At 39.4% G+C, this 255,207-nt stretch overlaps 1 protein-coding gene, 1 long non-coding RNA gene and 1 other non-coding gene across 9 annotated transcripts in view; 1 reads left to right on the top strand and 2 right to left on the bottom strand.

Moving 5' to 3' along the window:
• Positions 1-26,799, bottom strand: part of LOC118255977 (uncharacterized) — an 85,895-nt gene extending 59,096 nt beyond the window's left edge. For 3 of the 6 annotated variants that reach the window (XR_007709233.1, XR_007709239.1, XR_007709237.1), the window contains exons 1-3: positions 26,636-26,799; positions 25,718-25,812; positions 5,458-5,569 (exon numbers count right to left, since the gene is read on the bottom strand). This is a non-coding gene — a long non-coding RNA (uncharacterized LOC118255977). Of the gene's footprint in view, positions 1-5,457; positions 5,570-25,717; positions 25,813-26,635 lie in introns of those variants that run through there. The other 3 variants (XR_007709234.1, XR_007709240.1, XR_007709232.1) reach the window with 3 other exon arrangements.
• A 25,135-nt stretch (positions 26,800-51,934) lies between these two features.
• Positions 51,935-52,061, top strand: LOC118255986 (small nucleolar RNA SNORA13). Its single transcript, XR_004781124.1, has one exon. It is a non-coding gene; the product is annotated as a small nucleolar RNA SNORA13 (small nucleolar RNA).
• A 5,600-nt stretch (positions 52,062-57,661) lies between these two features.
• On the bottom strand, positions 57,662-194,791 carry EPB41L4A (erythrocyte membrane protein band 4.1 like 4A). Of its 2 annotated transcripts, XM_035562626.2 has the most exons (23): positions 194,453-194,791; positions 143,202-143,306; positions 131,579-131,630; positions 130,587-130,665; positions 126,031-126,128; positions 122,945-123,065; positions 116,038-116,125; positions 114,041-114,129; positions 113,585-113,648; positions 104,515-104,606; positions 103,509-103,586; positions 98,263-98,375; positions 89,818-89,899; positions 85,898-85,981; positions 83,198-83,311; positions 81,302-81,349; positions 78,215-78,292; positions 72,691-72,810; positions 66,904-66,951; positions 66,195-66,263; positions 65,217-65,327; positions 64,325-64,406; positions 57,662-61,816 (listed from the first exon to the last, which is right to left on the bottom strand). In XM_035562626.2, exons 1-23 carry the CDS (start codon positions 194,549-194,551, stop codon positions 61,694-61,696), a joined length of 2,037 nt encoding a protein of 678 aa, XP_035418519.1. In that variant the 5' UTR covers positions 194,552-194,791; the 3' UTR covers positions 57,662-61,693. The 2 variants fall into 2 exon arrangements, with proteins under 2 accessions (XP_035418519.1, XP_050572424.1); XM_050716467.1 differs by lacking the exons at positions 57,662-61,816; positions 64,325-64,406; positions 65,217-65,327; positions 66,195-66,263; positions 66,904-66,951 and adding an exon at positions 71,522-71,794.
• Between the last annotated feature and the right edge of the window lie 60,416 nt (positions 194,792-255,207).

Consider the following 255,207-nt stretch of genomic DNA (forward strand, 5'->3'; position numbering starts at 1 on the left):
AGGAACTTAAATACTCAAAAGAGTGGAGTGTGTCATGTACAGTCAATATTTCTTCTCTTCATCACTATTTACCTATCACCGCTGCAGGTTTCTGTAGGATTGTTATATTGCTGACAAATCCTGTGCCATTAAACAAGATGAAACTATGCCATCCTTTGCTTTGCTCTCATTAGAATCTAGTGAGAAGAGCAGCATTGCCAATGAAATAGCAATTCTACTTGGAAGGAGTTGGAGTACTCACTCCATTTCTCTCCCTCCTCTTTCTCCTCTCCCCTTCCACCTTTCTCCCTGTGAGCTGAGTTAACTGACCTTTACAATAACATAGGGCTATGTCATAACTGCCCACAGTAAATAGTGGATAAAGGACATAAAACCCCCATGACATGGCAAACAGCCTTCTTTTGAAGGGTGAATACGGAGCTATGTGAGGAAACCCGACTCCAAATTCTTTGCATTCTAGAGGTCTGACAAAAGACATTCTGCAGACTGTTCAGCTCCTCCTTTCCAGCCTTATATTTTCCATAGGGAAACCACACAACGTAATACTGAATATGAAGCTTTGCAAACATTGGCTTCCGACTAGGTTTTGCAAGGAGAATGTTGAACAAAGCAGCTAATTCCTAGACTTGCCCCCATTCCTGTCCAGATACACTTGTGAAATCTTACTGAACCCCAACAGCATGGAGAATGGAACTGGAAAGAGCACAAAAGCACATAAAAATGGGTGTTGAACCAGAGATTTTTCTACAGTGCAGTATCAAAATAATAATTTTATCAATTCAAAAACCTCACTACTGCAGCAATAAAACTGAATTTGCTTTACAAAAACATTAATTAGATAGATGTCACTGGAGTGACTTAAAATCAAGCTGTATAAGGTGGAGACAGCATGAGCTAAACTGCATTCTATTGAACTGTGATTTTGCAATTGCAAAAGCTATGGAAAAACTACAGCCACAGTGATCAAATATGCAGCTGGAGCTGCATAACTGATAACCTGTATCCTGGGAACAATTAAATTAAACAAGAGTAGTCATGTACAGAGAGTTTTCATCATTAAAGTACAGGTGATTATAGAGGATATGAAGACAGACTCGTCTCAGATGCTCAGTGATGAGATGAGAGGCTACAGCCACAGCCCACAGCAAAAGAAATTCAGACTGGATGCAAGGGGAAAATGTTCACCACAGGAGTGGTTATGCACTGGCACAGGTGCCCGAAGAAGCAGTGGAATCTCTGCTCTTGGAGACTTCCTATCCTCAGCTCAGCCAGGCCCCATGCAACCTGATATAACTTGGGTATGAAGCTGAACTGGATGGTTGCCAGAGGCCTTGCCCAAACTGATTTTTTCTATGGAATTCGTGTTTTCTACACAATAACACTCTGACGAAGTGTAAACTCACTTTTTCTATGTTCCTTTAATACACATCCTTGCCAGAATTTTGCCAACCAGGAAGCAAAACATTAAATTGTAGATAAATTGGTTAGGTCTAAAGCACACCTCGCTATCTGCTACTCCCACCTTCTCTAAGGTATCACAGCCAGTTCACAGATTTTTAGCAGATTAGGCAAAATAAATTTTGTTGCCTTGAGGACCAGAAAAAAAACAATACAGTTATTTAAATAGCTTACCACATCCCATATAGATAGGGAGGATTCCGTCTCGGTGAGACAAGTGAGGTACAGGAGCTGAGAAGGGTCAATGTGGTTTAGGTGGTTTGTAGATGGAGGTCATTCTCACTTCCCAACCTCCATCCATGCTCTAGGTCTTGGACTTGGAGAGCTCGTTCATGCCAGAGGCAATGTTAGGCCTCCCTCTAGCAGTGTGACTTCAGGGAGGGTTATGGGAAGCAACGCAAGCACTTCCTCACACTGACCCACCACAGCCCACACATCCCACATCTGCACTAGGGTCTTCAGAAGAGCCACAAAAGAGGATGTCACTCACTGAATGAAAAAGGATAGTTCAAAGTGCCTCTTCAACCAGATCTACTCTGCCCAATTCTGCTAGCACAGACATGCTGATCACATGTGGAATATGTCTGAGAGACAAGAACAGTGAATACAAATAGCTTTCTCAAATGAAGTACTGTCTGATCCCCTCAGGAGTCTTGAAACTTTGCTAGCAATCACAGTTCTTAAGACAAAAAGAGGCCTTTGCTCCCCTCTTCCCCAGACAAATTTAGCACTGACTACATCTGTACTTACTGAATAAGTTTGTGCAGAGCTCCTTCTCCCCTTTTGTTCTCCCCTTCCCCTTTGAAAAGGCCAGTCTAAGACATACTGTGCAACTGGAACAATTTCTGGACTGCCCTCCTGAACTGTAATTGTCAGAAAAAGACAACATTTACCAAATAAAAACTTTTCAAAAGTTAGCTTGCCTTGGATAAACCATTTATCAGTACTTTGTCTATGGTGTGCTCTGCAGAAATCTCTGCCTCTCACTGCTACCAGCATTCCTCCGAGGTTTGCCAAAGAGCTCGTTTTCAGATCCCAGAGTAGGTATCTCCTTCCATGTACCATGACACAGTGTAAAACTCAACACACAGGTAAAATTTCAAGTGCCATGGCTAGTAAGTGATGACTCAGACTACTGGAAACAGCCATCCTAGGGTTCATCCTAGCAGGCAATTGTATAGCAACCAATGCAACAGCAAACAAATGATGACTCATATTATTTTCATGAAATATTGTAGGCAGCTTCTCTTTACAATATGATCTAACACGTGGCAGGAATCATCTAGAAATTTTGGAAGTAACTAGATGAAGGTGTTAAGATGAATCAGCTTGAATAAAACACTTCAGAAGGCAATTTTAGCCAAAAGATCAAACCCAAGTATCAAGACTTTCATTTGCTAGGAAACTAGGAGGAAGTGCATTCCAGGGAGCTAGGATACTAACAAATGACCTCCAAGTACAGATCTGAAAAGTGAAAATCAAGTATTCATCTAGGTTTCCAGTCCAAGTAATTTGCTCTGAAAGGGTGCAAAGGTCTGAGCCCTACCCAACACAGCTACACTGATAAAATACCTTACAGGAAAAACAACATTTTTTCTTCAGAATAGCTTTTTTCCCCTGGGGGCAGGTGAGTAGGAGGCCACAGTGGCTTTGGTATATGTATAAAGTATAATTCTTTGCCCTTCTAGCTCTAGTGCTAATATACAGTAGATATGTCTTTTCATTCTGGTAACGCACTCCTTATGCAAACATAGGCTAAAGGTTAACATTCTGTTGTAAAAGGCTCTAGACTTTCATGTTTTAAAAAGTAGCTTTCAGATAAAATTGAATAGCCTGAGTGCACTTCTGAAGCTGTCAGTCAAACTAAATTCTTCTGGTGTGGCCAAGACATGACCTCTTGAAAGAGATATCATAATATAAGCATATCTGTTTTATTCTCTTTCATATGAAAGTATGATATATATTATTTACTGCATAAGAAGAGGTAATGCATAAGCTACCTGACCATGTGTCTTATTCAGATTTGTAAGCTTTGGAATAAAAATTGATAAATTAAGGCTATAAGAAACCAATTGACCATGTCCTGGGATAGTCAACAGGAATGAGTCTGGAAGACTCTTGGAAGAGTCTGATAGTTGCCATATATCTGCGTGCAAAAATAGCCCCACCACTGGCAGTGTCTTTAACTGCTGGTTCAGCATTTCTCTCCTCTGGTAAGCATTCTAGCCTACCTGCACCAGCCTGCCATTTGAGCTAAAACAAATTACCCTCTGGATTCTACTTCAGAGCACTGTGAGCATGTTATTTCAAACGCAAAAATCAGTTTTTGCTGACTTATCAAAAATGTTCTATACAAGAGATTAATTTTAGCTGGAACAAGATTTATTCTGGCCAAGTCTTTGGATTGGCATCAAGCAGAAGGCTCGATACCTACCTTCTCAGCCCCAAAATGGTGATCAAGTTTATCTAGCGGTTGCCTTCAACAATCTGCCATACATAAAGCCAGACAGAAATGTCTTCCCAGTTTTGAAAAAAATAAAATAAAATAAAAATGGAGGAGAAGAGTTGAAAGAGGCCTACAATGAGGAAGCAATTAGGCAGAACTGCAAGGGTTGCACATTTTAGCCAGGCAAGTTCTTTTATTTATCTGGGTTTACAAGTGAAGATTACAAGAGGATCCAAATTATAAAGAACAAATTGTACATCTTCAGTACTTATGTTCCACAAATATGTAATTCCGGATGTACTAGAAACTCTGGTCCTGGGCCAAGATAGAGTCAGTTAAGAATACCATAACAAAAAAGGAGAAAAAAAAAAGGAAGTATAAATAATATATTTCCATACTACAGGAGAGCTGTAGATCATCTCATGCAATTGTGCTTGCCTGGGCTTTTCATCCTAGATTCCAATTTCTTCCACTGTATTACTTATGGAACAGAAAAAACCTCTAAAGGATTTTAAGTATCCTTCACAAAGAATGTGCTAGTTTGCAGTGAAATCCTTCCTATATTTATACATTTATATAAAATACAGCTGTGCGAAAAGCAGACCTCTGCTGATCTGTGGCAAAAGTCCTTCCCTTGCATATACAGGCACAAAGGATACATCTGTCTTGTACTTGTGAAGGATGCCCCAAGGCAAGGTTCCGTACCAAATGCATGGTTCACACAGAGTGAAAGTACAGCCCCAGGTGCAGCCAGAGGTCACTTTATGAAGCACACCATGTGCCCAGTAAGTCCAATAGCTTGGTGAGCTAATGGATCTTCATATGCACCTTAAAACAAAAAGGCTGCCCATGGGTGGCCTGTACAAAGCCTGTGCAGCAGTCATGTGCATTGGGAAAAAAAGCTGATCCTAGTCGATCACAGTCTTTTCTGAGTCCACTCACAACGAATGACATAGATGAAGCCATAGGATTCGAGATGTAAGTGACTGCAATTCCAATGAGCAAGGTGTCAAAGAGCAAGAAACAGAAAGTTTCACCTATTCCTTCCACTTTGGGTCCTTCTACCCACAATATAAACTAATTCAGAACAATGGACCAAAGGAGTGTTTCTTCCAAATGAGGCAATCACCATAAAGAAGAAAAGAAACCCCTAGGTAGTGCTTACAGGATCACAGACAGAAAACACATATGTCATGGGCATATTTGAGTGGATAAAGGAGTCCATTTCTTTCTAACCACCTCAAAAGAGCCCTGTGAACATCCTGTCTTTTACAGACTGTGCAACATTTGGATATTGGAGTTTTTCCTCCTCTTCCTGTGTCATTCCATCACATGCCTTTTCCAAAATAAGGCACATGCTCTAGCTTGATCTGCAGCCCATCAGCTAGGTCCAAATCCAGCAATTCCAAAATAGTAGATGATCTATGATCTTTGTTTCCCCATATATATCCTTCAACATATTTGTATAATGAGATTCTGCGTTATCATCTTCTTCATTAGCAATTATTCAAACACAAGACAAATGATTTGACTTGGGTAGTCTGTTTTCTTACCTGAAGATAAGAGTCAAGAAACTTAGGCTTTTATTCCTGATACCACTTTAAGACCAGTGACTCATGAATGCCATGTTTCCATTTGTGTAAACTTGTGAGTAAATGTCACCACCTAAACAACAAAAAAAATGAACATCAGAATACAGGCTGGATCAGAAAACTCTGACTAATTTCTTTTAATTCCTTGTTTTAAATGTATAAAATTCTTGCCTTTTCTTTCATTATTTTACTCATAGCATTTGATTCATCCTCACGTTCACTAGAAATAGACAGCCTCTTTGCTTGTTTAACACAGGAGAGATGGTGGTCTTAACTCACATTACAAAACAAGTAATGCCAATGCTCAGTTTATCAATCCTTGTGAGCTCCCACTCCTTGTGGGTGAAATTAATCTTCATGGGTGGAGACAAGGGGAGAGGAGGATCTACCCCAGACCTGTGCAACATTTTAGTCCACAGAATAGGATCTACTGTGACCTCGCATTTAGCTGGTAGTTTATTTTTCTCATCAGAGACTGTCATCTAATAGTCTAACACCATGACCCTGACAATGGCTGTCATCACAGCCCCTGATTTCCATGAAGATGCATGCAGCAGTCTGCTCACAGCCTTGGTGTTACAGCTTTAAGCCTGTGACTCAGACTCTTAAAAGTATTTAGATCTCTGAAGTAAGACATAAGCAGAACTTCAGTCAAAGTATGCAAGCCTCATGACCTATGCCTAAACCTACTGCTAAGTAAATCTTGAGGCAAGGAGTTTAGAGGGTGCTTCTGGTTTAGCTCAGCATCTGTCACTGCCGTACTCTCTGCCTGGCTCCCTCCAATGGTTCACCAGGGCCTGTGGATGCTCCCTACGTCAGTCCCAAGGTGCTAAGCTTATCAGGCACACCCCAATCACACCCAGTGCACTCCAGCAGCATCAAGAACCACACCAAACACAAGAGCAATAACCATGAATCTGTTCAAGACTATAGTCAGCCAAGAGAAAGCTGATTATGGCATGTTTATCTAACTAAGGTATACTCACTAGGTATCTACTAGTATACCTTGATGCCAGTTGCCCAGATTAGGATACATAGCTCCAAAAATCAGTAGTTTATAACACTCTTGGACAATATCCTAAATTATTTTTGTTGATGTCAGAAGAGGTAAAACATGGACTGAAGCTTTAAGAACTGGCCAGAATTTGGTCTTTCAATATTAAATTCTGAGAAAAATCACAAAACTGGTTTTCCAAAAACGAGACTGGAGCTCTGAGACTCACATCTTGCTTTCATATTAGAACTATAACAATAGTACATATGGTTCAGGTCCCTCCTACACAATAAAATATGGGGAAAAAGTAAAGACAAAAAAAAAAATAAAATGTCACAACAACAAAAAACAACAAACAACGAGAACCACTCTTCCCAGCCCTGCAGCATGGGTGGGTATGTGAGAAGGTGCAAGTTTAGCAATCGTTTGTTTTTACCACCTGTACACTGCCTATTAACAACATTCTCACCAGTTGAATCCTTGCTCCTGCCTCTCAATTTTCCATCAGTCATCACAGATTTTCCTGAAAACCGCTGTCCTCCTCCTGATTCCGTGTACAAATTGTACATATAAATTGCAAAACTAGAGTGTGAGATGGGGAATGTTCACTGATAAATAAGGGACAGATAAACAGAAAACTATCTCAAAGACACTGGAACAAAGAGCAACAGAAAAAAAGAGTCCCATACATGTAGTGGTACACTAAACTCCTGCTTCAAGGCTGGAAAGGACTGAAATGTTTTTATGTAGAGATTTTTTCAAAATAATTTTACAGGTGTTTTACTTACATTAATTACATTTTTTTCTATGTAAAAGATCTCTTGCACGTGTTAATAATGATAACTGAACTGACTGATGCACAAAATGAAATTGGTCAACAAATTTTAAATTGTCTCTCAGTTAGGTATGTGACATATACAAAATAAATAATGATGGAGTGTATACTAATGGCTACTGTCACATACACAATTATGGAGTGATTTTGCTAACTGAGTCTTGAAGCCACCTCAGACAAGTTTGCAAGCTAATCCAGGTCTGTATCACATAACATGCAATATCATCATACAGCCTGCACATGGAGCTATTCATACTTCATGGGAACAATGAGCAAATGATCAGCATTTTGAATGTTACAGGAATCATCAATTAGTCACTAAGAAATGATTAGTTCACATAACTGAGTACTGAATAAATAATGTTCTACAGTGGTGATGAAAAGCCCATGAGCTTTTCTCATGATTAATATAAAAATGAATTCAGACCACAAGCCTTCACTCATACTTAAAACAGGACTGTTAAATCAGAAATTACATGTCAGTTCTTTTTCATATCATCTAAACTGAGGAACTGTGTAATTATAATCAGGAATTGTGTAATCATTACTCATAATATAATTTGATCCAGTGAATCAATTTTTATTTAACTATTTATTTATTCACTTAATTCATAAGCTCCCAAAAAAATCAGAAAACATGAGGTCTCTCAACCTGTTACTATCAGTGCTTTCCAGGAACTCTTGTATCCTTAAGAACCAACCTGAGATCCCCTACCTAGTCACTGATTTCTTATACTATGAGATCTGTCTGTTTGCAACAGGATTTTCTTTTTTAGTTTCAGAAACATCCTTTATCACATTTACATTTTAATGTATATGTATCCTGTGGATTTCAAATTTCATACACGTAAATTAGTATATTAATTTTGAATTGTTTTTCTCTTTGATGACATATATCCAAATTATTTAAATGTTTTGTCATTTAATAAGCATCTGGTGTGCTGGTCCATTAAATAAAGCAGCACAAACTTTCCATTTTGACTACATTTTCAGTGCATCAACTTTAAACGCATTAAGAAGACCTTAATCTCTAAAACAAAATATCTTCAACAGTATCTGAGCTTGGGCACCCAAAATTTGAGCCCACAACTCAGACTCACTCAGAAAAATAAATTCTTTTTATAACTGTCTGCTATTTTATTCAATGTTCGATATAATTTAAAGTCAATTTCTCTTTCATTATTTTCCACTGGGTGGATGAAAACTGAACAATCTACTGGTGTTATCTGTCCAGTTCTGTTTTTCCAATATCCAGCAATACTCAGCCCAAGTTTTTCCATTCAGGCCAGCCATCAATGTTTGAGCTTTCAGTTTCTAACTTCTGTCCTCGAGGAAACTTCACCAGAATCTTGAAGCTGATCATCCATTGATGCAGAAAAAGTCATATCATCTTTTTCAACAGAACATTACTGTTTTTTCTTGCAACAAAGAAATGTAAACATTTATTGAAAAGAGGTATTAAACTCAGTTTAAACTACAGGGCAACCTAGTTCCATAGCAACTAAAAATGGACAGCAAGGACAACATGAGTTGTTTTCTAATATGGCTGGAAGTTAAGTGTTGGTCCTACATTTGCTATTGTTGTACAAAATTCTGAACAGATGTGGTACGTTTCATAAAATTCAAAGTGCTGATGCATTTCAAAACCTGTAGTCATCATCGAATTCTCTGCCACTATCACCCAAATGAAGGAGAGAGGATAAGTCTTACAGCAGTAGGCAATTCCACAAGCACAATTTATATGAATATTTCTGATGTAGTAATAGCAAACAGATCTCCATGAGTCTGTCTGAGAGTGATTCAAACCAAGCACTGCACCCATGCAGGAAGAGAACAAGGCAGTATTCTTTATGACTCTTCCAATGAACGAAAATATTATGCATTTAAATTGTGCAGAGTGAACTGTTAGCAAAGCTTCCCTAAGTATATGGTTCCACTGGAGTCTATTCCATGTGGACAAGGCTAGACTGGGAGGACAGGGCAAGTCTTCTTCAACTTTTCATTGTTTGTTTTCTTTTTCAGGAGATCCATATCTGTATTATAATTTCATGTACAATTATGAGCCAAGTTTAAGAATTTAAGCAAGGGACAGGTTTTCAAAACCTCTTAGTTTTCAAAAGTGGGGTCAGATTTTTAGAAAAAAAATGCCATGTGTACCAAGCATAAAGTTCTTGGAAGTCTAGTCATTAGTATCACAATTGGAAACTGCTAAGCAATGAGTGTTGTTTAAAAAATAAATAAAGAAGGAAAAAACATGGTCCTAAACTGGTTATTGCAATGGGAATTTAATGTACTTAGCATTGCACACTTTTCACTTTATTGAAAAGATCAAGCACATAGTACTCAGGACTCAACATCTTTTCTTGCTTCAGCACGGCTCACAACACTTTGACTCACAATCCTCCAGGTTGTAAATCAGGAATGGGGTGGAAATGGATTTGTATCAAATTTCAAGATGCAAGATGATGTCTGAATCACTTCCCCAAATCTGTAGTCCTCATATGCTGGATAGTGTAGAGGAAGAGTATATTTCTGATCAATCCTTTTAAATATTTGCTTGATGTCAATATTCCTTTCATTCCACATTTATTCTGCTTAAACAAATCCACAGATGCAGTTACATTCTAAATTATTAGTTGGCTTAAAAATTGTACTTAAAAAATGTTATTTTAAAACTGTTTTTCCTCCACAACTTCCCAGTGGTCTCTGGGAACTGCTATATACAGTTCTGGCAAGCACTGGGTTCACAGCTGCTATGAGTTATTTATTTATTTATGCGCCATCCTACTTGGCACAATATATTTGATTTTCTTAAAGGCACAGTGAATGAGCACAGATCGCAATTTTCAAATTCTTTTTTCAAATTCTTTACTATCAACAGTTAATGTCAGTGCACTGCTCGGAGCCAGAAGAAGAAAAGCCACAGAGGTTGCTCAGATATTCCCTCTCGAATGTACTTGGCTCTCAAGCTGAAAAGACAATCTCTAAAGGAGAGAAGCATCTCAGCTTCTGGGTCTACATATGGCTGTCCAGAAAATCCTCAGAGAAATGAACTCAGAGAGAATACTTGGACCAAGAAGCATTTTCAGAAATAGATCCGTCACTTTTGTTCTCATATCTATCATTTCCAAACAGGCAGCTGACAAAGCACTAAGGGTGGACCTTACAGTGTGAAACACGTCTAATTGGGAAGCTGGCTGAAACTCATTTTTCTTCAGATTACCCAGTTACCAGATTAATCAAGATTACCTCAGATTCTGAGGATTTTCGTTTACGGGTGACTTCAACTGCATTTGAAGCCTTAATTGCAAGCAAGTGAAGTCAAACCACTTTATGTTCCTGGAGTGCATTCTGATGAGGCAGATCTGGTATCTTTCCACGGCCAGCCTCTGGCTGATGCCACTAGAGTGCTGTATTGCAGCAGTGCCCCACCTGTCCATGGGCTGACAAAGCATGTTACAATACCTGTCTGTAGTTCACACCAGTTGGCTGTGTGGGACTCAGGGCCTATTTAAGAAAAAAATAACCCAAGAGATGGCCTAACTTTGCAGCCCATCCTGATGGTAAATGTTGATCCAGATTCTGAGTAATCCTGGGAGAATTGCCTGGCAGGTGAGGCAGGACATTTTCTTCCAGAACTAACATTTCCTGTGACAAGCAGGACAAAGTATCCACCTCTGCACAGTGTAATCAGCCTAGCTTGTTGTCCAACACAGGCCATCACTACAATTACAGGCCCTTACCTATTTTGGGTCTAACATGACAGAGAAATGGAGAATGTCATCCATCTGTAGGCTGGCCAGATAATACAGTCATACAAGCATTAAAAATGTGTGTGGTAAATCAAATAACTAAACAGAGGCAGGCAGATGGACGTGTGGATTTTGAAACACAAAACATTACTTCTATCTGTTTTGGATGAATGACACATCCTTCAGCACAGGACCTGGCATGTTTATCTGTAAAGCACCATGTTCAATTATGGTTCTGTGTAAGTAAAACACTTTAGCCAATAACCCCTAACAAAATGGAACAAAGAAAAAATCAAAGAAAAAAAATATTACATGATCACTCTTTGATTTCCTTATTAAATATAGTAATAATAAATTAACCCAGGAAACAGGATATTCTGTAAAAATCATGGAATGACACCTCTATATACTACTTTTTCTTTGTTGTTGTTGTTATTTGCAGTACACGGTGTACTATGGTGTACTGACTGGAATTCTTAACAAATGCAATCAGTCTGGTCACATTAAACGGGAAGGCTCCTGTAAAAACTGTCTTGCCTATGAGATGGAAAGCTATGGTGTTAATAATTTAAATACCATCTACCAATATTGCAGTGTCCCATTAAATAATTCAAAAGTATATTAGGTTTACATTATGAGATTTTAAAATTAATATTTGCATTTTGCAGCCACCCTTTCCAATCAAGTTTCCATAAACATCATGATGAAGGTAAATGAATTGCTAATTTGATGTTTTGCACTGATAAGTAAGTGAAACTAGCTTGCAGTTTAAATTAAAATTGGGCTTATGTCTAAATAACCATTGCTTCAGTCAAATTTTGTTTGGAACTGGTTGTTCAATGTAAGTAAGCTCATCTCACATAGTACTGAACGCTAAGCCCTCTTTGAGACCAGACATGTGGGATTTCTACACAAGCAAAATACTAACAAAGCTTCTCTAAGCAAGAAGATAAAGACTACTACTTCCCAGGGAATCTCAATCTTTGGTACCTGCTTTGGCTCTTCATTTCCAACAGAGAGACCTAGCAAAGGGAAGCAAGAAAGCACAGCTGAAGACTGCTAGCTTCTAGTGATCTGGGAGAGCAGAGTAGCCTTAAAGTAGCCTCTACTGCCTACATAACCATCTTACACATCAGGAATTGCCAACACCAGGGAATCAGAAACAGCTTAAAAGACAATTCTGCTTTCTCCTCCCTTGATTTTCCCCACATCAGAAAGGACAGGATTCTGGTCCTGTCTGGGTCCATTTATCAATCACTCCCAACATCAAAATCAGATCAATTTAGCCAACTCCCTCAAAAGTATTTTCATACAGCCAAACTCTGTCTTATTCATAGAAGCACCGATAAGATGCTTCCTGGTAACCCCCTATTTGACAGATTCCCAGAGGCAGCTGTACAGCAACTGCACAGTTCTACAACCACAGCCAAGGCAGTCTGGCTGTTCCTCTGCTCTGTCTTGCTCACTAACCAGACGCTCTGCACCTCAGTGACTCACTCACAAGCTACTTGCCCAGGCTTCCTACTGGCAGACTGTTTACCACCTGTTTTCAATGATTACCTCTCTGCACTATTGGTTCTTTCCCAAGTGATTCAGTGCCTGTTTGGCATCACTCCTGCACCGTCTCACTATACTTGTGCCACTTTGGTTCCTCGTTCTTGTTCCTAAAGAAGCATCATAAGAAGTCATCATTGCCATCTACAGCATCAAGGTGACTTTCTACACCCCAGATCCTTGCAGTTAATGCAAACATGTTATTTTATATTTGGCTCTCCTCCCTGTTTCCATTCCTACATAAAAGTATCTGGAGCAACAGGTTTCTCTGTTCCTGACCACATCACTTCTGCCTGCACCTTGATGATCTTAAGCATGGTCTACGAGTAATGGCCTTCTCAGATCTGGCTGCTCCAACTACAAAATTTCTAGTGCTGTGCCTCTCTCAAATATCTATTAAAACATTCCTTCTATTAAGACTTCCCCTCGTTCCTCTTCCTATTCTTCCTATTTCCACTTGGACATACATGATGTGACTAGATTTAATTTGATTTTTAGATCCTGAAGGATGTTCCTGACATGCTCTGGTTTTATTTACTGTCCTGTATGCTTAGGTTTCAGCACTGCTTGGGTCTTACATGTACTGCTAAATGACAAAGAACAAATCAAATAATAAGATTCAGTTCCACTGCAGTCTGCAAGTATATTGCTATTTTATCTAATACTAATAAGAAATTAAAAGACAAGCTTAACTGTGGATAGTCCTCTGTTATTCATTCTCTTGTTATGACTACCTTTTCTGGTAGCAAGTTAAGTAACAAAAATAGAGTGATGGGGAGAACAAAAAGAAAGGACTGGGGATTCTGAAACAAGAAGGTAATAAATTAAAAAGCCAACACAGGAAGAAAAACATCTTGTCAGTTTGTGGCTGTATGCAACATCTCCTGAAATCAAAGACTCATGCTTATTGCATTTATTGAACAAGTGTCTTGTGTGCTCCTGAAACTCAAAGCAAAGCCCTTGGCTTATTGCAGCCACTTAAGCTGATATGTCAAAATATTAACTGACTTCTGAAAATTTGTCCTCACTATCAAGAAGACAACATTTCTCTCATTGAGACTGGTGGAAGCCTCTTTTCTAGTTAAACTTAAAAAAAAAAAAATGTAAGTTTAAGTCCCCTTCATAGTAGTATATTATCTGCTCATCTCCTGAGGCCTTGAAACAAAACCTAAGAACTACTTCTGATTAATTTTTAATGAATTAGAAAAAAAAAGTATCTTATTTTTCCCCATTAAGTGTTAACTGATTGAGGACAAAGAGTGTTTTGTCTCCAGATACTTTTTATAATGTATGAAGAGGTACAATGAATTTGAGGGAAAAAAAAAAAAAAAAAAAAGAAAAATGGGAAAAAAATATATTTAAAAAAAATAATAAAGTATTTGGAACTTTCCTTTGATGGAATTTCCTAAAATTTGTGCTTTCCTTCACAGAATCACAGAATGACAGATTGGTTGAGGTTGGCAGGGACCTCTGGAGGCCATCTGGTCCAACCCCTACTCAAGCTGAGCCACCCAGAGCAGGTTGCCCAAGACCATGTCCAAGCAGCTTTTGGAGATCTCCAAGGAGACTCCACAGCCTCTCTGGACAATCTGTGCCAGTGCTCTGGCACCCACACAGTAAAGAAATGTCTCCTGGTGTTCAGGGGGATCCTCCTGTATTCCGGTCTGTGCCCATTGCCTCTTGTTCTGTCACTGGGCACCACTGAAAGGAGCCTGGCTCTGTCCTCTTTGCACCCTCCCTTCAGGTGTTTATATACATGATGATATTCCCCCCTTCACCTCAGCCATTCCTCATAGGAGAGTTGTTTGTGTCTCTTCACGATCTTGTTAGCCTTTTGCAGAACTCTCTCTAGCATGTCCTTGTCTCTCGTGTACTGGAGGGCCTGGATCCAGACCCAGTACTCCAGGTGTGACCTCACTAGTGCCGAGTAGAGAGGAAGGATCACCTCCCTCGACCTGCTGGCAATGCTTTGCCTAATGCAGCCCTAGCCACTGTTAGTGGCAAGGGCAGATTTCTATCTGATGTTCAACTTGGTGCCCACCAGGACCCCCAGGGCCTTTTCTGACAAACTGCTTTCCAACTGGGTGGCCCCAGCATGTCCTGGTGCCTGGAAACATTCCTCCCCAGGTGCAGGAGGTTCTTATTGACCCAGCCTGTTGAGGTCCCTCTGGATGACAGCACAACATTCTGGTGTATCCACCACTACCCACCAGTTTTGTTTCATCTGCAAGCATGCTGAGGGCACACTGCCCCATCATCCATCTCATTAAAGAAGATGTGAAACAGGACTGGATCCAGTACTGAACCACTGGAGTGCACCACTAGTTACGGGCCTCTGACTAGATTTTGCACTACTGATCACCTCTGGACCCAGCCATTTGGCCAGTTTTTGACCCACCTCACTCACTGCCCATCCAGCCAACATCTTTCCTATGAGAATTTTATGGGGAAATGTGTCAAAGGCCTTACAGAGGTTCAAGTGGACAATATCCACTGCCCTTCCCTCTTCTACCAGGCTGGTCATTTCATCATAGAAGTTTATCAACTTGGTCAAGCATGACTTCCACTTCATGGATACATGCTGACTACTTCTGATGATTCTTCTGCTGTTTATGCACATAGAAATTGTTTCCAGGATCAGCTGTTCCATCACCTTTACAGGGATCAAAGAGACAATGATCAGTCTGTAGTTCCTTGGGTCCTCCTTCTTGTCCCCCTTGAAGATATGAGTGATATTTGCTTTCCTCCATTTTTGGAGCATTTCTCCCAGTCATCAAAATCTATCAAGCATTATTGAGAGACAATCTTCTCTAATTTTGCAATAACATCTGCAAAATTCTTAACCTCTTACTGAGCCATAGCAAATAACATTACATCTCTTCCTGGTCTACCTTTTTTTTCTGTTTTGCATTTCACCTTTGCGCTGAGAGTTGAGCAGGAGATGGTGTGATGACATACACCAGTTGTCCTTGAATCATACTGCTCATGGTAAAACCATAGTTGTGTAATATGACCTTGCTTGGGGATCATTGCTTAGGTTATCAGAATAGCAGAGTACAAAATTCACTCTGGGATATAAATTAATGTTGTGAAGAGAATATAGGAAGATTCCTCCTATTACTTGCCACTGCAGCAAATATAAAATCGGTGGTTTTTACCTTGCCATTTGTGGTTTTGCTGATGCAGCCTGCATTGTCACAGGCTATTGCTTCAACAAAGCAGTATTCAAAGTCTCTAATCTACATTTGCATTACTCATTTGTTCTCACTGGCTATACAGAAGTTTATTTCATACACATTTAAAGATGTGGCCAAATGTGCCTCTCCATTACCACTGTAATATTGATCAGAAGGCATTTTAAGCATCACTCAGCATACTGAGGCATACTCCACAAAGTTGGCAGCAGCAGTCTGTGCACACAGTGCATCTCACTGCCTACTTTCAACAATCCCACCCTTGCCAACAGCTTTCCTAGTGGAGAGTCAACATCTGCAGGCATATTTGTGTACTTGTACAACTCTAATTATGGCCACAAATAGGATCTGTCTCTGACCCTCTTATACATGTAACAAGCAGTGATTATTGCTTATCTCAAAATTGGTGGTGCTTGGAAGCATTGCTGCTCTTAAAACGTGTTTTGATGTGCTTCTGTTCCCCTGAGACCCTCTAGAATCCTTGTTGCAGACAAAGCTTTGACACAGGAATAAGACTGTGTTCTTGTTTGCGGGCCACTGATGCATCGGAACAGCTCACACCCTGGCATCAGTAAGATCACACCTGCAGCTTTTTACACAGTGCAAAGAGTTCTGTTAAGCAAAAATGAGAGAACTCACTCTGCATTTTTCTTTGTTTTCATTGTTTCTTTGCTCTTTTAGTCTGCATTTTACCTACAGTACCTGCAACACCATTCAGTGAACAGAGAAGGTATTCACCCTCAGGGAAGGAAAAAACTGCAGATTTGGGACATTCTGAAGTGGTTGGCTGTGAGGGAAATACGTATGCATCAGTGTTGCTTGAGATGGAAGCAGGTAGAATTACACAAATTACAGGGCAAAAAGGCTGGTGTGACCTTCTGAGAACCATGTGTACTGTTACACTGTCAGGCAGGAATATAAGGTTTGTAAACAAACACAAGAAGGCTCCTACCTTGGCCTGTTGGTGAGACATTTACTAAACAGTTTGAGTAAAATCTGCCCACAGAGAAGGATGAGGTAATGTTGCTATAGGTTAGCCTGAATGACTGTAACACAATTAAATCATAATTATGTGAGGGGCACTCTAGCAAAAGCAATACACTAAGAGTTGCCTCTGTATAGCATGAGTTTGTTGCTAATGCAGATCACATTCCAAATCCACTTCAACACATGGCATGCAGCCAGGGGAAGAGTATGTGCTGTGAGCTCATCGTCCTGGGGGAAAGGGAGTGAGCTGCAGGAAGCTAACTGTATTGAACAACAAGTGCTGACTGGGTGAGCCTTCCTCTCAGCCACTCAGTGGCTCCCAGTGGTTTAAGATCTGCTGCTGTCTCCAGGGATTTCCACACCAAGGTGTTTGTGAAAGTGTTTGCATCCACAATGACACTAGCTTTCTTTCACTCATTTCCCTTTTTCTTTCTGCAATTAGCTCTTCTGAGATTACTCAGTGCTTTAAAGATCAAACTTCTGCCTTGCAGTGGCCATGACCTTGGGTTCTTTACTTGTCACTCTTCTCAATGCCTTCTGAACTCAAGAAATATATACCACTGCACACCTCAGCATATACACTCCACCAAAAGAAATGAGATCTGCTTATTTATAGTAGTCAGCTGCAAAGGAGTCTGTGTATGGCTTCAGTTTTTCTGGGAGATGCAACTGAAGAAGTCTTTCCATTTGAAAAGTTGTCTCTTCTTTTCTTCCACCTTGTTCAACCAAGCTGTCAGTCTAAATAGGAAATCTCTAACACAACTAATTTATTTCAGCTTAAAGTGGACTCACTTCACTTTAAAGTCTTTTTTCCCTCCCTTTTTGTGATGTGCTGCAGAATGCTGCACCACTGCTTGCTGCAGTAGTAATCATTCTTGTCCTGAGATGGTATATTCTGAAAGGTCTGTTTCACGCCACATGGCTGCTGAGGCAATTGCAGTTACTTCAATGTGCAAAATTTGGCTTCTAGGTCCAGGAACCTGTCCAGATGGTTAGCTCCCACTGAATCCCCTTGGAGTCCTCAGGAAACCTTGTAAGAGTTGAGACTATGGAATAAGTGAAGTGATACTTGTGCTTGAGCTGAAAATACTTGTACAATCTGAAACATAGACAAACTCTCACACTGTTCCTGTAAGTTTGTGTTGCTGGCTTTTGCTATAACTTTGGGATTAGGCAAGTTCTTACTTTGTTTGGTTTTATGAAAGTAAACATGCCTTCAGCTAGTGTCTGAACTTATGTGAATAACACCACATTTTATCATCTGGTAAAATTTTCCTTTGATTTAGCTGTCATATTTGCTGTTGGGTCCTTATGCGAGACAGCTGTATGTGTCATCCACTTTCTTTCACACGTGCACCAAGCAATTCCTCTTTCTTTCACACATGCACCAAGCTATGATAAGAGGAAGTGCTAATAACATCACAGCCTTTATTTCTTGGCTCAGGCATAAAAGTTGGACTCATTGCTGGATACTGAAGATAAATACTTACATCCTCGCTTGGCTACTGTTATCTCTAGATCATTGGGTTTAGGCATTTTCTACGTGTCACAGGACCTGAGTTAGAAGGGTGCCCCTTACCCCTGGAGCCATACGAGTTCCTAGCCTGAGGCAAATCAGCATTACCATTGACCATAAGTTACACCGAGTTTCAATGGCCACTGCAAAGCTTTCCAAGCAGCCAGGAATTGGTGGAATGCAGCACCCACGTGGTTTTTCCATGGTGCGTCTTCCCTCCTGAAGCAACCAGAAGACAGGACCCAGAGGGAACTGTGCAAGCAGCCAAGCAGAAAACCGAGTAGTCAGGGAGAGAACAGTTACCTAAAATTTAATTTATACTGGATCACCTACAAAGATATGACCCCACTGCCCATTTAGAAGGAGTTCTGGGTCAGACACTATTCTGCTCTGTTATTTTATTTTATGCATCATTACTTTCTCTGTTTTGTAATACATATTTTTTCAACAAGAATCCCTATGAGAAGCAGTAAAGAGCAAGACAATATCAAACTGTGCTAGGGCAGATCCTGTCAACCTTGTAATCCATCCCTGAGAAGTGCAACACCCGCCTGCAGTACAGAATAGAAATACTTTGTTTTCATTATAACTGATTGTGTTTGTTCAATCAAATTAAGGTACACAATAGCTCTGTCTAAATCAGAGCTTTCAGCTTTGCACAGGCAAAGGGAAACCTCAATGCTTTCAATAAAACCAAGAATTACCTATTCAAGCAGAATGTCCCAAAAGCAAACATTCCCAAAAGAGAATCCAAAATTTAAAACCTGTTCAAACCTTCAAGCTCCCGTTCAATCTGTTTTGTGGTCCCATTGTTTCTGCAGAATTTTCTTCAATACACAGTCTAGACAGTACCCTTGACAGTCTTATCTTTTATTCATGGAAGATGAGGGGAGAGCAGGAAAGAGAGAGATGATCTGGCTGCTGCAGATTTCATTGTACACCCACTCGCTTCTTGTTTCTGTTTTGCTGACATCAGTGTGTTTTGTCCTTTTGCACCTACATCCATTACCATATGTCCTCTGTTCACACACATGGTCCTCAGGGAATCAAATAGCAAAGTATTCCAAATACCAGATATTCTCCTTTCCCAATGTTCCTCACACCGTACACACATTCATTAGGTGCATCTCCCCCAACAGAGTGGATGCGGATTGTCACTCAGGTTTTACACCTCTTTTCCACAAACCATGGGAATATGGGTGTTCGGGTCTACCTGTGTTCAGTTTTAGCTTACGCTGTCAGTTCCACACAGTGTCTTGCAGGCACTGACAATGCAGCAGCTGACAGGCTTCCACTGCCCCCTCCTGATTGTTGGGGGGAAGGAGGGACACTTTTGTGCACTGCAAGTGACTTTCCTTTTTCCGCAACAGGAGCAAGTTGAGGCCAAGCTATCTTCCCAAACCCTACCGCCATCCTCTTGCTCCTCCACTGACCAAGGACTAACTCATCCACAGAGAAAACACAAGCTGCACCAACAACAGAACAACAGGGCTCCACACTGAGCCCGAGGAACACACTTTGGCAACATACCAGCAGCACACAGTTGTGCAAGTGCCACTTGCCCCAGCCTACCTCAAAGCTATTCTTACATTAAGCAGAAGGAAATAGAGGAAAAGCAGATACATGTGTTCTTCTGTCACTGTGGGCACGCTTCCTGTCTTAATGGGATCTCTAGCTCCCCCAGGAGAAGTCTTTCAAGTCTCCGTAGCTTTAATGAAACACAAGCTGGATGCATAATATACCCAGCATCTTGTCATTGGTCTGGTTCCTAGACTAAAAAACAACAACAACAAAAACCACAGCTCTGCTGGCAGCCATGAATGCTAGCAGAGAAGTGATATTTTTGAAATGGAAAGCAAGGAGATTCCAAGGGAAAAACAGGATACCTGATTGTGCACCTCAGGGAGGGACTGAGTAATGCCTGGTGGCAGTAAACCTCCGCTCACTGCTGAGAGACACAACTGTGGACACGGGTGTAAGGTGGGAAGATGGCTGGAAACTCCAGAGAGAAGGGAACATAAATAATTTGGTATTCTTCCACTCTATGCTGCACTAGAAATAATTTTCCAATTGCCACATTCTCAGACATCAGAGAATCAGGAAATTCAACCTTCTCTCCCTTTTAACATGTTACACTTTGGCAGCTTGCAGCAGTTCATTTGGCAGGCATGTGTACCAAATGTTCATTTCAGTCTTGTAACAGATGGAGTAGATTACGCACAGGACTGCATGCCCCACCTACAATATCTAATACTTGAACTAGGAAAGGACATCCAGCAGATCCCACTGACCACAAAACTGCTTCCATATCACTAGAAGGGAAGAAGTGTATAAATAAGTTAGAAGTAAATATTTGTTTGCATGATAAATAAATGTATATGCCTGACTCCAGCAGCCTTTGGTTTCCAGCAAGCAATTTATTCTTGCATTCATATTTTACTTTGGATATGTCCCACCTGAAATCTAAACCTAAATAATTAAATCTCCTTTGATCTGACTACATTTTTGGTAAAATTCCTGCAGGAAGAAAGAGCACCAGATCACTCTGCTAGCTGTTTGATTTCATTGGCTTTCTTGTTATATATCTCAAAATAAAATATTAGCTACACAAAACTGCCAGGGACCACTGGCTTTTGATTGGATTACAGATTTTAAAAGTTTTACTCAACTCATAGAATCATAGAATTATAGAATATCCCGAGTTGGAAGGAACCCATAAGGATCATCAAGTCCAACTCCTGGCACCGCACAGGTCTGCCCAAAAGTTTAGACCATGTGACTAAGTGCACAGTCCAATCTCTTCTTAAATTCAGACAGGCTTGGTGCAGTGACTACTTCCCTGGGGAGCCTGTTCCAGTGTGCAACCACCCTCTCGGTGAAGAACCTCTTCCTGATGTCCAGCCTAAACTTCCCCTGCCTCAGCTTAACACCATCCCGCGGGTCCTATCACTGGTGATAACGGAGAATAGATGACCTGCCTCTCCACTCCCCCTCACGAGGAAGTTGTAGACTGCGATGAGGTCCCCCCTCAGCCTCCTCTTCTCCAGGCTGAACAGGCCCAGTGACCTCAGCCGCTCCTCATATGTCTTCCCCTCTAGGCCCTTCACCATCTTCGTCACCCTATTCACAGATCAAATCTAAAGTTACTAGCAGTTTCAAGTACAACTTGCAGAACATTTGTGGAAATGCACCTAGGAAACTGCCCACAATGTCCTAGTTGACTGAGCTGAAGAAAGCAACCTCCAAAACATGGCAGCTGCCATGTGTGTGTCTGCTGCTAACCAGGAAGGGGCAAGAGAGCAGAATGAGGGGAAAAAAAAAAAAAAAAAAAGGAAAAGCTATTAAAATATAAACACTAATGGTCTTATTATTTATATATTCAGAAACTGAAGGAGGGATTCATACAGCTGTGAATCACACAGCAAGTTAGAAACAACCCATGAGTTTTTAATATATATTGCATAATATTATGTATGCTTTGTGTATAAAAGCTCGTGGGTAGCTTCTAACTTGTGTGATTTTAGGTGAGCTATTCACTCCCTCCTTCAGTTTCAGAATCTGTCAGATGGGTATAAAAGTATTAATTGACATCACTGGCCCAGTCTGAGGAGGCCCTGATATTTGAACAGTAGTCATTCATGGGTGTAGTGTTACAGATTTTATCACTGAGTTATAGATAGTGCTGTGAATACTACAGCTACTCAAACCAATATAAGCCATGAGCAGAAAATCCTGTTATTCACTGCAGAGCTGTACTTAAGAAACAGACTGGATCCATTTTCTGTTCTGTATCAACATTGCCTCATACAGAACATGGAGAACTGTAGTGACAAGGAAATTACTGTGACTTGCATGCTGCTCTGTTCGATGCTGCTGAACATGGATCATCAGAGATCATGGAAGACATCCTCCCCTCACCTGACAAATCTGAGAGAAAGTAAATTTCTGCATTTTTTGTACATATGTATATGATTTCTGCTCAAAGATATATCCTGATATGAAATAAGCCTGGTGTATAGCAAAAGATAACATTTCATTTGGGAATATAAGGACAAATTGCTTGACTTGTCTGATCTGACTTACCTTGTGCACAAGTGAATATCCAATGAGACAGTAAACACACATAAATTGATAAGCTTATAGGAAAGAAAGGCTCAAAAAGGTATTTGTTTTTCTTTTCTTGAAGGCAACAATATTAGATCTACAAGAAAAACTCTAGAACAAAATACTTTTCTTCAAAAAATTCATCTCTTGCTGCTATAGAAACAGTCTTAAACGGAGTGAAGCAGAGGTAAAAAGTTAGCTTTTACTAAATTCTCACATTCCAACAAGTTATCTAGGCCACAGAGACAAGATAAGAGGCAGGGCAAACAGTAACCCTTAATTCCTGGAAAGAGAGAAAGAATTTATAAAGAGGAATACTTCTGTGTTCAGCCAAGTCTTATCTCTTTAAGTGCAGATGGATGTTATTGTGTGGAAAACCAGTGCCAATAAAGCAAGCAACTTCACACGTTTCTGTTAAGACACCTAAATGTTTTTTATAACAACATTAGTTAGAAGATATATTATTTCAGTATGAATGTATTACAAAACATTTCAGGCATGAAAATTCAATCCTGCTTGAGAACCCAGTTGCACCTATAAAACAAGTTAAAACTGAGCAGGCAAAAAAAGAAGAGTAAGAAGCACAGCAAAGTGACTGTGGCCAGTCAATGTTTTCTCTTCTCACATAGACACGTGAATGTCTTCAGTTCTGCTGTGCTGATGAAGCTTGACATGGCACGTGTTTGTACCCCACTATGCTTCAGGACAGAGGCCCTTAACTGCTAGCCACTGATAGAGTGCTGAGTATTGTGGGACCTTAAGCATGACTGGGGCCTCATGGGGCTTTTCTAATGATCATAAGGACTAAAGGGACAAAGGTGTTGATGACAGTGCACATCTGGCAGACATACAGAGCTATGTTACCAATAAAAGGGCTGCAACAGACAAATGATCAAGCCTGAGTTGCCTGAGCACTTTGCTTTCACTGGGGCATTTTCATGAATATACAGGCCAGGCCCTTATCTAGCCTTCCTGATTCACACTATATGTGCAAGACATCAGTTTATCTAAGCAATGCCATGTTGTTGTGCTCTGGGAGGAGCTAAGCACATTTATTTGGTTTTGTATTACATATAACTCCAGGAATAAAATAATAAACATGTGCAATATATACAGAAAGTGTAGGACGTATCTACACAGTTCAGTGATGGTAGTGCAGAACTTGCTCTGTCAACAACCTTGCAGGCTTCAAGGCAGGTCTTCTCTGTAAGCCACAGGAACAAACTGACGCTGTGCTGTGCCTGTGCCCTGCTGGATACTCTGACTCATGGTTACTGTCAAAGTTAGATGACATATGTCACTCTCAGCTTATCTGTCACCTACCGAGAGCAGTTGTGGAAGGAAAGGCAATGTGTTCCCCTTCAGCAGCAGCAGCTCACAGCCAGACCATTCGCATGACCTCACAAGAATGTGGGTGAGCCAGCAGTTGGGGTACAGCACAGCCTCTTACAAAAGTACCAGAAAATTCAGATGCAAACCCCTGCATCTATCCCAGCTAATATCAAAAGGGAACATGAAAAAGAGCTCAGATAGCTATTATTGTTTGACCCACCTTAAAGTATTGCAGGATCTAGTTTGCAAGTGCAAACCTATACTGTGGATTTGCAGTGGGATTATTACGTTACATAGACTGAAATCAGATTGCTGGAACTGCTATCATCTTAAAAAATAATAATAATAAACAAACAAACAAAAAACAAACAGGAGTAGCTTTAGCCAATTTTCACTCAGTTACCAAAAGCTGTGAAAAAAAAAATAATAATAATAATAATTAAATTCCTGTACTTACTTCCACATGCATGAACAAACCATAAACATTTTTGTTTATGTTTACCAAAGGTCTCAGCCATTGCTTAAAAAGAAGATTAAGGCAAAAAAAAAAAAAGTGTCAGCCTTTGCATTGGTATAAGTCCTGAAGGCCTTTGCTAAAACAGTGAACATGGGTAAAGCAACTACAAGTTTGAACTTGATCACATCAGAAGCCATCTGCTTTCTTCACAGACTGTTTTTCACTCTTCTCTCCCTTCCATTTGATTTAAACCACAATTTTAATCCCAGTTCTATCAGTGCTGCATTTTCAAAGAACATTTCTCATCATATAGAAAGTTTCCATATAGGTGAAGGTAATGAAAAAGTCATTTATTTCCAGTTTGGGGGCAATTCAGAGAAACTTGCCTAGTGACTAGGCAGGTTTGAAAAACAAATCATTTGAGTTGTCCAGGTCTTAAGATCCTTGACAGGTTATGTCTTGGCAAGCATCAATTTCAACCTTCCAAATATTTGATAGAATTTGCATGTTTTTTTGACAGCTCAGCTCAATGTTGCTGGGAGCTGTTATCCCACTGCAGCCCTGCTTCATTCTGCTCTGTCAGCTCAGCCACACTCTGTCTGATGTGGGTAAGGATCTTAAGACCAAAAGCAGCTGCTTCAACAGGAATTTTGCTCTGTCTCCAAATCTGATACCATTCTTTTCAGCCCACAGAATGAATAGTTTTGGCACAACTTTATGGTGTCAGCTCACAAAGAGAGAATGATGCTGTTAGGGAGGTACAGCAGTGTTGTAGCTACATTTCTGTAATAATTTTCTGGGGGTCACCAACATGTAACTGTGGTATCTGAACTCTAGGCAAAACACTGCCACAACATTCCTGTTCACAAACTGGAATACTAACTGAACTTGGCTCAAGTTTTATATAACCTCTGAAATGGGCTGGAAACAGCAGTGGCTCAAGTGGCTTCACTGTTCATCTACACATTCCTTGTCATAAAGATGGTGATCTCCAGAAGGAGCTAGGAAACAACTGGAGGCAGAACAACTTCAGCTTTGGGACTTAAACCCACTGTACCAGCCCCCTGTGACACGTTGATTGCCCAAAAAGATCAACTGTTCGTTAACCTCTACTCCCACTTAAATATCTTATCACACTGTAACAAATGATTTTTATGCTTCTTTAGTGTGTTTTACAAGGCCTTTGCTAGATTCCATGTTGATTAAGATAATCATATTACCTCAGTGGCCAAGGCAGCTCCTTCCCATCTGTGTCTGCTCCTAGCACAAAGGTTTTGAGTTTAGACCCTTCTGTTGTCACTCACACCCCACTCTTTCTAAACTTATTATGCTATGGTGTGGTCCTAATGATGTTTCCTCATCCAAACTAGAAAAATTGACAATGGATTTCCTTTGTAATCACTATCAGTTCCTAAGAGTGCATGGGACTGGCATTCTTTGACTTTAATTAACTGTCTGTTGTATTCTAGATGACATTTAAGAACACAATTTCCAACCTGAATAGCATGAGAGCTGTCTATTTGGAAAAATCACTCTCTTCTCATGGGATACTGCTACTGCTTCTGCCAAAGATGCTTCTCCACCTGAAGTCCTGAAAAATAAAAGAAATGGAATGATGACAGATGTCTTCTTCTAGGCCCTAAGTTCCAGAACATCTTTTGACTAAAACAAACTGGGCTTTTCCATAGCACTGCAATGGGTATTGTTAGAGACTGAGTTAAATCTTGCTGAACCTGGGAAGTTCAACCATTTCCTTTCACTGAAGATAGTTGTAGCAAATGTTAAGTACATTTTCCTGAAGAAAACAAAGACAAGGGAATCCAGTTGTTCTAGATAAAAGGGATTTGATATATTTTTCTTCTAAGTATGAATAGATGCTGGGCAGCTCAGATAGAAAAGGATTGAGAAGCTAACAGAGTAAGACGGAAGAGGATTTAGATTCACTTGGGACTCACCAAGAGACAGAAAGGCAAGCTTGGCCCCAAAATAAAAGTCTATGATTATAAAATTATTAGATTCCAATGCTCGAAAAATAATACAAAAAAAATGTGTCATTGCAAATAAATAGAGCAAAATATACTAGCTCAGCTTTATTCTCATTCTCTCCTCCTCACTGGAATACTCTAAAAAGCCCCACATTTTCTAGGTTCTTGGACCAAAAGGCAGGCAATAATCCATGTTACGTCATTTTGGAAGATGGAGAATTTGTGTGGGTAGGTCTATTCCCTGCTGCTCTACATTTGTTCACATTTCAGATGGGTATATTCTGGTTAATTAAGCTTTAAATAATTTGTTATTTAAATAATTGCTGAATGATTTAATTGTTAAGTAATTGTAGGGTCTAGATCTGGAAAGAGGTGGAAAAAAAGAAATAGCATAGTTGCCCATGGAACACATTCAGTCAGGTATTATACCGGTCTCCCACTTTCTTCCTCTGCTTTTCCCGTCTCTCAGGAAGATGGTGTTCTGTAACTTGACTGCGAAGATACCTTTGCCTTTGCTTCAGTTATCTGACGTTTCCTTCTCTGTTACTATAACCAACATCTAATCATTACATGGAGACAATGGAAGCTTTTCCTAAAAGAAAAGCGAGGGAAAAAATGAACAAGACAGACCTGTTGTGGTTTAGCCCGGCTGGCAGTCAAACACCACACAGCCGTTCGCTCACCCTCGCCCCTCCCTCTCCGGGATGGGGGAGAGAAACGGGAAAGTGAAGTCTGTGAGTTGAGATAAAGACAGTTTATTAAGACAGGGAAAAGAATAACAACAACAATAATAATAATAATAATAATAATAATAATAGTATTAATAGTAATAATGTGTACAAAATAAGTGATGCACAATGCAATTGCTCACCACCCGTTGACCGATGCCCAGCCTATCCCCGAGCAGCCGCCCCCCCACCCCGGCTAGCCACCCCTATATATTGTTCAGCATGACGTCAGATGGTATGGAATACCCCTTTGGCCAGTTTGGGTCAGCTGTCCTGGGTCTGTCCCCTCCCAGCTCCTGCTGCATCCCTAGCCTGCTCGCTAGCAGGACAGAGCGAGAAGCTGAAAAGTCCTTGGCTTGGTGTAAGCACTGCTCTACAACAATTAAAACATCAGCATGTTATCAGCGCTCTTCTCATTCTAATCCAAAACATAGCACCCTGCCAGCTACTAGGAGGAAAATTAACTCTGTCCTACCTGAAACCAGGACAGACCTTGTTTTATAGCCCGCCCAGAAGACCAACAGCTTTACCTTTTCAATAGAACTCCACAGGAGTCTGTTTTGCAAATGAAGCCAGGATCCAAATTAAAAGGAAAAAAGAAAAAAAAAATCAAACATAATTAAAAGAGCTTTAGAGAAAAAGCTTTAAAGTTCTCTCAGCTTTTTAAACCGTCCATTACTGACTTGTGTGTGAACTGTATCAAACTAAACATCTTTGTTCAAAAATAAATATAATCCTCATTATCAAAATGAGCCTTTGATTTTCCTCTATCCATTATTCTTTTCTCTACCCACAGTGGATTGGCCATGTTTAGAGCTCAGTGAAGCAGGATGCTTACAGAAGAAAAGGTTTTCTGCTTAAAAAGTGCCAGCAAAACTACGCGTTAAAGAGCCTCTTCCTGTTTTACAGAAAGGCAGACTTAAGAATGTAATTACTATGGAAGGTGCATGGAAAACAGCAGCCCTACACTTCCCAGTTTTTGTTTTCCATGACAGACCTTTTGTATCATATTCTTCCCAGTAATTTCATGGCTTGTGCATTTAAAAGGGGATATGGAATTCAAGTTCATTACAAGTGTTGTTGACTAATAAGGGTAGAGAATAAATTCTACTTTTAGAGCTAGCTAGCTAATAAGAAGTGTAATTGTTTATAGCTAATGTTCCAGGACTCAGATATTGTGATAATTGCAATGAATGGTCTGAAGTACAAGAAATAGAGGCTAAAAATGACAAGACACAAAAATGTTGCATCATTGCACTTAAAGTTTCACTTGAAAGTATCCTAGCTACCTTTAAAAATGATTTAAATTCTCAAAATTTAAAGCTTTTCTTCCTAAAAAACTATTGGAACTAAGCTCCACCCATTAGAAAAAAAAAAAAAAAAAAACTTGATTTTTTATCATTTATGCAACACAAGAAAAATATTTTGGAAATACAAAGCCCACAGAAAGTAAGCAGTGCTTGGGAAATTTCACTGGGTACTTTCAAATTTGTCTGCTTCTTTACCTTGCTCACATTTCTCCTCACTCATGTGGAATCACTTAAGTTGTTCCTGGATGTCATCCCGTCCAGCCTCTTACCCAAAGCAAGGCTGGCTTCCAATTTGGATTAGGCTGCTCAGGGTCTGAGGACATAGAATCTCCCAGCATAAACACTGCATATCTTCTTGGGGCACCTCGGCCAGTGTTTAACAGTTGAACTGATGAACATGTTTTTTTCCTTGTATCCAGTCAGAACCTCTTTTGCATCAGGTCGACACCATTGCCTTTTGTCTTTCAAGCATACACCCTGAGAGGATCATGGTTTCATCTTCTTTACAGCCCCCATTTTGCAGCTGAAGACTGCAACAAAATCCCCCCTTAGTCTTCTGAAAATTAAGTGCAACAAGCCCATCTCCATCCGTCATGGAATAGGCTATGTGCCTCAGGAATCCCAGAGCCCTTCTGCTGGCCTCTCCAGAGCTTGGCAGTTTCTTTCTGTACTGGGGTCACAAAATTGGATACAATACTCCAGATGTGGCCCCTCAAGTGCATAAACAGAAAGGAATAATCACTTAGTTGGACCAGCTTTTTGCATTCTTGTTAATGCAGCTGAGGTTTCTTATACAGTGCCTATCTTATTCACAGAGCTGCTAGTACTTAATATTTGTCTCTATAGGCACTCTGTATCCAAATGGGCCCAAAACTATGCTGATGTAAAGCCCATTTGAATTAAAATCTATGGTATCACTTCTCTAAGGAATTATTCAACACGTGCTTAATGTAATATCTCTTCAAAGAATCTTCAATGAGGGGAGTAAATCTAGATGTCCAAATCTAAGATCATAAATCCTTAAGCCATATAACATGGAAGTCCTGCTATTTCAAAAGCTCTTCTAGCCTCAGGTGTACAGCCCCTAAAAGTATGCAGAAAGCAATGGTTGGTACAGTTCCAAAATAATGTGAGATTAGAAACTAACCAAGCATCAGAATTTAAACTTTTTTGATGACAATGCAGTTGTCACTACTGCTGTTCTAAATCACTGATTTATTCTAACAGCCACTGGTAATTGGAGACTGATTTTTTCTAACAATTTGAAAGGTGTAGTGCATCATGAAACATTTCATCTGCTCTGCTCAGATAATTGCACACATTGGTCAGTGTGGTAATTATTTTCCATGAATATCTGGTGACATGTTGGGCATTCCTATGTATAAAAACTTGATTTATTGCAAGATAATTCCTGAAGTTATTCACCTGTTTACAAAAATAAGTTCTACAAATAAATGAGAAATGATGGAGAACTAGGTTTTCATTTCTTACATCAGACTCATGTTACTTAACAGAGCTTCCCAGAATGTTTTATGTGCAGTCTATTTAAATATATAAATATGACACAGTTACATAGTTACTAGTCTTCTAAGTAAGTGATAGCTTTGGGTAAGACAGTTTTCTTTAACTTGCTTTACACCATCTTTTCTTAAGCATAAACTACTTGCCTGCTAACTTAATGTCAAACGTAAGATATAAAAAAAGGAAGATGATTTATTCTGTTTGCTATGACAGTTTTCAGGAAGGACCTAAAAGGCTGCCTTTTATATGAGATCTTTTCTCAAAGTCTATCCAGGCTCAAGTAGTGATTTTGATAAAGCTTAAAAAAATGTGTGGATTGAACTAAATAGTTTCTCAGGTCACCTGCCAAAAGATTAGAGAAAATCAATAAGCAATTAACTACATAATTCTCAAGCTAAAACAAAGCTCACAGTTGGGAGAAAGCCCAACTACAAAATGAAGAATGGAAAAGATTTTTACATAAGAAGGCAAATTCTATTCATGTTGATAAAACACACTACAGGATTAATTGTCTCAACCCTGGGGTAGAAAAAAGTGAAGCAGCTGCCCACCTATGTAGATAAGAGCTTATCACTGAAAAGCGTGTCAGGGAGAGCAAAGACAGTGCACTGTTCACCTCTCTTAGACACCACATTAAATTTGATTTGTTGATGAGTCAGCATCTCCATTCGTACCTCTGGAAGTTTAACTCTTCAAGTCTTGAAGTGATTCCACATTGCAGCAAGGTCTCTATAAATGCCAATCGGTGTTATAAAAATACATATAAATACATATTTCACCTAGGAACAAAAAAAAAAAAAAAAAAGACTTTTGTTGGTTTACCTTGTAAATTTTATCTGTTAGAAAAATCTATTTGTTTAGATAAACTCATGGAAATTATTCTGGCAAACCCTTTCTATTGGAGATGAGTCCTTCTTCCAAGATATGTTATACAGGAATGGAAATTACTAAAGCTAACCCATCTCCTAAGATCTTGAAACTGCTTACAACATTGACAAGCAGTCAGGCTGCTGGTGGCCAAAAGACACACAGCTCCTGTGCCAGCCATACTTAGAATCACAGAATCATTTGGATTGGGAAAGACTTCTAATATCACATAGTGTGACCTCTAACCTAGTAAAAAAAAAAAAAAAAAAAAAAAAAACACTCTGATTTTTTAAAATATAGTATTAAGCAAAAGACTGTGGTCATCCTAAAGAAGACAGCTATTTAAGGGAAACTAGAATACAAAGCCAAGCAGGCTGAATTGTCCATACTTGATTAATTCACAGTAAAATGCCTAGCTGTATTTCAGTCTCAGCCCTTATAAAAACAGCTATTAGAACAAGCAATTATTCATCTACAACTTTTGCACCCAGCTCACAAAAATATTCATCAATAAAATGTACTGCGAAAATTGATTGTGATTCCTAAATAGACTACTGGAAAACAAACAAACAAACAAAAAATCTTAACTTAATTAATCTTCCAGAATTCACAGTATTCTACTCATGACAGAAATGCATTTCACTAAATAGATCTTCTTCGAAATCTTAAAGTAATATATTATCAATTAAACTGCTTCCTAGTTAATAAACTTGGTGGGAAAAATCTTATTACAGAATGATTAAGTAACAAATTAATTTGTCTTCTTATAGTTAACAAATATTGTAACAAATGAGCAACGTCTCCCAGAACAAGGCTGTTAATATCCAAAAATGAAAGTATTCACATCAAAAACATGTATCTAAGAAAGAAGAAAGTTTTCTACGGAAATAGAAACATAACTTGTGTACAAGGAAAAGCAACAAACTATATCACATGGCTGCTCTTTTCAATCAAAATTAATAAGCCTTTTCAATGTTATATATTAAATATGTGCAAAGAGGTACTCACAAATTACATTAATAGAAATTGCTTAGCAACTTATTTCAAATAACAGACAAATACAAGGAGACCAGAAATCCTTCACAATTAATTAATAGAAAGAGAACATATTCGTTGAAGAAAGGATTTGAATCAAATTATTGTCTTGCATCTCCCAGTTCAAGTTTCCATGACAACTTTTTTTGCTCATGAATAGCAGGTTATGAAGTAGTATAAAACTATGATTCAGATGTACTTTACATTTTATTTGAGTTTATAAAGAAGGAGGCCCAGCAAGGAGAATAGAAAATGCATGCTTTTGGCATTCATTTTACAAAGTGTATCAGCATGCATTACAAAAGACAGCATAACTGTGATGTGACATTCTTCCAAAGTAAACTCCTGAGTGCTGGGTTTGATGGCAAATACTGAAAAAGCACAACTTGGGGTTAGTTGAAGTTCATCATTCCAAATGAAACATATGTTTACAAAATATTTAATTGCTGTAAAGGAACCTAGTCAAATTTATTTCAAATTTGAAAAATTTTTGCCTGAGACCGAGGTATTTCCATATATATTGGGTCTAATCTTGACAACTGCAAAGGAGTTAAAACTCCTGTTAACTTCAAAGCATCACTATATGAATTACCAGCTGCAGAAAATACAACAAGCTACTCCACTCTTATTATGTGAGCTGAGTGTTTAATTCAAAGCAAAATGTTCATGGCAAAAATATCTTCTTTGTCCATCCACTGACTGTGGTAGTCATCAAATGGAAACTATTTTAAGTAAATACATTATTTTGGGGTCTTTAGCCCCTTTGTATCTCTATCTATCTATCTATCTATATATATATATATTATATATATCCAAAATTTTGAGGATAACAGGATTTAAAGAGATTAATTTGATACAACATGAGCCAAGAAATATAAATACTTTAAAGTACTTTACAATATAAATAAATGGACTAGACTTCTTTTTCAGGACAAATTCCACTTACACAAAGTCCATTCTCTACTTAAACTCAACAAGTTGAAAATCACCTAGAGCTAATAGGATAGATTTAAAAGAACACATTTGTAAGTATCACAAAAGAGGTGTTCAGCTTTCCCAAAGGACACATCCTTTTTTCCATCTTCTGAAGTACTTCTGAGGACAGGTGCAGAGACACACAAGCTTGCTCAGCACAGCTTATTAACTCAGGCTTAGAGCAATGGTAATGAAGCCATACAGGCCAAAGCTGGCTCACTTCCAGGCAGCTCTTAAGTGCAGTCAGAGCAAACGTTAAGTTTTTACATCTATCCATAAAAACATACTCAAAGCCAACACTCCAGGTTTGCGTGTTCATTCCGACCGGCTCATTTTTTTAGAAGCTCAACACGAGATACAGCAGGAACGAATTTTAGAGATATTAAGCATTGTACACTTTTAGGCATCAGCTACATTAGCTCCCAAGAACTGACCTAAGCTCCTGAGTTTAGTGAGCATGTTTGAAAAGACTACCCCTGGTCAGTGGTTTTCAACCTGAGGATTCATACATTATATCTAACTATGAAAACCAAGCCTAGTCTCAACAATTTAAGCAGAGAATAAGAGTCATTTACCTGAGTGCTTTCTAGAGAATGTGCAAAGTGAGAAGCACTGGCAGCTCCACCCAGGAATGTACTCAGTCCACTGCCATGGAACACCACTCGCCATCTCCCACTGACAGCACTGAGATTTCTTGTCTTACTAAGTTGCCTTAAACACAAATCATGTGCACAACTTTTTCTGCCCTTTATTTCAGTAACATTTGTCTCTATGATTAAAGTCTGTGCATGGCATTGTTACTTAGCTTTTTGTATCTGAACAGGGCATCTGCTTTCTGTCTTCTAGCGTTAATGAATATATACTCAAAAAAGATTTTCACAAAGCACTACTTCAATCTGTTGCAGAGAAATGCTGATCTCAAGTGTTTCAGAGTGGTTGCCTGAAGCACTCTTTTGACCAATGCCTTTTACTTACTTGTGAAGAACATACTTTTAGGCACTTTTAACCAGCTTCTGTTGTTATCGTTTGTCCTTCCCCAGAGATGTTAAGACATTAGGATGAATTTCTGTAAATAAAAAGAAGGTTTATCACATCTCATTTGTATCAAAACTCTTCCCCCACTTAGTCTGTACACAGTGTTTCTAAGGCTGTGTTTAAAATGACTGATTTACTAACATGGGTCAATGTCACAAGACTTAGATAACATCCCAGTTCTGAACTGATTGATTTCAACACAACTCAACAAAACTTAGAAAACATGCAGCACAGCTGGGTCTCAAATAGTCAATCTTCACACTTTAAAGGCAAGCTCAGTTGTTCTTTTATCACATATATGGTTATCAGTCAATTCATGGGAAAAAATAAATACATAAATAAACAAATAATAAAAAATTAGGAATACTACTAAATATTACTAAAAAAAAAAGTATCATGCAACTCCTCTTAGTGTCTATACCATGTCATCTCTTTTCTGTATACACACCATATGTTATGAAAACAGAATTTATGAATCCTAAATCTAGTGGTATTGCATAGGATCTGTGATTCTTGCCTCGGCTTACAACATTTTTGTCTTACATATCACATATCCAAATTACTGCATTACAGAGAAATCATAAAGCTATCAACAAATTATAGAACCTAACTTTTCAGAAAAAAAAAAATCTTTTAATGGTGACATTTTTTAAAACATACCAGTTTTCAAGCCTACTGAACATTGCAGCTTTGAAGTCTGTTTTCCCATAAACTTCCACAGGTAGAGCAAATAGTAGATTAAATTATATTAATAATGGCTGATAAATTAACTTTGGGGAGAAAAGATATATACATATACTAAAAATATATTAAAAAAATATATTGTATATTTTGAGAGAGAGAGGGAAACATTTCTTTGTCTCACTTTTTTTTTTTTCCTCAATCATTTGTTGTGTTTAGAGATTTCAAAAGTCTGATTAAATCTTGTAGGTGATAAATTAATAGGGACTGCACATTGCCATGAGCAAAGTCACCAGATAAATTGAAGGCAGTTAGCTGATTTACTACATGAATAATCTTGCATTCACATAAACATATAGGTAGGCTTCATGATCTACAGCATAGGCTTTCTCTATTGAAGTTTTATCTGCAAAATACTTCAGTACTGCAGCACCATACAAAGCATGAGAGCTCCAAGATAAAGAATAATAATCTCATTTGCACAGTATAATGGCTGGTTTATACCTTATGATATTACACATCTTCATTTAAAAAAATAAAAATAAAATAAATACAGAGAATATTCGTACTATGTAACAACCTGTATGTGCCATCTTTTGGAACTAAACCCACATCCTACTAGGTACCTTTTCTGTCAAGACCATAATGAGATAAACACATGGTAACTATCTTTCTTTAAACAAAGGCTTGATTTTGCTGTTTTAGGTTACCTGCACAACAAATCAAACAAACAACTAAACTTCAGTAGGAAGTCATAACTACTCAATTAACTCCATTTTATGCAAATAGCTTGGTGAACCATACCGAACAGTAGCAATGAAACAGTAAATATTTTCAGCTCATAATGAATGCCTTGACTAATTCACAGAATGTGTCAAGAAATATTACCAGTATTCACCCCCCTACAAATTTCTTTGTGCATGCACATCTGAAAAAGAGGATTAGAACCATAGAACATCCCGAGTTGGAAGGGAACTACAAGGATGACCAAGTCCAACTCCTGGCACCACAAAGAACCACCCAAAAACCAGACCTTGTGTCTGAGAGCACTGTCCAAACGCTTCTTGAATTCCAGCAGGCTCAGTGCCGTGACCACTGCCCTGGGGAGCCTGTCCCGGTGCCCGACCACCCTCTGGGTGCAGAACCTTTCCCTAACGTCCAGCCTGACCCTCCCCTGTCCCAGCTCCATGCTGTTGCCTCAGGTCCTGTCACTGTCCCCAGAGAGCAGAGCTCAGCGCCTGCCCCTCCGCTCCCCTCATGAGGGAGCTGCAGGCTGCCATGAGGCCTCCCCTCAGCCTGCTCTGCTCTGGGCTGAACAAACCAAGGGACCTCAGCCGCTCCTCATACATCTCGCCCTCCAGACCCTTCACTATCTTGGTTGCCCTCCTGTGGAGGTGCCCAAACCTGCACACAGTGCTGGAGGTGATGCTGCACCAGCGCACGGCAGAGTGGGACAATCCTTTCCCCTGACCAGCTGGCAGTGCTGTGCCTGATGCACTCCATACGGCTGGCCTCCTGTCTGCCAGGGCTCGCTGCTGGCTCATGTTCAACTTGCTGTTGACCAGAACCCCCAGATCCCTTTCCATGGAGCTGCTCTCCAGCCTCTGACCACTCAGTCTGTACCTACAGCCAGGGTTGCCACATCCCAGGTGAAGAACATGGCACTTGCTCTTGTTAAACTTCATGTGTTTGGATGGTGATTGCCCACCCCTACAATTTTCAAGATGTCCCCGCAAGACCAGTTCCCACAAGGGAATCAACAGCTCCTCCTAATTTAGCAAGGTCTGCAAACTGATTTAGTACGCATTTGAGTCCTGTGTCCAGATCATTTACAAAAACACTGAAGTGTCCCCAGAATGGAGCCCCAGGGAAAATCACTAGCACAAATGTAATCCCATTTACTATAATCCTTTGATCTCAACCTGCCAGCCAATTGTTCACCCATTTCATTATATACTCGTCTAGCTGTATGCTAGACATTGTGTCCATAAGGATATTGCGAGAAAAAGAATCAAGAAACTTTGCTGAAATCCAAAAAGGCTTCCCTTGGTCAAGAAGGGAAGGTTACCTTTAGATGTGTAACCTTGTCACAAAAATAAATCAGGTTAGTTAGACAGGATTTTTTCCATGTGAACCTGTGTTGGCTATGAACAAAGACTGCGTTGTCTTTCATGTGTTTTTCCCAAACAAACTCCCAAAATAATCTTCTCCATAATTTTACCAGGCACTGACAAGCCTGTCATTACAAGCCAGTAATTACCAGGTACTTCTTACCCTTCTTGAAAACTGGGATAACATTTGCCAGCTTCCAGTCAAATGGACCTCTCCAGATTCCCAAGACCTTTGAAAAACAATTGAAAGTGGTCTCACAATGACATCAGCCAGCTCGCTCAGTACCTTGGGATTAATCCCATCGGGCCCCATAGACTTATATGCATCCAGATGGATCAGCAAATCCTGCACAAGTTCAGAGTTGACTGGGAGTTTGTCATTGCCACAGTCACAGTCCTCCAACTCAGGGCTCTGAGGGCCCCAGGGCCCATCATCAGTGCAAAACACAAAGGAGTATTAAACGTCTCTGCTTGATCTACATCCCTATTTGTGAGGTGACTAACCTCATCAGTTAATGGACCAATGTCGTCTCTGGTCCTTCTTTGCTGTTAATATAGTTTTAAAAGACCTTTTTGTTGTCCCACACAGTACTGGGCAGCTTCAACTCTAACTGAGCTTTGGTTGCACAGATTTTATCCCTGCAATAGCAAACAGCATGTTTGTAGTCCTTCCATGTCACCTGACCTTGCTTGCAGTGTCCATACACTTTCCTTTTCTGCCTAAGTGGGTTAGCAGAGCTCGAGTGAAACAAAGACTTTATGTTTTCATGGCAGCCATGGGAAGTACAATTCCAATTGCTGAATAGATTGAGGACCTTGCGTAATCATATTGAACTGCCACTCACTACAAGATCACACATACCAGAAAGCCTTACTTCTGCCAGGAAGAAGAAACTGCTTGCTCCCCTCTCCATCTGCCTCCTGTCTCACATGTCCAAAATGAGGTCACACACAGACCGTCCACAGCTCCCATAAATGCAGCAGCAGAGGCACAGCATTGTGCTATGCACTTGTACAGTTTTATGTACTGTCTGAGCTACATGAGTCACACAAACTGCTATCCACAGGTCCTGATCTTTGTAAGATAACTGTTAGCTGTCTAGAGATGAGAAGGGCTCTTTTCTCTGTAGGTAGTCTCTGTGCAGAGTGTGTTCTCTCAGGCTAAAGTATAACACCCCTCTGTGACTCAGAGAGAAGTTACAGTGAAGGTGTTCAGCAACTCCCTAGCATCAAGCCCAAATTTAGAAAAATAAAGAGATTGGTTCTGCAGTGGTGGAACCATTGAAAGCTTTCTCACAACTGCAAAAGTTACAGCATTTAAAACCTATGAGGAACAGCTGACTGAATAAAGCTGCAAATTATAGTCAGCAAGCCTTGGCATCATGTTGGCTTGGAAATTCTGCCTATATTCTAATCTTCTGAACAAGAATGACAACAGTATAATGATCTCTGGCTCTGCACATACTTAATTTTGTTTTCTCCCACTCTAGACACAATGGGTCTTTCATTAAAAAAACAACAACAACAACAACAAAACCACACTTCACAGGCTGCTTTAAAATATATTCAAGACTTTTGGTATTTTTCACAGAGATAAAAACAAAACAAGCAAACCAAAAAAGGTAATTACTATTACATAATTACTAAGATTTCACCACTTACAAAAGAAATTGCTTCTCCACTCTTGCCTGCCCTAAAGAGTATCTAGCTCACCATGTGAACTTCAGCATCCTCATTGCTTGTTAATACCTAAGACTAAGGTTCTTGTTCTGTAAAATGAAATAACTTATTTTGTTGACACTCCATATTTACGGATTCTTGTCTTTTTCTTCTTCTTAGAACAAGTTTCCTTTTGTAAAGCTGTGCAATTCTTCACTTATATCATAACAAATTACAACGGAATGACTTAACATGAAAAAGTACATGCAAGGACACATAATTTTGTCATGTGAAAACAAAAACACAAACAACAGTTCAGCTTACAATGCAACATAAAAAAACTTTTCTGAAGTTCTCCCACATCATTTCAAAGTAAGCATAAAGGTACTGCTAAATTTTCAATTCACTTTAACCTATGCGCGTAAGTCCTCCTCATCTTCCTGATGGTATATATGAGGTTCTGTTTAGTATTACAGGACTGGAATCGAGATGATTTTCCTTTCTAGTGTAGTATGTAGCTGCCAAGAGTGAGTCATCTTAATCACATGGCTCTTTAAGTGGCTAGGACTTGCTTTTTGTATTGAATAAATTAAGCCTTCTGCAATCCTGAGCTGCTCGGGCCTCTTTTTAACATAACTGTTTATCTTTCTCAGATCAGATAAAGATAATAGACAAATGCCTAGTTTCTGAGCTCACCAACATTTGTGTAAATCTGCAGCTTTGCATCTGAGTTTAGTGGAATTATTCCAGGGGCAAAATGACATAAGCATTTGAATAATATCCCTTGACTAGAAACAGTGCTTTCTCTGACACTGTTCTTCAACCTAGGCCTAAATTACTATTACTATTAGAAAGCATACAGAATGAGCATTAGGCAGTGTTAGAGTAAACGTTTGGTTGGGCTTCAGCATCAGTGCTCATCAATTACTGGTGCTTCTGCTTCTGCATATGTTGTTTTCTTACAGATTCCTCAATTTCAGGGACAAGTGAATGATCTGATACTCATCTTCAGGGCTGCATGCAGTGGAGCAATGATATACCTAAGCTGCAGTCAGAGGTTTACCTGGGGATGATCTGAGCAGGCTTGGTAACTCTAACAGCAGCAGTGTGGGGTTCTGTACAATCTGTCCCCACAAATAAATATTTGGGCAGCTCAGTTCTGCAGAGCTGCACACTGCTACGGCTATATTTTTGTGAACACTTGAATGGCCAAATTTAGCAGTAAGTTTTGGCTGTGAGTGTAAGCGAAGGCCATATATTCCCCTACATGCAAAAGGAAAAGTACAAATTCAAAGTTTAGACCTAACTTACAACCCCCATCCAATGCAAAGGATGTTTCTGTTTGTTCTGATTGATTATTATTAATAATTCTGTTCTGGCCAGACTAATTTGTAGATCTGTAGATCTCGTCTTCTTCAGCAGTCCTAAAGAAAGATCTTTCTTAACATTTTGCATCGGATTGATTTATGTTTTGAAAATATTAATTTTCTCATTATCTAAAAGTGTAAGCATTACAGAGTGTTCTGTGGGCAGCAGTACTAACAAAGAGGGCTTTCTATGGATTTATGTCCTCTGTTCTCTGCACCTTCCCACTGCAACACCCCCACAAGTAAGGAAATATGACAAATCTGCAACCGTATGTGTGACCATTGGCTGGCTAATGGGCTGCCAAATAGACCATCTAAGGGCTGAGTTGTGGTTTTTTGTTTTTTTTTTTTTCTGAGTAAAGGCTTTTGCGTCTACAAAGACACCAATTTTCATTAGGTCTATTCATTCTAAGATTTCTTCTCCCCCTTAAATCTGTTGAAAATTTCCAGAAGGGTTTAAAAACCATGGGAAGGACTGGCAGCCAAACTGTCTGGTCACAAGGATTTAGTTACCTCAGGAAACAGGCTAACAGGAAGATAATTGCAATAATAAGAAAGCGACTTATAATATGTTCTTCCACCTGAAAAAACCTTTTGGACAAAACAATAAATAAAAGTGGAGAAGTGATCAGATCTTTCACTTAAGCACAGGTATACACTGTAGGGTTTTTTATACTCCACGCCCAGTTAAGAGAAATAGCTGTGAGGGCTAAAGAACTTCTGGCAGTTGAGAAAGCCTAATAACATCATTTGAAATGCAAAACCTCTAACAAGCATGTTTAAAGAAAACATATCATTATATACATCTGTGATACCCAGCCTCTGCATTATCTATGCCTGTATTCCAGCTTCTTGATTGCTCCAGCACCAGTTGTTTATTGTGTGCTTCTAGGCTGTCATTTCCCACATACTACCACACTGCACAGAGCTTTCAAGTCTTGTTGGTCCTTGGAAGCATAACTAGCTTTAAATATTAAATAAAAGTGACAAGTCAGGCCTGACAGAGTAAATCTGTCGTTCTTTCAAGTTCTCAGATGCAACTCAGGCATTGCATTCAACCCTTCTTTAGCTTTTAATGGCAGTCTTTCCTTGAAATAATTACATAAAAGCATATTTTAACTAATTCCAAACATTCTCCCTCTAATTCATCAAAGCAAAAATACCATCAAGTTTACTGCATGTTACTTTTGATAGATTGGAGGGTTTTGTTGTTGTTGTTATTGTTTTTTTTTGTTTGTTCTGTTTTGTTTTGTTTTGAAGTAATTAAGTGATAATATACTATCTTCCTTGTAACCATACGCCAAGGAAGTTTCCTATGAAGAGCTATGGTGACAGCCCTTTTTTGGGAGTTGGACCATCACACATTTGGGACATATACAGAACCATTCCCTTGGCTGCTTATGTTCCTGCCCATCTGCTAGAGTGGCAAGGTGCCTGCTTGCAGGCTGACTGTGTCAGTTTCAATAAAGCAGGAAAAAAAGGAAAAGAAAAAAAAAGAAAAAAGAAAAAAAGCCTCCAGCTTACGTAATATTTCCAGCACTCATACTTCCACAAGGAATCCCTCCTCAGTCACAGCAATACCATATGTTTCTTTCACACAACACCTAGTGACTCTTGTGCCAAACTTCAGTGGTAGGAGAAAAGAAGACCACAAGTTCACAGCTGCCAGGATGACAGACTGTGTAGTAGTGGAAACCTGAGAAGTCAACTTAGGCTACATGTGGTGTCCAAACATGTTACAAAGAAGCGTAACTGGTATCCGTGACCAATAAAAGCATTAGTCTCTGAAGTGTATTGACTGTAACAGATATTCCAACTTTCCTATTCAAACTCTATATTAAAATAAATATATATATTTATACATAAAAGTGAAACGAAAATTTTAATTTGCATCTCTTAGGCAAGTGTTTTGGGCATGCTGTATTTATTACTCTCTGGAACCCTCATATCAGTATGTCCACGTTCAAATGAAGTATATTTCTGACAAGCACAAATTTTGCACAGTATTTGAAAAGCAAGCTGAATTCATCCCTGTTTGTATATGACCATGATAACAAACATTCAGCAAGAGAGATTTTGCTCTTGTGCATGAACAGTGAAATCCATTGTTTCCAAAGGACTTGTACAAGTTGGCATTCAGTAAGCAGCTCCATGAAGAATGTACAAACAAAACAAAACAAAACAAAACAAAAAAAAGGATTCAATGTATTCGTTTCAGAGGAGCTGATTGTAGGGTTAACAGGAGGAAAACCTGGTTAATGTTCGTTTATCTTACCCTCCCTGAATCCTAAACCCAGGATTCTTAGTACAACAGTGAGCAGATCTGCTGAGACACAAAAGCCATTCCAGAGTAGACTGATTCCTGAGACAGAGCTAAGTTCTTAAGTTTGGAGTAAATGTAATTCTGGGCAAAATACAACCTTAAAATGCCATTATCTGGTTGCCAGTTCAGAGGCAAGCTTCCAAATCAGCTGCATATTCTTGTTTTTAACTAGACATTTAACAAAAAAAGTTAGGTAATTACCTGTCAAGTTTGAAAACCTACATTTATTCCAGACATTTAGATGAGGACTTTGAACCTGATCAGGTAATAGCAGTGTTCTCCATTGGGGAGTTAGGGTGAAACAGCAAGCACACCCTGGTAAGCAAAGCCAGCACCAGTGATAAACAGGCCAACAGCACAGTGAAATAGTGACATCTACATACCAAAACCATTTCCATGTGGTTCAGAAGGCACTCTGAGGGACTTCCACAGACTTCACGCCCCTAACAAGTCTCCATGGATCTTAATACATCCTAGTGCAGAATCAAGACTTGTCTAACCAGGGCACAGATGCACAGAGGAAGCTCTACAATGCTGAGTGTAAGTGCAGTGATGCCATGCAGCCCTTAGATTTGAAGCCTGTCTCTCTACCCTGCAAAGGGAGAGTGAAACGTTTCAGAATGGATATTAAAAAAAAGTACAGTATTTTAAGAAAGTACTACAAATACCGGTCACTAAAACTACAAAACATCTTACACTCCCTTCTCAAGTGTTTTGGCACTGTGTTTACCCACAGAAGAAGGCATCGCAGCAAGGAGGCAGGCATAGCGGTATGAGGGACCTAGCCCTGCAGTTGGTGCAGCTCAGCAACTGATGTGCATGCCTGCATTGCAGCTAGGTACCTCCTCAGCAGTCCTTGAACACAAACATCTTCTGTAGAACAGACACTTGTGGCTATTCTGGACTAAACTAATGCCACCGGTTCTTGAGGACAAGTGAAAACTTGTATCCTATTTTCCTGGTGAATAATGCTATGGGGGTTTTCATATGCACAGGGCAAGAATTATAAACCTATTTGTGTCTCAGTACGGATGAATACCACACTGTATAATTTATCATTTATAATTCATATGAATTTATAATTCATAGCTCATAATTGCTCTTAGTGAGTGGGACAAATATTGTAAATTAATACTGACATTTTTCTTATTGCAGCCTGAAAGGATCTTCTAGTCTCTAATTTCCTAATTAAACAGGATGTGCAATCATAAGATGAAAGAAAAGCTCTGATTATCTTAGACTATGTCTAACCATCACATTTTTCCAGTGAAACAACAATTGAGAGGATTAATGGGCAGAGTTAATGTAAAATAGTGTTAATGGTACGTTTTACCTCAAACAGATAACATTATATCTGAACTATTGCACAGTCTCACTGCTGAGTGTTTCATTCTCTGAATTACATGCTGATACTGTTTAAAAAATAAATAAAAATAAAAATCTCCTGGGACTGTAAATCCTACTCAGAAAGAGCGCGTTAAAATAGACTGAAACACCCAAAAGATCAATGGTCATCAAGAATTACTATATGGGTGCATTGGGGAAGAAGGGAAGGCAGAAAGAAGGAAGAAAAATGCATGTATTAAACTGATGTCCAGTACTGTGGGCTTTTTGCAGCACACAAAAGCAATTTATCTGTCCTGCAGCTTCCTTTCAGATGCCCTCTCCTGAGGGCTCAGTGAAAGTCACAAGACGCACAGATTGTTATGGTGGCTGCATCCTGCACCTCACTGCCTCCTTTTGAAGGATCCTTCATGAAATGCCACTGATTTATTCCAAATTTCTAGGAAGTATCAGATCTGCAGTATAAACAGAGAATTGTAGTATATACACAACTGTGTGGTTTTTTTTTTGGTGAGGAGCTGGGAAGTGAATCTCATTCATACATCTTGAAAAAACAATGCTCTCCACTGACTAGATAAATTTATCACCTCTGTCTTAGGCAAACATAGGTATGAATCAAATTTTTTGGATTTGAAAGGGCATCACTTCTTCCCTTATTTGTCAAAATTAAGCAATTGCACAACAAGACTAGGACCTTCTAGCAGAGACACATCAGGACCAGACATGTAAATGTCAGAACACTGCTGGAAGGGCAAGATGCAGACGGCAGCTCTTACTGTAATGATATGCCAGCACCCTTTTCAGGCCAAGAAATGCTGGCAGTGTGGCAAGTGCAGAGGGAATTGTGACAACATCTTAAACGTGTACAGAACCAAGAGGCAGAATTGCTGACGCATGCACGCATTTCTCTGCAGTACAATCATGGCCTCCCTTCAGACAAAGCCGGAGGAGCTGTGATAACAGAACCACATTTGCCAACAAAACCTACTGGTATTTGAGTACACAGATGCCCTCTTCTGATTATCTGAACAAGAATAAACAAGCAGTACAATAAACCTGGGGTCAATTCCACTCCTTAGTTTTTAAAAGAAAGGAAAATGATGAACAGGCGTGGGAAGAAACAGACAGGTGGCCTTAGACCTGTCCAAGGAGCTCTGCTAACAGGATACACTCCGAAGAAAAGTGAAGATGTTGTAGTCTTTCTCACTACTGTCCTGCCCGTTTCTACAGGGTAAAAAGAAGAACCTTATTCCAAGAAAACAGAAAAAAAAAAGAAAGAAAAAAAAAGGAGTAAAATAAAACCAAAAATATATATTTCAGAAGTGCACAGTGACAAATGAACTGAACACCCTACTACTGGCTAGCATGAGCTTTACTACTATGGAAAGCGCCATAATGCAATTGATCACCTGTGACAAGAAGGAAATTAATTTCACAAACCACGCAGAAAAGATACGATCACTACCACTGCTACGCAGTGGTAATTCAGATAAACAAGTAGCTGCTATATTTACACTGCCCACCTTGACTGAGCTTGTCAAAAACAACAGTTCAAAGCAATAACAATGCTGGCAAAGATAAGTGGATGGGTGTTTACCTTAACCGATGTTTTGAAAATAAAAGCTATTTCTAGAACATGCAAATGTATCAGGTGTTAGACTAGACTTCTCCAAAACAAGGGCAGTGTATATACCATATACAGACAGAGTGAGTGCCAATGCACACACAAAACATCTTGCTCTGAAATGAGTCAGTCCTCCTACGCAAAAGTTAACGATACTTTGGCTTCAGAAAGACCGCTTTCTTGCAAGGAAAAGGTGGTGCAGGTGTGCCTAGTGGCTCTGCAGAGTTCACACCAGGCTGCCAGGCAGAACTGCAGACTCTACCCAGCCACAGAAGTGTAAATGGGTCCTGTGTCAGGGGTGCTCAGAGTATCTGAAATCTGGTTTACTAAGTAGTTTGCCTAAACCTTGATTGGGTACTTCTACTAGTTTCTGCCACGTTTTCAGTCTTAGAAGTCAATGAATGGGTCCATATCACAAAGAGAATCACATACTTGGTCAAAATCAGCTTTTCCTCCAGGATAACCTAGTCCACTGTCATGTTCATAGTAAAAGAAAACCCAGAACAGGAAGGAAAAAACCTTCACCCTGAGGAAACAAGCTCCAAACACAATCCACCAGATGAAGACTTGTGATACACAGAGGCAACGGAAATGTCTCAAAGAAAAGAAAAATCACATATTAAACAGATTTCTTTAAAGCACCAGTATTTTACTGGGTTTTACAATTAAACACAGTTATTCAGGCTACCAGTAGATGCTGAGAGGAACTTTAGAACAGCCTGCGTAAGCTAGCTGAACAGGCAATACCATGGCAAACACACACAGTAGCAACAAATAAAAAGTAAAGTACATAGAACAAAAAGCTTTGTGGCTCAGAGTGCTAAACTATTTCCAATGAATAGAATCAGTTCTGAAGGAAAACTGACATTTCACTGTAGCCCAGTGAAGACCTTATTCAGTGAAGAGGCACTGGAAGGACGAGAAGGAAGGGAAGGAGGTATTGTAAGTATGTAAACGAATTGAAGATGGGACAATAATAAAAATTCTGCAGTGCTTCTGTAGAAATCAGTAGTGTAGACTCAGCTGGAATTCTGTATGTCAGTACCATGCATTCCACCTCAAAACAGTTGGAATTGTTTTCTAATAAGCTTGGGAAAACACAGTAAGAATAATGTAGGGAGCCTGAAAAATATGCGTGCCTCTCTTCTGTGAAAAATGGTAAAACCGGTAATAACATGTAATATAATGAAGGCACAAATCCTGGGAACTTATTTGTTCTGGCTCATAATGCAAGAACATTCAACTGCAATAACAAGTGAGAAACTGAGATCAAACAAAATATTTAATCATTCAAACTGCAAATGAACTGTGACATGTGGCAGTACAAGGACCCACTGAGACAAGAGTTTAGCAAGATTTGGCCATTTATTTGGCTCTCACAAATACCTAGAATGTTGCTAATTGATGCCTCAAACCTTTCAAAAGATAGAGTAAGGGTCATACTTCTATGTTTAGACATTTAGCAGTCTCACCATCCATAGACACCTTCACATTGACCTATTGCCAGCTTCATGCCCTATTCACTCTCCTAATTCATCTGGTACTGGCAAAAGACTGGGTATGCTGCTAGAACAGCTCACTGCCCTACTCAAGTAAAGCCTATGATCCTATCAACTAGCAGAAACTTGGCAATATTGTTCTCAGCATTCTCGGCGTTACACTGACCTCTGGTGGATTCCAGGAGGGAAAAAAAATAAATAAATTAAAAAAAAAAAAGTAAAGAAGTCACCAAAAAGCTAAGGAAATCACACCCTGCAACTTTGATGGGAACTCAGCGAAGGCACACAGAAAACCTGGCTCTAAAAGTGTTTCACATCACTCAAGACAACAGGGTGGAAGCAATATTACACGGATGACTCACTGCTCACACAGCATTTCAGAGATATTTCAGCTTCTACTCACAATTCTCCCTTGAGATACATTCTCTCGTTATCAGCTTGTGTAGGATTTCCTATAACAACATTACTAAAATATCATGTACACAGCAGCCCTGTATTCTGTATAAGGGAAAGCAAGGAAAGAATAGGTCTATCTGTAAGTTCTCTCTCTGCAAAGTACATCCCAAACTAAACCACGTACATTAAACTGTAACATTTCTTGGCTCTTCAAAGGTTATAGTTACATTTTTGTTTATTTTATGTCATTGTATTGCACATTTTAACTGTACCTAAAGCCAAATCACTTCTTTTTAGAAGTCTTGATAGTTTCAGTGACCTGTTCTGTGGCATGTTGTAAAAAATACTGTCACTGGCAAAACTGATGGAGCAGCACATTAAGGTTGGGAACAGAAACAAGAGGCCACAAGCCAGGAAGGGCAGGAACTGGTTTTCCTGCTGAAGAAAATACAGCGGGGAATTATACCCTTAGGTTAGTGTTGGAATTCACTCAGGAAAACTAAGGACACACCTAGAAAGTGTAGAACAAAACAAGCCTTTTAATACAGATTCAGATTTCAACTGCTCATTAGTGTCCCCAGAAATCAATGACTACTGAAAGGGCTGAGGAACCAGAACTGGTTCTACAGCACCATCCCTGGAGAGACTGAATGTTCAATTGGGTCAGATAATTGACTTCATTCTCCTTTGCATGCAGTGGTAAATTTCTAAGGAACTAATGTAATTTGATAATGACATGATCTCTCCAGGATAAGGATAAAAGGCCTCATCTGAGAATATCAGTTGCCAGCTATTGAACTATGTCTTGAAAACAGGAAATAAGAGTGGATGAAGGGAGTATTACTGCTGTGCAGTACTTTATAGAACTAAAGTTAATGCCATAAAAGCCTAAACAGGCTCTTTCAGTGCTAGCTTGTCAGAAAAACTCTCAGGTCTAACACATACTTCAGTGACAGAGTAAAGGTCTTTGGGGCATGCTAGAGAAGTGTTCAACAACATCCAACCAGAGAGTGAAAACCTCAGTGTGGATAGTTGATGAGGTTCACTTCAGCATGGATCTAAGCAGCTCATTGGAACTGGGAGATACAACTCCAACACATACTGCTTAGAGACACAGATGCTTTGCCAGTGGAAGATCTCAGTGCCTCTCACAAGCTGTCTTTATGGATTTCAAAGAAAATTGTGGAAAAGTATAAATCACTGACTGTAGACACTGCCACCATTCCCTCCTATGCTGTCCTCACCTGGCAGGATGACAAGTAGTGCATGCAACACTAATAGATTTTTTTTTGCTCTACACAGAGCGTGCTTTTTCACAAAACCTTTAGGAACTTAGTATTTCTCTATCCCTTTGACAAATTCAACTGAAACCAGCTTAAAAAATATCACCAACTGACACAAAGCAAAATCATTTCAGTGATTAAATCATTAATCACATCTTCAGGAAACCAAGCAGAAACTAATGCCTTGTTATTAATTTAACTTCAACATGGAGCTGCCACATTCTACTCTTCCAGTCTGTTATCTTCAAGATCCTCTTATCAAATACCTGTTCTCTATGTTTTTCCTAAAGGAGCCAAAAAGACTGAGTTTCTCAACAGATAACCTTTTCTATCTTAATCACTACAGGGTCAAATTCTCCCTTTGGCCCTGTGGCTAGGTAGACAGACTGGAATACTGCAGTCACTGCATGCTGCAGGTCAGTAGTTTAGCTCAAATTCCACATAAGCGGCCATGTAAGCTAGGACAGAGCTTTGTGTCAGAGCAGCTAATTCATTTCTACTAACCATGCAATGTGCAGCAATCTGTGGCAGAACAATGAGGCTGATTGATGGGATGACAACATTTTAACCTGCCACAGCATGATTCACAAGTACCTTCACCACACCAAAGACACTAGATAAAATGTGGTAGCACGATACCTGTTTCCACCTCAGGAGGGTATTTTTAGCCACTAGATAACTAATTGTTATAATTACACCCTCAAGCTAGCACATCCTGGTTTCATGGAGACAATTGTAACAGAGGCAACAATCACGGATTCAGAGATCAGGGATTTTGATCCACTATGAACATCTGGAACAGAGGCCACAGAAGTGCCTGCCATGAAATCATTGCCTTTTGAATGGCATTCTCATTTTCGGAAAAAAGAGTCATATCCCTGCTTACACAGCAATGCATAATTCCTTCCAGTCATTTGTAAATTGTCCCACTGGTTATGCTTGCTATCTTGCAGTTGTCCAGGAGAGGAACTGGAAAAAACTTGAATGGAATATGTGACCGATGTCCCTAACCCATGTCTACCATATGAAAATCACTCTAGTCATTTTTTTCTTATGTTTTTCTGATTGTTTCACAAACAGCTACAGGGGACACATGAAATAAACACATATTTTGTATAACCACTGCTTTAATAGTTGGAATACTTTCTGTATTGCATTTACATGTCACGGTTTTGGTAGCAGGGGGCTGCAAGGGAGGCCTCTGTGAGCAGAGCCCAGCAGCTGCCCCATGTCAGATCAGAGCCAGCTCCAGCTGCTCCAAAAGGGATCTGCTGCTGGCCAGAGCTGAGCCAGGAAGTGATGCTGGGTAGGCCTCTGGGAGAGCAGAGTTAAGAAAGGGAAAAATACTGCTGTGCTACAGCAGCTGGGAGAGAGGGGTGAGACACTATGAGAGAAGCAGCCCTGCAGCCCCCAGGTGAGTGCAGCAGGAGGGCAGGAGGTGCTCCAGGCAGGCAGCAGCAGTTCCCCTGCGGCCTGTGGAGAGGCCCCTGGTGGAGCAGGCTGTCCCCCTGCAGCCCATGGGTCCCACATGGAGCAGATCTCCACGCTGCAGCCCCCCCGTGGAGGAGCCCCCGCTGGAGCAGGGGGATGTGGCCTGGAGGAGGCTGCGGCCCATGGAGAGCCCCCGCAGGAGCAGGCCCTGGGCCGGAGCTGCAGCCCGTGGAGAGGAGCCCACGCAGGAGCAGGGGGTCTGGGGGGAGCTGCCGCCCAGCCAGGGGGCACCCGTGCTGGAGCAGTTTGCTCCTGGGGGATGGATGGACCCCGTGGTACGGAGCCATGTGGGAGCAGTTCTTGAAGAGCTGCTGCCTGTGGGCAGCCCCCGCAGGCTCAGTTCGGGAAGGACGGCATCCCGTGGGAGGGACCCCACCTGGAGCAGGAGCAGAGAGGGACTGTGAAGGAGCGGTGGAGACAAAGCGTCAGGGACTGACCGCAGCCCCAGTTCCCCTGCACTGCTTGGGGGAAGGAGGTGGAAGAGGGTGGTTAAGGGAAAGGTGTCTTTAGTTTGCTTTTAGTTTCACACTGCTCTAGCTTGTTAGTAATAGGTAACAAATTTCATTAATCTCCCTATGCTGAGTCTGTTTTGCCCATGATGATAACTGTTGAATGATTGAGCCCTTTTCATTGTATTTTCTCCTCCTTTCCCTTTGAGGAGGGGGAGTGAGACAGCATCTGTGGGGAGCTCAGCTGCCCAGCAGGCTAAAACCACTACACTTTCTAATGCAGGTATTCAAGCCCTCCTGTATCTCCGGGCTCAAATTACAAATATCACAAACATTAAAGTTTTTTTCTTCACCATACTGCTAGTTTATGTAATCCAAATCTGGACTAGCTCATTTTGATTTAAACTTCCTTTCAGCCAGCTGTACCTGAGTTGCACAGCAACACTTACTTGACTTTATCAGCAGAACAGAGAAACAGATCTCCACTGCTTTGCTACCTTGGCTGTCAGCTATAATCTGATGTGTGACCCCTGCAAGACCAATTGCTTTTGTGCTTTAAGTGTAACTTCAGGCAAAGTGTTGACCTTTAGGCATATATAAGAGTTAGACCTGAGACAGTATTTGAAACAATCTTTATGTGGAAAACATAAATGAATGACAAGCCAAATCCAGTGAATGTAAACAGGTAACACTTGTGAATTTGCTTTAAATTAATGTTAACAATATTTGTTAGTAGTGCCGTAAACCTGAACAGAGCAATAATACACTCTGTTTTAGAGAGATGTGTAAGCATGACACAAAAACTAATTTCTGCCCTGCAAACTGAGCCTCAATTACCAGAAGAAGAATTCTGCACTCCTGCAAGTCTGCACATTTCTCGAGGCCAGAAGCAGAGTGGGGTGACGTGCTTGCCCCTGAACTTTTTCTTACATTTTTTACCCTCAGCTATCAAGGCCGCAATGAATCAAAGCTTGGGCATTTGACAGCCCTTTTATGACTTTCTGTAATTTAGCTAAGATGTCACACGTCAGGATGTCCTACATAAGTGACTTTTCAATTGTGGCTTCTGGATGCCAGACAGCCACTCTGCTAGTTCCTGGTATGAACAGAGGAGGTAAAAGAAGCAAGCAGGACCACGGCAGCTGTAAGAGGCAGAGCGAGAAAGGCAGGTAAGAGTACAGGTCTGGTTCTCCTGCAGTGGTGGCAAGAGCACTGGGTGGTGAGGGGAACAGCCTTGCTGCTTTGGCAAATCGTCTTTGCTTTGTCCCAGTGGAGCAAAGCATTGAGTGAAGCAGCCCTTCATCCCCTGGAGCTTCAAGTCTCAAAGGTTCCTTCATGGCTGCTTGGGAGACCAGAAAGAAAAGTTCTCCTTTTGGAAGAGCAAATTTTCCACTCTCTTTACATTGTTGATTCATGTTGAACTCTTTCGGGTAGGCTTTTGCCAGGCAGACAGCACTGCAATATTAAACAAAAACTATCTACTGATAGAAAGACAACCCATATTAAACGAAGATTATATTTTAAGTGATGTGGAAGTTGAGTGGGACTGCTGTGCACATAATTCTTGTTGCTATAGTAGGCTACTGGAACTGATGTAATGGAGTGGAGTAGCCCATAATCTTTTAGTGTGCTGATGAGAATGATGGGAGCTTTTAGGGGAAAGGGAGGTTGAATCTGCTGGATGATCTCTGAAATTCGGCAATTATCTCAAGTATTTCTTTTTAGGTTCCACCTACTGTATGGTTCAGGTATCTCAGTCAGTCTTTCAAGTGAGAGTGTTTTTACTTTTCTTTCAGATAAAAGCAGTCAGTAATAGTTTGACAACAGCCTAAGCAAGCAACAGGATGATACCATGATGTCCCAAGAGCACGGTATGCTTGTGGTTTTCTTACTAAAGGGTGCTTACCCTATATAAAAACATTATTTGCATAAGAATTTTGAATAATTTGCTTGTAGAGGGATTGATTTCTTTCATATACTGTTAGTTCAGTTTTGTAGAGAAAAATGATCAGTTTTAGTATTTTCAACTTTGCCTTTGTGTTGCCCATTCATTCCCTTCTGAAATGAATGTTGTCAAAAAAGGCAGACAAGAATTCTTGCTCAAATTGTTTAAGGAGTTGTTTATTTGCCTTTCTCCCTGTTTTTGCAAGGACAAAAAAAAAAAGTCTGTAGAAATTATATGGCTGAGCAATTACATAGTAGATTTTATGCTTCACTCTTTTTAAAAGAAGAATTTGACACTCTTAAAACAGGAAAAAATCAGAATGTTAATGGCCACCACTCTTAGTATTGTTTAGCTGTCCTGTCTATCAGGATAACTTTTTAACAATCGCACTGTTAAGTACCTAACATTGTAGACTCCTGCAGAGGACTCCAGTTTTTCCAGTGCAAATGGCTCTCTACAGCCTTACAATACTCTGCTAAAGAAAAGATTAAATTATTCTTTCCTGGGGGGGAAAACTGTTTTGCTGTTGTGCATGTGTTGCTATTAATGACTGTGGAGTCAGTGGTATAAAGCGAATCCCTCTGTAGACCGTTCAGTGTCGGATGTTGTTCAGTGTCGGAACAGTCTGCTACTGTTCTGCTGCAGATAGGACAGTGTTCCCTTGATGCACTTTTGAAGGTGCAAAGTATAATTCAGTATTGCTGGCAGGGTGTCTTTTTACCTTGGGATTAGCGGGCTTTGTTCCTACCAGAGTGCTTACTGCTATGGATGCTTCTTACAGAGTTTTATCTCACTGTGCAGTAGCCATGGGAGATCTGGCTGGCAGTTCACAAGCTCACAGATACAGTGCTGGCATGTGGTGAAAGCCTCTGAGCATAAGGAGGGCTAGTGGGAAAAAGTTATGAAGTAGTGACACCCCAATTCTCCTGCAAAATTTCCTTCATGAGGTGATTGTAACTTCTTGTGCAGCTGTGTCCTTCAGCCGTGACTTATGATGAACCAGATGTTCCACTGAAAAAGAAGTTCAGCAGAATGACTTCAGAGCAGAAATCAGAATTGAAACATTGAGGGTGAGATCAGCCTGATGTCTAGGTTCTCATCAACAACAAAAGCAAAGTGGAAACCCTAAAGGCAAGTCAAAATTGTGTGAGTGGATTCATGAAAGCAGTGTTTGGCTGACAGCGTGTCCAGGAAGTCTGTGATATTTTTCATGTTTGTTTTTTGGGAATGATACTATGGAGCAATTTAGAATACAGTTTCTGAAAACATTTGTTCAAAATACTAACAAAACATGAAACCTCAGCATTTCATATGCAAAGTGCTATTTCACTTAATATCTTTGAAAAGCCAACACAATTGGAAAGTTGGATAGCATATGTCAGTGTGAAATTAAGTGATACAAACAAGATGTTAATAAATACAGTCTGTATTACAAAATGCTGCTTCAGTGCTGAAACTGTGCTTCATGTAACCTAAGTACCCAAGTGTGTGACAAGTCATCCAAGTTTTTGAAGCCAGGAACGTTTGAGGCAATATTGGAAATGTTATATGGGAATGATCCGGTACTGGCAAATCATCATATCCTTATCTGCATTTCAGGGGACACAAACCATACTGAGTGAACTATTGGTTATCATACACTAAATCTATAGAAACTATCAACATTGAAATTCAAAATGCAAACAAATTTTGATTCAAACTTAAGAAATAACTGATTGTCTTGTAAATCAGAAATGGTCATAAGGTTATATCACGTGCTTAGATTGGTGTTCCTGTTGAATAGTTTATGCAGTATGCAGAGAAAGAAAAAATGCTGGAGCTTTTACGGTGAGTGACCTTCATGAACATGAAATGAACAGGTAAAGTAGTTACTCAAACATAGGAAAGTACAATACTGTTGAAGGGTAGATTGGAATGAAAACACCAATAAAAGATGTGCTGCTTACACATCTCGTGCAATTATGTCTGTTAATTAAACCTCATTATGCAGGAACTACATTCCAGAACACAGAAAGAACAAAAACATCTTTTGTACATTTGTCTGCATTCTTGTTTTTGGTGTTTCACAGAGGCAGCCAGCACTTTTAGATGATGTAACGCAGAGGAGGGTGCTGAGATGCAGTGCAGCACGGTCATACTTCCAAGGAAGAACTATAAATGAAGAGTATGGAAAGGGAAGAAGCTTCAGGAAGTATCAAGGTGGCATTTGTCATCAATTCATGAGTTTTTTGTTTTGGTTTGTTTTTTTTCAGGCTTTTGAGTGATTAACAATTTTGTTGCTTATTACTTTTTTCCACTGTACCAGAGATGGATAATAATGTACTACTACAGAAGAGAAATAAAGATTGTATAATTGTGTGGTATTTATATTGCTTTCAAAACGTGATTGCAGCACTGAGAGAGGAGACTAGTTATTTAGCAGCTCCTCACAAAGACATCTTGACAAGCTCACAATCAAGAAGGAAAATCACATAAACTGAGCTGAGTCAAGTTTTAAAGTAGGTTTGTGATCCAGTAGTTGTCCATGCTGAAGACAGATTCAGACAGTGATCTCCCAGATGCTACCAAACTGGCTGATGTTGTTTATAAAATACATGGTGAAGATGAGAAAATAGTGAAACTACTTTTTGGAAAAAATAAACTGAAAATGGCTTAGTAGTTTGCACGAACATGCACATGTTCATAAAAAGGTGTGGTCTTAAGTTATGTAAGATCTCCTACATCCTTGGGGGGAAATAATAATGGAACTGAAGTTTTCAGTAAAATGACGAAACTCCTTCAAGTTTGTCACAATGCCCTTGAAATTTTCAGAATCAGAAAGTTTCATGCATTGAAACAGGTGAGAATGCACTTGAGGAACATGAAAAACAAAAGCACTCAATACTTCACCAGTGCTGTTTAGAAAGAATGAACTTGTGAAATCCATCCCAGACTTGTATGACTATAGTCATTTAGGCTGTTTGCAAGACTGAAGAAATAATAGGCACTTTTCTACGTAAGCCTGTCAGACACTGGAAAGAAAAATGCACATGTTAAAGGTAACCCACTATAAGTAACTATCTAATAACATGGCTGCTAATTATTTTTCAAAATTAAATAATTTATCATTTCTAGTACTGGCTTACCATTCTCTTAAATTGACATTGTATAAAGCACAGACATAATGCGCCTGGGTTACTACTATAAAACTTTCTATTGATCCCCACCAGCTAGAAGGTGTTAGAGCTGCTACTAACTTGTAGTTGGTTAAGAACTGAAATTTTGCTTAGATGTGCAAAGAGCCTGTTCAGCAAGCAGGCTCTTTAAAAATCCCATCTCCAGGTTTTAGCTACTGACTTTTTTCCAGACAGATTGGTGGGAAGCTGTTCGTTGCAACTTTGTACCAGTTTGGGGATCTAACACTTTAGAGGTTGTTACTGAAAGTGGCTACCTGCTACATTTGTCCAATCTCACCTTGCCTTCACCTTTTTTTCTAGGAAAAATTGTTAGACACAGCCCGAGACCAGTGGCTCTCTCTGCAAGACTACTCCATTAGAAACAAAAAAAGATTCAGGAGTTTGAATATTAAGTCTTAGAGAATGCTTGTAGTACCGACAGTTATTTCTAACTGTATTGGGGCAGTGTCTGGCAACATTTATGTAGGCAAAAAAATAAAGATTTATGTTTCTGGTCTCAGAATTCTTGTCATTTCCAAGCTATAATAACTGCCGAACAGAATTAACTGCTAAGATTTGTTTTGCACTGGTTTTGGGTTACCAAGTCACCCCTTTGGACTAATATGCAGGAGCTAGTAAGTGGGTAAGTGGTAAGAGGTCATCACTGAAACCACAGCCTTCTGTAGCACTCGGGAAATGGGTCAGCTGAGGTATGTGTAGTGGTGAGGAAAAGAAATTATAAATTAAAATTCAGCAATCCTGGGTTTAAAATAGCAGGAAAGGTATTTTTCTAACATGAAAATTGCAATCTTTTTTATTATTTAGATCAGCTGTGTACTGTGATATTTCAACTGAACTTAGAGTAACATGCATTGTTGGATTTGTTCAAAATACTAACTAAATACTAAATGGATTTCCTGTTTTTTTGTTTGTTTGTTTTTGTTTTGTTTTGTTGTTTTGTTTTTTAGAAGAACGTTTATCATAAATTGGTTTTATCAAAAGGGCAAATACTGAAATTCTGTACCTTACAATGTCTTATTTTGTAGCAGTGAATGTAAGCAAATTACTAATACAGCATCTAAACACGTGTGAGTTTTGGGGTTGTCAAAGAGGGAAGGTAGTTTAGATGTGATTAGTGATCCAAGATGGAATTATTGGATGCACTTGAAAGCTTACGGGTTGTCTTAGGGATTATATTCCCTGTAGATACCATCTGTTCAGGATTTTTGTTTTTGGGTCTTTGTTCTTAAAGTGCAATACTGGCAAGAGTAGCTTTTAAGACTTTTTTTTTTTAATTCTTGAGTGCAACAAGCAATGCCAAGTTTTATTGATTGCTAAAATGTTAATTCCCTTTGAACAAGAAAAAACGGAGAATCATGCTTCAGTACGTTATCTGTTCCATAGTGTGGTGGAATGAAGAAAAAATGAGGTAGAAGAAGCAGTACATGGTTCTAAGGGCCACTAATTACTAAAATAGCAATGGTAATTTAAGTAAATATAAATGCAGGCATGGTGTTATGCATTAGGACCACCTTTCTTAGATTTTTTTCTTAGATTTTATTTTTAACTGGACTGTGGAAAATAATGAAGACTTCTTTATTTTTTTCCTCCCTTCCTGTTTTACATTGACACTGTGTCTGACAGACAGTTGGTTTTGTTAAAAAGAAAAAAAAAAGTTGAAAGAAGGAGAGATTCTCAGATGGTCAAGGGGTGGGAGAGAATAAAGATACTTGTACTAGCTTGCTGTTGCACCAACCCTGCATTCTGTAACCCACCTCCAATGTTCTATGGCAGAGACCTCTTACTGTTATACGCTCAGTATTTTCCCAGAGAAGCTGTGGATGCCCCATCCCTGGAAGTGCTCAAGGCCAGAGTACCAAGTGGGGCTTTGGGCAACCTGGTCTACTGGGAGGTGTCCCTGCCTATGGCAGGGGAGTTGGAACTGGATGGTCTTGAAGGTTCCTTCCAACCCAAACCATTCTGCAATTAAAGCTGAGAATCAGAACTTTTGAGAGGTGTGCACAGGCAGAAAATTGACATGTTCCAAATTCCTCTTTAACCTAATTTTTAGTATACTGTATCCAGTTTCATTAGGGCTAGATCATTTGAGTGAAAACCATTTGAATCAGTGGGTGACTAGTCATATTCTTGAATGTAAATATTGAATATCTTTCGCCTGGCAAAGAGGCTTATTTGTAATAAACTTCAGTATAAGAAGAAAGTCTACTACATTCTGATATTAGGAAATAATAAATAATGCTAGCTATTTTTGAGATATTGACATTATGGCAAGTAGGTATGTCATATAAACTGACTGGTTGGGAGAGTAGTGGTTTTCCTCTCACAGAAGGAGACAAATACAGAAGAGAAATTAAAATGGGCATGTAAAGGGGAGAGAGACCATTTGTAATACTGGCTCTGTATCTATGTTTGGTTTGACAGCTAACATAGCCTATTGATGCTTTCTGATGATTTTTAGATAAGAAAGGGAGCTGTAATATGGATATGTATTGGAAGTATGAAATTCAGTGCTGACAACTTCCTGCTAACAGGAAAAATACCTAATCTTGAGAAGCTGTATTCTCAAGTGGATTTTAATTGGTACTACACCTGTTTTTACCAGATGGTGCTGTCAAATGAATCCATGTTTCTATGGTTTTCCTCTTTTGTGTAATGTAAATAAGACACACAAACAACCATGGTTTGACCTAAAATTTCAAGTTTTACTTGACTTTTTTAAATAACCTGGACACAAGTATTGACACAGCCATCTATCAAACTCATTTTAAAATAACGCACACAGTTGCTTCATGAATACTTAACATACATTGAGCATATGAATCACATCATTGATACATTTTTGTATGTTGTTTTAAAACATCTTTCTAGAGAGCTTTGAATTAAACAGGCTTTCCCAAAAGAAAATTTGCTGTATATTCAGTTTACTATTCACATGTGTAAAGATGGTTGATTTGGCAACTTAAATGGTAGTAATTTTTTCAGTCAACGACTTCAATACAATGAGCCTTTTTAAGAGTATGAGTTGCAATGTTAGGAATATTGATAAGTACAGTGCAGAAAACAGCAGGTCAAGGCTAGCTCCTAATGAGAGGAACCAGCTAACAAGCAGGGGGACCAGTCTGGGATACACAAATATGCTTTTTTGGTATGAATAGCAAACCCTCTTTATTGTATAAAACATGTGCCTTACAAAGATGTATATGTTGTTGGTGTTGCTAACTAGGAAGAGAGAGAATTCCGTAACTTACCTATCTATAGCACTTTCAGAAGTTTCAGAAGAGGTAAATGTAGAGGCACAAAGTTAAAATTGTTGGCCTGAGACCATTTCAGCTGACTAGAAGCAGAATTAGGATGAGAATGTCTGAAACACCAGTCATTTGTCTGTTTTAGGACAGGTCTGCACGACATCCAACCCCAGAGTAAACTCTGCTTGATGTGGTTACATCTCTCCTGTCTTCCACCCAACTCTCATCAGAAGGTCCAAGAATTTTGACCGGTGAACTATCCAAACTCCACGGCTGGGAACAAAACTGCCTCTAGGTAGTGAAGGCCATAGGAAAGCTAGGGGAAGGTAGGGCTGCGGACAGTAGGTGTAGCTCAGAGTTGTAAGTGGCAAGCCACTACAGATGCTGCATGCCTGTTTTAAGGCTACAAAGCACAGCTGTGCCAAAGTAAGTGCTTTTGTTGATTGATTTCTTGTAGGTCTCTCACACAGGACTTACGAGATCACAAGTAAAGGTATCTTTCCTCAAATGACAAAGGAAAAGAAGCTCAAAGGGAAAGGAGGCACATGTATATGGAGGAACTTTCTTCTTCTGTTCTATTAGCCAACAATGATGTCCAAATTTTGCTTTGTTCCAGCACTGACACTAACAGGTAACACATGAGCTAAGATTAGTCTTGTGCTGAGACAAAACTGTATTGTAGTACTCCAGACTGATCAGTAGACGTGGTAAAAACTGCTTCCTACACAGTCTCATTGGGAATAAGACTGCTAACTCAAATTCAAGACTGTTTCTGTAAGTTTCTCATTTAAATGCAAAAAAAAAAAAAGTTGGCTTGGTTAGAAAACAACTTCTGTGAATTGAGAATTGAAAGCTATCAATAGCAGACTAGATACAAGCCTATTTTCTCATGTAGTGGGATAAGTAAAATGCCACACATCTGGCTGATGGTATCCAGCAATAATACACAAAAGCTTCCAGGCAGATGACAACATACAGAAAACATTAGGTTGGATGTAAACCTTACAAGTAGTTTTCTTCCTGATCAATAAAATTTGAAGATTGGCAAGATACGGACACTATGTACAGACAATGCTCAATAATAACAATGCAAATACTCCTAAAGTAGCTCTATGTGCCTGTGCCTGAGTAAGGAATCCCCAATAACAGTAATGATTTAGAAAGCAACAAACTACAAGGAAGGGTATAACACTCCAGCTTGAAATACCTTCTTGAACAGTAAGGAGTGGCTTTGATTACAGACATCGTAACTAGTTCTTGTGTGGTTTGTTGTATTTTAGTAGTCTTGCAAGTCTTGCAAAAGATTCTGATGATGTAGATTAATCTCTATCACCACAATCTTTGCCACAGTGTTGGTTTGTTGTTTTGTTTTTTTTTGTTTTTTTGCCTTTTTTTCATTTTTTTGTTTTGTTTTTTAAACCAGTGCTTGTGAAAAGTCACAATAGATCCTAAAGAGTCACTTTAAATTGGAACAGTGATAATGAAACCATTCAAGTCAATTTGGAGCACTTTTTAACAGACTTAAAAGCAGCTTGAGCAAATACTTTAAGCTAAGCCCAACAAATGTCCTCGGATGATATCTATAGTTTATTCAGAAAATGCAGAACATCCATGAAAACAGCATTTGCACCACAGAGGGGTTCTAAGTGCTTTCCTTTCCTTGGAATTGTTCACTGAAAAAGCAGCACTGTCCAAAGTATACGTTCAAAGAAATCTATGTGAATCTGCCTTCACTGGAACAATATAGCATCTCTCAACCTGCAGACCAATCTGTGTTGTGATAGCAATATACAGCATATATGGCTTCCACCCTGGCTAATAGCACCCCTTTGACCACCTCAGATGATTAACCAATTTAGAAATACTGTGGAAAATAAAACACATTATATAAGGTTGTACTTCTCAACTACTTTTCTTAGTTAAAATGCTATGCTTCTTGAAAAGCATAACTCAGGTGCTATATACTCCAGTTCTCAAATAATATTGCATTTCTGACAGCATTGCAATCCCCTGGTATGGTGTTGCTAGGGGCAGAAGACATGGCATCACTAAAGGTCATAGTGGGGTGGAGTTTATGGAGGACAGATTTAAAAAGGCACATGAACTACCACTATAGCCATTTCCACTGCTGTTTCAAAAACTGTATAGTTTGGGGTTTACACCTAGGAAAAGTTACTTTCAAAACAAAAAGGCTTTGTTTCTTAGTTAGCAAAGCCAGGCAGTCTGTCCATGACTGTGGACAAATGAGAGGCAGAAGAATGGCTTCAGCTATTTATACAAAGTGACAGGACAGGAGCAGAGCTAGGCATCACTTCAGATATTTACTGTAAGATAATGTGCTCAGTGTGCAGCATTATTAAAAATTACTGTTCCTATTCTGACATTGAAAAAAGTTGCAATTATCATACCTGAAATACTGCCTTTGTCATTTTTATTATAGTAGAAATGGCTCAGAGAGGAGTAACAGAAGGTATTAGCATTGATTATTTCATATGAAAAGAGATTAAGGCAGGTTTTGCTAGTCTAGTTTGTTTATAAAAAAAAAAAAAGGCTATTTGCTAGCCCTCTTAAATCCTACTCTACAAGTTTTGTTTAACCAGTACTTAAGTGCATTGCTAAACATCCTTAATACAGTGGATCAGTACATATCCTCCATTTTTTTCCAGTATGTTTACTATTAAGATGATAGGTGTATTTTTACAGTATGGAATGTTCAGTTAAATAGCCCCTCTACACAAAAGGACATTCTTAATTGAGAATACTTAAAATTGCTGAGTGAAAGTAAGTCTGAATAATCTGTGGAACCCTCTGCTACAGGGTGTTACTGACTCTATTATTTTTGAGCTAAAAAACTGGGTTGTGTTGACAACAGTATTAACAACAGCAGCATCTGTTGTGCTAGGCTGAAATACAGTATGTAAGAGCTAGCAGCTCATGTTTCAGGGCACAAGTTGATCACCAGATGGAATTGTAACAATGCTTCTTCCCAAATCAGACAGTATTGCACAATTGGCCAAAAATATGACTATTTTGATCCCCTTGAAGCGTCTGATCCTGATCATGTTAGTTAATGGTAAATTTTTTTTGAAAAAGGCTATTCAGTTGCAGAGAAAATCATAAACACAGTTTTGCTGCAGCTATTTTTTTGCTCATTTTTTGGAAATGTAACTGCTGACCGTTCTGTTTTATGAAGACTTTCTTTTTGGTTATCTAATCAGACAGCTTCTCCTCAATCAGTCACATCACTAGAACAGTGTAGGTGATAAAGGCACTGCTTGGCCTTCCCAGCAAGCAGGCTCCATTTCTGAATGTCCTGAAGAAATTGCCACCACTTCAACTTCAGTTCCTTCCCTTGAACACACACACACACAAATTCTCATTTTCCAAAGAATAAAATCCATTCACCATCTTCAGTTACAGCAGTCAAGTCTCTACCTTGAAGCGTGACACCTGTACAGTTTTTATTGTTTTAGTCGTAGGTTTTCCATCGTTAGTGGATAGCACAGATTTTTCTTCTATTAGGCTATCTTTAGATCCATTCCGTCTCTGAAGGGAACAAATTAAAATATTCCGTGAAAAGGTATAGTAGAATTTAAATAGCATATTTTGATAATTGCTGCTATGACAGCCTTAGGCTAAGGATATGGCAGTTCATATATATACATAAGGGATAGGAAAGTCTCTACATTGGGTCAAACAGAACTTTTTCCCCCTCTTGCCTCCTTCCCCTCCCAGCTGCTGCCCCTCTGTGCTATTTGGATTGATATTCCCTATTCAGGAAATACCATGACTAATTATTTGGTATTTAGCCAAATACTGCAAACAGCATTCACTAGGAATTAATGGCCACTGTTGTCAGAAGTTCTGGGCCAGACGGAAAAGAGAGGTGGCTGCAGACACAGAGCATTGTCACATTAATTCCTTCCAGGGCAATGAATTTAAGCCACATAGTACTGAATGAGAATGGAAATAAACTGATGTGGATTTTGAACAGGATTCAACCACAAAAGTTACCTATTTCTATAAAGACCATAAATATGCATAGTCTTAAATACACCAACTTCCCACTTCCTGCTGGAGCAAATCCCTACAGAAATACCACAGATAGCTTGTCTTTTTCAATTTCCATCATAAACAGTAATACCTGAAGTTTATTGCCATCAAGGAACAGGTAGTGTGTTAGCTATCCTTACAGTGAAAAACAACTATTTGCTGTTTTAAAGTTGTTCTAGCTTATGTTATTCTAACTGCTTACAAGACAAAATAAGAGGTGTTGCTGATTATATTCTGCAGTTTCGACACTATGTACATTATCAGCATGTAGTTTGGGCATAGCCATATGCCAGATGAATAGACATGAAGATTGGTGTGGGAAGGAGACTTATATTTCACATTATTTTGATTTTATATTTGAGATTACACTTCTTAGATTTCTAAATAACAATCTTGTGTTGGTAAACACTCATTTATGTTGCTGAACACTAATATAGCCTCTTCAGAGGACAATTACTCTACTCTGCAGTGGTGCAGCCTCACCTCGAGCACTGTGTGCAGTTATGGACACCACAGTATAAGAAGGACATAAAACTGTTAGAGAGCGTCCAAAGGAGGGATACAAAGATGGTGAAGGGTTTGGAGGGGAAGACCTTTCCAGCATGAGGAGCAGCTGAGGTTCCTTGGTTTGTTCAGCCCAGAGCAGAGCAGGCTGAGGGGAGGCCTCATGGCAGCCTGCAGCTCCCTCATGAGGGGAGCGGAGGGGCAGGCACTGAGCTCTGCTCTCTGGGGACAGTGACAGGACCCGAGGGAACGGCATGGAGCTGGGACAGCGGAGGGTCAGGCTAGGTGCTAGGGAAAGGTTCTGCACCCAGAGGGTGGTCGGGCACTGGGACAGGCTCCCCAGGGCAGTGGTCACAGCACTGAGCCTGCCAGAGTTCAAGAAGCGTTTGGACAATGCTCTCAGACACAAGATCTGGTTTTTGGGTGGTTCTTTGTGGTGCCAGGAGCTGGACTTGGTCATCCTTGTAGTTCTCTTCTAACTCCGGATATTTCATGGTTCTATGAATTACAAATCATATCTATTTTTACTGAGCAAGCTATTGCATATATATGACCTCCCATTTCCAGCAATGATAATAAAAATCAAACTTAAATAATAATTTTTAAAAATAGTCTAGAAGAAAGGAAGATTGAGAAATCTCCCTACACAAGTTCACTCAGGTTTCTAAAACATAGTATTGAAGTAACAAAGCTTCTCCTAAGTACATGGGAATCCTATAGCATTGCTGGAAAAACCTCCTCCAGGTAAAACAGCAAGTAATTCTCAGAAGAGAAGCAGCATGTACCATTCTAACAGTCTGGAAGCTAGGTCAAAATATGTCTGGCATTTTCTCTTGCATGTTTTGTTTTCCTTTAGTGTGCTTGTATAACAGAACTGCAAGAGCTTTTTGAGTATCATTTGCTTCTCAAGTTTTGAGTTTAATACAACTATCAAATCTAAGAAATGTTACCATCATTTATGATAAAAGCTAGTGATCATATTTAAAAAGACAAGTCTTCTCCTTTTTAGATTTCAGTGTCAAAAACTATTCAGCATTAAAAAACAAAGAAAGAAAGAAAAAAGAAAAAAAGAAAGCAATTCTTCAAGCCCAAGCAACCAAGAAAAGGTCTAAGTGGAGGATAAACAATTATAGTAGACCATCATTATGGCCACATCTTAAACAAACTTGCATATTTTAAGAAATCGTGAGAGTTCATTTTCTCCTGTGGAGAACAGGGTATCATTTTAAGGAAGCAGAAAACTTAAACTGAGAAAACGTCCTTCAGCAGCAGAAGCTGGTGTCCAGAGGAGCATATATTACAGAATTCCATATATTAAGAAATATAAACAAAGTAGTCAGACTGCAAAATGTAAAATTTCCGGTCACATTGCTGCTGAAAAAAAACCTCAAGTCAGTTTTAATTTTCACTTAAAAACAAAGACCTAATTTAAATAAAGCACTAGACACCCTTCTGTCTCCAAAACAGGAAAATTGTAGAGGATGCACAAATACTAACCTGTTGAGTCAATTGGATGCTGGGGCCTTTAGCATCTGAGGATCGTGTAACAGGAAGCGGAGGCACCATATCATTTTTGGCACTGGAATTATGATGTTGCAAAGTGAGTATTGCTATAATGAAATAAACTGTAAGCGTGTACAAGAATAATTAAACTGACACAGAGAGTTATATAGGCAAAATCTGGAAGGCCTATCACCTGATTTCAGCCATCCAAAAGCTATCATCTGATTATCCGTAGTCATTGAGCAGAAGCTTCTTCAGGGAACCTTTTATCCCATCCCTATTCCAGGGCCTCTCTTCTCCTGGTCTACAAAGACAGTCCAGCTTCATGGGAGGTGAGTCCCATCTCAAATCATGTACGTGCTACACATATCTCAGGATGCCATCTAGCTAAAACTAGTCTTTCAAGCCCCTTGATACAGAGTATAAGTATTTACTTCACAAATCAGTCTTTTTTGACTGATCCACCCATTGCAGTAGAGGGCCATACTGGAGTTCCTGTGAAACATACTACTACAGATGGCATCTTGACTCTATTAATGATGTACGTATTAAGGATTTGGAAAGCAACTCATGATTTCTTCTCCCTTCAGAAACTTTATGACCTACCACCTAGGAGCAATACAGGCTTTTTTGTTTTGTTTTGTTTGTTTGTTTGTTTTTCCCCTTCCATGTGGGTCAAGCAAGCAAGCCTCTGTGGCCAAATACACCAGAAATGCTGTTGTAGTTCTTTGAGTCACTTAGGTTTGAAGACCTACTATTTACAGGGTTGCCTGAATCCTATGGCAGCAAACAATCATATGTATACCACTTCTAATCTAACCATGAGCTCTGAATAACTTCTGGGCCAGTTTAAAACAGTACATTGCTAATAATCCCATTCACGTACTTCACTTCTGACAGAACAGATCTTTCACCATCAGAGCACTGGGACCGCCGATACTGACGGTAACTTCGAGGGGAATGTGAATGCCTAATGCGTATTGGGTCGCCTTGAGTCCTACGAGAGACACAAAATTCGGAACAGTAGCTTAATAAATCAGACCTTCAGCATAAAAACATAAATGCAACTGCAGACTGAGAGATGCTCATACAGTATAATAGGCAGCTTTTTGCACTGGCTGAATTTAAATGGCTAATGCTTTTCTTTTGAGTCTGTGCTTTGCACTTTAAAAGTGCAAAGGTCACAAACTGGCATGCCCACATGTAAGAATGAAACCATTTAATACAGAATGCACTAATATATGCAGCTTTAACATCAGCCCTTTCTGTTTAGTGGTGTTGTGGAAGCACATTATAATGCAAAGTGCAATCCCATTTCTGTCACAGGCAGCTGCTTGCATTAAGACATGCCATCCCAAATGGGCAATTATCACAGTGAAATAGATGTCTGTTCTTAAGGAAATGGATATGCCCTGGCAGCTACCCATGATAAGCAAGGGAAGAGGGGTTGAACAGGTCAAACAGTGCTTTAGATGGCCAGAACAAAAATTTTAAATGAAAGCAGAAGTTTAAGAAAAAAAATGGACTTGAGTATTTGCATTCAGTTCTCCCTGATTCTGTAGTGCATAACATGTAGAAAAGACTGATGGGTAGCATAGGGGGACGTGCTGAACACACAGGCATATGGGAGGTTCATGAGTGTGTAACAAAGGGAAAGAGATTAAGATGACTTTTTTTCATAATTGGGAAAGAGAAAATACTAGGTTTTAAAAATAAGAAGTATTCTCACCCAACCCATCCTAGAAAGACATTTGGGGTAGATAAAAGCCTAGGGATTACGTGAAAGCCCACTCCCATTTCAAAATAACAGAGTTCATGGTAAAAAGAAGTATATTCACAAAGAAAAATCCTGACATAAACTCACTCTATTTTAGTGTATGGAATTTCTTTCAATTGCTCCTCAGACAGGCCGGATGGATCCACAAGTTCTTTCCTAGAAAGCATTAGGCAAAGTAAAAAAAAATGTAACTAATTCCAACTGCAAAATCATTCCTTTTATTATTATTACACTAGGCTAGAAAGATTTACTGAAACAAGCTATTGTCAGCCCTGAAGCTATCTTGACATCAAAATAGGAAACTTAGTAAAAAATGTGTCTAACTTCACCTTCGTCACTTCAACTGCATGTCACATCCTGTTCCACCTTCCTCTCACCTCCCTGCAATCTGATCTTGCAGCTTCACAATACACACGAATATTGTGTATTCTGAATGTCATATATACTTTGGAGTAGTTAATCTTCCCAAGTGGTAGTTTTAGGTGTAATAGAATAGAATGCCTCGTCCTAGAAGTGTATTACAAACAAGTACATTTTGGAAGCCCCAGCTCTAAAATACTGCATTTTTCTTTATAATTCATCGACATGTAATGGTCATCTGTATTCAGTGGTCTGCACTTGTAGAAGATACTCTTCTACAAGATACTCTTCTACAAGACATTTACACCTGTATAATGTATTGTGGCACACAACCAAATCTGAATGTAATGCCCTGTAGGCACAGTGCGAGGGATGTGATTAACTACATGAGAGGCACTGCAGCAGCTACTCAAGACTCTATGAGGACCATACTTACTGAATATGTTTCCAGAGTTCTTCTTTAGCTTGTACATCTGGGCTTCTCCTACAAATACCAACAGAGAAAGGCTGACCTGTGAAAACTGTCATCTGACATATCGCTGTTCCATAACCAATTTTAAAAGCACAGCCTACATAAAAATCATGGTAAGTGTAGTCCACCAATGACTTCTATTTTAAGGATGGTTATCTCAGAAAAAGCATTAAATTTCATTGCTTCATTCTAACTGAAAAGTAAATTCTTCTAATGTCCTGTTCCACAAACCTTCAGCAAGAATATTCATAAAATATAAATGACAGAAGAGCTTCTCTTCGCAACTCAAAGCAATGCCCAGCTACCACTATCCCCTTACCCAGCTGAAGACAGCCTGTTCTGGAATAACACCTTTGTAAAAGGCCCTGAGAAATATCCTGTGGCCCACAGAGCCCTTTGTGGGCAGGAGGAGGGACAGACCATGCCAGGCTGACACAGCAGTGATCAATCCCTGGCCATCCCCAGTGAGTACCAGTAAAGAGGACCTGTTCCTCTGCTGCAGTCACAGTACAGTCCCTGCTTTCTGGTCATTTTCAAGTAAGGTTTCTACTCAGTTTATTTAACTTAGTGTTGTCTGGGACAAAAATAAATAATAATAATAGTAACAACATCAACTTTTCCTGCCTCCCTCCCCCCAAATATATTTTAGCAAGTATTTCATCCATGGACAAATTACTCAGCTGAAATTGGAGTTTCTGTGTTGCAGACATGGAGATGTAGCAAAGCAAGACTGGATGGCATGCCCCATATTTTCCATGGAAATACAGAAAATACTGCTTTCAAATGGGATACCCTTTCTTTTTATTTTCCTTATTCTATTAAATCACGGGATTAGTGTGAAACCCCCACTGCTGCTGAAGTTAAACCTGTAATTCACCAAAACCACACAGCTAACAGGTTAAATAAGCACTCTTACACATTGGCAGGGTCTGGATTTGCATGGAGCAGTCAGATAACGCTTTCACTGGGATTATATAAATGCAGTGCAGACAGCTAGACTGTCCTACACCATCTGAGATGTGAGAGATTCAACATCTAAATGAATTCAACATGCACAAATGCTCCCACTGAAGTCACAGTTTCTCATTGATTAAGTCTTACATCATCAGATTATAAAGTTTTTTTTTGTTTTTTTTTTTTCTTTAAACAAAAAAGCCTGTCATAGTCAAAAATGCCTTTGGAGTGAAATACTCCAGATTTCAATGAAGATCAAGAAGGAGAGTAGAGTTCTGCCTTTTAGCACCTGCTAAATTGGCTACCCACTGCCCAGTGACAGAGCCATATCAGCAGTAATTCCAGACTGTACACTGTAGCTAACAGTTTCATCGTTTGTTTTTTTTTTTTTTAATTTATTTCACCATTACTATGTTTGGCTGATTTCCCAACCTCACTTTGAGAATAATGTTCAGAGACATCTGTATTTCAGTAAATGTTTCACAGTTGGTGTAAAGGCAGATTACTTAGAGACAGTTATTTTTATTATTATTATTATTTAGATTGTACAGGTGTAGATGTACTGGAAGAAATTAGTTTAATGCTTTATAAATACCAGAGAGAGACAAAATGGTGAGAAACAACTATACACTTATGATTCGCTAATGGGACTAATACAAACTAATCCATAACCCTCCTGGGCTTCAAGGAGGGACAGATGCCCAGGCAGCACTTTGCAGCCAAACCCAGACAATTCCCATCCTTGCTGGACCAACCCACTGCCCGTTCTGACTACTCAGGTCCTCATGATGGCAACAGCGACAGCCAGAAGTAGCTTGCAGTCTGATTTTTATTAGCACTCGGAAGTGTTTGTAGCATCATGTGCTCATATTTATTATAACGTATTATTTCATTTTCTCAGGCTTTCACATCTCCCATGTCTCCTTCTCCCTTCCTGTTTTTCCTGTTTGTGTTTCCTTCTCCTTCTCACACTAGTCCATATTGTTTTTAACTCCCTAATGCAGCAGCTTGGTATGCAGTGGCTTCTAATAGCCATTTTCACCCCTCAGTTTTTAATTGATTCCTCCTTCTCTACAACCCCCTGCTCACAAATTAGCAGCTGCAAACTCTGTATTCACCCTGGGGCTGGGAAGATAAGCATCCTCTTCTGTGACTGAATAATCAGGCAGTGGGAAAGTGAAAGCTCCCTGAAAAATGCCAGCTTCTCCAGGGAGGCTTTGTCATGCTTACAAGCTTCAGTTTGCCTGAGGAAGCAAAGCCTCAAGGTCACTCCCAAACCCAGGACTCCCATACAGCAGGGCATTGTGCACACCACCAACCCATCTGATCATGGAAATACAACTGTTCAGGATGTGGCCATAGGTCTCACAGTATCACCAAACATCATATAAAACCTCACCAGCACTAAGAAATAATAATCTGTGGACCTGTGTGGGAAGTGAATGATTAAATAAGAAGTCACCTTCATTTCTCCATTCTCTAGGAACTGTGCCTCCTGCGGCCAGCTCTGGGTGCTTAACTCTGTGATCTCCACCATCTCTCCCTCCTCCTTTTCCTTCTACCCCACAACAACACTGATGAGGAAGCCACTGCTGTAAAATACCTGTAGCTTTAAATATGGCATCCCACAAAGAAAAAGAAAAAAAAAAAAAGTACAAAGGAAAACAACTAAACACAATCATTCCTCAAGCAAATGTTTTTAGGTATTCTCATCATAACATTATTTATTTTCCACATGCTTAAGAAGTGTTACAATACTGGGATAACCTCACAGCATTTATCTGAGTTAACTCCCAGCAAAAGAATATTCAGAAATATGATACAGGTCAAGTATCTGAATAGAAGCATTTTTCTATGAAAGGTTTGTTCCTGCTTCCTTTGAAGGCAGCAGGATCACTATCACTCCAAAATGAAGAAAAGCCTATAGAAAGAGTGGTCTTGTTAGGGTGTAATGTAGGTATTGCGAATACTGCTTTGGAAATTCATGTTTGTATAGCACTTAATAAGCCCGTGACATTCAAGCCAGACCACAATCCCCCTTTCATGTTGTTTTCACCTCTTCTATTGTGAATTGTTCGAGAACTCACGGCTTGGAAACATAACATATACACAGATTGTCCTATTGCAGTATCCGAATCAAGTTTCAAACACACAATGGCTTCTGGACAATTAGTTCACTAATCGAATTCTCTAATGTGCAAGAAACCTAGTGGGAATTCCCAGTAAGTGGTGAATCTCTGGGGTTTTTTGTTTGTTCTTATTCTGTTTTTACAAGCTCAAACAACCCTACATGTTAATAAGGTCTACATTATTTTCTGTATCTGCATCTGCACCCTCATTAATATTTCAGTTTGATTCACAAATGGTAAATTTAAATAGCCATGGAATTTTAATGGCCATTCTTAATTAAAAAAGCCCTTTGGCTACACAGATGTTTTACGTGAACTCTTGAAAATAAACCCTGTAGAACTAGAATTGGGAGCTCCCTCTATCTGCTGATTCTTTTACAAGAAAGAAAGGTCAAATTCTTGTCAACTATTTTTATTCCTGAGACCAAGGAGACACCAACCCCCACCACCACTAATGATTAATATTGCTCATAATGAAACAAATGAAATGTGATGCACCAAAAACAATAAAAATATTTCAGCCATTACTTCACACTTCCAAAATCAACTTCTAGTTAACCTGACTGTAATAAGGAACTTGATGTGAAAGGCTTATTTGTATTATTAAAATGAAGGTTTTGTAGCAGTTGTTAAATGTGCAGATTGAAGTGACCATATGACTAGATTTAAAAATAAAAATACCCATACCCTACACTCTAAGAAATCAGTTGTTTCCCTTGCCTCTGACCTGCATCCAGTCACGTAAGCAAGCAGCTAAGCCAAATTAAATTAAATAACTGCTCTTATAACCTAATGCAGCTTAGGCTTATCCATCTTATTTGATTTGGCCATTCAAAGAGTTAAAGGCCTTTTACTAAACTTTTATAAAAGCCCTTTTTAAAAGGAATTCTCTTTTTACTTTTTCACCTATTATTTTCATAGATTAAATATCTATTAATTATCTATGCCGTGCTTGGGGGCTTGGGCTTGTCTGGGTTTTCGTTTTTTGTTTTTTGCTTTTTTTAACTGAAGAATGAGATAAAAGGGAGGAATATAATCATCATTAACACAAGGGAAAGAAATGAGGAATCATACAAAATCTTCAGGACTTTCCCCTTTCTTTGTATTCTCTAGGATCTTCCCTTTCTTTATAAAACACTATATGTTTACAGTTTTTGCTAACGGTAATTTAAATGAAATATAACCCAGAATGTCACTGTGCTCGAAAATAAAACCCATTTCATAACCGTATTTAGCCACAAGAGGGAGCCTGTGCTGTCCAACAAATGACATTTACTTGGCACACGGTAAAAGAGAAAAGTTGCTTATAAATTTAATCTAGCCATTATAACTGAGTGTATTTCCCAGTTTACAGCACTTTACACATCTAGTAAAAAAAAAATAAATCAAAATTGATCACCTGTATTTATTTTGTGGTGTCCATACAAGTGAGTTTTAATATTTCTGATTTTTAGTAATATATGATTGTATATGATTGTATAATTGCATCTAATAACATTTTACTTTTGTGCATGTGAAAGTGAACAAGTCTGTACAAAACCAGTTAAAGCAGAAATTCCAACATTTGGAATTTTAATGGCAAATAATCTTTCTCATAAAAAGATGAAAATTGTAAGCTATGAAATGAGATAGAAATGAGTTTCAGCACCATGGGTAACTGAGAACAGAACTCAAGGGGATTTTAATACCAGAAACTTCAGTGCAGATTACAGCTTCAGCAGGTAAGAATGAAATAGTCCATTAAGGCATTATACAGGTTCTGTTGGTCCAGTCTTCACATGAAAGAAAAAGTTAAAACATTAATGGGAAGTGTCTACCTAAGTGTGCTATAGAGGTCACATATTATGCCATCAGCATCAGAGCTCAGCAGTTCATCTATTTTAGCCAGGCAGTGAGGATGGGGACAGAGTTTCAAAGATCGCTCCCTCTTGCTTCTCTCCCAATGTCTCCCTCCCAGCTGCATTCCTTGCCCTGCCCTGCCATACCCTCTGCTTTGGATGGCAGATCAGGCTGGACACAAACACAGCACAAAACTGTTTGTCTATACCCCAAAACATGCCATTAAAACACAATAAAATAAGCCAATATTTTCATCAGTTTGATAGAAATTATTTTACAAGCTAACAACTTTGCCACGTCAAAACCAGCTTTCAGTAGGACAGCCTAGCAGCATTGCTCCATCATGGAAGTCCTGATATCAGGATGCAATAAAATCAGTGGCTGATAGGTACTAATGATAATTTGACAAGGAGGCATCAGTAGTTGGTCTCACCTGGAACAATCCTGCAGACTCTGTATTGATTTAAGACGCATACACACACACTTCACAAAAATTCCTGCACCTATCACACAAAATCTGAATGTTTTCCCAGAACCAGGAATCACTGCCCTCATTACGGAGCTAAGCATCCAGGACTTCATCCAAGGTAATGGAGTGAGTTACAGTTCAGGTGTGTTACAAAGCCCCTTCTCTATTACTCATACCTTGCAATTCAAATCACTATGGTAAGGGAGTTAGACCTCAAAGACTAATCTGCTAATTTAAGGATGTGCCACATGAGGGTTGCTGCTCCTCAGCAGCTGAGAGCAATAACCATGCTGGAGATATTCCTCCTACATTTTAACATGCCACAGCTGCCTTAATTTTCATGTCAAAGTGGGTACATACGATCGAGATCTGTGCCTGGATCGCCGGTAGTTCGGATCTGCCTGGTTTTTCTCCTTTTGTCGACGAAGCACAGCTTCCCACTGAGGAGCTGAGTCAACCATGTCATTCTCTTGGCGTAATCTGCAAAAGAAGTACAAGGAGTTTAGTCTGAGGTCTCCAAGACAGGATGTTCAGAGGAAGAGATGAGTGTTTTTTTTGGTTTGTTTTTTTTTTTTTTTAATCTCCACTGAAATCCAGCTCCTGCAATCAAATATTTTTAATTTTTATCTTGCTTAATTTTAATTAATCTTCCCAAAGTACGTAAAATGCAAGAACCCACATAAATGGAAACTCACTAATTTGCTACCTAGAAACAGCATAAGCAAAAAAAAATTAATCAATCTAAGCCATTAAAAACAAGCCTACAACTCAAATTCAACCTGTCTTCCCAGCCCAAACCAAACATCTGGATGTTTTTCCTTTCTCACTTAGGTGTTAACGTACACCTCATCTACAGCAAATGTAAGCCTGATATGCTAACACAAAGCTCTCATACAACTACGACTCATTCACCTCCTTTGCCACCTGAGGCCTGGTAACCCTTCCCAGCAGGTGCTTCTGGTCAAGGGAACATGCACGCTGCCCTAAAAAGAAGAATAATCCCACCACAAAGGACACACAGTTAATCTCCTTCTTTTATTGAGGTGACAGAGGGAGGCAAAAGTAAAAATGGGGAGGGGAGAAGGTGTTAAACTCCAGCCCTGTCTCCCCAGGGTGGATGGGTGGAAGCAGGACAGGACAGCATCCCATCCAGAGGTGCAGACAAGCCCATTCCTCAAGCAGTAGCTGAACTAACAGGGCATGAAAATCTAAATTCTGTGAATCACATCGTAACATTAAAATATCCAAATTCTTTAGAACTATGATGTTCCAGTGCTAGGCATTTTCAGGTGTGATTTTTTATTTCTTCTAAAGCCATGAATCCATTACTGGAATGTAGTAAAGATTAGAACAAATGTAAAAATCCTGTAAAGTCATCAAGTTCAATAGGAGGCTGAATTAATTCTACAATGACACGACTAGTCAGGACAATCAGTGCGACAGTGGCTGGCCATTCAAAGTTCTAAAGAATCTTCAAGGTTTTAGGGTTGCAGATACATCTGCTTCTGCTGTGACAAAATGATATGTTGGGACAAATGAAACTTAAGTTCATTTAAAATTTAAGTTCATTTAAAATTTAAACTCTATTTGAATTCAAAATTCAACAAGGATTTAAAAACATTCCTGGAAAATATTACTGCAAGAGTAGGTTGCCTGATAAGACAGTATGACTGGCATACTGAAGAAACCAGAGAAGTTTAACAATAACAGGAAGACTGCAGGTAGAACAAACAAACCATCAGATATGAGTGAATTACCTGGTGGAGTCAATGCAAAGTATGCTGTTGTTGTTGCTCTTCAGTACCTAGGTACCTTTCTAGTTGAATTTTGAATAGTATCAGGCTGAACTGGCTAAGCAGGCTGCTGCTTTTCTTTTAATCTGATCTTCTCTCACATGCATAATGAGTTTTGAGCTAGATTCCCAACTACGGTAGCACCACAACACTACTAAATGGCACCAACTATCTGGGGTAGACAACAATATCAGGTTTTGATTTCTAAGCAGGTATTTTCAAACCTGTAATCTGGTCGCATGGATTAACATAAGCATCTAACTAAGGTTTTTGTAGAAGAACTCACACGGCAACAAGTAATGAATTGTGATTTTCATCCTGAACAATCCAATTTGTGGAGACAGCAATCATCCCACATTGTATAAACAGTATCAACTGCCTCACACATACGGCTGTTGCTTAAAAAGTACCACTGTATCACAGCAGACCTCTGTTAGATGGAGATATGAGGCAATAAGGCTTTAATTTTGCAGCTGCAAAAAGGTACTATACTCACATTTAACTATACAAAGGATGACCAAGGTAACACAGCCTCTACATAAAATACATTACTTAGATTAAATGATCAAATCATAATTATTGAGGGGTAGAATCTTTAGCACTCTGACAACAGAATTGACAACCCATATAAAACTGTAAAGAAATTTAACTCAAAATCTAATTTTCTATTTCAAAGTACTTTTGATAGAAAAACATTGCCCTTGTACTCCATTACAAATTCCCATTCATTTTTTTCACATTTTTCTCCCACATCGTAACAAATTGATCAATGTCTTATAGAAAGAAAATTGTTCTCACTGGCATGTGAAATAAATTGACTTAAGATCAATGGCTATGACAGTGACAAACTGGGCATTGTCAGCAGAAAGACTGTATGTGATGGTAAAATGGAAAGCTAGAAGACTTATCACTCATCTATTGATGTGGAGATGTTTTTTCCCCTTTTCAAGGTGGTATGAAAGCAAGCTACGTTTACCCAATGATAAATTCCCTTCGTTCTTAAGCCAAGCAATTTGACTCCTGAAATTACATTCAAATTATTTCAGAATATAATTATCATTTATGGTCAGTGTACTATAATGACTGGCTTGTTGGCAATGTGAAGTTTTTAGCAATGCGAAGGCAGTCTTAGCAATGTGAAGGCAGTCTTAGCTGCAGTGACCATGAGATGGTGGAATTCAGGATCTTGATGTTGGGAGAAGGGCAAAAAGCAAGATCACAATAGTGTATTTCAAGAGCGCAGACTCTGGCCTCTTCAGAGATCTGCTTGGAAGAGTACTGTTGGATAAGGCCCTGGAAGGAAGAAGGGCCCAAGGAAGCTGGTTTGTATTCAAGGATCACCTCATCCAAGTTCAAGAGAAGCCCATTCCAGTGAATAGGAAGTCCGGAAAAAATGCCAGGTCTGTGTGAATGAACAAGGAGCTCCTGCCAAAAACTTACATACAAAAAGGAAGCATAGAGAGATGGGAAGCAAGGACAGGTAACCTGGGAGGAATGCAGAGACACTGTCTGATCTGATAATCCATTCCCATCTTTCCTGTAGGTCCCCTTTAAGTATTGGAAGGCCATTCTAAAGTCTCCCTAGAGCCCTCTCTTCTCCAGGCTGAACAGCCACAACTCTGTCAGCCTATATTCATAGGAGAAGTGCTCCAGTCATTTCAACCTGCTCTAGGTGTCTGCTTGAGCAAGGGGGTTGGACCAGAAAACCTCCATAGGTCCCTGCCAGCCTCAGCCATTCTGTGATTCCGTGATCTTCATGTAATAGATTTTCTAAGTTTAGTCAAGTAGAAGGCTATGCTTCAGTACATCTTGTTTACTAGTATAACATATTTATATCCACAAAATAAATTTTGACCACAGCATTTAAAAAAGACATATTTCTTCTGTGTCATAAATACACTCATCGTAGGTTCTTCATCATAATGTAAATATTTCCTTAGGATAAAACATTCATATGCTGGAGTGAAACCTCAAAGATTGATTGAAATCGAGTAAAGAATTTCCCCCTAATCTTTTTCTACTGTTTTACCTTTAATAGGTCTCACCTGCAGCTCTGTTTTTCTGTGATAATTTGTTTTTATCCGATAAAAAGTTCGGTGATCTCTTCCCATGTGAACAATATATTCTACTCTTCTATGATCAGAATCAGATTCTTTTGGATAACATGAGTATTCAGTCATTTTATTCCAATACAACTGTAAAATTTTTTGTTAGCTTTTGCCAGGAAGCCAGTTATCATAATGGGAAATAAATTAGTATTAATCCATGCAAGAGATAAAATTGAGTAACAGTACTTGGGAGCCTCACTGTATTGTCCCATCTAATCTTGTTAGGGCTGGCTCACCACTGCTGACCAGAAAGTCATTCAGTGCCTGTGCCCTTCCAGCTTTTTATATTCCTGCTTTGGCTGCTAACAAAATGCAGGAATTCATTATAACCGGTGGTTTTCCTGTACCTGTTGACAGGGAACAAGTATCAGAACTTCCGCTTATTTAAGTGCTTGTTTACTTTAGCACTGATGACTTTTGATCTGATTGGATTTCAAGTAACCACCAAAGAGCAAGATGTGATACAACATTAATATTTCAAATGTATCTTACATTTCTGAGATTGTAAAAAAAAAAAAAAAAAAAATACACATCCATCTACACAAATGATTATTCTCTTTAATTGTAAGATTTTTTTCACAAACAGAAGAAAGGTTGGTAAAGGCCCACTTATTCTTCAGAAAACAATAAGCACTACTTAATCTTTCCAATAATTTAATTTTTATAATGCAGAAAGCTCTTAAAAACATTTTTGTGGTCAGCCTCTAATTTCCTTTACTTGCTTGTGAAACTCCTAGAGCAAGAAGTTTCACAGGAGAAAAAAGCTGACAAGTGTGTTCTGTGAGAAATTAATACAAAATACTATTTACCTTCTGATCACTGAAAATATGCTCAGCATTTCATTCAAACGTCAGAGCTCAGCTGGAAAACAAAACTTCCATACACACTAGTTTACTGTTAGCTGAGTGTCTCCGCTCTGATTTAAGCCAAAGAAATCTCATGGCTCAGCTATTCTTTATAGTAGTCCATTTCAGTGTCAATGATTTTATAGAACCTCTGTAACTATTGGAAGTTATGCTTAAAATACATATTTCTGTAGGACTGTTTTAACATATCTAGCACAATTATTTCTAAGAGCTTCTGAAAATCTGAAATATCTAAACATCTGAAAATAATTCATCACTCACAGTATTGCAGGTGAAACAGTGGGGAACTACGGCAGCCCATGCAGACAGCTATTTAGAAAACTTGCCTATTAAATGATTCCTCTTTTGTCCAGTTAGAGTTCTCTTATGCATTATGAAGAAGTTATATGTGTATTTTTAAAATAAGTTTTCACTTATCTGAGTAACACTCAGATGCTGTTATCGCAAGTGCAACATAAAAGTGGCTCAAGAAAAAAAAAAAAAAGATTTTTTTTCCTAAAATAAATCACTTGTTATTGCAACTTCTTACCAGCAACAAGAAAAATAGAACATAAAAAAAAAAAAAACTTGCTAGCATCACTTAATATTAACTGCTGTTAATGGCACTATACACATTTTGTGTTTAGGCCCACACTTTACATTTTAGAAAATAAAAATATTTACACAATTAAATGCATGCATTTAAAAACAACACAAAGTTTCTGATCCATTAAAAAATATTCTGTCAATTTGCCTCAAAAGCATATTTTCTGCTAAAAACCTATATTTGAAATTTTTCAGGTGTTAAAGCATATGCTGTGAATATCATATCATTGCCATTATCCACTTTATGTGCATTAATATTGCAAGCCTTTTATAAATACATCCAGTATTTGATTTTGCAGTTCATTAATGAGATCTTGCCAAGCATCAGAAAAGTGTGGATTTGTTACGTATACCTATAGTGTATATGTGATTCGGCAATTCTCTTTCTTTTTATTCGAGCAAGAACCTTAAGTTGCCTCAGGAGAAGAGTATATGTGTAAAGCATTATTTTTTTATTAGGGTTATCTCAGGAAAGTCCATTTTCCATTTGTTTGTGTTTAATGTTTCTCTCTCTAAATTATGCAATGGTCACCTGTTTCTCTTCTTCCGATGTTCTCTGCTGGAATTTTCTGATTCACTGCCACTACTGGTGTTACAACGAGATCGCGATCTGGAGAGGAGAAAAGCAAGATTTAAAGATCAATTTATCCACTGACATGTCAGAAGCACCAACATTCTCAACAAGGAATGGACAACACTGAAAAAATTATTAGGAAAATAAGAATTACAGGAGTCTACAGGGCTTGTCTACACCTGAGAGTCATAGTATCTTTTTCTCATTAGTTGATCAGAAATAACTGCTTCAAAGGTAGTACACCCAGAATGCAGTGACAGGTGAGTGTTCCTTTCCTTTTAACTCATTGCACTGTATTTTTAAAAATTATTTTATCTCTCAGTATTCTCTGTGTATGTGCCACAGTAAAATGTTTCTAAAAAATAGCTTCTAAAAAGCTCAAATAATTTTCTGAGTTTGGTGGTCTGGATGAAACACCACTAACACTGAGTTTCTTGCAGATCTTTATAGATACTAAAAGGCTGAAGTGCACAGAGTGGCAGGTGTGTGTATCGGCACAGCCTTGAGATGACCGCAAGCACAGCTACAAAGATGATGCACCATGTGAGGAAAAAAGAAGTATAGCAGTTACTTCAGCAGTTACCTCTGACTGCGGAGCTTCAAATGGTAAGGTGACATTTATGGCTCTGATTATTTACTGCTGAAAAAGACTGGTGTAACAGGCCGATACAAAAGTAGACAGGTAAGACTGAGAGCTGAGCTTCAAGAAGAAAATAGGGATGCACCTTCCTGCAGGCAAGTTCCTCTCAGTACTGAGAAGTGATCAGCGCCTACTACCTGAAACTTTTAAATCCTGATTGCCACTGATCAAGATTTTGGAGCAGACAAACCAGCTGTCAGGGCCTTGGTCCTAGAAACTAGGACTCTATTACCATACCACTGGGCTTGATCCTAAAAAATGGCACTCTCATCAAAACCTTTGGACCATTCTTTAGTGTCGTGATGCTCTCAGCTTCTCAAGAAAGACACGTTTCTCTGTGATATTAATGGGAAAAGTTTACCAATATTAATGCAGAAAAATGTTACCCTGAAGGAAGGAAAGATTAAAAGACAGTGTCCAAAAGATACTGGCTCAAGAACATTTAGACAGTTCAGAGAGCAACATATGCACTAGAACTGCAGCAGACCTTACGTACCCAGAAGTACACCTTTCTCTTCCCCTCCAAACCACCCCAAATTTTATCAGATATCTTATAGCATCTAATCTTGACTTTCAACATATAGCATCTGATCTTGACTCTCAACATCAACATGAGAGCAATACTTTTTTTAAAAAAAAAAAACACCTTCCTGGTCAGAGCAACACTGTTCTTTCACATTTCAAGTATTTCCTTGCTCTGATTTAAACAATTTATCCTAAAAAGTTTCAAGGAGAAAAAAAAAAAAAAAAAAAGCATAGGAGGAGAATTGCAAGATAAAACACCCTATTTGCTCAAAATCAAGATAAACATTTCTCTTTTCAGGAATGAAAATCTGATCCACTTTTTGGGTACTGCACATCAAATTACCTTGTGTTCCCTGTCAAGAAAGCACTTGCAAAGACAGCAGGACTGCTGAGCTGCCAGCTGAGTGGTAGCTTATTCATGCTAGCTGTCAGAATACTGTCTTTCACTGCATATCAGCTTCTACTGAAGTGAATAAAATACTTTTTTTTTAATGATGATTTACTAACTCGGGTGCAGGAACACAAGCTAATCTTGATCTCTAACAATTACAAAGCAAGTTCCATGATTTTTCTCGTGGTTGTGCAACATATTTGATATTTTTAAGGGTGGTATACATGCATGGTCTGACATGTGGATCAAGAAAGAGGGAATAATCAGTTACACAAGAGAGGCAGAACATACACAGCCCAGCAGGGGACTTAGGGATAGGATTGCTATTTCAGAGAAACAATTGACAGAGAGGGCTCATATTCTGGTGCAGTCCTTTTCTGATTAAAACGTGAGGAGGGTAGTCAAACTGTGCGAAAGTTGAGAATGTCTATTCCCATACACAATAACAAATCTGTACATTTGTCATGTACAGCCTTCAGGAAGAGGTCCCTTCTAAGTAATGGGGTTCCCACAAGAGGTGCCCAACTAAATCCTCTCTGCATTATGTTCTGGACCTCCACCATGGGTGTATCACTGACAGACTGAAATGGTTACATCCTTCAAAAAATAATCTGTTATCTCAGGTGCAAAGTACATAAGCTCTTTCCCTGACTTCCTGTGATTGTCCCTGAGATGTTTATGTCTCTGCCAGAGCTCCTTTCCCATGCTGGAGTGGTGAATCAGATCCTGGGAGTGCCTCCTCTCTTTCACAGTCTTCAAGAGACTCAGACACCAAAATGTACTGCACTGTGTCCCTTTTCCAACAGCCAGGACAGGAATGTAGGAGCAAGGAGAAGTGCAGCACAGAATCAAAGCAGGCAGATATGGTACTGGAGAACTTCAGATGCAAAATATCTGACAAAAGCTGAAGTTATGGAAGGGCAGTTATGACTTTGCACCAGCATTCTATTTGGAAGTGTGACATCCAGACACAATTGCACAGGAAAAGAAGTGAAGTATAACAAAAAAAGTCAGCAAAAATATGTAAAACACGCTGAGAAGACTGTATGGAGTTTAAGCAAAAGGGATATGCCTCTGTATCCACTTTTTGCAGGGCGATTAATCTCAAATGACAATACACTTGCTTTCAAAACAGATGAATTAAGTGGACTGGGAGGCTAGAGAACTCAAAAACTGCAGATGCAAAGTCCAAGAGCTCAGACTTCTGCAATTGACTTTCAAGCTGCAGACAAGCCTTTACTAAAGTTCCACAAACTATTTCTATTATGGTAACAAGTAACAATGTGCAAGGTAGCTTGTAGGAATCTGTGCTGTGATTAAGTTATGTTACAAAGCATTGGAAAGAAAAACGTAAATGAATGGAACACAATAAGCATTTTAAACTTTCTAGAGGATGAAGGACAATGAAGGAAGGGAGGGGTTACAGGGAACTAAAATATGATTAGTACTTTTGCTATCATTTCATAACTGCTATAGTTTATATATTTACCTTCTCCTTTGCTTTAACTCTGAATCTTCGCCACAGTTTTGGGTTTTCCTATGATATTAAGGAAGTTTTAATGAAAAACCACTGGGTCACTTAACACAAATACACAGAAGTTCCCACCTTTAGTATGGTATAGGATGTAGAAAAAAGGCACGTGCTTGTTTTAAACTTTTCAGGGCAACTCTACAGTAAGTTTCAAAGGTATGATCCCATTCAAGCTCCCATTACAAAAGCCTGACTTGCAAGGTTAAGCATGGTAAACTGGCCTTTAGAGTTTCCTACTGTTTCCAGCATAGCAAATCCTTATGTTTTCCTCTTAATTCCAGTTAAGAGAGCATAAACAACACAGCTATTGTTATTAAACAGATGAAAAAGGAAAGTGCATGAATAAAACCAAGATTCAGGAAGACATAATTAGGTTAGAATCTACCCACTATTGTCAGTCTTGACAGTCTCACATATGAGATAAGACTTTTAAAAACATTTTGGAGGAGTGGTGGCCCAAGAGAAAACTTGTTATTGGCATAACCACCTGTCTACTTATTAGATAAGCCAAATTGAAATCCCAGATGATAAACTCAAGATGGTTTTGCACTGCACATCTCTATTACTCTGTTTTTACAGAGCCCAACAAGTCCTTCATACAACTAAGCTACGAATGAATCAGAAAATCCATCTCAGGAAACACATTGCTGTCAACATTTACAAGGGCTGAGAAAATCAACATAGCTCTGTTGACTTAAAGGGAGCTACACTGATTTACTTTAACTCAGGCATGAGCTCACTAAGCGTACACGATGGGTGAGTTTCTTCACTGTTCTTCTGGACAGCAAGTGGCAGATAAAAAGTTTGGAGCAGCTCAGAAACCTGTCAGATATAAAAGCTCCTCATCTATCTAGAAGATTTCCTTAAAGATACAGCTGTGTCTTCAAAGACCCTTGTGCAAACCCTGGCTTTGAAAGCCAAACAGTGAATTGCATCAGAGATGTCAGAAGGAAATGTAGCTCCAGGGTGCTGGCTCGTAAGACAGTCCTGGAAGACTGCGAATACAGCTCCGTAGCTATGCTTGTCTATGCTCTGCAGCTGACCAGGGTACCTTAGCTAGCTTAGGTGATGAAAGCAGCCTCTCAGCAGGACCAATCACACAGGTAACATGTAGTCTGTCAAAACTATCACTTCATAATGTGAGCTGTTATTGATTCACATTTTGGACAGACTCCAGGACAGAAAGCACAATATCTCCATCCATTTTATTTCACTTTTCTAAGTTACTCAGTTCAGCATACACCCATTAAAACACACTAAGCAATTCATAGTTACATTTCTACTTGCATGCTCTCTAATGTAAAGTAATTTGGTATCTCCCCCATGTCAGGGGGGTTGGAAATAGATGATCTTTAAGGTACCTTCTAACCCAAACAATTCTGTGATTCTGCAATTCTATGATTCTAATTCACATATGGGACTGTTAAAGCCAGCTTAATGGCTCATTCATTTAATCTTTGTTGCATTTATAGAAAAGCAACACACCTAAAATACTGCTCTGTGACAGAAGCTTATTGTCAGGCAAGCAAGATCCATCAATCCCTTTCTTTACAAAGAGAAAGGGAAAAAGAGCTACAGAAACTGAAAGGATCTTGCAAGTGCAAATTGAGTAATTTCTTGTATTTTCAACATCATTTTCCTGGTATGCGGAACAGCAGGCAAGCAAAAATCTTGATGAAAGATTCCTTTTCAAAAGCAAATCCTATATTCTTGCTCAGTTTTCTTTTGCAGTAATGATTGGCCCCTAGAGCACCCCTTTTCCCAGGACCCAGTAGCCTTTACTGAACATGGAGTGTACAGGAACACAAGCTTTCCGTGATCTAAACTAACAGTGATCAGCCTCAGGGCTCTTACCTCCTCCGGACTGGCTGCCCAGACTCATTCTCACTGCCACCTGATGGGTTCCGCCGCCGAGAGTAAGGAAACTTTGGTGATTTATTGCGGTCACTGGGGGAATTGTACAGCCCACTAGAGTTAAAAAGGAAAAGCAAACAATTGACTTCTAAACTTCCAGGAGAGTTGAGACAGCTAACCCAGATTCAGTCTACAAAAATAATGAGAAGGCTTATGCACTTAGATGCTCACATACCTGTATTCAGCTATATATGTATGTGCAAGAGAGAGTGTGTGCGCACTTTTGTGCATGCTATGTAAATACAGATAGTACTGCTTTCCAGGAATAAGTATTTTACACTGAACACTGAAAACAGAGAACAAGGACTACAGAGCATTGCTATGATAACAGCTCTAAGCTTACAAAATGTAGAACCAAGCATATACATGTTCTTTTAGCATAATAAAATTTTAGTGCTTTAGGATGACTTACACAATCCAGAGCTAGGCATTCAAATGCACTTGTATTCTTTAGGTTTTCTATGGGTGTAAGTCCTAAAACAATTTCCATATCCCAGAATAAGTCTTCACTACAGGGCTAATAGTCTGGACCGTGAATTTTAGCTCCAGCTTTCTGCTGTTCATCCACACGAGCCTCTGCCACTGTTTTGGAGGTGGCTTAAGCTTCATGTAGCCTTAAGTAGCCTGGGTGGGACCCAAGGCTGTTACAGTGCTAGAAGTAGGCTGCTCTGTGGTTCTCAAATTCCTGTATGGATTGTCCTGTTGTGCCTTTCTGCAGAAATGTAAGGAACACTTCCAACAGTTTGTGTTTATGTGTTTGTTTATGTGTGATGGTTTATGCTCCTCTAAGGTGGTCTGTTGATGTAATAGTGGTTCCACAACTTTCTGAACAGCTATGCTAAACTCAACAATACATTTTTACTCATGATTAATGATACTTAACCCTTTTCAGGATAGCTATCTGATAAATATGGTATTCTCACCAAATCCCAGCTAAGGTATTTCTTCCTGCTTTCCTAAAACCCTCCTTCTGCATACTGCTGATTACAGTGCTGCTTTGCACAGTTAAAAGGTTGACACAGTTCATCTCAGTAAGAATGAACTTCGAAGTGGAAAATTATTATTAGAAGCTGCGAAAACCTTTGTGCAATATGCACTACATGCAGTCTGCTTACGTGTCTAAAACAGCATAGTTCTTTACAACAGATGGACTTGCAAAAACTCAGTCCTACCATTCTTTCGCACTTAGGAGTCAAAGCTCCTTTTATCCTGGGAACAATTTAAACTATGAAGCTATACTGTGACAAGCTGACATTGGTTCTTCTTTAAACACCACAAACAAACATTTATTCTAGCAACAAAATATTTACACACTGCTTTGTCCTTACTCTGAAAACACAGTGTTTGCAGTAGGACCAGAGGTCCCGAAAGATGCACCATGTATAGATCTGAACATCATACGAAAGCAGGATTGTACGGGATTACACCAATGTGCAACCTAGTTCAGTGGCCTGTTTCCAACTGTGGCCATAAGCAACCACTTACACGAAGCAAGAAGTTTAACACGTAAGGCAGATCCCCAGTGCTCTCTCAGTACTGCCCTATTCCCGGTTTAGGGGACTGACTGTGCCAGATGTTATACATCTGTCTTCAGCTCTCAGTAGTTTTCTCTTCCATGCACTTGCCCAATTTCTCCCAAGAACCTGTTAACTTTTGGCATTTCTTGCAAAGGAGCACCACAGGTCTCCTACTCACAGAAAAGCGATTACTGTCTTCCTTTCTTGGTGGATTTAAATCACCTTCAGCCAGCTTCATCTGAAGATCCCAAGATCTTACACTGGAAAAATACAATCCCAATCTCTATCCCCTTCCTCTGTAATACTCATGATTTTCTAGATCTCTAGCACAACCCCTGAAATGATCTCTTTTCCAGGCTGAGTAATTCTGGTGTATGCAGTTGCTCCTAGTACAGGTTTCCAGTATAGCCATTCATACTTTTGATAACCCTTGCTGCCCCTTTCAAAGTCTTCTCCTCCTGAGATAAGGACATAGAGCTCCACTAACAATTCATGCAGAAAATATGTAATCCACAAATTTCTCTAATGTCAAAATGCTGTTCTCTTGCATTCTTCACTGTCTCTTTCCTAATAATTGCTAATTGTTTTTCTGACTGCTACTAAGTTGTGTTTTCATGAGGTTATCCATCAAAATCCATAGCACCTCATTTTAATTGGAAATCTAGGATTATTTTTCACTCCCATTAAGCTTGCTTTACAATTACTAACTCAATGTCATCCACCATTTAGTGGGTCATCAAGCAGACTCTAAGGGTCTTCCTGCCATTCTTCACAGACAACTTTCAGTCTCACTATATAAACAATCTGTCCCATCACCAAACCTTCTCACCCCTAATTCCAGGTCTTCGACAAATGCACTCTAAAACAGAGGTCCATGAACAGATCTCTGTGGAAAGCCACTGACGACACCTGTCCACTGACCACTTCCTACTACTCATACACTCATACTTTCCTAGTTTTTAACTGATTATGTATCTATGTCAGGACCTATCTTCTTATTTGCAATACAGACTTACTGTGACCCTGCTAATGCGTTAATATATTATACCAATATCCCTCACCCTATTACCAGGGCATAACATTTACCATTGCACAAAACCTAAGATATCATGTCTTGCCTTACCTCTGCAGGCCATTTTCCTCCCATGGTGCGCTTGTTTTACTTCTTTGGGTTTCTGGACTGTTTTCATTTTTCATCTTTTTAAAGCTAAATAAAAGTACAGATATATTTTTAAAAACCCATTGTGTATATGTCACATCTTCTCTCCCCTCTTAGAAATTCATCTTGGAGGCATACAGCCAGTATAGAGACCCACCCTGACATACAGCTATTTGCCTGATATGTGAAAGAAGGCAAACAACTGCTATATTAAAGAATTTCTCCTAGAAAGGCAGATTGGAAGAAGAAAAAAATGAAGGACTTGAAAATCAGCTCTACAATCCCATAATTACAGCTGCACTGAGTCAGAAAAAGGTCAATCTCATCTCAAAGTGAATGAGAACAGTCGCTTAGGCAAAAAGTCTAACAACAGGGCAAAGATACAACATGCCCTCCCAGTCTTCCACAACATGCATTTAGCAGATTATTGAACCAGAAGATTTATCTGCTTTGTATTTTACATAGCTCTTGATGGAACTTTCTTCCATGGATTTACTTAAGCACCTTTTGAACATTTTTGTATTTTTGGCATGAATCATGCCTGGTAGCAGCACACTGCTTTGTGCAACTCCAACTGTTGCACAAATATTTTATTTTGTCTCAAATCTTCCACTCATTTCAAAAAATCCATCCTGTGTTCCTCACAGTTCCATGTTTATGGAAAGAAAAATAATACCCTGTGAATGATTGTTCCTTAATCACAAACTCCACCTTGTTATTTTTTCATACATCTAATACCTGGCTCATCTCTTATCCCAAAGAAAGCATCATTGTCCGTTTAACCTCTCCCAGTAGAGGAGTCAACACATATCTCTGATTATCCTTATCATGCTTCTGCATCATTTTTAAGATCAGAGTAACAAAGGCATGGGTGATAACTATTGAAAACATGACAGTCCACAGGTTCAGGGAACAGCATGCTCTTCTCATCCCTCCCTCAGTAACTCCTTATGCTGTCTCTTTGCTAGACACTGAGCATAAAGCTGACAACGTGAAAGAGTTGGCTTCACTGACTGCTGCAAGGTGAAGTACCAGGAGAGTCAAGACAGCTTACAAAATAGATGTCAGTATTTGTAACCAGCTGTGTGCTCTAGCTCTCAGTTTCTTCCTTGCTTTCTCACACTGTCAGGTTTTACAACTTCCAGCCCCTTAACGGTCCCAGACAGGACAGCTCACTGCCACTCCAAGCGTTGGAAGATGGCTTCCAGACATAGCATGTTTTTATATGCATCTTCTCCCCAGTGAGCAGTTGTGCTTTTCCTGCAGCATCATCTCTAGAGTTCACTTTCAGCCTGAACAAGCAGTTCACCTGATATAAAACTAAGCCATATTGGTTTCCACTAAGCTCTTCAAGTAGTATTACTGACAGCAACCCACTACAAGCATTAATACCACACATCTTTTCAAAGTGCAACTCGAGCAGCAAAAAAGGCTGTACAGAGGGGCACATAAGCCAGAGTTCTTTGCCCAGAGCAGGTGGTGACAGACACTGCTGTACGAAGGAATCGTGGCTACTTAACTCACTAATCCACTTTTAACCTCAGCCTTTGGTTACTACAGGTCACTGAGTTAAGCATTTAATTCTCACGTAGTGAACCAAATGCAAAGCTACAGTAAGTCAGCAGGAAAAGAAATTAAATTACACTTTAACAGGTAAAATATTTTCTTAATACTGCACCCATTAATCAGTGATTCTTATTTGCACAGAATCTACTCCCAGGCTAAAAAGCACATGCTTATTACAGAGTAAGCTAGTAACTCTGGCAAACATGTTTCTGTCCTGTACTGAAAACAGCAACTGTTTTTGCACACCATAAACTACAGAACAATTCTCAGACTGAAGTTCATTTTAAAGAAATTTGAATTGTGCTTTCAAATCTTATAAAAGAGAAGGAGAAATGATCGTGGTAGTTGAACTCACTGCATTAGTTTCCTACGTCATTACTCATTCAGAGCAGACTTTAGAGTCAGAACTAGAGCATGGCAGCTCTTCAGATACCGGTATTATTGCCAGGAACACAGCTGCAACAGCGACGGAGTTCATTCAAAGTCTGAGAAAATTTTAGAAAAGGCTAGGATCTGATTTTCATGGGAGATTGTCTTGTTTGTTTGTTTGTTTGTTTTTTATGGTTTACCTTGAATTTACACCATTTACACAGAACTGGCCAACTGCGTATCTCAGCAGTGAATGAGACGTTAAACTGTGAAAACTCAGCTCTTAACAGCTGCTGGGTGATGCTTTGTAAGCATGACTGAGAAGTAACGCAAAATCACATAGGATGGAGTAAACAACCAAACTGTAAATGCTTCATACAGGATGTGTGCTGCCTGACAGGCAAACTAAGCTTGGTGGCCCTGAAAGGTGTTTTACATGTGCAGACACAGACATGGAGAAAAATAAATCAATTTCTAAATAGAAAGCATGCAAGAAAAATAACTTCCAATCTTTGTTGTAGTGGTTGTTTAGACGTGACTAACACTGTTTAAAAACATGAGTCAGTGAGAATCTGCCCAAGAACTGCTTTTAAACTGCCATGTTAAGAAACTAAACCTAGACCCTTTGAAGCTGCAATGGTGAGAGTCCCTGCTCTGCAACTTGCCTATCCCTTTTGTTTTAATAATTCACTGAGGAAAAAAAAAAATGTATATATAGCATTGGGAACACAAACTGTAGTTAAGAGCCCCTGCTTCTCAATACTTACTCTTATCCCACAATGCAAAGATGAACCTCTTCCTTTGTACTTGTCTCTCTACTAACAGCTTCTACTTCAGCTGGATGGAGTGGCAAAATCATAAATGTTCTTTCAACCCTGAGTAGTATTATTTCATAGGGACAAGAGCATTGGATTCAGATTCCCTCAAACTGAGGAAGCAATTAAACTCAGCTCTTCTCTTCTGGGGCAACAGTTTAGAATATTAGGCAATGGGAAATACCATCCACCAAGTATTTGCAGTAAATCTTTTGACCCTCCTTCAGAAGCCAATGGAGATACTTAGCATGTAAAGACCTCAGCTGCAACAGAGTGATACAGTCAGAGTTTCTCAGCTTGAAAAAAAAAAAAAAAAAGCTGTCAGGGTTACTGGGCATGCAGAGACAGACATCTAGGCAACTAAGCAAAAAATGTTAGGTGCTGAGTTTTTGACTCATTGTTTTGTCAAATCACCCTTTTCTGATTTGTCCATCCAACTTCCACCTATAAGTAAGGGTGGGAACATAAATCCCTTCCTGAATCTGAGCCTCATCTCCTTCTCTCAAATATGCCTAATAACCAGAGATGTGTGCTTCAGCACTGGTAATTAAACACAGCAGACCATACAAGTCCAGAGGAGCCCTGGCAAGCTTGTTACTGCTGAGGACCAAGCACAAACATCTACTAGTTTTGTACTCCTGGCAAGCACAAACATCTACTAGTTTTGTACTCCTGGATTTACCAGTGCAATGAGTAATGGATAGCAGGGTGAAGAGCACTGCTGGAAGAGGCTTTTCCCAGCTCTTCCCTGCCCACACATCACAAGCTGCGCTTCCTCTGCACTCAAGAGGACAGAGCAGGGCAGAGACATGAAGGACTTCATGCCTATCCTGACCAGTGCCCCTTGTGCCAAAATCTGTTTTTTCAGGTTTAAAATGGAGACTGTCTTCCTATTAACATGCCCTGATTTGTGGGTTTCTGAACTCCACGTCACCTGGAACCTCTGCTCCAGTGCAGCAGAAGACTGGGGCTTGCTGAAATGAATTACCTCTGTTAGCTTTGTCAGCAGAAGATCAGAGAGTCCTAAATCTTAAGGTCAGGAAAAGCTGCAATTAATGATTACTAAATGTGTTGCTCTGTCCAATGCAATAAACAGGCTCTTAAAAGCTGGAAGGGAACTGCTGGTCTACCTACCTTTTCACTGGGGAAGGTGCAATGATTTTTGTAGTTCCTTCATTATCCCCATTTGTTGCAATCTGGTTCATGCTGCTGGATCCTGAAAAAAGAAAATACAGGATAGCCCCCTTAGCAGATTTGTTGGCACATCTATTCAGCCTAATCACGTCCTGAACCCAGTGTGGTATGTGAGATAAAATAATACACAAGACATCTGGTGCATGTTGTACTTGCTAAGGGCGTATAAGGATCACACTTTTTGTGTCTTATCATTTTTTCTAGTTTCAGCACATCACAAGGAAGTTCAACGTGGGGGACATTCATCCACGTGAGAGAGGGGAATTAGCTGCTGTTGTTCCCACAGGGATACTGTGCTACTGCAACCAGGAGGGAGTTTCCTGCTCTCTCACTAATGAGAAGAAAGGTATGAGGAGAATATAAGGTAACTAGGTATGGTCTGCACTATGAAAAAGCTTGGCAATCTCCTGTGTGGTTACTGTGGCCTCTAAAACAATTGTTAGATTAGATGGTAAAGCAAGATGAATATGTACATTGCAAGGAACCCTTTGAAATCAATGTAGCAGCACTGTGCACACAACACTAATAAATCCTAAATCATGACCAGGAAAGTAAAAACTGTAAACCAAGGTTTTGAAAACTAATAATGTAAGTATATATAAAGAGAATAAAGAATAACATTTGGACAAGAAACAACTAAGGCTCACTTTCTATGAATAAGAAAAATTTGGCCAGTTTTGTGCCCAATACTGAACACTCTTTGCTCCTGCTCTTTCCACACTGTTGGCAAAGAAGCCTCCACCAGAGCCCTGAAGAAGTAGGATGGACATGCACTTCCCCTCCATGCAAGAGGCTTAAAAGAAACAGACTGCTGTATTTGTAATTTAGGAGCACTGAGGGCCAATCTGGAATATTTCATTCTGAATTAGGGAATCTGGATATTTCATTCTGAATTAAAGACAAAGTGACATGACACAGGTATGATGTACAGATGTATACACCTCAAAACTGCTCTGTTTAGCTTGGTATACAGCACAGGTACATCACGCAACTCTGGTAGAGAATTAACAACAAACAAAAAAAAGATGCATTAATCACCAAGAGGAGTCTGTTTCTGTTAGCACTATATTTTTAGTTTCCATGCTGTGCCATTAATATTAATTTGTAATTTTTCTTCAGTTCAGACGTTGCCTTTCCATCTGACTGGCAGTTTCAGTCATTTCTTACAAAACTGCTACCATCTCCAAAAACAGATGCTAAGTAAAACAACAAAGCAACACCACTAATGACATGCATCAGCTCTGGACTGGACAGTGAGGATGTTCACTGAAGATAACAAAACAGATTGACTGAAATCTGTAAAACTGGTAACAAGGAAATGCTGTATCTTTTCATGCACAAGCAACAGCACCATAGTGTTCTTAATACAGCCGTACAAACTCAGAGCCTTTTGTTTTGCTAAAAACTAAAACATAATGTCTCAAATTAAGCTGTGGCTCAATTTTACTTTATCAGCTTTCTCCACATCTCAGAGAAAGAATTTTTCCATGACACGTCACAACTTCCCATACCTCCCTTTTAACATACAAAGTCTCTGCACTCCCCTCTACTTCAGCACAGACACTTGAGGTATCCAAAGGCATCTTGTCAGGCCATCAATTGCATCTCCAGAAGGGTGTGGGCCTCCTACATATCAAATCTGTCAGTCTTCTGCAGATTTCTCATACGCTGCAGAGGGCCACGGGGGGCATTAGTCACCTTTGATCAGGGAACTCAGCCAAGCCCTTATTTGTCTGACATTTATGGATTTTAATGATTTAGTTTACTCCTTCCCCTACTTAGTTTTTCAGAATAGTGCCTGGCAGGGAAGGGGAGCAGCCTGGGTCCTGTCTTGTACATCATTTGCTCCTCTGAGGCACTTTTTATTTTTTATGCCAATGTAAGGACTAGCAAGAATTTGGAATATTCTAAGAAGGAAATACAGAATGGGAACAAATTCACATACAGAACAGAAAGTAAAGTTTTGGGAGCCTGAATGAATCCTCTGTTTTATTCAGGACAAGACAGCCAGCTCTGCAGACTGTCTGAAGCACTATAAATCTGCCTATACAATTGTCTCATGTTTTCAAGAATGATGCAATAGCTACAGTTTCATTATGACCTGCTTGGTAAAATGACAGAATTACTGAATGAAAAATTAACGGGTTGAGAAACCCCAAACTTCCATGAATGAATGTGGATGAGAAAATGGTCAGAAAAAAGAAAAAAAAAAAGTCCCATCTTCATTAAGAAAAAAAAAAAAAAAAAAAGACTGCTACAAAAATTCTTCCTGAGACCTAAAAATGCCTAGGGTCAAAAAATCACATTAAAAGAAAGATGACAGCCCATAGGAATAAGAGGCAGAAATTTCCCACCTTTAAGGAAGATACTGGTAGTGAAAAGAAAATGGAGAGGGTTGAAGTGTTAAACAACAAGGATATCTCAGGGTTTCTGACTTTTTTTTTCATGGATATACATATAGCTTGCCTTTCCTAGGCCATCAAATTTATGAAAAATATATTAATAATAAAAAAAAAAACACAACACTATGACATCTTTACTAATGGAAGTATTGACATCAGCAAAGCCACTGCTTTTCCAAACAAAGGAAATGATTTCAGTAATTCAGATGCTGCTGCATAAGTGAGGTAGCTTCCTATTAAGCCCCTCAGAGTGCTCATTACTTGATGGAACGACAAGAGCTCATGCTCCAAAACATGTCAAAGCAATGAAACAAGTTCCAGAAAAAGAGCCAGGGGCCAGTTGCTCCAGACCTGATCCTTTGCTGTATTTGGCAATAACCTAATTATTCACCAGACAGCCCAGCCACCTCTGAGTGTCAGAAGATGGGATTATGCGATGCAGTCAGTCCACCCTACTGCAGAAAGTCTGATACCTCTGCAGCTCCATGGGCTCCCTGCATGAACACTGGTGCTGCAGAGTCTATGCAGGGTACATCAGTTTTCAGAGCAGCCAGCTCTGAAAAAAAGCACCAGCTCCTTCTCACTGCTGAGTTTCCTGGTTACCACTGTACTTATTTAACAAGTACCTAGCTGAGGGAAGAACAGAGAAACGACACCATACCAGCAGCTATCACAGAGGCAGAATCCAGACAGAAATACAAAATAACTCTCTTCTACTGAGAGAAGCCCTCATTGAGCCACATTGGACTGACTCCACTGTTGCCCTTTAGGACAATAGTAGCTTTTGTTTGCTTCTTCTAAAAAACAAACTTTTGCTGTACGATTCTTTTGTACAAATAACCAGCTTAACTGGGAGGAAAGCCTTCCGTCCACACTTAGAAAAGTAACTTGAAGTATGTTCCACCTCATGTGTCTTTTACTACTGTCACAGTACCGTTCTCCCAACATATATCTCTGTATCACACAGTATGGCTATTCTAAAAGAACAGACTCCAGAAAAATTGACCAAACACTAACCCCATTACAGTGTCTTATCTATATTACTGTTTCTTACATGCCAAGGTAATAGGCCTCTCAAAATACCTTAGAAAACCAGAAATCTTCAACTTGTAGCAGGTTTTTTGGGTTGATTGCCTTTTGTGAGGTAAGTTACTGTCAGCGTTCACTGAACTGAATTTTTCCATAAACATGAATGCATGCTTTGATTAAATTTACAGCAAGGTTAACGTTGATTTGTGCATTCAAATCTAAATAGACTACTAGATTTTAAAAACTCAGAAGCCCAAAATCTTAGGAGCCTGGTGAGCTAATTAAGTCATGCCTGTTTCTTATCAACTAAAGCAATTTCATTGACATTATCTGAAAGCAGTGTTTGTATTTAAATCTATTAATGAGGGCAGAAGATAGTGTGATCAAAAGGAAACCATGAAGTAAGAGTTCATGCTTTGCACTGTATGTTACTAAGAGCTTACAAAAATGAATGGACTTCAAATGTCCACACTCACTTAGCTTGTCCTGTGATAATGGTTTTTTTTCCAAAGTAATTTCCATACCTGTCATCTCATTTCTGCTGAGACTGCCATATCTTGAAATACAGCAGTGGTCACATCCATCCTTTTAGAAAATCTGTTATTTCAAATAACCTTTAAAGTCTAAAGCTCAAAGTAAATAACTAAATAGATACAATTAACCCAATAATCAGTTTGTAAAAGTTAGCTTTCAAACCCAATCTCACAGTTTTCTGGGAAAAGACTGGCGATTTTGAATGCCCCAATCCAACAGCTCTATCTGCCATCACTGAGGTGCATGCAAAGAAGGATAATGACAGCTATCTGTGATATTCCGTAGGTCAGTCAATGCAGGGATTGTGAACACCTGGGTGCTATAGTTTAGAGACTATAAGAATACATGCAATATTGTAATTGTAATACTTGCTCCTGATTCTCCACCTGGCTTATAAATCAGAGTGCCAGGGTTTACTTTATAGTGGTTATACAACTACACAGCGTGCAAGGCATTGGCAAATCAACTCCTCAGCTAGCAAAAAACAAGAAGCCCTAAGCAATGTGTTTTCCAGGACTGAATAAACTCAGACCCATGGCAACAGGTCTGGCCACATCAATGTTTGTCCAGAGAGAACGTTCCTGAGGAACTTCTCGAGTGCAGCCTTCAGTTGAAAGAATAATGAACTCTTTCATCGAGCAACCCATACCCATTATTGCGAAAGCTGAATATTATCAGTCTTGCCATAAGAGGGTAAGGCAGAACAATAAGTGATCCTGTTCCACTGTTTGAGTTTATGATTTGCAACCAGAACAAAATGTGACTGTAACTCTCTCTCAGCTGAAACTGGGAGAATAAACGAACTAAACAAGCTATGCATGCCTCAAGTTCAAGGCTTCCCAAAACAAAACAAAACACCTTTCTCCACTTGAGCACCCACTTGAAAAACAACCTAAGCATACACAAAGGAAAAAAATGCACTAATATAAAAACACTGATTGCACAGTCTGTGAAGTTTCCTGGACTGGTCTTTCCACTAATTCTAGCATAGCTGAGATATGGTATGAGTTAAGCAAGTGATAAAATGCAGTTTACTGGAATTTAAGCAACTGTAATCTGGATTCTAGAAAAATAATCTGCCATACTAAAGCCAAACTGTCTATACATCCTATCCTATCGAGGGAATCACTCAATGGCTGTGGCTATTATACAAGAAAGCTAGTTTCTCTCCCTTCACAGTATTATGTCCTTTAATTGCTCTCCTAAAGCACACTAACTGCAAACAAATATATATGTATATATTTTTTCTATCATTGTCTTGGTACCTACTCCAACTTTTAACCCACAGTTCACCAAGTGTCTGCAGCCCTAATGACTTTAGCACATTTTAATGGACCTACAAGACAAGAAAACATTTGGTCACTCATTACCACAAATTATAGCTAACCTCTACATTCAAGTGACAAAAAAAAAAAAAAAAGAATGCATACTAGGCAACTGGGCAACTGGTAACACCAGAACATGTATAAAAAATAAAGGAACAACAAAAAAATTAATGAGATATTGGAGGTTAGAGACTTTAGTACTTCACACTGACCTCTACAACCTCTACAGCAGCAGCAGCAATGTAGATGGCACGTGCTACAGACATGAATTTGTATCTAGTGGTTGACCTAATTGTCCAAAAACACAGATGACGCTGGGTCTGTGACAGAACAACTAATTAAACTGGCTGCAGAAAGAGAAGCATTTGTTTCATGTGCTTAACTTTGCAATCTTAAGAAAAGGAAGAAAAGTAAAGAAAGTGAGGCAAGACGCTGAACTTGGAGAAGGCAAGAAGGAAGTTACAAATAGTAACTATTTGTAAGCTGTTATTGGGCTCCAGGTTTGTGAGAGGGTAGAATAAATGGAACTCTGCTGTTCATTACAAAAAGATAAATTATAAGCTATGTTCAGCTGGATGGTAATTTATGTGGCATTTGCAGAAAACACCTTAAGAAATATCCAGCAGATGTAAACTAAAATCACATGGTTTAAAATGTTGAACAAGGCATATTTAATCTTATTACACCATACTAGAAGCAAAATTAAGAAAAAAGGACAAGCCATCGATGAGATCCACTGACATGATCCCATTATGTGAAAGGAAAATTTATTTTAAGATGTAACATCATATTATTCTCTAAAAATTTGCCTGACTGAAGTGTTTTTAACTGTTTTTAACTGACGTGTTTTAAGTGTTTAAGACTGCTTACTTCGGCAGTCACATTTTCTTGATAAAAAAATATTTTGTAAAAGTAAAATACATATTGGGTTAGTATTTTTCACCTAATGTTGCTTAAAATCTATCAAATAGACCTGATTCCCTGAGTGAAATGGACTCAATACTGCTGTGTCAAAGATCCAGTTTAGGGGGAAAAGGGTGCATTTATCCTGGTGACACGCAAGAGACTGCCATATGGAGTCTGTCACATGGAGGAGAAATGACATTAACTTTCCTTCAGTGTCTGAAAATGCATTTAAATGGACAAAGAGAACTAGCGGTTTATCAGCATGAATACCCAGATACAAAATAAAAAAATTAAGACTCAAAATAGATTCATTGACAGAGAAGGATAGATTTTGAATAATACAGCTCTCTTCCTTTAGCTCGTGTATAATGTGGGAAATGAATCAAATTCATTTAATTTAAAAATCTTTTGAGGTAATAAACCTACATCAGTGGAGAGCAACTGCACATTTGAAACACTTGGGTTATCAATTAAGCCACATTAAAAGCAAAACAACAAGATTGGGGGGATAGAAATTACACAAATACTTATGAATAAGATGGTTAAAAAAAAAAACAATCTTTTTTTAAATCTTCAAAGTAAGACAAAGTATTTAAATACGCCAAAGCAAGCAGGCATTGCCTGGGGAACTCTGAATCACATTACAAGAGCAGAGCAGGTCACAGGAAGGTTTCTGGTTTCCTCATAGTTCCAATTAAAGACACTGAAACCACCAACAAGCACAACACACTCATCCTTACAGCAATACTGACTGACATTCACTGCCTGTGCTAAGGCAAACATTATTTTTAACTAAGGGCTGAGTTTCAGCTGACAAGTTTACCCCTGAATAGCCACACAATTTTCTGCACAGCTGAACAGGGGAATAACAAGGTGGGAAATGCCATTAATCTTGAAACACCACTCCAAGAATGGGATAGCCCCGCTGAACAAAAGTCTAAGTCACTAGGTTCAAGGCTGAACAGCATCTATGAGACAAGTCATAGATGAGCCACAGAACATCCTGAGCTGGAAGAGACCCACAAGGATCATCAAGTCCAACTACTGGCTCCACACAGGACTATCTAAAAATTAAACCATACATCTAGGCAATCATTGACAAAAAGATGCCAAAATCTGAAAGCAAAACAGTTATTTTCTTACTCTTAAAAAACAAACAAACAAAACTGTTGTGAGCTGCTTATATTTTCCAAGGGCAAAAACTGTAGTTACACTACATTTCAATACCCACTGCAGCTAAAAGGCAGGACACACTGGCTTCATTTTTCAGTCAAAAGATGGCATCCAGAACAAACATTGGACACCTCTAGATGTATATACCTGACCTCTTTTTAAAATCCAGACCTCGCAAAAGTATGTCATGGTGTACTAACCTATGACGAAAAGAAAGCTTACTTACATTTTAAAAGCCCAGGCAAGTTGTTCCCAACCCCCTAACACACATGCGCATATGTACCCAACTCCATGCATGAGTTCCACTGAAATCTGTATAACTACAGTCAAAACAAAGCTACGCATATGCATGTAGTCACATGTAGAACTGGCACCTGACATTAGGAAAGATTTTTGCCCCTATTACTAGATTTCGGTAAACATTTATTATTTTACATATGACTCTTGTGATTAGCACTTCATTTTCCATGTTTCCTCTAATGCCTACAAAAACTTCCAGCTTCCCCTGGTGTTTTCAGCATGCAGTTGTGAATTTCCAATTCACAAATCTGAAGCATTTTAAAACTGCAGAGGGCATGGCATTAACTTCTACTCCACTTAACATCAAAATAAAGGGATACTGCTCTAGCTTTACTGAACTGGGAAAAGGACGTAGGGGAGTAGCAGCCCGGGTCAAGCAGGTGGAACAATGATATTCCAGCCAAGCCACTTGATTATAAAACTAGAGAGACAGTATTTCTCTGCCCATTTTCAAACTTCCCTAACACACTTTACGTTAGACCTACAAATGCATGTTTTACCATATCTGATCCACAAATCTTTTTTGCTTTTATCCACAAAGTTGGAGTTTTCAGATCTACTTAACATTACATACAAACACTGACCTAAAAGAAGGCAGAATCCATTTTGAGAGATACTCAAGGACACTGCAACAATTTTGATTCACCTTTTGAAAGTGAAATGAACCACAGACCAGGGACAAAGTCTTTCCACAGGCACAGCATAGAAGGACTTACCTGTCTGTTGTGTCCTTTTCGGGTATGTCTTACTGCGACTTCTTTCAATACACTGGTCAGGCCGCGGAAGCTGAACAGAAGGATCTCTGGTCATTTGCAGAGACATCCTGCCACTTGAAAACACAACAAAATCGACTGTGTAAAACACTTGGGGAACTGCTCGAAGAAACAGAGGATCTTTAGGTTGAAAAAAAGTGCATGGTGTTCAGACAGCACATTTTGATAGCTATTCCTTTCTCATTTGCAGCTCTGATACACCTGCAGAGAGTAACACTACCCTGCCTGCAACTCACTTTTGTTTTGAATCATTCATTGGCACAGTCGTCAACAGTTTGTGCCAATCTCTTCTACAAAAGGCACTTACTAGAGGATCTAAGCAAACAAAAAAATGCCAGCTTACTAGGAAGAGGCTAAGATAGCATGACCTTTTGTAACCTCTTATCTCCTAACATACGACTTTCTCATGTAAGTAATCAAATAAATAATAATTTGCTTAGATCCTGAATTCCCTCTGTAAGTTTTTTATCTCAGGAGAACACACAGTTAACATTGCTCTTTTTCAATCAGTAAGGGGCTACTGGCTCTGCCACAGTGGAAGGCCAGTAAAAAGGGTATGGAGAACCCAGTGCAAAAGCAAACTGTAATACAAAACCTGATCCCCTCTTAAAGTAAGGATCTTCCTCAATGCATGATTTTTAAAGTAATGAAATGCGTTATTCTATGCTCATTCTAATGCCTGTCTCCATGTGATTAAGCAGAATAAGGTGTTCATAACAAAAGTTTGAAACAAACACCATATTCCTCCGCAGAACTCCATGCTTGCTACTGGAAATTTACAATATAAAGAAAGTAACAGCATTAACTCCCAGTTGCTGTAACAACTGCAGTTCCATGACTTAGAAGTCATCAGGTATCATGCTACGCTAGCAAGTGCCAAGCAATTATACAGGTGTTATGGATGTAGATTTTCTGAGCTATGTGAATCTACTCCACTAGGATGATTGCATTTTCACCAAAAGCCCCACAGGAGCAGTCAGCACTGCAGAATTATGATCTTCTCAACAGTTGTAAAAGGATTAAAGGACAAAAAAAATAATCTAACATTACATCAAAATAATAGTGCTTTTTGATATTTAATTTCAAGGGTGTTTTTTTCCTCCCAAGTTAGCCATAAAACACTTTCTCTCAAATTTTCAGTTTTGCAGCCACACCAATCTCACAAATTCCAGAAACAGTTTTAACTAAATGTCTGGGGACAACATCTTCTGCTCACACTAACGTCTCCACATATTAAACAACATATTTAACAAAATATCTGATCTTTAGATGGGTTTTTGGTTTTGGTTGTTTTTTTTTTTTTTTTTTTTTTTTTTCCGGGGAAAGCTGTCACCCAATGAGAAGATCAAAAAAAAATGAAAAAGGATAGTATTATGGTCCCCATACACACACCACCCAACCCAATGATGGAATTTTCCTACAAAAGGCAAACAGGGAAGACAATCAGTGTAAAGAAAACATTCTCAAAGCACATACAAAATGGTATTATTGCCACTCCGAATTCCAGAAAGAGTTAATCTGTCAAACTCCACTTGATTATCACATGCATTTTTTAAAAGGGAAAAAAGGAAGACCTATGGAACCACAGGCCAGCCAGTCTCACCTCTGCCCAGTAGACTGATGGAGCAGATCCTCCTGGAAGCTATGCTAAGGCACTTGATAAACAGTTGACTAGTGACTGCCAACATGGCTTCACCAAGGGCAAATTGTGCCTGATTAATCTGGTGGCCCTCTACAATAGACTTAAGCACAAATGGATAAGGGAAGAGAAACTATTGCTGTCTACCTTGACTTATGCAGAGTACTTGATACTGTCCCACACAACATTCTTGTATGTAAAATGGAGAAACATGGATTTCACGGGTGGACCACTTGGTGGATAAGGAATTGGCTGGATGGTCACACTCAAAGAGTTGCGGTCAACAGCTCAGTGTCCAGGTATATACCAGTGATGAGTGGTGTCCCTCAGGGGTAAATACTGGGACCAGCGCTGTTTATCATCTTTGTTGGTGACATGGACAGTGAGATTGAGAGCACTCTCAGCACATTTCCCAATGACCCCAATGTGTGTGGTGCAGTTGACATGCTGGAGAGAAGGGATGCCATCCAGAGGGACCTGGACCGGCTTGAGAGGTGGGCCTGTGTGAACCTCAAGAATTTCACAAAGGCCAAGTGTGTCCTGCACCTAGGCTGGGGCAATTCCAGAGACAGGAGCAATGTGCACTTGCCGGCCGGAAAGCCAACCAGATCCTGGGATGCATCAAAAGAAACATAGCTAGCAGGTAGAAGGAGGTGATTCTCCGCCTCTACTCCACTCTTGTGAGACCCCACCTAGAGTGCTGCGTCCAGCTCTGGGGCACCCAACAAAAGAAGGACATGGGCCTTCTGGAGCAGGTCCACAGGAGGGCCTCAAAGATCATCAGAGGACTGGAGCACCTCTCTTATGAAGACAGGCTGAGAGAGTTGGGGTTGTTCAGACTAAATAAGAAAAGGCTCTGGGGAGATTTTATAATAGCCATCCAATACTTAAACGGGACCTACAGGAAGGCTGTGGAGGGACTCTTGGTCAGGAAGTGTAGTGACAGGACAAGGGGTAATGGATTTAAGCTAAAAGAGGGTAAGTTTAGAATAGACATAAGGAAGAAATTCTTTACTTAGTGAGTGGTGAGAACAGGTTGCCCAAAGAGGTTGTGGATTCCCCATCCCTGGAAGTGTTCAAGGCCAGGCTGGATGGGACTTTAAGCAACCTGGTCTAGTGGAAGGTGTCCCTGCCCATGGCACTGGGGTTGGAACAATATGGTCTTTAAGGTCCCTTCCAACCCAAACCGTGCTATGATTCTATGATCACTATTTATCACTAGCTCTGTGTAATCAATGCGGTGTAAATAGGTGTCACAATCCACATGTACTAGAGCATCCACTCAGGTCAAATGAAAGTCAAACACTGAAGCAAAACAGGGTACACTTCATACTAGATGAGAAAAATATACTTTAAAATGCTCTAGAAAAAATTATCATTATAAACATAGTTGTCAGTAATAATTACCATTTCAGAACTGCAATCCATAGCAATGGAACCAATAAGTTCCATCCTTGGAACTTATTAAAAATATAAAATAAGAAAAAAAATAATAAAATATGTACATTGGCCAAGGAAGAGGAACTTAGACATACCACTGACAGGAATACGTCAAATGTACTAACTGCTTCACAGCATTTTAAAATTCAGAGGAATATCCTGGAAGATACAAAGTTTTCACTTCCCACAGCACACTGCCCTGCTCCAATCTGCCAATATGGTACAAGAGGGGAAACTCATGCTCTCATCCTCGGTACTCTGGCAGAAATTAAGTGGGCTCCTATCCAGTTTCACTGATGGAGCTTTGAAGGTCAGGATCAAACTAGAAATCCCAAAGGCAGTAAAATCATTCCTCTATCATCTAGAAAAAGGAGAAGCTGGGTCATGTCAGACCACACAACAACCTAAATAATTTGGGTTATGATGAAATATGTTGGAGAGGATGGAACAGAAGCACACCAGTGATCCTAGCTGGAAACAGTCCAGAATCAGTCATATGAGCTCAGGCTCAGCACTGGCATAGTCATTTCCCCACCAGCAACACCTTCCCTACAATCAAGATTTTAAATCTAAGAGTAACAGAGAGATGACTCTGAATTCTTATTGACTGAAGACAAGTGTAATAGTGCTACCATTACACACTGCTATTAGTAGCTACCACAGCTACTAACTCCAGTCCAGGAGCTGATAGATTCAGTGAGGGGGATGGTTTTCTTGTTTTCAGAAAATCTTCCCAGCAAGCAGTGACAAAGAGCTGCCTAACAAATAATGATCATCACTCTTACCCATGACGATCCATGTATTTCATGAGTGATGGTGGAAATATAGACAGGAAAGACAGACAGACAGACAAGCCAAAAAATAAACCTAAACAAATCTGCTGTATTTGCAGGTTGTGGAAAACACCTCTAGAATAAATCATTATAGCAAATAGGGCCTTTTCAGCCAGCAGCTTCAAAATAACTATAGAAGATGAAAAACTACCTTTATTCCTAATTGACCCACAGGAAAAACGGAAATGGAAAAAAGAAAGGGGACTGGCTTTCAGATATGATTTTGATTTGCTGCTCTCAATCCTTCCTTTCAGGTTTACTGAATACCAAACTCTAAAGCAATTCTAAAAGTCAGATATAAATTATGTGGCTCAAAATTGCTCAGCCAATGTGACAGAACTGAATTTAAAGCAGTGGTCTCCAATTGCCAAATCCAGTGCCTACAAAGACTGTTATTTCAACAGACTTAAGAACATAAAACTCAAGAAAAACTACTGGGTTTCTTACATATTGCATTTTTTTCTATATCCTATATTATTCTAGTCTTTTGTGTCCCTGCAGCTAGAGCATCTTAAACCCACTCTGCTTACCACTTCTGCCACTGTACCACCCTATTAACTACCCTTTATGTCACACTGCCTGCTGGGTTAACTCCAGCTGAAATTGAGAGTAAGTACTCCCTATACATCCTTACCCTGGAAGATACTGCTTCTTTCAAGGTTTGCGGCCTTGAAAGCTTATCCAATTTTTCCCAGCCACTCCAGTTAGAAAAGACATGCCCACCTCCCTTGAGATCTGCCCTTATTTATGTTATTAAATCTACAGCACTACATCAATTCTGCTGCTACAAGATTAAATATAACCATCCAGATCAAGAGCCCTTGCAGGAGCTCGACTGCTAGGTTACTGCAGCATTAAAGAAGGACTGCACGGCTACAGATTTTCTACACTTTTCTGCATTCATTATCTAATTCCTAGAATAAAGGCAGCAGCCAACATGCCTCCCCATTTTGGTATTTCTCGGTTGTCAGAAAAAAAAACCTTTAGGGCACAAACATAATTTCATGACTTATAATGATATTTTGACTTAAAGCTTTGCCAGGGCTACTCTCACCTTCACTATGAGCTCCAGCAGGCCCTAGCCAGCTCTGGGAATCCAGACATTGAGAAGTAACTTTCAAATTTGTCCCCAAACGCAGCCTTGTCAAGTGGCCCTGATTCTTGCTTTGTGAACAAAACTACCCTGACTTATTGTCTGGGTGAGGTTTTTCTTACATTGGAAGAGAAGAGGAGAAGGAATTAACTGAAAAGAAGTTTAAACAATTAAATAAATTTACCTGTATCGATGTTTATAACCTATGGATCCAAACTTGCTGAATTTTCTTGACAGCGAGCTTGATTCATTCTCTGGCACTCTATGCAGTTCAAAAAAAAAATAAAACAGAGTGAGTTGTACAAGTAGGTTTCAGCCCTCGTTCCCAAGAAAAGGAAAGAGAAATACAAACTCTAAATTCCAGAGAAGTAATTTTCTGCTTGTTCCTCTTCATCCCCACCTCCAGACAGACTTTTGTGGGGTTGATAGCTCCACAAAGCAACATGTTTATGCCCTCCTCTTTTGATTATGTATCTATTTATTTCAGGGTCTAGTGTAAAGCCTTTTGCTTCATATTTCATAGGAGCAGGCAAAACCATCATGCCACAGTAATGAGACTGTGGCAGGAATTCTGAGCTCACACATTCACAGCATTGCTAAAGCCAACACCAAGCATCCCTTCCTAGCCGCAGGCCCTTGCGCACTTCTGCTAGTGTTTTTGCAACAGTAGAAGAAAGCATTTTGAGATCTGTAATACCAGAAACATTTTATACTCTTTGGTAAGTCAGCAAAACATTATAGAATTTAAGGGAGCTCTTCTCTCAAAAACCAAAAATTCTGTGCACTGTAAAAGAATCCTAATCAAAAATCACAGGAAATAGTTCTATGTGAAAACAAAAAGCTGCAAGTCAATGCTGCTACAGAGAATTTAGTGCTTAAATATGTACACATGTGTATAACAGCTTAAATTCTGCTTTATATATATGTGGATACTTCAGTTAAAACCTACTTTGTGCAACTTGAAATACTGTATCAAAAAAAAAAATCTAAGACAAAATAAACCATTGAATTACCTGAAGATTTCTAAATGTTTGTTTTATATCATCAAAAGAAAACAGAAGGCATCAGCTTTTAAGAACATTTTATAATCAGGACGCAAAATGTTTTGCCAGGCTGGAAGCATGATAGGTTCTTATTCAACATTGGCTTTCTCCTTTTGGTTGAAAAGCCGCAACTACAGCATCACTCACCTGAAAAACGTATGATGTTCTACACAGCATTTCCAGAGATGTTTGCAGGTGATCTTATCACGTGCTTCAAAAAAGAAGGAAGTTTCATTGCACTGAAGACAAAAGGAAACAAATCAATATTGATATGAGGGATTTTGCCAGTGAAAAAAGAACACAAGAACTTGCCATCTCATATAAATGCACATAAGAAAAGACATAAATATGAATAAATCAGGTTATATAATTCTCTACAATTGTTCATTTAAAATAGTTCTTCTTTTTGGTTTCTCATTGGCTGAAAGTAATTATTTAAGGAATTGATTCCTTAGATATAAAAAACAGAACAGCAAGATGATTATTGAAACAGTTCTGTTCCTTGATTCTGGTTTATAGATGTCAGCTTTCTTCCTAACAAAAAAGCACAAAGGTTTTTCATATAGTTCACTTCAGATCTTTCCTGACTGCACCTCAAATGAAAAATATAATCTTCCTAAAGCTCTGCTTAGCAATATGCACAAGGACAGGAATAAGCTAGGGAGAGAAACTCAAAATTTGTGATAAGTACTATGAAGCAACAACACAGGAAAAATGCACAAGACATGCATGTAGAGGAGAAATGACATAAAACTGGATATCAAAAAGATGAGACAAAGGAAAGATAAAGAAACAAAAATTAGCTAACTTCACTGTGATTCAAAATACTTGCAAAAAGGTCAAAGGTTAAAATCATCAAAACCACTTGCAAAGGCAACAGTTATGTGAAAGAAGATGACAAAAAGGGATATACAAAGCTTAAAATCTATTCACTGGTAGTTTGGCAGTCAGTGCAGTACACATGCAGAAACAATAAACCACAGGGAGAGATGAAAGAGAAGCCATGCATATACAAACTATAAAATGCTTCCAATAGACAAGAAGCAACAGACTCATCACAGTGCTTGTTTCCAATGAGTTCATTGTTTCCAATGAGTCCATTTAGCAATGTTCACATAAAATACACTTCCATGTATCTGTCACTCAGTAAACTCAAGTGCTCCATTTCGTATCTGTTGTTTGCACAACAAATGAGTAGTCCCATTGACTCCACCGTGAATCCTCAGCATGGTACAGTACTGTCAGTAACAGTAACGCAGCCAAGTCCTAAAACCAGTCCTAAAGCGGGGGAACACTTCCTGAAGAAGATTGCCAAAGATAAATATCTATTTACGCGAGAATTTTCAAGAATAACTACACTGCTCATGTCCCTCTGGCAAGTCTGGAGTCTACCCACTGAAAGATCGTACTGCTCTTTTATGTTCAGTGACATTGGAACTAAGAATTTAATGAAGGAATGTCAATGTCAATTATTTTACATACAGCAGAAACATGGTTGAAGATTTAATGATTTAATTTAGACTACAGTTTCTACATCAGACTGTTACCTGGTATGTTTGCATTTAAACCCACACAACTGTAGCCACTTTTAAAGAATAATATCAAATCAGGGCTCTGGTATTGCAAAACCTTATGCAATATGATGATTCATTTTAACTTCTGTCAGGAAAGAACTCTGACTCACATTTAATGTGCAGGATCTTGCTCTTTCTTCATTCTTCACTTCTAACTTCTACTTTCAGGCAAAGAATCTTGTGCTGCACTTGAATTTATTTAATTATACAAATCCAGGAGAAGAGAGTTCATGAGTTCAGGAAGGACAGGGACAGAGGTGTTGTTTTTTTTAAGTGAGTTTTTAAAATAAGGTATTTCTGCCATATCTTACTATTAGCCTGAATGCCACTGAAACTGAGGGAAAGATTCCCATCAAATAAAAGGTTCTACTTGTCTATTTTTCCTTCAAAGTTAGAGTTTTAGGATTTTCCATACGTAAAACAAATGATACGTAACATATCTAAATTAATCAGTGACTAAAAGGGGGAAGGTATAGCTACATCATCACACGACTGAAAGATCTGACCAGCAAACATCAGTGATTCCATCCTCTGTATGCATTATTTTTCAAGGGGAAGAAAGCTAATCTCAGCTGACAAGTAAAAAACTTGATGATGAACTACGTGTTGAAACATCTATATCTAGTATGTGGCAATCATGGGCTGAAGAATCAAAGTAAGAAGCAGCCTAGCCCTACAAACACAAATCATCAAAAAGGTATGTTATGGAATTCAAATTTGGGAAATAAAACAACTGGTTAAAAAAAATTAAGGGAGGGTCCAAAAAGCTTTCTGATAACACACTCTGGTTATCAGGAATTTGAAGGAAAAGCACACATCTGAAAACTAAATACTGCTTCATAATGGATGCTTATAATAACCCAAACAGCACAGTTATTTTTTCCTAAAAGGAAAGAAAGCCTAGAACATTCACCCCCAACATTTTTCTCAGCTTGAACTACAGTAATTTCTTTACAGGTAATGAGAGCTAGTTTAGTGGTCTTTTTGTTTTTCTAATATATCTGAAGCAAAAGAAACAAATAGCTACTGTATTTTTACTAGTGATTTGCAGGAGATCACAATTCCAAACTCATACTGCATTGTCTGGGACCTCACACACCACTCCGTGCTACTCACCCTGTGGCTTTCAGAGAGCCCCGTGTGTTAATGATGAGGCATCATAAACCATCACAGCCTACTGCTTCCAGAGCAGCCCTTGCTGTCTGTACACTCTGAAGTCCTCCCCTCTGCTTCGCACTCACTTCGGTGCTTGTCTCATCTTTCAGGGTAGCCATTTGTGCTCACCAGACAAGCAGAAAAACACTTACGTTTGTATGGTGATTTTTTGATCACGTCTGTGACTTGCTGAAGTGGCTGGCTATTGAGCTGTTTGATTACCTTCTCCTAGTCCTGAGAACACAAGAGGCTGAAACACTGCAAGGACATACACTGAACACTCCTCTCCTTTCAAATGCTTTAAAAGCTTGTCCTGCCATCTCTAAAGCATCCTTAGAGCTCATGCTGCCATAGCCTCACCACCATTTTTACTCACGGGAGGAGGGACAGACAGAACAGCACAGGGGATGCCCATAGCTTGACTACACTACATGCTTAAGAAAGGGCTCCCAAATGTGCAGCCAGGGCCCTTTACTGCTTTATGCTGCCTCTCCAGTCAGCTAGAAGACTGGCCTGGCAGCACCTTTGAGAACTCCACGAAGCAGCTGGTAGTTGGTGCAGCACTCCACCACATCCCCCTGCTTACTGAAAGCAAGTTGCTAATGCACTGGGAGGGAGACGAGTCAGGAAGCACGTTGCTCTACCAACATTTGATAGGTTGCCACAAGGCAGTCCACAGATCAAAAACTTGTTGAAAACCCATGAGGCAGAGCAGGCTTTAGCTGCTGCAGCTTAGGATATGTACTGGCCAACACCTATCCAAGCTCAAGAAAAATAAACAAAACAGAAAACACCCCACAACAGGAATTTGCCAGCACACACACCACTCTTCTTGGTGGCACTAAGTATTAATACAGCATTAGGAGGTACCTTGTCCCACTACAGAACATACTGCCTGTGCATATACATGTGATACACATGCATTCACATGTAACAGAAATACTAAAGGTAGCTCTGAAGTTACTGCTTCAAAACATTATTGTTTAATATTTGTGCCAGGTCTGGCACACACCTGGATACTATCAATTGTTAACTCCAATGGGAAATATTCTGTCTTTATATATTTACATAATGCATACCAGTCATAGCTTACATAATGGACAATGTATTACCAGTTACATAAGGTCAATCTTTAAGAAAAAAATCAGGAATTAAAATCATTAATGATGTGCCAGTTTGTATGAAGCATATCAAGATCAAAACAAAAGTATCTATGCCTCATTTTATAGCAATTTAAATAAATACTAAGAAGGAACATAGAAAAAACACACTAACACCTTACTGGTAATGAATTTAGGCTTATCCAGGATTTATTTATTTTTATTGTAGTTCTCCTTCAAAATTGTTCATTACTGAAAATTTTACTATCAAGATAAGCCATTCTTACAATTTTTGACTCAAAAATGGTTTAATAAAGGAAAAAAAATCCAGTCAACTAAAAAATACCAGCCCTATATTAACATCACTGGACTTGCTCACCTCCAGCCTCCATGACCACTTTGGCATCAGTGGGTACAAATGATACAAAAGTCATTTGTAATTCTTAAGCCATAGCAAAGTTCAGATTTCTGTTTTTGTATCCAATGGAAAAATATGCTAAACTGGACTTCAGAAAAGGAAGAACATCTCTTCATCCCTTGTTAAATCTTCTCAAGAAACAGGAAGAGGAGTAAATCAAATTAAAGTTCCTGCTTAGAATTTGTAACTCAAGGTGGAATATAGTGTGTGATAGTCAAGAAAGGGTCTAACTGGACCACCTTATTAATGCAATTATTTTTCAGACTTCTAACATTTATGAAAAGCAGGTAAGGAAGGAAGGAAGGAAGGCAGGAAGAAAGGAAGGAAGGAATGAAGGAAAAAATATACTTCCAGTGTTTTCCAAGACAATTTAAAAGAACACAAAAATCTTGTATTTAAAAAAGTTTCAGCCACCAGAATGTGGACTATTATGTGCTTTGGAATTGCCCTGAAATTCTTCTAGTATTCATCAGTGATTCATATTGCTCATGAAAACACTCTTTACCTACTGCACCTTATGAATTCAGCTGAGCCTCTTCATTTGACTAAGAAAGATTACAGAGGAAAACATGTCCTTGAAAATGTGTAAATCATTTTAATTGCACTGTTTGTGGGCTTGTTCTGACTTGAAGTAAACCAAATTTCAAAATCCCTCAAAACAAAAATTTCAGACTGCCAAAAGACCCTTCTCTTCAAACAAGAAATAATGAAAACAAGTCTTTTGCACATTCAACACTTTCTGGTTTGGTGAAGGAGAAACATGAAAAGTTGCAGTGACAGAAACTTTGCATAAATTCTGGGAAGGGATGAAATCATTCACTTACATGTTCAGACACAGTGCAACCAAAGTAAAAGGTGCTGTTACAGAAAACAGTATGGGGTTGCAGGGAGCCCTACAGAAGTACTTGGTACCTACAGGCAAAAAAGCTGCATGTCTCTAACTCCTGCACATTATTACATCTAAGTTCCCAGCCTATAAAATCAAACCATGTTCTTCTCTATTTTGTTCACTTGCTTAGCTGAGAGAAACCTGAAAAGAAAGCTGTGTTCCTCACACAGAGGAAGAACAGAGAATGAGCTGCATTCCCTCCAACCACTCATCTTTAGGCAGCACATCCTTTGGGATCAGGCCCTGTTTTATTGCAGCAAGGGCCTTCCGCAGCCACCTGTATTGCTGGATCATTTCTAGCAAGGCTGCTCAACAGGCATGTATGCTACCAGGAATTATGCACAAGTATCAGATTTATGTCTTGATTTTCTTAAGGGAACCTGCATGAAAATACCCTTTCATCACCTTCAAAAATTCTCTGCAACTGTTTGCTGTGTTCAGAGAATCCTCCTGTGCCACCCACACCAGAGACAAGGTTCCTCGTTTCATGCTGTTACTTCATGGGTTCACAGAAAGCCCTCGTGGTTCTGTCTCAGAATTCAAAGCACGTGTCCAGTCAGGGGACAATGAAATATTGATTCAATGATTAACATTACTGAAAAAGAGTTTCTTTCACCTGTTCCAGGTCTCAACATCTCACATGTCAGGATAAGTCACTGACGGGCAAATACTCAGGGCAGTATTATGTTTACGAAGGGTGAACAGCAAGAGTCTTAAGGAGAAAAAATATAATACAGGCAAAGCAGTGAAAGATAAAATCAAAATATCAATAGCCATGCTTGCACACAATAGCAACAGGTATGTAGGAAAAACACACAGAATAAACAAGTTAAATACACAGGAAATCAGGAAATGTCCTTATAGAAGATATCTGCAAAATTACAAGAGCCTACCCTACAAAACAGGAAAGGTAAAGCACCTCATTTTATTGTAAGAGAGTAAGTATAAATATCTCATGCTCATTAAATCATCAAGTTTATGAAAAGCGAAACAAAGCAAACAGAGTAAGCTCAGCAGCAGCAGCCATAAATAATTTATTTTGACACAGGCACCCCACAGATATATTTCTAAGACAGCTCACGGACATGGAGCTGTACATTTAGACTGACATTTCTAAACCTGTCAAGGAGATCAGGATGTTCACTTCCACTCATTTAATGGGACTTGCTCCAAGTCTTCTGGTAGGTTTGAAAAAAAACTCAGACAAATATGAAGAAAAGAATATCAAAGACGATATTCTCAGAAGATATCTCAAAGACGATACTCTCAGAAAGAATATCAAAGATGTTCCCATAAGAAACCCCATTCAGGGGAAGAACAACACTTCACAGGCACTAAAAGCACGAAAGACTTCCTCTTGATGAACACATGCATGTACCCCAGAAAGGTGCCTGTCAATGTAAAAGTAGCTAGTGTGTGGAAACATGAGTGACAATCCATCCTTCACAGAGTTTTCACCATGATATGGAAAATGCAAATCACACAAAGCACTCTGAAATAATAATAAGCTGTTCTTACTGTGTGATGTTAACTCCTTTGCTATATGTCATAAAGATCCAACTAAAATGTGGGAAAGTCTCCATTATTTCACCTCTCCCTAATATTTTCTGGCATGCTTTCCAACTAGTTTAGTAGACAGCATGCTTCCACCTATTTCCTATGGAGAGTGTTCCTCACAAATGCCATTGCCTCTGAAGCTTTTCACTGATGTTTGGATTGTTTTTTCTTTATGCAATTGTGCTCCTTGTCTCATACTTGTTAATAACTCATCCCTCCGAACATTTCTCCCTTCAAATTTTCTTAGACTCATATCCATTTCAGTCTGTACTCGAAAAGATTTATGTACTTAAAATTTCAAAACACATCCTTTTAAGTCCACTGTGTTTACTTCATCAAACGGTAAAAGGAAAAAAAAAAAAAAAAAAAAGGTTATCTTTCCAGGACAGGGAGACAAGAGTAGAAACAGCTCTCCAAATCTTTCTTTTGACCACTTCTGGCGCCCTTTACCTCCTTCAAAGTCTGGCAATATCTTCCTAGTAAATGAATTGCCTAGAAATGACTTACACATTCCAGACTTGGTACGCCACAACTGTAACAAGTGAAGTATTAATGCCCTGTGCTGTGCAGTGATATCCCAGGATGCAGAACAAAGAAAAGTGGCATATTTACCCTCCTATCATATAATACAAACTCAAGTCCCATGGGGAAAAACAAAGCGATAGCATTTATTTCAAAATATGAAGGAATAAAAGGCATTTGTGAATAAAGTTTCAGGGAGTATTGGAACTTGTAGTCATATAAGTAATCTGATCCTTTTTTCCTCCTTAGGGTGCAGAACACCAAAAATAGTTACCATTGGCTTTAATCCAGAGATTAAGACTACTGTTTACTTGTTCTAATCAATAATTTCTTTCTAAGTACCACCACCAGAATGTTTACCAAAAAGGAGAGTAAGGTATTTCTGGGCCATTTTGGCATTTCCTTTACTAGCTAGAGTATGAAGCACTGTAGAAACACTTCAAATGAGTGTTAGCTGCAATGTAGATTATAATGATGGGACACACCCTTGTATTTACTGTTCTCTTAAACAGTTTCCTAAAAGTACCTGTCGAGACTTGAAATTACCAAGTGCTGTCAAAGTGTTTGTCTTAAAATCACAACAGCAAGTACTCACGAGCCATCAATATCCACAAACTAAACTTATGCACATTTCCCAAAGGTCCCATTTTTTTTGTTCACCACATTAAAACTTTGCAATTCCACATGTTAAAAAAAAAAGAAAAAAAAGTATACATATGTGCCAAACAGAAAGTACAGCATCACTACACAGCAATCCACACAAAGTCAAACTAGGACCTGTTTGCACATGAACAGGCATTCACCCTGCAAGTGAAACACTGAGAAAAGTTTTCCCAACCTTCCCCCAGCCTTCAAACAGCTCTCTGATTTCAACAAATGCATCATCAGAAATAGACTACTCATGGATCACTACACCAAGCCACTTAGGAGTAACAAAAGCAAAACTTGCCAGTACGTTTGCACAAGCACAAAATACGTTATTCATAACAGAACCAGCACAACCAGTCATCAGTATGCTCACATTTCCCAGCATGTACTGAAGGCATCAAATGGCCTCACAGAAAATCATGGATGAGACTAACAACCACTACAAAGATGAATGAACATGCATAGACAATAAGTAGAATACTATACTTCTTACAAAACTATTCTGTCTATAAACTTTCAATCCTGATTTTCCAAGGAAGCCTACAAAGTATTTTCCAATAAAAATAAAAATTAGCAGATTAAACTTACAACTGAACCAGATACCAAAAATCACAGATTGATTGCAATTATTTGCTTTATTTCACTTTCTAAATTTCGGTACATCCTGAACACTTTCTCCTCCTCACCCCCCATGCTGCATAAATGATAAATATCCTCCTTCTTTTTCCACTGAATCAATCTAAAAACATCTTCTCTTGCTATCACTCAGCTATCCTTGCTTCACTGGCACTAGCAATTTTTTTCCCTTAAATGGTGTAACAGCACAATCACAATAAACTCTAAGAAATGTGTTTCAAGCTACATTGTGTAGCTGCTTCTGTCCTCAAGCCACAAAATTACTTTTGCCTTAAAGCTTCCTGCATTTCCCTTGCTCCAGGTTTCAATCGATTATACCTTTCCCCACAGATTCTGCCTTGTTTAAAAGTATTATGTAACACCATAAACAAGGCATTGCAGAAGTAGTCTACTCTAATTTATAAAGCACATTAGAGAATCATAAAGATTTATTATAAAATTCCTACTTCAGAAAGTTCTCTCCCCTTGCCTGCAAAACATGGGCAGAAAAACCTTCTTCCTGCTCTTTCTTTAACAAAAATGAAAGCACCATCAAGAACATATTACACTTAAGTATAATTTTCTGGCAGTAATTATCAATACATTAATTTAACTTAGATGTTTTCTTTCAGTAATTCCATAAAATTAAACACTGATGGATACAAAAAAAATAGTGATTAATTAGATTTGAAATCACTTTTAATTTTTTTTCTTCTTACAGGCTTAAGTAAAAACTTACATCTTTTCCCAGGACTCTGAGTTCAAACTGTGTTTCCTTGAAATGAACTTTTGTAATTCTAGGCCTGTAATAGTGGGGAAAAAAAAAAAAAAAAAGACAGACAGAACTTAGTGAGACTAATTTCATAAATAATAAAACATGAAGCTGCATATATTTACATAAAGGACAAAAAAGGATTCACAGGTCAGATTATTTTTTCAGGTATGTACCAAATACCAGTAGAAAATTAGCAGTACTGAAAGATTTCAGCATGAGTATTGTAAATGTGAAATATTTTTTTCAATACTTGCATTATAAAAGAATTTTAAAAATGTAAAATACATACAAGGACTAGGAATTCCAACCATATACTTTTTAATAAAACAATTACACTTTCAAACATATAACACAAATCATACATCTCTGTACAACATCATTGTACAGATATAGCATAGACTGCAGTTAAACTATACCTACCAGAAATATTTTCCTACTTGTTTTTTATTCTTGTAGACAACAACTCCTATGGGTGTTAATCCTAAAAAATATTCAGATTTGTTTTCACCCTATAAAATAAAAACATATGCCACTCAGTTATTTGCATTTGTACTTGGTATCAGTGTAGCTGTGAGGTCTGGTGGAGGATGCCAGCATGGTGACTAGCTTGAACACACTGGTTTACACTCCCTGCAAACAGGAAAGTAGGACTTCATCTACCAAGAATAACTCCTGTACAAAAACTTTTATGCGCAGATGCAAAGAGGCAAAAAAGAGCAGTGGTGAGAGACTGTCACTTTCCACATCCTATGGTGGAACGCAAACAGCAAACAGGTAACTGTCATGTTGAGCTTCACACTTAGGCCTGTACTGCAGGGTGTTACGGCAGGTCTTTATCCCATGGTGCAAAGGGGAGGCAGGAACAGGACCAGCAAGAAAGTCTTTCCTACAACCTAACTACTACATTTTAACCCTTCTGCCTTTATGAATAGTCATCGCTACCATGGCAATACCTTATGACACAGAAGGTGTTCAAAAGACCAGAAAACTTTTGCATAAGTTTGCAAGAAAGTCATCTGCAAAAACTAGCCCACCTGCCTGCTTGAGGGAACAATGAAGAGTACTGCAAGCACTAAACCTGCAGAGCACAAAGCACAAAAAATACCAGCTGTGAGACTGAGTGACCGCAGAAAGTGCCCTTCTGTATGTGAGAAAGCTCAAGCACACCTCCACGAGCTCTGCTTCTGATCCTCAGTGAACTACCTACAAAGGACATGTTTGCTTTTAATGTGACCAGCCAAGAAGAAGACCCATGGTTCTTTACGCACACTGCTCCACTCTTGAATGGGGGCTTTTGTTGCTACTGTAATATAAATAGAAAGAAATACTCAGGGGTCAGCCTTGGGCATGAACGATGCACCCCTCGTTACCCAGGCAGGAATCCCTTTGCACAGCATAAGCAAACTAAGGAGATAAAAAAATCTAGACTCTGCTAATTTAACAAGGTTTTGTTGGGTCATGTCAAAGCCTGTTCCAGTAACTCCCCCAGCTTCCTATGGGTGGGAGGGCACAGAGCACTGGATATGAATATGATCAAGCCACAGGGTGAATTAAAAATACTTAATATTGTGGGCCACACAATTTTCAGCAGGAAATACATACTTAATCTTCTGGTATTATCTTGATTTCTTTATTTTCTTTCAAGTAATTTTACAGTGTTCTGACATCTGACTCAGTGAACTGTCTACTTTACAACTCCTCATTTGAAGTTCTGATTTTCTTTTATTCAAAAAAACCTGCCACAAGCACAATTATTCAAACAAGATAGGATGATGTTTCCACCAGGAGCACATAGCCTCCAGGTGATGACTTGGATCCGATCCCAACACACATGTTGTTTTACAAAAGAAGCGGAGGCATTTGCTGAGGCAATATAGACAACCTGCAGTGCTGCATGATACAGCAGAGGAAAAGCTGGAAACAAGCTCCATGTCTTTAGCAACACCTTCACAATCAGCATCAAAACAGGCCAGACATGCTGCTAATGCTACCCCCACATTATTTTCTGAAATAGTTTTGAAAAGTTATCAGCACTCACTTACTGTTATTTACACAAGAATAATGCGAAAATTCTTGTGTCAAAGACAAAAGTTATAACCCTCTCTCACCTCTTCTGACACTTGCACTGATTATTTATTATTTATATGAATTGTTTTTTTCCCAGAGTAGAGAAGATTGGCTTTTGTAGGTGTAAAACAAGCACAACCTTTCATCTGAAAACCATTAAGCTGCTGCACATATGAATGCCCTAATCTATTCAGTCTGTAAACAAGTCTTTCTTTGCCTTCCTTAATTAAGTACATTATTTTCTTTCACGTTATTCTGTGGTGACTAAACTGGATAAACACTCTCCCCCACAATAGTACATGAGATTTTTTGCGTTGTTATCAAGTTTAAAATAGTTAAACAATACTTACATAAACAGGATGGAGGTCCACTCCATACATTTCCAGGGATTTGGCTACCCCTAAGTAGTTTGCTTCTGCCTCAGCAGGAACTTGACCCCTGTAAAGAAAATTCTGCATAAGAACATTGCACTACCAGTCAACATATTAAAATAAGTCATATTAATAAATTCAGTTTGCTGGATGGGTATGCAACCCTTCCTACTGGTCATTGGTACTGTCACTCTGCTTATGTACCGCAAGCTCTAAGGAAGACTGGACAGTAGGCACAAACTTTTACTAAATTCTCTGCTATAAAATCCTGTAACAGATGCATGCTATCAAATACACAATATATACGTACTGCAGTGGCTAATCTTTTCCCTGTTGTCACAAACACGCTTCAAACATTCTGTTTTTGGGTTTCAATATGCAAAATAACTCTTTCAAATAACTGCATGTTTATTAATAAAGCAGGAGTGGAGTGACTGACTGGGGGACTATCTCTCCTCAGCTGTGCCAAAGCTACAAAGGATTTCTGAAAGCAGGATTCATGACTTCAGATAAAATATTCTTTTCTTTGTAAAATCTTGTCTACAGGAAGTCACACCAACTGGTAATACCCAAGTCTGCTACTGTGAAAACAAAGTTTGGGGTCTGTCACAAGAGATTAGCAGTTTCAAAGATCCAGCTCGCCTTCCCATCTGCAAATATCAATTCATCATTCAAAAACTAATGTCAGCTGAATGCTGGTAAGAAACAATAGGGGAAATCTGGTGGAAGGAAAAAAAAAAAAAAAAAAGACTGGGCTATTAGGAACATATTTGACACCACCAAAGAAGGATTTATTTTCAAAAAGAACAAGACTAAATACATTCAATGTCTCCAAAAGTAAGCATATCCTCAGAATTTAATTTGTTCTTCCCTTAATAACTGCCATTGACACATAAGCAAGACCCCTCTATAGCAAACCTTCAATTACTGAAGCTGCATTTTCATCCTCACTCCTTTTTAATGTTTCTGTGAAAGCTACTGGATGGTTATTGAGTAAGTACAGTGTATCTTGTGCATACATCAATGTCAACTCAAAAAGAAGCACCTCCTGCTTAACCCCGTGATTGCTCTCTTAGGGTAATATTTCACTGTATTCACTATGTTTCAAATTCAGAATGTGAAGCAAAGCTCAAAGTTTTGTTATGAGACCTGGAAAAATCCAGCCATATACACATCCTCATCTCATGTCCCCATTCTCTTCTGCCTACCAGGTACTTTTCAGGTTTTCCCAACTTTGTTTTACACCTGACAAGGTAAAATAATAATAAATAAATAAAAATAAATACAGAAGAAAAATAAACAGCAATGTGGAAGACATGAAATGGCAGTGCTAGCATTAATATAATAGTATAGGTACTTAAAAATGTCTTCTTTGCACCTGGAAACAGACTGCTTCACCTCATCTCACCTACACAGTAGCACTGGTACTGGTTCAAATGCTAGTCCTCATTTCCAAGAAGGCCTGGAAACAGGGAAACAGCAGACCTTTTTTCCTGATTTGGTTGGGATAGAGTTAATTTTCTTCATAATAGCTCATAGGATGCTGTGTTTTAGATTTTTGATTAAAATAGAGGTGATAACACATGGATGTTTCAGTTTTTGCAGAGCAGTACTCACATAGAGCCAAGGACGTTTTCAGCTTTTGGAGCTGCCCTGCCAGGGAGGAGGCTGGGGGTGCACCAGGAGCTGGGAGGGGACACAGCCAGGACAGCTGGCCCAGGCTGGCCAAAGGGATGTCCCATACTGTGTGGCATCATGCACAGCCATAATACTGAGGGGAGTTGGCCAGGGGGCAGCTGTTGCTCAAGGACCAATTGGACATCAGCCAGCTGGTGGAGAACAATTGTGTTGTGCATCACTTTTGTTGGGGCCTTTTTTCTTTTATTTTATTCTTCTCCTTTCTCATTAAACTGTCTTTATCTCAACCTGTGAGTTTTTTAACTTTTGTTCTGATTCACTCCCCCCAACTGGGAAGGGGAGGGAGGGTGGACAGAGTAGAGGGAGCAATGAGTGAGAGCTTGTGTGGTGCTTAGCTGCCTGCCAGGGTTAATCCACAACAACCTGAAGCTTGCAACAGAAATCCCATCCTTCAAGAGCTGGACTTCTCATCTATGGCTCATCTCTGTATTCAGAATACACTCGCTATTCAGCATGTCAGCATTGTCAAATCTGGCATATGTTTTTTATCCACTTCTGCTATAAAAATTTACTCCATAGATTGATTTTTTAAATCTTTCTGGTAGCTCTCTCAAAAATGGAAGCAAAATGTTCACCAAAGCACTATTGTTTTATTGAGTTCCCAGGCAGGTTATCAGTACTGAGCAATGTGAACTACCCCACTGATGAACTGGTGCTAGAATCCAACAGCAATTCAAGTGTCCTGTTAGTGTTTCCTTACCGATTACACTTAGAAAAACATTGATCCTCACCTTTGAAAAGCTAAAATGTTAAATAAATGTGCACGTGTATAATTATTTTCAAAATTATACGTAATTTACAAGGAAGTGTATTTGCAAAGATATTAAAGGAAGTGAAGATATGTGCTGGAGCTTCTAAAAAAAAAAAAAAAGATGGGTACATCCTCCCAAATGCAGATGGAGAAGACACAATGTGGAGGGGAGAAGAGAAGGTCAGGGACTGTAACTGTTCCCACCATTACAAGGCTATCTGTTTCTTTTTTATCACATATGAAAACACAATCCCTCTCCAGCACCACACATCTTCCCCATATACCCCAAAACTAAAACACCCTTTGCAGTTGGTGATGGTAGAGCAGGCAACGTAACAACCATGCAGGTGAAACGCACCACTCCTTCTACTGGATAGAGAGCACCTGAGTGCCACCAACAGCTCTAAACAATGTCAAAAGCTACTCTCAAAACTATCACAAGCATTTTAGCTTCCGTTATGCCCCACCGACAACATTAATTGAAAATACACCAAAAACTGACTTGCCAAGTATCAGTTAGTCCCAGACCTGCTGCACTCTGGAGTAGGCAATGTCAGAGGGCCAACTCTCTTTTGCAGTGGGGGTTCATATCCCTCCTCCGGCACCATGAGAGTCTGCTTCCTCATGCACGAGCCCTTAAGCCACTGCTCGCTCTTCCTGACGTGCATGACATTAGCTCACCTCACCCTGCTATTTGACCTTGGGATTGTCATGTTGGCTTACATGTGGGACAACAATCACAGTAAACAGGTTGCAAAAACTTGATGAAGAAACGTTTCAGAAACTTTACCCTTAATGAATTCCTGAATATCTAGGGTGCCACATAAAAATTGAGGGAGAATCTGCAACCAAAACCAGTTTCTCTGGACATAACTAACAGGAGCAAGGTACATGCAGTGCCACAGCAGTCTTGGAAAAACGTTTCCATGCTGGACTCAAGATAAAGAAGCTCTTTCTAGATCTCTACATCATCAATCCATCCCTAAAATGTCTCTGGTAGACAAGACAACTGGGGATACGTTCTGAGCCCAGTCCAGCTTCAAAATTCATAGCCAAATCACAGGATCATAAGGGTTGAAAAAGACCTCCAAGATCATCTGGTCCAACCATCTCCCTACCACCAATGTCACCCACTAAACCATGTCCCTAAGCACCAGGTCCAACCTTTCCTTAAACACCCCCAGGGATGGTGGCTCCACCACTTCCCTGGGCAACCCGTCCCAGTGCCTGACTGCTCTTTCTGAGAAGAAATGCCTCCTAATTTCTAACCTCAACCTCCCCTGGATCAACTTGAGGCCATTCCCTCTAGCCCAATGGTCTCACTAGCACACAGAAGTCAATGCTGGCAGTGCTGAACCAGCAGTGTGTGTACACCTCAGTTTCACTCTGTTTTCTGATGCTTCTGAATCCCTGAGACCTAACTGTGGCCAGTAACGAAAGAGTATCAGAGAGGTCAATGAAAAACCACACAAAACACTATTTTTAAGGCAGCTCTCACTCTACAACCACAGTTTCCCTAGCTTCTGAATTTCCGTTTCAAGGCTACAAACTTTTGAGGCAAATGGGTTTTGATCTGATTTATTACATTAATGACTACAGAAACTTAAGAGACAGGAATGAAGTGGCCTGATACATAGGAACTTATCCCAACTTTTAGTTCTCAAACACAACCCCTGTGATGTTGAACCAAACAAACTTTCTGTGCCTCAGTTTCCATTTTCTAGAACAGAAAAAAAGAAAAGAAAACAAAAAAAACAGTATTTTTTACTTCACAAAAGACCTATAGTAAGGTTCTCTGTAATGCATCAGTTAATATAGAGCAGACAGGCAACCATACATAAATAATTACTGAACAAGAGACTCTCTTCCTTTAAAAAGAAAACTCAAGTCAATGTGGCGACTGGCACAAACTCCAATTACAACAGAATTTTTCAAAGAAAACAGCTGCGTCTCTGCATAATATATTATGCAGATAATAGCTATTATCATTAAACAAGGCACAAATAACACTAACATGTAAAACTACAGGCAAGGAATTAATTAACCTTTATCCAGATTGTAGCTTTATTATAGCAAGAGAATCAAGAAATCTAGCTCTACATACAAGATGGCTAGTTCTGATTATCTCTACATGATTTTGACAAAGGGTATGATGAACATATTCATAAAATGTTTCTTACTGCTCTTATGTTAATAAATGGTTATATCACAATTGCACCTAACTTGGACTTGTTAGAACAAGCTTCTTTACACTTACCAGGAACATGAAGTTGGAGATAAGCAAGTAAATGTTTATTTTGGGTTTATGTACAGTTGAACTTCTTTCATATGTTTTATTTTCAAAACCAGTTTTACATTTTGCATTTTTGAAGGCATTGTGGTCTAATATTGGCAGGTTGGGAAGCCAAGTCTCTCTGATTTATAGTGTTTTTATGCAGTGACTGCTGGTTCTGCCTCTAGTACTCAGACACCAAGAGGACTTCTGCCTAAAACTAATCTCAATGAAAGTGTTCCATATGTAGAATGCTATTTCTGAAAAAAAGCAAGTGGGACAGAAAGTGGCTCTGAACTACAGTGTTGTTTTTGTTGTGTTTTGTTTTTTGCTTTTTTTTTCTAAATATTTTTTGTATGTCTAGAGACAGTGTAGAGTTAAACTTTCTCTTTAAGAAGAGTGTTTTCAGACCTGCTGCATGTGTATATAGCATTTAAGCTATATTTGTACAGGGTAACTTTCTGGCACTGCTTTCCACAAATTCTTTACTGGAAATTACGTTCTTTTCTCCAACTTCCACATGAGACTGCTATATTTTCCCTCTCTATGGTGGCAGTTGTTGTTTCTCTCCGAAGCACCTACAGAATTAATGAGGCCAAAGGATGCTAGTTCTTATCTTGCTCTCTTTATCTGTTTGGCAATGCAGTGCATCTCCTAGTTGTCCTTCTTGTAGTTTGGCTTCATACTACAAGTAATCAAGAGATATTTTATGCACAAATTGCAGTCTGACAGATAATCAACTGACAGCCGAAGCAGCAACTTTGGGCCCACCATCAGGCAGAGATTACCCAGTATGTCAAAGATCTTGTATGTTTCATGTCCATATTTCAATCTTGTACGTTTCATGTCCAAGGTGATTATTGTTCCAGTACATGGAAGATGGAGAACTGAAGCTTTGCAGTCTCACAGAATCAATCTCTTTTCCAACTTTTACCAAGGTTAAGTTGGGATTGCATGAATCTCTCAGGTCTGCTGATATATCTATTTCAGATCTCTTTGTTTCTCCTTTGTCCTGTCTCCAGTAACCGTAACATTCTCCTCCTACAATCTCTTCAACAGTTGCTGTTGCCAGATACCATAAGTCTATCTTATTTCTGCTCTCTCAGCTCCTTCTCATATGAAAGAAATGTTTTCAGGTACATTTTTGAGGTCTGCAAACTTCTGTAGTGCCTGGTTCAGTTTAAATCAAAATTCCTCTGAGGCCCACCAGATATCCTCTGTTCCCACTACATGAAGGTTTCGTGTAAAGTTTTGGTATTTGTTTGCTTTTTGTCTCCAGACGAGCACTACAAATTCCCTGAGTTACTCAGTGCTGCCTAATGACTGTTTCTAGGTGCTGCTTTTTTTCTTATGAATCATACATTCTTCCTTACTGTAGAATCTATTACGTTGGCCACTGCCAATACGTTTTACATAAGATATGTTGGTTAATAAAATGAAAGGACTTTATGCTTGTAAAACAAAACTGACTCTTTAATTCATGCAGATGTTGCAACTGACTTTATCACTTAAACTGTGGGCATACAAACTGCTTTCCTGGTACCTCCTGCAATGTGAGCTGCTGCTACAAAGATTCATGCAGGTTGCTACATGCACTCCTTCATTACCCCAGCTAAGGATCTGGCAAGAAAACAGAGCCTTCATTGTACTAAGTTCTGCACATTATTACATTAAACGTGTTTTTGTCCTAACAGTTCATTATTTGAATACACAGGGCAGTACTATGAAAAGAAATATTATTATACCCATTTTACAGACAGCAGACTGAGGCATGTGCATAGTAAGCAACTTGTCCGAAATTATGCAGGAAACCTGACCTGGAACAAGGAACTGGACTCAAAGATGCCAAAAGATTTTGATTTCATTCTCTTGCACTACAAACTAAGAGGAAATTGGAGTGCTATTAAAACTGCTGGTTCAGAAACATCAACACCAAGGCCTGATAAATATCCTATTTCCAATCATTTTCTTATTCAGTTTCTAAAATAACAACTCCAACTATGGAAAATGTTTTCTGTTCCTGAGTGACACAACTGGATGCTCTGTGCTCTTTTCTTGAGCTGCAGACATCCACTCTGCACAACAAGGTGCTCCCTTTTCCTACCTACCAAGCATCTCTGAATCCGATTTTACCTGCAAAGCTCCCAACAGTACTGAATTCTTACATCAGAGTTTTGTGAATCCGTTCTATGGCATCTTCCAACTCTTCTTTCTGGTCTGGAACAAAGCGGTACTCTGAGACGTAACCTGCAGTGTGCTTATAAGGGTCATAGTCTCCCAGCTCAGCTGCAGTACAAAGAGAAAAAAGGTTACACACTCAATGTTTTATGTTAACCAAAAAATGTGTTATCTAATACACCTATTTGTGCTAATCTACCTCTTTCCAAGTGACTGTAAATTGACTATGCAATCAGTTAAAAATTCAGAAGTCTATCTTTCCTTAGAAGAAAAGTAGAAAATAACCTTCGGTTTATATATAGAACTGTACATAATAGCCCATATAAAAGCAAGCAAGCATGTCTTCAATCATTTTTAAAGAGAAACGGAAGGTTCAAAGAGCTAGAAGTTTTGACAGGAAATCTACCACTTCTACAGGATTAGATCTGATCTCATCAAGCCAGCAAAGCTGAACTTTGATGCCATATGTTTTTTGGCAGCATATGTAAAACAGGTGGATAAGCAAAGCCTAGTTTTTTGGAATATCTATGCCCCCATGATATGCCGTAACATTAAAGACAGAACTGATCCATACTGGTGCTAGGACTTTTAATGGAAATGTCAGCATGGGAATGGGTATGGAGACAAATATCCCAAAGTGCCTGGAAGTAGGCTCTTCTACAGGTAAGCATCATTTCTTGTAAGGAAATACAAGACTTCAGTCTTCAATAAAATACCAATATATTCTCTGAACATGAAATTCATTTTTAAAATCAAAATAATTTTCTAATTTAATTTTTCTAAAGGAAAAAAAATCAATGAGTAGGCAATATAATTTTCTTTGAAACAACCTTGAATTCACATACATTGCTCAGATTAATTTACACATTGCTGTACAATTATTAAATACACATGTACCTTTTTCAGAACTCTCTTCTGTTGATCTTTGTATTCATATCTATCTGAGAAAACCTCATGAAATTAATATTTCCATGTTTTTCTATAAACTGGGTAAAAGCCACATAAATTGGGCTTCTATGAGAAAACCTTCACTGGAGGTTTCTATCCAGTCTCCACTGAAGCAAAAAACAGCCAAATGGAGGTTACAGGAGCCATGAAGAAAAAGAGTCATCTCATAGCTCACATTTGTTTCTAGATTTTAATAGTTTCTAGATCAAGAAAGTGATCTGCTCAGTAGACGTGCTGAGATGTTTCTCAAAATATCTCCACAAAAACAATATGGTTCTTGCATGTAACAGGAACAGCAGGACAACTACAACAGCAAAATCTTCAGTTTTGTCAATGGGAAAAATTTCAGAATAAAACCCAGAACTGGTATATTCTGCAAACTGTGCCATGGTGATTTTTGCACCATCACCACTGTAATAGTCTGCAGTCTTTGCCGTGAAAGGGGGAAAATAATTGATGTGCTATGGACAGGTTCTGCACAGACACCAGAGATGACACCCAGGCACGACCTGAATGGTGCAAGCAGGGCCTGTGGCTGGAGCCGGATTTGGCCAGAGGACTCTGGGAGACCACGTCCCCTGGGCTCCTCCTAAGCCTGGCAGCTGCTAGCTCCAATGGCTCCCTTACAGAAGCAGGTTCTCAGCCATTACCGAATTTCCACAAAAGGAAAACCATCTTGGTTTGGAAAAGAAAGAAACAGAGGCTGGCACACGACTCAGAGAAACCACTGACCTCAGTGCTAATGCATGAAGTTGTTATTTTAAGTATCTGACATGAATGTTTCTCAGTTGTCAATTAATATTAATAATAATAATTGATATATTAATATCAATGTCATAAATTAAACACTTGGAAGCCCTAAATAATAACAGCAATAAATAAATGAATATGGTAAGCTTTTTAGAGAGTCAATAGGAATGTACATTTACTGGTGCCAGGACTATATTTAACCCACAGTATCTAATCTTTGTCATACTTTAACTTACCTCCCTCACATGAGCTTCCTCATTTTTTTCCAATAGTATATCTGAGATTAGAATCATACAAACAAGATGCTTCACACATGCAGTATGGTTTCAGGGAAGGCATATATGCCAGTAATATGAGAAGTACATTGCAAACAGTTTTTTCAGAGAATGACATGTCACTTTTCTTATATGGTAAAAAGTTAGTTAAAAATAATTTTACAAAAACAAAAACTGCATGAAATTTTAGCTTTTCCACAATGCGTGTAATACACTGTGAAATTTTGCATACTGCCTACTCACATTTCATATACAAGTTATTTTATTCTGCCTTGTTATTCTGAAATGGAAATGAAAGGAGGACCATTTTTTAATGCTGTACTAAGTGTTGAGTCACATTTGGAGTACCAGTAATGCAAATAATCTTTGCTTAATACAAATCACACACAAGAGATATAAATTTAACAAGTTATAGACTCAGGTTCCAGTGTGGCTCATCATATGATTTTTTGTTACTGACTGTATTTGAATACTGAGCTTGAATTGCAGTGTGAAAGGAATAGCTAGCTGGTAGACAGACAGCTCCTTTCTAAATGACTGTTAGTTCCATCAAATGCACAGGATATAACATCCACTGAATGCAGAAAAATGACAGGTAGATTAAAATTCTCCACTTGGGGTCAAAACATATCCTCCCTTCAAGCAGAGGCATATTCATATTGAAATAATTTTGAAAGATTCTTTTATTTGACATACTTTGTGGCTGGAGGCTGCCAATACCCCATCAAATTTGTAAGCCTTGTGATGCAGAAAAAATACACCACAGGAAGAAGACGTGCTTTTGACATACTCCATATGCTATGTAAAGTCATAAGGTTGAAAGTACAAAATAAGGTATCCCTAAGCAAAGTAAAGAGTCTTTGGCATAGTCAGCAGACTGGCTTCCAAGTTTCTTTTTGTGTTAGTTTCTAAATGATTTCCATGTAATATGTTCAGAATGTTCATCTCTTTACAGTTCTGTAGCTGAAATCAATTGCATTAGCTTTGTTCTGTTCTGAAATGGGTGCCAAAATTGTTAGTAAAGTCCTCAAGTAACACTTAAAATGAATCATAATACAGAAGTAACAAAGAGAAGCTTGCAGATGGCCAGAGGAACTTACACTGAATTACGTAAGCTCCCAGCTGTGCTGCAGTGTTGACTGGGCAAGGCAAGCGGCCCTGTAAGATGTCTTGCTTGACCTGCAAGAAAAACTGATACCTAAAACACAGAGAGAACACAAAACTATTATTTCAATATTGGGTCTGATGCACCATGTAATGTTTCATCATCTTCCATTTCACTGATGACACACCACACAGCAAAACTATGTGACAGTCAAAAACTGTATTTACATCTGAATTACTTTTCTCCTTTTGACCTTTAAATAACAACTGAGGTTAACCTAGTGAAAGAACACAGGTAAGGGAGAACTCTGCAGTTTTCCCATCTGCTTGCATCATGTAGATAAAAATAATTTTCTCACAAAAATGTAATCTCTCTCTTTAGACTTTCATAGAGCAGTCAGGAAGTTGGGAAGAGGGCTAGGAACCAGAAAAAAAGTGTAAGAAATCTATCAAATGGCCACAGTTTAAAACTGATCAGTGGATCACCATTCGGAAGAACTGGTTATTCAACATCTCTTGACTCAAAGGTTTCCTCTGATACCAGAAAAACAAGTCTAGTGGAAGAAACAGCGGATTTCATTGAGTCCAATCCCTTGTGAAAAAACGGGTGAGCATATAATCAACAGCTCTTCATATCTGTCAGCACGGGGGACTCCTTGCCTTGGAATAGACAGGGCAAAGCTAAAATGCAATTTTCAAAATCATAACCGACTTCTACACTTGATGAAGCACATATGCAGGCCTCAAAGAGAATCCACACCAAATTTCAAATCAGCAACATAAGACAGAGAAATCAAGGTAATACTAAAGTTTTAAAAGAGTATTTTTAACTGATGACATTTAAGTAGGTAGTGTCCTTTTACTTTCTGCCATTACCTCAAATGCAAACCAAACACCTTACAAGCTGCTTCGTCAGCCTCTAGTGTGCCTATTCAGCATGTTGGACAAATTACTCAGATATCATGCCCTTTGAACACAAGTATCTGCATTTGTGTCCTGGTTTCAGGTAGGGCAGAGTTAATTTTCCTCCTAGTAGCTGGCAGGGTGCTATGTTTGGGATTAGAATGAGAAGAGCGCTGATAACATGCTGATGTTTTAATTGTTGTAGAGCAGTGCTTACACCAAGCCAAGGACTTTTCAGCTTCTCGCTCTGTCCTGCTAGCGAGCAGGCTGGGGGTGCAGCAGGAGCTGGGAGGGGACAGACCCAGGACAGCTGACCCACACTGGCCAAAGGGGTATTCCATACCATCTGACGTCATGCTGAACAATATATAGGGGTGGCTAGCCGGGGTGGGGGGCCGGCTGCTCGGGGATAGGCTGGGCATCGGTCAACGGGTGGTGAGCAATTGCATTGTGCATCACTTATTTCGTACACATTATTACTATTAATACTATTATTATTATTATTATTATTATTGTTATTATTTTCCCTGTCTTAATAAACTGTCTTTATCTCAACTCACAGGCTTCACTTTCCCGTTTCTCTCCCCCATCCCGGAGAGGGAGGGGGGAGGGTGAGCGAACGGCTGTGTGGTGTTTGACTGCCAGCCGGGCTAAACCACAACAATTTGCCACAACTTCCCCTGTTTTTCAAATGCTGCACTTACAGTGAAACAACATTAAAAAAAAGGAAAAGTAATACAGAAGAAAACATGCCATCATACAAAGGATCTGCTTGGTTTTGGAACTCCCATTTGGAACTCATTATAGGATATCCTTTTATACAATAGGCTTTGTGTGTTTTTCCTGCAACAGATTTACACAGCATTTCACACCATCTTAAACAGATGTCTTGCACCAGCTTCATACAAAAGCAACACTGAAAAGTTAACTTCTTAAATAAAAAAAATGGTCATCTACAGGTGCATATGGCTTTCTTACTACTCACCAATTCAGTTTGATCTACATTTAGCTACACTGCAACTAACTTTTATTCTGTTTTAGCACAGGTTACTTATGAAAGCACCTTGAAACGCTCTGTAAGTTCAAAGAGCAGCTATCCTGATCTCAGGGAAGTTTGCAAACTGCAAGTGATGTGACAGTTGATCCACAAAATCATTTAAGATCCATTCAAAATTACTAGACTTTATCAGCCCAGATGAGCCTCTGTTTAAGGATACTAATTTCTTTCTGATTAATGATACCCTACCATTTGTGCAGGGCCAGACATTACAGCAAGAATGCCCATCATCAAAAAAATGGTTAATATTCTCCACCTCTAAGGGCCACGAAGCTGAATAACATTTTTTTTGGATTTTTTTTTTTTTGGCAGTGTTAGAAAACACAAAGTACATACACTCTAAGTGTTTTCTCTATCTAAGCAATACCTCAGTACTGATTCTAGCTAATGCCCAACAGTCCCATTGAGACAAATTATCCCTGTATGACTGATGATGATAACTAAGAAGATTTTATATTTACTGTGGAGCACTGAAAATCTTCCTTTTAACATGAAACGTATTTCTGATATGCACTCATCTTTCTGCTAGCACTTCTGCAACCCTACAATGCAGCTTCAGAACAGATGATGCTATCAACGTCTGTTTCATGTCGCAGCAATCTATAGTTATGCATTCTCATAGTGTTGTCTCAAAGTAAAACTGAGCAAGAAACTGCCAAAAAAAAAACAACAGTCAGTGTCAAGAACTATTAATTGCTTGAGCAACTTATACGAAGTGAAGATCTCAATTCTCACTGAAGCAGGTAAGTTCCTCACAGAACCAGGCCTTTTGTCCAAACTTGTTGCTAAAGCACTCTCACCTTCTGCGCTGTCATGTTTATCACGTGCACATAATAGTGCCTAAGCACTAGTTCACTCTAGCAAACTCATCCAATAATGTTAATAGGTACCATCTCAGCATTAGCTTTTGCCTACAAGCTAAAATTAGATTTTGATGGGAAGCAATTACAAATTTGACAGGTGTTCATTATTTGCAAATAGTAATCATGTAATGCCACAGATCATTAACATCTCATAACAGACTCCACACTCATATCCATTAAAATAACAAATACATGCTCCAAAGAAACATGGCTAGCGCATCACTGGAATTATGCACTTTGGCAGAAAATTACTATTATAAAGAAAAAGAGGGCCTTTAGTCCGTCTTAAGCATAAGAGTGCAGTTTTAGCGTTGTATTTTTTCTGAAAAGCCATACCTCCCTTCCAATGTTTAGGAGTCTACGGGAATAAATGCTCAGAAATGTTGATGGCATTTGGCTATCTTAATCAGGCTCTGTTGAAGAGCACAGACATAAATGAACCATTTTCTTGTGCCTTTTCTCTGTACCTTCTGAGGTGCAAATTTTGCGTGACCAAACACTGTTCAGACACAAATGGAGGCTTACCAGTCACTCCACACTATATTGGGTGACTACATTTGCACATCTAATTAGCAGTGTGAATCGTTGATTGATCTTATGACAAACAAAGAAAAACAGAAACGCTTTTTGAAAATTTACCCAGTCATTTCACAGACAGAAATCCACATGCATCTCGAATAGCAATCAATTTGTGGCCAAAGCTCCACCCCCAGGACCATCTTTCTTCCCCTGTGAGCAGGGTTGAAAGTGGTCTGGAAAAGTACAGGAGAACTACAACAAACTTTCACAGCAGAGAGGCATTAATACTGTGGCCAGCTTACACACTTTCAGCTGCAAAGTCACAGTATTTATTGTTTTTACCAGGCTAGTATCAGTCCTGTTATGTTGAAGAATTCTGTTCCTACAGTGGCAGCATGGAAAAAAATCTCATCCTGATACAAGACAAATATTCTGCCTATGCTGCAAAAACTGCCACCTCTGACTAGTATAAATTGAAAAGCCTGTGTTTATTCTAATGAATTCTCATGTGTCATATTCCTAGGGCATCAAAAGAAATGTTTTGGCATTTATTAATGCAAGTCAGCACACTAATTTTGACCACCTAGCTATCAAAATTCTTTTTGAACATGAGCTAATTGTCTAAGATCTTTCATAAACAAAGCAAACAGAAAACCCTGTCTGTGAGAGTTCAAGCAAGTGTGCGTGTGTGTGTGCACACAGGCATGTGAACACGTCTGAATACATATTGTGTGCATCCTCATTTTTGTAGAGGCCAAGCTTGGTTAAAAGACTCAAAAGCATTCAGCTCTTCAATTTCCTTCACATATTTTTAGAAAGACCAAGACAAATCCTCTTGAAAAACAGTTGGAATTTAAGCTATGACCAATAAAGAATTACCTGTATTTGTATTTAGAAATCCAAGTAAACTCTAAACTTTTACATATACATACAAATAGCACAATACATGTACAGATAGGGCATTTTAGTCCTTTAAAAAAAAGAAAAAGAAAAAAAAAAGCACACCAAGTGCCCATGTTTTCTGATGCAGCAAGGAGTACCTTTTCATCCTGGTCTTCCAAAATAGTTGTGAGGTTAGTCATAATTCTCTTCTCATACATGTTGAAGCAAAGATACCCAGCAAAAACCAACCCTGTCACACTATAACAATATTCACCTGAAGAGACTGCTACCCTGAAAACAAAACCACATTCTCAACCAAATACTGTACCTTGTTATTTCTTCTTTAAGTTTACATGGATCCTCTGCATAGAATTTAATGCCAAAATACAAAGTATATGGGGGTCCAGCTGCAGAGAAATAAAAAAGTGCGAAAGTGAATTGTTATGAACTGGAAGTTGTTACAAATTGTTACCGGCTGCAACAAAGCAGCTACAAAGAAGCCTATCTAAATATTTCATGAAACTTGAAATCAGCAAAAAAACCTACCACTTCCACACAGCAAAGCTGCACTCACTACAGAAGGAAAGAAAAAAGCTAAGAAAAGTATTTTTATTAACAAATACTAATCACTTGAGCATTTTGGATCGTCTTATGGAGCAGCTTTAATTATGTGCCACTTTAATTAACAAATACTTGGAAAATCTTTCCTATTTCACCTTTTAAAAATACTATTCTCCAGAAAGATTCAGTTAACTCAGGACCATGATTCTTACAGCCACACTTATTCCACGTATGTTCCACTTTTCACGTATTTTTTATTTTTTATAGAAGGTCTCCAAACTTTTGTTAAAATAATCTTTTTATATTATTTACTTATAATACAAGTAACAGATGTTACATCTGTGTTACCTGTAGAGTGGCAGCATGAGCAGATGCCCTACTATCAGTGTGAGACACTACTTTTACTTTCACAAGAAAAATGGAATCTAACTCGGTTATGGTAAGGTACAGGATGGGAGAGGTCTCACAGCTACTGTGAAACTAACTGTACAAGTTAAGGATAGCACCATTTATTATTCTAAAGTAAAATTTAATTACACAGAAATCTTTGGACACTAATTACACGAGTTATTGTAAAATGACGGCATGTTCAATCTGTGTGAAATTTTGATACAGCTATGAACCGTAGCAATAAACTAGTTCATGGACTATCAAACTGTTGTGACTAGAACACAGATGTTGGACAGGGTGTATCTGTGGAATATTGCCTCTGTTACTTCACTTTCAGATAACTTCTTTAAGTTTGAATTAAATACTTACTGTTTATCAGCTCCTTATGTTCAGCAAGGGTCTTTGCAGGGTCCAGCCAGTACTGTGAGACAGATGATGGAAATTAGTCACTTACATGGAAAATTAAGAAAGAGTAATTGCAATTATGCAAGTCCAATCTTACATATCTTCTCTAGGAGTAGTGGTCTTCCTGAAAAGAAATGTTTTGCTAAGAGGCCCCCATCTCAGGCTCCTGACCAAGCTGGCTCTATGGAAGTATCATAGTGGGTACATTTTGGTGTCTATGTTATCCAATACAGCTAGCACACTGCTGCGCATAACCTTTGTATTTACTTCCTCTGAGATTAACATAAGCAGGATGACTCTGAAATAACAGCAACAGCAAAGCAAGTAAGACAGGGCCTACAAGGAAAGAATGAAGGCACTACATTTCTTTTCCAAAAAAAGAAAAAAAAAGAAAAAAGATTGTAGGGAAGAACAGGCATAACAACACTCCTACTACAACTAAGAAATTATTGTAAGAACATAGTAATCAATTTTTCTTTGTGTCCACTACGTATAGGACATGAAGAAATTGCTTCAACTGGAAGCAATGCAAAATAAGTTTTGATTTTTAGGAAAGTGCTTCCAATAGCAGGGGAAGGAGATGACTGGAAATCGTCACCCTGGGAGGGAGGGCACAGAGCCTCTTCGAAGCACTTGGTTGCATCAGAGATGATCAAGGCATGCTAAATATGCCACAGAGGGGTGAACTGTTACAAGGGTTCCCCTATCACTTGATCAGCAAACACTGTAATTACTCACTGATTACTCTGCCCTGACTTAATCAAACTTCTAACAAAAGTTTTACTGTTACAGTTCTGCAGACCAGTTGCATACTGCCCATTATGGCTACACAGGTCACGGGCATGATGAACACCCTGCTCCTGTAATCACTCCAGTTACTTATTTCTTCCTTTTCTTGGCATTTCAGTTGGTGATTCAGTTATTGATCGAAAGTCCAGAGGCAGCAGCCAAGACCATCCGTGTCTTCACGTTTTTCAGTCCTGTTCCCTCATACAGAAACTTTTTGGACCAGCTAAGATGGGCATACCTTCTTCACAGAATCACAGAATCATCTAGGTTGGAAGAGACCTCCAAGATCACCTAGTCCAACCTCTGACCTAATACTAACAAGTCTTCCACTAAACCATATCACTAAGCTCTACATCTAAAAGTCTTTTAAAGACCTCCAGGGATGGTGACTCAACCACTTCCCTGGGCAGCCCATTCCAATGCCTAACAACCCTTTCAGTAAAGAAGTTCTTCCTAATATCCAACCTAAACCTCCCCTGGCACAACTTTAGCCCATTCCCCCTCGTCCTGTCACCAGGCATGTGGGAGAATAGACCAACCCCCACCTTGCTACAGCTCCTTTAAGGTACCTGTACAGTGCGATAAGGTCGCCCCTGAGCCTCCTCTTCTCCAGGCTGAACAACCCCAGCTCCCTCAGCCACTCCTCGTAAGACTTGTTCTCCAGACCCCTCACCAGCTTCACTGCCCTTCTCTGGACTCGCTCGAACACCTCCATGTCCTTCTTGTAGCAAGGGGCCCAAAACTGAACACAGTACTCGAGGTGCGGCCTCACCAGAGCCGAGTACAGGGGAACAATCACTTCCCTAGCCCTGCTGGCCACACTGTTTCTTATGCAAGCCAGGATGCTGTTGGCCTTCTTGGCCACCTGAGCACACTGCTGGCTCATATTCAGCTGACTGTCAATCAATACTCCCAGGTCCTTCTCTGCCACCAGGAATCTTTATAGCACGCCATAGCACGATGAAACAACACAGTGGGCAGCCATTTCCAGAGCGTGCTTCGAAGTGGTAGGAGAAATGATTTGCAGGGAAAACCCCTACACACCGGGAGGGAGGCCTGGAAAGATCAAAGGACTGGTGAAGAACTGCAAAGGATCCCCATGCCTTGTTCTTAAAAACACTGGAAACAAATGCTACAGAATAAAGCTGTTAGAAAATTGCAGCAGATTGAATTTACTCCCTTCATACCTACACCTTGTGTTTTTTTTTAACTACGGAACTATATATATCAATGAATAAAGCAACCCCTTACTCGTCCCTCCCTTCCCCCCTCCCCCCAAAATAACTGTTGAGAATAAAAATGAAAAGGTCCATCAAAAAAATATTTTTTGAACTTCTCTGGACTAAACAATTTCACTATCTGAAAGAATAACAAAGAAGACAGGGAAAAACACTACAGAGGACTTGAGCAGAACATTTCAAGGAACTGAGTAAGTGGTTTTAAACAACTACCTTTATTTTGAGAAAAAAAAAAGAGAAAAAAAAACATGAAAACAAAATACTTCCATTAGCTGCTGATCCATCTGTAATAAAAGCAGCTATGTGCCTTGTTCTTGTTCTAGTGGAAATACATTGCCATTTCAATCCAGGAATGTTTTTTAAGAAGTGCCATAAACTGAGATTGTAAGAGCCACCATCCATTAATTCAGCAAGCCACATTTTGAAACAAAATAATTAGGATAGTACTTTGCAAATGAGGGATATCTTATGTTTGACCCTCACCCCTATACAATCTCTCAGCAGTCAAGACTGACAGCTTCACAAGGATATACACTTAGGAGCAAACACTTCAGATTTCCTAAATTTTGAAGGAAAAAAATGTTCAATACTTGTATTGACTACATCCACCAACTATGCTAATAGAAACCCTCTTAACCCCAACAGAAGGTGGGAAGGAAAGAAAAACTTGTTACACTTGTTCAAACATCCTATTGGAACTCCTTGTCAGAAATAATCTGGGCTAGCACAATAGGATGATAAAGAGATTTCAAAGTAAACAGACAGAAAAAAGGCAAAATAACTCTGCAGTGCACATTCTGGCCACAGAACACACCTCTTCCCAAAACTGGCATCACAATAGAAAAAAAAAAAAAAAACACTGTCAAACTAGCTTATCATTGACAGTTTTACATTACATCACAAGAGACCAAAATTATGCTGTTTCAAAATCAGATCAAAATCTGTGACAGAGTAACTCCTTTGTTAAGTTTTCCTTAAGTAAACTGAAATCAGCTTCAGTTCAAGATGTGTTGTATTAAGTGCTTCTTTGCAATTTAACTTTACTTGCACATATACGTTATTTGTGAAAAATTTATATTTGTGGATCATCACTCAAGTTTCCAAGTGAAGCACTGAACAGTTACAGATTTCTGGTTGTCTCAATAATCTGAACTTCACCTTCTCTTGTACCCGTATCATTCACTAGCTGAGATAAAACAGAATTCAGCCACTTAACTGAAGACTGTGTAGACTATATGGACATGAACAGATAATATAGAAGAGGGGTTGATTGCATTATAAATCTTAATTCTCACTATGCTGTTCTTGACTTGTAACACCAATTATATTCCTCGTATGGAATTCAGCAGGAAATATCAAAATTCAGATTCAGAGAGAATCTGAAGAGAGGAGAGGGAACAAATCTTGTTATTCATATTGACAAAAACTTCCTTTCTTTCCCCCCAAGCTGAGTCAGGAGGAGGAACTGCATCCTGAGCCCTCATCACAGTGAGACAGCTTGCTGCTACTCATGCTAGGGAAACACAGCATCAGCTGCCACAAGTTAAAATGCTGTTGTGAGGGTACTGTTGGCCTCTAGAACCATGTGCTGTGTAGGTGAGGTGAAACAGTTCAGCTCAGACTGGACAGAAAGTGGTGGAGATGAGACAAGACCCTAGCCTGTTTTGTGTTGCCTGTAAGTATCTAGCATTGTGGTGATGCCACAAACGACGCTTAAAATCAGTTTGTAGCTATTTATTATTTTAAAGGCTGCCAGCATTTTCCTGAAGAATGCAAGGGGTGGGAGGAGCACAAGGAGATTTCTAACTTTTTATTTACAAGCCAAAGATGAATGGAATTTCATGGTTAATGAAAAGGCATTTTCAAGGCTACATTAGACAATAAAGATGGGAACATTCATAAAAACAGAAATGCCACAATAGAACCCTCTAAGCATACATAGGCATGCATACATAATAATGTGTATTAGAAACACGTTAAAGGTTTATATACACACATGAATACTGTTGGGTATAGTTTTGAGCATATTCTTAAAGATTCAAGAGAAATGAAAAAAAAAGCAGAGTCTCGCTAATCCAATACACTTACACAGCAGGTGCTGACAATAAACTTTGTATTCCTGAATGCCAAAGTAGCTCAAACCTGCAGCCTCATTCTTTTTCTGTGTTTGGCAGTCAGCTTTCCAATTCCCAGTGATTCACCAGCTGTGTCTCTCCTGCATGCACAGCAAGGGTTATCTGACTTATAAGCAGCTCCCCACTACTGCAAACAGGGGGAGATCCCAGCATTTACCCATTTACCCATCCAGCTGCAGGTAATAAATTCTGTGCATCTGAAAGGGGAATTTGACGTTCACAGAAGAAATGGAAAAAAAAAAGCTGACAGTATTTCTAAGTAGTGCTAACCAACGGAACTATTAATTTACTAAATTGATGGCTATTAATTTACTGTTACTTACAAAGACCACTTAATATTAGAACAATATAAGAAATTACTATTTACTAAGACTGAATATAAATGCACAATGAAATGAAAAGATTCATATTTAATTTATAGGTAGGAATTATGAAAAAACAATATATTGAAAAAAGTACAGCATATATAAGAATAGATGGTCTATATTGTCATTTGTACTTTTACAGATCTGGCTCCCATATGAAGATTTTAAACCGAGACAAAACTGTGTAAGCAGTATGCATCCATGCATCATGAAGTCTTTCATAATTTTTAAATGGGTGCAAACATCTTTCCATGAATCTGGAATCGTCACTTCTTGAATCTGCATAGGGTTAAACTTGGGTCAAATTCCATGAACATGCTTGAAATAAAATATTAACTAGCTTGAAATGTTTGCCGTGGTATCAATCAATGAAGTGTCTTGCGGAGAGAAATCTATCAACTTCAGACTAAATCACGAGCTGTCTCAATCAGATTCTTACAAAGCTGTACCAATCATGTCACATGTACCAGTTTTTGTTCACATTTAAAACAGAAAAAATACATCTTTTAAGAGATAATCTGGTATTTTTTGATTATGATCTGCTATTGTCACGATTCTTCCATAATTTAAGACATTAACGATCAAAATTATTTTGTCAATTTTTCTGCAAATGTTCTGAGCAAACAATCTAGATCTGCTAAACTGAAGACATCTGGGTAACCTCATTAATAAGTCTGAAAACAAAAAAATTATTTGCTGATATATAATAAATGTGTAACTTATCAGGTATTTCCTGCATACAAAAACGTATGGAACACGTGTCTTTTTTATTAGAATATGAAATTAAATAAATTATACCTAGAATTAAATCTATACCAGTATGAGTTTCATGTTGATCTTTCTACATTTTAAAAGCTTACTCTTTAAGCTCAACTGCCTTTAACTCAGCTGACCACCAGCTTTGTCCAGGTTGTTTCCATCTATTAAATGTCTGCTACAATTTCTAGCTTCTAATCAATATTATCAGCTTCCATTTTCTTTTTATTGACTCCACAGTCTATTTTAACAAGAACTAGTCTTTTTCTTTTTGGATAATTCAGTTTATCATCCCTATGGACTAATGTCAAATCCACACAAAAACAAAATACAGGTTAATTACAATTCGCCTGTTTTTCTAAGCTCTTGAGATCAAAACGTACAATACATGATGCGACAATAATGCCCTATAGAACAGACGTTTTCAGTGGCAAACAAATGTTTTAAAATTGTGCCCTTTTTTCTATAGTTATGTTACATGCAGTCTGTTCAATCTGTTACCCTGCCCAATTTGGTGTAATAACCTGTCAGTCTGAGGACACTGTGATTACTTTATTAATCATTCAGGATGGATCTGGAAACACACTTGGGGTGTGGCACGGCAAGGTTGAGGAGTTCATAGCACTGGCTGTTGTGCCCAGCTTCACCACAGCTGGTCTGACTGCAGCACACCAATTTTCAGTAGAAAGCTCAGTTTCAGAGCTACAGATACAATACATCTACAATACACAGTGGGTGCATGGTGCAGAGACACAGCACTGCACATCTCTTGTTCAGTCCGGATCTTGGAGCAATATACATGGGTTAGCACAGCACCACACTCTAAATGGGGCCAGGGAAATTAGCTTGGATGTGATGCTGAATTAAGACGGTGATAATGCTTTCTGTATTTGTATTTCTCCCCTTGGGGCTCCAAGACAACATCAGTATCCTGTACACTGTGAATATAACAGCTCAGATTAGCATTACATTGGAGAAGAAAAGAATGATATTTGCATGACAGCCTGTGGTACAATGCAGACATGTTTCCAGCAGCTTTAGGTTAAGCAGATTTAGCGTGAGAGTTCAGCTAAGAACGTATGGTGGCAATCTGGCCACTATGAGACTGCAGACAGGCTTCTGGGGAAAAAAAAATACATATCAAGGGACATTTAAAGTGTTTGTGACTGTCTAGTTTTCTGCAATAAGGTGAGCTCCAAAATCTTTCTTTGCAAAAGAAGCTCTAGTAGCATTACTTTTCAGCATGCTTTTGTGATTTGACAAGGGAATGACTTCGGCCTTCAAAAGTACCCTTTACCTCATCAAATACAGCTCAGCTTTTCCTGAGACATTGTGTGTTAAAATTGACATTTCCATTCTCTTTTAGGTGCCTCAAGAAAATATTGGCCTCCTGCCAAAGCAGTAATTAGCAGGACTATCCTAAGGCACACTGGGGATGCCACAAAAGCAGCAGCAGCAGAGACTACATGGGGAACACCTGGGAGCTGCAACAAGGGAGGAGCTGGACATGAGAGGGGCAGGGGACCTGCACAGGCCTCCCAGCACTGACTCACCCAGCATTCAGCTGCCCCTCCACTAAAGAAGAGGTAAATCACAAGGCCCTGGTACTCCCAAGCACTAAAGCAATGCAAGAGTAAAAGGCAGGACAGAGTTTCCTAAACCACCATCAGCTTTTGCAACACAGACTCTGTCTTGACTGAAAATACCAGACAGGGAACAATACCCTCTATTTCTGACAGATGAGACAGAAGACAGAAATGCCCAATCCATCAGCTCCCAGCTGCCCATCTACATCAAGGCTGCATCTGGTTTCAGCACAACTTGAGCGTCTGCAGTCTATACATCAATGCAAAAGGTTCAGGTGAAAGGCTGATGATGAGACAAACTGAGAAATCCAGTGATACACAAATAAAACTGTTTTTTCTTTAAAGTATTTTAAGCAAAAAACATACTAATATGCCACATTAAAAAGCACTGAGTGATTTGTTTGACAAACTTCACAGAGGTTAGGAAACACTACAGACAACATATAGCATTAGTTCAACACATCCGCTCAGTCAGTTTCATATTATAAAATTTTAAATAAATTATTAAATATTATATGTTAATTATTACAAGGTACTTTTTTGTTGTTTTTCCTTAGGACTTCAGCCTTATTCAGAGCGCAAGATAGATATAGCTTAAGTATTTCATGGAGAAAGTATTCTGGCAATTCCTAACATTCATTCACTTATTTTGCAAATTTAATACTGGTCTTTTAACATGGAGAGTTTGAGGGAACCTGGAATGTAAATAAAGATAAATTTGTGTAACACTACCTTAGAGACAGTGTCATCCAACTTATGCTTTATCCACTGCTCATGATCCTCCCAGTGATACCCAGTTCTGTCAATCTGTTTTTTGCATCCAGCATTCTCTCACAAGTTAATTAGTTTGTTAACTGTTCAGAAACAGACAGTTTTAATGTTATGCGTTTGTACCCTACATAGCACAGTGAAACCCTGTTCCCTGATTAGAGCCCCAGGTTCCACTAAAATAATGATGATACCACCCACATAAGAGGTAGTTCACCAATACAGCACTTAAAAGACCACCTGGAAGCGCTGAGGCATGCAAAATTAATGCTGAAAATAACTAAAAACATTATTTTAAGCCCTTAATAAAAATTAAAAAGAAATATTTTGTGACTGGTTTATGTTCTTTAAAATATATATTTTTACCCACCCTATTTTATTTGCCATTCAATTAAATATATAGTATTACCAAAAAGAAAAATGACAGGGTTAATAATGAAATATTCCCCACCATGAGCAACGTATTAATAAGTGGCCAAAACTCCAAACACATTTTTCAGTCTGAGAATAACTCAGGAGCACAGTTTTAAAACTAATTAAAAAGGTAATCTTCTTCTCCTTCCCTCAGGAAACCTACTCTGGCCAAACCAAAACATTCCCAGTCCAAAATTCAAACCTGTGTTTCTTGACAGCCACTGCAGGGCTAATTCCCACAACAACCCAGAGTGTTTTAGCAATATTCAGGGTACAACTGAACGCATGTTTACAGATGAAGTGCAAGATGGTGTTTGTTTCATGGAAGCTTTCCCTTTTATTCTTAAGATGTTACAAGATTTCACTAAAAATAACAGGCTAGCAACAACCATCATGAGGCACGTAAAACTTGACACATTAGCACAGGTTTACTCTTGTATGAGCTCTCCAGATGAAACAGCATCAGGTTTTAATTACCCATATACAGACAAGCAACAGCAGCAGGCATTTTTATAGCATTTGCCATAACACAGCCCAGGTGCAAAGCCTGCAGCACAACCTCGGCGGTCACTGTGGCAGCCCCGACGTGGTAGGGCAGGTGCACTCCCTGACGTGGCCCACAGTTGTGGTCTCTGGTTGTGCGTCCTGGCGGCTTCCCAGCTGCATGTCAGGACAAAGCTGATGTGTGCACCGCTCTCCCATGCACCTGGGACTCCCTCACAAAGAAAACCTGTGAGTGGGGGGAGCATACAGCGCTCCATCAGGGGACCAGCAGTACGACCACGCTGGAGACACCGACCCACCGGTGCAGGAGCCAGGCAAGACACAGGCCTTGACACAGAAAGAGCACAGCTCCTCGTCTGTGCTAGTACAAATGACATCCCCGTGACATGGCAATGGCAGGACAAGAGCAGGTGAACAAGGGAGGTGGGATGAACATTTTCATAATCTGCCTGAGGGTAGAAAGGGTTTGCAGAGAGATCTGGATAGTCTGGATCGATGGGCTGCATCCCATTGCACGACATCTAACAAGGGTAAGCGCCCAGTGCTGTACCTGGGTCGTAACAACCCATGTACAGGGCTGGGAAGAGAGGCTGGAAAGTTGCCCAGCAGAAAAGGACCAGGGGGTGCTGGCCAAAAGCCAGCTGGACATGTGCTAGCTTTGAGCACAGCTGGCCAAGAAGGCCAAGAAAATCCTGGGCTGCATCAGAAACAGTGTGGCCAGCAGTACTAGGGAAGCAATCATCCCCTTGTAGGTGACACTGGTGAGACCACACATCAAACAAATACTGTGTTTTGGGCCCCTCACTACAAGAAGGACATCAAGGTGCTGGAGCATGTCCAAAGAACAGCATGGAAGCTGGTGAAGGGCTAGAGAACAAGGCTTATGAAGAGCAACTGAGGGAGCTGGGGTTGTTTAGTCTGGAGAAGAGAAGGCCGAGGAGAGACCTTATTGCTCCCTACAACCACCTGAAAGGAGGTTGCAATGAGTAGGATGCCAGCCTCTTTTTTTAAGTTACAAGTGACAGGACATGAAGAAACAGTCTCAAATTGCACTAAGGGGGGGCTTAGATTGGATATTGGAAAGAATTTCTTCACAGAAAGGGTGGTCAAGCATTGGCAGGGCTGCCTAAGGAAGTGGTGAAGTCCCCAACCCTGGAGGTATTCAAGAGACGTCTGCATGTGGTGCTTAGGGACATCGTTTAGTAATGGCATTTGATAAACGAGATTAATGGTTGGACTTGATGTTCTTGAAGGTCTTTTCCGACCTAGATGATTCTATAATTCATGCAGAAATCAAGAATCACTGTGTCTTCCTGATCATGGGCTGCACAGAAAATTAGGGTAAGGCTAATGTTAAAACTACACCACTAGAGCATGATGTGGGAGAAAAAGGCAAAAAGGTCATATACCTATTTGAAGAGGCTGAGTTAATGGAGTAATGGCCTACAGCTCATGCACACTACCGTAATAAAAAACACACTGGTACCACACAATCAAATCAGCTATTCTGTTAGCAGGATGCATCCTAAAATGTGCCTTTATGCATTAAGCCTTTCACAGAAGAGATGTAATCTTGTCTTATTTTCATAATACCATGTACACCATTAAATACACAGTATGTATGCCTCTGGAAATGATCCCAGTAATAGCCATTTCTATTTTATTTGTCTGTACAGGGGAAAAAAAAAAAAAAAGAAAACTCTTCTGAGAACAAATAATAACTATCTGCTCTTCAACCACACCTTGATTTCTGCAGGAAATCAAAAATACCTTTTAATTCACAGCTGAATCTGACTTTCACCCCATGGAATGAAATTTAGCTTGAAGCTTGTCAAGGAACTGAATTCACAAAGATCTAGGCTATGGCACAGAAATAAAGAAGTATCAGGTAGGGCTGCATATATTCCTCAACAGCATTCAATACTCTCTTCCTAATACTGTCTTGACTTCAGTCTCTACATACTATACTTCAACTAAATAGAAGAAATTAGCAAATATTTAGTCAATTCAATGACTTGCTATTTTTACAGAAAGCATGACATCTTTTAATGTCAGGTAGTTGTGCCATACTCCCAGCACAGAACTCTGACTCTAAAAGCGTAAGTGCTTCACCTAATTTAACCACAGGGTAGGCATTATGCTCTTTGTAAAATGAAGGTAATATGAAGGCCACCCTGTGAATATGGTTCTGGTCCCAGCTACTGAACACTCCCTGTTCCTTCCCTCTGTCTGCCATAGCTTTCCACAGGCCATTTTGGGAGGTCACCCAAGATAGCACTGCCCCAAGCCACTGCCTGCTCCGGCCAAAATGTCCCACCCTGTTTTCAATTTTCTTGCCTACCGAGGACCATAATCTCTTGGAGGAAAACACTCTCCATGCTTGGTGGGTCCCTCACAAGAGGAACTCCCTCCTCAGAGTAGGGGCTTGAGGACACAGCTGATCCAAGCAGACTTCAAAGTCCACGATCAATTTCCTGACTTCTAGGGTTCCACCAGCAAACGAACAGGCAGCCAACACGCCATACAATACCTCCTGCCAAACACGTCCTTCACAGCAAAGGAATACACTCCAAAACAGTAGCTCAGCAAGCAGCCCAAGCATATCAGTCCACGACACAGGGATGCTGCCTCCCTGGCACAGTAACCACAAGCAAAGCAGGAGCAAGTTGCTGCTGGTCCATCTCACAGAGAACTGCCAACCAGGGAAGCATCGTGGCCGAGCACTGGCTTCAGGGCAAAGCATTAAAACAAAACAAAAAATATTAATCCTACTTTTACATCATAATTTTGTACTATTTATACTTTCTTCATTTTGTTTTCAACACCTCATGCAGAATTTAGTATTCGATTCTGTTCCTACCAATGGCTATTTCAAGACTTCAGTGCAAACACATAAAAAGAAATTATTACCAAAAACCTGAGTCAGGAAATAGTGAAAGTGAAAACATGACAATCAATGCTCTATTGGCAAACATCACAAACAGGATAAAGTTTACAGACAGAAAATCCTATCTGCTTTGTCTTTTACTCACCGTTTGATGACTTCGGTCACAGTAGCGGAGTCCAAAGTAATCTATCTCCAGTAGGTTTAAGTGACGAAATACGTAGCCCAGGACAACGGACCCTTTCGTTGACTTCTGTGGGAAAGAATTTACAGACCCTTTTCACAAAGATGTTCTGCCTTTATCAGCTATGGGTAGTCACATTCATGCATTGTTAGCTTTGTCTAAAAAGAGGAGGCAGTTCCCTGTGCCTTTTACCAAAATTTCAGCTATACAGGAGAAAATATTTTTTCCTGATACATGTTTAATCAAACATTCTGTTAATACTATTAGGTAGCTGGCAAGTCAATAGATACAAAATACAATATAAACAAAAATAAAAATTCATTTGTACTTGCATAAACATGATACTCATGAACCAAGCATTTTTTCTTGCAAATTTCTTTTATCTGATCAAAACTCTGATTCCTGTGACATATTTTATTCTTAAATCATACTATTGCTTCAACTATTGGCCTGTCACTCAAACTCTGACAGTGAAGATCAGGAGGCAAAATTGTCCTTAAAACCTGAGCTATGCACCATTAGCTGCTCTGTTACTACTATTTGTAAGGCAGGTTGCATTTCAGTGTTTTCATTTAAATTATTTTTGATAGTAGAAGCAGGAAAATCCTACACACTGAATTGAAATAACCCCATTGTTTTCTTGATTATTACTTCACTGTGTGTCTGTTCCAGTATTAGTGAACAATGACAGGGACAATATTACAGACAACATTTTAGTGTTTATATTATAACCAGCTCACTTCCACCTGAAGGCCTCTTATTTTTTGTTTTGCCTTGCAGTCAACAACAAATAGGCTAGGAAGATAGAGAATAATTACGCAGAATGATCCCTCCTCAGAATCAATTAAAGCCTAAATTCAACATGAAAATATGGAAATAGTTCACAATTAGGTTTTGACTAAAGACTTCATATATACATTCGTACATACACTCACAGGCCCTGAAATACCAATGCATACCAGCTGTCCTACACTTGGCATGCATAGTCACGTAACAGTGAATAGCACATACACACTTCAATGGTGCGATACCAATGACCAGTTTAAAGTGGATTTCATAAACCCATTTACATCGCCTTCAATCCTCTAGATTGTGCTAAACATGCATGAGAGAGATGAAGCAGAAAGTGGAGGCTGTGATAGTGTTTGTATTGTTTCGCTTTTTAGCCTAAGAAAAATAATTTTAAAATCAAAATGACAAATAGTGCTAATAAAAAAAAAAAAAAACATTTAATTTAGGCTTGCTACTGAAATATCAATCACATGATAGCAAGGAAGATGCACCCATTCTTCTTCAGCTGGTTCATTTGGTCACCATTTGAACCTGGTCACACAGACAAGGTCAGTATAATTTCAGATGGACAATCACAGTCTAAGAAAGCAATGGCAATGTAAACATCTGCGGTAGGGTAGGAGTTGCTTATTCATACTGTTCACCAAATTTAATAAATATTTGCTTAACCTAGGATATATTCTTGAATGATTCTTGCCATGGAACAGTCTAAGCAATAGTGCAGGTTATTTACACTAAGCAACTAGAATTAGATATTGTCTCAGCATGTACCATAAGATTTAATTATCAGCCACAAAACAGAAAACAATTTAGGGAAATGTATTGTAAAGGTAATCAGAAATTCCCTAAATCTCATTTTAGCATTTTGGATAAAGCACAGCAATACGGTGGTTTTATCATAAGATTCCTCAACAACAACCTGAACTTGGGCTGTAAGAGCAGTGTAAGGCATGAGTCAGTCTTGTTATCTTGTGACTATCAGGAGCACTATAGCCAACACAGAAACAAACAAAACAAAAAAAAGCAAAATTAAACACACCTCAAAAAAAAAAAAAGCTTAATTATTAGACAGTGGTGTTTCAAGACTGAAGCCATAATTGTTTTACTTTGTTTTCTCTTTAAATCAACTGCTACTCAAAGAAGCAAAAGTGACGTCCAACCGAAAAAAAACCACATATATTTATCTCATCTTTCCTATTTCATATAAAGACAATTAACTTCATTAGAAATAACTGCTTAATTACCATTAAACAGTTACAACAACATCTTGGGAACCCAGTGCAGGACAGAAGTCCTAGGAAACAGACACAGTAAAAGCACAAAACCACCAAGCAGCCCTGACACCACACAACCTGCACTTCATTGTAAATTATTCCATTAAGGCATTAAGGGATAAATTATGGTGACACCTCAAAATGGGTACTAAATATTGGAATGATATTACAGACAGAAAGATCTCCACCATCAGCTACTCAGAGGCACAGGTTTTTGAAACAGTTAACCATATTTTGGTTAGCAAACCACTGAAGAAGGCATAAACAGAGCTGTCTGCCCTGTGACCCAAAGGGGGAAACTGGGAGCTGCCTACTGATGGGATGCTGAGACGCAGTGATCTTGATGCTTTAATTTGTTTTCTTCCAGTGAGCCGCCCTCTTCTCATCTGACCAGTGACATCATTTGTTTCATCAACTAGTTTTATCAGCAGAACTAAACAACAGTAATCTGGTGGCAAAGACAAAGCAGTTGGTTTTCCATTCAGGCATCCTACAAAAATGATGCACAATTTTGGGAGCAATCAAAGATATGAAAATAACATAAAAGCTTAAGTCTTAAAAGAGTTGAACCTAGGTAATTCTTCACCAATTTAGGATTCAGCTAGCCTTCTTGACAGTTTTCTTTTTTAGTCAGAATAAGTTTGCAATGGGCTCTTTGCAAATCTTTGGGACAGCTTTCCTTGCATGGAGGATAAAGCCAGTTTGTTATCCCTTAAAAACACTGAGGTTCCACACCTGATTTGGCTGAAATTAAAGACTTCCTTCTTTCTTTTCAGAGATAAATGCATAAAACACTTTTTAACTGCTTTTTACTTAAATTTCTAAGCTGAGAATGAACATAAATGCCTGTTAATTTATTCTCTTGACACAGCTCAGTTAGTGTTTCCATTGCTGCAGCTCCTGCAGAAACGCGATCCAGCTGTGGTGAAATGCTGAGCAAAACCATCCAACTTACAATGGCTGGCAGTTCCCCACCCCTGCGTCAGGAAGATGCTCACACTGTTGGCTATCCTCAGACAAAACATGCTGTCTGCCATTACCTCCATAGCCCTCCTTAGCAATGCCCTTCACACCCTGCCTCATGTACACAAGGCAGAGCTGCACAAGAGAAGTGCCAAGAGGATGGCACCGTGTAGCCCCCTATCACCCTAAACCCACTTGCTTAACCTCCCAGCACTGAGGAGCACCTTTCAGGTCCAACACTGACCCTCGCTGAAACCCCTCCAGCCTCATTTTCATTTAAAGTTCCCAGTTTAAGCCAACTGATTTCAGGGTTTCATGCAGGTAATTTGGCTCTCCAAGTGGAATCAGGAGAGGAATTTTGCTGATGAATCCCTAACAGGCTTCTTCTCAGGCCTGAAAAACATTTTTACTGCATTTGAAAAAAGTTTTGCAAACTCAGAAAAGCTGTCATATTTTCCCCGACAAAAATACAGCATCAATCAGCAAAACTGCAGAGTACAACTACTGAAGATGTCAATAGAATTACATTCGCAACATATGACATCGCAGAAATTATATGATCTGCCTTGCATTAAGCTCAGACTTGCTAGAGGCTTGCATTCGTAGGAGGCAAACCCAAGTATATTTGAAAATATCATTGACAATGCTCTCAATCTCTCAGAGAACAAAGAATTTTTCAAATGAGTCATAACATCTTGCTCTACATGCTAGTACCGTGGCTTCATAAACCAGAAAGGCAGGTTTCTACTGGCTAAGGAAAATGACAGACAGAACATTCAGGAGAGAACTGATTTGGTTGTATTATTTTAATCAAAAAGAAATATCTCTTTTAAAAATGATATAGTATGATGCTTTAACATATCCACGTTATGTATATGTGGTCACACAGAATTCTTCTCTTCCACACTGCTTTTTTTATTTTTTTTAAACTCCAGTGAGGTTTTCCTGGTCTGATCTTTTGTAATTCTCTCCTTTATATTCTTCACAGCAGTGCAAGCCAAATCTGATCAACAATCAATGCTAACTGAATTTAAAGACAAAGTAAGATGTGCAGCAACGTCTGCCTCAGTAGGATGCTAGTCACTCTCCCAGGAAGAAAGCAATATAGGCACTAAAGCCACTATTTACTTAAACAAACAACAAAAAAAAAGCCTTGTAATATTGTGTCTATTGGTTCAAGCACCCATTATGAAACCCTTCTCCTGAAAGTAATTCATTCAAGGGACTCTAATTCTTACTGCATAAATGCTAAGGAAGATGCCGATGAGTTCTTGAGCCCCTGCTTACAAGAAGCCTTAAAATTTCCATTTTACACAGCTGCTGTCTTTTGATATGCCATCCTTCCCCCTTGCAACCATTAAGTGTGTTGGAAAGTCACAGCTGATGCTGAATTAATTATTCTGCTTATATACTGGCATGAGGTAAGAATACAGAAGAGCAGAAGGTTTCTAATGTGGAAGAGGGAAGTTTATTAGAGTACAGAAAACCATGGGGGCAGCTACAGAGCATGACACCCAATTGTGCTGTAAGATTCAGGAACACTCGTGAGCCATCCCCAGACTTCCCAGCACAGGGACAGCATGGGTCACGGTGCTGACAGGCCCTTTGGGTGAGAAGTGCGTGTGATCTGCTGCCACGTGCTAGGCACTAGGCAGTGCCCATGCAGGACATGGTGTGCTCACACACGCTGGAGACGGATCCCACGGACGGAGCAAGGAGAGGCAGGGAGCGAGCCCGGCCCCTGATGCATGTGTCAGAGGAACCTCGTGCGCACCAGCCAGCACCTACATGCTCAGGAAGACGCACTCCAAGTTTACACACCATTTTCAGAAACCAAATTGCAGCATTTTGCTCTAGGTAAAGGTTCCTAAGGGGAGATGAAAGTTTTGTATAAAAGCAACACATAGTCACGCAACTTAGGGTGAGTAGAGCCAGCAGTCCATCCCATTCCTGGTAGACATATAACAGGAACAAGCGTCTCCAAGCAGCATTTTCTCACTGTTCTTCTTCATCCAGACACTTTCCCCCCTTACCTAAAGTTCTGAAAAGACCATCACCTTCACACATATACACAAAGATAAAAGCAGCAAGTCACAGGGCTCTAAAATCCAAGTTCTTGGTGGTCTTCACCAGCACAGAACAAGTAACCGTTCTGCCCAGGGCAGTCAACCAGCTGGGCCTCAATTTGCACAATGCAAGTTCAAGCAGAGATCTGTAAATTAGCAAGCTTTAATATTTACAAATATTCACCTAGATGAAACAGCTTGACCTTAATTTGTGGAATGCATGTCCAAACAGAGAAGAATTTAAATTAGCGTTATTGTATATGTGCAATCATTCCTCAACAAAATCATGTAATATAAGTAAACACTTTCAGAAACTGAGGATTTAACACATACAAATGTAATACCACCGTCTGCCCTAAGGACACAGCATACAAACGTGCCATCTGAATTGTACAAATCCATTTCTCTCTCTCCTCGTCTTTCACTGACAGCAGACATGCCAACTTTTTTTCAGCTTTTTTTTTTTTTCCCCCAAGAACATCTCACAAGTTCACAGATACACGGACAGACCTCTCCATCTGTGTTCCTAGGAACTCGACACAGCGCCTGCTCAGTCTGCTGGAATGCTATCTATGGCACTGATTTTTAACATGCTGCATGTTAAGATGCCTGTAGATTTGTTGGTTTTACTTATGGTCATCAAATTAATTCCGGTTAGGATGCGCTATTCTAGAAAAATAAGATGTAACTTTGGATGTTTAACTGTTTCAGCAACTGGTTTACCTGTCTCAAAATTACAAATACCTTTCAAAATGCACTTTTTTGGCAATTCCTTTTTCAGGGGAAGATTTCAAGGAGTAGGATCTCAAGCTGATTAAATCTTTCCCTTTTTAAATACTGCTCAAGTGCACTTGCATGATTAGTCACAGATAAATGTAAACTGATCTACTTGATTCAGACTAAAAAAAAAAAAAGAAAAAAGAAAACAAAAAAGAGAACATACAAGAAAAAAAGTTTAAACAAATATTTACCAAAATAACTTCAGATCAGTAGGCTTCTTTTCTGAGGGTAGATAAGGATTTCACTGAGTAGTTAAAAGTAAGCATATGCTTCTTACTATTTTTATCATAAACATTAAGAAATTGTTCTCAGCGAAGCATCCACAGGCCCTGCAAGTTTGTTTCTTTTGATTACTGTTATATGTCTGAAAGCAAATCTCTTGCTATACAAAGTGGATGGAAAACTGAAATTTGGGTAGCTCTTCAAATAAAGCTCGGAGCTGCCCCAGACAGCAACAGTATTACTAAATACCACCAAAATTATCCAAAATTGTGTAGTGTAATCCCATCTTAGTCTATAGCACAGTAGCATTTGCAATTTAGTGTAGTCAGCTACCAAATATGCAGACAAAACACTAAGCCACATCACCATATAAACATAAGCAACTGTATTTACTTTGTGTAACTGTGTAATTTGTACACGCACATTCACTATAATAAGAAGTGCTCCAGGCAGAAATCAGAGTCCAGTGAAGACAACAAAGGAAAGATAGAGCAAGCAAGAGTAATAATGGAAAGACAACTAAGTTCTGGAAATATAATTAATACTTAATAATGCTTTAAATTGATCTCTCATCAGTCATGAATGATATTTTGAAAAATTGCACCAACTCATTGTGTGGAGGGATCTAGGCCTTATCTGTTTCATTTTAAGATCTGTCCACTAATCTGCCCACTAATAATAAAATTATCCAGTTTGTTAACATTTACATTTTTACCAAACGACAGATGAGTTAAGCTACCTACAATAATGCACTTCCACTTCACATAGAAAAGAGCTCTTCTGAAGGGCTGAATACAAATGACCATTTCCATCATCCCCCTACACTTTGCATATTTCCTACATCACTGAAAAATTCATTATAATAATAATGAAGTCCCAAGAATACAGCATACAACCACTTACTTAAATGGTTCAGATGTTGGCTACTATTACTTCTCTACCCTTCATAAAATCTGTTTTAAGTCACAAGAAGAGAGAGCTGCATGGCCTGGTGTGTCTTCTCGACAGGCAGGGACCCTGCATGTCCCAGTGAGAGATGCTACAGAAGCAGTCCACAAGCACCAGGTGAGGCAGAAGAGGAGCACACACAAATTCATGACCAGATGCTTCTCAGGGATTTACTGTAAATGGCACACACAGAAGATACGCCCCTGGGGACTGCCCAAGGCTCCTCAGGGGAGATGCAGAGATGCTGGTGCCCCAGGCTCGGGGAACACATGAAATCCTCCAAGTGCAGGGCAGGAGGGCAGTGGCCATCTTCTCAGAGCACAGTGCGGGGACTCCTGAGCTTCATCCTTCCAGTTTGCAGTGCCTCCAGCACGCAACCCTCCTGCACATCCAGGCCAAGATCAGTTGCTGGCTCAAATTGTTGGTAAAAGAGTCTTTTTTTTGTTTTGATTCTTTCTTTTCTTAGGAACAAGAAGAATTGGAGGGAAAAAAGATCAGTATACATCTTGTTAATCCTCTACTTTGGCAATTCTTTCATTCAGAATGAATAGCTGTACTGTCAGAGCTGAGCATACGTGCAAAAGCTTGTTTGGACGGAGCACCACAAGACTCTGACCAAAGAGCAAGCCTCACTCTTGTCACAAGCAAAGTCCAAACTTGGTGTCCTTGTCATCACTTGCGCTCAGCCCTGGTCACACTGTTAACCTCTTGACCGTGTATTCTTGCAATGCCTCATAAATGTGAACAGCCTCGTTTTCTGTTTCTTGAAATACCCATTTCTGCTACCCCTTTACTGTTACCTGTGTTACCCATCCCATGTTGATTTTTGTGTATTTCCTTCTAGCATCCCCTCTTTGTCTAAGTCTTTTCAAAGCACTGGTCATGGGACCAGGAACAGAAGGATAACAATTAGCAAACAAATTCTAAAGTTTTTCTTTAGCCTTTTTTTCCCCTTCCCATGTTCAAGAGTTGGGGATAGGAATTAATTACTCAGAGGTTTAAAACTTTTTGTCTTCAAGTAGATTCACATCTCAAAGCCCTCCATAAAGCTCATTTCAAACATTTTTGAAAAAATTCTCAGACTTGTTTTTTTTATCATTTTATTCAGTCACAGAACAATCTCATGATCATTCAGTCAAGAGACGTTACAAGAAACTCAAGAGGAAAAATTACCAGGAAAACAGTGGAATCATTCTTAGCTGCAAAGCCAATGGGAAGGACAAAGAGAGAATTTATTTTCTGAAAGGACAGAGGCTCCTTTTCTTCCTGGATCTGATTTGGGGGACATGGACAGAAGAAGGGGGAATAAACTAAAAAAGCAGCCCTTTGCTTGAAACAAGTCTTTCAGAGCACACACGACATATCTTGGGCTCTTCTGCATCTTTCCCTCTGCACCCTGCAATGACGCAGAGCTGACCTTTCCGTGGAGAAAACTCAGCTCAACCTGGATATGCAGGAGGGCTGTGTGTTGGAGACAGTGCAAGCTGGATTGACAAGGCCCTGTAGGCCCCACACCACTCCCTGAGAAGATGGCCACTGCCCTCCTGCCCTGCACTTAGAGGGTTTCCACGTGTTCCCCAAGTCCAGGGCACAAGTATCTCTTTGCGGTCCACTGCAGCATCCCTTGTGTGGAAACAGCCACGAAGCCCCGCTGCCTTTATTGCGGGCAGGATCAGTCGGTGTGGGGGCTGCAGCATGGCGCAGAGGCAAGGTGGGGTCGAAGCAGCCCACCTTCAGTACAGTCAAGGTACTTCTTTCCATCCATCAATTGCAAACTGAGTGTTTTTGTACTGTATAGTTAACAGCGCAACCAATTGGCTATAAAAAATAAATTGTACATCCGTCTTTTGTAAAGCTTTCATAACTCAGTTGCTGTGATGCTTCGTGTTAAACTGATTTGATTCTACTAAAACTTAGTTCTCATTAAAATTTTTCGCAATGTCCATCTGGAAATTTGTTTGAAAAAATAAAGACTGCATTTGCCAAAAATATTTTTTTTAAATAGATATTCCTTAAGAGAACAAAGGAAAATACACTGAAAGTATTTGTGTTACAGAGTAGTTTTCTAGATACGCTTATTAGCAAACCCTGCCCACAAAAATTAAAAAAAAATAAAAAATGAAACTGTTTGCATCAGGACAAGAATAACTTATTCATTAGCACGCTGTAATGGCTCTGTAATGGGGGAACTCTATACTCCTTCATTCTCTTCTGCCCTTCTCAAATTTCTGCTTGTCCCGAAGACTTACTATCCAGTGCCACATACTGCACAAGGTCATATTACCATTTCACTGGTACTGGGCTGCATTCAACTTTAACAAGCTTGACTGAAAACAAAACAAAACAAAACCCCTCCATGGGAAAGGAAGAACTCTAACAGACTTGCAGCAGCAAAGAGGAATGAAAGGCCATTCCTGCCACAGCCCCTCGCTGCTCTTCACCCTCTGACTACTGCTGCCTGCCCCCTCACAGCAAGGACGCCTCATTCAGCTGTCATTCAATTCCTGAATCACTGCAGATCTCAGCCCTGGGTATTCAGATATATCACAATCCAAGCTTTTTTGTTTGTTTGTTTAAAAAAAAAAAAAAAAAGGAATGATGTCCCTGCACACTAAAATAAATTAATAAAGATAATTAAAGCAACCTACAAACTACTCATTCAGGCTCTCGCATGTGTGTACTACATCAATTGTTACCATCAATTTTTTCTCTTTTCCACTTTGATCCTTCTTCAACTCACTTCATCACTCCCTCCTGCCAGTCTCTTCCTTGTCCCCCCACGAATCAAGCCAGGAAATTTTTACACAGTGCTGTATTGGGGGATGGGTACCACAGAAAAACATCTGATAGCTCCAGACACAGGCAACTTGTTTGCAGCTCTGGCACCCAGACTGAAGCACCAACAACACCAGTTATACGGATGAACTGGTTGTCACTGGGACTTGACAGGAACCAGAAGAAATATCATCCTTAATGCATTTAACTAATAGAGTTGGAGTAAATCTCTTCTGAGATATTTTAGTGTTATAAACTGGCTCGTTATGGGCATATTTTTAAAAGAGACAGCAAATAACATATCCATGGCACGGTAACCACATTGATAGTAATTATCATGAAGACTTTGCTTCAAAAATCTTCAAACAACAGTTGCGTGGACTTCCTTTGCTATGACAGCCAAACAAATTTTAAGTTGCTCCACTCTTGGAAATAACTAATCTATTTTGAATGAAGCTTTGTAAAATAATGCAAGTCACAACAGAGTTCAAAACTTGATGACTGGCACACCTACAAACAGACCAAACAGTTTCAGTAGTGGTAGCAAACCTCTCCCTAATAACCTTCATTCAGAAAGATACAACAAGCTTTTCAGACCGAATTTACAGATATTTCCTTAAGTTTTTTATAAAAGAGTCAGTATTGTTCTAAACTATTTCTTGAGCATGAAGCTCTAGTGATAGCCCAGCTTTCACATACATTACTTTTCCTCTGAAAAACTAGATAACAGTATACTCCGTGCAATTATAAGGAAAGCTACAGGAAGTTTTAATCATCTCACTTCTCCCCGCGGCATCTATTCCTTCTCCCTTTTAGTATTAAACCTTTCAAATGACAACTTGATGTTAATCCCAGTGATCCAGACAAGGAAACTACCTTCTCAATGCTTAGTCTTCATCTGCTCCCTAAAACTGTTAGTATACTCCAAAGTGCCTTTACGTACTTCCAGAAAATTGCATATGCATAAGAACACAATATCGCATGTTTGCATACAAGAAACTGTAGGTTGGTCTTCAATCAGTCAACATTCAGCAGCTACTTGACCATTAATACTAAATATGTGTTGGCAGTTTACAGCATATAACATTATAGATTGCCTTCTGATATTTCTTATTGACCTGTAAAAATTTCAGATATAACACAGTTTTGACTGAACATACAGTGCATATGAAACATTCTGTATATCTTTAGAGATAATCCAGAACAATTTCTCTAGCATTTAATGTACAATCTGACAAGATTAAGCTGTAAACTCATCAATAAAAAATAAAATTGCCAAAATCTCTTTATTTTTAGTAAACTTATGTTTAATGTATCAAGGCTGTTTGGGAAAGCTGTTTTTAAGATGAGGATACAAACAAAGAACTGCTATACATTTTACTTTGAAATCTAATCCTGCAGAAGGTTTTTGTTCTTTGATTTGGAACCTACAAAGAAACTGAACCATCTTAGAAGTACATGGTAGCTGCCTACTTGTTCTAACATAAACATTACACATATTGAAGAAAAAAAATAAGACAAAAATCACACCTAACACACACATCCGCAATACATCCCCCTGAAGGAGAAGATAAAGTGATTATACCCATGTGCAATATCAGATTGATTTCTTCACTCTCAGCAGATAGAAACGATAGCAATAAGCACAGCACAAGGATCTATACAGAAAACAAGAATATAGCACACCGAATTTTGCAAACCCAAACTTTTCTTTCTTTACATCTAGTATAAATCTAGAAAACATTCATTAGCAAGTGTTCTAGTCTATTCATTAGCAAAAGTGTTCAAAGAGATGGGAGCAGTTAACCCTTTAAATGCCCACAGTCTAAATTTTGTGACTAATGAAAAATGTATCCTTTCAGCACTTTCATTATCAGACTCGAGAGGTTAATTAATAAAATGCCTCAGGCATGCTGTCCTTTGCTAATGGGGGTGGCTGTTTGTGGTACTTCATAGTCTGCTCATACATCTCATGCAAGAAAGAAAATGAAACAAACAAAAAAACCAGCTTTTTGAATGGAGACATGAATTAAATCACAAAAACCAGCTTTTTGAATACAGACATTCATTAAATCAGACATATTTTGCATTAGAAAAAATATGCCAGTTAAAACCTGAGGACAAAAATATCTGTTCAGAATCTACTAGCGATGCAAAAATAACCGAATGAGCTTTTTCACTTGCGGGGAATTTTGAGAATTGGAGTGAAAACCTGATCCTGCTTAAATCAATATGAATTATATCACTGAATTCTGGGGCAGAGAACTTTAGGTTAATGTTGGAAATAAGATTTCTATCACTTACATTATAACATTTATGATGAAAACAGTCAAGGCGTTGAACTAAAAATCTGTTTAAAGTCAACAATTGCTCACAGGGGAGACAACAGAGCACAATCACTTTGGACCCAAGCAACAACTCCAAATTTCCTTCCAATAATCTAACAGCATAATAACTGAAGATTAATTAAAGCAAAATAAATTATGAAACTGATGACTGATAGTAAAAACTTTTCTGTTTAATTCGCAAGCTTGCAGGTAAGCCGCTAGTGTGCTGTCAGGAGTCTCCATCAGCATATCTCCAGTTCTGCAGCAGTTGTACCTTGCCACAGAGCCGTAGACAAACCTCAAACAATTGTGCTTCAAAGTAAGTTACTTTAAAGTACAGAAAACACCCAGTGCACTTTCACTGTAGGCAAATCACAACACACTCTGTGGACTAGACTGCTAAACTTCAAATAGAAAATTACTGCTTTCATTTTTAGTTTGCTTGAAATGTACTAGGTTCTATCTCTTTTTTGAAGCCAACATGATTATTCATTCATCTGTGATATATGTTAAATACAAGACTTTTGGCAGCATTACTTCTGATTACATTAAATATAGCTTATTGTGTGATTTTGACTTGATCCTATTCACACTGAAATAAAAAGGCAAAAAAAAATTGTTTGAAGATGGAAGGCCCACAGTCTTCAGTTTTAATCTCACTGGTCAGTGATAAAATAATAGTTTGCTTACAGTACAATTAGCAGCATATTCAGCTGGACTGAATAAAGTAACAGCCCCCAAGTCTCCCCTCTCCCCCTCCTCCATTTTAATTAACTAATAAACACAATTTTTGTAAGTTTTTCAGGCGTGCTACATCACGTGGATGTAAACCATGCCCACTGTCCGCCATTTTGGCAATGGGCTATACATTCCCCAGTACTCAAGGTGTAGTTACAAAGTCAGTGACATATTGCTCTGGAATATGGGTGTCACTAAGTACCCTTCCTTGTACAATAAAGATTTTATTTTTTTCTGATATATACTCTTACTCACAAAACCTCACTGGTGATGATAATCACATCAGGACTGTCATGAGACAGCATGAAAAATCAGGACCTTAAAATATATACATCTCAATGTACATAGTTATCATACATACAGTTATTCAAAAATAATTTTAGGGATTTGTTTAAAAGTTGAAATGTCTGTTTTGTCACTTAAATAGACCCCAGAATACCGACACATTCCAGACAGGGGGAGGTCTGAAACTTCATCACATGTAGCTAACAGAAGGAGGACAGAGAGCAAGATTTCAAGCAGACTACCTTCCCAATGAAAGGTGCAGTTCTACATGAAAAACCATCTCACAGGTAGTTTTCTCTCAAATTTGCACCATACAAATCCAAAACAGTCTAATATCCATCTACACCACAGTAAGGATTCATCCTAGAACCATTTCTAACCATGGGTTAGAAACTGGCTGGATAGCCGGGCCCAGAGAGTTGTGGTGAATGGAGTCAAATCTGGTTGGAGGCTGGTCACAAGTGGTGTCCCCCAGGGCTCGGTACTGGGGCCGGTCCTCTTTAATATCTTTATCGATGATCTGGATGAGGGCGTCCAGTGCACCCTCAGTAAGTTTGCAGATGACACCAAGCTAAGTGCGTGTGTCGATCTGCTCGAGGGCAGGAAGGCTCTGCAGGAGGATCTGGATAGGCTGGACCGATGGGCTGAGGTCAACTGTATGAAGTTCAACACGGCCAAGTGCCGGGTCCTGCACCTGGGGCGCAACAACCCCAAGCAGAGCTACAGGCTGGGAGATGAGTGGCTGGAAAGCTGCCTGGCCGAGAAGGACCTGGGAGTATTGGTTGATAGTCGGCTGAATATGAGCCAGCAGTGTGCTCAGGTGGCCAAGAAGGCCAACAGCATCCTGGCCTGTATAAGAAGCAGTGTGGCCAGCAGGTCTAGGGAGGTGATTGTCCCCCTGTACTCGGCTCTGGTGAGGCCGCACCTCGAGTACTGTGTTCAGTTTTGGGCCCCTCGCTACAGGAAGGACATGGACGTGCTCGAGCGAGTCCAGAGAAGGGCGACCAAGCTGGTGAGGGGTCTGGAGAACAAGTCTTACGAGGAGCGGCTGAGGGAGCTGGGCTTGTTCAGCCTGGAGAAGAGGAGGCTCAGGGGCGACCTTATCGCTCTCTACAGTTACCTTAAAGGAGGCTGTAGAGAGGTGGGGGTTGGTCTGTTCTCCCACGTGCCTGGTGACAGGACAAGGGGGAATGGGCGAAAGTTGCGACAGGGGAGTTTTAGGTTGGATGTTAGGAAGTACTTCTTTACCGAAAGGGTTATTAAGCATTGGAACGGGCTGCCCAGGGAGGTGGTGGAGTCGCCATCCCTGGAGGTCTTTAAAAGACGTTTAGATGTAGAGCTTAGTGATATGGTTTAGTGGAGTACTTAGTGTTAGGTCGGAGGTTGGACTCGATGATCTTGAGGTCTCTTCCAACCTAGAAATCTGTGTCTGTGTCTGTGTCATTTCTGCCAAGGTCTGCTCCCAAGCCACCATGATATACCTCAGGCATAAAAGGACCAAGGCCTTCATTTATTTGTCCTGGGAACAACTACAGTTTCTTAAAGTGTAAAATACCCACAAAACAAATATCTTCAAAGACAGTGTTAATCAACATGGCAGTGTTAACAAATCTAGGCATTGCTCAACCAGGAGGTGAAGGTGTCATACATCCCCTTTCTTCCCTGTGCTGAAGAAATGATGAACTGCAGCCTGCTCATTTCCTACTCCTCTAAGCTGCTCCTGAGAGCACAATGCCACCTGGTTTCACTGAAAATAAACCGAGATAGCACAGATCTCCCAGTTAAATTGACATGCCCAACAATGTTCAAGAGATGCTTGGGTAACACCCTCAATAATATGCTTTAATTTCTGGTTAGCCCTGAAGTGGTCAGGCAGTTGGACTAGGCAACATTTGCATGTTCCTTCCAACTGAACTACTCTATTCTGTTCTAAATAAATTTGTTGTGTTGTGACCTACTACAGCCTGCTAATTTCTCTGCCAGAAACCTGCTGGGAAGTTTAGGCTGAAAGTGTCTTATCAGTACTGAAGTGAACAAGACCCCAAACCGTGCTAGTTACACCAGACGATGACCAGTTACCCAGTCACAGCACAGGCCTCCAAGGCACTTGAAATATCCAGTTATGCAAAATGTGAGATTTTACCATGAAGTTGGACAACTTCTTGAGATAGCTACGCTGTGAGATATATATCTGAGACTTATATCTAGCCTGGGTCCAGCTAGCAATGTGTATCTCACTCATCTGTTGTTAAGGAAGAGTTCATTACCTCCAAGTGTCCAACGCTTTGACACTTTCAAGGCCAGGCCTGGGCTTGCCACCACACAACCCCTCACAAAAGGCAGTGACTGCCCTCTTTAACGGATAAGTTGCCAACACCATCCCTGTATCTTACCTGTATTTTCAATTCCCAAAACATTTGAGATAAGAGATGAGAGGGGAAAAAAATTCACTGATTGAAGGATGATCAAAGATTGTCCTGGTCAACTAACAGAATACGGAGAATAACCAAGTTAGACTCTGAAGTTTTGCCTTGCCCTGGTCTGAGTGGAAAGCCCAGCTTCTCCCAGAATTAAGTTTTCGCTGTTTTACACTGTAACTGTACACATAAATACACTCTGTAGTTGTCTGAAGGCTTTTATATGCTCAGCTATTGACTGGTTGTTGGGAAACTGTGAAGAGATGTTGTACTGACATTGCACTTTGAAGACATCCTCAAAGCCTGAACTAAGCTGCTGACATTTCCTTTATAAAAAGAAACTGATGGATTTGGGGATGTCACAGTTTGGCACAGAAACAGCACAGTCTGATAATCAAATGCAGACAACAGAAAGCAAGTGACTTAAGAGCAAGTATCACCTCTACTCTGTCCTTTCTGTGCTACTGCAAGATAAACCAAACAGGTAAACCCCTAACTTCCAGAGCTTGCTGTTCTTTTAGTCCTCTATGTAGGTTGCACAAGTTCAGATAGTGTGTTTTTTCTCTTATCCCAGGATTCAGTAAAATTTTAGCCTCTACTGATTTATCCCAACTGAAGAAAGACGGTCCTGAATTCCAGCACATGAGACCATGTCTTTCCCTCCTCGTTGCACTAGAGGAGATGCAGAATCTTTCCAGAGATTAGAGTTACCAGGCCTCACGATTTGTGAGCAAAGCAATGAAGAAGACACTTGCACAGCTATATGAAGAAAGGTCAATCCAGACTGTTCTGCTCAGAAACCAAGACAGATTTTGCTCAATTCAGACTTGCTGTTTTTGACAACTTTTCATTTTTGCCACAAAGCAGAAATAACATTTGACTTGACCATCTTGCTAAATGAAAAGAACCCAATTGTTATCCACTTGAGAGCTGCAATAAGACAAAACAACAGTAGAACTTTTGGTTAGGTAGGGCAACAGTAACAGGTCTCTTAAGCCAAATGATCTGATCAACAATGCTGTCTGGGGATGAAAGGGGTGGTTTCTCATCACTGTACACCTGAGGTCACTCTCCAAAATAAGCCCTCTGTATCACTCTGCTTTGGGCTATCATTACAGGATTAAATCTTGGTTTAAAAAAAAAAAAGGACAATTAGAAATGTCCTAGTACTCTTAACTGATACTAGAACATGCCTAATGTTAAAGGTAAGGAGGAAAGAGCATGTTAATATTCAAAGACCCTGAGATGCTTACGTATCTGTATTGACTTCCTTTTGTCCACATCGATTTTTAGTGTAATTATTAAAGCTCCTCATGATCTGACAGCAAAGCTTTCTTTGGATTTTTTTTCCTCAAAACCTCAACGTCACAATCATTCATTCCTGTAAGAAAACAAACAGTATCATACTCTGATACTCACCAAAATGCTTATTCAATAGACTTTTTTTCTGTTTGTGTGTTTGTTTTGGAGTGGAGGGGGCATAATTTCACTTAAGTCAAAATTGCTGAGCTATATCATGGGAGAATTCAGCCTTTTCTTCCTGGACTTGATATAATCACACGATACCAATATCCAAGAAGATAGATTAGGTTATTTACCCAAATTATCCTAAAGAATTGTATGCTTTAGATCTAAACCAGTTAAACTTACATTCTAACTGCCTAATTCAGATTAAAAGAAAAAATATATATATATATACACACACACATTCCTGGTCCTGAAGCCTAATTTCACGTTGAATCCCTAAAGAACATTGTCATAGATTAACTGAACGATGGAAAAGGAAAAAATCCCCATCTGTTTAATTTTATTAGTGCAACAAGTCCTTAGAGTCAAAACTTTGCGGTCTCTTCAACTGAGGGAGATTAGAACAGCTTCAGTGAGGGCCCCAGGGCAATTTACACTGCCTGAAAACACTCAATATTCAAAGCTGTTACAAATCAGTTGGCTATAGTGTTCCATGCAAAAAATCTAACAGAAAAGTTTTCATAGTTTAAACGCACAGCTGTTAAAAAACCAAAAACTTTGTTTAGTAAATTCAACAGCAGAATAATGTAAGCCCCATCGTGTTCTTCTACACAATATTTGCTCTCAAATCTATAATGAAAGAGAAAAGGTACATGACTCCATCATCAAAGCCAAGTGGCATAACTAAGCTTCAAAAATATTTCACCGTTTGACAACTGACGTAACTGTTCTGACAGCAGACAACTAATGGTGTCATACTGCAGCATGCACTGCACAAACAACTTAATTTAAAAAAATGTATTTCACAGAATCATTTAAACAGGCAATGTTTAACAAATTAAACAGTAATCTGAGACCCAAGGAACTCAGACTGGCAAATCTAGGATTTCTATTGTATGGAAAAGGCTATTTGGCTGCTTCTGGTAATTTACCTGAGAAACAGTTTGCCTCATTAAAAATAACAAGCAGAGTAGATTACCACTAGAAGCATGAAGAGGACGGATATTTCTCTCCAACTCATTTTGCAAACACTTTAATACCTACTTTTGCCTACCTTCATAAACTAGACCTGAAACACCTGGCATTGGGTGCAGTCAGTCTGGCATATTCACACCTCCACCATCCTGGGAACCTTCCAGGTTCATTAAGATCAGAAATTACATATCAAAAGTCTAGATAACTTATTATCATCATAATCTAGTCAGCGATAAAAGATAGCTTTTTTGCATGTTACATATGGGCAGGCATGAGAAAATCCATGTCTGTTTCCTACTCTGTACTGACTGCCGCAGTCATCTCTTTGATTAAGCTTCCTCTTCTGTAAAACCGGGTTATGAGTCTGGCCTCACTACCATACAAAACTAGAATAAATTTTCAAGAAGATGATTAAAGACGCACAGGTAAAGAGAAAGCAACATGACATTTCCACTGGTTGTAGGCTGTTCTGACACAGTAAGCCAAAATCTTTCTTTGCTGATAGATGTGCTTTTCCAGAACAGAAGAAGCAACATCTCACCAGTCTGAGCTTCAGTAAAATACCTGGTTTGCCATTATGTATGAAGTTATTGATTAAACTGGATAAAGTATTATTTAGTAGAGGAACTGTGAAACAGCCAACAATCTGGTTGAACAAAAAATAACTGAAAATTTTTCCTTTTTAAGGGAACATTATCAAAACAGGTTCCTCATTCTTCCTGAAGGTGGAATATACATCACTTAGCAGTATTTGCATTTCTGCAATTAAAACAAGTACCAGTATAAAATTAAAAGGTACAAAAGAAGAGGACAGACACACCTTTCAGGAAGAAAACTATCTGGAGGACAGGATCAATAGAAATGAGGTGCAATGCAACAGGAGAAAATTGCAAGGACATGATCTCACAGACAAAAACAATACATTTCTGATACAGCTGAAAAAGCACTAAGCAGCAATGAATGGGGACACAAAGGATGAAGACGTATTTGTTAAATTCAGATCAGCTAGCACTTGTCACGAACACCTTGAGTGAATGGTTTACAAGGTGGTCTGACGAAGCTTCAGCAAAGGAGTGACCCACCGCCTTTTTGATATTCTGCTGATTTGCAGGGCTCTATGAAGTGCCTCGGCGCCCGAGTCACACAGATTACCACCCCAAAGAGAACACAATATGCCCTCTGAGCTTTCCAGTCGACCTGGAATTTCTATCACGCTACACTAGTATTAATGTAAAGGCAAGGATTGTCTGCAGTTTTACAGTCATAAATTAAACAAAGATCGCTGGTAGGTTAGAGACAAAAAGAACAGTAAATTCACACAAAGGGATGTACAAAGACCTGGTGATAAACTGGGGTGAAGCTCCACAGAGTGTCCACAAACACGGTTAAGGGGCTGCCGCATGTAACATACAAGAGGCTAAGAAAACTTGCATTGCAGAGAAGATAAGGGAGGATGCAGATGCAGTATGAAAACACAGCCAAACTCTCACCAAGGATGCACAATAAGAAGAGGAAATGATCACAAGACAGAGAAGGTGAACTTCCCTAATGGAGAGCGTGTAAGTGCAGGAAAAGGTTGCCCACAGTTTATGGTGCCCCTGTGGTCAGAGAATCAAAGCTCAGCTGGGAAAGGTCCTGAGCAATCAGGTCTAACCAGGAGGGCAGGGGGGCTGCATGACCTCCAGAGGTTCCTTCCAACTTATATGACCCTATCATATCATGTAACAGCCATGCATTACACACGGTAAAGAGAGGAATGCTGCGTATCACATGCATTTGGGTGAAAGTAGAGGTGATTGTTACTTCACAGCACTAGTAGCTTAGGCAAGGATGCCCCTGTTCTTCGCTTTGACTGACATGGTAAGAGACTATCCCACGTACAGAAAACATTAAAGAAATGTTTGTAGCTGATATCACTATATACACTGGAAAAAAAATGGGGGAAAAAAGACATTGGAAAGTGGTCTGCAAAATTCCCAGCTCCTAACAGAGCCTCTGTAGATAGGCAGTCAAGAGCCAACAGGCATTATCTATATTTTTTTTTATTTTTAAAGTTTTTAAACAGTACACTTATTCCAAGACAATAAAATATTAATTATCCAAATGCTATTTATTTTAACTTTGAAAACATAATTTGAAGGTACAAATACATAAACTGAAAAAAATTAATTTTTATTACAGTGATAGCATGATTAATATATAGTGCACATGCTCATAAAGATGACACCCACAAAAATACTTTATATTCACTTTTATATTGGTTATATTTATATTTTTATTTTTATATAAAAGGAAAGCAGGAGTTCAAAAAGGTTAATCAAATCACATTAAGTTATATCTTCACTGTAGGGAAATATTCTACTGTTAACTAGCAAGCCTGTGTAACTTCAAAAGCAAATACACAAGACAGGTTAATATATAAAGTCGATCACAACATTAACTTCTGTTTACCTTTAGCACAATTTCCAGAAGTGTCACCTCTTGGGAGTTTCTAAAGGGAATAGTTAGATAGGTCTGGGCCAGCAATACTTGTCATGACTTCCTTTAAACAATTATTAACAGAAGTCTCTTAGTTCAAGCAGCCTACTTTCAATAAATTACCGTGCTGTCAACAGGTCCACCTCGAAACAATGTCACAAGCATCACAATGACCAGCATAGAAGCCTTTTTAAGCACAATACAATCTGATAGCTTGGCATTAATTATAACATAGATGACTGGCTTTACAATTCTTTCATTTGCTTTTGTGTTTCACGTTTTGATTCAACCAATTTATCTATACATACTACCATGAACTATTACTGTTTAAACGAGAAAACTGTTTGGACAGGTTAAATGGGCCTAACTATTATCATCCCCATTGTAACAGAACAACACTCTGATTTTCTTTTGGAAAAGGCAATGCCACAGTGAATTTGCTTACACTTACTAACTTGCTGAGGAAAGTAAACCAGTCCTAACGGAAACTGGAAATTAGTCTTTCATTCTCCAGTAATTATTGCTCAGGAACTGGCACAAAATGAAAAAAGATCTATGTCATTATATGCAGAAGATATGTCAGAAGTTAGCATTGATCAGTAGGTGTAATTTCTGACACCTATGTTAGAGATCCAGATTTGCTATGTTTTGGAAACATACTGTGGACGATGAAACACATCTCTCTTACATGTAACTTTTGTTAAAAGGCAGACTTCTTGCTATAGCCTTATGGATTACACATTTCACAGCCAGATCTGTGGATCCATCAGGTTTTCTTATAGTTATGATTCGTCTTCGTAACTCACTTATACATGGAAATGAGAAAGACAGTATTTGAAAAATCCTAAATTGACTACCAAATTACAATTATCTTCATCTGAAATTTTCTTTTTTCTACGAAGAGAAATAATAGCTATCTGACTGCAAAACTAAGGTAGTGTCCTGGTTTCAGGTAGGACAGAGTTAATTTTCCTCCTAGTAGCTGGCAGGGTGCTATGTTTTGGATTAGAATGAGAAGAGCGCTGATAACATGCTGATGTTTTAATTGTTGCAGAGCAGTGCTTACACCAAGCCAAGGACTTTTCAGCTTCTCGCTCTGTCCTGCTAGCGAGCAGGCTGGGGGTGCAGCAGGAGCTGGGAGGGGACAGACCCAGGACAGCTGACCCAAACTGGCCAAAGGGGTATTCCATACCATCTGACGTCATGCTGAACAATATATAGGGGTGGCTAGCCGGGGGGGTGGGGGGGCCGGCTGCTCGGGGATAGGCTGGGCATCAGTCAACGGGTGGTGAGCAATTGCATTGTGCATCACTTATTTCGTACACATTATTACTATTAATACTATTATTATTATTATTATTATTATTGTTGTTGTTATTATTTTCCTGTCTTAATAAACTGTCTTTATCTCAACTCACAGACTTCACTTTCCCGTTTCTCTCCCCCATCCCGGAGAGGGAGGGGGGAGGGTGAGCGAACGGCTGTGTGGTGTTTGGCTGCCAGCCGGGCTAAACCACAACAGGTAGACAATATAGGTTCCTCACACTTGTCATACCCCAAATAATACAAATAAGTAAATTAACTGTTTTCTATCTTTCAAGACCAAATTTTGAAGAAAAAAAGAAAAGGAAAAATAAATAAATAAATAAATAAATAGAAAGACTGTTGCAAAACACAGGACATGTTTCTGAGCTGTAAAAAATAAGGAAGTTTTAATGTCTTGGTACAGTGAATAATGTGCTAGGTAGCACCACAACTGTGTAAGGTGAACATTTAAAAGGAAAATTTATTTCAAGGCAGTGTGGCCCTTTAAGCTTTACACTTAAATACCTTTCTGGGAACATTTCTAATACTTCTTCACATAACACTTCATGCAGAAAAATGTAAGAAAACAATTATTCCAAGCTTATATAGCTTCAAAACCAACATATAAACATCATTTCCCAGAGTGAAATACTATTGCTTTTATAACCTCTGCAATATAGGCAGCTACCTAACTGATGTCTTCAATTACGCCTGTACACTGGTTTAAATAGGTGCAATCAATTAGCGTTTAAAACATTTATGTTAATAAAGCACAAAAAAAAAGATATTTATCTTGCTGGTCCTTCATTCTCTTATCTTTATAAAGTTGTTAGGAGGAAAATAAATTAAGTCAGAATTTCAGCCCCAATCTGTGGTAGTGCAGCCCCAGGCACTGTTTTGGAAAGGAATATTGAGATAATTGGGACCCCACACAGATATGCCAGCAAATCTTGATTTAAAGCTGTTGCATTAGGCTTTGGTCCAATTCCTCTATAAAACCAAATAACTGAAGCAGGTCTCGATTGACAAATTATGCTATGGATGAGCAGGTTGTGTGTTAGATGAAATGATACCCTTTTCCACAGACAGGTTCCACAAAAAGAACACATTTTAAACATGGGAACTTGTTTCCAAATGTTTCAAATGACCCAGTTTAAGAATACAGAAAACTGGTATTAACAGGGACTATTATCATCGCTGGCTCATTCATCCATATGATGACATGCTAAACAATTCTGATGCTGCTGCCCTGTTCAGACCTCCCAAAGTCCTAGAAATCCAGCCCACAAGGTCTGTGAGACAGACACCTCTCTGCGTGATGAGTCCTCCATGTCTTCCACCCAGATCATAGGACACTGGCAGGCCACAGAGCCATCTCAAGGCTGAGGAGTACGCAGAAAACCCGTTGCATGCATGAGGAGGCCATGATGAGCCATTAAGGTCTGCCAGTTGCCTCTGGCATGGGAAGCTGTGGAGCTGGTAACATGCGGGGATGCCAACATCCCAGCAGAGGAGTTTATTACAAGCAAGGAAGCAGCAATTCTCATCATTAGCATGCAAACTTTACAAGTTTGGTTTAAGCCAGTGCTTGCATCATCCACCCAGAAGGCTGGGAGAACAAATCCTAGACCATTTTATTTTTTCAAGAGAAAAAGAATCAGGTTCCCAGCTAACTTGTATCTCAATTAGAAATGATCAGCTTCTTTGACAAAAAGATAAACACTATGTAAACTCCAACTAAATCTCATTCCTAATTTGTCTGAACAACAGCACAAAAAATGCTGCAAACAGAAATAAAATCTTGAATGAGTATGGAACCAAACTCATAATATTAGATCTTATTCAGCTAATCTCTGGAGTTCATTTGAAAATACAACCTCCACTTTGAGATACGACACATGCAGTACTATTTTTAAAAGATATTAAAGAAAAACATATTGTTCTGTGGAACATGAAACTACTGCATTTCAAAGTGCCTGTATGACAATGTTCAGGGAAATGCCTAGAGATATCTTCATGCTTGCTACCATAATAATAAAATTAGTTTTTTCACTATACATTCTTGAAAACACTTAGGTAGCAGAAAAGATCTCAGCTTTACTTCTAAACTCATTGAAAAATGCCAGTGAAATAGGAAGAAGATTCAACAGCATGCAATAATAGGTACACAGCTGAATTAAATAACTGGGGGAAAAAATCTCTATGGGCAGACTAGTAAAACAGAGGAAATACCCTACGATCTATGATATATCTATATATGTTAATTTAAATATAGTAAATAACATTATAAAAGCCCATGAGCAACATGGAATTAGAGAAGAAAGCAAAAACACAATACGCAAGATCCCCTTAGTAGAGAAGATAAGTCAACATTTAAGATGCAAGTAGAACACATCTTTACAAGGTGCTGAATCTTTTCCACATGTTAATTCATGACCCTACACTCTTAAGAGCTCTAAAACTCTTATGTTAGTCACATTCAAAAATAAACTATCAATAATTCACTATCAGCATTAATCATACTCTGTTCCAAAATACACTGACTGGAGTTTGCAGTAAAAAAAAGATGTAAAGATTTTCAATGAATAATAAATGTTGTCACTTTGATTTTTTTTCTCCTCTCTTTTTTTTTAATTTTCATTAAGAATAGTATTATAATCTGACAGTCAAAAACATAAAAGAGTAGTTGTTTTAAACTCAGTCTATAAAGCCATAAAAAACCCTAAAAATTTAAACGATCGAGACAGTCTCAAAAACCTATTTCTTCTGCAGCTAGAATAAGGTGTATTTGAAAATTCAATAGAAGCAAAAAAACAAACAACAACAACAGATAAATAAAACAAGCATAAACTGCTCTTCTAATTAGTTCATGTTTGAAACACTTCAAAGTATTTTTGAACTACATACAGTGGGAGAACAAAATAAAACGCTACAACTCAGCTTCAGAGGTAAAGCAGTAGTCCACCATGCCTATTGCCAAGCACTTCTACAACGTAATACTATTTTTATATTTCCATTTATCTGGTTCTTATTTATGAACATGAACGCTATTATCACAATTACGAACACTGTTATCACTTCACAAAAATATTTTATTTTTCTAATTCAGGGCAACAAGAAAGCTAAGATTTTTAGTGAAAAATCCTTTTTGTTGCAGGGGGTTGACCTTGGCCGACTGCCAGATGCCCACCCAGACACTCTCACCCTCCTCAATAAGATGGGGAAGAAGTAAGATGAAAAGCTTGTGGGTCAAGACAAGAACAGGGAGATCACTCACCAATTACCATCACTGCTAAAAAAGACTCAACTTGGTGAAGATTGATTTATCACCAATTAAAGACAGAGTATGATGCCAAGAAACAAAAATAAATCTAAAACCTCTTCCCCTCCACGCCCCAACCCTTCTTCCCAGGCCCATCTTCAGCCTTTCATCTGTGATTCCTTTCTCTTCCCCCCAAGCAGCACAGGGGAATGGGGGCTGCGGTCAGTCCCTGACACTTCGTCTCTGCCGCTCCCTCACGGTCCCTCTCTGCCCCTGCTCCACGTGGGGTCCCTCCCACGGGATGCCGTCCTTCCCGAACTGAGCCTGCGGGGGCTGCCCACAGGCAGCAGCTCTTCAAGAACTGCTCCCACATGGCTCCGTACCACGGGGTCCATCCATCCCCCAGGAGCAAACTGCTCCAGCACGGGTCCCCCCCGGGCGGGCAGCAGCTCCCCCCAGACCCCCTGCTCCTGCGTGGGCTCCTCTCCACGGGCTGCAGCTCCGGCCCAGGGCCTGCTCCTGCGGGGGCTCTCCATGGGCCGCAGCCTCCTCCAGGCCACATCCACCTGCTCCAGCGGGGGCTCCTCCACACAGGGGGGCTGCAGCGTGGAGATCTGCTCCATGTGGGACCCATGGGCTGCAGGGGGACAGCCTGCTCCACCAGGGGCCTCTCCACAGGCCGCAAGGGAACTGCTGCTGCATGCCTGGAGCACCTCCTGCCCTCCTGCTGCACTCACCTTGAGGGCTGCAGTTTCTCTCACTTTTTTTTTTTCTTCCTCACTCCTCTGTCTCAACTGCCAGACAGCATTTTCTGCCCTTTCTTAAATCCATTTCCCCAAGGGACCCACCCATGGCTGCTGGGCTTGGCTGTGCACTGTGGTGAGGCCAGAGGAGCCATCTGACACAGAGCAGCCCCGGGCCTCTTCTCAAAGCCTATCACTGCAGCTCCCAGCACCTTGCTACAGAACCCAAATACAATTTTGAGAATAGATAATACAATATGCCTTTGGGAGTGTGATGATATAGTTCAATAATGATGTGATTCCACAGGATGTGGGAAGAAAGGCTGTGTTGAGGTTTCATAACATTTCAGCTCTAGCACCAGAAACTTCATATGTACATTTCCTTCCCCAAAATAATTAACCACATTTCCTTCCCCAAAATAATTAACCACACTCTGAGGGAAATAACAATAAAAAAATCAGCAGTTTCCTTTGCATAAAATCAGTGAACATTATGATAGATATCTGTTTTCCCCACACACACTGAAAATTAGGAGCCTGTTTTAACTGCAGCACTGTACTGGAGAGATTTAGCAGTCATGAAATGAATCTACCCTAGTCAATGTTAAAAAGTAACACTACAACAAACAATAGTGGTAATTGAATGTAATAAAAATAGGATGAATGTTAAATCCCAAACTGTAGTTTTAAGCAGAGCACTGTCTTCCAGCGAGACAGTTTCAGGCAGTTTTGCAACAGTTATCTGACTTGTTGAAAAATACAAAAACACCCCAGTAAAATGTGTAGATTTCACAAAAACTAGTGAAGAGACGAATAATAAGGCGTGACAGTTATTTGCAAAAACAACTCAAGTGTCTTAGTAAGGTAGGCTGTACAGAAAGCACACAACACCTGAAAAAGGCAGATCATCTATAACAAGAAAAAGATGTGAATTTTATTAAGTAAGTTTTGTGTCCTGAAAGGCTGCAGCTCTGAATGGGCATCACCATGAATAATCAACTGAATACAAGATCATCGTGATGTATTCATTCATAAAAGCATAAAACCAACATATGAACAGAAAAGTATCCAGGTAGGAAGATGGCAACACTTTCGTATTACTGAAGAAACATATCTCATTATTGCATCCATCCTTCAAAAAACAGTGAAACTTTAGATACCTTGTCATTTGGGAAGGGACAAAACAAACTTGAAATATTCACTCTTGAAAAGTGATTAAAGGGGTGATCTTGGTGACTTGATCAGCACCTCCCAGTATCAACACAAAGAATATGTCTGACAGATCACTATTTAACCACAAAAGACAGACGAAGGTCAAAGAAGCAAAAGATATCTATGTGAATTTACATTAAAGAACTACAACAACAAAAAATTAATAGTGAAGATAAAAAATATGTGGAGCAACTTAACAAGCGATGTGGTGATTCTTAATTTGAAACCTTAAATTCTCACCACTCCACCAGTGGATATCACGCTCCACACATACTAAGATGGATGACTTCTACCACACACCCCTTCACCTATTTCTTACCATTTCCCTTACACACAAAGTACTCCTCCCTTACAGCCACCAACACCCCTGCATTCCTGTCCCACCTTTTTCCAGCCTCTTTCCACAGTCTCCACTACACAGCAGAACCCACCACGTGCCCTATTCCTACTCAGTGCCATGCTCCAACCTACGCCCTTTTCTCCCCAACTATGCTTAGCTTCTGAATGTTTATTTGAAGCTGTATTTGCTCATGGCAGGGGAAGACACAGGCATCAGGTGAATTTGTGTAGATGCTGGTACATTGTACAAGTTGAGTAGAAGTGGTACAAGATACAGGGAAGGGGAGAAATAATGGCTATACACCAAGTGCTCTGTTTAACACATCATTAGCCAAAGCAGAACTCAACTATTCTGTTTCTTCTGGATTCAGTGCCATTTCACAAACATGAGCATGGACATCCTATATCACTCCTAGTGCCCCCTTTACTGGAGGGAGCAGAAGGGTTTATTGACACTCAAACTCTCCACAGTTCTCCTGAACAGCAACACCAAGGATCCCAATGGACATTACCATGGACATTTCATTACCATCAAAGTGAAAGAACTGATTACATTTCAGGAGGGGAGGGAGGGTGTAATTCTGAAGCTAAAGACTTCTCTGGTGGAGGAGTTAATTTCTTTTTTCTGTCCAGAAGGGGTGTAAAGGCATTACTGGCTAGGAAAACTCTACTTCCCTTGGAACAAAGCAGTGCTCCATACAGCTGCCTCAGCAAAGCTCATGATGCTTATACTTTCTCATTGCACCAAGCAGCATCAGAACCTACAGAAAACTCTAGGTCTCTTACGGAGAAAGGTTAAGATAAATTTTACAAGAAACACACACCATATATTGTGTTTTATGTCAGAGCTATGTTACATAATTTCACACCAAAAAGGTGGCTGATTACACAGTACATACACTAGGTCATTTCATCCTCTCTCCCCTGCATACACTAGGTCATTTCATCCTCTCTCCCCTGCTGTGATAATACTCTTAATTCTGCATTTTCAACACACCACATACCTTCAGTAATCTTTAGGATTTATTCTCAGAAAAGGCATTTTGTTTATAGCAAGAAAGCAGTGCTTCATTCAAATGCTGATGGATAAAAAGGCTACCATGCTTTCAAATGAGCAGGAACAACGTGAAAGGGTTGGAAAAAATGACTTTTATATTCAATTGCAATTGTTGTGTCAGTAGATATCCTGAGGCTCTGGGTTTCATTATATGAAAGGTAAAATAATTGAACCAACATGACAGCAGCCTAAAAAACAATAATTTCATTTCAGGTATAAAGGAATATTCTAATGCATTATGTCTGAAGAAGATAAATGCCATTTTTTTAAGCACTTAGCTTTCTCAGGGTTCTTTTTCAGAAAGGCTGTTCTGTCAGATCTGAGTCTGTAGTTTATGAAACTACACAAGCCAGAAAAAGTGAGCTTAACGATCGGTAGATTTATCTAACGATTGCTCCAAAGTCAAGTTGCATTGAAATTAGCACGTAAAGCATAAACAAAAGCTTTCTCCTCCACAGTAATGGGTGGGGGTTTTTTGGTGGTGGACTTTGTTTTTGGTTGCTGTTTTCCCTCAATTTGACACAATCTGTCAGGAAAGAAAAAGGAAGAAAAAAAGATTTCTTTTTTATTGCTGCTGCTCTTTTGCCTGTTTTATATTATTGCTAAGATGAAATACACTGAAGCAATTTATGAGCCAATCTTTCATACTACCCTCTTTGTCAGGCTTCTTCATCTGTATTTCTCTTGCATTTCTGTATCTACATGACACCAGACCCCACAAACTCGATGTTCACAGCTATCTTCTTTCATAAGTCAGACATAAGTACTCTGAGCTTTTAAAGTGTCACACTTCGACTTACATATGCGAGACTGAAATGTGACAACTTGTCGTGACTGATTTGATCTACACTAAAAATGGATAATGGATATAAAAAAAAAAAGAAAATACTCCTCAGTTCTCCTCACAAAGATGGGAAAGTTCAAGGTTAACAGACAGGGATACAAGGGGGAGAGTACTGTGGAAAAAAACTGGGGCTTTCTGAGGTGACTGAAAGCCACCTGAAATGGGAAAGATGGAGGCGCTGGGATGTGAAGGAAGGTTTTCCAGAGCAGAGGAGAGGAAGCCCAGGGAACAGAAGGGATCTTGGGCTGGTGACAAGCTCTGTGCCTTCCTGCTGGCAGTGCTGTTACAACAGACCCCAAGGGAGCTTCCCCAGACCCACACTGTCAGACCTGCAGCATCAGCATCCATATGGAGCATCCCATGCTGAGGCATGAGCAGAGGAGATTTTTCTCTTTCAAAACGAACTGAACAATCAGAAGAATGGATTTTGTTTCCAAAAAAAAAAAAAAATCAAAACTAAATCTAAAAATGCTAATTGGGTTTGTTAAAAAGTGTGGCTCTGTTAATTGCCATCAGCTCTAAGCTCCTTCCTACTGCTATGCAACAAATAAGCCCTCCCTCTTTCACCCTGCGAATACAGGCACAGGCGCACAGCACAGCTCATGGAGGTCTGCCACACGCAGCTTGGGAGCCCTAGGAACAGCAGCGAGGCACTCAGCATCAGCTGTTTCCAGCCAACCACGTTATACGGGGAGCTCTTTTCATGTAACGTGATAACAGAGACCACTGCGCTTTGAAAAGACTAAAACGGAGAGCCCCCTTCTGTGAGGTCTCTGTGGCTGACTGAATGAGAAAACGACCTCACAAAGCCTCACTCTTCTCTTGATCGAATGCCAGGTGACAGAGACCACAAGATCTTCAGCTGTACTTAAAGGAGTCACGCATTGGGTTTCATGTACTGATGAGCAACACAGCACATAGCAGCTGGGGGATGTTTTAAAGATAGGTGATAAACAAAGATTTCAGTCTTTTCAAACTCTTTTATTCCTGCTTCAAACCTAAGAGAACACAGGCATTAACTGGAAGGGTGTGTGTTCCCGGAGCCACAGTCAGGAGGGAGAAAGCCACAGATAGACAAAATGAAGGCAGAGTAAAGGCACAGAAAGACAGAGATAGCAAGGCTCCTCCTCTCTCCTCACCGCAGACGCTGTGCTGTGTGTGAACAAGCAGGCACCTTCACGGGCTCTGCCGTCTGCCGAGCAGGGGTGGCCACAGCGGGCAGGCAGCACAGGAGCCAGCCTTCTGGAAGCAGCACGTAAGCTCTGCACATCCACCCTGCCCCGTCTCCATGCGCTCGCTCACACCACTGAGATTTCACGACCTGCTCACACGCGGTGTGGCGAGGAATGCTGTACACAACTACAGCATGCAAGCTGCCAGAGAGACAAACAGACAAAACCACATAGGCTCACAACACCAAATAAAGACAAAGTAAAAGAAAAAAAAGGCAGAAGGTAAGAAGAGAACGGGAACAAAATAGGAACCAAGCAGCAACCAAAGCACGCTGCACAAGGAAAAGCATAGAAAAGAGCCTGTCACGCATCAATTTATTGTGCAGTTTACCCATAACTGGTTTTAAAAGCTTAGTCTTTACTTCTTTACTTCCCCTTAGGTAGTGCATGTAAGTCTAATTACAGAACACTCCCATCCAGGTGAGGTATACGTCATGCACGTCACGCAGCCCAGATTGGCTTCATATTCCCATCATGCTAATAATTCACAGTCTACAAGGCAAGAATCCCATGCTTCTCCAGTTCCCACCTTCTCCATTGTTTGCTGCTATTACACAGAGGGAAGGATGAGATGGTTTAATATTTCAACCACAGAATACAGGACAGAGCAATTTGTAAGAAGCGATCTAGAAACAGGGGCTTTTTTTTTTTTTTTTTGGGGGGGGGGGTGGGGCAGCTCCTGTTTGCCTAAGTAGGTGATGACAGGAAAAAGATAATAATAATTGTCCTGCTAGAAAATTATTAATATGTTGGTAAGCAGAAGTGTAACATACAAAATTCTTTGAAACAGACCCAGGTGCACAGTTGGGAATTGTTGTTCATGCACTTTTAGAACTGGGCAATACCCTGTTCATTTGTGACACCGTCAGAAGCATACCTAACTTTGCCCAGCCAAGACTGGCACCCTGCAGTCACATCAAGACAGATTACTTCCATAGTGATGCTCCACAAAAGCTATCACAAACCAGGAACTGTAATAGTGATATTTTCTTTGGAAGCCCTCAAACTACGTAAAATACAGACAATACCTATACACCCACTTCTAATCTCTGTAGTAACATAAACTTGGGGAATATTCAGATTATATCAAAAACTTCCCAGTCTGATCCAGTTGTACTCACAGTATGCCCACCGAACCCCACCCCACAAAAAAAAACGAAGCACACAAACACACCTGAGCTACTGAACCAATCCACTGTAAACACTGTTTGTAAAACCAAAACCAAATGAGCTCTTTGCTTCCACAGAGACTTCATTTGCCCTGCTGTTGTGCAGGTTTTGCCACTGGAGTAAGCAATTTTATCTCCACTGACCTGATTTCCCTGATACCTTGTTTTTCCATGTCATAGGCAGAAATACATGAAAACGTAACTTAAATGTAATACTACACAGCTGGAATCACCTGTAATATCTAATGCCTGCAATGAGAAGAGACTGATCAATAACATTTTAAAACAGTCAGTAGCTGAACTGGAAAAGATGGGCTTTGAAGAGAAAACATTGGAGAAAAACTGATTTTAAAAACAAAAAAATCTTACGTTAAGCCATATATAAAATATACAAAATCAATATAAACCATACAACAGATCTATTCTGGACCATTTATAAATTCCATAGCTTGCAAGTTTAATGCATAATCAATGGAAATCTACAAAGCTTTGTAAGAAACCAAATATACCAAAATTAAACTTGAAAGCCATACCGGAAAATCCTAGCATTACGTTTTCTGAAAGAGATACTGGAAAATGGGAAACAATACACTATTTTCAGGATTGTAGTGGCTAAAAACGTGACTCATGCTGTCACCTAATATTGTATTAAATCTTGCTTTTCATTTAAATACTGTATGTATACGTTCAGTTAGTCTGCTGACAAAGATGATTAATACATGAAGCAATATTTATGGTATGCATTTGTGCACAATTACATCTAAAATTAAAAGGTCCCAGTGAATATTTTAAAGCTTTTTCTACCTATTGTTGTTCTGCTAGAGCAACATTTACATAATATGAAGAGAGCTTTTAAAATTTCTTTTGAGAAAATTACCCACCCACGCCCTATTTTTCCATGCCCTTGTTGAGGTTATCAAAAGTCTTCCTCAACAAAGGAGGAACTGAAAACAGGCTGACCCTCAGCCTTTTGAAATTAGTGGAAAAATTTCCATTGACAAAAAGATTGCGCATCTAACTCAGATCACTGAATATACAAGGGAAAAAATGCAGATAGCTATTCACAAACATGCTGTCACACACAAAGTAGAGAAGTGGGGAATAAAGCCAGAAGTTATGGAGGGTGGAGTGGTTTTTTTCTTTGGTAACTCCTGGTTGTCACAGTGCTGAGTGCCACATTTAACTAAGAAGCGTGTATAAAGATACAATTCCAATTCCTCAAATTTACAACATACCAGTAAGCAGAGACAACTAATATTGCACATTATGAGGATGATACATCTGTGACTTGCACACCATCATCAGCTAACTGGCACAAAATTATTAAGAGCACCCTCTGCGTCTTTACGAGGGATTCAAAAAACTCTTCTAGGCTTTCACGGAATGTTACTTGAGCTGTTGTAGTTCAGCAGTTCTTCACCATGCTGCACTCCTCAGCCACTCATCTCCTGGAAAAAAGCCCTGCCCTTTCAATTACTTACACACATACGTATGCATACACACACGTACACTGTATGCCCACACATGCACACACACTTAAGTGTCAGTGCTCCAATTGTTTACCTACCAATATTTACTATCCATCTACTATCTACACTTAAGACCTCTGACTTGGAAGGAATGTTTCCAACAACTACTGCTGGACTTGCAGGATATAAATTCCTCTGAATATAAAATCAGAAGAAAAAAAAAAAATCTGACAAAACTGAACTGACACCGTTAAGCCTAAGCTTAATTACAAACTGCCAATGCATTATTGTAACTTCACATTAAACTGCAAGATAAATAGTTTTTCAACTGCCCACCAAGCAAGCTTCTGAACTTGTTAGATCAAAGGAAGCAACATTAAAGAAACAGGGATACACAATTCAATAATTTTATGCATGACTGTAAAATGTTTGAGTCTGTTTTGTATGAAAGCTCAAGCCTCTCACAAACGGAGGAAATGTACATTTTATACTTTGTTCCACAAATACAGCACAGTCAAGCACATAGCTTTATTATAATACCACTGAAAATGATTATTTCACTGTACCAAAAACACATCAGCATAACTTCTCCATGTTGGCATTGTAGTATTAATCCATAGTAAATTTGCTGTTGAAAAGAAAAGCTTTGGGGAAAGAATGCAAAACAACTTTGTGAACAAGCTGACACCACAGTATAGAATAGACACACAGTCAAAACTGTCATGTAATGGGTTTGGTTGATGACCAGTCAACTTTCTGAGATTATGCATTTTTTTCCCCATATTTTGACTGCATCGTTTATAAGGAAAAGGCAGGAAAAGCTTCCAAAAGGCATTTTTACAATGTTTCGTTTCTATTTAATTTCAGGTTAGTATTTTTAATAATTACTCAGTAAAACCAGACTAGTTACAAAACTCTGTAGGTAGTTTGCACAGAACACATCCAGATGTTCAAAAATCCAGAAAACTAATTTTCACAATCAATATTTATGGATAGCTTCTGATTTTCCGTTACATATATATATATATACATAGTTCATATAATAGTTCAACATAATCTTAAACCTGCCTTAAACTTAAATCTGCTTCTGCATAGAAGAAAGATGATTCATAGTTTTCACCACTAATTAATCTGCTGAAATGTAAAGTAAAAAATTTTGTTGCTGGCAACAGGCTTGTACAACATGAAGTTGGATTAAAAGGAAAAGGTTAAGATGGAGAAAGAAGAAACCACACTTTGTTCTGCTTTTGAATTAACATGTGGCAAAACAATATTACACGTTTTAAGATGAATCTTCTAGAATGATGAACTGTTGGGAAGGCTGCAGGAAATGTTTCCCCATATAGTAATATCAACCTTAAAACTGGTAAAATGCATTGGAGCAACTCTTTACTTTTCTAAACTCTTAAAATGGCATCTACATTCCTAATACGATGCAAGTGTGATTGTGTTAGTTGAACCATCAGCAAAGACGGCCAATACCGAGTCTAGACATAGATCACAAAATTCAATCAATACAAAAAGCGGGAAGGTAACACTAGAAATAGTATTGGTGATAGAATATAATCAGCGGAGATGCATTTATTTTTTTCTTAAAGGAAAAATAGCTCTAGGAAAAACACTGACAAGAAATTAATTCTTAAGCCTCATTGCAAGCATTTGTACTAATGACCCCTAAAACAGTCATTAAGAAGGGTGTGGAGGAAGAAGAGCGGATTTAACAGAATTTATTAGAGCATTTCTGATGCAAAGGAGTGAAAAAAAATAGTTAACAGGTTGAATTAAGCATGACCTGAAGAACTTATCATGTCATATCATATTCTGTAATTATTTATTGTTACTATTAATATTCACTAAGTTAACTGAAACAGCAAGACAAAAAGTCTTTTCAGCGAGATGAACAATAAACCCATCTTTTGTAAATTAACTAAGGCAACTAGCCTCCCTTTGGAATATTGCTTTTTTGCTTGTACAAGTAACATTTTTGTAAAGATTGCAGAGACAAAATATTTGCACTGTTGACTTACAAATTAAAGTCTTGTTTAAAAAAGTGTTTTAAGTAGAGTGGGCCCCTGAGAAAACACACTGACTTCAGCGTGAGTTCAGAATGCCTTTCCTTAAAATTGCAGGGCTTCAGATAGTAACTCTCACACTTTTCACCATAAGGGGGGACATAAGGGTATTTGGAGGAGGTCAGCAGAAGTTTTGTCCTCTCTGCAACGCCAACAGCTTGATGTGGAGAGCCTCAACAAGTTCCCTGCTGGGGTTTCCCCACTTTGGACCCAGACGAACCGCTACCCAGGACATCCTGCTCCTGCACATTCCTGCTCACAGCTTCTTCTCGGGGTGGGGAGATGGAGCGTCTGGGATAAACCCTGTTCCAGCCACAGCCAGGTGGCACGCAGCTCCTCAGGAATCACGGCCAACTGGAGTAAATTAGAGTAGTCCTCAGGCTAGCCTAGACAGGGCTGGGCCAAGTCAGAAGATGAGAAACTCGCAGCTATAATTAGGACAGAGTTCAAGGAACACATTCTCTCTTAATCAAAAACATTTTCCCTCTTAATTTGGTTGAGCATTAATAGTTTTACTAAGGTCTTTGTAGTGTACCTCCTCTCCTTCCCATCTCTGCAGCCACAGATACAAATACTGGCAAGTCTAGGCAGGAAAGAGCATGAATGGAAGGGAATATTATCTCTACCACGTCTTTTCTATTTCTACTGCACTCAGGATTTTTGGATCCCAAAAGAAAGGTCCAGATCAGACAAAGTCAATTGCAATGCCAGTGCTCTGGATGAGCATACTCCTCCTCCCCTGGGGATTCACATCATGTAGGTAACACAAAGCAGGCTGTCCCTGAAGACAAGCATCTCAGCAAGCCAAGAGTCAAACTGGAGGCAAACGCAAACATTTTTTCTTCATTTCTGTGGAACCTCTGTAAAACTGAACCCAAACGGGAACAACGATGAAAAATGTTGGTTCAACACTCTTCTCTTCCTTCCGTAATTTTGCTACCTGGATAGCAGCTGGCAAGAAAGGTGGTTAACACTACTGCTGTTACGCCGTCAGAACAAAAACAACATGACTGCCAAGATATTGGAGAACTCTTTAAATGTGAAATTTGAGAACTGCCCAACAAGAAGTGATTATACATTAATGTCCTTCAAAGCCTGAGCTCAAACTGTTAGTAGCTTTGCCTGTGGGCAACACAAGTTCACCTACAGGAACTTCCCAAATACAGAGGGCTCTTCCAGTAATCATGATTTTTCTAAAATCTTTCTAAAACCCTGAGTTTTATGTCTGGAAGGTGCATTCATACTAACTTTTGGAAACGGGAAGGGACACCTGATGCAACAGTATCACAGATGTTAAAAAGCAGATGTAGAAAACCAATCCAACAAACTTAAAAATTAACTCTGCAGAGAGAAATAGATGTTTGTGGCTGCAGGGATTTTTATTTTTTATTTTTTTTAAATGTAGAGAGGGTGGTCAGAAAGTTGGCAGAACCGTTGTTGAGGTTTGTTTGCAAATTTTTTGTCCACTTCTGTTCTGAAGGCATGTTTGCTTTTTAAGTCAACCCCTGTTCTTTGAGGTTAAATAAAACCTCAGATTTTTGCCTGAACACATTTCCAGTCTTCAAGGTCCTGTCAGAACTTCTAAGAAAGAACTGTATGGTACTAGGACTTACAACCGATAAGATCAATTTTAATTAAAATAAAAAGTAGTTTTTTCACACTGCAGTGCTTATTTCCCCTCACTTGCCCCTCCTGATCTTTTATCATTACCCTCATTTAAATGGAAAAGGCCCAAAGAGAATTCCAAAATCCTGTAGCACCCTGTGCTAGGGATTGTGAAAAATACATCTAATAGTCCGGAACTCCCCAAGTTTACAGTCAAAATCATGAAAAAAACCACACACACAAAGGAAATAAAATTTCCCTTTGTGCAATGCAAGGACTTGAAGCACAGGCCCTCCCAAGGCGTTTCGGCTGGTAGAAGCAGAAACTGCACACTGCTCAGCCACAAACCATCTCAAGGCTTTGGCCAGCAGACCAATCTTACCAGTTTTTAGTCTCCCCATCACCTGCCTCAGAAGAACATTTCACATCACATCTTCTGGACTTGTGGACCCAGCCCTGCTCAGTTTAAAGCTGTTTTGGAAAGGGCAACATCAAATGAATAGTTCCAGAGGCTGCCAACGTGAGGCACAGAGATAATGATGTGCATTTGAAAAGTGTGATGTGGTTTGGAGGAAGAAGTTGCCAAAGCTTCTGCAGAATCACCACATTAAGTTGCCTCTGCTGGGGTCTCTCAGAAAAACGCAGCAGAGCAATAACCCTTAGAGGTCTTGATATTTTGCCTAGGTACATGAATACGATACAGTAGTAGAGAACATCTAACCCAGCTTTATGTCCTATATAAACATACCTTCCCTCATCTCGGGTGCCAGACAACTGTCCTGAGTGCCTGTCCCAGCACAAGATCAAAGTTTTTTCTGGCATTTCCTAGCATCAAGTCTCCCAACATACTATAAAATAGCATGTTGAAAAAGGCTAAGGATCAAATGTACCTGATGCACAGACCCACTGAAGTTAGGAAAAAATGAAAGTAGCTTAACTGAAAACAAAAGTGACCCTGGCTAGATGTCAGGGAAAGCTTTCTAACCAGAGGAGTAACAAAGGACTGCAGCTGAGCTCCTTGGAGGCTGCAGAATCTCTTTTAGTAGAGGTTTTCAAGAACAGATCAGACCAGGAAAAAAAAAAAAAGAAACATATTTGTGACTGTCTTCACGTAATGCAATTCCCTATAAATTGATTATATAACTTAACTCATTCAATTCCCCTCTACTCCTGTTGCTCTACAGATGCAATCCTAGCCATTAAGAAATGATGACTTCAGCTTCAAGGAAAAAAAAAATTAAAAGCATAACATTTGCTTTAATTCTGAGCTTCCACATAGAAATATGCAGCTTACTGGTTTTACGAGTCAGCAGGGTTCGTGCTTTTGAGTTCCTCTGTAACTATGACAACAGAAAGTTTTAATTATTTTAATTGAGAGCAAGAAAGAAATTCCAAGTCTTCGCATTGAAGAAAACTCCAAACAAAGTGAAACTCACTGCAAAAATCAGACTGCAACACTGCTGTTTTGAAGCTTTCTAAAGAACTCAAACACCTTTAAAAGATACCCATGTGAGCCGAACTGCCACAGCCTGCATAGGCTGTTAGCCAACAGCAAATGAAAGGTAATGCAACTAAATCCTCTTACTACAATCTAATCTGAATTATGAAATATTTGCTATTTATGCACGGGGAGAGCTACCATAGCTGACACTGACCAGCTTGATCATATGGCCAGACCTTTAGGTAGAAACTTGTGAGAATCAGCAGAGCCCACAGGTACTGCATGTAAGTGAGAGGTTCAGATACTGTATTCCTAGTGGAGCACTTGATTTCAGATAGGTTTACACACCTACCTGAATCATACAATTTTCAGCTCCACGTTACTGCATAAATGACTCTGTGATAGTCAAACTTTCCTTATGAAATACAATTTTAATATGTTCCTCTGTGAAGAATTACAGTATTGCTTAGAGGCAAACATTTCTTTTTGTCAGTAACAGCTGTTTCTTAAAACTGTTAAACCCACATTTAGCTATGTGGGATTCTTTCTGTTTGGTTGATTTTTAATACCAACTCAATGGCATAAAATCCTGTATCTTCTTTTCCTAGCATTGAATAAGAAAATGCCAATTCATCATGCTAAGAAGCTGCTTTCCGGTTTTAGTTCACAGGTCCAGTGCACATACACCAGGCACCATAACATCACCTCGATATAAGTGGTATTGCTGCACTGATATTTACTCTGTAACTGGTAATTCAGGCCTTGAGACAGCTTTTCAGAATTATCCGAATGCCAAGCATGATCTTTAGAAATACAAGCTTTCAAAAGACTCAGGCACGCACCTAATACTTTTGAAAATAAATACCATGCCAGTCCTGTCTATGATTACATGGTACAATTGACATCAACAGGATCCTCCTCACCAAGACCAGATCCTCCCAATTTCTTTTTCACATGTATGATTTTTGCTGTTTTGCTTTGAATTTTGATACATTATTGTTCAAACGACACTTGAAATAATCTGACAAAGGATACTATTTTTTTTCTCCTGTAGCTGAACACGTGCAAGCTGACTAAAGCCTAACCACCAACTTAATTTTGGCTTAATCAATTTCAATAAAGATTCCCACTGTCACTTGAAGATACAATGCCCACTTGAAGCAAGAGCCCAGTATAGAACCAACCTTTGTTCAAAATAATGAAGAAAAAAAAAATCAAGTAGATCCAGCCTTATATCTAAATGAAATAGTTAGGTCAAAAGTAATCAGTTCCACCAAGGTTCTAGCAATTCTGTTATTAAACCAAAGTATTTTTTCTGCTATAATCCTTACCCTAAATAGACATATATGCATGTTTCAAGGTGCTTTAAGCTTCTGCAGCATATTCCTTTCCCCCTAAGTGAGTAGCCTATACTAGTATCACGAGCAATCTCCTAATGTGTAGCCAGCCTACCAGGGGTTGCAGTTCTGCTCAGTAAAGCACATCCTGTTAGTCAGAAAGGCCATTTTTGTATGCAGACCAAATCTTGAGACTTTGGGGTGTGATGGGTGTACAGGGTTGATCCAAAGGTTTGACAGATGGGTTCTGTGCTTTGGTAAGGTCAGTATTTACTCTGGAATAACCTCTGGCAGACGAGCTGCCTTTGCAGCTTTACGTCAGAGACGCTTAAAATCTTCAGGCTTGCCTAAAAACCTTCTTCACGGAGCTCATGGAGTCACCGTGTTCCTCCCTGCCAGCCCGCCCCAGGGAAGGGCTGTCGAGCTGCTAATGCTAACCAATTACCTTTACCACTTAAGGAAAGTACAAATTAATTGTACCAATGCAGACTCTTTCCACTGTTTTACCTTCATGAATGTTCTCCAGTGAAATCAGAACATCCTTAACCAGAATCATGACACCCATCCAGGATATGGATACAGATCAGCCCAGAGCTACCCATCGTATGCATTTATAATTTGGGGCAGACACACCTGGTGTGTTTTTTTTTTTTTAAAAAAACAATGCAGAATTTTGTAAATTTGCGATGTCAAAACAACAACCCCAAACTAGTCAGCTACCCTACTCCAGAGACAATACTTCCTGAACTGATGCCGTGCCCTCTTTTCTCTTCCATCCCAACCAACCTGTCAGTTTGCTCGCCGTGTATTGCTTCAGCCCTACATGGAGGCATCCCTGTGGCAGGGCCTGCCTTTGTGCGGGTGGTGTGAGGAGTACTTTGATGTTTTGTCAGCCTGCTCCAGTGCTATCACAACCAAAACAATTGTCATCCTACAAAAAACTCAAGTGCTAACTTTATACAGGAGGAAACAGCTGTACACGTGAAAAATAATCTCAGTCTACATATATCAGGAACACTGGAGTATAAACCAATAAAGTCACAGGCATTGTTTAATTAAACGCTCAGTCCCTTCTTCCAGACTGAAAATGGCTAGTGCTGTCGACTGAACGCAAGACTTCCTTTGTGTACACTTTAAACAATCGCTTCTGCAATACCCTTTAAACCATTCTTCTGGTTCCCCGCTCCTACTTCAGGCTTACAAGACCTAAGAAGAATTGTGCTTTTCCCTGCATTATGATTTTTTTTTTCCTCTTTGCAAGGCTGCGCTGAATTGAAAGCACCTATCAGGCAGATCAGGTTTCCTGTTCTCCATAACTGTTCCCAGTAATGGTCTAAAACTGACTTCAACATGCAAGGGCATTTGTATGCATGGTGATCTTCGGAGCACACACCTGCTGCTTAAAGGCACTGTACACTTTGCTAGCTCCTGTACAGGAAAGCAGGCTTCTGATTTGAACCCTTCACCTACGTGATGCTCACAAACAATCAAACAAATAATAATAATAAAAATCAATATAACGGAAAATGTCATGAGCTTAGATACAGGATATGTAAGAGTAGGGAAAAAAAGACCTCTATAGTGAAAAGATATTTTTTGTTTATTTTCAGTGAACTCAATGCAGCTGGTTTAATCCAACAACCCCCAACCACAACTAAACTTTTCTCCCAGCAAAGCATGCCAAATCAGAAGCATGTTCTCCTGTGAGATTTCTGCCTTCTTCTGGAGTTTTCATAAGCTACAGGAAAAAAAAAAAAAAAGGCCATTATAAAAACAGCCAGGACAAACCAATGCAATGAAGGATTTACAACAAAAGAAAGCAAATACTGAGAGATTTATTTCCTTTTGACATTTTATAGATTCCTGCCCCTAAACATCTTCCTTTCACCAAGACCCTCCAATTTTTATATGGACACACACACAGTTATCAAAAATAATTATTTTTCTGACCATTCTGACTTTTCTTCACCTGTATTTGTTCAACAGAGCAGTTTATAAACAAACATGGCTTGCATTGCAGTTCACCTTTAAGCAGAGACATCAGGAGAGAGCTCGTGAACTTTGCGTCTATTGCAGAATTTTTTCAGGAAAGTGGGAAAAGAGAAAAAACAGCTTGAGGATCATGGAATAAAGATTCAGTTTTGAGAGCAACAAACACAGCTTTCATGTTCTAAGTAGTCAGACTCAAGAACTGAACTCTGAAGAAAAGCCAAGGATGACTAAGAAAAAGTTTAACTTTTAAATAAAAGGTAGAAAGTTTATACTTCTCTTTTATGTGAACAATATCTAACATCTTTGAACAAGATCTAACACATTTTATTTGCAGCATCATCATTTATTAATTGAGCCTGCTTGTACAAAAATTGGGTCCAATTTGGCTCCTATTGAAGTTGGTGCCAAAGCATGCCAAAACACCTTTTGTCTTCACTGCAACTGCAACCAGGTTCTCCACGTAAAGTATTCTCAAATCAGGGAAAGGCTCTGGTAAGTCTCTACTGCTTTCACAAGAAAAAGAAGCATTGTTACCAAATCACTGCCCGAGGAAAAGAATTGCATTTTGCCAGAACAGCCCAGGGACAGATGAGTAACTGAAGGAATCAGAAGGCCAAGAGCATTTTCTTCATAATAAATCTTGTCCACACCTATCTGGAGTGCTGGGAGAGGGGAGAATACAACCTCCCTTTTTTGGAGGAAGACAGTTTGTAGAGGTGATTTTAAAGACACTATAGTTGTCAAGTCTTAACACAGAAGAACAAAAGACTAGTCAAAGTAATCCAGAATAAACGTGGCATCTTGAAGGATACCAGAAGCTTTTGTTTCCAAATATGATCCCACAGCTTTAGCGTTCCAGGTGAAGCAAGTACACAGAGAAAAAAAAAAACCGAAGTGTAAGCCAACTCAAATGTTACACACAAAAAGAAAAGGCACGTGTTTTGGAACATCTAAGTCCTTCTGAGGGACTTTCAGAGAGGAAAAAAGGAATAGGGGGAAGAATGTGGCTGAAGAATCTGACATCACTTGAAACAGAAGCAAAGTATTTGATCTTTTGAACTTTAGGGCTTTATTCAATCCTGGAAAAAAAAATGCTAAAAAACACCTTTGAGACAACTGCCTTCTCCCCTACCCAAAACAGCCAATGTAAATTAAACCTAAAAAGCTGAGGGCAAGTCAGGGCATCCACACACTTCTTCAAAAGCTTCTGTTGCAAGGTCTTGTGGCTTTCTTCCCTTATTTCACCAAGGGAACAACAATATGGGAAAAGTTTTTTTCAAGTGTAACCGTGCTGTCAATTTGCATCTCTCTTCATTTGCCCAAGGCCTTTGCTTGCTGACAACCAATACTGAACTTAGGCAACCTTTCTCCCATGATCCGTTCTGAAGTGTCCTAACTTCCTCTGAAAGGAGATCCAGGAATAGCTGTCAGGATGACTTGCTGCATGGTCCTTAACACAAACAGCTTGTTTCACTCATTCATATCAGTCTTCAAGCACTATATAGCACCACATGCAGCTTCAGAGCACCCTGATATATTATCACTCACTCTTCACTGTCATGCTATGACAACCAGAACTCTGATGGTCTGAGACTTGAGTCTTTCTTTTACTCTGGCATATTGAATAAAAGAACCAACCATGCAGACAAAAGATTGTCTCTCAGCATCAAACAAGCCCCAGATAGAGGGGTCTGGGCTGCATGCAACATGGTGTAGATGTGGCCAGTCTGCACTATTAGCCAAGGATGCAAGCAGCTTGCACTCCCTCATACTGTCTTTCCAGACAGTAAAGGCACAGACACAGGAAACCACAGGAAATTTAGAATATTAAGGTTTCTCAGCATGAACAAAAACTGAAAAAGTAGTAGGTAGTAGCACTTGTAGCCTTACAGTTCGACTTGGTTCCAACACATGGATTCCATTCCCTTCAACTCCAGTAAGAAGATCATGCTACCTCACAAACAGCGATCTTCTACCTTATAGACAAATAAATAGCACCACAGACAAAGAATTATAGCAGAGGCAAGGCCCACTGCAGTCTGCTTCTGTCTCTGATGATGGCCAACACCAGCTAGCTTTGAGGGCAGTTTAAGATGCCCCCAGTAAGTGGATGTGGAAAGTCTGCTTTGACATTACGTATCATACCAGCATTCAGAGATTCTCCTCTCTTTCCAGAAGGGATATCTAGCCATTTGCTCCCAGCTGAGCTCACCCTTCACACAAGCATTCTTCCTCCTTTTTGAATTCTGCCTCATTAGCTTCACCAATTTCCTGTGGTAAACAGGCATGCCTTAAAATAAAATGCACTTGCCCTTATGGTTCTCAACATAGCCCCTCGTAAATATGACTCTTAACATAGACAAGAAGTTACACTGAAAAATAGAGTACGTGGAAGAAAAGAACCAGGTCCAGTGACTACCTGGCTTAATCCTGCAAGATGCTCAACTGCCTTTTGTTCTGCAAAGCATAAGCATGTGCTTACACACATTAGTAATCATGCCAAATTTTACTACTAATTACAATGCGAAACTGCCATTTTCTGCCTTTCAAATACTTTTCATGCAGCAGAGAGATAAAAGATCCTCCTTTTCCATTACTAAAAGGTGCTTTGTCTCACACAGCCAAAGAACTTATCCCTCAGTGTACTAAGTTCATGTTTTCCTGAGAACACAGTAAAGACAGTAAAGTGCTGAGCTGCTTATTATCAATCACGCACAGATTTTACCTACCAATCTGAAACTTCAATAACTGGGCCTAGAGGAAGAAAGAGTGTTTTCTTGTCTGGCTCACAAAGAACCATTTTGTCACCCTGAAAAGTATAAAGGGTAAACGCTGACAAAAAATAAATACATGAACCACACAAAATATAGCCCACGTTTTCTTTCACACTAGTAATTATACATGACTGTAAAATAATGGACTTATTATATTTTTTGAACATGTAAACAGAAGAAGCAGTTGGTGTTTACAGAATGTAAATGATCCCCCTTATTAAACATAATACAAATACCTGACCTAAGTGATGGTTTGCCACATACATTCACTTCCCTCACGCCACACCAAGACAGAATATTAAAGAAGAAAAAAATCACTAGGGGCAAAAAGAAAGAAGGAATTGTTTAAAATGAATCACTTCAAAGCTCTGAGACTTTCAAGAAACAAGCTTTCAGATAGCACCCCCTTTCAGAAAGGTTGCATATGCTGATGATGCACTCCAGTCACTAAAGGTTTCTGTGAAGAATGATCCAAAAACCTCTATGTGGGTGTTTTACATTTACTTTTCAGTAATGATGGTTTGTATTGTCAATTCAAAGAAACTACTGAGGTTTCTCATTTCCTGCTCTGGAAAGGAACTAATAGAACTGCACTTCATAAGAGTGTTTCTTCCCTTGTCATCACATCATTTCTTTTCCTCTCTCACTGATATTCCCAATTCTTTCTGTCTCCTAATTCTGACCTCCACATTGCTACTGTTTTCCTTTCCTTCTCTCAAATAAACAATGTAAATCCACTTGGTGGCATGACTACAGCTGCATGTGGCTCATATCCACCTCAGACTGGACCTCCCCGGCCCTTGTTTGTACACTTGCCTCCCAAGGAGTCCCTGAGCAGTCAAACTGTGACTAGTGGGACAACAGACAAAACAAGGTACAGTTGGCTTACAGTGATATAAATCTCTGAGTATTTAAATTCTAGCTTTTATAAAATTGGTATTTATGGTCACAAACCACAGAAAACAAACTTTTAATGGAGATAAAAGGGCATGTTCCCGCTTGGCAGAACAGCCAGGCTCCCCCCTTAACAGTGCAACACAACCAAAGGAGCAGAGCTCCCATTTTGCAATGCTTCCACTTCTGAGTAATAGCATGGGGCGACCCCAAGCATGTCCCTTTGACCTCAGTGCCTGCAGGGTTCAATCATCCCCCAGCCAGGATGCAAAGGAAGAAGTGGGAACAAAAGCACAATCAATATAGAAATTACAATCTTGATTTTAAACTATGAAATTACTTTGCTACACAGCAAGCACAAGATCTGAAATGCGTGCTAAAAACTAAGTCTACAAAATTCTACTAAGATTTTTAAATATGATTATTCACCCACAAAGATCTCACTTTTGAATAAAATGCAGCCAATATAACTGCACTATCATTACAAAAAAAAAGAAGAAAAACTTCTTAAACATAAGGGTTTAAATAAAAAAAAGAAAAACTGACAAGAACAAAGAAAGGGCAATATATTCAGCAATATATCAGTAATCTCTCGTCTTTCTAGCAAAAATATGAATATTAATAATGATGCAGCGTGACCAGTAAGTACTTCCTGTTTTCTTATACATTTTCAATAGCACCTTCATAACAGATATTTTAGAATAGTGAAATGACAAAAAAAAAAATTACAGCTTCTTAATTAAATTCTCTTTCTGAAGCACCTTCTTCATTATTTAGTCACCTCAAGAGCTCCCCTCATACCATGTGGTTCCAGTTCTCAGCAATTTTCCTTCTTGAGGGGAAGGGTTGCAATTTTGCAGTTACATTCAACTTAGAACTTTAATAAACTGAGTAAAATATCAACAGACAGTATTTAACTATACTAAATACTCTAAGAGGTGCTAATTCCAACTTACACGATTCCTAAAATAAAGGTTAATAAAAAGGCCATCTCACACAATTTACATTTACCCTGATTATGTTAAGAAATTATTGCTCATTCAAACCAGCAAAACAGACCCCTCTGTCAATATTATTGCCGAAACCTCAGGTTGACTAAGAGGTAACTTCATTTAAAAGTTAATGGATTTCCTTCTTGCTGTCATGCTAGTTTCATTAATTTTGTTAAGTGCACCTAGGGAAAATAAAGTCTCTCAGTCTTCATTTATTTTTTGGTTATTCCCTGGAGTATTCAAAATTGCTGGTCTCATCTGTAAAGATCCTCATGAAATTAGTAACCTATTTCAAATACATGATGGTGGTTTTGAGAAGTAGTTAATAGCAAGGTTTGTGAATCCTTTTGTTCCTATTTTAACAAGAGAACTGAGACTGCACAGTTGCACATGCACCATCTTGTACTCAGTGCACAGATTCCCTAGTCCCATTTTACATACATAATAAAATTTTAGTGAAGTTAGAATCTTTTTAATGTGGAAGTGATACAGAATACCATTAATTTACATTTTTGTTAATTTTTTTTTGTAGCTTTTGTTACAAAGAATGTTTGGTGGTATTGCATCAATAATATTAAAGAAAAATACATGTACTTATTCACATTTAGAGTCTGATCTCTGCTGCTGTACAAAATATGCACACCTGACAGAATACTGCAGTTTTTATAAATAAAAGAAACAACAAGGATGCAAACGAGACTTATAAATAGAATCAGTTTTTCTGAACACTGTTTCAGGGTAAAATAAACAAATAAATAAATTCAAGTTTGTGTTTTTTATTTATTGTGTTAATAAAGGTTTACCTTTTATTAACAATTCTTTTCAAAACAATACTCTAAATATCCAGAAAAATCCAACCAGGGGAAGGGAAAGAATACCCAGATTTAACGTGCTTCAGCTTTGATATTACAGTTTACTAGAACAGACCAAAATTACCATAGGTCAAAAGCAGCTGCAATCTACCATTAAAAAGATTTTCATGATTTCTGAAATAGTGTACCTGCATAATTAAGCAAATTTATCAAAGAATGATGTTTTACTTTTTAAAAGATGTAGAAATAAAATAGAGCAGAGATCACTGTCACTAAGTACACAGCCCATAGTCACACAGCAAATGACTACCAATTTGACTTTTAATGCCAACTCTCAATTAGAATCGTTAACAAACTATGAGATCTATTTGTAGGGATCTATTTTCTGCTGACATGTGCATGCATGCATTATGCATTTATATTGGGGAAAAAAAAAACAAGAGCCTACCATTGCGTGCTTGGAGTCCCTAGACCTAAAGTACCTTATGCCAAAGGCACACCCCACTTCGGGTATTTTTTGGTGGCGGTGGGTTTTGGTGCAAAATTTAATATATAAAAAAAAAATATATCTTCTGTGAGGACAACTACTCTTAACAGAATCAAAATACATGGTGCACACAATCCATCCACAATCACGTATCATGTCAGAACACTACTGGCATGTCCTATGACTTCAAGAAATAGACTATGCCTACTCAGAAGTAGGAGCCTTACCAAAGACCTTACCAAAAAACTGCCCAATTTATTGCTAAATCTGTGTGAAGGTCAGTTTAAAAAAAAAAAAAACTGGAAAAGTGATTATTTTCTTTCAGTTAGCAGCTAATTCTTGCCCTATTTGTAGCAGGTCTGTTAAAAACCTCTCAGCTGGTATCATGAACATCCTTTTAGAGCTCCACCCAGGAGCACGAGAAGATGCCTCAAGCCGATGCCACATACCAGGATCAGACACACCTTACCAGAAAGCAGTGAAGGGCCTCTTCTAATCCAAAACAGTCTGGCCTAAGAACAGACATTTCTTTTTTATCCCAGTACATGTACTCTCCAAAATACCCCTCTCTGTTACTGTACTACAGGGAAACATATCAATTATAAGATAGTTGATGCCCTTTCCTGATTAACTATTACCAGCCTACTGCCAACCTGCAGGCCGGAGGGCTAGTTTCCCCATTTTCGCACCACAGTGCTCTTATCTCAAGCCACGAAGGCACAAAGGGATAAAAGCAAGGCCTCACGGCTAACAGTGAGGAAACAGAAAACCCGTGAGGAGCAAAACCTATGCCGAGCAGAGCGGCGACAAGGCACAGGTCACGACACAAGCTACCATGGGCGGCGAGGGCCCTGTTGGCTGCCTCCGGCCTTCTGATGCTGACCCCTTGTGTGACCTTGGGAAGGTCACCCGGCCTCCTTGCGCCTTGGGTGCCCTGCTTGGGAGCAGAAAAAAACAATCCTCAGTATCCTTTCAATCCTTTGAAATCCACAGAGAAGAGCTGAGTACCCCCAGACTGTTCTCAAAGCCTTACTCTTGCACGGCCTCCACTCATTGTTTTAGTCTGAAGTGCGACTGAAAGCCCGCTGCTCTTGCATCAAGAGTGTATTAAGAGAGATCATAACTCAGAATGTCATGTTTTGCTACGCAGAGCTGCTGTCAGACATAGCAAGCCAGAAGTAATTATCACGCAAACTAAGCATAGCATTTTCAAAACTTCAGGGACAAGTGTCTACTTCTTGCCATTATTTCAGATTCACCGAAGAAATAAAGTTGCCTGGCACTCCTAGAGTCACAGCACTCAGTCTTCTGCCCTTGAAAGCAAACAACAGGACTAAATCCACTACAATAGAGTAAGTACACAGACAGCAAATAGCTATTAAGTTGCGGTTTTCGTTTCTAGCAGACATGCATTTGCTTGGGGGAAAAGAGAGGAATAAAATGGCTTTTATAACCACTTTAAATCTCTGGTTTTGTAATAGTTCACGGTTTGTAAAACAGTACAGAAGACATAAGTTTCCTGGGTAGCTGTAAACCCAATTAAAAGTGTGAAGAGAGAAGAAAGGAGGAAATCTCAGATCTAGAATAAAATCCATTCAAACATATAACCTGTACCTTATGCCAAAACTGAAATTCTATAAAAACAAGTGCAACAAGACTCTGCATTTTTAGTCATGTATATGATAACAAAAGAATTAAAACTAAACATTCAGAAGAGGTTTATACATCTGTTTCACTTCATGGCTGAAATGTCAAATGACAAAACATAGCAAATTGTATTTTATTTTTTACTATGAAATAATCATATAACTTTGATGGAAAACCATAGACTAAAAGCAACACTGATGCTCCCTGAGCACTTTAAAATGGCATAAGACAGGACTCAGTTGAAAGAGCCAGTCCTGCCCTCCTCCAGCTGTGAAGCAGATCGGGGCGCTGATCCAGCTGAAGACTAATCCAGCAAAAGGGAAATCAGTGGTTACTTTTCAGCTGGACGTGCACTGCTCTTCACACACAGCTGTACAAACACTTGTGCCAGTACAAAGGCAAGGGAGAAGACAAAGGTAGAAACCACTGGCTAGGGGAGAGCTACGCAGCTCCTTTCCACAGGCTTTCAAAGGTTCACAGAGCTACAGCAATGGGTGTGTCTTCACATTATACAAGATTAATCTAAAAAAAAAAAAAAAAAAAATACAGGCTGCTACAAAAAGGGAAAGCCTTCTTTCCCTGAAGTTCCCTGCTGTGCAATCTCAGTGCCTACCCTAAAATGCTAACAAACTACTACTTTTCTGTCAGATCCACACTGTTCCAGCTCAGGTTCAACACAGTGAAGGAGCAGGTGGAAGGGATCAAACCTTCAGCATCAGACCACCGCCAGGTCACAGTCAGTATGGAAGGAAACCACTCCCTGGTCTTAAACTAGACCGTTCCCAACACTGCAAGCCACACGTTCTTAAAAAGAAGTTACATCTTCACACCTTTTCTGACCCATGGGAGGTTTTTGTCAGACACAAAACCCCACCACCTTTTAGGGTTTGGGTTCATGACCAACAGCCGCAGGACTATCTTTGCAGATTGTTTTTCTAATATTCTTCCTCCGTGACTGCACAGGCAACAAAAGCATATGTATGTATAAATATGCATAACATACCCATGTCTGCACATACAAAGATGCGTCTAAACTTAGACTTCAAAGACCTTAGGTAGGTACTGAATTCCAGCGTCACTGTGATTTGCCTACTCCTCTGCACGAAGCATGCATTTATGAGCCTATCTGCAGGCAGTTGACTCTGCAAGGCTTGACAGTTCTCCATACACGCAGAGCTGGTAGTACCAGAGAAGACAGTTAAATTTATAGTTGGATTTGGGCTCCCTCTCCCTCCCCCTCCTTTTCCTTTCTTTTCACCAGCTGCTTCACCAAACTTTAGTCATCCAACCTGAAACATACAGGATACTCCAGGATGATTTTTTATTCTTTGAAAGTCTCTGCCATTTCCAGGAATAAAGTTAGGAGAACTGATTTTTCTCCCCCCTTTTTTTCTCCCTGATCCCACACTGAAACCATGTTCTCATGCTACTACCAAACCCAAACCCTCCCCCCCAAGAAGCGTTCCAAGTGTCCAAGACACGCCACTTGCTGTCACCAGCCTTAAAATCGCAGAGGACCGAGTGAAGGGCCCTTTCGAAAACCCTCGGCACTTGCACGCTCCGTCGGGGCTCATTAGCGTTCAGCACAGGACAGCTTTGAAGAGCCACTCCGCGCTGCGAGGGGCTTCTCCCAGAGCCCCTTCCTTTTTCTTTTCCTTTCTCCTTTTTCCTTGCCTTTTCCCTTCCTTTTTATTTTGCCTTTTCCTTTCCTTTTGCTTTTTTCTTTTTCCCTTTTTTCTCTTTCCTTTTCTTGTCCCTTTTCCCCTTTCCTTCCCTTCCCCTTTTCCTTGCCGGCACGCTCGGGATAACGCCTGTGCCCGGTGTCCCGGGCACTCCGGTGCCTCCGGCACCTGCTCCTTCCACAGCACCTCGGAGCAAACCCTCTACAGCCCCATACATCCGGCGGGTGCGCGTCCCCCCGCCTCACCCGTCCCTTGCGAGATCGCCACGAAAACCCACGAAAACGATCATTTCCAGCCCCCCTCCCCGGCCACAGCCGCCTCAGCCCCCGTGCCGCCCGTACCTTGATGCCCTGCTGCTGCGAGGTGAGGGTCAGCTTGGACTCATCCAGGAGCAAAACTTCGCAGTAGAACTCCTCGGGCACGGCGCAGAAGCAGCCCATACCTGCTGCCACGGCCGGGGCCGGGAGGCGGGACGAGCCCCCGAGCGGCGACCCAGGGAAGGGGGACAGAGGCTCGGCGGCCGCTAGGGCTCCGCGCCCGGCCCCGCGGGGCCGCCCCCCGCCGCGGCCATCCCCGGGGGGTGCCCTCCGCAGGGGAGCAGCGGGGCAACGCAGCGAGCAGCGAGCCGCCGCCGCCCCGGGGAGGAACCGAGCCACCGCCCCGTCCGCGCACGCTTCCCTCCCTCTTTCCCTGCTTCCCTCCCTCCTTACTTCCCTGCCTGCCCTTTGTGCCGAGCCGCGAGCCGGGGCCGGCCCTCAGGCGGCCGCGCTGCCCCTGGGCCCCGCCGGCGGCGCGGGGCCGCCCGTGGCCATGTGAGGGGGCTGCCGGCCGCGGAGCCCCCCCGCCGCCCTGCGCCGAGCCCGGCACGGCCGCACCGGGACGCCCAGCACCCGGCCCCGGCCCCGCCGCCCCTGCCCCTACCGGCGGCCGCGGCAGCAGTGACCCCTGCTGGGCGCCGGGGGGCTCCGGGGGGCGGTGAGGAGGCTGATTTTTTGTTTGGTTGGGTTTTTTTTCGTTTTTTTGGGGTGTTTTTTTGCCTCCCCCCTACTTGGCGGGAGGTGAGGGTTCGTGAGGAGGCTGGCTTTCCAAGTAGCCTTGGTGGGGAGCGTTTAGTGTGCAATTAAACACTGAACTTGCCACAAATATATTTAACCCCCTCACGCACCCCCTCACGCCTCAAAAATCCCACCCCTGTAGTATATTTTTTGAAAAGTAGAACATAAAAGAAGTTGGAAGTGCCCTTGCCATTCCTCCATACGCTCTCTGGATCACACAGTGGTCCACCCGTGTATTTTGATTGATACAGACATCTATATTCTGTAATTTCTCCCCCTCGGGCCAAAGGTTAAGCCCTGATCTCATGGGTGCCTGTGCATTTGCTTAGCTTTGCATGCGTGAGCCGTCCCACCGAGGATCACACAAATTTTGCATGTGTAACTTTAGGAATATGTATGTTTTTCTGATGATAGCCGGCTTGCACACTTTGCATAAGAGGGGGGTTCGAGGAGATTCCTCCCTGGACAAACCCTACTGGCTATGTAGGAAAGTCGCACAGGGAATGATACCTCTGCGTTTAAACACCTGCCCTAAATTAAACCCTGATGCTCCCAAGTGATATCTCTCTAATTTCCCTTTTTTAAGTGCAGGTTGTGTGTAAACATGCACAGTGAGGTCCTGGGATCTCTTTATCCATCCTGTAGCTAAAAAACAGTATTTTCCATGAGGGCAAAAGACAAATTTGTTAGACAAACACTTGTATAACCAGTATTATACATGTTCGTAAAAACATAGCCTTCTGAGCTACTTTCAGAATATGAAGTATGGCAAAAGCTTAAAAATTCAAGTTCCTAATCTTGTTTGTTAGACTATATATGCCCGATGAGAATGTCATCCATACAGCACAAGAAATTTAGTTAAATTTATTCCTGCTCTTTCCAAACACATTTTTCAAGCACAGTTCTTGCATCCTTCTGACAATGGACAGTTTTCTAGGGAACAGATGGCTCCTTTTTCCCTCTCACTAGTCTATTTAGATCTATATATCATGCATGTCATGACATAAATTACCCCCTCCGTCAGTTAAAGTCATTATATATGTATAAATCATTGAATAATCAAGTGAGAGGGAGGGCTCAGTGAACCCTGAATCTGTTTTAAAACCTTTAACTATAATTTAAAAGCAGCTTATATTGCTAAATCACAATCCCACACCTGAGCAGTTCAAATCAAGGTTAAAAGCAGTCCAAGCGAACGATTTCATGCCTCCTGTTTTTGAAGATTCTTTTCAGGCTCCTGCACACTAGCTGATTGGTCCACAGGGACTACACAAAATGTGCACTCGTGTTCAGCTGGTGACAGTCTTTGGAGCACAGAGACATTAACACATAAAATCATCTCCTAACCAACTACTGCCAGAGAGCGTAGCTAGGAGCTGCTCCATCAGCAGTGCCTGAACTTAACGTTTGAAGTGAGAACCTTGGAGGGAGTCCTGGACTGAGACAGTGAGATAATCTGTAGGAGAGCAGAAGGAGAGAGGAGGGAATATATACTAGAAACCAGTATGAGCCTTGAGAGGCTCAAGAAAGCAAAACTGATTTAGGGGGGCAAAAATGTAGGGCCAAGGCTTTGCGTGGAGCTCTAGGCTACTTAAGACCAGCCCTGCCTAAGTATGTCAAGTATCAGGACAGCTCACAACTTGGGAGAAACATAAGATAGTCATCTGCTTTTCAAATCCATTGGAAAACTGAGCTTCTTTTTCCTGCTCCCTGCAATAAATAAATAAATAAATAAATGAAAACACAGGTCAAGCACTGCAAAGGAATACTTGCTGACATAAACTCTCATTACACAAACACTTAAGGACATGTTTAACTCAGGCATGTAAATACAGGACCAGGGCATAGAGGCATTTTTTGTCCATCGCCTATTGCATGAAGTACACAACACAATTCACTGCAGTCACTGTAATCCAGAACACCTTCATAAGAATGATTAGTTTTAGCTGTAATCAAGTAGTTGTGATGTGGTCATACAAACTGAGAGTCATGACTTCTATATATGAAGTGACCTACATCCGTATTCTTACACGTCAGCATTAAGACTAATTGCCCAAAGGAAAGTTTAGCATATCTGGTTTCTCACTTGTCTTTAAAGTTTCACTGCCAGTAGTTGAACGTGTAGCAAGAGGCATGCTGATCTTTTTTTAGCCATTATCATTATCACTGACCTGTCACTGTTATTCCCCAGTCTATAGAAAAGTAATTCCTATATTTCATCCACGTGGCATCCTGGGGACCTGTGAAAAGCTAAAGCAAGACACTGAGCACCATCTTCACTTTCTTCCTGGTGTAAAGATGTGTCCTGGATTTGGCTTCCTGCTCACACGTGGAGCAACTCTTTCAGCAGCATTGCACTGCTCTGGCTTCACATGCACCCACCTGCCCATACATCACTGCCTCAGAACTGCCCTCAGTCATTTGCAGTCCCTCAAGAGAGGTTCTCCAGGTGTTTGACATGCTGTTGGAAGCTATATTTATTTCTGTCTCTTCCAGCTGAGAGGAGGACTGAAGCAGGCAAAGCAAAAAGAATCATTCCACATACCTATTTTACAGCATTCAGAACCTGAAGTTTGAGTGTGCTACAAGTGTATGAATTCACATTTCTCTTCACTTCACTTAATAAAGCTTTTACTTAAAACATCCTCATGAATGGTATAGTCTAACACTTTCTCCAAACTATATGTTACTAATACATATCACATCTGCATACATCCACTGGGCAGTAGCAATCCAGAGTGAATAGTGACTTGACATTATACTGTACTTAATACACTTAGCAAGCCCTTAAACTAAGATGTAATAGTCAAGACCACTTAAATATAAGAAATTTTAAATTAAGGACTATATTCAGATCTATAAAGCAGAGATAATCCAAAAACAAACAAACAACAACAACAACAAAAACCTTAACAGGACCAAAATTACTCTTGAACAGCTGATTAAATTTCTTAGCATTTCTGTAGCAATAGACATCTTGAAGAGCTCTAAACTGACAAACCACTGAGTAAAAATCCATTATTGTTCTCCTCCTTGCTTGTTCATCTAGAAAAGCCCCTAGGAGAGTGCAGCACTGCATACATGTACTTAATGATTAAGTAAGTCATAAAAATACTGCATTTTCTAATTTTGAATAGAGAGAACATTATATTAAATGTAATTTCTCCAACCAAAAATATATTTTTTTGGAGTATTTATTGTAAACTGTAGAGCTAAAATAAGAAACTGCAGATCTCTTATATGTCTATCAAAGCAAGAAAAATTCACATCTTTAAAAAAAAAAATAATTAGCTACTATTTATTCAACCTAATTTTGTGTGTGATGTAGTTTTACAGAGTCTCTGCTAAGATTTTGACAAGTTACCCCAATGCAAAGAAGAACCAGATAATCCTGTTTTATTTTGCTTCTACTTAGCCTCCTTGGCAGAACTTGGACATGTTTTAATAGTAAAGATAATTGAGAGGCGAGATGTAATAATCTAACTTACAAAGAGAAGAAAAATACATTCTCTCCAGGACTTGAGTTCATGCCCTGATACTTTAGATGGGTACTTTGTGGCACCTGTCAGCAGAAGGACAGAGTCTATGAAGATCTATGGGTGCTCTAGAGATGAAGAAAAACACATCTTTTTCAAACAATACTATCTAAAGGATAAACTCCCACCCTTCTTAGTAAAACAGGACTGAGCAGATCCACGCTGAAACACAGAAAACACTACTGACTATAAACTGTGAAATCTTTCCTACCACATTAGAGGAGCTCCAGAAGAGTAGCTTTGTTTCTAAGTCAGAGAGCAATGATGTGCCAAAACCTTCAGGCTCAGGGAGCTAGAGTTATGACTGTACCAAGGTACTAGATATGCTCTGATATTCAGTCTAAAAGGCAGTTGTTCTGAATACACTTACTGAGGCATCTTTTATGCCAATGATAGGCTGGCCACACTGGCTGGCAGATTACAAGGGACGCAGGTAATCAGTCAGTCTGTTGTTGCTTGAGCTCCACGCTGCTCAAGCACAATGGAAATCATGTTTGTCTGCAACTATCATCCCTTCTTCTCCTCTCCTCTGCATCCTGAATGCAAGTCTGGAGGGGCATCACTGCCAAGAGATTCTCAGTTCTGCTCCCAGAGGGATATATGACTACATTAGACCTCTACGTGTATTGGAAATAAACCTGATGACAACTAAACCTAAGTAATGACTTAAGCAAGCCAAACATAGGCTGAGAGGATTCTCCCGGCCAGAACTCAAGGTTATTCAGGAAGGCAACCAGTAAGGTTAAAAATAAATATTTAAAGTGACACAGATGTCAATTAGGATGAAAATTTTAACAGGGAGTGTCTCTCACCCACAAAAGAAAGTGTTTATGGAGACAAAACATTAGTAGCAGACAAGACATCAGTAGGCAGCTCTGATAGATAAAACTACTGTAATAAAGTTTATTAAACTAATTGCTGTGAACCTTATTTTTAAAAAGTCAACAATTTTTACAAGTATTAGATTTTTATTCTGTCTTCTGATGTCTAAACATTACAGCCACATTCACAACTGAGCCAACCTTAAGTACAGTTTCTAAGTCAAAGCTGTAGTTCTCATATAGCTAACTCAATTTCTATTACTGTGAGATCTATACTAAAATAATGAAATCAGCTGTAATAGTCAGCAAGATTTCAAGTTAAAAAAATCTGGAAATCCAGAGATTTTCTAATGTGGTTTGTACTAAGGATTCCCTTTCCTGGACAAACACTCCTCTTCAGTTGTAGCTTGAATACAGAAGATGTAGTAATTGAATGGAGAACATCACCTATGGTGAGCTACTGTGATGGGATCAGAAGACATCTTTATTTTTCAGTGTCTACACATATCTATGATGATTTCATGAACAGGATTTCAGCAGCTTCCTGCAGATGATCATGGAAATAAACGGTTCATCATACATCTTGTAGACTCAGACACTTGGTGAGTGAAAATACTAGTTTGGAACATGCCATGTAGCCTGCTGTGACCTCCTTTCAAGTTTTCTTTCTGTAGTCCGAGGATGGGAAGTATCCCCTTAAGCTTCTATACCAGTCACAGAATCTCAGTGATGTGAAGAAGGATTGCCTGCAGAGGGACTGCTCCAGTTCACAGTCAGAGCTGAAGGCCAGACAGGGTCACTAAAGCATCCAATTGATTTCCTTTTTACCACATTCCCTTAAACATGGCATCATTTCTTGCTGCAGAGCCCACAAACTCACTCTGATAAAGCATATTTTTGGAAATATCAAGTCAAACTGAACAGGAAGATCTGGAAAGTTTACCTCTTTTCTGGGAGTTTATCTGTAAGTGTAGTTTCACCTGACTGACATGTTTGTGTGTGCACCATTTGATAACCTTTGTTTCTTTCTTTACAACACGAAAAAATGTAAATGAGAACTGTATGGGGCAGGAAGTCACTTAGTAAACCAAAGAAATTAAAACAAAACATTTCAAAAACATTTTCTCAGGCCCTAGAGTTATTTTAAAAATGGGATGACATAAAAAAGAGACCCAAAATATTTTTAATGTCCTGGTACTGCAAGATTTCATATTGTCACAGTTTAAGTCTCATGCGGCTTTTAAGAATAGAGCAATCCTTACTGCTTCCCTATTATTCTGTATAGCTAACAGTCTAACTTCTTGCCATCCCACTTTTGCTTCCAAGTTACTTGGTCATGCCAACATTCAGCTGGCTGAAAAGAGACTGTTTCCAGCATAGGAGAGGAGAGAGGAAAATACATATAAAGGGCAAGAGATAGGGGAGGACAAAAAAGGAACATATTTGCTTGTTGTGATGGAAAGAACTGCAAAATAAATGAATGGGAGAGAGGTGAAACCTAGATAAACAAAAGAAGCAGTTAGAGGCGCATCAGAGAAGAAAGAAATAAAAGCAAGAAAAATGGAGGGAAAAAAAGCATATAAACTGAAAACCAGAAAGAGGATGAAAGTCTGATAAAAACACTCTAAGCAGGAGATGTTTCTGTAGGAGCTGGGCCTGCCAAACGGGAATAGAAAGACAGGATCAGACTAGGTCATGAAAAATGTAAACACCTCTGATGGAACTGAGGTGCAAATACTGCTTGTGCAGGCCTTGCCCTCAAATATAACACTTTGCCTTGAAGGCAACTGGAGTGTGGTCTAGCGCAATGGGTGTTCCTCTCCATTATCTGCTTCCACAGCCCTGTTGTGCTCCTCACAGTCCCAGCCTGCTATCCTCTCATAGTGTTTTACTTTGCACAATTTCTAAATGTGGGCTGCTGGTGTTTTCAGGCACCACATCTAATGCTGTGCCACACTGTCACTCTTCCTTACCACACGGGATAAACAGCTACCCATACACTAGTTGGTCACATAAAGGTTATTTTTGCATTTGGAAGGCTTTGTTTTCGCAGCTAAGATGAGAAATATTACATGGTGATGGAAGATCCTAAATATCTCAATGTTCAAGTGTTCACCTCCATGTATTGCATATTATATATATCATATATGAATTGATTATGTTACGGACATTTGTATATTTTCTAGGACACAAGAGTAGGAACGTTTCTCAGCTCACATAACATGTAAAATATATTGCTATTCTAACATATGCATGTTTTCAAACCCACCACATTACAGAATAGCACAGATTGCCAAGAATTGATACAGAAGTCCTCCAAAGTTGTGAGAGCTCTGTGTACAGTGTCTGTGAAGCGATTTATGAGATTAAACTATTCCTTCCCTAATACTTTTACAGAAAAGCTTCTTTACTACCTAATAGTTTTCCATATTCATAATACCAAGTTCACCAAAAATGTGTCCACTGCTGCTAGCACAAGATCGTAATGAATTGTGTGTGTGTGCATTTTTACATCATGTTTATGTCATTCTGATATGGGCTAGATTCCCGGCATCTTGCTTCTTTGCCAGAAGAACATACCCGAAATACCATTTTGAATGGTTGCTTACTTACACCTCTAAGTCTGCTAACCCAGCCAATGCTTATAGCAAAGTTCTACATCATTCTTTGCATATTTACAGAGACATGTTAGCACAGACTATAATGTTACTAAGTTTACCAGTTAAAATCTAAGGATAATTATGTAGTACTTCAGTTTACCTCTGTCTGTACTACCCAAAGTCAATTAATAAATCATTAAAAACTCAGTAGGAGTATTCTATTTACTCTGTTCTCTTTATGGAGGTGTTAAGAAACCCAGGAAGGGAATACTGACTAGCATACCAGTCATTGCAAGAGCTTCATTTTTTTGTAAAAGGTGAAAGGAGCGGCAGACAGATGACTGAAACAATTTGAATTTTTCAGATTACTTAGGTCTTTGAAAGTGATTGTTTCATCTAATACTTTTAAGGTTTAAAAGAAAGTATGACACAACTAAACTTGCTATCAGCCTGAAGCTTCCAGGCTCAGGATCTTTTTTTTTTCAGGAACAAATTTAAGCAGCTCACCTGCTTCCTGTTCTTTTCTGTATAACCCTTCTGGCCATGGAATAACCAAGCTTAAGAAACCATTGAGCAGGACTTGTACTGGATGCAGATGCCCCAGGCACTGGCAAGTGGCAGGACACAGACTGCTCCACCGGCCTCACTGCAGGGCATGGCTGGGCCCTGCAGCCGAGATGGCAGTGCCTTGGAGAAATGGGTTTAAGAAAGGGGGAAAATGCTCCATGTGGGAGAGAAGAGCGAGGAACAAGTGTGAGAGAACGAGCCCTGCAGCCCCCCAGGTGAGTGCAGCAGGAGGGCAGGAGGTGCTCCAGGCAGGCAGCAGCAGTTCCCCTGCGGCCTGTGCAGGGAGAGGCCCCTGGTGGAGCAGGCTGTCCCCCTACAGCCCATGGGTCCCACATGGAGCAGATCTCCACTCTGCAGCCTGCAGAGGAGCCCCCAGGTGGAGCAGGACAATGTCAGGAACTGCTGCCCATGGAGATGAGCCCCTGCAGGAGTGGGTTGTCTGGTGGGAACTGAGGACCATGGGAGACCCATGGTGGAGCCACTGGTTCCTGGAGGACTCCATAGAGAGAACCTACACTGAAGGAGTTGAAGGACTGCAGTCCATGGTAAAGATCCCTGCTGCTGCAAGGGAAAGTTGTGATGAGGAAGGAACAGCACAAAGTGTTACAGACTGGCTGCAACCCCCAATCCCATCTCGTCTTTGTCACTCAGTGTGATAGAGAACGGGGTAGGAAGTGTGGAGAATGAAAGAGTGAAGTTGAGCCTGGGAAGAAGGGAGGAAAAGGTGTTGTCAGTTTTGTCATTGTTTCTCATTATTCTACTCTACTTTTTAACTGGCAATGAATTAAATCAGTTTTCCCCAAGTTGAGTCTCTTTTGCCCATGACAGCTGATGATGAGAAATCTCCCTATCTTTATCTTGACCCAGAAGCTTTTCATCTTTTCTTCTCCCTACATCCTGTCAAGGAGGGGGTTGTGAGAGAGCAGCTGGGTGGGATTCTGGCAGCCAGTTGACAGTCAACCCATGACTGAACTGATGATATTTCAGTAGATGTCGAAGTGAAACCCTAGGATCACAGTATCATTAGGGTAAACTCAGCTTGAAAGTGTTCTCAGGCAGTGTTTAGTTCAAGCTTCCGCTTAAAGCAGGATCGGCTATGAGGCCAGACAAGGTTGCCTCAGGACTTCATTCAGTCCAGTTTTAAAAACCTCAGAGGATGAAGACTACACAGCTTTATACTCCCACACGGGTGAATGACAGGCATCAGGCAGAACTTCGTTTACATCTGTATAGACGTGTACAAGACAGCCACCAAAACAGGCACCAGGCTATTTTGCATGGGTGTTTGAACATACCAGGGTTCTCAGACCACATGGCACTCACTTCTTGAGCTTTTTCAACGTAGCTATGACTGATGCCCTTTAGACAAGCCTAATGCAAGATTAGTAATTCAGCCATAGTCACAAGGAAAACTTATTAACAGTGGCAGCTTTCATTTCACCTTCTGTGGGAGCTTGAGCTTTCAGTTCAAGGGGGAAATCTGAGCAATGGAAGAGTTGCTGGGCTTTAAGATTATTCAGACACCCACAGAGTTAGCCACAATCTACACAGCATTTGTGGGATTATCCTGTATGCTTCCTCATAGACAGAGAAATACCCGGTAAAAGAATTCTTAAGGTTATTCAGATATAAATAAATTACTAACCTTGCCAAAAATTGAGTTCTGGTTAGTCAGGCTCCCCAGCTTATTAGGAACAACACTTAGAAAAGTTGCTTTTTTTTTTTTTTTTTCCCCAGGATGTCTCTGAACAGTATCAGCTTGCTCAGAACATCTTGCTTTAAAGAACAGTCATTTTAGTTTTGCCGTTCAGGGCAGGACACACTACCATCTGGAGGAGAGCTAACCAGAAGACCTGATCCCTAAGGCCAGCCTAAACCCACAATCTGTCCCCGTGAAGGCTGGATTTATATAAGCCAATAGACACCCATCAGATCCAAGCATAATGTGTTCAGGGTTTAAACTCATGACCAGAGAAACAGATGGTTCTTTATCTGCAGAATGACATCTTTGGTTAGCAACATCTAAAGTCATTTCTAATGCCCGCAGCTGATCTTGCATGAACTCTTGTTTTATACCTCCTGATATTTATACCTCCTGATATTTCATTATTCAGTCTTTTGAAGGGCAGTGTGTGCTCATACCTCACAGCAGTTCAGACAGCCGTTAATCACTTAACAGAGGGTATTATATGACACAGTGTCATTAATAGAACAGTAAATTAGGAATGATTGTTTCTATTTTTATGTTTCTCCATCCTAGTAAAACAGATTCAGTGGAAGTATGTTGTGCTAACTGTGCCACCCTGGGGGCAACTTACTTCTTGAACTCACCCTCTCATACATGGCTTTATCTGAGCTGGACACATAGAAATTAGTTCCAAACAAACATAATTAACAAATGAAGCATATTCTTTCTCAACTGTCTCCTGAGGCTACTTAATTCATCAGCATCCTAGAAAGAGAATCACGAGGTTTGGTTCTTCATATGCTGTTTGGAAAAGACTCTTCTTTTTCCGCTGTGTTGTTAAGCAGCTGACAGAAAAGACCATAAGAGCAGCAATGTGCCTATTGTTCATTCCTCTCCAGTAACTTGTGTGACTAGTTAGAAGAGTGACTAACTGATTGATTTACATGCCACAGACCTTGAACCATGGCCGATAAAAACAGTTGTCTTCTTCACAGACTGAGTTTCCCACAGGATCTTTTTTTCTATTACTGCTGCCTCCAGAAACAGCATCTGTTGGGCGCTCCAGGTCTCCTTTTCCTTAAATATCCATTATTTCCCATTATAATACTAACTTAAAGGATTATAACACTAACTTAACCTCTACTATCTACTCATAACAATAACAAACATTGTTAAAACAATCATTAAGGGAATAATAAACTTCACTATTTCAAAGCACTGTGCAAACAAAAAAATAATGGATTGATCCTATGAAGAGGAACATGTAAGATGGGCAGAGAACACTCTGCATTTTCTATAGCCAAGAAAACTGAGGTATAGACAAGCTAAGTAATTTCACCAGGGAATTATTCTGAGTCAGTGGAAGAGTGGAATGACATCTCAAATCCTAAACTCATGTTTGTAAGCAAATTGCCTGTTGCCTGTTGACATGCTATTTCTCCTCATCTCTTTCATCAAGAATCTCTGTGATTAAAATGTTAGTAAATAGAGTAACTCATGGCTTCTGAAGAGAGTAGAAATATGTTGACAGGCCCAGAGGACCAGAAGGATAGGTATGTTAAAGGGTGTTTTTAAAAAAGCAGATTTCAAATCTCCTATTATCAAAACCAGAATTAATTACAACTCAGTAGGATGAAATTCATTCTTAACTCCTTAATGTTTGTTGTTCCCATATTTTCATTTTATTTTTGTTTTCATGTAGAAGAAGAAGGGAAGGGAAGGGAAGGGAAGGGAAGGGAAGGGAAGGGAAGGGAAGGGAAGGGAAGGGAAGGGAAGGGAAGGGAAGGGAAGGGAAGGGAAGGGAAGGGAAGGGAAGGGAAGGGAAGGGAAGGGAAGGGAAGGGAAGGGAAGGGAAGGGAAGGGAAGGGAAGGGAAGGGAAGGGAAGGGAAGGGAAGGGAAGGGAAGGGGAGGGGAGGGGAGGGGAGGGGAGGGGAGGGGAGGGGAGGGGAGGGGAGGGGAGGGGAGGGGAGGGGAGGAAGAGAGAGGAAGAGAAGAGAAGAGAAGAGAAGAGAAGAGAAGAGAAGAGAAGAGAAGAGAAGAGAAGAGAAGAGAAGAGAAGAGAAGAGAAGAGAAGAGAAGAGAAGAGAAGAGAAGAGAAGAGCTTTTGTTTCTAGATAAACCAAAATATGGGTGCATAAAATTAACAAAAAAAATGGAAGAATACAAACACTGCTATTATGTACACAATGCCATCAAAACCTATCATACAAACATTGGCAAAGAAAAGTGTAATAACTTTTTTTTAAAAAAGCTTTTGAACAGTTTGTCCTGCAAGCACACCAAAGAGAACCCCAAAGTATGAGGTACAGAAGAATACTGAATCTAAATGCCAGTAACCTGTATTAGAAATTCTGGAAACAGATTTAATGAAAATGGCTTTCTAATAGCATTTTTAGTATGTCTAATGAAGCCTTGTGATACTCCACATCTTGTAACCAGTTCTTTCTATTCAACTATACCACTAAAATAAAAATAAAGAGTGTGCACCATTCTTTATGCTAGTTTAAAACAAAATTACAAGCAGTTATGTATGGCTCTACTTTCCCATATAAGCTGGAATATGTCTTCAAATAAATACACAAGTTGATATTTAATGCCACTTACCAGACAGATGGGTAGAGTGGGTCACCTATTAAATTTTGAAACCAAATTCATTAAGTTTTCCATGCACACCCTGCTCAATGAATTTTATTCAGTACTTCCTGAAAATCCTTACAGGCAAAACTAGTCAGACAAGTGATAGCTCCAACTACTGGTACTTTTATTTTGTGGTAGACAAAGAGGCATTATTTTGAAGTTGATTAATATTGGTCATCACAACCAAACATCAAGATGAAGTCAATATGATTTGTCACAGCTGAGCTTTTTGCCAAAAGCTACTGACAAGAAGCCAGTGTTTCCCCCAACCTTCCTAGCTGAAGGGACATTAGCAAGATAAAAATCTGATTTGGAAAGTGATTTTTCGTTTGCTTGTCATGTTAACACCACATTGTGTTATTGAAAATATGATTTTTTCTAGTTTGAGTTTCCCTGTCGTTTGTTCTGTTTTAGTATGTGATCCTAACTAAGCTCAATCACTAAAGCAAGTTGCTATTTCATACCGCTTCACTTTCTGTTCTGCTACCATAAACAAGTCTGCTGTCTTCAGTTTTCAATGCTAAAAAAATTAATTAATTAATTAATTAATTGGGAAAAGAACAATATTACAAAATTAGGGCAAATACCAGAAAATCACAGAGCTGCAGAGTGATTGACGTTGGCAGGTACTGCTGGATGTCAGCTGGATGTCACAGCTGGATGTCACCCACACAGGAAAGCAGCACTCCTGGTGTTCAGAGTGAGCCTCCTGTGCCCAGCTGGTGCCCAGTGACTCTTCTCCCGGCACTGGGCACCACTGATAGCAGCCTCACTCTGTCCTCTTTGCATTCTCCCTCCAGATATCTATAGACATTGGTAAGATCCCCCCTGAGGCCCCTCTTCTCCAGGCTGTGCAGTCCCAGCCCTCTCTGCCTCTCCTCACAGGACAGGTGCTCCTCTGCATCATCTTCATGGCCATTTGCGGATCGTGTCCAGTGGCTCCATAAACAGAGATGAGTAATCTTGGAATATTTAGAATAGATCTAATTTGCCCAGTTGGTTTGTATGTTCAATACGTGTTTATGTTATATGTATGGATTCTTATGGTCTGTTTGAAATAAGGTAGCACAAGGCAGAAAAATAAGGCAGAAAAGCCTGCTTACATCACTACATCACAGAACAAGCCAAGAGACATTGAAAAGAAACATGCTCAGGGCAGGCTGAGGCCAGAAACAATCTGAAGCAAAGGAGCCTAGGGTCCAAGGTAGTGCTTTTTGGTAGCCAGCCTGAGATCTAAGCAAGGTTGAGCAGACTATTCGGTAATAATAAATGGGACAATGAGCGCAAGAAACAAGAGCAGGAAGGGGAACTCAGAGCTGAGGACAGAATGAGGGTAGGAAGATAAGCACAGAGATGAGCTCCAAGAGAGAGGCCTAAAATCTCTGAAGGCTCTGTCCTGCTCTATAGCTAGAACATTACTTGTGACACAGAGTCTGTGCCACATGAGTTTGGCAGCCACTGATGAGCAATCAAGTGATTGTTCCTTACGGGTGGGCCAAGCCATGGCAGCCTGGAGCAGCTGACAAGGGGTTGGAGCTGCACGCACTTTCTGCAGATTGACTTTCACTAATATGAGAGAAGGATCAAGGCAGCAAGGACCAGCAGTCCCAAAGATGCCATACTCTGGTTTGTACTGCTACCCCACAGTGGATGGCCAGTGCAAAACATCAAGGGGAGAACAATCTGTCTTTTGCAGCTATGCAAATCACATATACGATTTTGCCCATTATAAATAAAGGCATGAAGATCCTGGTGATTTGCTCAAATTGTTGTGAGCTATAATATATGGCAGATTTGTAAGAAAGAAGGATACTATATGTGCACTGTAAAGGGAGAAGAGAAAATTGGCTGTGTAATTTCCACAAACGATTGTAATAAATTTAGTAACCACTGATATTCCTGCAGAGTCTCTTGAATACGTTTAAGAAACACACAAGAAACAGTCAGACCAAGCTTAATTCCTAGTTTTCCCAGGTCTAGTTAGTTTCATGAATGAATATCTTCCATGAATACTAGCAATTCATCACACTGTATTTGCTTATGTTCTTCACTTTTGGGCTGGATGAGAAATGCTGACTTTCCCCTGGTGCTGCCGGAGCTGTATAAATCGTTACACCACTAGATGGCATTCAAAGCACAACCCGTAAATTTCACTGCAGTGTTGTCAGGACTTCCTCACAATCATTAGTCATAAATTAAGAAAAGCTATTATGTGCCCAGAAGACCATACTTTTTATTCAATGAATTCTTAAATAATGAAACTGATGCCTAAGGGGAATCTTGAAACAGAGAAGCACTAAAGTTTTATAGCTAAAGGGTAATTCTCTCTCTCCCGTAGGAAACAGGAATTTTGAAGGAGAGGACAGTGTGTCCTTTTAGCCAAATATTATATCTCAGAAATTTTCAAATACAATAAAGCATTAAAAATGCAAGAAAAACATAATTCTGTGGTGATGGATGCAGACCCCCATGTACGTGTACATGCAAAGCATGCATACACATTTTGTCCCCACATCTATGCCTCTTACGATGGTCAAGAATAAATATTTGAGTCTCCAAACAAACAAAAAAAATGGCCAGAGAAGCTGAGCTCGGTCATTTTCATCTATCTGAAACTACTTTTTCAATTCATAGTTCAAGGATGTTTTATTTAAAAATACAGGTACCACAGTTCAAAAGGAGAAAGAATAAAGCCTTAATTATGGTGCAATGTGGAAGAAGGCCTAAAAGTTGCAGTTTTCTGTCTTTTGTCACGTCATATTTCTGTTTCACTTCTTAAGGTTCACACAAATATAAATACATATGCCTACTATTATTTTCACAGTTTAAGAGAATAGGCATGAAATCTTTGGTCAGAGGTAGATGTTCAGAAGTAGCTTTATGGTACTTTTGTGCATTTCTTGAAACTACGTAGCAGTGTCCTGGCAAAAACAGGGTGGGACACCTCCTTTCTTTCACATCTGCCTGAATTCAGAGGGTCCTGAATTCAGCCTATGCCAAGAGAATGTGGAGGAGTGTTGGGCTCTTTACAGCCCTTATGTTGCAGCAGTGCCAGTACAGTGGAGCCACAGGCCAATCATATATTAGAAACAACTGTAAACAAAATAGAAACTTGTCACTTACCCAGGACCACTGTGGATCTTCATTAGATAATGAATTTTTGTCAATCAACAAATATGAGGATCTACTTTTAGATGAAAAAAAAAATAAATTATGAAATAGAAAGCTAAAAGTATGCTTTATTATGTGGGTTTTTTGTTTTTTTTCAGGAAGCAAGTAGTGGTATGCTTGTACTACAAGCTTTTTAGGAGAGCTTGAGATTTGAGACTTCCTGTTTGGTTTGTGCAGTGTCACATTTGTGTTACTCTAAAACAAGTAATCATCGTGATAATAAAAACTGGCAGTCACAGAGAATGCTCAAAGACATCTGGAAAATCAGGTAGGCTGACAAATACAATGTCATATGGAAAGGGAAGTCACATATTTAGAGCAGGTCCCAATGGAATAATCAGAGAACATGAACAGAATAATGCCAGTACCCCAGAAGCACAAACAAGAAAGGGCACAAGGAACAGTGTAAGTGCATGTTTCTGAAGGAGAATGGAGATATGGCAGTGGCCATTAAAATTAGTTTTTACTTTGTTCCAAACAGTTTTGATTGATCACAGAGCATTAAAGATTGTTAGGAGTTGAAAAGGATGGAGTTGTAGGGTGCTAGGATTATACCACTCTCTGGAGTTTGTAGGAAAATCAAACAGGGACAAAGGTCTAAGTCAGTAAGGAGGCCAGAATCTCTTTTTTGATCTTTCAGAGGTTTAGAGTTTTCTGTCACATGAAGGACTTCAAAGGTAGCTTGAAAATGCTTGCAATGACAGTAAGGTTCTCAGGGCTTCCCATATTAAGTCTGACTTCACAGTGGCACCTGTAACCTCTGACACAAAAATCAACATTCACAGTTTATCTTTTATGACCCAGTTGAAGGACTGCAAGAGGTTAGGTACATTATGAAAGATGGTGGCCAAAATATCCATAATATTCTGATATTTTATGTGCAATTACTTCTCTGAGGCAAAGCATTCCAGGAAATTTATCATGCTAATAATTTTGCAAAGGCTGGAGGTATTACTTTGGTATGTGGACTCCCCTTGGCTATTCCTCAGCATGGTAGCATTCAAACACCTTTCGAAAAGATGCATTGAAAAATAATAGATGAAAAATTTGACACAGTAGAGTGTAACATGGTGTTTGTTCTCATACACCATTCATATCACCTTCCTTCATTAGCTACAGGTCCATATACAATTATATTTGAATGCAACCATTAATAAAATGAACACAGGCAGTAAATTGTGACATTTTTCACTTCAAGTGGATTAGCGGAAGTAGAATTCACATAGTGGCTGTAAAGGAAAACCCATTCGGGTACTTTATTAAAGAGTACCACACAATACACAGAAACCCAACCTTTTTTTTTTTTTTTTGACCTAAATTGAAAATGCTTATTTTTTCTTTGCAACTATAGCTCAAGTGCAAGACTTGATTAGCTGCCTGGAATAGATCTGGTAGGATGTGCCCTGCTTATTTCCACCTATTCTTGAGGAATCTGTTCAGAGATTGAATATTGAACAGAACAAAAGAAGTTTATAGTTGTTTAATCCAGATTTGTTTAAATTCTGAGATCATTCAAGGCTGAGGATTCAGAAACAGGTTTCATATCTGTCATGTGAAAGAAAATTGTATCTTGAAACCCTGCCATCCTCAATACGTCTTGCTCTGCTTACTCCCAGGTGCGTCACGCTCTTACTGCGGGACAGATTGTGAGGCCCACTGTGCACTATATCCAAGTTGCTGAGATGTTATTGTTCAGGCTGTAATAAAGAAATCCGGAATCGTTTGTCCTGGCTTAAAGATCTGAGTTTTCTGTGTTACCTGATTCAGGAGAGGCTGCTGAATATGTCTGTTTATGAGGTTATACTTTACTTCATAACTCAGTAGCTATGTTACCCATGTTTTTCTTTCTCAAGAGAGATAGAGCTCTTCTATTCCCTTTCCCCCTCCCAAACTTGACCTCTCACGTTTCAGCCTTAGCTCTTTGCTCTGGGAATTCCCCTTGCTCTACTTTCTCCTTTTTCTCTGAAGTGCTCTCTCTCCACATTCCCACATACCCTGGCTCTTCTACAAGACTTTCACCAGGGTCAAACAGGCCTGAACACGCTTCTGATTAATTGCGGCGTGGGGAGAAGGCTGTAAGAGCAGCTGTGCCGATAACCCCTGAGCCACGGCAGCAGTTGCAGGTGGTCCTACTTGGTGCTTCCACCCCTGGGGTGCAGCGAAGGCCAAGGAGTTTGTTTTCCTCAGCCTCAACGCATTTCCAGCATGACCATGCTCTGATACTTCCCCATGATGGGGCTTTGGCTATTTGTAAATAGCAGAAAATGATTAGGAGGAGATGGATATCAAAGCTGAAACACAGTGTTCCTCAGTTTGCCCTTCAGTGTGGGCAAAGCTGAAGTTGGGGGCAAGAGCCTGGAGAGGCCTTTGCTGCACCTGCCATGGGATGGAAGGTGTGGGGGGACACCAGGCAGCCAGAATTAGGGGCAAGAAGTGGGCTGGGAAGGTGGCAGCCAGCTTTTTGCTGCAGCAGGTGTTGCTGCACACTGCTGCTTCCTCAGCGGCAGCAAGTCAACTGTCTGGCTTGTCAGGTCTGCGGCACAGACAGAGAAGGTCAGGCAGTTTTGTTTGTCCCAAAAGTCTGTTGCCCTTTATGTCCACCTTGAGTTGTCCCTGTCTCTGTGTTACTCAGGCTGCAGAGTTTTGAATGCCAGATGCCAGAATTAAGGTTACCTTGGATGTACACTCTGAGACAGCCTTTATTCAAGTCTGCCCTACTTATTCTTTCTGTGGAGCCCATGCCTGAGTGAATGCACTGACTGGCCAGCATTCAATAATTTACCAATTTTCCTCCTCATTCTCATTAGTTTGCATTACGGACCTTAGGGTGGATTTCTGCAGATTGTAGAAGCCCGTCCTTCAAGGGAATCATTATGGGCTTTCATATGAGGCCCCTCCCAACATTATCCAACCACTTCACAAGTACTAATAAACTCATAAAGCACTTGGGAGATGCGTGGCATCCTGCTGATAATCCACAGAGCTCAGTAGTACTTCTGGAAGCTCTTGGTCCTTTGCACAAACCTCTGCCACTGGAGTCAACTGATTAAATAGGAACTGATTCTGTATGAAGATGTCATCTTTTCTGCAGAGAGTGGTGGAGTATGTGAGCAAAGAATGAAAGAAATGCTTTGCCTTTGAGTTTTACAGACATTTGCTGGCTGTGAAGGAATAGTGAATGAAATACAGGGCACATGCAGTCCAAACTGATACAGAGACAAAGAGACAAGCGTTTAATGAACTAGTTCCAGGACTAATTGCATTAACGCAGGATTTATTAGCCCAGGAGCACCACCACAAAAAGGTGGCTGCTGTTCTTCTGGGAGCCAAGCTAGTATTCTGACAAGAGGTGCATGACATACCAGATGGTCAGTCAGAACAAGCTCACACATCCCAGCTGGAACTGTACAGCACCAGCAGGCCTATAGATATGGACACAGACTCTTCTGCTTGCTGTCCCTCAGGCTTAACTTGCCCTGCTCTCTTCCTTCCAGTATGTTCAGTTGCGTTCTTACACCACTGTTCACTCCCTGTCCTGCTCCTGTTTTCCTCCCTGGCTTAGTACCCATCCTCCCTACTCAGGCTTCTGATCCCAAGTCTTCTTTCTGTCCAGCTATCCCTGTCTCACTTCTCCAGATGCTACGTGCCAGCTCGAGTCTCTCACAGCTACATTGCTGGGAGAGTATCAGCTACCTTCCCAATTACTTGATTTATTTATTTCTTCTTTCCTATACTAATTTGCCTCCACAGGCCCCAGATTAGCCTCATATACAGGCCCCTGTGTTCATCCCTACAACGTGCCCCTCCTCTGGCTACCCTCCAAACATCCTACCAACAGAGAGTTTTCCGTTATCTGGAGTACCACTGGGGTAAAAGACCACAGGAAAATGCAGCTCTCAGTGCGGAAGGTCTCACTTTTGGATTCTCTTTTTCCCCTTCTCTGTGCTTTTTGGTAGAAGTAACTACAGGGAGGGCTTCAACTACAAGATTTGGGACTAGTAAAGACAGGTTGGTCTTTCTGGGGGGAGACCTGATCACACAGAAGGCTCTGAGGATGGTGATGTACAAATTCACCTGTAAAGCTCAAACATACCTGCTGAGCATTTGCAACTCATGATTATTTTCAAAATTCCATGCTGGCCAAATTTTGATGGATTTTCATGTGAAAGCAATGCATAAATGCCTGTAGCACAGGGGACATCCTGACTTCTAACATGTTAAATCCCAACATCAGAGAATATTAAAACTTCAAAATTAAATTTTATTCGCTCTGAGAAAAGAGTTCCTTTTTTTCAGTCCTACAAGGATTAACTAGCTGAGTGAAATGGAGACAATTTCCTGATTAAAATTTGTAAGATATTCTGAAGACTGGGTGTCATCCCTGTCTCCGTATCATTCAAAGTACTGCAGGCTAACATGCTGCTTTCCAGTTAGAATGAAGCTGCAGCTGCAGGCCACAAGAGATATTTTTCTGTTTTTCCTCGTTATGTGTTACAGTATCACTTGTCCTATTTTCCAGCGAGAAATGTGCACTAAGAGAAGGTGTCTCCTTTTTTTAAAGGATGCCACCACCCGGTGACCCTGTGAAAATAATTTTCCTGTAGATCCTGGCAAATGCACATGCACTGTTAAAAAATCTCCCAAAGCTTTAAGACACTGGAATAGAGGTTACTATACTAGAATAAAATCAATAAAATAAAATAAAATAAATAAATACATAATAAAATTTAAAAAGCAGAAGTTACAGAATCAAAAAAGCAGAACTGGGAGGGCCCTTGAGAGACCACTTCATCCTTTGTAATTCCTGCAACAAATGCCTGGTCCAGGCTACTCTTAACAACCTTTAGTCTCTCTTGGAAGTCTCTCTTCCAGTACTTCACTTCACTTAGTCTTCACCAATATCTAGCTAAAATCTCTCTTGCTGTGATGCAAGCTCATTACTTCTTATATTCCCCACTTCGCACAGGTAGGAAAACATTTGAGTTCATGGCAGGCTTTTACTCAGTTGAAGATCATTATCCTGTGCCTCATCAGTCTTCGTTAGGACAAAGAAAACAAGATCCTCTGGTCTTTCTTTAACAGTCATATGTGAGCATTTTCAGTATCTTCTCAAAACTGTCTCCAATTACTTACATCTTAAGTACAATAACCAAACCCAGGACAGACTTCAGATTTACCAAAGCCGAGCTGAGCAGACAGATTAATGAACAGCCCAAAAGCCTGTAGTTGCCATGGGCAACAGCCAGCAGTTGTAGCTGCTGACAGAGCCCCACTCCCATTAATGAGAGCAGTCTTTGCAATTTAAGCAGAACTCAGAGAGATAAGGAGGGTTGCAAAAAGTGTCCCCGGGTTGATATGGAACGGAATATGTCAGCAGGTCAGGATGAAGAAACAGATGAGGTGAGTAAACGTAATACCAAACGCAAATACAGAACTCAAAAATTACTAAGTGATTGAGCAAAGAAACTGTGAACACTTCATGGAGTCATTAACTTAAGGGAGACAGATCTCTACTGCGTGCCCCCTCCAGATTCCCAGGGCTCCAGGATCTGTGGCCCACAACTTTGTGCTGTGCACTTGAGTCTGTGCCTGTAAAATCCCTGTTTTAGGGGGCAGATTCTATCTCAGTTTCCAGTTGCTCAGCTGACCGTATTTATCACCCATTGCTATTCTCATGTATACATCTTGGAATGGTGTTTCACTTTCTAGCAAGAGCATTACTTTTTTTACTGTAGTTTACCTTATCATCCAGTATTGTCTCGTTTCCTCTTTGAAGGACTGCTGCCTCATCGTCTTTCCCCATCCTTTATAATTATGCCTATCTACCTTTCCTGTGTTCTTTCTGAATGTCATCCCAATTTTTCTATTTGCCAAAATTACTTTGATTTCTAAACCCATTCTCCACTACTGCGTTTCCCACCTTCATATAATTGCAAATTAAACAAGCTCATACTTTTGTTATGCAGCTCACTCACATGCTTTCTTTAGCATCAGAGCTTGGAACTGGCACACCTGAAGACAGTGTGCAGGAACAATTTTATCAGTTGTTTGTTTAGGCCTGAGCAGCTAAGGCTATAGGAGGCAAAACAAAAGAAAGGCAGCCTTTCAGCAACAAAATGTCAAGTTTTGCCCACCCCCTTTTTACAATAAATTAAACTTTTATATATATATATATATATAATTTTAATCCAAATGACCATATCTTTTTTAGTCAGATCAAATGGCATTTCCACTACATATATACCTGTTTCCCAGCCCCTTCAGATATTGTTAGTCACCTGTTAGTCACCTTTACTATTTCAAATCTTTTTAAAAAAATAAAAAATAAAATAAAATCCACATATAAACTTCTTTTCTTTCCTCCTTCTAATAACAAATCCTTAAGTAATAATTTCTTTAAATACTTTAAAATCAGACAGCCCAAAGCTATACACTGGGGTTAAATCAAAGCTATTTACTTTGAAAACACTGTTTTCTCCTATTCTGATTTCCAACACAAAGTAAGAGCATTGCCTCTTCAACAGTTCTAGAAAGCTGGCTTTCCAATGCCCCCTCTCTGGATAAGATACGACACAATATCTGTAACCTCAGTGCTGTGGACACTGCATACTGGGCCACTTGCTTCAGCTTAAGCACAGGTGTCAGCATTTGCCATCTTGGGAGGTACAAAATGAATCTTGTAACATTTCCCTTTTTCCTACAGATGTGAAGGTGTCTGGCCTTTGGCAGCTGCTGACTTGTCCTGCTAGTGAAGTGACCAGTCCAACTGGTGTTAAAAAGTCCTTAGTAATCTTCCCTCGAATTTCTCCTGAACCACCGATTTCCATAGCTTATTCAGTGTATGAAAGTATCAAAGATTAATTTTAGTATTTGCTATAAAATGTAGTTTAAAGGTGAAATGAAGGTCTGCGCTTTTAAAGCTGATGATCCCAAAAGTGCTCCTTTGTGCACTATTCTGCAACTATTGTGTTTTCACTGCATTCTCATGTTGAGTGCTTTCTACACCTCGTAAGAACAGCATTGGCCAAACTGAGCATTTCCCCAAAATATATGTAACTAGTAGTTACCATAGTAACACAGAGATTGCAAGGGAAATAACATGTTACCAAAGATCTACGGCTCAAATTATTTCACTACCACTGTCATTAATTATCATTCTAAGTGGTTCAGGCAAACACTAAGAAATGAAGAGCTAGCAGAACCCTATCAAACAGACTGAAAAAGTAGTCTCTGGTTTTAAAGCCAAGCCAAATTATTTGATATCTGCATACAGTTAGTTACAAATGCTTTCGTAGTCACTATCTCCTGTTTGATACAGAGCATATTCAATTACAGCCTCTGTCTAGCTTATCAATTAACACAGCAAGCATTGTCATTTAATTTTTGTGGCACTCCCAGTGGACAGCTTTTCAAGTCATATTCTACATGGAAACTAGCATGAGCCAAAAAGAAAGAGCAGCTCTTCAAAATGAACCTGGGTGGGATGTTCGTATGTATTCAAATTATATAGTACAGATATCTCAATATTAAGAGGAGAGTAGGTCTCAGAGTTTGACTCCAGTGACAGTCAGCCTACATCTGTTTACAAAAGGAGTTCAGGCATCAAATCAGGCAGATACCACTTGAAACATTGCTGTCAAAAAGAATCTGCTTAGCTGAAAGGAATGAGAAGAGACCAGCATTTAGTTTGTTTACCTGAAAGTTCTTGGACCTATCTTGTATGTTCCTAATTAACTGTGGCATTAGGATACCTTCTACACAGTAAAAGAAACAGTGGTATTTGAAGTGGGTATCAAAAAAGCATTCTACAAACTTAGTACTGTATTGGAACTTGGCAGTTCCCCTATAAAGCAATTCAGTGGTGTTCAACACCTGTTACAGTAAAAACAGCTGAACTTACTACCTGACTTTCCTTTGCAACACTTTTAGAACAAGAGGAACTCTGTCCTTCTCTAGACCAGATGGACAACTAAACTCATCAGCTTTTCAGAAAATGCTATAGATATAAAAAGTTCTAAAGTACATGAGCGGTTGTGTTGTACTGGCCGGGTATGAAGGGTAGTGTGGCAAACAGCCTCTGTAAGCCTCTGCTGACTCACAAAGAATTACAAGAACTCAGCACCTTTAAAGATTAGGATACGCTAAAGGGCATCTCCATTAAAAGCCCTGTCTTAGGAGAATAGTTATGAAGTTGAACTCTCTTGATAAACTTCAACTTCTCTTTATGAAGTTCATCTTCTTCAGAAAAGTTTCTTTCTAAAAAGATAACACAATTTTCTCAAACTGAGATTACTTTTTGTTCCTCCATTCTCTCCTAAAATGCTGCATTTCCTTGCACTGGATGGTGAAAATTCAGAAAGATTTTAATTATAGAACTCTCTACCTTCACTGTTTCTATTACCAGAATCACTACATTCAGAAAGGTGTACTGCTTTTGAAAAATCTAATTCAATTCCATTTTGTTACCTTTCCTTGCTTGCAATAAAGCTCAATTATTGCCAGCCATTCTATGCTAGGCTATCTTCTTTAATTTAAGACATTAATTTGAAAGATTGCTGTTTCAGTCTTTGAAGTGTTCTGAAGGATCTCACCAAGTCAACCTTTCTTTATTTTACCTGAGGTTTGTTAGTTAAAACTTTTAAACAATCCATTAAATAAAAAAAATAAAAAAATAAAAATAAAAATAAAGAACAGACAGATAGTACCTTAAATGTCAGTGTTGTTTAAGTATATTGTGGCCATAATTATATACTTTTTCATAAATAATAAGAGAACATCAAAAGAACTTTCTACAAAAGGCTATTTGGATTGAGTAGCATGTGTTTCATTTGTATGTGACTTGGGAGGTAAGGAACAAATTCCCCATTCTTAGCTGATTCTCCTCTATCTAACATGAAAAGATAGCTGCAAATCTGTAAGTAAGTGTGATTTGCTGTAGTGGCATTGCTGCAATATCAGTCATTATAGAAATGCTGTAAGCATCTCCTTTTTACCCGATCCTTTCTTGAGTATTTTCATTCCAGGTAAAGCATAAAGAGAATTTTCAACAGTGTTTTGGTCTCTATATGTATGAATTTTGTCTACATTGTCAAAAAAATTGTGAAAGGATTTGAAAAAAAAAATAAACATAAAGGTGAGAAAATTTGCTGATAATGTTAACCTATTCAGGATAAACTAATTCAAAGCTGCCTGCAAAAAATGGTAAAAAAAGGATGCCTACCACTGAGTGATCAGGTAATACAATGTTAAGTGAAATTCAGGACTAATAAATGGAAACTAAATCTCCTGGGAAAACCAAATCTGACTACAAATACCCAGTGATGGGCTCCAATTTTCATTATCTTGGTGAAGGAGAAATTGGAGTCATTGAAAATATCAGTGGTGTTTAGTTGTACTTAGAAAGGCATATAGGATGCCAGAGGATTAGAAGCTAGGGAATGTTAAGAGGAATGAAAGATAAATTGGAAAATATCACTGTATCACTGCTGTTCCTTCATTTTGAACACAACACACAGGTCTGACCTCCTGCTAAAATTGTGTAGTGGAAGTACAAAAGATAGGGCACAAAAGATTTGGTAACAGAGATGATCAGAAATATAGAGAAGCTTTATTTTTCCATAAAATAACAAACAGACCATGACTGTTCAGTCTGGAAAAGCTGAAGAGGAGTCAAATAAGGAAAGAGGAAGCTGAACAGTTGCTTAGTGTTTCCCACAGTTCAAGAAGGGGTTCACATTGTGAAGTTATAAGGCAGCAAGCTTAAAACAGGTAAAAAGAACATAACACAGTTAAACCCGGGAATTAATAATCCTCAGGTGATTGCTAGATACTTCAGTACTCCATACTTTCAGTATTGTGATGTCATTTCCTAAGTTACTCACTAATGGACACTGTCTGAGATGGGTTACTGGATAGTCTTTGTTTTGCCTCAGTTCTGACTATGTCCCTGTAATTTTGTGGAATGTAGCACAAAATAAGCTGAGTCTGGGGCTGGAATTGACACAGAAGAAGCCACAGTATCAATGAGGTACGAGCAATTCCAGACATGAGGAGATGCTTGGGAGTAGCAAGGAGCCCATCCCTGCATTTCTATGATTTTGTGGGCCACAGCCTCTGGGCTCAAGCTGTCAACCACACAGTGGTATCAGTTTTAAGAGCTTTTTACATTTTGTGATGTAAAATGCCAGAAGCTGAAGTCTAGAGTGAGTGTGACTGAGACTGTCCAATTAATTTCCCACAGGCACCGTGCAGTCATCAGATGCCACAGACATGTGGCTGGTACCTAGTACCCAGCCAGGATGAAACTCTAAGCAGCGTTCCTGTGGTGAACGCCTTTGTACCCATCAGCAAACTCCCTGACTCAGCCAATGCCTTTGTTTTCATATTTTTGCAACAGTAGCAAGCATTACTCTAATTCTGGATGCAAACAGTGCTGTTTTTAGCATTAGGAAACATATACCAGTGATTAGATAAGCAAACACAGGAAGATATGTCAAAGGCAAATGTTCAAATTAAAATACAGTTGTAAAAATGGGGAGAGAATTCTTGAACAATTAAAGTAAAATAACCCTGGAAAAGACTCATTTTTAGGAAGAAACACGTATGTATCTTGAGGCTGATCTGACAGACTACATCAGGTTACAGAGCTCTACAGTAAAGGTCACCACACTTCTTACTAACGTATTACTTCTCGTGCTGCTCACAGCAGTAAGCACTGCCATATCAGCATCAACAATATTAAGAGGCTACGGATCGTGAACCATGTCATACTGCGGTCTCCTGTCAAATGCAGCTCATGTTGCTCACAATGTGCTTTAACTTTTTAATATTTTAAACATTTTTAAAAATGAAAACATACTGCAAGTAACATGACCAGGTAGAGAGAGGAAGAGGAAGATGAAAATTTCAGGATTAGAGACAAATGAAGAAATAATATAGAAAGATTTTCCTTATGTAAATCTAAATTGTTATGTAAATAAATGTCTTTAATACAGTTATTGATGATACTGGCAGAGAATTCTTTTTTTTTTCAGTAGAATACCTGAGTGCCTTAAGTAATCTGTTGTGATAAGAAAAGATCATAAAGAAGTTCAGAGAGAAAAGGTGATACATTGAATATCTGTCAATTCCTTGCTTTTACCTCTTGACACAGTCATTTGTACTTCAGATGAAACAACCAGAACAACAGCTGTTAGAAACAAGGAAAGAACTTGTCCAAGTATATTGCACAGATAATGCAAAATAGCATTTTTTTAGATAACCAAATACTTCAAAATTAGGTAGCCAATTATTTCAGAAGTCAGTGTATTATCAGTGAATCATATTTCTCCTCAGAAAACACTGGTCTAACCACATCCCAAAATATGTTCACAACCCAAAAGAGAAAAAGTCATAGTCAAACAAAACAAGCAGAACAAAATACTATGTTTATCTTAAAACAGAACATTCTGGTTTGTTTTTGCTTGTTTTCTTGACTTTGTTTTAAACTATTTGCATAAAAAATAGGTCTTAGTAGAAAAATAAAAGGTTGGACTCCATTCAGTAGATATGAGACTAGGTTTTCAAACAGTTAAATTCCCACGGAACAAAAACTATAGTTTGTAACCACCTTTTAAATAAGGCTCTTCACATTTTTTTATTCTTTTTTTTTTTTTTTTTTACATTGAAAGGGCTTTTGACAGCCAGTTCATCTAAGGATGAAGGCATAAACTGACCTGCCATTAAAACCTAACAATTAAGGTGCATTTTCCATTATTTAAAAATATACTTGGAAGTCATTCCTCGGGTCATCTCTGGTCTTTATATTTTCTCATGTAGTACCCCTTGCTATTTATTTTACACAGTCCTAGGAAATCAGGTTAATCATTAACATTTTGGATGGTCAGCATTCCCCCTCAGGGTATCCTACTGACCTACTGAGGTTTCCTGCCAGTTTAATCCCAAATCAGAAAATCAGGAAAAACCTCTTGCTGGTAGAATAATTCTTTCAACATGACCTAGTTGCAAGCTGCACAAGATCCATGTAATACAATACAAAATGTAAAAGCTGTTTTACTGCTATTACTGTTAAATAGCTTGTGTGGTTTTTTTTGTTGTTTTTTTTTGTTTGTTTTTGTTTTTTCTTCAAGCCCATGCACACTTCTGGGGTAAAATAAATTCAGGTGTCTTCTTTTTGAGAGAAACGTTTCTTTCTTTATCCAAACTGACAAAAGATATTTCAATATATCCTCTCCTTTGTCAGAGACATTTTTCTCCTTTGTTGGATGCAAGTTCTTAAAGATGAATTACTCCATTGCTGTCATGCCCCTGACTGATGCACATCATAGGACAACCTTGTTGCAGAATATCCTTTCACTGAACCTCTAATCTTAGGGCAATCTTATGTGTAGCCTCAAAACACAGCAGATGCGTCACCTTGATTCATCTTGTAATTGGATCCCAACTGCAGAGGAACACAGCCAAAGAGACATTACATTCTGCACTAGACAGAGGTAACCTTTTATTAGCAGAGAGAGCCGTGACAGCACAAGAGCCTCAAACTCCCTCTGGAATTGGTCCTGGCTATCATTAACAGTAATATCATAACCTACTGTTTCACAAGCAATATCTGTTCATAAGAAAAATGTTTTGTTTTGGTTGACAGCAGCTTTTCTTAGCAAATGAGATTGTTATTACAAGAGCACAATAATTGACATGCAAACAAACAATTCACACAGCATTTTTCCCATGAAGCACTAGTTTGTGAAAATTATACATTGAGTATTAAGGAATCTTAATATTTTAAGGAATCACATCACCAACTTGCAATGAAACTGTTTTCACTATTTTATGCTAGCTATTATTTTGGGGGGAAGAATTTATTCAGTGACACAGTAGGAACTCACTGATTTGCAGAATACTGTACAACATAACACAAGCTTGCAGGGCAGGAAGATTGCCTCAATACAGGCAGGCCAGTAGTTTTATCTCTTCAGGGATGTGAAAATTTATGGATGGGCTGAAGATGTGATATTATTTCCCTTCACTTAAAAAAACAGCCAATATGCATTATTAGAATGAGAAGTTATGAAGGACACTGTAAATGCAGGCAGGATGAAATATTCCAAATTCCACAGAGTTAGAAATAATTCTATAGAAATTCTGTGATATGATACATGATTTTGTTTTCCACTTTTACAGATTCTGTTGTTAGTCTTGCATCCCTCAAAAGTTCCATGAGGATGGATCTGAGCACCTTCCACAGAGGTCCCTCGACCTTCCCTGTTACACAACTTCTTAAGAAAAAGAACCCTACTATGAAGCCTTCAATCCTGTGTTCATCTGCAATGTCTACTGCAAAGAAAATGACAGCTGTAGACTGCAGCTATGCTTTCTCTCTTTGCCTCTCAATTTTCCTTTTAACCTTCTTCCTTATTTCCTTTACTTCCCTTGGCTAAAAAGTTAATAGCAGAACACACTGACTTAACCTTACATATAAACTTAATATGCTGCATGTGCAGTAAATGTAAAGCTTCAGCTTTTGCAGCAATTAGTATTTAAAACTGCAGGTGTTTATTTTAAGATGCAGTAATGGAAAACTATCTTTGCTTGCAAGGTAAGTTATGGAAATGAACTTTTTATCAACACTGTAAATTATATTAAGGTCAAATAAAATTATATGAGTAAACTATGCAAATAAAGATAATTCCATTGTTGAGGAGTTACAGAAAAAGTCCTCCTTTCTGCAGGTTTCAGCAGCAAGATAAACAGTTACCAGCAGTATATCATCAGAAAAAATGCATTTGCAGATCACAAGCCTGAGGGAACTACACCGTTACCTAGCAACTAGTTCAAGTAGTTTTTTTTTAATAAATTAACCCTTTTATGAGTGTCAAATGCATAACTGCTCCATGGGATTTGCAGATACTTGAAGGTCTGAGTAAGAATGTTTCCGACTGCATCAGAATAAAAGCCTGTTTGTTTGTTTGTTTCCTTTTCAGATGGCCTACACTTGGCCTTTGAAGACACGGAAACATTACACATCTCCCTTCATAACCAACATCTCCCATAGAAATGCATCTGCCCCATTACATTGTGTCATGTAGCAGAGTCTAAGCCCAAGCAGACTTCTGTATGACTGAGGTTTCTACAGGGGCTGGCTCTGGTCGAGGAATTCTGGGTTCCCATACGAGAAAACTGATGTGTGTCATTTACACTTTTGTCTGCAGTAACCTGTGCAAATTTTAAATGTGGTGCCAAAGTAATGTTGCCACAGGATATCCTCAAATATACCAAAGGTATATTGGATTTTTCTTTGGATTTTCCTAGAAAACACACAGTTTGAAGTTGTTGCTTCAGCACTTTTCAGAAAGAAATATATATATATATATGTAAAATTCTGACAGTAAAAGGCAAATATCTGGGCAGCCAGCACATCCAGTCAGCCATGAACTCCAGCTAGACCTTAGAAACCAAAGGGCTTGTAATTCAAATGACAATATATCTCTTAAGTTTGAAATACATGCCCAGATTGCACCTATTATCTAAAAGCCAGGAGAGAGTAACAGCTTATCAGCAAACGGAACTTATTATATGTTTCCTAGAACTGTGTTTATAACAGGAGGATCAGCTCGGATCAGTCTTGATGTCAGACATCAAAATTTATTAATCTATTCCTGGAGCAAGTCCACATAAATTATCTGATCTGTGGTATGCATGAAATCAGAGTCAGATCCTAGAGGTCACAAGCACTTGACAAAGGACAGGAAAGGCCACCGTTTTCAAGGACTCTACTTGGGGGCATTTTTAATGCATAAATACAGAAGCACCATTGCCTAGGGTCAAACAAACCTTCTCTGTCCTGACCTCTGCACCGGGCCCTGTGAGATCAGGCCATTACACATAAATTCACACAAACACAGTTAATGGATGCTGCAGCAAAACCCAAAGCAAACTCTAAAGAATCAGATTCGGGGCATAAGGGGCACTCAGGATGTGGTGAATGGCAAAAGCAGCTTATCACAGGCTAAGTCCAGCAGATGTTGACAGCTGGGTAAAGGTAAGTGAAGCTGCAATTTTTCAGGAATTCAGATCTCCTCCAGTGGAAATACAGGAAGGCTGGACCGCAGATGATATTTTCTTTGTACATTCTCTTGCTACACAACAAAACCTCTTATGTACAGCGCAACCTGTTTTCACCACAAACCTAATCTATTATGGAGCTCTTAAAACATCTGAGGAGAGTTCTTGAGAGCACCACATAACTTTGGCTGTCAGCCAGGGCTTTTTATTTGCTAGTTCCGTGATCCCTCAATACTGTCCTTCAGACAGGTGACTCCAGTTCTGCAGTATGAATTTCTAACTGGCTGCAATATTAGAGCAAACACCTTCAACAGGAAAGGTTGTGACTGTCCCAGAATAGGAGGGAGCACGTTATGAAAAGAGAAAATATCCTGGGAAAAGACCTTATATTAAATTTAAATGAAAATTCAATAAAACAACAGAGAATTTCTTAGAGAAATGAGTTAAAAGAAGAACACAAGATAAAAATTCTAGCATTCAGCATTTGACAGAAAAAAGATTCTGAACTGCTTGGTGACTACTGAAAAGTAGGGATCACAAGAATTATACTTGTGTTGAGTGGACTGGAAGACAATTGCTTGTGAAGCAATCCTTTCTGTCTTTTAACTGTTGTTTATTTTTTCTCATTCTTTAACTATGCCTATGTATTGATTTCTCTTACAATGTCTTTTTGGGCAACAATAGGCTCTTTTGCCTAAATACATTTTCAAATATCAATTTTTGGTTTGACAGCTTGACTTTTAATCATATCATTCTGACCTTCTTTGGCTGTTCCCCACATGTATTTATTAACCTTATTTTAATCCACTGCTAATGTGTTGACACAGCATGAATACTGGTTACAGCTTCTTAGCTGTAAGCAGGACTTATACCTGAGTCCTCTTATTGTCATGAAGAAAACATAATATGCCTGTCTCTGCAGCCCGAGCCCTTAAACCTCCGGATAATGCAGCAACCTGTGAAGCACACACATTCCTACAGGCAGCACTCAAGAAAAATGTGATATGTAATTAGGTTTCATGATTTATTTGTCTGTTTCGTCTAGATCCTTCTTGCTTCAAAAGTATAAATGTTTGATTAATGCGGTCTTCCTTCTCATATCTCAGCTGCAAATACTAAGTCCTGGGTAAACAGATGGCAAATTAAATTGAATGATAAGAAGGGAGAAGTTATAGAGCTTTGAACACAATACAGGCAGGCTCAGAACAGAAACCACATTCTCATTCCCTGAAGGGGAAATTTACAGTGCATCTAGCTGACCAAGGGAGGACGCTCTTAAATACTCCATTTCTTCATCTGTAGTTGTCTTTGCCTTTCACTTTCAATATTTTAACACAGTGGGTAACTAAACACTGCAAGCTCCATTTCTTTCTTGGGGAATTGTCCTCATCATAATGCTAAAAAGAGAGCATGCCTCCCCTGCAGCCATGCCTGCTCAGCCCTGGTTCGCAAGGCACCAAGGGCTGCAGGAGCTGTCGGAGGCTGAGCAAGGCAGCTCCCTCCCCACACAACAAGCCTGTAGCCCACCTTGGACTTCTACTTCCATGGGGACATACAATTTTGGTGGGGTTTCACATCACTGCCAAGACACTGAGCCCATGGATGTCAGAGGCATATCACCTGGGAGGAGGGACCGACCACTGGAGAGCTGGAGGACAGGAGACCTTTGTCCTCAGAGTGGAAGAGAAGAGATGATTCCCTCTCATCCTGAAGATTTTTGTGGCAGCCTGATAGAGTTCCTATAACACTCTGCATCGTTCTCAGCACCAATGGAAGGATACAGCTGAAAAGACAAGGCAATTTCTAAAAACGTTTTGCTTCTCCTGACTTTCTGTCATTTGTGTCACTGACATGTTTTCTAAGCTGATTATTAGATTATCGTATTTCCATTTTATTTCCATTCTGTATCTTCCATACAACATGCTACATTTTACTGACACATCAATAACTCCACCAGCAGATGTTTGTGTGTGTCTCAACTGTGCAGCTATGCCTGGCTGTGATAGAGTTTCAACACACCGTGTTTTCTAATGCCAATCCACTTGAACAGACTTTGTCGTTTCTTTTCTGCTGCTAACCCTTGCTTCTCCAACTCCCATTGCTTAAAATAAGATCTTTGAAAGGGAAGTTTAGATAGTTTTACACACATAAAAAGCAAACAGATGTACAGAACATTTTTTTATTCCTCCCTGTATCTTTCTGAGCTAGTCCTAGAAGATTAAAGAAAACTATTAAGCACATACAGATGTGTTCATTTTATCTTCTGCGCATCTGCTTTTTCAAAGTGGAACTTCGGTGGAGGAGCTGCCAAGAATACAGTTCACATCAAATGAAACAGGAGTACCACAACACAAGTGGATTTGTAAACAGCTACGCAGAAAACTACTAAACTCCAGAGGTTAACCTGGGAAAAAGCTGGGGGGGGGAGAACGACACGACACTCTTTGTTATGGAGATTGATATACCTACAACAAATGCTTAAAAGATCTTCTGCTTTGATCCAGATCTCCACCCCCACAATACCTGAAGCAAGATATACAACCATAATCTTCTCTTTACTATCGCCATGTTGTGGGTCGAAATATTACATATGGTCCTCTGTCTGTTGTTTCACATTGATTCTTACTGACCTGCTTGCAAGGCAGCTGGCCACCAAGAAACACAAAGACCGGGCACACTGGGAGGATCGAGGCTATCTGAATATAGTTCTCTTCACAAAACATATGAGGCCTAGATCCCCATCAGACATAGCTGCACTTACATTAGGCATATGTGTGCCCCACCCTTATTATGGTTCTACTCATGGCCTTAGGATAAATAGGTCAGGTAATGAAGTTTGGAGTGCCTGCAACAAAACATGTAAGAAATAATATATCTCATAATGTAGTTACATCTGATTTGAGAGCTACTGAGCTTTGGATCTAAACCTGTTCAGTATACATTTTTCAGTCCTTTGTATGTTGTATGCTTTATCACTATTCCCCATTAAGAGCTAAAAATAAAAATAAATAAAAAATAATGTGTCTTTTTGGATTGGTGTATTGCAATGTCAATTGCAGAAGGAAGTGGAAATTCATTGCTAATGTCAGCTAAAGTCAGATCCCACTCTGATTTCTCTGTTATCACAAATAAAGGCTGCATGTTCTACATATATATACATACATGTGCCTCTAGAAAGTGTGCAAAATGTGTGTGTGTGTGTGTGCATATGCATGTGTGCTCCGGTTAATCAGATACTGGGAGAAGTGAAAATCAGATCACAATATAGGTACAAATTAAAGGGAAAAAAATGCTTACAAATATATACAGTTAAAAAGATGGGTGGACCTTCTATACCAGATGGAAAAAATGTGAAGAGAGACAGAGAGGCAACAAAAGAAACCATTACAACTATTTGCTGTTCAGTTCCACTGGTGCTAGCTTGGGTCTACAATAAAAGCAGCTGCTTAAGCTATTTTAGAGTTGCTTAATACCTGCTGGAGATGAAGTTCCATATTTTAAGATCATATTACTGACCACTCTGTAACATGTTATCACTCTACGTACTGACAATAGCAGATAACAGGGATTTAAAGTTCTTAAATATCATCTAATTCTATCTAAATCTAATTACAATTTTGGATTTGTTTTACTATTCTTAAATAACTAAATACAGTGTATCAAACAAAACATTGCATAAAAATTACATTGCTCAGAAGTTTTTCTCTATATTTGACTGACTGCAAGAACCGCTGAGATGAGAAATGAGCTGGAGTGCGTAATTCAGACTTTAGAATTTATTTGTGTCCAAATATATAGTACTGCTTAATAATCTTCTTGCCAAATGTATCGTGAACTTCTTATCAAAGAAGACATAATGCTCCCATAGTCACCGGGAGATGGCTCCATGTATTCTGTATGGACTTTATATTCATTTTTTACATCAAAAAAGAACAGCTGTATGTGTTTAGATATAGATACAGCTCTACAGTTCATCTAGACACCTGCCTGTTCTCTAACAGAGTCTAGGACTCACCATCAGGAGGTATCACTGCAACTGGACCCCCTCCACAGCTTGGGTTGATTCGCATGCCTAGACCCTGGCATCATCTGCATGCAAGAGTCAGAGAAGAGGTAGAGGATGTCACCTTTTGCACAGCAGCCAAAATGCTAAAGTGGCTATCCAAAATGCAGGAGGTTTGTCTTTGTGGCCCTCCCCAAGGCAAGAGAAATCAAAACCATTCTCTCCCAGTTCTTTTGCCTGTGGTTTTATAAAAGTTCTGATGCCACCTGCAGGTGAAATTCCCTCTGACACCCATCTCCCTTTCATTTCCCTACCCCTGCCACATGCCCTTCCATCTGCCTGGGGCTAGCCAGACCCCTCGGCAGAGATGAACAAATTGAGTGACATGTGAACACCAACCAATGAAATAAATGGGAAAAAACGACAACAAACAAACAAAAAATACCTTTCCTTTTCCTTTAGTAATTTCTGCCACTTGAGGGAATTAAATCAGCTTATGGAGGTCTAATTAATGTCAAGGGCAAGTGTTAGAGGTAGCACTGTAGCAGAAGGTGGTTCTTCTTTTGGTGTCAACAAGATACAGCATTAGTTAAACCCATCTCATGCAGGTGTATTTCACATTGTTGGCTGGTCACCGGGCTAAAGGCTTGGCTGCACTGAATAGGGACCTGACAAAGTCACCTCCCAGCTGTCCTTGATGGAAGTATTTCACTGCACAGCCAGGAATACAATCCTAGGAGATCAGAAGCAAATGAGCATGTGAGAATCAGCTTGCAGTTTAAGGCTGTTCAAAATGGGTCATTATTTATTTTTGATGTCTTTTTGCTGCTCATAGTAGGAAAAAGCGAAAATTATGTGTTCTTCCTTAAAAAACACAAAACTTCACTTTTTTTTTTCCTTCCTAACCATTTAGATTTCCATTTAACTTTTTCACACATGATCCTAAGCAGTAAGAGAAGCATAACAGCTTACAAATGAGAAAAGAAGGTGGTTTATAGCAATGCAGTGATATTTCTGACCTTTACCCCCAGTTTTGCTTCCAAAATAGAAAAGTTAATACAATGGAATATCCACGTAAGTAATCTCTACTGCATTCTCCAGGGAGCACTTTTCCCATGTATTTTACCTTTAATTTGAATAATTTGTTAAATGCTCTCTTTTTCATAATAGTCATTATCAGTTTTCACCTTCAAAACCAAAATCTATATGCAAAATGAAAGGCTACATTGTAAGTAGCTTTGAACAATGGATGACAACATGGAAAATGGCACTTCAAATCTAATCAATTTAATACATATTCTAACAAATGCTTCCTGTGCTCATCACAATTTTGCAATTAAACTTAAACAAAACATTAATTTTATACTGACTTTGCGCTGATGATAGGGCCATATCCACTATATACATATTTAACTCATCCATTATTGCATTACTTAGTGAGGAAAAAGGAAATGAAATAAAGTTCCTTCTCCCTGGATGATCAATTAGACTTCCCTATTCTTTTCTCCTTCCACTTCTCATTGTTAAGATTAAAATGAAATTATATGGTTAGTTCCTATTTCTCATCTGGAAGTAGGGAGTGTAACAATAATCTATTACAACAAATTACTGAGCTAAAATGCAAACTTCTGATTAAGAAGTAAATCCACAGCACTATCATAACTATCTGGTTTAAAATGTGCATTTCAAGAGAAATATTTGTAGGCTTATTTAAGTACTAATGAATTGATAGACAAAAAGCAGGAGGACTGTAGATTGCAGTGAAAAATCTCAGTTATAATGCTGTTCTCCTTTTCTGATTATCCAGCAATATGGTTACCTGACCTCATATTGGTACAAAGTTTATTTCATTTGTTGTACTTTGAACTCATATTCTACGAAGATTAATGGGAGAACTGATTGGAAAAGCAAGTCAATAATTAGTAAGCCTGATCATTATCTAGTGTACACATAATTAGGAAAGGTATGATAATTCTTTTTTTCATGAACAGTGCAAGAAACATCTTGTGTCTAAAACACCTGCCCGGACATCAGCAGCCAGCATCCAAATGAAAAACTGACTTGGAGATATGGCAAGAGGTTGCCTGGCAACCGTTCTTTTATTTTATTTTGAATGGCATTTTGGGGGCAAAGAATGACGGGAAGAGCTGTAAAGGAAAGCAGACTCAAGAGGCCAGCTCTGATCTAGATTCCTGTGTTACTGTACTGCTGTGATTCTGTTCAGCAGGGATGTGGAGCCCACATGGGAGCAAGTCGGTATATGCAACTGCACATGGCTCTGCTTTCCCTTTGTGTCCAACCCAAGTCATGTAGGTGACTCAACCAAACAAGCCGCATTAGGAGACACAAATAAACTGAGTTTATTTTGATGTCAGTCACGTTAGGGAGATCTATGATGTCTGACTCCCGGGAGGAGTGCTTTGCCTTCAGAATACAGAATATGTAAAAAAAAAAAAAAATAGGATCCTCACGCAGACCTGATCTTTTAATTCCTCCAAGTGGTGATCCTACTCAGCACTCTCCAAGACTGATGAAATTTTCAGCTCTGCTGATGTGGAGGGAGCAGTTCTTTGACTCCTGGGACTGTACTTAGCAGATATGTGTTTAAAATGTCCTTTTGTACTGGGTCGGGCTGGGATGTTAACTTTCCCTGCAGCAGCCCATACAGTGCTGTGCTCTGCACTTGTAGCTAGAACAGCACTGGTATCACACCAGTGTTGTGTCTGCTGCTGAGCAGTGCTGGCACAGCATCAGGACTCTCTCTAACTCCCCTAGGGGTGGGCAAAGATGTGAGAAAAGAAACATCACCAGGGCAGCTGACCTAAACCAACCAAAGGAATATTCCATACCATATGATGTCACACTCAGCAATAAAAGGTGGAAAAAGGAGGAAGAGGGGAGGGGTGGGCTGTCATTGTGAAAACGTCTGTCCTCCTCCCGAACACCGGCTACGTGCGTTGAGGCCCTGCTTCAAGGACGTGGTCAAGCATCGCTCATTTGTGGGAAGTAGAGAGTAATTTCTTTCCTCTGCAATTCCAATCTCAATTCTTCTCCTCTGCAATTCTTTACTTGTTTTGTTTAGTTTTCTCTTTCCCCCTCCCTTTTCCCCTTTCCTTTTTCCCCTTTAGTTAAATTGTTAATTGTTTAGTTAAATTGTTTAGTTAAATTGTTTAATTAATAATAATCTTTCCTTAATAATTATTTTTTTCCTTTAATTAAATCATCCTTATCTCAACCCGTGAGTTGTTCTTTCCTTTACTTCTTCCCCTCGTCATCTAAGGAGGGGGAGTGAGAGAGCGGTTGTGGTGTTCAGCTGCCTAGCACGGTAAAACCACCACACCTTTCTAAGAATACTTGGGACCTGTGCCTCTATGACACTCAGCTTAGGACAGATAGGATAGTTCAGTCACCTTTTCAGGTTTTTTTGGAGTGTTTTGTTCAGACTCAGTTATGAGGTAGTTTATTAAAAAAAAAAAAAGTGGAGAAGTTCAGAAGAAAAAAATACAGAAAGTAATACACTAAGAAAACATGTGGCCTTCTCACATGAGAAGAGATGTGACCTTTAAAGAATGTTATTATTCCAGCAGTATCACCAAGGAAGATAAACAGAAGGTAAGAAGGGAAAAGAAAACCAGATATCAGATATTTCATTTTCTGTCACATGTCTGGACTATCAACAACTCCAAGGTGTTTCTCTACAAAAGCAGTAATAGCACAGAAACAGTTGTGTGACTAACCATAAAGCTGGAAAAAGCAAATCAACCTTTGAAGAATCTCTAGATATTTTAACATCAGCAAAGCAAGACAGTTAGGTACTGGCTCTGCTGTTTATGATGCCACATCATACGGACAGTAATTTTCCTTCCCTCCAAGACGCCATTCTCTTCCATCTCTACCCTTCAGTTAAAAACAAATAGAAATAACTCGTTTATTAAGTCACTTGAAGCATTATCCAACAGATACTTCTATATTCCATTAGATTCATATCTTAAAACACAGTGATTTTCAGAGAGTATTGCTCTACTTTGAGCTTTTGACTGAGTTTGTCAAAAAAAATTCAATCTATCATCTTACTTATGTTTTATTGGTGTTCTATATTTTTGTCATTTTAGAGAAATTCAGTATGCATGAAAAGTGCTGATGAGACAGGATTGGTTAGCTTCCGTATTAAGAAGGGTCCTGCTTTACTTTGTGGGCTTTTTTGACAGTCTAAAAGACAAATTACTGGGTAGAAATACCAAACTTCATCAGAAATATCATACTTTTCACTTCTTAAAAGCTGGATGCAACATGAGAAGATTTAGATTCATTTTGCTGGTTTTGTTTTGAGGCAAAATAATTAAAAAAAATAAGGTGACGCAAAAGCAAATGGATCAACACTGAGATGAAGAGAATAAAACTGTCTTCTAGGCCTGCTTGCAAGTTTACACTTTTAATTAGATTTCTGATCTTGCTTTCACTTACAACTGTATGGCTGATAACAAGGGGAAATACTAGTAAATACCAGTTTCATGCAACTCATGACCCTTAACTGCCACGTATTTGCACCTTTTCTGAAACATAGCAAAGCCTCTTCTACATCCATGTTCCCACCACTTCATATTTTTAGATGAAAGAATTAGCATAGGTGTGGATCAGTGGGATCGAGCACACCTTCATCAAGTTTGCCAATGACACCAAGCTGTGTGGTGCAGTCAACACACGGGAGGGAAGGGATGCCATCCAGAGGGACCTGGGCAGGCTGAGAGGTGGGCCTGTGCAAACCTCGTGAGGTTCAACAAGGCCAAGTACAAGGCCCTGCACCCAGGCCAGGGTAATCACAAGCACAAATACAGACTGGGTGGAGAATAGATTGAGAGCAGCCCTGAGGAGAAGGATCTGGGAGTGCTGGAGGATGAGAAGCTCAACATGAGCCAGCAATGTGTGCTTGCAGCCCAGAAAGCCATCCAGATCCCAGGCTGCATCAAAAGCAACGTGGCCAGCAGGGCGAGGGAGGTGATTCTGCCTCTGCTCTGCTCTTGTGAGACCCCACTTGGAGCACTGTGTTCAGCTCTGGGGCCCCCAGCACAACAAGGGCAGGGACCTTTTAGAGTGAGTCCAGAGGAGGGCCATAAGGATGATCAAGGGACTGGAGCACTTCTCCTATGAAGGCAGGTTGAGAGAGCTGGGGTTGTTCAGCCTGGAGAAGAGAAGGCTCCAGGGAGACCTCACAGCGGCCTTCCTAAAGGGGGCCTACAGGGAAGCTCTTTTACAGGGAGGGATTCTTTGCCATAGTGATAGAACAAGGAGTAATGGCTTTAAACTAGAAGATGGTAGGTTTAAACTAGATATAAGGAAGAAGTTCTTCACTCAGAGGGTGGTGAGGCAATGGCACAGGCTGCCCAGAGAAGCTGTGGATGCCCCATCCCTGGAGGTGTTCAAGGCCAGGCTGGATGGGGCTTTGGGCAGCCTGATCTAGTGGGAGATGTCCTTGCACATGGCATGGGGTTAGAACTGCGTGGTCTTTAAGATTCCCCCTGAGCCAAACCATGCTATGGTTCTATGTGTCCCAGGGTGAGAAAGCAATTTCCAGTCTGCGCTTTTAAAATAAGCATTCATGCAAATAATAACAGCTGCCAATTTATTTAAACTTCAGCCTTCTGAACAACTGCCCTACTATTAGGAGAGAGACCTGGTGATTTTCAGCCTTTTTTTTTTTTTTTTGAACTAAATAAGAACAAATGACATTTAGTTTTGTTATGAAAAATAAACTAAAATAAAATAAAAATTCAAGACTGAATTCTGATTCTGTCCCTCAGAGTGACAATAACCTTTCCTATCATGGTGCTATCTGGAAACTGGATGAGTATAGTATGTATTTAACTATGAATAGAAATACTGTTTAGCATGGGATTCAGGACAGTAACAGGAACCTACCAACCCAGCCTGAAATTCTCCCTCTCTCTAACAGCAGCTCATTGATAGCTAATTTCTGAGAGCAACCTTTTAACCTGTGGTATATGAATGTACTAGTAATTTAATCTGGAACATATTTTACTAGTTTGCTTTACAAATCGTCAAAGGCAACAGCAGTAAAACTTTTTATAAAAGGCAATAGATACAGCAGCTGCTTCCTACTTTGTCTACCATAACTGCCATCCTCTCAAGAATTACATTCCATTGATTTGATATGATTTGTTCTCGGCAGATCTATGTTGACTGTGTTACTGCTTTATTATCAGATATGCTTAGCAATAGTCACACACAATTTGTTCCCGTATCTTCCTAAGAATCAGAATCAAGTGGGACTGCTCTGTAATTATTCATGTTGTCCCTTTCCTTTGCATTTTTTAAAAATAAGTATCACAGTTGCCTTTCTCCTACCTTTTTTTTTCCTTTGAAGAGGTCTCAAAAATAACAGCTGAGGTTTACAGAGTGCCGATTGGAATGCATGTAACTTATGTCTATATTCTTTCAAGGCTCTTTCTTCCATTCTCTTGCCAGTTCCATTCTCTTGCTAGTTAAAACTGTGCTTTTTTTTCAGGCAGAGGTCATAAATAAGCTGTAATTGCCTTTATGTGAAGAGAGAAGCAAAAGAGATAGCTGAACACCTCAGCCTTCTCTGCTTCCCCTATTGTTTCCTTTCCCCTTTGCCGCATTGCTCAACTATATATTCCTTTGTCATCCCTCAGTATGAGTTTACATTACTTTCCTCATTTTTTCAGCCCCCACGACACACTGAAATCCACTTTATGACTTTGTCTTCTTAATTTACGGTTACATGCTCGTGTTACCCTTAACATTCATGTGCCAATTTGGTTTTACTGCTTTAATACATTCTTAACAGCATAAATCATGCACAACATCTTTTTAGAAAGTCTGTGCCATTTCCATGCTGAAGCACAGGCTTGAGCTTTGGAAGGTTATGCATGCTGGCATAACAGTTGTCACGCTACAGCTGCAATTGGGCTATTTTTCCCAGAACTCATATACTGCCTTGCCCCCAGCAATGCGTTACCTCTGTGCCACAGCTCTGCCTGCAAATTTGCGTAAGCACCAGGCTAGTTCTCCAAGCCTGGGACAGTTTAGGAGACACATGAGGAGCTCATCCAGCAATTCTGACAGGTGGAACTATTAAACTGAAAGGGGCTGATAGGCAACAATCTTCTTCAGCAACACAGCTCTTTGGAGGCACAACATGTGTCCCGTTACTGACAGGAAAACACAGTCCTGGCAAAATTCTGTATCAGTATCCAGTCAAGGAGTAAGGCAGATCTGTGAATTCCAGCGATAAAAGGTGTCCCTAAAACTACTTCAGTCATGTACAATGATTTATTACCCTTCCTATGGAAATTACCATTAAATGCCTAATGTTCATCATAGGTATAACTTGATCATGACCTCAAATAAAGTAGCTGTGCTTTCAAATGTGAAGCGCTGTATCTTGTGAGAATGAAAAATACATTTAAGTGTTGACATCAATATATTTGTTTCTTTTCAGTTAAAAAAGCAATTAGAGACTTGGCCAGAAAAAACATATTTTTACATATGATCAATGATTATTTGGACTATGGGGATAATAAATTGATTACGATAGTAATTTAATACTTGTGTCATTGAAACAGAAATACCCAAATGTCTGTCCAGTTATTTTCAAATGAAAAGGCTTTAGAAAAACTTTAGAATATTATAGAGAATATAACAGGAGACTGCAACAAAGTGTTTTGATTGTTGATAATAAGTAAACATTTGCAAATGAAAGTACCTATGTTAACTTTGTGGATCACTCTGTTATGAAGTAAAGTAAACTGAAAATTAACTTTTGCTTCCAGTTAATTGCCGTACTCATATGCTGAAAAATACATTGAAGTACAGTGTAGGTAAGTATAATCTGATTCTGAACATTTTATAGCATTTTTTCTTACCTATACGAATAACTTAAGGATCTCAAGTAATATTTAAATTTGTCAGCCTTGACACATGCATCTGTTTAAGTATACCTCACAAATTAGTTACTTCAATATAGTTTGTTAGAAAGATGATACTGTTTTTCATGTTTAAAAATATTAGATGAGGATTGTCCATTTGCAGTTTTAATTTTTATATTTTTATTTTTTTATTTTTATATGTTTATTTACATCATCTAGGACTACCCTTTAACAACTTGACTGATCTTCCTCTTATTCATGTGATAAATACAGGAAATAAGTGATACTGCTTACAGTAGGTGAGTGGTTACTACTGCTCTTGTGGCTTGTTTGTTCTTTTTTTCCAGTAAGCATTAAATCTGGGAACCAAGTTCCGGAGTTACATCAATAATGAATCAGTACTGCCTGTGCTTGAGTCAGAGCACCGACACAGTTGGTGTGAATGTAGACAGGTCTTCATTCCAGGGGGTGGCCCTGCACTCCTATATCCCTTTGCTACCTTTCCACCTTAAGGGCCCTTCCTACAAGTCACTAACCTCTTCAAGGCTGCCAAAAACTTTATAAATAATATAGTAGTCATGGTATTCACTATACACACACTTGATTAACTCTTAGCTTGCTATTTAGTTTTCCTGAAAGACCACATATGCAATACCAATAATAAAGGGGACATGCATTTAGGGTCTCCTTTTTCTAAACTTCTCTTCCCTCCCTATAGATTTCCATCATTTTAAAGCTCCTGCTCTCACACCACGTGTGATGGCTTCCATTAACAAGAAAAAAGATTATACTATTTGATCACTTTATTTATGCTGCTGAACAACCATTGTATAAATCTGCCACCTTGGACACTGACTTGTAATTAGAGGCCTCTCAGAGGTTAGGGTTGCTTACTAGTACATTTTTGTCTCCTGCCCATCCTTTACCAGTTATCTGACAGCTGCATCTCCTGAACTATGGGGGTGGTTATTGTTACTTTAAAAGCTTGTGCTATGAACAATCATGTTTCAAGAGCTGATTGCTGAGAAACTGAGATGTCTGTATAGCAGGAAGGAACAGAACATCTCTTCAGACATCCCAGGTTACACTTTCATTGCTTGTCAGACTCATCCTGCAGTTGCTAACAATGCAAGCTTTGATTCAAACTGATGTTCAGAAATGAAAGATTTTAAGAGTTTTTGGAACCATTTCATCCCTCTCTATCTTTGTCCTTTAATCATAAACAAGTAACTATCCCTTTTTGATTTTTTAAGTTATTTTTTGCCAATATACAAAACTCAATATATGTAAATAAAAATTATAAGTGCTAGTTGTGACAATGTAATTTCTCATTTCTCAAAACACCTAATAAACTTCATTTACTGACAATACTGAACTCCCATTTTTATGCAGTTAATTAATTACACTTACATATTTTGTTTTAAAGGTCAAATTGGGCTTGTTGTGCAGGAAATGAATTTAAAATAGGCTACTTTTTCACCACAATCCAACTAAAACTAAAATATCAGTGTTTCCTCCACCTAGAAACTATTTAGGTGTAAAGTCAGGTGTCATCTCTGAGTCTGATGAAAGAGCTAGCTATGCTAAATGTATCTAATTGTACAGCACTCCAGCTCTGCAAAATTTGGGAATGAAGCAGCAGTGCAGCTAGAAGAGTCTTGCTGAGCAACGAAACACTGAAGAATGAGTGATCAGGAGCTTTGTAGGACTGAACCTCATGTGCAGCTCTGCTGATTTGCTGAACTCTGGATGCAGAGAAGCAGAATCAGCAGCCTGTGATGAAACTTGTCATCTCCGTATAATTCAGAAAGCTAACCCAGCAGGCTTTGAACTCATCAAAACTCAGACTATGCACTTGAAGCAGATATTGTAAGATGGAGCCTATTTTTTTCTGAACACTATATGTTTTCTGATCATAAGTACAGAAAGCCATTTCAGAGGTGCCAAGTCTTTCTATAGTTCCCTTTTAAGCTTGACTTTTTATGCATGAAATATATTTAGATTAGATAGGCTTTACAGAAATATTAAGGATTCATTCATGGTCACAGTGAAGAAAAAAAAATCTTCCCTTGATGGAGCCGGAAAGCTCTGAAAAACATGGGTTGTGACACACTAAGTTTAATGGGAGGGGCACGATATCTTTAACTGCCTCATCATCTTATCAGTCTGCGCTAAGGTAAAAATATTACCGAGCTCGTCTGCATACAAATTTAAACCTTTAAATCTGGCTCCTTAACACAGAGGAATTATTTTAGTTGTGTTTGCTTTCGCACTCACCAGCACTAATACTGGTCTTGCGCTCACCAGTATTTGTATAGATAATAACTAGAAATGTAAATGCAGTCAGTTATCGGAGCTGGGGACCTATGGCAACTGCTTACACCCCGGTAGAACTGTGATCCCCTTTGCTGCTGTATGTTAGGTAACTTCCATGTGGAAATAAATCATAAGGTAAATGAGTTTTAAAAAGTTGAACTACTCACTTTGTTCTTCATATCTTCAGAACTGAACGTGCACTGCTGAGATTTCAGGACTGCTTGGCAGTCACATGCTGCTGATAGTGGCACATAAAGATGAAGAAAGACTTTAGTCCTCTGAAGAACAGTAACACACAGAATTACATTTGAAAAATGGATAACCTCACTGAAACCATACTGCAGTAAACTACGTTAACTTTGAACAGCCATTCATTTCATGACTATTACTTGTTTACATTGAACATGGTCTCATTTCAGCATCATTTGAAATAATCACATGCATGTCATCTTAGAGCAGTTTCACCACATGACTGTCACCCACATATAACTTGATGAGTCTTGAGGTAAGTTAATACTTCAGCTGGCAGGAGACATTCAGAAAAGTCCTTCTCACTTTCCTGATTCTCAGGAAAATCACCTGAGCCAAAAGCCTTGTGACTGCCCACCACAGATGTATGCAGGACTGGCCGGGCACCCAGTTTATCTCTTCCTCGCTGTCCTTTCCCTAGAAAAGCGTTTATCATTGAGACCTGCTGACTGTACCAAATGTTTTGCACCAGAAGGTGCTGATCAACTCTGGTCCAGTAAGAAAGGCACTCAGACTCTACAAAGCATCATTTAAAATACTAATTGTTAGAGTATTTAAAATGCTGATTGTTAGATCTCTGTACCTGGGTACTATTTTCAAGCCATCATGATAAAGCAATATCTGTCTATCTACAGTTAGCCAGGTGGTTAGACAGGACACAGACATTCATGCAGATGGTTAGTTCTTTCAACTTTATTTTTCTATCAGAAAGAAAGAGAGATGAAGACCATCTTCAGGTTGTGCCCCTCTGCTCTGCTCTGTCCAGGTCTGAGGTCCCCAGCACAAGAAGGACGTGGGGCTGTTAGAGCAGGTCTAGAGGAGGGCCTCAAAGATGATCAGAGGGCTGGAGCACCTCTACTATGAAGAAAGTTCTGAGAGAGCTGGGGCTGTTCAGCCTGGAGAAGAAAAAAGCTCCAGGGAGACCTTATTGCAGCCTTTCAATACTTAAAGGGGCCTTATAAAAAAGATGGAGAGCAACTTTTTGCTCAGTCAGATGATGACAGAACAAAGGGTAATGGTTTTAAACTAAAACAGGCGAGATTTTGATCAAATGCTAGGAGGAAATTCTTCACTCAGAGGGTGATAAGGCACTGGAAGAGGTTGCCCAGAGAAGCAGTGGATGCCCCATCCCTATGTGAGAAATATCCCTTTTATTCTTACAGCTGGAGGTGTTCAAGGCCAGGTTGGACAAGGCCCTCGGCAACCTGATCTAGTGGGTGGCATCCACTGGGTGGCCCCCATGGCAGGGGAGTTGGAACTGGATGATCTTTAAGGTCCCTTCCAACCCGAGCCGTTCTATGATTCCATGATGCCTTAAAACACTCCTGGGTACAAAATGATCGGTCATGAGAATTCAATCAATTCATTAGTAATTTCTTAACTAATTTACACAGAAAGATAATTACATGAACATTTTACTGACTTATTTTTTCCTTTCTTTTTTTCTTTTTTTTTTTAAGAAAAAGTACACACAGTATCTAATTTTTCACATATAAACTCCTCTGGAAGATTTTTCATGAGCCTTTGTACCTGTTCAGTTAACAAGGAATATCAGTCAGTAGACATTAACTAGATTTAAGAGTAGGTGGGTTTCTAGGAGTAAGAGCCTAAGGGAGTGGATGGTGAAATATGTATACATTTATAAGCTGAAAGCATCCTTTTTTTTTTCCTTTTTCTTTTCTTTTTTTTTGGTAAAACTATTAACATAGTCATGATGGTTTTATTGTTTCCTTAGTAAAAGAAGTATCTATGGGCTGCAGCTTTCATAGATGCAGACACAGCTGGCACATGATTTCTGGTGTTCCATGCAAAGCAGCTCCAAATATTGGGCCTAAGAGCAAATTCTGTTGCTGATGGTGTGACCTTCATGGGTCATACTAATTATGGGAAAAGCTTGAAAAAAAATATATATATATATATTACTCTCTGCTCATGCTCCTTTTTTTTTTTCTTTTTTTTTTTTTTTTACATCAGTGTTATCTGAATAGACAATATGCTTTCCCTCCTCTTTAGATCTATATTCTTGTGGAAACGGTGACTTGCAAACAAGCAGTTTTTGTGACATACTTGACCTATATTCTCTCTGCAATTTTTGGCAGGTCATTTAACAACTTTTCTTGATTTCTTCATAAAATAATTGCTACTATTTTACTAAGATACAATGAAAAAAAGAATAACACAAGTAATTTTCCATTATTGTATCAGCAGCTTCTTTTAGGGAATGATAGCAGACAGTTTACTTAGTAAACTGTTTGTTTCAACCTGCAAGAAATTCATAGCAGAATGAATGTATACAGAGAATAAAACTGCTGAAGAAACCAAATTAATTGTAAAAGTATCTCACACCATTGACTTTTATGTTGTTAGATGGTAATACACCATGTACTGCCAATTTTGAGAATTCAAAACACAAAAGACAGTCCCAAAATCATAACAATTACCTTAATATACAATTTTTTGTTGTTGTTTGTTTTCATGCCATTTTTTACCTTTCAGAGCACACTCAAAAAACAGACTTAACAAATTTAAAGAGCTTGTTCCTATGAGAATAAAATTTGAAGGTGAAAAAATGGTCCAGCAAACTAGCAGTTAAAAGAGATAACATTAAAAACAGTACTGAATTATCCCAAAGGGGAAGAGAAACTGGAAGAATATTGTAAGACTAAATGGTTATATCAGAAGCTTGTTAATGCTTTGCAAATCAAAGAGGAGTCATACAAAATTGAAAGCAATGGCATTGCTGTGGAAGAGTAAAATGTAATAGCTGAAATATGTAGGAACAAATTTAAAAACAAACAAACGAACAAAAAGTATTCAATGGCTCTTTTCACCCTGCTATTAAAACCAAAAATATTCTGACCCAATTTTCCATACAGATAAAGTTCAATAACAACTCAGTAAGAGGCATTTTTCAGAAAAGAAGAGGAATAGGCTGAAGTATATTGAGATGTGAATTTTAAAATATTTTTAAAGTGCAAATAATTGATATCAACAGGACTTGGTGAAGATCATCATAAAGCAAAAGCTTTCTGGTAATTTTTCAGCTCCCACATCTGACCACGTTTTCTTTCTTGAAACAAAGGTAAGTCATTTAAGAAGATTTCCATTCAATTTTCTCAAGAGGAGGAAAAGTGAAGATTAAGGAATGAGTATGAAAAATGTAATATACACAGGAAATATCCTTATTTTAATATGCTCAAAGCAGTATCAAATCTATTATCCAAGCAGCCCGAGATATTAAGTTTGAGCAGTGCTTTGACAAAGGCAATCCTTTACAGTTTCCCCCCAATAATAGCTAAGTAAAATATATGCCACATTATTTGTCCTTTAACATTTTTGCAATTTTTTTTCCTACAAAATCTTATTTTAATACTGTAATTTGAGAGCATATCAAGCTGTATTACCACTCAAAGCATTTAAGGAAAATGGTAGGAAGCAGTTTTTCAAACTACAAGTGTTAAACTGCAGGATTTGTTTAATACAGAATGTCATAGACATCAAAAACAAATGCATAAAAATCAATCAGACAAATTCATGGAAGGAAAAGTCTGACATAGTTACTAGGTTCAAGAGACCCTGTAGGTCACAACTGCAGAATTTTGGAACAGTACCCCAGGAAAAATATCCCTATATATTTAATTCAGTCTTAGAAATTAGTGGGTATATTTTTTGAAATATAATAAACTATCAAATTTTGCATTCATTTAATACTCCAGGCATAAGCAGTCAAATAAAATGAAAAACATTATTTTCTAATCTGACACAGGCAAGCAGCAGCCAGATATTATACATAATTCATGCCTTTTGAGTCTTCAAACTCTGAGTGTTTTAATACAGAGGTAGAATTCTTTTTTTCTTTTTTTTTAAGACATCTTTACAGATGTAATAAACTCCAAAATACTGAAAAAAAATAATATAGATTTGCTCAATTAATATTATTTTTGCTCAAGTCACTTAGGTAGAACAAAGAATTATCTGGTAAAGAAGCTATTTATATTAATACTATGTATATGACATTTATAGCACAGCATGTGGCTGTACAAAGTGAACGTGGCTATAGGACTTGAAACATTTTAAAGATTAGAGAGCTGTCAATCAATCCTAGTCTGTGGGGAAAAATATTTTCATTTAAAAAAAAAAAAAAGCAACATGGGTAGAATGAGTGATTAATACACAGCCCGTAATACTTTACTTAAAAAAAAAAAGACAGCCCTTAATACTTTATAAATTAAATAAACAAAACAAAAACAAAAGCATATAACATTTAAAATATTTATTTTAAAAGAACAGTTATGGGGGGTTTGTTTGTTTGTTTATTTATTTACTTATTTAAGTTAATCACACCTATGTATCAGTGAAAAGAATGAAACTTTGCAGCACTCAGCACGCAGTGTCAGGATGCTCTCTGGAACCCTCAATTCCCTCAAGGGAGCTGTGGTATTGTTAAACTCTCCATTCATCACATTATTTCCAGTCAACCCACTTCAGTCATCTAGATAGACTTCTGTGTTCTCTAGCATTACCCTTCCTACCGTAACCTCAGAACTGCACTAATCACAGCTATGTGACTTCTTGGCCAAACAGGCAGACAGACCTTCTGTTTGTGCTAAATATCATGCCAATGTATTCTCCATAGCACTGTGGCTAGCACTCTTACCTTATTCTCCCAAGACTGTTCACACATTTTAGGATGATCACTCATTCAACTTAAAACAGAAATAATCCCACAAGAGGTTCATTCCTTCTGGCCACTCAGGCTATTAGCTTAGGCATCTAGAGCCAAACACTGAACATTTTTCTAATGGGGATGTTCACGCGAAGAACTGAATCTCTGACCAGTGCTCTGCCAAAACTGCAAAAGGGAAAAAAAAAAATGGTTGTTACCTTGGGGATTTTCAGTGTAGGATTGTCATTTGCTGTGTGTGTGATATTTACACTTCAGATATATATGAAATATGAGTAGGTATTAGCCATAATCCTTTTGGTTATTAATATTTTTTAAACCTTTTTCTTTTGATCAAAAACATTTCAAATGTGTTACGCTACAAATAAACCTGCCTCATTCCTGACCTTATCATTCTTACATTTGACAGTAACCACTCTGATAGATCAACCCAGCTAACAATTGTGGGTATAATATTGCTGTAGGGAAGCAATGCATTCATTTTTTCAGGCTTGAAGGAAGTCTTCTTTAACCCCAATGACTCAAAAAGTAAACAAAACCCAAATGGGTTTTTCTTAAGCTTTCCTTAACTATCCAGCTTGATTTGAAATTACAGAGATACCTGAGGTTGTTTTAAAGAAGCAAACAGCAACAATTATAACAGTCTCTATATAAAATTCAACTTTTGTAATTCTGAAATATACATAAAAGATAATATTTCTACCGTGATTTCTGAAAATGGATCACAGCACCACATCAAAAGAAATAGATCTATGATTTCTAGGCTATGTAGGACATTAGCATTCTCCTTTTGACCACCTAGAAGCTGCCTCTGTTGAAGACAAAAATCCCAGATGGGTATAGCTCAAAAGGCTTAAATTAAAGTGATGAAGCTCTTGTCATTCTTTCCCTTCATTCACTTACTGAATGAAATAATTTCCCCCATAATGCAGCTCTGTTTATCTCCTATTTTACTTTCCCTTTCTCATGTAAAATTGCTAAGTTCACTTTTATATTTTTGGAAGCTGCAGAATTAATGGCACAGAAGGGAAAAACAGTGACTGTGCCAATATATAGGGACTGATAGAAAAATGAAACATAATGAAATGCTCCTTTTGTGCCTTTCTTTCTTTTTCTTTTTCTTTTTTTTCCCAGATACAGGTGTTACTACTTTTATTTCTTTCTCCTTTTTCCTGTGTTTTCCTATTCCTTAGTCCATCCTTCCTCCTTTTCATTTACCTAGCCTCCCTCTAATTGCTTTTCCTGTTGAACGTAACATTCAAATGTCTGTTTTTCCTCATCAACTCCAGTAAGAGGATATACCAAATAAAAACCCCACACTTCCTTTGGGAGATGACTAACCACAAGGGATGGATTTTCACTAATACGCTATATTAGTGAGGAGTGGGAAAAAGTGCCTCTTCCTCCCACTGAGTGTATTCAGGCTGCTTGTATCACAAATGTGGCTCTGAGAGTGGTTCAGTCCCCATCCTGCCGCTTTACTTGCAGGCATGTAGACGCAGGTGGAAGCATTCACTTGGCGGAGTTGTGGTCTTTTTCCTTCAACAGTCTTCCACCCCAGCCCACAGATGAGGCTGGCTGCAGAGGCAGAAGCAGACTGAAAGATCTTTGGGCAAGAAGTGAAGGAAGCACCCAGGCTTTTACACTAATGCCACCTATCTTGGCTGCTCCTATCTCCAGATTCCTTTAGTCAAAGTCAAGGGGAGACTCAAGCATGGTAGGCATGTGAAACAAGTGGTTCTGAATTCATCGCTTACAATGCTTCTCCAGTGTTCCTTCTTTGGAAGAGTAAGGCTGTAGACAAAGCCAAACCAAACTGAACTGACTAAACCAGAAGGCTTTGGTTTGCTTTCACATCTCTTCATTTTCTCCTTTGTAAGCAATGGTTGCTATATGGTATTCACTTGACACCACAGAGGGCTAGATAAATCCTTAGACTTCAGTAGCACTGCAAATTGTTATTTACAGTTTGCATTTGGATGTATCCAAGGTAAAGATTTTTATGGCAGGTAATTCAGCCCTCTGCTTACTATGCATACTGTGACCAGCAAACATTGCTTTGCAATCACCCTCACTGCAGTTGTATAATGTTACTAGTTTGGATGCTTTCTCTGAATGGTAACATTTGAAGAAGATTCTCAGTTATGTATTTATGCTTATTAGAGTCATTCAGCACATAAGGAGGTATACAGAAACTGGAGAATGTAAGGGGCAATGCTCAAGGGCATATTTTCTTTGTAAAATACATGCAGATGGCAAGCCATTACAAAAGAACTGAATGGCAACATGCACTGAGCAGGAGGTGTGTACTTGAGGAAAAGATGTCAGGCAATATGCATGTGTCCGTGCTGTATTGGCACAGCAACCAGCCACAACCCAGAAAGTACAGCTACGCTTGCAGTGATTTTCTCAAAAACAACTGAGTCCCCTTAGGCAATGCAATGTACTGGAAAATAACATTGATGCAACCTACATGATGGTCGTGGAAAATTAAAACACCAGAATTCCCTTTGTTTGAAAAAAGTAACCTGCTTTTTAAAGGAAATATCATATGCCCAAGCCTCCCTACATTTTACACACATCGTGTTGTCTCTTCCCCACTGGTACCCAGGAATGGTTACCATGACTGGAGAATGGCAGAAACACAGTTTTCTTCATTGTGCAGCCTCCATTGTCTTCGTGTTTTATCTCAGCACTGTCAGCACCCCCAGCTGTGCATAAAACACACCTTTTCTTTTGATCTCTGTCTTGAACTCTCCGAAATTAGCACTCATCCTGATCTGCTAAATTCACTACATACAAAATGGCTTGTGAATACCCCAGCAGACATCTAATTGCAGTCTTAAAGATTTCAAGAGAGATCAGTGAAAAGGTAACAACTACCATTTTCATTCTGCTTCAAATTCTTTAGCAGCATTGGTTACTGCACAGAAACACCTGGGGTTGTCTATTTTTAGAAGAGAATTAGAGAATACATAGAAACAGAGTTGTTAGTCTCTCTGCTTAGCGCACACACACAAACACAGGAAAGAGGGAAAAATATACTATTTACCCTGTACATTTTGTCAATTATTTTGAGATAACAACAAAACAATTAATTTTAAATAAATTCATAGACTCCTGACCAGTCAGAATTGAAACTACTCAAATGTGGAAAGCAGCCCTATGTTTTTATATGTAACATCAAACTATTTTGTTAGCTTAATTAACATCACCATTCTTTTATGTAAGGAAACATTTTCAGAATTCGGGTTTTATATTGAAAAGAATGCAAATATATATATATTTTTTACTGCTAAAAAAAAAAAACTAAAATATAAGCTCCAGAAATTAAGGTACAATGACAGCGTGCAATCAGTTAAGAGGGGCAACTGATGGAATGACTTTCTAAGGTGTAGGATTTTATGTTTAGAAACATAGACACCTATTGTACTGCAGTCTTTAATGATCAGATCCACTGGAAGTCATGCTGACATGATTGTGAGACTGTTCCTGAGACATAAGTCTGCCTGTTATCCTAGTCTGAGAGAAACATAGCATCAGGATACAGAAGTATACTGCTAACCTGTAAAAAGTGGAGCAAGCTGATATCACATGGAGAGAGGAAAAAAAAATCTTGAATGGAAAAGTTAGCAAGAAGCAAATGAAAAATAAATACAATCATATGTGCTTGGAGTCAGAAATCTCCACACATATCTAAGACAGTCAAGAGAAGAAATGTCTTATTGCTATGTACCATTCATTTTCACATGATGGGCACATGAAGATTAGGTCTGCTTGGCCTCTTTAATTTAATCTCCAAGAAAATACAATACTAAACTCTAATAGTATAACACACAAGTTCTTGGGATTAAATGCAGTGAAATACACTGCATTATTCAAATAACTAGGCATTAATGAAGGGTGTGTGTATTGTACCTCTTTGCAGACAGGAGAAGAATTACTTTCTTCCAAACATTTCATTTCTAAGACAGAAAACATCTTTGTTAGAACATATATACATGAGCATATGCACCATATGCTTTGAAAATGATTTTTTTTGCTTGTTAGATAGTTCATTTTTTGATCAAAGATGACTTTATAAGGTGTTAGATGGTACGATTTCATTTGAAAGCAAGTATTTATTTTATCCCACCTATCCGTTCCATCTTCTTTTCCTTACACAATAAATACTATGTGGTACAACAGCCTCTCACTAGAAGCAGGTGTACTTTTACAGCCTTTAAAAGGTAAGTTTACCTCTCAAAGTAAAAGTGAGTGAACTGCTTGGCATGAACGGGCATTTGCTCACACTGAACTCTGAAAGAAAATACGGTGCCCTTCATAGGCAGCCTATTAATCCTGACCAAGAGAGATTTAGCAGTTAGTGATTCACAGAACATTTCACCTGAGTAGGCACAGGACAGTGCTGTGCTGCCCATGCAGCAAGGTCTTCAGGCATGTGCTGTGCTGCACTAACACCTCAGCCACAGGATAACCTCAGCCAGCATGCTGCAACAGAGGTGCCTGCAGGGCCTGATTACGCCACCTGCATGGCCTTGCTTTCATCTAAAAAAGCAGCAAGAATTTCTCATGACAGCATCCCTTAGGAATAGAGTTGTTTCCTTGTGAGGAAATTATAAAATAGCTTGAATGACCAAAAGGCAGAATTTCTCTCCCAAAGCAGACAGGATCTGCTCTGCATGATGTGCTGCAGGAAAATCCATCCGGGCTGCAAACAATGCTGCTTAAATGCAGGGTGCCCAATACCTGAAGGGACATTAAGATTTACTCACTATCTATATTCTTTTTCTAATTCTGGCTTATTAAAGCAGCTATCTCATTAAGCCATTTGCTGTTGGGCCCTACTTGCTGAGACAGAGAAAGTGCGCCCTATCTCCACCCCGCTACAGAACAGGCAGGTACCTGGCATAAGGAGACAGGAATGCCTTGTGCAGCTTTTTCTCTGTGTTTGATTCTTTCCAAATCCTGCCTGAATCAGAAAAATTGTACTTACTTGCCATCACCAGTAGATCAGACTAGAATAGCTTCATGTTCAGATCTCAGAATAAATGAAAATTATTGGTACTTTCATGCAAGTTTATAATTAATAATCCGTAGGCTGTAATCATACAAATGCTTACATAGATTTTGGAAATATTTTTTTAATGAAATGACATTATGTAAATGCTCAAATGTTTCAACGATTGAGGCCTGAATTTCTCGCAATACCACATATTTGACGGTCGAATTAAGGCAAATCTGCTGACTTCCCTGTCTTGTGTCTTTGTTTCCTTATACATAATATCAGCTGAGCAGAGCAGATTTCTGTAAATACGGCAAGTAATCAGAGAAAATTAGAAAGATATAATGGAATATCTGAGAAGAGAGAAAGAGATGGTGGAGACACAGTAATATAAACATATTTACATGCAGGAACTTCCTTAAGCCCATCCTTTTGTTAGTCAAAGTATAAGAAATTGGTGTAAATATTCCTTCTTTAATATGATGAAAATATGAAGATATGGATATCGAACACTGTTATTTTTGGATCAACAGTCAACCTGATTTGCAAAAAGTAAACTCAGAGACAAATATTTTCAAGGTCTCAAAATAAAGTCTCCACTTGGGCCTGCTTCTAATTATTTATCATTATTTGTCAGTGTTACTAACTCTTTGTTCTTTGCTTTAATTCAGTGTTCTGTCTTGAGAACTCACAGAAATTCAGGCTGGTTTTCAACCAAGTGGTACATTACGAGACATTTTGAATAATATATGATAATGAATTCATTTCAGGAACTGGCAGAATTCCATACAACCGTAGTAAGACTGATTGAATAGTATTTCCAGAAATTATATACATTTTGAGAATTCTGAACATATAAAATGTTAGATATAGTTACCAAATCGCTATACACAGATCATTTTAAAGCTGTTAAGTGAATTTTTCAGGGTAGGTTTTGCATATATCAAAGTTGAGGGCATAGTTATTTGCCCACTCTTCACACTGGTCATATATAATCTACATATTCTGATTATTTGTTTAAGTGTCCTATAGCAGTTACACAGATACAGGCAAGGAGACTGGTAAGATTGTCCCTCTGTACTGTTCTGTCCTTCCTTATTTTCTCTGGCTAATAAACTGCAAGAGAAGTAAACCACAGATCTTTTTTATAGAGTATTTATAGTTCAGCCAGTTAGATTATTTGATGAAATTGCATCCAGGAGAGAATGTGTACAGGAGGAAGCATCTCTATTAAGATGCAAACTCTGCAGTGAAAGTATTTAAGAATCATGTAGCAGCTGTGACAGTGCCAGACGTAATTAAACTAAGGATCTAAAAATAAAAAAGTGCATGGTGATGCATCCCATACTTGATTTTCCTTCAAGCTGGTAATTATGCAAATTAATCCTAATAATTGCTACTTAGACTGGAATCTTCCTATTACATACTCATAGCAGTAACAAAGATTCAGTCAAGCAACCTGTGTTTTGCTTCTGCAAAGGTTTCCATATACAGTTAAGCTTCAGAAAATGTGGGCTTCAGCTTCTGTACTGGTTTTGTAATGGTGTTATGAACTAGATGGTGCCAAGGATGTCAACTGCCAGCTGCTAGGGAAGGCAGAAAAGCCACTTCTCCTGCTCACGTTACCTCTCTGGGTTAGCAGCCCCTTGGTTTCCTTTTGTCTGACATATTCAAAACCTTCATTTAAGATAGGGAAGGCTGTGCTTGCCCTATAGTTTTTAGTGTGCAAACAATGTGAGTACACACAGGTAGAGGTATATCAGTCGATATTTCAGAGTTACTTTTCATAGGACTTTAAGATATAATCACAGAGAGCTATAAAACCTGTTTTTCCCAAAACAGTTTCACACAGAATACTCCTTGTGCATCACCTGTAAATAGCAATCCTAATATTATAGTTAGGACCCAGGTCATTTTTTTTTTTCACCTGCTTAAAAATTTTTACGTTTTCTGGGTCTGAAAATATATATACTTCATACTAGACAGGACATGAAAAATATTCAGAATGTGATTATTCAGATTTTGTGCCTAAATAACTAAAATTGACCACAAATAGAAATCTCAGATTAGTATTCTTTGGAAAACTTGTCTGTGATGTCAATATTAAACTATGTTTGAGCAAAGTTGTTTCAACAGTTTGAAAGTTACTAAATATTTAAATTCAGCAGTTTTACACAAGCGCATTCAAGTATTTAAATGGACTTGAAGTTTATCCTTGTTAACTGTGCTTTATTAAATAAGTACATAGAAGAGTAACTTCTACAATATTTCTTTGCAGAGACTTACTAACGTGCAATTATACTTGGTCTATTGAGTCCTGCAGAATTTGGTTCCATAGCTTCCTTAGATATTACAAACATTCAGCATTTTTTCTCTTCTCTCTGATGGCAATGATCTTGGAAAGAAGTTTTTTGTTTGTTTGTTTGTTTGTTTGTATTTTCATATTTACAGATGGAAGATCCCCCACAATGATAATTATTTTCAAAATAATTAGTCAATATATGAAAAGCAATGAATACTTTCAAAGAGGTAGCCAATCTTTTTTTTTTCTAATTATCAGTGTTTTCATCAGCACAAGCATGTCTGTGCTTCACTACAAGGATATTTCTCAATACGTTATATGATTCATTTGTACCCAAGTTACCTTGAACTTGTCTGAGAGTCAAGTTTATCAAAACACAAAAAAGGACAAAAGGGAGAGAAAAGTAAACCCTTCCTCACCGTTAATGTGTCCAAGCATGTGCCTTAAATACAAACGCTAGTACAACACGTAAAGGAGAAAGACAAAAGGAATGGTATCAGATCACCAGGACAGAATGGCATTCACCCAAGGGCTCTAAAGAAACTGAAGGATATTGCTTTGTGACTAATCGCAAAACCTCTTTTCAATGGGCCCAAGTATCAGAGAACTGCAAAATGGTCATTATGACACTGACTTTTTAAAAAGCTCACAAAGGATATGCAGAAAAGAAACTACATAACAGTAAGCCTGACTTTGGCTTTGAGGGAGTTGCTGGAAGCCGTCACAATAAGTAAAACTGATGGGAGAATGGATAAATTATTTAGACTGGGGAAAAATCAGTGTGGTTATTGGATGACCTCTCTTTACACATGAATCCATTGGCATTCTTTGAAAGAATTAGCAATCGTTCATCAGAAAGGTCCTGCTGATTCAGTCTATCTTGACTTCCACACTATGTCACTATGTATCACCCACACTTCCCCTACGGTTGTAGTGCCTATGTCTCAAAATGTATAGAGCAAAAAGAGGTATGCAGATAGGTGTCAGAGTTTTGGCACATCTTCCATGTTAGCACTGCTAGCTCAATTACGACAGTTCATCCTGGAAAAAAATATGACTGACAGGACATTTCATAGAAGAGAGGGTTAATGCAGAAGAGTTCCTTACTATCTCTCTGAACATGTGAACAGAGGCACTTATAAAACCAGCAGTATTATTGGTAGTAGCAGTATAAAACTACCATTCAGAACAAACAAAACAATGTATTCATCACACGGTGTGTAACTAAGCCACACCGCATTCTTAAATTTTTAGCAAGCGTGGGTCACTGACTGATTCTAGATTCCTCTGAAAAAAATATCATGATTGCATTGAGCAAACATTGCTTCACAGTATATGTGTGCAAAGGGAATTAATGAAGATTGCACTGGAAACCTTCAGATTTCTTAAGATTTAAGTGCTTAACTTTGCAAATAATCTTTTTAAGGTAGTCTCTACCATACGCCTAATAGCTCTGCCACTCTGTGAGGTGGTACACATTGACCCAGAAATGATGGCAAAGGGCAGCACTGTGGTGCATAAGAAACATACATCTCTGTCCAGCACTCCTGCAGCGTCCAACCACAGTTTTTGTCATCCTCAGAACTGATCCATTTGTGACTTTCATTATGCATGATAGCTTCTGTCAGCTGAACTGCTGCTGGAATTTGAGTTGATCCAGCAGTACATGGGAGCCGGCACTGCTTCAGAACATCTACATTGCATTAGCACCTGTGAGTGTGGAAATACTATGAAGATAATTTTATGATCTACTTAACCAGCATGTCTGAACAGCTTTGTTTGTCAAGTAACCTGCTGATTAATAAGAAATAGTACTGTAGCTGCTTAGAATTATGTATTTATAGAATGATGACTAAAACTCTTCAAGTTTATCTTCCATAAAACACATGAAAGTGGGACATTAAAAATATACATTCTTTCTTTTTTAGCGGAGCTGAAATATTCTGTCTTCAGAGTATAAAAACATCTAATATTTTACTCTTAAAATAGGATTAGGATGTATAGTCCTAGTAACATACTTGGAATTTGGAAAGTTATCGTGGGTGCTTCTCGTTGCCTGTTGTGAGGACTTTCCTATAAGGATGAATTCAGTAATAGGGATATCTACCGTCTATCTCTAGCAAAACACATCTCTTATTTTTCCTTAGGAAACTGCTAACTCAGCTGGCTTCTATTGCACAAGAATCATGATTAACGTGTGGTTCATCCCATAGGTGCTGGCATGATTATTTGGGCATGCCCTAATGTAAAACTGTTTTTTTTTCCCTAACTTTTCCTAAATTCCTACAATTTCTCTATTTTTAACATATCTGTAAGGGCCCTGACAGCAGCCCTCTCCTGGCCGGGGCTCAGCACCATGCCTGACACGGGCAGGGCTGTGGGGAGGCCTCAGCCAGGGCTGAACCCCATCCATGGGAGCCTCTTGCAGTGAGGCCTGACTGCTCTGACCCCTCACAGCCCTGCCTGCACCCGGCCACACGCCCCGTTATCTGTGGCAGGGCCCTGACCCATGGGGTGATGCTGGGACTAACCCTGGCACTGCCTTGTCACGGTGAACCTGCCCAGTGATCCTGGGGCTGTGTCCAACACTGGTTCCCCTCACCAGGCCTGATCCCGACCCAGTGCTAGGATCCACCACACCTGCAGGCGAGTGGGTATCTGTAGGCTAACATCCCAGCCTGGCCTTCTCCCACCCCAGTCCCCACACTGGCGCATGATGCCCCAGACCGGGGGCTGCCCCTGGCCACCCCCCGGCCCCCCTGCTCCCTGCCTGGGACAGCCCCCAGCTGGCCCCAGGGTCTCCATTGGCCCCCACATTGCAGCCCACCCTCACAGCACCCTGACTGCACCAGGTGTTGCAAAGTCTGTGTGAAATGCTCTAGGTTGATGTTTTTCTTTCTGAGTTTCAAAAAATGCTGTGATCAAATCAAAGATAAAACAGCTAAACTGATTCCTAATACACTCCTCCATGATAAATGTTCACTATAATTTACTGATTATTATATTAAGTAAATGAATCATATAAATGAAGGAAGTTTTGTTGCTACACAGAACCAGGCTTTCCAGAAACATCTCGATTTTCTGTATTTTTCTCAAAATTTGCCACTTATATCAGTCATGTGGCTACACTCATGGGGTTTTAACTTAGGCCATTTTCAAAGATTCTTCCAGAATACTGTGTGGATAGAAAACCATGTTGTCTTGAAATTTGCACTGAGCATTCAAATATCGGTACCACCAGTGAACTATGATGACAGACTTTTAGGAAGGAAGAAAACTTAGAGTAGAGAAGATAACGATTGTAGCTATTTCATCTTGCTGCTACCAACACACTAGTTTAAACAGAGTTATGCCTGACTTTCCTTGTGTTGTTTTTTTGTTTGTTTACTTGTTTGTTTGTTTGTTGTTGTTGTTTCAGGGAAACAATGAAATGTCAGAATTTCAAAATTTACATCCTTTACATGAAATCAACTACCTTCCTAAAATTTGTTTGTC

The sequence above is a fragment of the Cygnus atratus genome, chromosome Z (assembly GCF_013377495.2).
Source record: "Cygnus atratus isolate AKBS03 ecotype Queensland, Australia chromosome Z, CAtr_DNAZoo_HiC_assembly, whole genome shotgun sequence".
Classification (NCBI taxonomy): domain Eukaryota; kingdom Metazoa; phylum Chordata; class Aves; order Anseriformes; family Anatidae; genus Cygnus; species Cygnus atratus.

Bases quoted from the DNA above. Each gene is read 5' to 3' on its own strand.
- EPB41L4A (XM_035562626.2), bottom strand. From the start codon at position 194,551: ATGGGCTGCTTCTGCGCCGTGCCCGAGGAGTTCTACTGCGAAGTTTTG. The intron at 104,607-113,584 runs GTAAGTTTTTAC...TTTTGTCTTCAG, and splicing joins TCAGAGTCCTGGGAAAAGAT to TGCAATGAAACTTCCTTCTT. The intron at 83,312-85,897 runs GTAAGGCAAGAC...TTTTAACTCTAG, and splicing joins GAGGAAAATGGCCTGCAGAG to TGGGCTGTACAATTCCCCCA.